The following is a 288,358-nucleotide window of genomic DNA, read 5'->3' as shown; positions in this document are numbered from 1 at the left end:
ACTTCAGAAGCCCCAAACTGACATTTCTCTAACTTGGCGTACAAATGTTGTTCCTGTAATGTCCTTAACACCTGTCTCACATGCTCTGTATGATCAAGACCTTTTTCCGAATAAATGAGGATATCATCCAAATACACTATGACGGTTTGGTCCAGATATTTACCAAGTACTTCATTTATGAAGAACTGAAACGCCGCGGGCGCGTTGCATAGACCAAACGGCATCACAGTGTATTCGAACAATCCGTACTTTGTCTTAAAAGCCGTCTTCCACTCATCCCCTGGCCGGACTCTGATAAGATGATATGCGCCCCGCAAGTCCAGTTTAGTAAATACTGTAGCCTTGCGGAGTTGGTCCAGCAACACGGAGATGAGCGGAAGAGGGTAACGATTTTTAACCGTTGCGGAATTCAAGGTGCGGTAATCCACACAGGCCCGCAAGGACCCCTCTTTCTTGGGTATAAAAAAGATGGCCGATGATACGGGCGAAGAAGAAGGGCGTATGTACCCCAACGACAACATCTCATCTATATAGGACTTCAGATGAGCCTCTTCTGGTTCCGATAATGCATAAACCCGACTACATGGCAATGGGGCACCCGGTATAAGGTCGATCTTACAATCGTATGATCTGTGGGGAGGGAGTCCTTGGGCACACTCTTTGTCAAACACCTCCTCATAGGCTGCATACTGTGGAGGGATTCTACACTTCTCGGTAGCCGCACAGGACAAAGGGTTAATCTGCTCCGCCGCCACTACATAACAGTTCTTTAAGCAGTGTACCGAATCTAGAGTGACCAATCTCTGTACCCAATCAATCCTAGGGTTGTGCGTTTGTAACCACGGAACCCCCAGAACTAGGCCAAACGAGGGGGCATCAATCAAATCGAAAACCACGGACTCCACATGCCCATTGTCACATACTAAACCCAAGGGCTCGGTCTGTCTGGTGATACACCCCGAAGTCAACTCGGTTCCATCAATGGCCCTTACTGGTTCCGGTTGTTCCTTTAGCTGACAAGGAACCTTCAATTTATCCGCCATTGATATATCCATGAAATTCCCGGTGGCCCCTGAATCAAGCAACACCGACACCGGGACACGGCTCTGCGCAGATATCAATAGCTGCGCATTGATCACAAAATGCCTAGGGGCCTGATCAATCGCCCCCACCACTTCATATTGTAAAGTCTTTTCTTTCTCCGAGATCTTATCTATTTGTATACATGCCACCTTTTTCCCAAACCCTGCTCCAGAAGGTTTCACGGGACAATCACGAGCAAAGTGCCCCCCTTGTCCGCAATACAAGCACAGATTTTTCTCTCTCCTTCTCTTCTTTTCCTCTGATGTCAATGGGCCTCGTACACCACCTATTTCCATGGGCTCGGGTGTGGTTTTGCTCTCGCCTCCCGCCTTTACCTCTGGTCTCACATAACCACCTCTTGGGTACTGAAACCTGCTACGCTCACCTCGCCTTTCTGTCACCCTATGGTTAAGTTTCACTACCAAGTCTATGAATGCCGCACAGTCTTCTGGAGGATCCACCACTTGAGACACTATGTCCTTCAATTCTTCATTTAACCCTTGATAGAAAAGGGACGTCCTCTTTTCAGTCGGCCAATGCGTCTCGGAAACCAAGCGATTGAAGTTGGCGATATATGATAACAAATCCTGCCTGCCCTGCCGCAGTTTCAACAGCTCGGCGTCGCTGGCCTGCATGAACGCATGCTTGGCAAATAGACCATGCATCAAGACTTTAAACGCCTGGTAGTTGTACAACACCCGGTCGTTATTTTCCACTAACGGGATTGCCCATTGGGCCGCGTTACCAGCCAGATATGACAATATAAAAGCGATTTTAGCAGAGTCGTCAGGAAAGGCATTAGTTCTGCACATGAAGTGCAGTTGACACTGGTTCATGAAGGTGCCAAATTTGTCACTGTCTCCTGTGAATCTCTCAGGGGGGGCCAAGGGCACTGCCACAGGAGTAGAGACTGTTACCGCTATCGGTGAACCGCCGCTAGCAGTACTGGAACCCGCTCCTCCGGTATACTGGAAGGTAGCTGGCTGGATCACTGGAGTAGTGCCCCTCTGCTGTGACTGTTCTCGGGCTCTTACGGCGACTAACTCCTGCTTCAACCCTACATTCTCCTGCTGCAACTCTTGCACCTGTGCCTGCAGGGTATGAACAGCTCCCATTATATCCTGCATCGAGGGGCCCCCCGTACCTCCCCCCAGGGGATTCCCATCCTCATCCATGCTAGTCCGGGCAGTGTTATATTAACTTGGGCTCGATATTCTGTTAGATCCCCAACCGGCCCAAACACTGCAGGGACGTAGCATGCACCAGTCCCCTTCTCCTGCCCACTGGACACCCACAGGAACCACACTGTGGGTGCACCTATGGACCAGAAAAGAGGGTGGCTGTATGAAGAAGACACCAAGTCTGCCACCCTTGACGGCACCAGGACACTGCTCCCACGTTCTTTGCGCTTCTGCACCTGCAGCACAAGTAGGAAAAAAACAACACGTTGTACATACACTGGGCACTGCTGATATCAACCCCCAATGACCATGCCTTAGTCACCAGTCCCCTCTCACCTGTGTATAGTGCAGGATTGGCTTCGCAAAGATGCTGTGTACATGAAGAAACAAACGTGATAAGAATCAGACTGCCTTTTAAAACTGTAGCAGTATCACAGTGGGAGCAGGGGGCTTGGCACTGGCGCCTAAAAGGTTAACCGGGGAAAAAGGTCAGGGAAGGCAAGCAACCTCTACCAAAAAACCCCGTGAGGGAACTACAAAAATCCAATGGGGCCGAGACAAGGGAAACCTCCATGCGCTTTCAAATCAGCGCTAGTGTTTACTCTAGACCGCCGCGGAGTGACCCGAAACGTCACTTCCGCATACAAGGAGGCGGATAGCGCTGAGGAGGGGACGCGCTACGTAGTAGCGGCGGTTCTCAGCTCTACCGCAAAACGCTGGCAGGCTCGCTAGAGTGACCGGGAGCCCCCGGTTCACTCAATCAATAATTGGAACGTAACCTAAACCCCCAAGTGAATAACAAAGATAAGAAAGGGAAAAAAGGGAGGGGTTACCAGGATACCTCTAAATACCTAACAGAAAAGAGAAAAGACAGGGAAGGGACGGGACCGAGGTAAAAAACAGGAATAACCCTTCTCACGAGCCCGTGAGAGGGTACAGCTCAGCAAACAAGGGAAAGGACCACAGAGAGGAAAAATCAGCTCTGCAGCCTCCAGCATCCAACAACCAGGAAGGGAATCCAAACACTGGCAATATCGAGCAATAAACTAAAGGTAGGACTGACTATATATCTCCCAGCCCCTGGTCACATGATAACAAGGCATGGCCATTGAAACAGGACTAGCTCGATTCCTAACACTGGCGCGCTTACGTTTTGGGTTTGGTTTGCGCTGCAGAGACGATACGTCACGGTTATGCGATGCATCATGAGGCGTCTCACGGGCTACGTGATACGTCACTTAATAAAGAATATATTTTACTGCTATAGATATTAGCTTTTAAAAAACCAATGAAATTCACAGAAAAAACCATAGGTTATAGACCATATATAGTTAGGAATTTGCATTTACAAAACCTTGAAAATTCACTGAAAAAACCATAGGTTATAGACCATATATAGTTAGGGATTAGCATTTAAAAAACCTTATTTTATTTGCACAAAACCATTGAAATTCCATATATAGTTAGTTGCACTAACTATATATCGCGAACCCGCAATCCACTGATAATGATGTCACATATTACATCATTCATGACATGGTCAGTGACATCACTGATGACATCACTGATGACATCTCAAATGACATCACTGATGACATCACTGATGACATCTCAAATGACATCACTGATGACATCACTGACATCTCATTTGACATTACTGATTACATCTTATTTTTCAGGAGAACTGAGGCACAAGAGAGCCCAAAACAAGAGTGGAAAACACAAAAAGGGGGCAGGGTAGAGACCCCCCAACCCTTCTAGCCCTTCTCAGGGGGTCCCAGAAGGACCCCAAAGGGCAAAAAAAAACCCAAAAAACAAAAAAATTGAGGTGTTCGCACCCCGTACGCGTACGGTACGCCACTTGTGACTTGTGACCAAGACATGAGTGATGTAATATGTGACATCATCAGCAGTGGATTGCGGGCGCACAAGTTATAGTCAGTACAACTAACTATAACGGAGGAATTTCAATGGTTTTGTTTGAGTGAAATGTCCAGCTAACTATAACACCACTAAAACCTATGGTTTTTTTCAGTGAATTTCTAAGGTTTTTTAAATGCTCATTCCTAACTATAACATGTCTGAAACCTATGTTGTTTTTTCAGTGAATTTCAAAGGTTTTTTAAATGTAAAATCCTAACTATAACATGTCTGAAACCTATGATTTTTTCAGTGCATTTCAAAGGTTTTGTAAATGTCAATTTTTAAATGTATTAATTGTTATTTTTATTTTTTGATACTGATTTACTAAATTTTTTAAAACTATTTTTATATATTTTATATATTTTATTTTTTAAATTACATTATAATTACATTATACATTACATTACAAAATATACTTTCTCAGAATGAATAACTTTAGTTTAAATACTTTGCAAATAGGCAATAGACTTTTAAGTACAGTAGTTACAGTTGTTGCAATCGGCAACAAAATTTCAAACACAATGCAACATTGAGCTCAATGGAAATTCCTAGTTAAATGCAATCAGTTACTTTATGGATTACTTTTCTAACCACAGGACTGGATCCTAGATTCAGTCCTGGAACATCTGATGTAAACTGTTGAGTAAAAGTGTTTTGGTTACAGTAGTGATTTTAAGGAATATTATTGTGTTTTAAAAGTTGACACTTAGAAACTTTTTCACATAGAAGCACCAATGTTATCCTATGGGTGGAAATTCACTTAGCAGGTAAGTAGTGTTATCGTTACTTTTTCTTACTCAGTGGTGGATCCTAGATCCAGCACTGGTGCATCTCCTGTAAACAGTTGAAGGAAAGCGTTTAAGTTATACAGGCGATTTCCAAGGAATATTTGTAGTTTGTGAAAATCGACACTTTGAAACTTTTCTGGTGAAAACCAGACAATGGATTCCTATGGAAAGAAATACATGTTACTGGTAAGTACGGCTAGAATTACTTTTCAGGGTCAGTGCTGGGCTAAAAGATGCAGCACTGAGTTCTCTCCTGATAACAAGTGAGTAAATCGGAATTTGTTTTTCGGATGATTTTAGGCGAATATTTTAAAGTTCCAAAACTCCACACTTGGAAGAACTTCCAAGTGAAACCAGTCATTGTTAGCCTATGGAAGGACATTCAAGTTACTGGTAAGTATGGTTAGAATGACTTTTCAGGATCAGTACTGGGCTCAAAGATGCAGCACTGAGATCTCTCCTGATAGCAGGTGAGTAAATCGGAATTCGTAGTTCGACTAATTTTAGTGGAATATTTGTAAATCGACACTTAGAAACTTTTTCAGCAAAAAGCAGGCAATGATATCCTATGGAAGGAAATTCAAGTTACTGGTAAGTAAATCGGAATTCGTAGTTCGGCTGATTTTACTTCAGTCCAGTATATATAGAGCCACTTTCATACACCATCCCCTCCCTTCACCACTGTTCAAACACGCCCTGTGGTGCATTTTAGGTTAGGGAAATAACTCCCCTTCAATCCTGAGGGTCTCTAGGGTCCAACTAGCCCACTAGGTACATCCAGTAAGCGCCACAGAGCTGCGTAGCAGAGAGATGTAAAAAGGGGCACGGCCTAGACCACCGATCTGCAACGTAGCGCAGTGGCGCTTACTGAAAGCACATGGTGGGCTAGTTGGCCCCCAGGGTCCCTCAGGATTGAAGGGGAATTTTTTCCCAACTTAAAAAGCACCACAGGGCGTGTTTGCACACGTCACCTCAGGCCCCATCCCCTCCCTTCACCTCTGTGTAAACACGCCCTGTGGCCGTTCTAAGTTGGGAGATTAAGTCCCCTTGAATAATCATGGGCAAAATTTACGAATTCGCGTTCCGCGAATTTGCAGATTTCCCCGCAAAATTGCTAAAAACATTGGCGAATTTTGCCGTGAAATCTCAGGATTTTTTTGCGATTTACCCTGGAGTACTTTCTACTGGCTAATCCAGTAAGTGCTCCCTCATTGGGTAAATGTATAGTGCTTTTACTTCACTGCAGCTGAGTAAAGGGCCAGAAGATGTGTCCCCAGTGACCATGTGTGCCTGTAAAACAGGCACACATGGTCACTGGAGACACATCTTCTGGCCCTTTACGCAGCTACAGTGTAGTAAAAGCACTATGGGTCAGATTTACAAGCCGCTTGCGCCTCTTTCACTATTGTGACGCAGCGCCAGCACAAAAGATGCACCATGGTGCTGGGTATTAACAACCTGACGCATCTGAGAGATGCGTCACGTTGTAAAGCCCTGCCCCATCAGGAGGCGTTCCGGCACAGGAACGCCTCCTAAAAGTGGCTGAGTGAAATCTACAAGATTTCACTCAGTCACTTACTTTTAGGCCAATGCTGCGTCAAAACCCTGCGCCTACTTGAAGCAGGCGCAAGGCTTGACGCAGCATTGGGGAGATAGGGCCCCCCCAGAGCATTGCTGGAGCTGCATTGCGCTTGCGACGCAGCTCCAGCAATGCGCTGCGTGACGCATCTGTGCAGTTTTTGCCACATTGTAAATGCGGCGGACCCTGGGTGGCGGAGCTGCAGCGCACAATAACTGGCGCATCCCTGGGGTTGCCCCAGTTATTGTAAATCTGCCCCTATACATTTAGCCAACAAGGGAGCACTTACTGATTAGACAGTAGAAAGTACTCCAACTGAGTAGAGGTATTGCACAAAACGGTGGCATCTTCGTGGACAAACACGCAGGGCGGGATTCATTCTGCCCCCTGTTAGACACGTTTTTTGTGCCCTTCTGCCCTCTGTTAGACTCGTTTTTCCCTTGTTTTTCTGCCCTTCTGCCCTCTGTTAGAGTCGTTTTTCCCTTGTTTTTCTGCCCTTCTGCCCCCTTTTAGACTCATTTTTTGTGCCCTTCTGCCCTCTGTTAGACTCATTTTCCCCTTGTTTTTCTGCCCTTCTGCCCTCTGTTAGACTAGTTTTTTGTGCCCTTCTGCCCTCTGTTATTCCCTGTTTTTCTGCCCTTCTGCCCTCTGTTAGACTCGTTTTTTGTGCCCTTCTGCCCTCTGTTAGACTCGTTTTTGTGCCTTTCTGCCCTCTGTTAGACTCGTTTTTTGTGCCCTTCAGCACTCTATTAGACTCGTTTTTCCCTTGTTTTTCTGCCCTTCTGCCCTTTGTTAGACTGCTTTTTGTGCCTTTCTGTCCTCTGCATCACCACATCATCACTCAGCGCTACCCCAGCATCACTCAGCACCACCACAGTATCACTCAGCACCACCACATTATTACTCAGCACCACCACAGCACCACTCAGCACCACCACAGCATCACACAGCATCACTCAGCACCAACACAGCATCACTCAGCACCACCACATTATCACTCATCACCACCACAGCACCACTCAGCACCACCACAGAATCACTCAGCACCACCACAGTACAACTCAGCACCATCACAGCATCACTCAGCACATCACAGCACCACTCAGCACCACCACAGCACCACTCAGTGCCACCACAGCATCATTCAGCGCCACCACATTATCACTCAGCAGCACCAAATCACCACTCAGCACCACCACAGCATCACTCAGCACCACCACAGCATCACTCATAACTACGACAGCACCACCACAGCACCACTCAGCGCCACCACAGCATCACTCAGCACCACCACAGCATCCCTCAGCACCACCACAAAATCACTCAGCACCACCACAGCACCACTCAGCACCACCACAGCATCACTCAGCACCACCACAGCATCACTCAGCACCACCACAGCATCACTCAGCACCACCACAGCATCACTCAGCACCATCCCAGTATCAGTCAGCACCACCACAGCACCACTCAGCATCACCACAGCACCATTCAGCACCCGCACAGCACCACTCAGCGCCACCCCTGCATCAATCTGCGCAACCATTCAACAACAACTGGTTCAAATATGGTCTCTCAATGTTTCAAGCTTTATTACAAATGTCACAAAAAGATGTTAATATTTCATTTCTGTTCTTGGATTTTCGTCACAATAAAATACACTGAACATAATCTTCGCAAAAGTTATTTACAAAAGTTTAAGCTATTGCCATTATAAATTAAAATCAGTTTTATTTAAGTATTCATTATTTAAAATAATTAAAAGCCTTTGTAATTTGTAATATCAATACATCCAAGTCATGTAAATACAAAACACTATAGGTTTCACATTTGCGAAAGTTGTAATTGGCATTGTAAATGACAAAGCTATTAATTTAGCTATTTTCAAAAACAACACATAAATAAAAAAAATTGTCATTTACAAGACCAATAGCTCAAACGTTCCTAATGCGAGACCTATTGCATTGCAAATGCTTGTTTTATATCTGTCAGTGCTTCCTGTTGAGGTTTTATTTTTCGTGACAGGCGCCTCATTGCCTACTTGTAACTATTCTCTGACCCTGCTTCAAGGGTCAGAGCAGGGTCAGACAATAGTTGCAAGTAGGCAACGAGGCACCAAGAAGCACTTACAGGCTTACAGCAGCAGGTGCCCAAGTTGAAGTTAATTTCTTTGTAACCCTTTTGTAAAAGGTTACAAAAAATTAGCTTCAACTTTTGCACCTGCTGCTGTAACCCTGTAAGTGCTTGGCCAAAAATTTGTCCCGCTGATTTGCGGATTTTACTGCAATTTCGCGAGATTCGCGTATCGCGAAATCGCTGAAAATCCGCAAATTCCGCGAGCTGAACAAATTTTCAGCCCATGCTTACCCTTGAATCCTGAGGGTTCCAGGGTCCAACTAGCCCACTAGGTACCTCCGGTAATCACCACAGTGCTGCATTGCAGAGAGGTGTAAAAAGGGGCATGGCCTCTGAACACCTCTCTGCAACGCAGCTCCCAGGCACATACTGGAGGTACCTGGTGGGCTAGTTGGTCCCCATGGACCCTCAAGATTGAAGAGGAATTAATTCCTCAACTTAAAACGCACCACAGGGCGAGTTTGCACAATGGTAAAGGAAGGGGGCGGGCCTCAGGTGACATGTCTACAAACACGCCTGGTGGGGCTTTTTAAGTTGGGCAATTAATTACTCTTCAATCCTGAGGTCCTCTGGGAGCCAACTAGGCCACCAGGTACCTCCAGTATGCGCCAGGGAGCTGCACCACGGGACACTGCAGGAGCCGGCCCTGGGGGTAGCGGTCCCCAGGGCCCTCAAGGGCTCCAGGAGGGGGGCCCCCTCCCACCTTTTTCAAAGCCCCGGTGGCGGTGGTTACGGGGGCTGGGAGGTCCATCACGGACCTCCCAATTTACATATTTAAAGCCCGGGGAGGTGGTGGTCCCCAGTGCATGTGGGGGGGCTTGAGCCCACCACCCAGGGTATTGCAAAAGAATGACGGGGGACTCACAGGGCAGGGGACTCACAGCCCCCAGGGGCTGCGGGGGCTGTGAGTCCCCCACCCTGTGAGTCCCCTGTCATTCTTTTGTAAAAGCCCCGGGGGTGTCGGTACCCAGGGCTTGGGGGGTCTGAGAGTCCCCAGCAACAAATCTAACAAAGCCCCGGGGGCTGGAGGTCGCCGGGGGGGAGGGGACCTGAGAGCCCTTCACCTAATTTCAATTAGCCCAGGGGGGTGGCGGTACCCGGGGCTGGGGGGCCTGAGAGCCCCTTGCACATAATTGTTTAAAAAAACACAGGAGGGGTGGCGCTCCCCAGGGCTGGGGGGCCCCTCTGGGCCCCCCTTTACATAACTATTGCCCCCGGGATTTGGTCTAATTAATCAATAAGGTAGAACTGAAATGTATAATTATGAAATTCTCTATCTTCTATTTATCTATTAAGCACCTTGTCAAATAATCAAATGCATGACTAAAAGATTATGGCTTATAAATGACTCGCACAAATCTTTAAATACAAAAGAAATACATATTACCTACGATTCTGCATGACTACCAGATCAAGCATGCATCAAGTACAGATATGCCCTGCATGCAGTAATTACTTGAGTAATACTCACTGTAATTTGTAATGCTCCTCTCTTCAGCACTTAAAAATGCAGTTTTAAACTTTTCTTCCCCTGTCTTCTTTGCACCATCTCGCTTGTCACAAAGTTTCCATGCACCTTATCAGCACACTAATTCTCGGATGTTCGTTAGAATTTTTAGACTATGCACTTTTTTTAAACACCCTCAATAAACGGTTTGTCACTGGCACTCACGAACGTCATACACTATGCACCTGTCGTAATTGGCCCGTTCGCATTAGCGATTAGCTGAACCTACACGTTGTCCTCCTTAACTTGGCTATATATGACAAACGCCATTTTGAATGTCACAGCGGCCATCTTAGATCATGAGCGGCCTCGCGGCCGACGTGCCCTTTAGTCCGTTGTCCGTTCCACTGACCACTCTTATCTGCCCAGCAACAGGCTATTTTTAGTACTGGTCAAGCCGCACATGCGCAGTTCCCACTGACCCGTAAACCTTCAGGAATGTGCACCAAACTGACCAGCGGAGTTGTGCCCCCTCCAATGAGCTGGCGGTATTCCAAAACATGACCATATATGTCTCGAAAATGTATCTTAACTTGTGCCGCCTATCTTTTATTGCCCCAAAACTGTATATAATATGAGGTAGCACCGATGTTCGGTGTGATACCTCTTGCATTGCCGAAGGGTGCTGTTTGAGTGTACCACCACCCCATGGGGTTTTAATAAACTTGTTCTTTGCATTTTACAGTTTCCGTGCCAACAGTTCTTGAGTGTGAGTGGGTTATCTCCGGAGCGTGTAGGCCTTGAGAACCCCTAAATACTTCAATTGGCGACCACGAAGGGACTCATCGGCGACTCGGATGCCCGAAGGAGAGGTCGTGACGAAGGCTTGGAAACCCGCCATGGGCGCGCGCTGCCACGAGTGACCCGAGTCTTGGCTGCCACGGTGTTTTTTCCTTTCCTTCCGATCTGACCTTCCAGGTGGCGCCGGTCTCCGACTGAGTCTTTGAAGTGTCTGCATCGCTGCGAAAGTGCCGTTTGGCTGATTTGGCTTACAAGACCTTGGCAGTTGGAATCTGGACGGTTGGGAATTTGGTAAGCTTTGTGTTCAGTAAGGTAGTCTTCGGACGCTTACTGAAAATTTGTGCTTTGTGATCGGTGAGGTAGTCTTCGGACGCTTGCCGAGTTCTAGGAACTTTGATTTGAGTTAGCTAACATTGTGAATTTGTGATCTTTGAACTTATATGTGTAGTGCACTTCACATAGGCAGGCATGTAGAGATGTTTCTCTAACTTTCTTTTTTTCCTTTGAGCGGCACGATCGTGTGGAGAACTGTAAGTGCCATTTTGTCCGGTGTCACGCTTTCGTGATACTTTTGAACATGCCTGTTTTCAGTACACTTCGAGGAATGTGTTGTTTAGGAGAAGGTGCCTCAATTAGGTTAGCGGAATCACAGCCGGCTCCCCCAGAGGGAACTCCAAATAGGGACATGTATGTAAAGTTCGGTCTTCCCCCTATTATGTACAGTAAATTATGGCATAAATACACTAAAGCCGATCCCGAATTGCAATGGCCCCTACACGGGTCGTACGATTTGAGTAAGATACAGTTTGTAGAACAATGTATGTTTCAACGCAGGTCTAGACAAAACATGTTTGATTGCGTGCGAATGTGGGAAAAAGCGGCGCGTGAGCGAATAAAGCGTGAGGTTGCCTTGGCGGACAAAGAGCAGCGCAAGGCTGCTCGGGATAAGGCTTTACAGCTTGAGGAAAAGGAGGCTCAGGAGAAGAAAGAGAGGGAGGAACGGGAACGAAATTTGCAAACGACTGGTCAATTTCCAATCCGCTGACCGCTTTATCCTGTCCTTAATAATGAAATTGATGATTTTTCTTTGTTAGATCGGTCACCGCCTCCGTACGTTACGCCGACGGCTCCAGTTGTGGATCCTGATGATGGTGGACAGGATAAGTCGGGCAAGAAGGGCGTATCTGCTCTCAGGTTTACTGCGGAGAGGTCCTCTCATTTACGTAGTTGGGCTCGCAAAGTGAATAAGCGTACTGTTACTCAATATCAATTGATATCAGAGAAAACAGGGTGGACGGATCTTGAATTGATGTATTTTCTGTCCTTTTGGCTGATGAGGTTGTGAGCGCATATCGTGACCTTTCGGATACGTTAGAGCCCAAAGCGTTGTCCGTATACCGTGAAAATTTGACTAAAGGTGATTTTGATCTTTCAGATGTCGATGACCTGTTTGTGCAATTGATCAAGCTGCGGGATGAGACAACTCGATTACGGGAGGAGCGGAAAAAGAAACAAAAGGAGTCTGAATTGGAGCAGGATGGGCAGGCCAGAGGGTGTTCTCTCCGTGGTTCAGATAAGAATTCTGCGTTGCATGTTATGCCTATGCGTGAAGCCGCGCCTTTGTATGTTCCACCAAAAGGGGAAGGTACGGATGATGATAAATTGTCGAAGGACGCGAAAGGGTATTTTGTGTATAATTGGGTTTACACTCCATGGAATAGAGCAGATGTCATGGCATTGAAAAATTCTTTACCTGATCTCTGGAAAAATCCAGCGGCATTTTATAAGGGGGTGGAGGGGGCTATATCGTCTTGTGTGATGACTCTTGTAGATATAGATTTGTTTTTTGGGTTGATATTACCACCTGATATGTGGCGGCAGATTCGTAAAAATAATGATGAGGCAATATTGGGAGGGACATGGAAAGAAATAAATGCTGCAGATTTAGATAGGGAACCAGCATGCAAGCCTTGTCCGTTAATCCTAGAATTACCGGCAGCTATTTTGCGTAAATTAAAAACGCTTGTTCCCGCCAAAAAGATTGATTGGACTATGTTAACGTCGTGCAAACAGAAACCCGATGAAACGGTCTCAGATTTCTTTACGCGCTTCGAGGAGGCCTTTCATGATTACAGTGGTCAATCTTTAACAGACGATACGGGTCGGCATTTGTTTGTAGATAAGTATGTAGCTAATCTCCTACCAGAGATTGCTAAGCGATTGAAGTCGAGTGAAAGTTCCTGGGCCACGGCAACCCCTGCGTCCTTGCTAACTATGGCTCAGTACTATGAGCGGCAGGAAGTGGAGGCTAGAGAAAGTGCAGAGAAAAAGACGAAGGAATTGAAAACGAAGGTGATGTTGGCGCAGGTTCGGGGAACACAGGGTAGAGGGAACGTTAGAGGTAGACGAGGTGGAGGAAATGCATCGTATGGTCGTACGGACATTGCGGAGGATCAGTGTGCTTATTGTAAGGAGTTTGGGCATTGGGCTGAAGATTGTCCGGTACTTCGTGAACAGCGTAGTCAGCGTGGTCGAGGTAGTGGAAGGTCAAGAGGAGGTTATACTGGAACGAGAGGTGGCGGAGGTGATCGTAGACAGGTTGAGGAGAGGGGCCGTGGCCAGGACGAACGAAATACGTTTGATAGACGGAATCAATATCAGATTTCGGAAGGAGAGAATGTGGAACATCAGGATTATGTGCATGCATAGGATTGCGTAGGATGGGGTAAGGAATCAGTTGAAGTGCCGGTAGATCAGCAAGGTCCATATGTAACAGCGGGTATTTTGGGTTCTACTGATCAATTTCTAGTCGACACAGGAGCTACTCGTAGCGCTTTGTCGAAAAACTTGGTTCCGAGGGCTCCCCTGTCTGGCGAAATGATTACGTGTGTTGGGTTTGATGGCACACCCTCCCCCAGCCCATTGTCCAAGCCCCTTGCACTATGCATTGACAAATATTTTAGTTTTGGCCAATTTTTGTTATCACCCCATACCCCAGACAATATCCTGGGCATTGATTTGCTTAAATATTTTCGAGCAACAATACGCTGCGCCCCAGAGGGAGTGCGGGTTATTCTGAATGACAACTACCCTGACCCTGATGATTGCCCTGACCCTGACAGATTTTATGCAATTCTAGACATCCCTGCTTTGGCCTCTTTGCCGCATACGTTGTGGGCGACCTCAGATACGGATGTGGGAGAGATGCGCATTCCACCAATACACATTACTGTAAAAGAGGGGGCCCCTCTACCACGAGTGCCACAGTATAAGATTTCGAAGGAAGGTGAAATTGCATTGACACATATTGTTCAGGATTTGATTTCTGCAGGGGTGGTGGAGGAGGTCCCTTATAATGTCTGTAACAGCCCTATTCTACCGATTCTTAAGAGAGATTCCGATGGCAAGATCTACCGATTTATTATTGATTTGCGTGAAATAAATAAAATTGTCATTCCCCAATACCCAGTGGTGTCCGATATCACGACTCTGCTTACTTTGGTTCCACCGACGGCCACCACTTTTAGTGTTATTGACTTAAAGAATGCGTTCTTTTCCATTCCTGTTCACCCGGATAGTAGATATCTGTTCGGTTTCACGCTCAATAATAAATCGTATAGATTTTGTCGTGTTCCCCAAGGATATACTGAAAGCCCTAGCATCTACAGCCAGGCTTTGAAACGTCAATTAGATTCCTTTAAATTGCAGTCTGGCGTTGCGCTCATCCAGTACGTGGATGATCTCCTGCTTGCCGCCGATTCCTATGCACAATGTGAACAGAGTACGCTTGCGTTGCTTTCCTTTTTGGCACAAAACAATCACAAGGTTTCCAAGAAAAAGCTTCAATACTGTAGACCCCAGGTGACCTACCTTGGTCATCTGTTGTCTAAGGAGGGGCGTGCATTAACATCTGATCGAATTCAAGCAATTCTAGACACACCAGTACCCCGCACGCAGAGGGATGTGCGTGCCTTCATAGGGTTGACGTCCTTTTGTAGACAATGGATCATGGGTTTTTCGCATATTATTAAACCTCTGCTAGCATTACTGTCCAAAGCTACACCGATGCCTCTTGAGTGGACAGATGAATGCCAGACAGCTTTTGAACAGTTGAGGCAGGCCCTTTGTTCCGCACCCGTGTTAGGAACACCAGACTACACAAAACTTTTCACAATGTACGTACATGAGAATGATGGGTGTGCATTGTCAGTGTTAGTGCAGTTACACGGGGATAAGCAGAGACCATGTGCATACTTCTCTGCCATTTTGGATCCTGTAGCACGAGGGTTGCCTGGGTGTTTTCGAGCAGTAGCGGCAACAGCAGTAGCCATACGACAGAGTGAGGGCATAGTGTTATCACACAAATTGTTGGTGCTAGTCCCCCATGCGGTAGATGCCCTGTTAAACCAAACAAAGACCCAATACCTCACGAGTGCACGACTTACAGGATACGAGCTGACACTCTTAGCGCCACACATAACATTGAAAAGATGCGCTACTTTGAACCCTGCTACCTTATTGCCCTATCCGGCCGAGGAGGGTCAGGAAGAAAAACATCATGATTGTGTTTTCCTGACTGAGGAACAGACAAAGGGTCGTGTCGATTTACAGGATGTGCCACTTCCAGATGTGGATGGGGAACTGTGGGTTGATGGATCGTGTTTGAGGCTGCCAGATGGTACGACTTCCGCAGCATATGCGATCACGACTCTTAAGACGGTGGTAGAAACAGCTAGAATACCACAGAAATCGGCTCAGGCAGCAGAGCTGATAGCTCTAACAAGAGCCTGCGAATTGAGTGCTGGCCTATGTGTGAACATATACACGGACAGCCGGTATGCCTTTGGAGTGGCCCATGACTTCGGGCTCCTTTGGAGGGAACGTGGGTTTCTGACATCGCACGGGGAGCACATTATGCACGGAGAGTTAGTGCGTGATCTTCTAAATGCGTTGCTTTGCCCCAAGAAAGTAGCGATAGTGAAGTGCAGTGCCCATAAGAAGATTACGGATAAAGTGGGTCAAGGAAATGCCTTTGCAGACAGCATAGCAAGGCAGACGGCTATGTCCCGAACTAGCTCCCCTATGTACGTGGTACAATCACAGGCTGAGAGATGGAGTGATGCTAGAGCAGAGATACGGGATATTCAAAAATCAGCCACAGAATCTGAACTTACGGCTTGGGCAGCAGATGGGGTACTAGATGACGAAGGATGTTGGAGAAGTAAGGACATGGAGAAGTGGAAATTGCCTGCGGCTTACTTACAGGCGATGGTCCAGATGACTCATGGACTGGCCCATGTCGGAGCTCTTGCAATCACTCGTCTTTTAACACGAGTTTGGGAACATTCCGAGATTGCGAATACGGCAAAAAGAGTAGTGCAGACCTGCCTGGTATGCTTGCAACACAATCCTGGGAAGGGGACCTATACTCCGAAAGGAGGGTTCGTTCCACCTTCTGCACCGTTTGAAGTGCTTCAAATGGATTACATCCAACTCGAGCGCTGCAATAACCTGAAGTACGTCCTAGTGGTGGTGTGTGCTTTTAGCAAATGGGTTGAGGCCTACCCCACGAAAGACAACACGGCTTTGACAACAGCTAAGGTGTTGCTTCAGGAATTCTTTCCTCGCTTTGGAGTTTGCAGATTTTTGTGGAGCGATAATGGGCCCCATTTTGTTGGAAAGATTGTGGAATACGTACTGAAGGGGTTAGGGATTCAGCAAAAGTTCCACGCTGTATTCCACCCTCAGTCAGCAGGTTTGGTCGAGCGGTACAATGCCACCTTGAAGCTTAAGCTGGCCAAAATCGTGGCGTCTACATCGTTGAAGTGGCCAGATGCATTGCCGCTAGCACTACTATCTCTCAGATCAGTACCCCACTCACGAACTGGCCTTACGCCCTATGAGGTGGTGTTTGGCCGCCCTATGAATATCTGGGGGGTGCCCAAGCCGCGATTAATACATGATGTGCCTTGTGTTATGATGAATGATTATTTGGCACGATTAACAAATGATTTGCTCTCTATTCACCAACAGGTTCGAGAAGCGCTCCCTGACAACTCTACTGGAGAGGGCCACGATCTTCGTCCTGGGGACCATGTGATGATCCGCTCGTTTGAGAGAGCAAGCAGTTTGGAACCCAGGTGGAAGGGCCCCGAGCAGGTCCTCCTGGCGACCCGCACCGCAGTACGAGTGACCAACAGGAAGCGGTGGGTGCATTCGACACATTGTCGCCGAGTCTCTCCGGATCTGGTGACTCCTGCTGTGCTGACTGATTATAAGGAGATCTTGGAGAAAGAAAAGAGCCCAGCTGTGACGTCGGCCGAAGTGGAGGGAGCCTTCCCGGACCAATCTGCTACTGGAAGAGAGCGCTACAATCTACGACCGCGATAAGAAGATTTTTTTGTTCCTTTTTAAGACTGGTTGGTTACCGCTCCAGGTTTGTGAAACGGAAACCGGGAATTCCAAGGGGGGGGGATCAGTTCTGCCAGAGTAGCGACACCCGTCTTGGCCCGGAGAAGAAAACAACGGCTACCTCGGAGTTCAGCACCGCATTTTTCTTTTTTTAGGTATACACGCACGTGTATCTGAGACAATTTGTGAAAAACATTGTGAACAATTTGTGCCACTTGAGACTTTGCACAAACTTTCTTGAACCATGGCACCAACGGCATCTCGTGATAAGAAAATATTGGGTGCCTTTCTCTTTGTTTTAACCATTGTGGTGATTGCTGTTATAGCCTGGGTAGTCGAACTTGTGGTGCCTGTACGTGAACATTTGCTGCCGACTACCCCGGCACCGTCTGAACATTTTCATTTTACATTGCCTTTCCATGAAGAGCGCCATCGCCAAACGTACTTAAATAACAGCTTCATTCAGATTCTTCACCACACGCATAATATGACCAATACCTCTAATTGCTGGGTGTTCGGAATGTTGCCTGGGCACCAGAAGAGAGGGGGCACCCCACTTATCCCACTCCCGTTTTCGCACAATGGGTCATGCAACGCCTGGTACACTCTCCTCTTTACTCTGAGATGGCCAACAAAAGGGGGGGTGCTTTTCCGTTTGAATAAAGTATGTTCCCATGACAAGGATGGGTTTCCCCGGGCTGAGGGTACACGTTTCGAGTGGGAAGAATACAGGCCTGATAATGCATCTGCCCCACGCATATATAGCAATCAGCGAAATGTGAACGTATCTAGTGCCCATGTCATAAATGTCATTGCTACAAAAGCCGATTTATGTATTAGAAACAAGGGCACGATTGCAGTGGGGAAAAGTGAATGTAACATTACTCTTACGTTTGATAGCCCGAATGGCATCTCATTTGTTGCATCTCGAAACACCTATTTTATCTGTGGAACGAAGGGGTATCATCAGCTTCCAGTGGGGTGGTTGGGCACATGCTATGTATCGTTTGTGCTGCCTCCTGTATTCATTGCCCCTCCAATGTACCACTACGATTATACCTTGTACCACGACTTTGTTTTGAACAGAGTTAAACGAACTGTTGCCCTAGAGGACATTGATCAAACGGACACTGCATTACAACAGTATGTAGATTTTAATCTGGGACTATTCTCCTTTGTGGGGGCTGCATTGAACAGCCGGAAAATTAGACGGCTGACGCGCGTTGTTGAGGCTGTTGCGAATGACACTGCTGTTGCCCTGGGGAATATTACCGAGGAACTACAGATTTCCAGAATTGTCACCCTCCAGAATAGAATGGTGTTGGACGTTGTTTTGGCTGATCGTGGGGGGGCATGCAGAATTATCGGAAGCAGCTGCTGTGTATACGTCCCGGACAATTCCCCATCTGTGTATGATGCTATTTCCAAACTGCATAAGATAGCGGCTGAGATACACCCAGACAATGGGACTTGGACACTTTCAGGATGGTTTTGGTCCATGATTGCGACGTGGGGCTGGAAACTGTTGACAATTCTCTGCATACTAGTGGGAGCAATGTTTTTTATCTGCTTGTGTATTCAATGTGGTCCTGCTTTATGTTCAATGTGTTTATCAGCTTGCTTACCATCAAGATGAGCTCTTGCCCATGACAAAATGATGGTACACAAAGAGGTGACACAAATTATGTTAATTGACATCGAGGACGAACATCCTGACTATGTTCATTATGAGGTAGATTCAGCTAAACGCTAAAAGGGTCGTCTGTCGTAATTGGCCCGTTCGCATTAGCGATTAGCTGAACCTACACGTTGTCCTCCTTAACTTGGCTATATATGACAAACGCCATTTTGAATGTCACAGCGGCCATCTTAGATCATGAGCGGCCTCGCGGCCGACGTGCCCTTTAGTCCGTTGTCCGTTCCACTGACCACTCTTATCTGCCCAGCAACAGGCTATTTTTAGTACTGGTCAAGCCGCACATGCGCAGTTCCCACTGACCCGTAAACCTTCAGGAATGTGCACCAAACTGACCAGCGGAGTTGTGCCCCCTCCAATGAGCTGGCGGTATTCCAAAACATGACCATATATGTCTCGAAAATGTATCTTAACTTGTGCCGCCTATCTTTTATTGCCCCAAAACTGTATATAATATGAGGTAGCACCGATGTTCGGTGTGATACCTCTTGCATTGCCGAAGGGTGCTGTTTGAGTGTACCACCACCCCATGGGGTTTTAATAAACTTGTTCTTTGCATTTTACAGTTTCCGTGCCAACAGTTCTTGAGTGTGAGTGGGTTATCTCCGGAGCGTGTAGGCCTTGAGAACCCCTAAATACTTCACACCCAGTGGGTTCTCACAACTAGTTCTTGGAATTCCGTTTGATTTATACTGTCACATTACATCTTTTGCAGTCTTGAGAAAGCCCTGGTCTTATTTACCACCTAGGGCGAAACGCGTGTCGGCTGTTGCACCTTTACAGTACAAAACAATATAACTCTGGAAAAACAATGATGGAACCAATAAAGAATCTTTTCAAGATAACACAAGACAATTGCCTTTTTCTAAAAAAAAAATCAGAGCCAAGAAGGGAATTACCTGAGAGATCTAAATACGCATACCAATCAATGAGGGGTATACGCTCAAAATCTCATTTTACAGTTACAGAAATGAGGCTGGAAAGGTCCAGTGTCTCGAGCCAATTTCCTCCACCTATTAAAAACAGATGTAGGCAATACCATCGTAGACCAGGAGCCCTGGACCTTTCTTGGATTCACAGACAACATGTAGGGGCTGGTATGAAAAATTTGGCCAAGGCTGCTTTTGGTCCCCAGTCTAGCCCTGTTGGAAGGGTGAACCACAAAAGTCCCTAAATCAATGTGTGCTTAACCCTCTGTTAACTTGGCACAAAGGCAGTCTGGCATTTAGAAGCAATCTGTAAAGTGTATAGTGGTATTGTGTATGTATGCAGCAGACAAACCGTAATAAAGTGGAAACACAACAAGAAGAAAATCCCAAATCAATTTAGAAAAATAGAGCAAATTCTAATAAATAATATTTTGACAGAATGACAAAAATCCTTTTGATAGAACAGGAAATGTTCAATGTTAATGTTTTTAAGTAACAATAGAGCTTTAAAGCACAACGCATCACTGATGGGCATCTGGCTGCATTACAATGGGGGAAAGTCACAGGTTGAGGTCCAACTGCAATAGAGCGCGTGTCGGATACAGTGACTAGGTAAGTCCTTCTTAAAAGTTACCTTCAAAATCCGGTGCAAAGAGGTCAGTTCGCAGAGGAGGAGGCAGCGGGGAGCAGATGGAGCATCATGGATCATCATCGTTGGCAAACATAGAGCAAGCTGTGTGTCACTGGCTGTCATTGCTGTAACTTTGCATTGGCAGTTACCATGGGCTGTTACTGTAGGCCAAAGTGCGTCTTTCATGTTGCCAGTCGTCACTGGCGATCTCACAGGAGCTTTGATTTGACGGTCATTGAGGACTACAGAGTCTTGGAATGAACATGCCATTTCACAATTGCGAGGAGCTCAAACTTCAGGAGTTTCACTCTTTCTTGAGGAGTACACTTTGATGCAAACCAAAGGTCCAGACTCTGGAGAGGCAGCTCTTGGGGATCTGGAGCTCACTCTAGCAGAGAACTGCAGGGTTCAGGCATGTCCAGTTGCAGGTCCAGTAGCAGCAGGTTAGCTGGTCAGTTGTAGGGAGGCCTCTGAAACTTGTTGTGTTCCTGTAGCTTACAATGGAGGTCAGCCAACTGATCCTAGAGTCACTCTGGATATCTTTGGATAAAGGCAAGCAGGCCCAGTCTTTCTTACTAGAAAGGAAGGCAGTCCTTTAAGCATCCGGGCAGTTCTTCTTCAAGCTGCAGGGCAGACCTTCTACGGTACCTTCCACAGGTCCAGGTGTGTTCTGGACAGTAGCTCTGGAGGTCCAATATTTAAACCTAGTGTCAGCCTTTGTATGAGGGACTCCATGTCCTACCCCCATATTTGCTTCTGGAAAGTTCTTCCCATTTCAAGGCTCCAAACTGTCTTAGGTGACAAAAGACAAGGAAGGCCTGGTATTAGATTCCTTTTCTGTGTGCAGGAGTCAAAGCCCTTTGAGTATAGTCTCTGCAAGTCATCCTGCCAAGATGGCCTATCCTGTACACACCAAAGCCCTCATTGTGATACTATCTAGAAGCAATACACAAACCCCAACAACACAGCCATTCCTAGTCACATGACCCAGGGCACTCTCAGAAGGCACAAATGGTTAGGAGAAGAAAATGCCATATTTCTAAAAGTGACATTTTCAGAATGCCTTTGCCATTGAAAAGGATTTTAAATTACAATTCATTTGAGTGTACACAGCATATCTCTATATGTTCCCAACCCAAAGTTATCCCTTACTGGATGTAATAAGGTACCAGGTGTTAGTCAATGAGAGAGTTAGGCTTACAACAGTGAAATACGACTTTTGGAGTTTTTCACTGCCAGGACATGTAAAACTTAAGTACTCATGTCCTACTCTTTAAATGTACTGCCCCCTGCCCTCTGAGCTTTTCAGGGACTATCATAGGGGTGAATTCTATGTTTTAAAAGGGAAGATTTGGGTATGGCAAAAGCTTCATAAAGCAAGGTCGAAATGGCAGTTTAAAACTGCACTACAGGTTGCTATGGCAGGCCTGAGACATGTTTTAAAAGGCTACTTTAGTGTGTGGCACAAGGAGTGCTGCAGAGCACTAGTAGCATATAATCTACAGTCCCTTGGTACATTCAGTACCATTCACTAGGGACTTGCATGGAAAATAAAGGTCCCATTCAGGTATATGCCAATTGTACCACGTTTTATGGAGAGAGAACAAGCATGTTGCCACTAGTTAACAGGGGAAAAGGGCACAGAGTCCCAATGGCAACAAAAACGGGTTCTGCAAAGGAAGGCAAAAAACTGGTGGGAGACCCTGCAATTTTTTTAAATTAAAGGTTCCATCGCAAAACATATTGAAACATACCCTCTATGTTTTTTCAAAAACAATATTTACATAACCTATATATGTTGTATCACTAACATATGTATGTGATGTAAATATTGTTTTTGTGAAATGTTTTTGGGAATTGTTTTTGAAAAACCATAGAGGGTATGTTTTAATATGTTTTTCGATTGGAACCTTAAATGTAAAACATTGAAAGAGAAATAGAAGATACCCAGAGCCCAGAGTTAATAAAAAAGGACTACTGTGGCATAAGTAAAAGTCTCATTTATTGTTTTAAAGGTATCTATTTGTTTAAACACTATTATATTGATTCCAACCTCTGAATCCCTGCACTGAATCACTCCCCTACTTGTGTAATCCAAACAAATCAAGACACTTTAATTGGTGATGCATAAATGCTAAATATTCACCCAAACCTGGTTTCCACACATCATTTGTGAGCTGTATTGCCTCGTAAAGCTGTATGTTTGTGCACATTTTTGAGAAAATGTGTTATCTTAAATGACAGTGTGATACCACATTGTTTTAGCAATATATTTGCGAGTGTGCTCCAAAATGCATCTCTGGACACATACCTCACCTTTTCCACTCTCTCTATGAATGGGCTTGGGTCATTTGTTACACTTGTTATGTGTGTGACGCATGGATTTTTCACAATTAAATGACCCTGTGATGTAACATTGATGGCAAAACACACAGTTGATGGACAGAATGTAGAACAATGTCATACATTCACCCCAGTACAAGGATCTGGGCCAAAATCCATCGTTTGCTTGCACTCCACACCACCCTGGGTTAGACACTGGCTATATGCAAATCAACTCTGACCCTGTGCCTCATGGGAACAGTCCAGTCCGAACTACCAAGCCATGTCTTTCCCAGACCGGAATCAAGCATCCAAGGACCGGTTTCTGGCTATCAGCCTTCATCAGCCTAGATAGCTTGACTCCAGTGGTGTGGAGAGCCTGGGACTCACGTCTGAGTATACCCAGCACACTCGGGGTGAAAATTGCAAAACACACAGTTGATGGACAGAATGTAGAACAATGTCATACATTCACCCCAGTACAAGGATCTGGGCCTAAATCCATCGTTTTTTTTCACTCCACACCACCCTGGATTAGACACTGGCTATATGCAAATCAACTCTGACCCTGTGCCTCATGGGAACAGTCCAGTCCGAACTACCAAGCCATGTCTTTCCCAGACCGGAATCAAGCATCCAAGGACCGGTTTCTGGCTATCAGCCTTCATCAGCCTGGATAGCTTGACTCCAGTGGTGTGGAGAGCCTGGGACTCACGTCTGACTATACCCAGCACACTCGGGTGAAAATTGCAAAACACACAGTTGATGGACAGAATGTAGAACAATGTCATACATTCACCCCAGTACAAGGATCTGGGCCTAAATCCATCGTTTTTTTTCACTCCAGACCACCCTGGGTTAGACACTGGCTATATGCAAATCAACTCTGACCCTGTGCCTCATGGGAACAGTCCAGTCCGAACTACCAAGCCATGTCTTTCTCAGACCGGAATCAAGCATCCAAGGACCGGTTTCTGGCTATCAGCCTTCATCAGCCTGGATAGCTTGACTCCAGTGGTGTGGAGAGCCTGGGACTCACGTCTGAGTATACCCAGCACACTCGGGGTGAAAATTGCAAAACACACAGTTGATGGACAGAATGTAGAACAATGTCATACATTCACCCCAGTACAAGGATCTGGGCCTAAATCCATTGTTTTTTTGCACTCCACACCACCCTGGGTTACACACTGGCTATATGCAAATCAACTCTAACCCTGTGCCTCATGGGAACAGTCCAGTCCGAACTACCAAGCCATGTCTTTCCCAGACCGGAATCAAGCATCCAAGGACCCGTTTCTGGCTATCAGCCTTCATCAGCCTGGATAGCTTGACTCCAGTGGTGTGGAGAGCCTGGGACTCACGTCTGACTATACCCAGCACACTCGGGGTGAAAATTGCAAAACACACAGTTGATGGACAGAATGTAGAACAATGTCATACATTCACCCCAGCACAAGGATCTGGGCCTAAATCCATCGTTTTTTTGCACTCCAGACCACCCTGGGTTAGACACTGGCTATATGCAAATCAACTCTGACCCTGTGCCTCAAGGGAACAGTCCAGTCCGAACTACCAAGCCATGTCTTTCCCAGACCGGAATCAAGCATCCAAGGACCGGTTTCTGGCTATCAGCCTTCATCAGCCTGGATAGATTGACTCCAGTGGTGTGGAGAGCCTGGGGCTCACGTCTGAGTATACCCAGCACACTCGGGGTGAAAATTGCAAAACACACAGTTGATGGACAGAATGTAGAACAATATCATACATTCACCCCAGTACAAGGATCTGGGCCTAAATCCATCGTTTTTTTGCACTCCACACCACCCTGGGTTAGACACTGGCTATATGCAAATCATCTCTGACCCTGTGCCTCATGGGAACAGTCCAGTCCGAACTACCAAGCCATGTCTTTCCCAGACCGGAATCAAGCATCCAAGGACCGGTTTCTGGCTATCAGCCTTCATCAGCCTGGATAGCTTGACTCCAGTGGTGTGGAGAGCCTGGGACTCACGTCTGAGTATACCCAGCACACTCGGGGTGAAAATTGCAAAACACACAGTTGATGGACAGAATGTAGAACAATGTCATACATTCACCCCAGTACAAGGATCTGGGCCTAAATCTATCGTTTTTTGCACTCCACACCACCCTGGGTTAGACACTGGCTATATGCAAATCAACTCTGATCCTGTGCCTCATGGGAACAGTTCAGTCCGAACTACCAAGCCATGTCTTTCCCAGACCGGAATCAAGCATCCAAGGACCAATTTCTGGCTATCAGCCTTCATCAGCCTGGATAGCTTGACTCTAGTGGTGTGGAGAGCCTGGGACTCACGTCTGAGTATACCCAGCACACTCGGGGTGAAAATTGCAAAACACACAGTTGATGGACAGAATGTAGAACAATGTCATACATTCACCCCAGTACAAGGATCTGGGCCTAAATCCATCGTTTTTTTGCACTCCACACCACCCTGGGTTAGACACTGGCTATATGCAAATCAACTCTGACCCTGTGCCTCATGGGAACCGTCCAGTCCGAACTACCAAGCCATGTCTTTCCCAGACCGGAATCAAGCATCCAAGGACCGGTTTCTGGCTATCAGCCTTCATCAGCCTGGATAGCTGGACTCCAGTGGTGTGGAGAGCCTGGGACTCACGTCTGAGTATACCCAGCACACTCGGGGTGAAAATTGCAAAACACACAGTTGATGGACAGAATGTAGAACAATGTCATACATTCACCCCAGTACAAGGATCTGGGCCTAAATCCATTGTTTTTTTGCACTCCACACCACCCTGGGTTACACACTGGCTATATGCAAATCAACTCTAACCCTGTGCCTCATGGGAACAGTCCAGTCCGAACTACCAAGCCATGTCTTTCCCAGACCGGAATCAAGCATCCAAGGACCGGTTTCTGGCTATCAGCCTTCATCAGCCTGGATAGCTTGACTCCAGTGGTGTGGAGAGCCTGGGACTCACGTCTGACTATACCCAGCACACTCGGGGTGAAAATTGCAAAACACACAGTTGATGGACAGAATGTAGAACAATGTCATACATTCACCCCAGCACAAGGATCTGGGCCTAAATCCATCGTTTTTTTGCACTCCAGACCACCCTGGGTTAGACACTGGCTATTTGCAAATCAACTCTGACCCTGTGCCTCAAGGGAACAGTCCAGTCCGAACTACCAAGCCATGTCTTTCCCAGACCGGAATCAAGCATCCAAGGACCGGTTTCTGGCTATCAGCCTTCATCAGCCTGGATAGATTGACTCCAGTGGTGTGGAGAGCCTGGGGCTCACGTCTGAGTATACCCAGCACACTCGGGGTGAAAATTGCAAAACACACAGTTGATGGACAGAATGTAGAACAATATCATACATTCACCCCAGTACAAGGATCTGGGCCTAAATCCATCGTTTGTTTGCACTCCACACCACCCTGGGTTAGACACTGGCTATATGCAAATCATCTCTGACCCTGTGCCTCATGGGAACAGTCCAGTCCGAACTACCAAGCCATGTCTTTCCCAGACCGGAATCAAGCATCCAAGGACCGGTTTCTGGCTATCAGCCTTCATCAGCCTGGATAGTTTGACTCCAGTGGTGTGGAGAGCCTGGGACTCACGTCTGAGTATACCCAGCACACTCGGGGTGAAAATTGCAAAACACACAGTTGATGGACAGAATGTAGAACAATGTCATACATTCACCCCAGCACAAGGATCTGGGCCTAAATCCATCGTTTTTTTGCACTCCAGACCACCCTGGGTTAGACACTGGCTATTTGCAAATCAACTCTGACCCTGTGCCTCAAGGGAACAGTCCAGTCCGAACTACCAAGCCATGTCTTTCCCAGACCGGAATCAAGCATCCAAGGACCGGTTTCTGGCTATCAGCCTTCATCAGCCTGGATAGCTTGACTCCAGTGGTGTGGAGAGCCTGGGACTCACGTCTGAGTATACCCAGCACACTCGGGGTGAAAATTGCAAAACACACAGTTGATGGACAGAATGTAGAACAATGTCATACATTCACCCCAGTACAAGGATCTGGGCCTAAATCCGTTGTTTTTTTGCACTCCACACCACCCTGGGTTACACACTGGCTATATGCAAATCAACTCTAACCCTGTGCCTCATGGGAACAGTCCAGTCCGAACTACCAAGCCATGTCTTTCCCAGACCGGAATCAAGCATCCAAGGACCCGTTTCTGGCTATCAGCCTTCATCAGCCTGGATAGCTTGACTCCAGTGGTGTGGAGAGCCTGGGACTCACGTCTGACTATACCCAGCACACTCGGGGTGAAAATTGCAAAACACACAGTTGATGGACAGAATGTAGAACAATGTCATACATTCACCCCAGCACAAGGATCTGGGCCTAAATCCATCGTTTTTTTGCACTCCAGACCACCCTGGGTTAGACACTGGCTATATGCAAATCAACTCTGACCCTGTGCCTCAAGGGAACAGTCCAGTCCGAACTACCAAGCCATGTCTTTCCCAGACCGGAATCAAGCATCCAAGGACCGGTTTCTGGCTATCAGCCTTCATCAGCCTGGATAGATTGACTCCAGTGGTGTGGAGAGCCTGGGGCTCACGTCTGAGTATACCCAGCACACTCGGGGTGAAAATTGCAAAACACACAGTTGATGGACAGAATGTAGAACAATATCATACATTCACCCCAGTACAAGGATCTGGGCCTAAATCCATCGTTTTTTTGCACTCCACACCACCCTGTGTTAGACACTGGCTATATGCAAATCATCTCTGACCCTGTGCCTCATGGGAACAGTCCAGTCCGAACTACCAAGCCATGTCTTTCCCAGACCGGAATCAAGCATCCAAGGACCGGTTTCTGGCTATCAGCCTTCATCAGCCTGGATAGCTTGACTCCAGTGGTGTGGAGAGCCTGGGACTCACGTCTGAGTATACCCAGCACACTCGGGGTGAAAATTGCAAAACACACAGTTGATGGACAGAATGTAGAACAATGTCATACATTCACCCCAGTACAAGGATCTGGGCCTAAATCTATCGTTTTTTGCACTCCACACCACCCTGGGTTAGACACTGGCTATATGCAAATCAACTCTGATCCTGTGCCTCATGGGAACAGTTCAGTCCGAACTACCAAGCCATGTCTTTCCCAGACCGGAATCAAGCATCCAAGGACCAATTTCTGGCTATCAGCCTTCATCAGCCTGGATAGCTTGACTCTAGTGGTGTGGAGAGCCTGGGACTCACGTCTGAGTATACCCAGCACACTCGGGGTGAAAATTGCAAAACACACAGTTGATGGACAGAATGTAGAACAATGTCATACATTCACCCCAGTACAAGGATCTGGGCCTAAATCCATCGTTTTTTTGCACTCCACACCACCCTGGGTTAGACACTGGCTATATGCAAATCAACTCTGACCCTGTGCCTCATGGGAACCGTCCAGTCCGAACTACCAAGCCATGTCTTTCCCAGACCGGAATCAAGCATCCAAGGACCGGTTTCTGGCTATCAGCCTTCATCAGCCTGGATAGCTGGACTCCAGTGGTGTGGAGAGCCTGGGACTCACGTCTGAGTATACCCAGCACACTCGGGGTGAAAATTGCAAAACACACAGTTGATGGACAGAATGTAGAACAATGTCATACATTCACCCCAGTACAAGGATCTGGGCCTAAATCCATTGTTTTTTTGCACTCCACACCACCCTGGGTTACACACTGGCTATATGCAAATCAACTCTAACCCTGTGCCTCATGGGAACAGTCCAGTCCGAACTACCAAGCCATGTCTTTCCCAGACCGGAATCAAGCATCCAAGGACCGGTTTCTGGCTATCAGCCTTCATCAGCCTGGATAGCTTGACTCCAGTGGTGTGGAGAGCCTGGGACTCACGTCTGACTATACCCAGCACACTCGGGGTGAAAATTGCAAAACACACAGTTGATGGACAGAATGTAGAACAATGTCATACATTCACCCCAGCACAAGGATCTGGGCCTAAATCCATCGTTTTTTTGCACTCCAGACCACCCTGGGTTAGACACTGGCTATTTGCAAATCAACTCTGACCCTGTGCCTCAAGGGAACAGTCCAGTCCGAACTACCAAGCCATGTCTTTCCCAGACCGGAATCAAGCATCCAAGGACCGGTTTCTGGCTATCAGCCTTCATCAGCCTGGATAGATTGACTCCAGTGGTGTGGAGAGCCTGGGGCTCACGTCTGAGTATACCCAGCACACTCGGGGTGAAAATTGCAAAACACACAGTTGATGGACAGAATGTAGAACAATATCATACATTCACCCCAGTACAAGGATCTGGGCCTAAATCCATCGTTTGTTTGCAATCCACACCACCCTGGGTTAGACACTGGCTATATGCAAATCATCTCTGACCCTGTGCCTCATGGGAACAGTCCAGTCCGAACTACCAAGCCATGTCTTTCCCAGACCGGAATCAAGCATCCAAGGACCGGTTTCTGGCTATCAGCCTTCATCAGCCTGGATAGTTTGACTCCAGTGGTGTGGAGAGCCTGGGACTCACGTCTGAGTATACCCAGCACACTCGGGGTGAAAATTGCAAAACACACAGTTGATGGACAGAATGTAGAACAATGTCATACATTCACCCCAGTACAAGGATCTGGGCCTAAATCTATCGTTTTTTGCACTCCACACCACCCTGGGTTAGACACTGGCTATATGCAAATCAACTCTGATCCTGTGCCTCATGGGAACAGTTCAGTCCGAACTACCAAGCCATGTCTTTCCCAGACCGGAATCAAGCATCCAAGGACCAATTTCTGGCTATCAGCCTTCATCAGCCTGGATAGCTTGACTCTAGTGGTGTGGAGAGCCTGGGACTCACGTCTGAGTATACCCAGCACACTCGGGGTGAAAATTGCAAAACACACAGTTGATGGACAGAATGTAGAACAATGTCATACATTCACCCCAGTACAAGGATCTGGGCCTAAATCCATCGTTTTTTTGCACTCCACACCACCCTGGGTTAGACACTGGCTATATGCAAATCAACTCTGACCCTGTGCCTCATGGGAACAGTCCAGTCCGAACTACCAAGCCATGTCTTTCCCAGACCGGAATCAAGCATCCAAGGACCGGTTTCTGGCTATCAGCCTTCATCAGCCTGGATAGCTTGACTCCAGTGGTGTGGAGAGCCTGGGACTCACGTCTGAGTATACCCAGCACACTCGGGGTGAAAATTGCAAAACACACAGTTGATGGACAGAATGTAGAACAATGTCATACATTCACCCCAGTACAAGGATCTGGGCCTTAATCCATTGTTTTTTTGCACTCCACACCACCCTGGGTTAGACACTGGCTATATGCAAATCAACTCTGACCCTGTGCCTCATGGGAACAGTCCAGTCCGAACTACCAAGCCATGTCTTTCCCAGACTGGAATCACGCATCCAAGGACCGGTTTCTGGCTATCAGCCTTCATCAGCCTGGATAGCTTGACTCCAGTGGTGTGGAGAGCCTGGGAGTCACGTTTGAGAATACCCAGCACACTCGGGGTGAAAATTGCAAAACACACAGTTGATGGACAGAATGTAGATCAATGTCATACATTCACCCCAGTACAAGGATCTGGGCCTATATCCATTGTTTTTTGCACTCCACACCACCCTGGGTTAGACACTGGCTATATGCAAATCAACTCTGACCCTGTGCCTCATGGGAACAGTCCAGTCCGAACTACCAAGCCATGTCTTTCCCAGACCGGAATCAAGCATCCAAGGACCGGTTTCTGGCTATCAGCCTTCTTCGGCCTGGATAGCTTGGCTCCAGTGGTGTGGAGAGCCTGGGACTCACGTCTGAGTATACCAGCACAATCGGGGTGAAAATTGCAAAACACACAGTCGATGGACAGAATGTAGAACAATGTCATACATTCACCCCAGTACAAGGATCTGGGCCTAAATCCATCGTTTTTTTACACTCCACACCACCCTGGGTTAGACACTGGCTATATGCAAATCAACTCTGACCCTGTGCCTCATGGGAACAGTCCAGTCCGAACTACCAAGCCATGTCTTTCCCAGACCGGAATCAAGCATCCAAGGACCGGTTTCTGGCTATCAGCCTTCATCAGCCTGGATAGCTTGACTCCAGTGGTGTGGAGAGCCTGGGACTCACGTCTGACTATACCCAGTACACTCGGGTGAAAATTGCAAAACACACAGTTGATGGACAGAATGTAGAACAATGTCATACATTCACCCCAGTACAAGGATCTGGGCCTAAATCCATTGTTTTTTTTCACTCCAGACCACCCTGGGTTAGACACTGGCTATATGCAAATCAACTCTGACCCTGTGCCTCATGGGAACAGTCCAGTCCGAACTACCAAGCCATGTCTTTCCCAGACCGGAATCAAGCATCCAAGGACCGGTTTCTGGCTATCAGCCTTCATCAGCCTGGATAGCTTGACTCCAGTGGTGTGGAGAGCCTGGGACTCACGTCTGAGTATACCCAGCACACTCGGGGTGAAAATTGCAAAACACACAGTTGATGGACAGAATGTAGAACAATGTCATATATTCACCCCAGTACAAGGATCTGGGACTAAATCCATTGTTTTTTTGCACTCCACACCACCCTGGGTTACACACTGGCTATATGCAAATCAACTCTAACCCTGTGCCTCATGGGAACAGTCCAGTCCGAACTACCAAGCCATGTCTTTCCCAGACCGGAATCAAGCATCCAAGGACCCGTTTCTGGCTATCAGCCTTCATCAGCCTGGATAGCTTGACTCCAGTGGTGTGGAGAGCCTGGGACTCACGTCTGACTATACCCAGCACACTCGGGGTGAAAATTGCAAAACACACAGTTGATGGACTGAATGTAGAACAATGTCATACATTCACCCCAGCACAAGGATCTGGGCCTAAATCCATCATTTTTTTGCACTCCAGACCACCCTGGGTTAGACACTGGCTATATGCAAATCAACTCTGACCCTGTGCCTCAAGGGAACAGTCCAGTCCGAACTACCAAGCCATGTCTTTCCCAGACCGGAATCAAGCATCCAAGGACCGGTTTCTGGCTATCAGCCTTCATCAGCCTGGATAGATTGACTCCAGTGGTGTGGAGAGCCTGGGGCTCACGTCTGAGTATACCCAGCACACTCGGGGTGAAAATTGCAAAACACACAGTTGATGGACAGAATGTAGAACAATATCATACATTCACCCCAGTACAAGGATCTGGGCCTAAATCCATCGTTTTTTTGCACTCCACACCACCCTGGGTTAGACACTGGCTATATGCAAATCATCTCTGACCCTGTGCCTCATGGGAACAGTCCAGTCCACACTACCAAGCCATGTCTTTCCCAGACCGGAATCAAGCATCCAAGGACCGGTTTCTGGCTATCAGCCTTCATCAGCCTGGATAGCTTGACTCCAGTGGTGTGGAGAGCCTGGGACTCACGTCTGAGTATACCCAGCACACTCGGGGTGAAAATTGCAAAACACACAGTTGATGGACAGAATGTAGAACAATGTCATACATTCACCCCAGTACAAGGATCTGGGCCTAAATCTATCGTTTTTTGCACTCCACACCACCCTGGGTTAGACACTGGCTATATGCAAATCATGTGCCTCATGGGAACAGTTCAGTCCGAACTACCAAGCCATGTCTTTCCCAGACCGGAATCAAGCATCCAAGGACCAATTTCTGGCTATCAGCCTTCATCAGCCTGGATAGCTTGACTCTAGTGGTGTGGAGAGCCTGGGACTCACGTCTGAGTATACCCAGCACACTCGGGGTGAAAATTGCAAAACACACAGTTGATGGACAGAATGTAGAACAATGTCATACATTCACCCCAGTACAAGGATCTGGGCCTAAATCCATCGTTTTTTTGCACTCCACACCACCCTGGGTTAGACACTGGCTATATGCAAATCAACTCTGACCCTGTGCCTCATGGGAACCGTCCAGTCCGAACTACCAAGCCATGTCTTTCCCAGACCGGAATCAAGCATCCAAGGATGGGTTTCTGGCTATCAGCCTTCATCAGCCTGGATAGCTGGACTCCAGTGGTGTGGAGAGCCTGGGACTCACGTCTGACTATACCCAGCACACTCGGGGTGAAAATTGCAAAACACACAGTTGATGGACAGAATGTAGAACAATGTCATACATTCACCCCAGCACAAGGATCTGGGCCTAAATCCATCGTTTTTTTGCACTCCAGACCACCCTGGGTTAGACACTGGCTATATGCAAATCAACTCTGACCCTGTGCCTCAAGGGAACAGTCCAGTCCGAACTACCAAGCCATGTCTTTCCCAGACCGGAATCAAGCATCCAAGGACCGGTTTCTGGCTATCAGCCTTCATCAGCCTGGATAGATTGACTCCAGTGGTGTGGAGAGCCTGAGGCTCACGTCTGAGTATACCCAGCACACTCGGGGTGAAAATTGCAAAACACACAGTTGATGGACAGAATGTAGAACAATATCATACATTCACCCCAGTACAAGGATCTGGGCCTAAATCCATCGTTTTTTTGCACTCCACACCACCCTGGGTTAGACATCGGCTATATGCAAATCATCTCTGACCCTGTGCCTCATGGGAACAGTCCAGTCCGAACTACCAAGCCATGTCTTTCCCAGACCGGAATCAAGCATCCAAGGACCGGTTTCTGGCTATCAGCCTTCATCAGCCTGGATAGCTTGACTCCAGTGGTGTGGAGAGCCTGGGACTCACGTCTGAGTATACCCAGCACACTCGGGGTGAAAATTGCAAAACACACAGTTGATGGACAGAATGTAGAACAATGTCATACATTCACCCCAGTACAAGGATCTGGGCCTAAATCTATCATTTTTTGCACTCCACACCACCCTGGGTTAGACACTGGCTATATGCAAATCAACTCTGATCCTGTGCCTCATGGGAACAGTTCAGTCCGAACTACCAAGCCATGTCTTTCCCAGACCGGAATCAAGCATCCAAGGACCAATTTCTGGCTATCAGCCTTCATCAGCCTGGATAGCTTGACTCTAGTGGTGTGGAGAGCCTGGGACTCACGTCTGAGTATACCCAGCACACTCGGGGTGAAAATTGCAAAACACACAGTTGATGGACAGAATGTAGAACAATGTCATACATTCACCCCAGTACAAGGATCTGGGCCTAAATCCATTGTTTTTCTGCACTCCACACCACCCTGGGTTAGACACTGGCTATATGCAAATCAACTCTGACCCTGTGCCTCATGGGAACAGTCCAGTCCGAACTACCAAGCCATGTCTTTCCCAGACTGGAATCACGCATCCAAGGACCGGTTTCTGGCTATCAGCCTTCATCAGCCTGGATAGCTTGACTCCAGTGGTGTGGAGAGCCTGGGAGTCACGTTTGAGAATACCCAGCACACTTGGGGTGAAAATTGCAAAACACACAGTTGATGGACAGAATGTAGATCAATGTCATACATTCACCCCAGTACAAGGATCTGGGCCTACATCCATTGTTTTTTGCACTCCACACCACCCTGGGTTAGACACTGGCTATATGCAAATCAACTCTGACCCTGTGCCTCATGGGAACAGTCCAGTCCGAACTACCAAGCCATGTCTTTCCCAGACCGGAATCAAGCATCCAAGGACCGGTTTCTGGCTATCAGTATTCTTCGGCCTGGATAGCTTGACTCCAATGGTGTGGAGAGCCTGGGACTCACGTCTGAGTATACCAGCACAATCGGGGTGAAAATTGCAAAACACACAGTTGATGGACAGAATGTAGAACAATGTCATACATTCACCCCAGTACAAGGATCTGGGCCTAAATCCATCGTTTTTTTACACTCCACACCACCCTGGGTTAGACACTGGCTATATGCAAATCAACTCTGACCCTGTGCCTCATGGGAACAGTCCAGTCCGAACTACCAAGCCATGTCTTTCCCAGACCGGAATCAAGCATCCAAGGACCAATTTCTGGCTATCAGCTTTCATCAGCCTGGATAGCTTGACTCCAGTGGTGTGGAGAGCCTGGGACTCACATCTGAGTATACCCAGCACACTCGGGGTGAAAATTGCAAAACACACAGTTGATGGACAGAATGTAGAACAATGTCATACATTCACCCCAGTACAAGGATCTGGGCCTAAATCCATCGTTTTTTTGCACTCCACACCACCCTGGGTTAGACACTGGCTATATGCAAATCAACTCTGACCCTGTGCCTCATGGGAACAGTCCAGTCCGAACTACCAAGCCATGTCTTTCCCAGACCGGAATCAAGCATCCAAGGACCGGTTTCTGGCTATCAGCCTTCATCAGCCTGGATAGCTTGACTCCAGTGGTGTGGAGAGCCTGGGAGTCACGTTTGAGAATACCCAGCACACTCGGGGTGAAAATTGCAAAACACACAGTTGATGGACAGAATGTAGATCAATGTCATACATTCACCCCAGTACAAGGATCTGGGCCTACATCCATTGTTTTTTGCACTCCACACCACCCTGGGTTAGACACTGGCTATATGCAAATCAACTCTGACCCTGTGCCTCATGGGAACAGTCCAGTCCGAACTACCAAGCCATGTCTTTCCCAGACCGGAATCAAGCATCCAAGGACCGGTTTCTGGCTATCAGCCTTCTTCGGCCTGGATAGCTTGACTGCAGTGGTGTGGAGAGCCTGGGACTCACGTCTGAGTATACCAGCACAATCGGGGTGAAAATTGCAAAACACACAGTTGATGGACAGAATGTAGAACAATGTCATACATTCACCCCAGTACAAGGATCTGGGCCTAAATCCATCGTTTTTTTACACTCCACACCACCCTGGGTTAGACACTGGCTATATGCAAATCAACTCTGACCCTGTGCCTCATGGGAACAGTCCAGTCCGAACTACCAAGCCATGTCTTTCCCAGACCGGAATCAAGCATCCAAGGACCAATTTCTGGCTATCAGCCTTCATCAGCCTGGATAGCTTGACTCTAGTGGTGTGGAGAGCCTGGGACTCACGTCTGAGTATACCCAGCACACTCGGGGTGAAAATTGCAAAACACACAGTTGATGGACAGAATGTAGAACAATGTCATACATTCACCCCAGTACAAGGATCTGGGCCTAAATCCATCGTTTTTTTGCACTCCACACCACCCTGGGTTAGACACTGGCTATATGCAAATCAACTCTGACCCTGTGCCTCATGGGAACCGTCCAGTCCGAACTACCAAGCCATGTCTTTCCCAGACCGGAATCAAGCATCCAAGGATGGGTTTCTGGCTATCAGCCTTCATCAGCCTGGATAGCTGGACTCCAGTGGTGTGGAGAGCCTGGGACTCACGTCTGACTATACCCAGCACACTCGGGGTGAAAATTGCAAAACACACAGTTGATGGACAGAATGTAGAACAATGTCATACATTCACCCCAGCACAAGGATCTGGGCCTAAATCCATCGTTTTTTTGCACTCCAGACCACCCTGGGTTAGACACTGGCTATATGCAAATCAACTCTGACCCTGTGCCTCAAGGGAACAGTCCAGTCCGAACTACCAAGCCATGTCTTTCCCAGACCGGAATCAAGCATCCAAGGACCGGTTTCTGGCTATCAGCCTTCATCAGCCTGGATAGATTGACTCCAGTGGTGTGGAGAGCCTGAGGCTCACGTCTGAGTATACCCAGCACACTCGGGGTGAAAATTGCAAAACACACAGTTGATGGACAGAATGTAGAACAATATCATACATTCACCCCAGTACAAGGATCTGGGCCTAAATCCATCGTTTTTTTGCACTCCACACCACCCTGGGTTAGACATCGGCTATATGCAAATCATCTCTGACCCTGTGCCTCATGGGAACAGTCCAGTCCGAACTACCAAGCCATGTCTTTCCCAGACCGGAATCAAGCATCCAAGGACCGGTTTCTGGCTATCAGCCTTCATCAGCCTGGATAGCTTGACTCCAGTGGTGTGGAGAGCCTGGGACTCACGTCTGAGTATACCCAGCACACTCGGGGTGAAAATTGCAAAACACACAGTTGATGGACAGAATGTAGAACAATGTCATACATTCACCCCAGTACAAGGATCTGGGCCTAAATCTATCATTTTTTGCACTCCACACCACCCTGGGTTAGACACTGGCTATATGCAAATCAACTCTGATCCTGTGCCTCATGGGAACAGTTCAGTCCGAACTACCAAGCCATGTCTTTCCCAGACCGGAATCAAGCATCCAAGGACCAATTTCTGGCTATCAGCCTTCATCAGCCTGGATAGCTTGACTCTAGTGGTGTGGAGAGCCTGGGACTCACGTCTGAGTATACCCAGCACACTCGGGGTGAAAATTGCAAAACACACAGTTGATGGACAGAATGTAGAACAATGTCATACATTCACCCCAGTACAAGGATCTGGGCCTAAATCCATTGTTTTTCTGCACTCCACACCACCCTGGGTTAGACACTGGCTATATGCAAATCAACTCTGACCCTGTGCCTCATGGGAACAGTCCAGTCCGAACTACCAAGCCATGTCTTTCCCAGACTGGAATCACGCATCCAAGGACCGGTTTCTGGCTATCAGCCTTCATCAGCCTGGATAGCTTGACTCCAGTGGTGTGGAGAGCCTGGGAGTCACGTTTGAGAATACCCAGCACACTTGGGGTGAAAATTGCAAAACACACAGTTGATGGACAGAATGTAGATCAATGTCATACATTCACCCCAGTACAAGGATCTGGGCCTACATCCATTGTTTTTTGCACTCCACACCACCCTGGGTTAGACACTGGCTATATGCAAATCAACTCTGACCCTGTGCCTCATGGGAACAGTCCAGTCCGAACTACCAAGCCATGTCTTTCCCAGACCGGAATCAAGCATCCAAGGACCGGTTTCTGGCTATCAGTATTCTTCGGCCTGGATAGCTTGACTCCAATGGTGTGGAGAGCCTGGGACTCACGTCTGAGTATACCAGCACAATCGGGGTGAAAATTGCAAAACACACAGTTGATGGACAGAATGTAGAACAATGTCATACATTCACCCCAGTACAAGGATCTGGGCCTAAATCCATCGTTTTTTTACACTCCACACCACCCTGGGTTAGACACTGGCTATATGCAAATCAACTCTGACCCTGTGCCTCATGGGAACAGTCCAGTCCGAACTACCAAGCCATGTCTTTCCCAGACCGGAATCAAGCATCCAAGGACCAATTTCTGGCTATCAGCTTTCATCAGCCTGGATAGCTTGACTCCAGTGGTGTGGAGAGCCTGGGACTCACATCTGAGTATACCCAGCACACTCGGGGTGAAAATTGCAAAACACACAGTTGATGGACAGAATGTAGAACAATGTCATACATTCACCCCAGTACAAGGATCTGGGCCTAAATCCATCGTTTTTTTGCACTCCACACCACCCTGGGTTAGACACTGGCTATATGCAAATCAACTCTGACCCTGTGCCTCATGGGAACAGTCCAGTCCGAACTACCAAGCCATGTCTTTCCCAGACCGGAATCAAGCATCCAAGGACCGGTTTCTGGCTATCAGCCTTCATCAGCCTGGATAGCTTGACTCCAGTGGTGTGGAGAGCCTGGGAGTCACGTTTGAGAATACCCAGCACACTCGGGGTGAAAATTGCAAAACACACAGTTGATGGACAGAATGTAGATCAATGTCATACATTCACCCCAGTACAAGGATCTGGGCCTACATCCATTGTTTTTTGCACTCCACACCACCCTGGGTTAGACACTGGCTATATGCAAATCAACTCTGACCCTGTGCCTCATGGGAACAGTCCAGTCCGAACTACCAAGCCATGTCTTTCCCAGACCGGAATCAAGCATCCAAGGACCGGTTTCTGGCTATCAGCCTTCTTCGGCCTGGATAGCTTGACTGCAGTGGTGTGGAGAGCCTGGGACTCACGTCTGAGTATACCAGCACAATCGGGGTGAAAATTGCAAAACACACAGTTGATGGACAGAATGTAGAACAATGTCATACATTCACCCCAGTACAAGGATCTGGGCCTAAATCCATCGTTTTTTTACACTCCACACCACCCTGGGTTAGACACTGGCTATATGCAAATCAACTCTGACCCTGTGCCTCATGGGAACAGTCCAGTCCGAACTACCAAGCCATGTCTTTCCCAGACCGGAATCAAGCATCCAAGGACCAATTTCTGGCTATCAGCTTTCATCAGCCTGGATAGCTTGACTCCAGTGGTGTGGAGAGCCTGGGACTCACGTCTGAGTATACCCAGCACACTCGGGGTGAAAATTGCAAAACTTACAGTTGATGGACAGAATGTAGAACAATGTCATACATTCACCCCAGTACAAGGATCTGGGCCTAAATCCATCGTTTTTTTGCACTGGTAGTTGGTAGTTCGGGCTGGACTGTTCCCATGAGGCACAGGGTCAAGGCTGATTTGCATATAGCCATTGTCTGACCTAGGGTGGTGTGGAGTGCAAAAAAACGATGGATTTAGGCCCAGATATTTGTATTGGGGTGAATGCAAGACATTGTTCTGCATTCTGTCCATCAACTGTGTTTTTTGCAATTATCACCCCGAGTGGGCTGGGTATGCTCAGACGTGAGTCCCAGGCTCTCCACATCACTGGAGTCAAGCTATCCAGGCTGAAGAAGGCTGATAGCCATAAACCGGTCCTTGGATGCTTGATTCCGGTCTAGGAAAGACATGGCTTGGTAGTTCGGGCTGGACTGTTCCCATGAGGCACAGGGTCAAGGCTGATTTGCATCTAGCCATTGTCTGACCTAGGGGGGTGTTGAGTGCAAAAAAATGATGGATTTAGGCCCAGATCTTTGTACTGGGGTGAATGCAAGACATTGTTCTGCATTCTGTCCATCAACTGTGTTTTTTGTAACTATCACACCGAGTGGGCTGGGTATGCTCAGACGTGAGTCCCAGGCTCTCCACATCACTGGAGTCAAGCTATCCAGGCTGAAGAAGGCTGATAGACAGAAACCGGTCCTTGGATGCTTGATTCCGGTCTAGGAAAGACATGGCTTGGTAGTTCGGGCTGGACTGTTCCCATGAGGCACAGGGTCAAGGCTGATTTGCATATAGCCATTGTCTGACCTAAGGTGGTGTGGAGTGCAAAAAAACGATGGATTTAGTCCCAGATATTTGTACTGGGGTGAATGCAAGACATCGTTCTGCATTCTGTCCATCAACTGTGTTTTTGTAACATTGATGGCAGCACCCCCACTCTGAAAAATGTTCCAGCATCACTGCTGATACGTCTAGTGTTTTAGTTATGTGCTGCAGTTCCGAGAATCAACACCAGAGAAGTATATGTGTTTTTATCTGCTGCTTGTACTTTGGGGTGCATGGGGGTAGGTCTGAAAAACAGCTCCCTATCTCTGCCTTTTCGTGGTTGAATTAACTATCATCATGGTTGAGTTAACTATGTACCTGTCTGCTCCTGGGATTGCGGACACGGTTGAAGATGTTACTATTAATTTCGGATTGCTATGGTTTGAAGCTGGTCTGTTTTTTCCTACCAGAAAACAGCAACACTTCTAACTGGCAAACTGCTTCCAGGCAGCCTCCGCTAAATTAAAGGTGCACTGTAGCACAGAGGGTGGGGAGCGGTGGGGAGCAAGGGGGGGGGCGGTTCTGCAGCCTATAGTATTATGAAAGTGTGCCAGAAAGCCCACTAGTGTCTGGGGTCCCAACATTTCCAACCTAGGTGTTGCCCTATCATGTGATTTTTTTTGTCACAAGAAATAAGCGGGTGTAGTCTTAATTAATATATAATGAATGCATATATTGTTTCTCGCAAACATAGCAAGCATAGGATAATTATTGGACCATGGTAATTTGATTTAAGCTAGTTTAGTAGTTTTAAGCAAACATATGTAAACTACAGTTTACCCTAGCTGGTTCTCCCATCATTTACATTGAATGGCAACGATACATAATCTCCATGGGTCTGCCCGCATTTTACTACTTCAAAAACAAGAAGCTCGATCACTTGAATGAACTTATTGCCACATCAAATAGTCAACCGATAGTGGTGATCATTATAAATCATTGTGCATCTTCGTTATTGGATGCCTGCATATAACCTCTGTCCTTGCTAATTCTGTCAGATGATGCAGGAGTGTTGACTTTACTTGCATTCCTGAAGGACATTGCCACTTCCAGTGCATGCCCGTTTACCCCTTTCTCCCTGTGTCTCCTTCATATCCGTTTTGGTTGTTACGGTTCCAATTGTCTTGGTGCATCGGCTTGGCTGGAGAATCCCTGCTGCTTTGAAAAGTACCAGTCAGCTTAGTGTTAAGTGAAACCGTATGTCTTTTTATCTCATTACTTTAAAAAAAAAATCTTTTTATTCAAAATAAAACATAAAAACATACAAACAATACATTACTATAATCTCACAATGCAAAAGGCTCAAGACACGGCGAAAATATACATTTATGCTTTGGGAAACTTTACAAAAGAGCATACATTGTTGTTCCATATTCAAAGCAATTAAATATCTTCATCGTCTATCACTAGGGAGGGAGGAAGGACAACAGGGGTGCACACCAGACCTCTACTTTCGTTCATTGGACCCATATTTTGGACCATTTTTGTGGCAAACCCCTACTTTCATAAATCACCATCTCAGTCTGCATGCACCAATCCATGTCTGACTCCCAACCTGTATAACACAGCTGAACTCAACCCCGCCATGTTCTAGCAATGTTACTCTTTGCCACCATATATCCCAGCGTAACCCACAACTTCTCAGCAGGTGACAAATCCGTGGCGTTCCAAATATTAAGGAGATACATCCGGGGGGGGGTCGTCTATTTTGGAATTACAAACGCGAGTCATACCAGCAATAACTTTTTCCCAATACTCTCGTAGGACAGGGCAGTACCACATTTGGTGCATATAAGTACTATCTTGGCAACAACCACATGGGCAAGCCGGGGAACCCAGCACACCCACCTTGACCAATACAGAGCTGGTGTAATACGTCCAAAGCAACAATTTAAGTTGAACGAGTCTGAATCGTGATCGGATCACTACCTCACAAGGGGATGCCAGCGCCTCTTTCGAATCGTCGCCATCCAGATCTCCAACATCATCGGCCCATTTATACCCTCGTTTACCCTGAGTGTCTGGACTATGATTTATGATTGTCTGGTAAGTCAAAGAGATAGCTTTCTCCAGGAGATAGTCATCCAACAACCTATCCTCCAGAAACGAGGAAACCAGTACCTCCGAGTTCTTAGGAATGGCTTTATACAATGCATTTCTGGCCTGCAATTAACAAAAAGTTTCTTGATCGTGCAATTGATAATCTATCTGTAGATCAGCAAAAGGAGTCACTCTACCTCTCACCCATAGATCCTCGACTGCAGAAAGACCTATCAAATCCCATTTATCGGTTCCTGGCTGCTGGGAAAGCATACCCTAGCTGCCAGATTCCAACAGGGGGGATAACTTGTGTTATTTTGTCTCTCCCCCCCCAAAGCCTGCGTTGCTTTATTCCATATATCCACAGTAGATGACATGGGAGTGAACCTGGGTACATAGCATGTACCCCCACAAGGTGCTCTGAGATAGGAGCCAGGTAGCATATTTTGTCGGTCCATTCTATAAGCGGGGTCCGGAATAGGTCGATGAACCCATCGATTTAAGACAACTAGTTGGGAGGCCCAGTAATAAGACCTGATGTCAGGCGGAGCGATACCACCGTCGTACCAGCTTTTTGTCAATTTAGTATGAGCGATATGGGGGGATCCTGATCCCAGAGCAAAGCCCTAACTTCGGAGTCAATTAATTGGAAATAGTGTGGAGGAACTGAGTATGGCGCGTTATGTAAAGCGTACAAAAAATGCGGAAGGGCCATCATCTTGCAAAGGGCCGCTCTACCTAACAATGTAAGTTACAGGGACAGATATCTGCTTTGAGACGAAGCAGAAGGGGCAACCAGTTGTGTTTGTAAAAGTCAGAGAAATCTGGTGTACCGTAGATTCCTAAATATTGAAAGCCATCAGTCACTATGTAGGCCTCACAACCCATCGGTAGAACCGGAGGAACTCCACTCAACACATACACCACAGACTTATCGCAGTTAATAGTATACCTGGAATATTTTTTTAAATAAAGCAAAGGTATAGAGGACAAGTCGCAGTGAGAAAAAAGTTCTGGCCAGATACAACAAAATATCGTCTGCGTAAAGGGAAATCCTAACGGACCAACCAGGCGACCAATTCAAGCCCCTAATGAGCGAGTCCCCCCTTATCCAAATCGCCTGGGGCTCCAGGGCCAGGGCAAAGACATGGGCGAAAGCGGGCAACCCTGTCTTGTACCCCTCCCCAGGACAAAGGCTGCAGAGCGGGCACCATTCACGGACACCCGTGCCAAGGGGTCAGTGCAAAGAAGAAGTACCCAAGACAGAAATCGGCTCCCGAAACCATACCGCTAGAGTGCTGCAACAACAAACAACCACTCTATTATATCAAAGGCCATTTTGGCATCAAGGGACATAATAATGGAATCTTCTTGTATAGTGTTGGCCCTACCTAACACTCCATACAACCTTCGTAGATTCAATGCTGTATTTCTGGTGGGCATAAAGCCCGATCGGTCCGGGTGTATTAGTTTAGAAAGGTATGGAGAGAGGCGTTGTGCCAAGAGCTTGACTTCCGGATCTAATAAAGAGATGGGACGGTAGAAGCTACATTCCTCCGAGGGTTTTTCCTGGATTTTCTGTATACCTGACGTCCCATTAGATTGTCTTCACACATTTGTGTACAGAATCACATTAGAGCTTGGACCTTGTGTATTACCTATCCAGTACTGTTTTTGGATTGTTATACTTTATAACTGGTGTGCTGCTATAGCACTGAATGATAGGTGATTATTATTACCCACCTCAATTGCACTCATGTTATAGACCTTGGAAGTATGTAATGCTGTGAGGGACTCCTTGGATTTGGACCTGGAGGTCAACATAGACTTCTTGCTATGTTAATAAATGTCTGTAATGTTTATTATTCTGTGATAAGCTCAATAAAAAGATTTTTTTTTAATCATAGACTTTTTGATTGAATACAGTAGTCCAATGTGCCACCAAGCCCACATCTGTGAAGGATCAAAGTGGATCTATCAATCTGTGGCTATTCCTGAATTATGAAGCAATATAGTTGCATATATATTCCAACAATTAAGTAAATTAGTAATCCTCTCCACCTTTCACGTCTGCTCCATCCTCACCATTTACAGGGTAACACAATCCCACCACATAAACAATCCATCTTTCACACCATACTTTTAAGGGTAATGAAGTCTGTTTCCAGTTTAATTTTTCTCATTTTACAATCTTGTGAAACATATGGAACAAAACCCTGAATCATCGCTCCTTTCTCCATGACTGCGTGACATGCTAAGAGACTGAATCCCAAACAATAATATTTTGAAATTCTTAGCAGTAGGCCATAGCCAAAAGTGTATTATGCACACATCCATGCAAAAAGAAGGAGCATAATGCATTTCACACCTCTTGTGGTGTACCAGAAGGTCTGACTCTATCATATCGTATCTCACTTGGGTATGAAATGTCACAGTGGAGAATTACAATAACCAGATACTTGGGCACAAACAGTCTAAAATAAAACGAGGTCTACCAGTATTATATTTGGAGCTCAAGGTAACGAATTGTGATATGTCCCCATTCAATATGTAGATTATTTATTCACATAAGTCCATTTTAAAAAACATTTTGTTAACCAGTTCTCAGGGGTCAGCAATGTTTGAGTTCTCTAGCGGCTCAGAATGACTATTTCAGCCACTCCCAATGATGAAGAGATCACCTCCTCACAACAAATGCTAGATACAGATGATCATAGTTGTCAATCAAAGATATTTAGCAACAAGGGAGATGTTGGGACTGATGTTAGCTTTCATATTAGAAAGGAACACACCAGTCAAATGTGATCAATGTCGCATCTATGCAGGCTTCAGCTCTAAAAAGCTTATTAAGAACTTCTGCAACATAACCACCAGACCAGTGCTATTGATGGAGAATTTTAAAGTACCCAAACATTAAGCAGTCCCTATGCCCTTTGCTGTGATTCTTACAAACGTCATTACGGTATTAAAATAAGAACTGGACCAAAAGTCAGTTTTCTCACCAGTATCTGAGAGCAGGTATTTTGATCGAGAGAATGAGCAATACAAATCTGATATAAACTTGAGATTGTACCCTTGCATGCAGCCCACAATTATTTTTCGATCAACTTTATTCAACTATTTTTCATGGCTTGAACAATCAGTTATTACCCTGAATACCATACATTTATAGGCAGCAGCAAAGGAGTCAAAGCAATATAATTTGCAGCATCACACAATAACGTCTCACATTACTCAATGATCTTCCAAATAATAAAATTGTGGGGCGTGTGGGTCTGGAGAAATCATACTGATTTTTCAAGTAGAGAATATATGACATTGTCTAATCCCAGAATAATAATTCATGTCTTCCTGGTCCAAGGGGTTCTTTTTTGAACCCCAGCCAGTCATCAACTCTGGGGGTTCTTAGTACTCTCGTATTTCTTTTGACACAGGTGTAAAAAGTGTTCCATATCTTATCATATGATTGTAATGTGCTCCATTGCATGGACATTGCAAGCTTTAGCCCCTCACATGCCCATTGTCGGTGAAGCCACCCCCCCCCCCCCAATCTCTGAGCAACCACCAGCCATGCTGCCAGAAGTAATTGGGTCAATAATGTATTTGTGGCCAAAGAGAGAGGGCAGTGTACCTCAATATCTATCAGACCTAGTAAGACTATCTGGGGTGTCCCTGGCATTGTAATATCAGCAAAATATTTAATAGTCCCCAATACTTGTGTAATTTAATTCTATAAAATTAATTGATCATTTTCAGTAGTTATTGTATTTGAATTTTGCGTTTTTAGTTCCGTCTCGGGTTGTGGGTTTATCGGGGAATGGGGTGGGAAGTAATTTAATTATATTACATTTATTGAATATTTTGTATTTATTATCAGATGTTATAGTGTTAAATGGGTAGAGTAATTTATTATTAATTAATTAATAATTGGTTGTTAATTGTATTAATTTATTGGTAATTAATTATGGTAATTGTGTAATACATTTTAGGTGTGTGTTGTCGTGTTTATAGGTGTAAAGGGGGGAAGGGTACAACATAATTTATTTTTAATTGATGAATTATAATTAGTTGTTATGTAATTTTAATTAATAATTCCTTATGGTAATTGTTTAATTTTAGGTCTGTGTTGTGGTGTTTAGAGGAGTAAAGGATGGTAAGGTTTTTGTTTTTAATTAGTACATAGTTAATTAATGTTAATTATTGGATTTTTTGTGTAAGTGTTACTTTTTTGTGTGTTTTTACTTTTATAGGGGTGAAGGGTGGGTATTAAATACATTTTTAATTTTTAAATATTAGTTGGTAATAGTAATAGTTTTTATTTTAAAAATAATATTTAATTGTGTTTTATTCTTTTATAGTTTAATTTAGATGTGTGTTGTTGATATTATCATGTTAAAGCTTGTGTACTCAATTAATGTTTTTTTAATAAGATTTAAAAAATTGATTTTTAATATTAAATTATAGAAATAGATGTAATAAAAAATGTTGAAGTGTTTTGTTATTGGTGTGGTGTTATAGGGTAGGAAATAAAGGCACTGAGGGGGGTTTAATTATGTTTTAATAAATTATTTTGTTTGTTAATATATACTACTTTTAAATAAATATTTCTTATAAATGTATTTATTAATTTATTCTATATATTATGTGTAGGTTTGTAAGTAATTTATATTATAATGTGTTCTTTTTACATGTTTATTATATTTAATTTAATAGTTCTAAAACATTATTTATTTTTATGATTTTTAGTTTTAAATATTTTGGGGATTTTTCAATTAAGTGTTGTTAGTAATTTATTTTTCTCGGCTATCCACCACTTTCCCTACTGTTGCACTCACAGGAGTGGGAATAGTAATTTGTACCCCTCCGCTATCCCTCATTTTCCCTACTTTTGCACTCTTTGGAGTGGGAATAGTAAATTAGGCCCCTCCGCTATCCAACACTTTCCTTACTGTTAAACTCATTGGAGTAGGAATAGTATTTTTACCCCTATGCTATCCTACATTTTTCCTACTGTTGCCCTCACAGGAGTTGGAATAGTACATTTAATTCCTCAGCTATCCAACACTTACCCTACTTTAGCACTCACTGGAGTGGGAATAGTAATTTCTACACCTCCGCTATCCAACACTTGCTCTACTGTTGCACTCTTTGGAGTGGGAATAGTATTTTTTCCCCTCTGCTATCCAACACTTTCCCTAATGTTGCTATCACTGGAGTGGGAATAGTAATTTTTACCCCGCCGCTATCCAACACTTTCCCTACTGTTGCACTGTTGTTTAATGTTTTAATTTATTGTATGATGTTTATTTTAATTTAAAATTATTGATATATATATTATTTGTATGTAATTTTAAAGTTTAAAAATTAAATTAAGAGAATAGTTAATAAAGTATTTTTAAGTAAATATATGTATATGTATGCATTTATATGTTTATATTTTTTAGTTAAGTTTATTTATTATATTTAGTTAAAATGAATATTACATTTAATACATTTTGGTAAAAATAATATTAATATTTAATATATATTATTTTAGTGTGTGTGTGTGTGTGTGTGTATATATATATATATATATATATATATATATATATATATATATACATATATATATATATATATATATTTATTTATAGCATTTGTAGAGCGCTCTGTAACCCTACGGGCATCCTGGCGCTTAAGTGCATATAGATAAGAACTCTGTGGGGGCAGGAGAGTGGACATGATGCTGAACAGAATAGGTTTATTTATTGTGGTGGATTTTTTGAGGATTTTTGGGAAAAATCCAAGTTTTCACCTTTTTTCGAAAGGTCATAAGTTCGTTAGTTTTTCTAATGTCGATAGGAAGGTTGTTCCATAAGTGGGCTGCAGCTACACTGAAAGCTCGTCCCCCACAGGTGGCTTTCTTGATCCTAGGAATGCTGATGAAGTTTAAAGATGAGGATCGAAGAGACAGGGTGGGCTTGTACCAATTGAATTTGTTCTGAAGTGGTCGGGGACCTAGCCCATGAACTGCCCTGAAGACAAAACATAGGGATTTAAAGCAGATCCTTTGATGTATGGGCAGCCAGTGTAGGTCAGCCAGGGCAAGAGTGGTAGAAGATCTTCGCTCACGAGAGAGTGCCAGTTTGGCTGCTGCCGCCTGGACACTTTGAAATCTGGAAATAAGATAGGCAGGGGATTCCAGCAAAAGGGCATTGCAGTAATCCAGGCGGCTGAGGATAGTACTCCTGACTATGTCGGCTCTAGTCTGTGGAGGCAGGAGAGGTAGCAGCCTTCGGAGCCCTCTTAATAGAGCGAAACAGCAGCTGACCTGCTTGTTGACGTTAGTCTCTAGGCTCAGTTTGTTGTTGATAGTGACTCCAAGATTTTTTACTGAATTCACTGGGGTGGGCAAGTCCCCTAACGACTGAGGCCAGAAGTCTGGTGGTAAAATTTTGGGGATTTTTCCTACTGTGCAGTGCAGTATTTCAGTTTTCTCACTGTTAAATTTTAGTGAGTTCTGGTTGAGCCAGAGTGACATTTCCAGCATACAGGTGTGGAATGTTTCCCGTGAGTTTGCTCGAGCTCCATCAAGCGAGATTATCAGCTGAGTATCATCTGCGTAGTTTGTCACGCTGATGCCATGGCTTTTGATGATCCGCATCAGGGGTTGCATATAAAGGTTAAAGAGTATGGGACTAATGGCAGACCCCTGTGGGACCCCGTGCGGGATTTTGATGAACTCTGATTGATAGGGAGGGATAGCTACTGCCTGCCACCTGTCCGTCAAGTAAGAGCGGAACCAGTCGAGCGCAACACCTCCAACTCCGATGTTCCTTAATCTTTCTATCAGGATGCCATGGTTCACCGTGTCGAACGCGGCGGACAGGTCAAGCAGAATAAAAATTGCTGATTCTCCCCTGTCCACCCTCATTCGCAGGTCATCCATGACTGTCAGCAAGGCTGACTCCGTTCCATGAACTGGTCTGAAGCCAAACTGCTCTTCTTCCAAGATGTTGTTGGTTTCTAGGAAGAGGGCTAGAGATCTGCTGACCCATCTCTCTATGATCTTTATTGGATATGGTAAAAGGGATATGGGTCGGTAGTTCTTTTGGCAGTTTGGGTCCAGATTTGGTTTTTTTAATAGCGGGGTGACAATCGCCAGTTTCCAGTCTTTGGGCACGGAGCCTGTGCAAAGAGACTGATTACATAGTTGATGCAGGGCTGGGAGAATATCATCCTCAAATTTCTTGGCTATTCTATGGGGAAGAGGGTCTAGAGGAGAGCCTGATGACGTATCGAGGGCTGTTGTTAGAAATTCCTGTTCCGAAGGAACCATAAAGTTTTCCAGAGTAGCATTTGAAAAGGGGTTTGTAACAAGTTCCCCCTTCTCGTCTTTGTTCGCTTGATTGCTGTTATCTTGCATTGAGGAGATAGAATTGCTATTCTTTCCCTCTACAATTTTGCTGATTTTTTCCTGAAAGAACACTGCTAGGCCATCGCAGAGTTCTTGTGAGGGCTTGATTTGGCTATCAGCACAAGCGGGGTGGGAAAGCTCTTTAATGGGCCTAAATGTATCCCGGGATTTATTGGAGCTTTTGAGGATTACCTCTGCAAAATAGCTTGATTTGGCTATAATTATTTCCTTCTTGTATTGTGAAATGGTGAGCCTCCATTGTACTTTCTCCTGGTCTGAGTAGTTTTTCCTCCAGAGCTTCTCCGCCTTTTTGCAGGTATTTTTTAGTTCTTTCAGTTTATCCGTGTACCAGGGTGCGGAGGGTTTTCCCCTTTTCGTGATTGTTTTCAGCGGGATGACGGCGTCAAGTTTCTTAGTTATCTCGTGGCAAAAGGAAAGATAGTTTGTAGTGACATCGTTCTCTATTCTGAACGAGGCCCCAGCCTGGCGTAGATCGAGTTTTCCCTCCTCTTTCCTCTTCATCAGGTTCTTCCAGTCACGACCTAAGAAGGTTTTGGCGTGCGACCTCGTGGATCCTGTGTGGGTCGGGATGTAGGTTTTAAACCTGAGGAGGTAGTGATCTGACCAACCTACTGGAAGGATGGTATCTAGGGTCAGTAGGTCTTCTGCCACAAATATTAAATCTAGTGTGTTTCCTAGTGTGTGTGTGGGAGTGTTTATCCACTGTTTCAGCCCTAGATTGTGGCAGGATTGAGTAATATTGTGCAAGGCTGCACGTAGTTGGTCATTGTCCCATATATTAAAATCGCCCAATATCAGCAACCTGTTGTGAGAGATTGACATATTATTTATGAGCGTGATCAATTCCTGCTGTTGTGAGGCATTGAAATGCCCCGGTGACCTGTAACATACAAGGGCCGTGAGGCAATGTTCAGAATCATGTTTTATGGAAATCCCGAGGATTTCAACACAGGAAACGGTATCAACGTCCAAGGTAGTGATGTTTAGTTTCTTCTTGAAAATGATCCCCAGGCCTCCTCCTCGACCTGAATGTCTGGGTTTATGAATGATCTTGAAACCGTCTGGACATGCTAGGCCTAGCTCTGATTCTGTTTCTTCAGCCATCCATGTCTCGGTTAGAAACAGGATGTCTAGGTTATTGGCCTCAATCAGAAGCTGTATTTCGGTAGCGTGTTTCGGAAGGGATCGGACATTTAGAAGTCCGTTGATTAGTTTTCCCTTGGTGCTGGCCTTAATTCCTGCTTGGGCTGATAGGGAATAGGCCGTGGTCTTGTCAGGGCTTGGATTAGGTGTCAGGATTGATTTGGGGGGGAGGGGATTGATGTGTGGAAGCCGTACTTGGCAGTTGGAACATACTTTATCGTCCTGGTATACTATGTAGGGGGCTAGGCGTGGGCACTTGGTTTTGTCTGCCTGTGTATTCAGTAGCATGAGTGTTTCCCTACTATATCTAAGCACATCATGGGCTGGTGTACAACGGATAGGGTGGGGTGCCCTGGGCCCGGCCTCGGCGCGGACGAGCGCAGACGAGCTTGCCTTAAGCGCGCCTTCGGTGCGCAATCATCGCGCCCGCTGCGCTCGTCCGCTGCGCTTCCGTTATGGACACATGCTTTGTAGCAGAAGAGGATGGAAACAAAAGGGGCGTGGCTACGGTAGTGGGCGTGTCTCTGGCGACCGGCCAATCCCGTCGTTGCAGCTGGGAATCCTTGCCTACGTCAGCATGCAATCTGCTGTATAGGGAAGGTGGTGCAGATACGGCGCTTTTAAAATATAGGTGTTTTCAGCAATCAGTGCAGTTTTAAAAAGAGCAATCTGTTCCCTGCTCCCGGCTGTGCCTCAAGAGCTGTAAACTATACAAACGCTGCGCTCGTGATCAGCGCGCGTTATAACCCAAAGGGGGCGTGGCTACGGTAGTGGGCGTGTCTCTGGCGACCAGCCAATCCCGTCGTTGCAGCTGGGAATCCTTGCCTACGTCAGCAAGCAATCTGCTGAATAGGGAAGGTGGTGCAGATACGGCGCTTTTAAAATAAAGGTGTTTTCAGCAATCAGTGCAGTTTTAAAAAGAGCAATCTGTTCCCTGCTCCCGGCTGTGCCTCAAGAGCTGTAAACTATACAAATGCTGCGCTCGTGATCAGCGCGCGTTATAACCCAAAGGGGGCGTGGCTACGGTAGTGGGCGTGTCTCTGGCGACCGGCCAATCCCGTCGTTGCAGCTGGGAATCCTGCCTATGTCAGCATGCAATCTGCTGAATAGGGAAGGTGGTGCAGATACCGCGCTTTTAAAATAAAGGTGTTAAATATATATATAAATCAATATGTTTTACATCTATATTTGTTACCTCAATATTTTTGATTCAATAGTTTTGTACTTACCTGTTAAGGTATTGGAGTCAATATTTCTGCAGTCAATATTTTTTGGGGGATATTTAGAGCCTTGATGTTTGCTATATCGATATTCTATCAGTGAACCGATTTCGCCGTTCCCTTCCAGATTAATATCAAATCAGCTTCTGTCCATTCAAAGTTCTCTATCCATTTATTTGTGTAAGTGAGCTGTGTTAAGAGAATGGATTTATCTAATGTCCAATAGAGCTGAGGCAGCATTTTTGTAGTGCCCACTTCTGAAAACATAATTTCCTCGTTTGTATTTTTTCTCAACCTATGTTCTCGCACTGTGAGCTGTCTAGCCCAGTGCACGAGTTTTGTCACTGGTATAAAAAAACTTTCAGTCTTAGTAAGAAATCATTGGGGTACTGATCCCTAGTTTTGAGAATACAATTTTTGTACAGTTGGCCCTGGCACAATGTGATGCCTCCAGCCCAGTATAAGTGTTTGTTATCAATTATACACATCAGAAGACTGGATTTCCAACTATTGGGGTCAGGGGAGAGGGTTAAGCCATAACTCCCCTCATCCAGGACCTCCTTATTCCAATATAGAATGGTCACTACAGTGGCCTAAATCAAGTTAACCAGAGGGTGGGGGTCCCACTCCCTATGAGGAATCCATTGCAATTGGTGGAGAGGGACCTTACTGTATTCTCATTCCAAGAGCCCCATGGTGTATCCGCATCTGGAGAATACCACGCAAAATCCAAGGATAATCTGGCCTTAGAATGTAGCGTTCAATAGCAGGAACTTTAATGCCACCTTCCTCAAGGTTCCTCATCAAAAAAGGATCTAGCCATGCATGGTAATTTATTGTTCATATAAATGCACACATTTTTAAGAGATTTCAAAACCTATGGAGGAACCTTCACTAGTAGGGATAGAAAGAGGTAGAGCAGTTGTGGCATAAAGTGCATCTTAACCAGACCTTCTAGTTTCCAGGCTCATGAAGATCTTCATGTCGTTGTTTGAGAGGATGTTAAGAGCCACACTCCTGGTGGGCTTTGCCTAGCTTCACTGTCCGAGTAAGGAGAGATTCCATCATTGATGGCATTACCTCTTGAGTGTCAAATAAAATATTTTAAACTGTAGTCAGGTAGGGAGCCAAAAGCACTGAAAAGGCCTTTGAGAATTAGTTAGGGGACTTGTCAGGACCCAGAACCCTGTTCTTGAGGAGTGTTTTAATGGTCTAAAGTAACTCTTTCACTGTTATCTTTTGTTTCAACTCCTTTCTTATATCAGAGTCCAGTTCGGGAAAGAAGATTCCCACACAATACACCTCTTGTAGTTGTGGGCTACACTACTCCTCCCATAGAGAAGCATTTAATATTCAGTAAAAATCTCTCCGATTCACTGGTTTGGTGGTAGTTAAACTTCATCCACTATCGAGTGGATGTAATTACTTATTTTATGCACATGTATCTTATAGGTGAACAGGCGGTCAGCATTCTCCCCTTTCTCATAGTAAATTTGCTCAGTTTTCGACCAATCTGTGGGCTGTGTCTTTTATCAGGGTTGCCTCCACCTCACCCCTGACTTGATTGACCCAAGGCCCTCAGCTTTTGCCAAGAGCCTTTCCTTTTAACTCTCATTTGGTGATTTCAGTCTTGAGCTCCAAGTGTCTGGCCCTGGCCATGCACAGAAAGGTAATTGTAAATTTAATTGTTTCCTATCTTACTTCCGTTTTGCCGGCATCCCACATTGTCACCCACGACATACCTTCTGTTTCATTCTCCTTCAAGTGGTTTTTAACAAATTCTTTTACATTCCCTCAAAGGGAAGGATCTCAAAACTCTATTTTGTTCATCTTTCAGGTCCTATGCAGTGGCAACTCCCGAGGGGAAACAAATATAAATATGGTCACTGGTATATGGTCTGACAAGAGCCAACCCAAGTATAGTAGGACGGGGAGACAAAATGTAATTTATTTGTTAATGTGATCTGTGAATGCTAGAGTAAAATGTATAGTCCTATCTTGCATATGTTATGCATGCCCAACATCTAGCTTCAAATCAGCAAGGCACATGACCAAGGAGAGCGTGGGGGGAGGGATTCAAAGGCGTCCAGGGTTGGTGCCATCTATCACCACAAACCCAAGGAAGGTACTGCACAGACTAATGGTGGGATGCAGCACTGATTGTGCCACCCAGCAGAATAGCCATTCAAACCTGCAAAAAGTCTGCCATTGCAGGCCTGTGGATGTGCAGTGGCGCCTATGCTCAGGTTGGCATGTCCAATTCATTACCCAACCCTGAGTAGGCCTTCCACTACCACTAGAGTATCCCCCCTAGGGTAATCTCTGAGGGGGGTAATAAGTGGAAGACACACATAGGTGCTCCCTGCGTAGGTAGTGAGGAACCTCCATGTGGGTTTTCCCTACCTAGGAGGATGGCTCTTCCCATAGGACGACACCGGGAATTTTCTGATTGGCACTTTCCCACTGTAAATGCAGAGTAAAAGTGTGCGCATCCTTCCAACACACATTAAGAATGTTTTTAAACATGCCTTAAGCCTGCTATCCTTTGCAGGCCTGTGGGTGCACACTTGCATCTATGAGGTTTTTAAGCATGTGTCAAGCCTACCATTGCAGGCCTTTGTGTGCTCAATTTCACTTATGCTTGGGTTGGCCTTTCTAAACCACTGTCCACTCTTGAGGGGACCTTTCACTACCACTAGGGCACCCCTGGGTTACATTTTAAGGGGTGAAGACAGTGGTAGGTGAAAGGCAGCATATGAACACCTGTGTTGCCTGCCCAGATAGTGAAGAATACCCATGTGTGTATTCAGTACCTCTGAGGTTTGCTATTCCCGTAGATTAATATGGGGGAATATCTGAAATTACTTCAAGCTGTAATAGTAGCTTACATTGGAACATTCTCATGATGTTTCCTATCATTAGATTGACAATGACATTCAGAAAAAACTAAATCACTGATTAAATGGGGATATCAATGGCTCATTAAGGAGAAGGGAGAAAACACAACTCAAATCGCAGCTAAATGGTCTCGTAGATTAGATCAAAATATTAATTCAGTCCACATTGGTAATGCCCTAACCCACTTAAATGATATAGTTCACTCTTCCAACTTGAAAATGCAACTATATAGGACAGTCACGGAACTATATTATACGCCACAAAGAATATCCAGCTGGGCACAAGGTAATTCTTTGACAGATAAATCCAGGTGTGCTAAATGTAACACTGCCGCGGCTGGAATTGAACATATGTTATTTTACTGCCCCGCACTTTCCTATTTTTGGAATCGTATATCATACCATCTTCAATTTAATCAAATAAGTTCAATGGATCTTACGGCACAATGGGTTTTGTTAGATATTCAAGATAGGAACTGTCCCAATAAAGATCTTTTAACGATTTTGCTAGCATGTGCTAGATTAATTATAGCCAGGGTCTGGATTTCTAAAGAACCCCCCAAGGTTGCAGATTGGCTATCATTGGTGTATGAAATTAGAACTATGGAGTTTTCTCTAGCTAAACTTAGAGGTCCTAAAGCCCTTCAGAGGAAAGAAAAGATATGGAAGAGTTTTTTTGATGGTCAAGAGCTGTGATTAGGCCTAATCTGGTTTTTCTGTCTTAGTAGTTTATTATTTTATTAGTAGAATCAATGTGAAGTTTGATTTACGGAATACTTTATATTGTTTCCATTCCTCTATTTTATTTGTTGTTTGTAGCAATGGTAATTGTATGTTAATTATGGAACTGATTTGTCATGAATATTGTCACTTCTTGCAAACAATAAAAACGTTTTAAAAAAAAAAGACAATGACAAACCCTATCAATCAATCTATCATGGGCATTTGTATAGCGCGCTACTCACCCGGAAGGGTCTCTAGGCGCTGGGGTGGAGGGGTTCGCTACTGCTCGAAGAGCCAGGTCTTGAGGAGCTTCCTGAAGGAGAGATGATCCTGGGTCAGCCGGAGGTGGATGGGGAGGGAGTTCCATGTCTTGGCTGCCAGGTAGGAGAAGGATCTTCTCCTGGCGGTGTCTTTGCGGATGCGTGGAATGGCAGCGAGGGGGAGGTTGGTCGATCGTAGCTGGCGGGTGGGTGCGTAGAAGGTCAGGCGGTTGTTGAGGTACTTGGGGCCCAGGTCGTGGAGGGCCTTGTGTGCGTGGTTGAGGAGCCTGAACGTGATCCTCTTGCTGATGGGGAGCCAGTGCAGGTCTCTCTGATGGCCGGAGATGTGGCTGTGTCGGGGGATGTCCAGGACGAGTCGTGCAGAGGCGTTCTGGATGCGCTGGAGTCTTTTCTGAAGTTTGGCTGTGGTTCCGGCATAGAGGGTGTTTCCGTAGTCCAGTCGGCTGGTGACGAGTGCCTGGGTGACCGTCTTCCTGGTTTCGGTGGGGATCCATCGGAAGATCTTACAGAGCATGCACAGGGTGTTGAAGCATGATGACGAGACGACGTTGACTTGTCTGGTCATCGATAGGGAGGAGTCCAGGATGAAGCCCAGGTTGCGAGCACGGTCCGTTGGTTTGGGGGTGGTGCCCAGGGCAGGGGGCCACCAGGAGTCGTCCCAGGTGGAGGGCGATGGTCCCAGGATGAGGACTTCCGTCTTGTCTGAGTTCAGTTTCAGGCGGCTGTTCTTCATCCATTCGGCGACGTCTTTCATCCCTTCGTGTAGGCTGGTTCTGGCGGTGGCGGGGTCGTTGGTGAGGGAGAGGATTAGCTGGGTGTTGTCGGCGTAGGAGATGATGTTGAGGTTGTGTTTGCGTGCGATGGCTGTGAGAGGGCTCATGTAGACGTTGAAAAGGGTTGGGCTAAGTGATGATCCTTGTGGTACGCCGCAGAGGATTTCAGTGGCTTCGGATCTGAACAGGGGGAGGCGGACTCTCTGGGATCTTCCGGCGAGGAACGAGATGATCCACTCCAGTGCCTTCTCTCGGATTACGATGTTGCTGAGGCACTGTACTAGGGTGCGGTGGCAGACAGTGTCGAACGAGGTCCAGGAGGATGAGGGCTGCTGTTTCCCCGTTGTCGAGCAGGGATCTGATGTCGTCCGTGGCTGCGATGAGGGCGGTCTCAGTGCTGTGGTTGGCTCAGAAACCGGACTGCGAAGGGTCGAGGGATCCGTTCGTCTCGAGGAAGGCCGCAAGCTATTTGTTGACAGTCTTCTAAATGAATTTGGCGGGAAAAGGGAGGAGCGAGATGGGGCAGTAGTTCTTGAGGTCGGTGGGGTCCGCTGTTGGTTTCTTCAGGAGGGTGCTGAGCTCGGCGTGCTTCCAGGTCTCCGGGAAGGTGGTGGTGTTGAAGGAGGTGTTGATGATGTCCCGGAGTAGGGGTGCGATGATGGAGTCGGCCTTGTTGAAGACGTGGTGGGGGCAGGGGTCGGTTGGTGATCTGGAGTGGATGGTGTTCATCGTACGGGTGGTGTCTTCGGTGCTGATCGGGGTCCAGGCGCAGAGGGTGGTGGTGGGGGGTGTTGGTTCGGTGGTTGGGTGCGTGGTTGGAGCGCGGAAGCTGTTGTGTATATCGATGATCTTGTGGTGGAAGAATGAGGCGAGTGAGTTGCAGAGGTCTTGCGAGGGAGTGATGTCGTTGTTTCCGGCGCTAGGGTTGGAGAACTCTTTGACGATGCTGAAGAGTTCCTTGCTGTTGTGGGCGTTGTTGTACATTCGTTCTTTGAATGCTATCTTCTTGGTGGTGCGGATCAGCTGGTGGTGTTTGCGGGTGGAGTGCTTGAAGGCCGTCATGTTGTCCGTGGTCTGGTCGAGGCGCCAGGCTTTCTCGAGGGTGCGGCAGTTCTTCTTGGAGGTCTTGAGTTCGTCGGTGAACCAGGGGGCTTTCTTGCTGCCGGGTCTGCTGGGAGGGTCCTTCAGTGATGCGAGGTCATCTGCGCAGTTGGTGAGCCACTGTGTGAGGTTGCTGGCTGCTTCGATGGGGTATGTTGTGCTGGCGGGAGGGTTCTGGCGGAGGGAGGTGGTGAGCTGCTCGGCGGTGATCTTGTTCCAGTTCTTGCGAGGACCCTGTTGCGGGTGGTGGTGGGTCGTGGTTTTTCTGAAGCTGAAGTGGATGCAGCTGTGGTCGGTCCAATGGAGTCCAGTAGAGTGGCTGAAGGAGATGTGTTTGCTGGAGGAGAAGACAGGGTCAAGCGTGTGGCCGGCGTAGTGAGTGGGGGTGTTCACCAGTTGCTTGAGTCCGAGATTAGCGAGGTTGTCCAGCAGGGTGGCGGTGTTGCGGTCCTTGTTGTTCTCCAGGTGGAAGTTGAGGTCCCCTAGGAGGATGTAGTCGGTGGAGGGAAGGGCTGTTGGATTCCGTCCTCTTAGCCCGCACACTGCAGGAACGTAGTATGGCCCAATCCACTAGCCCTGCCCATATGCCACTCACAAGGTTATAACTATGAGTGCGCAGATGAACCAGGAAAGAGGTGGAATAAATAGAAGGAGACACCAAGTCAACTTCCACCCTTGTTGGGACGATGAGATCACAAGCTCCCTGCTCCACGCCTCTGCACGTAAACAAACAAAAATACACTTCATGTACTTTTCCAATAGATCCAGAACCAATGACCATGTCCTGCCACAACATTTAAATTCTCTTACCAGTCAGGGATACAGGCTTTGCTTCATGGAGGCTTCGGGCAGCAGAGGATGCCAAAACCGATCCAAGATAACTCCTCTCAGAGTCGCGAACTCGCAGAATGACCCAAAACGTAATTTCCGCACACAACGATATGGAGCGGTAATGATGACGCGGAAGGAAACGAACAAAACGTTCGTTTGACAGCGCGTCTCCAGAATGCTCCAATGAACACCGAGGCAGTTACACATTAAAACGAAAGGCTTTCCAAAGGAGGAGCTGGAGCCCCAACAAACCCCCAATTGAATCAAATGACGGGAACTGGCAAAAATAGGAAGGGAGGGGAGGGAACTAACTACCTAACTAAACCAGGAAGCAAGGAATAGGGAAAAGAGGGAACAGAAAGGGCTAAATACAAAATCAGAATGGGATCCAGAATCACTCACGAGCCCGTGAGGAAATGGAATCGAAAACCAACAATCTCAGGAACTAGGAACCAGGAACCCTCACACTAGCAATATCAAGCAAGGAAAGAAAGGTAGGACTGACCTATATCCCTGTCCTGGTAGATCATGTGATAACAGACCATTTATTTATTTATTTATTCCATTTGTATAGCACATTATCACTGATTGGTCTCTAAGCGCTTGTACTTGAAAACTGATAGTTACAGAAAACAGGCAACCAAATTATATCAAACCCCACGCTTCTCGAAAGAGCACCGTTTTTAACATTCGCCTAAAAGGCAGTAGATTTGGTTCCTTCCGTAAGCCTAGTGGTAACTTATTCCAAGCTGCCGGTAGGGTAGTTGAGAAAGCACGTCCACCGAGGGTGGTCATGCGGTAGCGCGGGCTAACCAGAAGAGTGTCCTCAGACGACGGCGTGCCTGTGGACGGAGCGGGTGTTGAGCAGGATGCACTTGAGGTGTTGTTGGTGCTCGGCTTGTCGGGTGCGTTGCAGGTCCGGAGGCAGGTGAATTTGCTGGCTTGGCAGGTGAAGGGTCCATGGGTGCGTTTCGGGGTGGCTCGGTAGCAGGCGGGGTTTCGGCCGGCGTTGAGTGCTTAGAGGGTGGCGGCGTCGTAGGTCTGTCGTGTGGTCTGGCGTTGTGGGGGCCAGAGGTCCTGGCGCTGGGCGCGGTCCAGGCACGGACCGGCGTAGAGGGGCTTGCCTTTGGTGCGCCTTCGGTGCGCAATCGGCGCGCCCGCTGAGCGTGAACGCTGCGCGTACGCACGGACTCTGCCATAAATGGCAAAGTGGGATGGAGGAGCAGCTGGGAGGCGGGAGCGGGGCGGCGAATGGGAAGGGAGGCGAGGAAACAAAAAGAAAAAGGGGGCAGCTGCAGGGGAGCAGCGGTGGGGATCGGGGATCGGGGAGCGGGGGGGTGCACTGGCGGGAAAAACGGTCTCGAGGGGCGGCGAGGGAGTGGAAGGCACAATCAGGGAAACAGAGGCAATATGGCAGATACAATACAGGGCACAAAATACAGTCACAAACTGGAAATACCAATACTAAGAGCAGGAGGCACAAATACAGGAAGCAGCAGACTCGGCAGTAGCGGTGAAGCCTGGGCGCACTCACGAGGAGCCGTGCGGTGCGAGGAGCGACCGACCCTAAAACAGGGTCAAAGGTCACAGCTCGCTACCGCACGGACTCTGCACTAAATGGCCAAGTGGGAGGGAGGAGCAGCTGGGAGGTGAGAGCGGGCTGGCGAATGGGAAGGGAGGGGAGGAAACAGAAAGAAAAAAGGGGGCGGGCCGCAGGGGAGCTGCGGCGGGGATCGGGGAGCGGGGGGGTGCGCTGGCGGGAAAAAACGGTCTCGAGGGGCGGCGAGGGAGAGGAAGGCACAATCAGGGAAACAGAGGCAATATGGCAGATACAATACAGGGCATAAAATACAGTCACAAACTGGAAATACCAATACTAAGAGCAGGAGGCACAAATACAGGAAGCAGCTGACTCGGCAGTAGTGGCGAAGCCTGGGCGCACTCACGAGGAGCCGTGCGGTGTGAGGTTCTGTGACGATTTGAACCCGTGTTTTCAACATTGTCGTAAACTCATAATTTTGGTACCAGTGAACCGCAAATGATCCATTTAGTATATCCTGGTGTTTTCGCTATGCTACGAGCAAGAGCACTCCTGTTATTAACACATTTCCGATACACCGATGGCATCCATTTTAGATTATGGCATCCATCTTGTATTCTTGCCCTCACATAGTCAATGGACACGCAGTGACCTCTGATCAATTCATTTCACTTAAGGACACGTAGGCTTTAGCCGGCGATTCACCTTGCTAGTGACACGTGCACCTTAGGACAGAAACGCTGTGGCCGCATGACTCGGCAAAAGCTGCCTCCTCTGCCTGAGGCCAGTCCTGCTATACTGGTTCTCGTGTTCGTTGGCCTGATCATGATTAGGCGGCCGAAGCTGGTAGCCTTGCCCATTTACGACCCACAAACATCTCTTATCCTGTTTTTCTATCTTCTGCACCTGGCTCTGCTCCTTTCCTTCTGGGCCTTTATTAGGGGGAGGTAATGAAATTTACGATGAGGCGGTCCGGCTCTTGAATGAAAAGATGACATGGGATTATGATCGAACAGTGGGAACCTCTCATTTGTAATGTTTTGACATCAGAAATTGTTGACGATTCCTGTTTAACGCCAAATATTTATTGTTTAGGACATAAAGTTTAAGAAACGCACTAGTATGTGGAGAATGTTGCCCCCAGCTAAAAAACTTGTATTTAAGGAGAACCCAATTTAGTGCAAATCGAACAGGCTCCTAGAATCTGCAAGTGTGTAGTTTCTGTGACTTCTGTGTCCCTGCAGTAATAAACCTTTGGTCTTTGACGCCACCATCGAGAAGCCCATGTTTCTGTTTATTTGTGCACCGAGACAGGTAGAACTCAGGGGTCTTCGGGTGTTGTCCCTGACACCTCTGGACCTTAATAAAAGTCCAGAACTCCAATTGGCACCCAACGTACGGCGACGTCATTCGGTACCGGTCCAAAAGCCTGAAGAGTTCGAGAAGCTTCGTGTGAAGATTCCAGAGGGAGGCGCCCCACTTCATCGATCCCGGCATATCGCAAAAGTGGCCCGACGTTCTCTTCCACGAGGGTTCCCGTTCGGACGGCTGCAGTGGTCCGCTGCCTTGACTGTCGCCCTGCCTTGGACCCGAGGTGCAGACCTTAGTACAGCGAGACGTGACGGGTTTCTCCTTGGTGACGTCTTCAGTGCCTCAGTTAAGTATTAAGTGGTTGCTAGTTGTTTGGTTACTTCGTAAGGGTTTGCTCCTGTTTGGATAATCCTTTTAGTTCCTTGGTTTGGTTTATTTTCGTAAGATTATCACTGGTTGTTCTAGTTACGATAATCTTTTGGTTTAGTTTGGGTATCGATACATTTGTTCACTTTGGTAGGCCTAAGTTCTTAGTTCGAGTGCACACCTTTGTTTGTGTTTGTTCTGTGTTCCGGTTTATAAAATGGTATGTCGGAAAAACTGTATGTTTTCATGTTTTGGTTGCAACAGGGATTCCCGGTTGGAGGACTCCTGTCCGGTTCCTCCGATTGGAACTCCTCTTTATGATCTTTATTGCAAGCACGGTGTGGGTCCTATATCTTATAATTAGGTATGGATCCGTTACACGAAGAAAGATGGTGTCCTTAGTTGGCCACTACATGGTAGTTTTGAACCCGAAATTCTCGATAATTTAGAAATAAAGTTGTTTAAGATGAAAGCCCGGCCGGCAATGTTTGATTCTTTCCGTTGTTGGCGAAAAGAATCCAAACAGAGAGAGACTAAAAAGTTGAAGAAAAAGCAAAAAGAGCAAGAGTTGACTTTAGAACAGTCTGCCAAGCAGCTGCAACTCAATGAATCTGAGAAAGCGATAGAGGTAGCCGATAGGGAGCATAATTTAGCGATAGACAAGTGCTATCCTGCCTTGCCATCGAGTACTGCTAAGACAGTAGAGGACCCTGAAAAGGATCCCCTGTTGTCTTACTTGTTGAGTTCACCTCCACCATATGCACAGGGTGCTAAAGCTCCACCTCTGCCAAATGTTTTGTTACCGGTTGCTGGACAGCCTGGTATACCTGCTCCTGCTCCCCTGAATCAAGCTCCTGCACTTCCTGTGGTTAACAATATTCCTCCAGCACCCCCTCTTCCAGGGTTGCCAGCTCCTCTGCCTATGCCTGTACCGCTGATACCTGTTGTTTCGCAAATTACTTTGCCTGCTTCCCCTACTATTGCTGTTTCTTCTGTCCCAACTACTACTCTACTTCAAACTTCTGCAAGCTATGTGACTCCGCTTTCTGTTCGTCGGAGGATCACTGAATCTATCTCTAATATTCTATCCCCCTTTTACAAAACTCTGATTAGGAGTCCTGCCTCTGAATCTGTTCAGAGACGTAGTCAGCTTCCTAGTGTTGAAGAACGAGGAATATTAGATTCTACAGCCCTTAGGTGGATTTCGAAAGTTGGAAGGTATAATGTACGAGATGTATTAGATACATTTATGCAATGGAATGAACCGACACAGCGCTATGTGTTTGATGTCATATGTTCCCTTTTACGTGAGGAGTGGGAGGAGAACGATTCTGAACAAGTTCCGGATGAATTAATTCATGTTCAACAAAAATTTGCTGCAGGTATGATAGTCGGTCAGGAGATAAAAGAAGCAATGGAACTGATTTTAGGTTTTAGATTTGATCCTTCCCTCCGTTCACCAAGGGAATTAGAGAAACGTAGCACAAAACAAGGTCGTCAATATCCTATGAGAGAAGTTCCGCCAATATGGCGCGAAGCTATACAAGCTGATGCGGCCCATGGTATTGCAGCCGCTCCGGCCCAATTCCAGAGAGTGTGGATACACATTCCGTGGAAACGAGCTGAAGTGTTAGCAGTAAAACAGGCCTTGCCAGATCCGCGTAAAAATCCCGCTGGATATTACAAAGAGCTGGCCCAGACGGTTGAAGCTTGCGTAATGAATTTAGCGGACATTGACATGCTATTTGGCAATGTAGTACCGCAACCAATTTGGGCTAAAATTCGTAAAGAAAATCATCCAGTTGCCCTGGACAAAGAGAGGGAGTAGTATCAGTTCCAGTAGATCAGAGTGGGCCTTATGTCGCAGTAGCCACATCAGGTGTAGTCGAACCGTTTCTGTTGGATACTGGTGCAGCAAAAAGTTCTATCATACATGCGAAACTCCCTGGCGCACCTTTGTCTGGCTTAACTAATGTTTCAGTAGGTTTTTCAGGCGCCCCTGTTCACAACCCCGTTTCTGGTCCTTTGTCTATTTCTGTTGGGCCTCGTCAATTGAAAGCACCCCTGATTTTGACGACCGGTTGTAATGAAAATCTGCTTGGTTTAGACTTGTTAAAACGCCTATACGCGACTTTGTACTGTTCTCCGTCAGGAGTACAGCTTACATTGGGTAAGAGAATCATCTCCCCGATGTACTTGTCAATGGATGCGCTCCCACTGGAGCTGCGTTCTCTCCCTAATACTCTTTGGGCGACTGGTCCTAACGATGTAGGTCTTTTGGAAATTCCACCCTATGTAGTAACTTTGAAAGCAAATGTCAAATTTCCACGAATCCCACAATACAAGATCTCTAGTGAAGGTGAACGTGCGCTCTTATTGATAGTGCAAGATTTGATCCAGAAAGACTTAATAGAGGAAACTAGAGGAAATGTCTGTAACAGCCCTGTACTGCCAATTCTAAAACGCTCTGATCCTTCAAAACCTCCAGTCTATAGATTTGTAATTGACCTTAGAGAGGTTAACAAAATTGTGATTCCACAGTTTCCTGTGGTTCCGGACATTACTGCATTGTTAACGTTGATTCCTGCTACAGCCACATGGTTCTCAGTAATCGACTTGAAGAATGCTTTTTTCAGCATTCCGATAGCCGAAGAAAGCAGAGATATTTTCGGCTTCTCTCTAGGAGGCCGAAGCTTCAGGTTTAAACGTGCTCCACAAGGCTATTGTGAAAGTCCATCCATTTACAGTCAGGCATTAAAAAGTCAATTAGATTCTTTTGTACTTCCTTCTGGTTCTGCTTTGGTGCAATATGTTGATGATCTTCTAGTGGCTGCCGATGGCAAGGAAACTTGCAAAGCAGCCACAATGTCCCTATTGCATCATTTGTCTGATTTAAATCACAAGGTGTCACCTTCCAAAATGCAATATTGTTGTCAAGAAGTGACCTACTTAGGTCATCTCTTGTCAAAGGAGGGAAGAAGGTTGACCCCAGAGAGAATAAAAGCAATTACGCAGATGAATGTTCCTAGCACACAGAGAGAAGTGCGTGCGTTTTTAGGTATTACCTCATACTGCAGGCAATGGATCCCAAATTTTTCTCTTTTGGCAAAACCATTGGTGGCCTTGACTGGAAAAGGTGTTCCGAGTCCGGTGCCATGGTCTGCCAAATGTCAGCAAAGCTTTTCTGAGTTACGAAATGCACTGTGTTCAGCTCCGGTGTTGGGAACACCCGACTACAGTAAGCCATTTACACTCTATGTTCACGAGAGAGAAGGTTGCGCATTGAGTGTTCTGACGCAACGATTTGGTGATAAACAACGTCCTTGTGCGTATTTTTCATCAACATTAGACCCAGTAGCCAGAGCGTTGCCTAGTTGCTTGAGAGCTACAGCAGCAGCTGCAGCGTCCATTCGACAATCTGCTGGTTTGGTCATGAACAACATGCTAGTGGTCATGGTTCCACATGCCGTTGATACACTCATGAACCGAACAAAGACACAGCACCTCACCAGTGCCAGATTATCAGGCTATGAGCTGACACTGCTAGCAAGTCATATTCAGATTAAAAGATGCAATGTATTGAATCCAGCAACACTGTTGCCGACTAGCCCGGAGTCGAGTGATTCTGAACCACATGACTGTTGTTTTAGAACCGAGGAAGAGACAAAAGGATGGATTGATCTTAAAGACACTCCGTTATCAGACCCACATGGCACATTATACGTTGACGGGTCTTGTTTTAAATTGGAGAATGGTGATGTAACAGCTGCCTATGCAGTAACGACTTTGAGTACGATTGTGGAGACTGCAAGAGTGAGTCAGAATTCTGCCCAAGCTGCAGAATTAATTGCATTGACTAGAGCATGTGTTTTAGCTAAGGGAAAGAGAGTGAATGTGTTCACAGATAGTCAGTACGCGTTCGGCGTAGCGCATAGTTTTGGCCGATTGTGGAAGGAAAGAGGTTTTATTACGTCCCATGGGACTAAGATCCAGCATGGTCAGCTAGTCAATGACTTGTTGGAATCTCTAACCTTACCAATGGAAGTTGCGATTGTGAAGTGCAGTGCTCATCGAGCAATCACGGATGATGTTGGTCGTGGAAATGCCTTTGCTGATGAGACAGCTAAACAGACAGCTAGGAATACGATGAGTGGGATGTATGTTGCAACATCTGCAAGATGGATTGCTGAATCGGAAATGTGTGAGGACACAGTGGAAAGTGTGAAAGCGATTCAGGAAGAAGCGACTGAAGAGGAAAAACTTGCATGGAAAGAGAAAACGGGTAAATTAGACTCGAGTGGATGCTGGATTGATTTGTCGGAACAGCAGCGTTGGATGTTGCCTGATGCGTATGTGCTTGCGGTGGTAACGATGGCGCATGGAGCAGCGCACATCAGTTCTAAAGGGATTTGTAAGATGTTGGCTCCAGTCTGGAAGAATGATGGAATTAGTAAGTGTGCAGAGAGAGTGGTGAAAACTGCATGATATGCCTGATGCATAATCCTGGCAAGGGAATCCCCACACCCACTGGTCACTTCGCTCCTCCTTCTTGCCCCTTCGAAGTGATTCAGTTGGATTTCATTCACATGGATCGATGTAACAACCTTAAATATGTCCTAGTGGTAGTCTGTGCTTTTTCAAGGTGGATCGAAGCATATCCACTAAAAGATAATACTGCCTTGTCCACTGCCAAAATACTCCTAAAAGAATACTTCCCCAGGTATGGTATGCCACGGATTGTATGGTCGGACAATGGGAGTGAATTCGTAGGGAAAGTTATGCAGAGTGTGTGTGCAGGCTTGGGAATAAAACAAAAATTCCACAGTGCGACCCACCCCCAGTCAGCAGGTTTAGTTGAATAGTACAATGGCACCCTCAAGCTGAAACTGGCCAAGATACAAGCCTCCACGGGCTTGTCCTGGCCAGACGCCCTACCTTTGGCCCTGTTATCCACAAGAGCGACTGTGCATTCCCGAGTAGGGCTTAGCCCCTATGAGATTGTGTTCGGTCGCCCTGCTAATGTTTGGGGGGTACCAAGACCTAGGGAGTTTAAACAACTGGAATACCCAATGCTAATTGATTACCTTTTTGACTTGACTGCTAAATTGAGTCTCATTCACCAACAGGTTTTCGATGCATTACCAAAGCCTCCGGAAAGTCCAGGTCATCAGCTGAAACCCGGTGATTACATTGTTATCAGGAATTTTGGACGGACCAGGAACCTTCAACCCAAATTCGTCGGCCCGTTCCAAGTGCTGTTGGCAACAAGGACTGCTGTACGTGTGGCTGGAAGGAAGAATTAGGTTCACGTGACCCATACTAAGCGTGTACCCCTTCCACTCCCTTATGATAATTGGGTTAGACAAGGAATTGGTGCCTCTGACACAGAACCGGTTCTTAGATATGTTCCTTTCAGTGATGCAGAACTGATAACTGATTCTCCGAACTCTGACTCCCCTTCTGAAGCTGCTCCTTTGATCACTGACCAGAACACTGCATCAAACGAACATTTGTCCTCTGCGAACTCGAACATTGTTACTCCTGCTGCAAACAGACTGTTTCCGGATCAAACTACGCCAGGAAAACTGAGATACAACCTACGTTCTCATTCTAAGGACAAATAAAGCAGGAAACTGCCTATTTTTATATTTTGATCTGATACATTGCCTCCAGCCAGGAAGCTTGCTGAATATTTTGTATTTCTCTGTGTATTTCTGTTGTTCTAATTACCTTGCCGTCTGGGTCGCCGTAGGGTCGTGGCTTTGTGCCTAGTTGAATCTGCGGGGGCCAGACACAAGGTCGGTCTTTCTGTTAGTTCTGGGAACTCCCAGGGCTGATAGAGGCATTTTCAACTACGTACATATCATCAGTGGTCGCGAGCGGTTGTAGAAGATGGAGCTTCCTGGGCTGCACCGAGAGAATGTAATTTATGTTCGCAGAAATAGATTATACAAAATTCTTCATAACAAATGTTTTCTGATGCAATGTGCAATTACGTTTTTGATTATCTTAATAACGTTGGTGGGTGGAATTGTCTTTGGTATCCATTTAATTTTTGCACCGATAACAACTACAGTACCTCCCCTTGATCTTGTTTCTTCTACTGTTGCTTCTTTTCATTCCTTTCATCAGTTCCCCGAACATGAGCAAGCTCGACGCTCAGAATTCATAAATAACACTTTTGTACAGCTCTTGCATCAACACCAACTGGTAGTTAACACAACAGACTGCTGGGTATGTGGTTTGATACCACACACTATGGATAAAGGCATTCCCTACCTGGTCTTGCCTTTCAGCTATAATGGATCATGTTGGGCCTTCCAGACTGTATTTGTCTATGCTCTCGAGACCTATCCCCCGCGTCCTCCACGTTCCGCTAAGTATAACTCCGTTAATAAAGCCTTGATAAAGGGAATAACTGACATGATTAAAGACGTCAATAACTCCCCAATTATCCCTAGAGATGAGCTTCGAGTTTATCTGAGTTGGAATTCTACGGAGTATAGCATTAGTTTGGGTGAAAACAAGCTTAAGAGCTCCACTCCAGTCTGGGTCGTACCTCACCAAGGTCAGTTCTGCTTGCAGGGTAATGGGAGAAATCCAAGAGCTCGGCTAGGGAAGAGTGACTGTGTTGAAACTTACGTATATCCGTCAAACTCTTCCCCTGCCTTCCTAACTGCTAAGGGTACCTACTTCATCTGTCGAGATAGGGCATATACATGGTTGCCTGCTGACTTTTCAGGTTCATGCTATATTGCTCGACTGTTGCCTCCGACATACACTGCTTCCCCAGATTATCACAAGACCAGAGTAGTAAGAGGTGTTTTCAGCAAAGAAGATACCGCTGGTCAGGAAGCCGGAGACTTTTTCAAAGGTTTCCTTCCGTTCTGGGGGCCTATGGCCAATAGTAGAAATCTACGTCAGCTAACACGGGTAGTTGAATTTACTATTACAGAAACTGCTGGTGCCCTTAGTAATTTAACAGCTGAGCTCCAGGCGGATCGTCTCATGACGTTACAGAATCGTATGGTTCTTGACGTAATACTTGCAGATCGAGGTGGGGTATGCAGAATGATCCAATCGAGCTGCTGTGTTTTTATCCCCAATAATGCTCCGACCGTATACGAAGCGATCTCTAAGCTACACAAGATTTCCGACTCTATTCATGTAGACAAGGGTAATTGGTCATTAATGGAATGGCTTTGGACTCTACTACCAGCGTGGGGATGGAAGGTTCTGATGGTCGTTGGTATTATCTTAGTATTCCTATTCTCGTGCTGCCTTATTATCCAATGTGGTCCTGCTTTGTGTAGCCTCTGTGCTGCAACCTGTTTTAGAAAACCGCCTGTGTTTGGAGACAAGGTGCGAGAAAGGATGATGCTGCAACAACATATCACTGACCTAATGAACATCGAGATAGACTCTGACATAGACTGAGTAATTGCCTATGTAAGGGCAAAAGGAGGGTCTGAGGTTCCGTGACGATTTGAACCCGTGTTTTCAACATTGTCGTAAACTCATAATTTTGGTACCAGTGAACCGCAAATGATCCATTTAGTATATCCTGGTGTTTTCGCTATGCTACGAGCAAGAGCACTCCTGTTATAAACACATTTCCGATACACCGATGGCATCCATTTTAGATTATGGCATCCATCTTGTATTCTTGCCCTCACATAGTCAATGGACACGCAGTGACCTCTGATCAATTCATTTCACTTAAGGACACGTAGGCTTTAGCTGGAGATTCACCTTGCTAGTGACACGTGCACCTTAGGACAGAAACGCTGTGGCCGCATCTCTCGGCAAAAGCTGCCTCCTCTGCCTGAGGCCAGTCCTGCTATACTGGTTCTCGTGTTCGTTGGCCTGATCATGATTAGGCGGCCGAAGCTGGTAGCCTTGCCCATTTACGACCCACAAACATCTCTTATCCTGTTTTTCTATCTTCTGTGCCTGGCTCTGCTCCTTTCCTTCTGGGCCTTTATTAGGGAGAGGTAACGAAATTTATGATGAGGCGGTCCGGCTCTTGAATGAAAAGATGACATGGGATTATGATCGAACAGTGGGAACCTCTCATTCGTAATGTTTTGACATCAGAAATTGTTGACGATTCCTGTTTAACGCCAAATATTTATTGTTTAGGACATAAAGTTTAAGAAACGCACTAGTATGTGGAGAATGTTGCCCCCAGCTAAAAAACTTGTATTTAAGGAGAACCCAATTTAGTGCAAATCGAACAGGCTCCTAGAATCTGCCCGTGTGTAGTTTCTGTGACTTCTGTGTCCCTGCAGTAATAAATCTTTGGTCTTTGACGCCACCATCGAGAAGCCCGTGTTTCTGTTTATTTGTGCACCGAGACAGGTAGAACTCAGGGGTCTTCGGGTGTTGTCCCTGACACCTCTGGACCTTAATAAATGTCCAGAACTCCAGGTGCGAGGAGCGACTGACCCTACGACAGGGTCAAAGGTCATGTGGCAAAGAAGGATTTGTCATTAATAGCTTAGAAATGCCACTTCAAGAAAGTGGGCATTTCCCTGCTCTAAAACCTTTTGAGTGCCTTTTAGTTTGATTCCAGTCCACATTGGAGGCTGGGGAAGCACATCTATGCATTCCCCAAATACAGCTATAAACATTAGGCACACAACTGGAACAACATACCTCTGCAATTTGACGGCCTGGCTGGATAGACTGGAGGGAGATGCTTTAACATTTGGCCTCTGGGAAACCAGCTCATGCCACACTAAAGATTTAGGGTCTGATTATCACTTTGGCAGTACTGGGCCGGCTTTGTGCTGGCACAGACCCGTCAAATCTGTGCATGTTCTGTTGACCAGATTACGAGTTCGACTCACGTCTGGCAGGCTTTTCTTTTGCCGTTCCCACAGCGGTGCCCTGACAAGAGGCACAGCAATGGGAAAACAAAAGCAGTTTTAGCAAGGCATGGACTGTGAAGTCCATGCATGGACTGTGAAGTCCATGCCTTGCTGGAACTTGGGGTGCATGCAAACAGTGGGGCACATCTTACTAAAGCAAGCGTTCCAAATCCAGATTTTACACTACATCCACAATGGCAGTAGTGAAAAAAGGAAATAGGTTTGTCACTACCAGGACAAGCAAAACATAAAAATACATGTCCTACCTTTTCCTTACATAGCACCCTGCCCTTAGGGCTACTTAGAGCCTACCTTACTGGTGACATTTAACAAAAAGGGAGTTTAACCCCTTCCTTGCTCATGACAAGCTCAGCTCGTCATGAGGCACAGTTGAGCTGTGCTGATGACGAGCTGAGCTCGTCATGAACAATGGTAAATGTGGGAATGCAGCACAGGATAAAAATATCCCTAGCAGCCAAGGTGTTAAGGCTTGACAAGTAGGTTTAAATGCCAAGTGGAAGGGGCAGTAAACTGCACACACAAGCACTGCAGTGGCAGGCATGAAACAGGTTTGAAAGGCAACTTTTGTGGGTGGCACTTTCAGTGCTACTGCAAACTGGAAGCATTTAACTTACAGGCCCTGGGTGTGTGGTACACCACCTTACAATGGGCGTGCAAGTAAATTAAATAGGTCATTTAGGTATACACCAATTACATATATGTTTAAGGAGGAAGCACGTGTGTTTTAGGACTCATTAGCAATGGTAAAGTGTTCAGAGTCCGAAGGCCAACAAAAAGATTCAGCAAAATGTGGAGGCAAAAAGATTGGGGGAAGAACACCCTAAGACTGACAGGTTTAACAATGGCAGTCTATGACACGCTACTCTAAGACATGCTAATCGACTGTACAACTTACTGCTCCAGTCTAGGATACTTAACTCCACTATATGAAACACCATGCCACTACACCATACAACACTTTAATACACAGTACGATATGCTACTACACTCTACTCTATTCCAATCTACAATACTCCCCAAGACAACAGACTTTACAGCACTCTCCTCCACTGTACTGTACAGCACTCCACATAACAACTCTCCCCTTCCGACACTGGCCCCTATGATTTGAAACACATTTTCATTACAAATTTAAAAACACATTGAAATTAAATGAAAAAAACTTTAGTTATAGTTAGGAAAAATAATTTTCCCTATACAAACCAAGTTTAAAGTCTACAAACTTTAGAAATTCTAACGTTATAGTTTTACCTTTCATTTACAGTGCATCCACCACCTTGAAACTATTGTATGTAACAGACCACATTACACACTCTTTTCAGCTCACTAACCAGCTAACACTAACTATAACTTGCCACTCTAGTATGCACTGAGTTTTCACAAATAATGACGTTCCATTGTACAACAGACTCTCTGCCACTATATGGAACGACACTACAGTCAACAGTCCTGAACTTTACAACCCTCTACTCGACTGAACTCCACTCTACGCCATTACACTCTACAACACTCCGCTACTCTCTATGCCTCTCTACGACATTCTGTTTGGTAACACTCCACCACATTCCATTCATGACACTCCAGTCAATGACACTCCACTGTACAACACTCAGCTCTACTGTTCGACACACCACTACACTGTGCAACACCCCACTCAACTGTACGATACTCCACAATGACACACCACGTCACTCCACTGTATGACACTTTACTCCATTGTGCGCTCTGTCACTTCACTACTCTACTCTACTCTACTATACAATGGGCTACAACACTCTTCTTCACTGTACTGTATTACACTCCATTTTTTGACACTCTAATCAATGATTTTAAACACATTTTAAAAAAAACGTTAACATAGATTGAAAAAAACAAAGGTTGAGGGTAATTTATAGATAGAAATACCTTATATATTCTCTCTATACAAACCCAAATTAGAATACACAAACTTTAAAAATTGCAGAATTCTAATGAAAACTTCAATTCGGAATTTGTGCACCAACTCTAAATTACTATATGTCTCCCACCTCCAAACACAGTCTTGTCCCCTCACTCACCACACAACACTAATTATATCTCATGCCTTTTCCAAGGAATGTTTACATCCTTGCATACTATATCACTTACATCATGTGAAATCAGAGCAGTCACAACCAACACATAACTTCTCAAATGACATTATTTGTCACAGTGCATGGTAGAGTGGCGAGTTATAGTTAGTGTTATCTGGTTAGCGACCTGAAAAGAATGTGTAATGAGATTCACTTCTTCAAATGATTTTAAGGTGGTGGATAAATTGTAGATGAAAATTATAACTGCATCTTAAGAATATTATAAGTTTGTGTAGTTAAAACTTGGTTTGTATAGGGAAAATACGTTTTCCTAGCTAGAACTAAACTTTAATCTTAGGTTTTTACATTGAATATATATTCTATCCTACTCTGCCGGGCACCAGTAGATAGTCATAGTTAGGAGGTAAATTCCATAGAAAGAGTCGTTTTTGTTTGGCCACTAACTTTGGTCCATGCCAAATTTTCACAAGTAGTAGGATACTTCTGCTGCTGTTTTGAAAGTTGAGGTGATCCGTCAAGCGGGGGCTGAGAGAAAGGGGGGAGACCCAAAAATGAGTTTTCCCCTTGAAATATTCCATAGAGAATTAAGACACAGCCACAGCCTAAACTGTCGCATGGAATTACACTAAATTTGGCAGAAAGGTAGCTGTTAGTCCAGAGAAGTGCCTTTTTTGATTTGGTGTAAATCCATTCAGTAATTGAAGATATTAACTGAAATTCAAATTTTTATATATAGGGACGCGGATCCTCTGAGGATCTGACCATCCCTCTGCTCACATCTGATTGGCTGCCAACTCTTCAATTAGGAAGTGCTGGTAGCCATCTTGGGACTCTGCTTCAGCCGAGTACCAATCAAAAACAATAAAAATAAGAGAAGGTGCAGTGCAGGAATACCCTGACCCCCTAGTTGTTTTGGGGGTCCCGCAGGGCAAAGAAAGCATATTTGAAAAATATTTGGTGGGAGCTGTGCCGGGGCTGCAGCTCCTGCCTACATTTTTTTTTTAAAGAAGCGCGAGCTTCCCTGCTTCTTGATTAATTAGCCCCAGGGTAGGACAGGTCCCAGGACTATGCGGGCTAACAAAATTAAAGGAGGGGCACACAGGCCTCCGTCCTTGGGAATTTGCATGCCCCGGGGTCGACCACCTGTCCGGGGCTTATGCTGTTCAACGGGAGGTCGTATGGACCTTCAAGGGCCCAGGGTCTGCCATCTTCCCAGGGCTTCTGGTAAAAGAATGGGGGGGCTTGTGACCCTCCCGTGCCCCGGGGATCGCCATCTCTCCAGGACTATTTACTTTGCAATGGGGGGCCTTAAAGACCCCCTGGGGCTACCATCTCCCGGGGCCAAATTCTATTTAGAATATTGGAGGGGGGCTACGCTGCCCCCCTCAAGGGCCGTTCTCGGCTGAGAGTCTACCACCTCCCCGGGGCAGGCCCTACTGCCCTACTGCAACAGAGGAGGGTAGCAGCACAGCTCCCCTCCTGTAGCCATTAAAGGCCCTGGAGACTGCCACTCCCCCCCAAGGCCGGCTTCAGCTATATCCCGGGGTGCCCACCCCTGGGACATAGATGTTTGCTGTGACTTTGTGGGAGCTTTAACCGCTCCAGCCAAGTCACAGCAATCACGTCGCTGACAGCCAATGAGAGCGGAGAAAGGCTCCCACTAGTTGGAAGCGGCGCATTTGTGTGTTTCACTGCATGCATTCGAGAGCAGGGAAGCCGAAAAATTGCTTTCACAGACAGGGGCTGCATGTTTACCAGCTCTGTGTGTGTAAAAGCAATGCCCGCTCCTAGAGGAGGCAGATAACCATCAGAAACCGCAGGGCATTCAGACTCCTCCCGCAGTCCCAGTGCAGACCTGGTGCCCTAACGGCACCGAGCAAACCATGGCTGGGCCCCGGGGGTGGGATCCCTGGGGCTGAAATTGGCTGGGGGAGGGTGACTTCGTAACTCCATCCTCTATTAAAAAAAAAGTTTTGGGCCACAGGGGATGGGGTCCCCCGGGGCCGAAATCCCCCACACAGCCCCCTCCCCCCATTTGGTAATGCTGGGCACCGGGAGACGGCTCACTGAAAGGTTATCGCGAGGCTCCCGCCCCTCTTAACCACTCTACAATGTGGCATCCGGAAGTACTACTGGTTGGGGGATGAACTCCCCATGGCTTTTGAGGGTTGTTGGGGATCAAAAACCCCTGTTGTTGCAATAAGTAAGTCCCCCACAGCCAGACTGCTAAGATGTCGTTGGAGGCCACACCCTCTTTCTCATCCACTCTGCATGTGGGTTCTCCTGGCATACTACTGGTTGGGGGATGAAATCCCCTTGGCTGCTCAGGGTCGTTGGATGCCAAGAACCCCTATTGCTGCGACAAGTAAGTCCCCCACAGTGATATCATTTGAGATGTCATCGGTGATGTCAGTGCCCAGGACATGAGTGACGTAATATGAGATCATAAGCTGTGCATTACAGGGGTATAATTTATAGTTAGCTCATGCACTAGAGCTGCTGAATTTCAGTGGTTTTGTTAAAAGTGAAATGTGAGCCTAACTATAACGTCTCTGTAACTTTTGGTTTTCTCAGTGAATATAAATATTCCAACTCCAAAGCCTGTCACTCCAAAAAATCCACCAAGGACCAGCCGCAGAAACTAACTTTTCTCCGCAAACAACTACACATCTGCCATTAAGCATGTCAGTCAAACAGCTAGCCTTGTTCACATATGTGTGGAGCTATCTATGTACCATTTTTAGTGCCAAGGTGGCAATCAACAGTGAGGAAAGACTTACATGATTGGTCTTTTTTTATCTTACTGACAACATTTGTAAATGATGTGCTTCATCAATTTCATCATCAGCAATACATATAGAAAAGATTATTAATCAAAATCAAACTGAAATTGGGTGAGGCATGCATAATTCAAATTGCAGCTACAATCAGAAACACAATGAGGGCTTAAAATGTATAACTGAAAATATCCTCTTCATATTGTGACAACCTATTGTGACAAGTAGATCATACTTTAAAATCAATGTAAGCACCCATACATAACATTGTGGGTCCTATTACAATTTTAATTCAACAGAGCCTATCCTCATATGTAAATACTCATGATTAATACAATCAAGCCAAAGTGTGCAACTAATCTATATATAATGCAATGCCTTATTTGAACTCACTGAATTAATTCCTATAATGTTGATGTTCCTTATAACTGATCTGAATACTAAATGACACATAAATATCCAGTACATGCATTTGCCACCCCTTGATCAAACACAAATGTGAAACCCATATTGCTTAATTCATTCATCATCATGCCCTCAGTTTTTAAAGTACTGTGTAAAAAACGCTAAATAGGCCCTACTTTCCCCACCAATGCTTGCATCTCTTGATTGGGCACTACACCTAATCTTGAATAAGGGATTCCAGCTATATAATTTACAGAAATGTATATAGCTACCCTTCAACATTTAAGCCATTTGGTATCTAAATTGAGTATGTGCCTGCTCTCAGTAACCGCTTACGATTGCCCCCTCTGAAGTGCTTTCGGTTCACATCAATTATAAAATACTTCAAACACCTGACATCATTGTTGTGACGCTCATTCATATGTGTGAGTCCACCGTGTATGGCCAATCACTGTTTTTGATGGTCCTTAAGTGCTACAAGAGCCTCTTGTGGACCCAAAGAATCGTGCTGTGCACAATTTTAAACCCACAGTCACACAGCAATGCATACATAGCAACCTAAGTCCTACAACCGCATAAACCAGTTATCTTTTTTACTTTCACTGTGAATGATGTGGTGTATTCAACTGTGTTGACACCATGAACACATGCCTTACACTTCTGGCATTTGCAGAAACTCTTAGCTTGCTGTAACCAATTTTCTCACTTAGGGCCCGATGTAGGTCGGTCGGTAACGGCCGAAAATCGGTATTTTCGGCCGTTACCGATCGGTATACATGATTTGACATGTAGGTGCACTATTTTACCGAATCGGTAACTTTACCGATTCGGTAAAGTTACCGATTCTGTAAAATACAGAATCGGTAACTTTACCGATTCGGTAAAGTTACCGAATCGGTAAAATACCGATTCGGTAGTTTTACCGATTCGGAGCCACCCATATGTAGGTGGGACTCTTCAGAGTCCCAGGAGCCTTAACGAATCGGTATTTTACCATCAAATCCTATTTGATGGTAAAATAACGATTCCGGTGTGCATGCACATGTGTGCATGCACACCTATGCCATGTGACAGGCAGACCTGCCCTTAGGGCAGGTATGCCTGCCACATGGCACCCGTGCCTGTTTTGGGGGTGCCAGAGGGTGTCAAAGTGACACCCCCTGCACCCTTGAGAAATTCGGTATTTACCGATTCGGTAAATACCGAATCGGTAATGTCCATTCATTCCTATGGGCTTCAAAGCCCATAGGAATGAATGGGCATTACCGATTCGGTATTTACCGAATCGGTAAATACCGAATTCATCCGATTCGGTATTCCAGCACATCTGGAATACCTACATATCGGACCCATTGATTTACCGATTTTAAATTACCGAATCGGTAAAATTCGGTAATTTAAAATCGGTAAATCAATTTTACCTACATCGGGCCCTTGGTGACTTCTGGACTGCTTTTAACCAGCGCATCCCTCATAAAGTACTCTCTCCGGTATGCAATGGAGGGGAATCTGGGAATGGTAGGCCCTAGGACAGAATCCCCTCGGACTAGGTGCCAATACTTCGGCAGGGCGGTCCTTAATTGGTTCTCTTGTTTGCTGAGTACTGGAGTACTTTCTACTGTCTAATCAGTAAGTGCTCCCTCTTTGGCTAAATGTATAGGGGCAGATTTACAATAACTGGTGCATCCCGAGGGATGTGCCAGTTATTGTGCGCCGCAGCTCCGCCACCCATGGTGCGCCGCATTTACAATGTGGTGCACCATGTGGCAAAAACGGCACAGATGCGTCACGCATCTGTGCCGCAAAAGCAGCGCATTGCTGGAGCTGCGTTGCGCTTGCGACGCAGCTCCAGCAATGCTCTGGGGGGCCTTATCTCCCCAATGCTGCATCAAGCCTTGAACCTGCTTCAAGCAGGCGCAGGGTTTTGACGCAGCATTGGCCTAAAAGTGACTGACACTTTTAGGAGACGTTCCTGCCCCTGCGCTGGAACGCCTCCTGATGGCGCAGGGCTTTACAACGTGATGCATCTCTCAGAATCGCCATGTTGTTAATACCCAGCACCATGGCGCATCTTTTGTGCTGCCGCTGCGTCACAAAAGGTCTCGGTAGAGGGTGGCAGTGATGAACCAGATGGTGACAGTGATGAACCAGACGGTGGCAGGGGTGAACCAGAGGGTGACAGAGCTGAACCAGAGGGTGGCAGTGCTGAACCAGAGGGTGGCAGGGGTGAACCAGAGGGTGGCAGGGTTGAACCAGAGGGTGGCAGTGATGAACCAGATGGTGGCAGGGGTGAACCAGAGGGTGGCAGTGGTGAACCAGAGGGTGACATGGGTTAACCAGAGGGTGGCAATGGTAAACCAGAGAGTGGCAGTGGTGAACCAGAGGGTGGCAGTGCTGAACCAGAGAGTGACAGTGGTGAACCAGAGGGTGACAGTGCTGAACCAGAGGGTGGTAGGGGTGAACCAGAGGGTGCTGTGATGAACCAGAGGGTGGCAGTGGTGAACCAGAGGGTGGCAGGTGTGAACCAGAGGGTGGCAGTGGTGAACCAGAGGGTGACAGTGCTGAACCAGAGGATGACAGTGGTTAACCAGAGGGTGGCAGTGGTGAACCAGAGGTGCTGTGATGAACCAGAGGGTGGCAGTCGTGAACCAGAGGGTGGCAGTGGTGAACCAGAGGCTGACAGTGCTGAACCAGAGGGTGGCAGGGGTGAACCAGAGAGTGGCAGTGCTGAACCAGAGGGTGGCAGTGGTGAACCAGAGGGTGGCAGGGGTGAACCAGAGTGTGGCAGGGGTGAACCAGAGTGTGCTGTGCCCATATACGACCGCATGGGTAACTTCGCCATGCAAGCGGCCCGCGAACACGCAAAAAGCCCCGCAAACACGCAAAAAACCCAGCGAACACGCAAAAAAAACCCAGCAAATTCGCACGAATTCGCGGATTTTGCGGATTGGGAATTTGATTTCGCGCATATTCGCGGACGCGAATTCGCTAATTTCGCCCATACTTAGATGCCACATAATTAAATCTTCCGTTGTTGCATAGTGTCAGTGGCCCTGGGTATTGCTTGTTCAAATCGAATGTACAAAATTATTCTTCAGGTTTTTCTTTACACATTATGCGGTGTAAAATACAGAGGAATGAATGTAGAAAATGAAAACGTCTCTCTGGCTTTACCCATCCTCTGTTTGTGTGTTGGGGGATCTGTGTGTGTGTGGGGGGGATCTCTGTGTGTGTGTGTGGGGATCTGTGTGTGTGTGTTTTGGGATCTCTGTGTGTGTGTGGGGGGGGATCTCTGTGTGTGTGGGGGGATCTCTGTGTGAGGGGATCTCTGTGTGTGTGGCTCTGTCTGTGTGTGTGGCTCTGTCTGTGTGTGTGGCTCTGTCTGTGTGTGTGGCTCTGTCTGTGTGTGCGTGTGGCTCTGTGTGTGGCTCTGTGTGTGTAGCTTTTTTTCTAGGTGGCTCTATGTGTGGGAGGCTCTGTCTGATTGTATGACGTTACAACGCATACTTTTACAACGCATGCCTTTATAACAATTTTTTACAACGCGACATCCTTTACAATGCATTCCATTACAATGCATGCCATTACAACGAATCCCATTACAACACATACTACCATTACAACGCATACCTTTACAACGCATACCATTACAACACATGTTTGGTAAGTATTGGATAGTATAGGGGTAAAAATGACTTTTCTAACTCCAGGGGGTGCAACAGTTGGGTAAGTGTTGGATAGTGTAGGGGTAAAAATTACTGTTCTAACTCCAGGGGGTGCAACAGTAGGGTAAGTGTTGGATAGTGTAAGGGTACTATGCGTTGTGATGGTATGCTTTCTAATGGTATGTGTTGTAATGGTATGTGTTGTAATAGCATGCGTTGTAATGGCATGCGTTGTAATGACTGTGTTGTAATGACATGCGTTGTAATGGATCTTGCGTTGTAAAAGTTTTGTTGTAATGGTAGTCCATTGTAAAATTTGCGTTGTAAAGGCTGTTTCCCCTCTGTCTGTGTGTGGGTGGCTCTGGGTGTGTGGGTGGCTCTGTCTGTGTGTGGGTGGCTCTGTCTGTGTGTGGGAGGCTCTGTCTATGCGAAGGTGGCTCTGTGTATGTGTGGGGGGCTCTGTGTGTGTGTGGGTGGCTCTGTGTGGGTAGCTTTTTTTGTAGGTGGCTCTATGTGTGGATGGCTCTGTCTGTGTGAGGGTGGCTCTGTGTGTGTGTGTAGGTGGCTTTGTGTGGGTGTAAATGAAATAGGTCATGCATATGCGAGTGATTAAGCTATTGGCATTGTAAATGACAATGCCATTTATTAAACGATTAAGCTATTGGCAATGTAAATGACAATGCTATTTATTTATGATTTGTCATGAGCAATGCCAATAGCTCTACCTTTAATAATGCCGAGACCATTGCATTGTAAATGCTTGTTTCTGCTTTCTAGGGAAGAGTAAGGGTTCTCGGTTCGTGTGCTCCACTCTCACCCCTGTTTTGTGAAGAGATTCTCTTGTATAGCTGCGTTCCAAAAATCTGGTCACTGTCTCAACTCTACAAACCTCCCAATCTTCTCTACAACTACAATTCCTTAGCAATCTAAGCATCTTTCCATTTGGAGTACTAGATTTCATGTGACTCAGATGATAACTGCTGGCATTTAGGGGGAAATTCCCAGCAATTTTCTTCCTAAACAATCTGGTTTCCAACCTGTCATTTTGAACAAACATCTGCAAATCCAAAAGCACTACCTGTGTAGCACTAATGTGACCTGTGAAATGCAAGTTTAAATTGTTCTGCTTGATTGCCTCTATGAATACCTCAGCTGTTTGTTGCATACCCCTTCATTTGACAAATAGGTTATTGATTAAGTGCAACCAGCAAATAACATGCTCATCCCACATGGCACCATGGTCATAAAGAGCAGCTGGGGTGATGAGGTGCCCATCACTGTGCCCCGTAACTGTCAAAAGATTTCCTTGCTGAAGAGAACTTAGGGCCAGATGTAGATGAGAAAATACTGGTTGGTAACGCTATAATTCGTTACATTTCAACGTTACCAACTGGTATTTAGCCATGTGGGATGTAAATACCGATTCCTTAATACCGATTCCTTATTGGCCTTGCATTTAAGGAATCAGTAATACCGATTCCTTAAATGCAATGTAGGTAGCACTTAAAACAGTGCACCTCTACCTTAACGAATCGCTATTTACCACTAACTTCAAGTTGGTGGTAAGTAGCGATTTCCTTTCAAAAAGCACTTTTTTGCTTTTTGAAATGTGCCATGTGGCACTCATCCATGCCCTTAGGGCATGCATGTGTGCCACGTGTGCACACACGCACATTTCAGGGATGCAACAGGGTGTCCTTTGGACACCCTGGCACCCTTGAAATACCTTCCGGTATTACCGATTCGGTAATACCGAATTGGTAATACCGAATGTCTTCACATTCATTCCTATGGGCGTCCAAGCCCATAGGAATGAATGGGTAGGTATTTGTTATTACGGAATCTCAATTACCGATTCGGTAATAACTAACATTAAGAATTCAGTATTTTTTACCAAATTCTTACCTACATCTGAAATACCAATTTCTAAATACCGAATCAGTAAAATTCTGTATTTAGGAATTGGTATTTCCCTATTACCTACATCGGGCCCTTAGTTGTTTTCAAGACATCATCTAACCATGGATAACAGCATAGTTGTATGTTTCTACACCTTAATGGGTCTACCCCTCAGGAAAAACTAAACAGCCTGATTTCTATTATCATGCTTAATGCTTGAATATAGTGACGTCCCATCAAGAGTAATCCGAAAGTAATCATCTCTCCAAGGGATGTCGTAGATTCTTTTCAGAGTCACCCTGTTGTGTAGTTCCTATAAACCTGTATAGGATCTTACCAAGGAGAGAATAGTTATTGGCAACTATCGAACATGACAACTCTGTTCCATCAGGGATCGTGGAAACAGTACAGTACTTTTCGCTTAGTCGCTTGTGCTCACTTTGTCTCAGAGAGATACACAGAATAAACAGTGGGGACGTTTTCCAATTAACATTTATTAAACCAGCGTCATTCTAGTGTAAAATAGGAATGCTGAAACAACCATCAGACAGAAACATATATAAATGATTATAAGCACCAACAGAGTAAAAGGATGGTAGATTCCTACCATAGTGCTAAAACAATGAATATATGAACAATAGAGAATTTGCTGACCCCCACGTGGATACTTGTTTCAAATTTTAAGAAAACACAAACAAAGAAATTATCTTCTGCTTGTGAAGGTATTTTATTTAAACCTTTTAGAATTTTATCAAGTTTCTTTATATATTTTCATGGGTGAGAAAGATACTTATAAACCACATTTATACATATATACAACTATTATACAACAAACATATATACAAATATAGACAGTTTATGTACAATCTTCTTTTTCAAAAGCAACGATTTCACAAATAATGACTCTTTGCGAAATATTTCTCACTTATAATTACCACAAAATGAAAATAGAAGCAAAAAAGGCAACCAAATTATTATAAGAAAGGTCAATATCAACTTTGGAGAAAAAGTCAAAGTGATAAACAATAAATTCTTGTTCACTTTCTTTTAATGCCTGCCGACGCGTTTCGAATCTGGAGTAAAATTACAGATTCTCATCAGGGCTCTTTCATTGGGGGTAATCTGAATAAAGAATGCAAAAGAAGATCATTCAGTAACTAGATCTCGATAGAAACGACTTGTTATCCCCTTTTAAAGTTGGATGTCACTAAGCATGTTACCTTAAGTTGTGGGCAACGCGGTCCCGCGGGTCCAATACATGTAACGAAGCTAGTGAATTCCTGGGTCCTTTTAGTGTAACTGTGGACCTAATGTACGGAGTAAGGGATATTTTACTATTTACATCAAGGAACAACAAAGACAGCCTGTTTTACAGACAAAAAAGCAATAAGTCCATACCTATAATGTTGTGGTCAGCGTGAGGGGGTTTGTTTATTCTGTTTTCGCTCTTCGCACTCACACGGGGATTCCAAAAATACTCTGCAAGGTACAAAGAATAGTGCTCCTGAAAGCCCATTCTTTTTCATATTAATATTCTACTGGGCAAAATCCTCGAAGAAGCAGGACATACCTGTATTGTTTTCTTTAACTGCAGAGAACGTGTTTTGATCCTCTCCGATCTGGCACGCCTCTGTTATTTCAATTCGGCCGCGTGGGACAATAGTTCGGCATCCTCCGCGGTGTTGAAGACAGCGTGTCGAGTCGCGCTGTAAACCTGCATTGGAATTGTTTGGATTTAGTGGGAGCAAAACTAGGGAATCGCTAAAAATCGGTATCCTCCACCCACACTCACCTTCCTCTCACTATGGCTTCCTCTAGCAGTAAACCTTCCGCCATTACAGGGGCCATGTTTGGCTCTTCCACTATATTAAGCCGCCGCTAGGCATTATGGTACCAGTAGTTTGACAATCGTTGTTAAGATTGCAAGTGCCTTACAGCCTAGAAATCTCTGACAACGAATTCAAGCCTGTTTGTGCACTATTGAATTTTAAAATCAAGTAAGCCTCCTTTCTGAGCAACACTTGTTCTATGTTAATGCCGGTTTAGTTTGATTCATACTAAACAAGACGGTCCACTGGAATTCATTATCCGCATGATTACTCTCAATGAAGTGTTGCACCAGGGGTGCAGTCAGAACTTTATTTTTGAGACGTGATCTATGTTGTGTCATGCGTGCATTAACTTGTTGGGTCGTCTTCCCTATGTACACTTTAGGGCAATGAATTCCAGTGGACCGTCTTGTTTAGTCTGAATCAAACTAAACCCGGCATTAACATAGAACAAGTTTTACTGCTAGAGGAAGCCATAGTGAGAGGAAGGTGAGTGTGGGTGGGGGATACCGATTTTTTGCGATTCCGTAGTTTTGCTCCCACTAAATCCAAACAATTCCAATGCAGGTTTACAGCGCGACTCGACACGCTGTCTTCAACATCGCGGAGGATGCCGAACTATTGTCCCACGTGGCCGAATTGAAATAACAGAGGCGTGCCAGATCGGAGAGGATCAAAACACGTTCTCTGCAGTTAAAGAAAACAATACAGGTATGTCTTGCTTCTTCGAGGATTTTGCCCAGTAGAATATTAATATGAAAAAGAATGGGCTTTTAGGAGCACTATTCTTTGTACCTTGCAGAGTATTTTTGGAATCCCCGTGTGAGTGCGAAGAGCAAAAACAGAATAAACGAACCCCCTCACGCTGACCACACCATTATAGGTATGGACTTATCGCTTTTTTGTCTGTAAAACAGGCTGTCTTTGTTGTTCCTTGATGTAAATAGTAAAATATCCCTTACTCCGTACATTAGGTCCACAGTTACACTAAAAGGACCCAGGAATTCACTAGCTTCGTTACATGTATTGGACCCGCGGGACCGCGTTGCCCACAACTTAAGGTAACATGCTTAGTGACATCCAACTTTAAAAGGGGATAACAAGTCGTTTCTATCGAGATCTAGTTACTGAATGACCTTCTTTTGCATTCTTTATTCAGATTACCCCCAATGAAAGAGCCCTGATGAGAATCTGTAATTTTACTCCAGATTCGAAACGCGACGGCAGGCATTAAAAGAAAGTGAACAAGAATTTATTGTTTATCACTTTGACTTTTTCTCCAAAGTTGATATTGACCTTTCTTATAATAATTTGGTTGCCTTTTTTGCTTCTATTTTCATTTTGTGGTAATTATAAGTGAGAAATATTTCGCAAAGAGTCATTATTTGTGAAATCGTTGCTTTTGAAAAAGAAGATTGTACATAAACTGTCTATATTTGTATATATGTTTGTTGTATAATAGTTGTATATATGTATAAATGTGGTTTATAAGTATCTTTCTCACCCACGAAAATATATAAAGAAACTTGATAAAATTCTAAAAGGTTTAAATAAAATACCTTCACAAGCAGAAGATAATTTCTTTGTTTGTGTTTTCTTAAAATTTGAAACAAGTATCCACGTGGGGGTCAGCAAATTCTCTATTGTTCATATTTCAATTGGTCCAGCTACCCCTGCATCCCAGGACCAAACTCCTCTTCTTTACAAAAAACAATGAATATAGGCAGGTATTAAAATACAGGACAGTAAAAATGAATACTCCTATGATGTGACCCTAACTAGATGTACCTAAGTGTACCGAGCATGAATGTAGGTGTGTAGCCAAGAATCCCTCTAGGATAAAGCCAACCCCATTACCTGAAGTGAAAGAATGTGGGACCCCATCTTGGTCTCGAGATGGACACCCCGCAAGGGATGTCAGATCACTGCGAGCTAGAGTGTCTGCGTGCAGGAACCTCAGCGTCTCACGCCAGTGTGTCAGCATGGAAGTCCTTTTCTCCTCTACCTACCTCAGCAAGATATGGGGTTTAAATTCCGAAAGTGGTACCCTCAGCGGTTGTATCTTGCTGTGTCATGTTGGACTTAGGATGACGGAAGTAATGACCCTTATACATACTTATTATGCAGGAGATGGTAGGCCTGCTGAGTTTCCAATAATCGTCATGCATAATGGATGAGGCTTGTTTTCAGGTAAAACCCCACGTCATGTAAGCCATACCATAACTAGGTAAAAGGTCAGTCCCAAGTACCGTAATGTAGTGTAATGGTAAGGGAGAATATAAGTGAAAGGTTAGGTGACAACCTGAGCCTATATTCAGGTACCTCTGTGAAACATAACAACCTGTGTCTTAAATAAATGAGGGTAAATTGCGCACATACCGCTGTAAGAAGTAATCAATATATATCTCTATGTGTTTTCAAATAAACTGTCAATAGCCGAGATAATGGGCCTTCCTGGTGGTTGTGCTTGATCCTTGTGTATCTTGGGTATAAGTTATATGATCTGTGTCTTTGACAAATCATTCCTCAAAATCTGCATTTGTCTTGATTCAACAAGTCTACATTTCTCCACTCAATTAAATCAGAGTGCTATTGTGACTTGACTTTTGGCATGCTCTCCTAATTACTCCTGGCATAGCATTGCTCATCCTCCAATTGCTTATATGCCTTAATTGTATACATTCCAAGGGACCATAGCACAATATTGACTCCTATGTCTGAGTTGCTGATCACTACTTGCTTTTCGGGCTGGAGTTTTCTTAATCAAATTATAATATGACCTTTGCTGGTGATCACATTTTTTTGCACTCTATGTTTGTTGTTCTGTACAACTTTCTGACCTCCTCAACGCTACACTCATTGAATACATTAATGGAATATTTTTATGCTATTAGTACAAATGTCAAAGCCGGTTTGAATGAGGTCCCTGAGTCCCCATAGTCATCCAAATTCATGGTATCAATGATTTGTTATTCTGTGGAAAAGCAATGGAGCGGTGCACTACCTGGGTATAGTGGTATTTAATAATGAAGCAAAATCAGTTCCTTCATGGGGATCATCTTCATTTAAATATATCCAAATGCAAAGAAAAAAAGCCATCAGAAAACGCGTTAAGTTCTGGGAATGAAGTTCGTCAGGGCCTTGATTATATGGCGAAATGCATCACTAAATGTAAAATGAGGTCCAATTGCCTGTCAAGTCGTAGAGATCATAGAAGTGCGGCGTGGGCCTCCTTGATAAGGGCCAACAGTGAGAAACCTATATCGGTGGTCTGAGCGTGTCGGCACTTCTTGGAGTGCACCACTATACCCTGGTAGTGCACCGCTCCATTGCTTTTCCAGTTTTGTTTCCCGAGCTGGCGGATTGCATCCCTCAACGGCGGATGCAGGAGCAGTCTGTGCACACCACTCATTCAATTGATATTTCAACTACACTTTGGGTTACTACACTGAGGCTTGTGTGGCACTTGGAGTCCGCCATTGGATTTCTTTTATTCTGGGGTTTGTTCTGAAATGCCCAAAGTTTCCTTCTCCAAATTCCAGGACCGACTGCATTAATTGCATATCGGACACTTGTAAACAAGCCTGATCTGTTTTTCCCCTCACTCCTCATGGAGTTTCTTGCCTGACTTTCTGAAGATGGTACTTGGCCAGTTTTCATTTTTGAATACATTTATAGATAACTTGTGTCTGAGAGTAAATCATTTGAACTTTTTGGACAAATTGACAGTCCAAACGATAAAATCTATTACTCTGCTTTAGTGAGAGCGATGCTTGAAAGATTGATCACAGTTTGGGTCATATCACCATTTTTTTCTCTTCCATCATTGTTGCTTTGGTTTTGAGTTTCTGTTGTGCTTTTTACGCTCACTCCTTCTTTTGTTCCTCCTTTTTCAGGTTTGAATTGTTGGTGCCTCGTTCTGAGCATTAGACCCCGATCTAGTCTTTAAAAAATAAAGATCATATGTGAGATGGTTTGTTAGGCCGACTGAAACCACTCGCTGCTGCTCTTCCATCTTCCAAATCAGTCTCTTTTTCTGACCTGAGATCTAAGCCAGCTTCACTCACTTTGTTGTCCTGCAGTATCATGTTCTCCTAGGTTATCCTCCCCCTCTTCAAGTTGTTGAAGTGCCTGGCAAATGTGAATATCTGCCCTTGGTTATATTCAATTGTGTCATGATGGAACTGGTGAGCTTTTCTTGCTCTTATCATGTCTTCGTGCTTTTTTAAGCATATTACTATTTCCACGCAGAACTTTTGCACTGTTTCTTGTTGCGTGTGCACACTAATTTCTTCATTAAGCTGATCAATTTGAATCTGCAGCGCATTTCGATCAATTTCAGCATATTTAACAATAATTCACATAAGGCAGGTCGAGGCCTCAATGTCACTTTCATTCCAATCCTTCATCATTTGTAAAATGTAGGTTTTCACAACTGGGGGCTAATAGAATCCTCAATCCTTGGGCAACGTGGCCAACTGCAAGCAGGGCCGGACTGTCAAGAGCGGGCACTGGGTGTTTCCCCAGTAAGCCGCTAGGGTGGGGGCCAGTTTTGGGCCTCTGGGGTGCCGTTTTTGTTACTGGGGGTCGGCAATATCGCCCCCCTGTAACAAAATCGGCCTAAACCAGCCCTCACAAACTGCTTGGGTGCCCTCCCCCTCAACGCAGGGGGTGGGGGACGGCTGAGCAGTTTGCCAGGGTCGGTTTCTGTTCCCAGTCCGGCCCTGACTGCAAGGTACTACGATATGGACCTCATCTCCCACCACTTGGCTTGCTCACTTTTCATTAGCTTCTCCTAATGTCTTAATTTAATCCTGACACCATCGCTATATACAGCTGTATATATATTTCACTGAAAAAAAACTAAAGGTTAAAGGTTGATAAAGTTCTGTGAAAATGTCAGTTCAAACATGTTTTAAAGGGACAAAACCTTTGAAATTCACCAGTTATACTTATCGCTAGTAACTATACCTTGTGCCCTGAAGTACCTATAACTTGTGCCCCCGCCATGCAGTGTGGGCATCAATGATGTCACTTCAGATGTTGCAGTGATTTTATCAGTGATGTCACATAACCTATCATAGGTGAAGCAATATGTGAGGTAATAAGCAGTGCACAGCGAGCAGGCATGTTAGTTATTATAGGGCATGAGTTATAGTTATTTGAGATTACTTTAACTGGTGAATTTCAGTAGTTTTGTTCTATTAAAAATGTATGTTCTAACTGACATTTTCATCTAACTAAAACAATCCTTTAATTTTTTGTGTGAATTTTTTTTTGTTCTATGTAAAGTAAGACATATTCACCATACCTAACCGGTCTAATTCATGTTCATTAGGCAGGCCACTATAATTCCTAATTTTGTGAAGCAACCTTTTAGGATATAGGTTGTTTCACACAAAAAAGTTGCTGGTCGCGAAAGGTCAGTGCTCAATTTTCAACCTGTTTTTGTGATCAGGTATTTTTAGTACATCTGGCCTCTAGGAAATTTCATTTGCCATGCCTTCTTGTATAGTTCTAAGCCGATATTTTGGCCCTTTGAACTAATCCGGTCTTTTACCAAATCGTGGTTACTTCCAGTAATAACAATGAGAATATGTTTTTTCCCTGTATTTTTCTGCCCCTTTTTTCCTCAAAGGAAAAAGCTTTATGAGCTGGAATGAACTTGTTCAGACAGAACTAACGTTTTCACATTTCACATCAATTGTTTGTGACCTTTCGAGCTGCAGGTCAAAAAAAGAGCTTCTTCTGGTTTGTGGATGCATCAAATCATCTACTGTAGCTGTATCCTATTCCTTGGCTTAGGTTCCACTTATGGAAGGAATTCAGAAATGTTCATCAAGGAGACCTGTAGTTACGTGGGTAGAAGTTTGTGGAGACCCTCTTGCTGAAATCAATAGAACAGCTACTTGGACTTCTGTTAGTTCTTCTCTGAACATTACGACTGAAAGGCTTGAATATTGACAGAAAGAACTTTGGTGCAGAGCTTCTCTGTTCAATTCGGTCATTTTTTTAGATTTCTCCAATAAAACCACTGAGGTGCTTCAAAGTAAGTGATTTTGGTTTTCTTTTCTGTTTGAGTAATGAAGGCCATAATTGTGCTAATATTATGTATGACTGTAGTAGAGAGCCACTACCATGAATAACTGGATTCAAATCCAGTAACTAACTGCAATACAAAGCAACTGCTGTTTACAAAAGAGGCTACCCACTATTTAAATAAAATGAAATTAATGAAATGAAAAAAGAGCTTTTATAAAGCGCATGGCTACCAAAGGCCTCCCAGCGCTACAAGACACACCTAAACCAGAAATAGTAACATGATCCAGCAAACAGAAAAGTTTTAAGGAGTTTACGGAAGCGAAGATGGTTGGCCTCTAGACGGATAAAATCTGGTAGTTGATTCCACCTTTGAGCAGAGATGACCGAAAAAAGACAGCCCCCGTCCGTGCTCGATTAAATCTTGGGACAATAGCAAGATGTTTCACGTCGGAGCGGAGGGATCTTCTGGGGACATATAGAGAGACAATGGATTGGAGAATCAGTGGCAGGTTAGACGCTAGTGATTTGTGGACAATGCATAAAGCTTTGAACTGAACTCTTTTGTCCACGGACAGCCAATGCAGTGCTCTAATGTGTGGCTTAGCAGATTTTCTATTATGAGCATGCATCAGAAGTCGTGCCGCACAGTTTTGGACCGTTTGGAGTTTTTTTATAGTTCATGAGGAGCCAAGGTACAGCACATTAGCATAGTGAAGCCTCGATAAAATCAAGGCTTGAACTAGGAGTTTCCTGGCATTAAAAGGCAGGAGGGGGAGGATCCTCCTGATCCTCTTGAGCATGCCGTAGCACGAGCCAGCAACCCTGGATGCCTGAGTCTTAAAGCTCAAATTATGATCAAGCCAAACTCCCAAACTTTTGACTTGGTCTTTGGGGGCAGGCATGTCACCCATACATTTCGGCCACAGGGAGTCATTCCCCAAACCAGAAGTCTTTCCCAAAAACATCAACTCAGTTCTGGACGAATTCAGTTGTAAGGAAAGAAGATCCCATCCAAGCCGAAACTTTCTCAAGACAGTTCGCCAGGATGGACTTATTGTTAATCATCAAGTTAAGAGACACAATAGGCGAGTGTCGTCAGGGTATGTGACAATCTTAACCTCAAACGGCTAAACAATCTCAGTCAAGGGATGCATATAAACATTAAAAAGCGAGGGGCTCAGTGAAGAGCCCTGAGGAACCCCGCACTGTAATGGCATCCAGTCGGAAGTGGCGTTGTTCTCAAACACAAGAAAATAACGCTCAGCAAGAAAAGACTCTAGCCATTTAAGTAAGAGGCCCGTCACTCCAATCTCTCTAAGTCTAACAAGTAAAAGCTGTTGATTAACCGTGCCGAAGGCTGCGCTAAGATCAAGCAGAATGATTTCAGCGGAGTCTACGAAGTCAAGAATTTGTTTTGCCTCCTCGACGGCTGCTAACACGGGGGTTTCAGTACCCTGTTGGGGCCTAAAGCCCGTTTGAGATGAGTGAAGGCAATAATTTTTCTCTAGAAAATCCGAAAGCACGGAATTGACGTGCTTTTCGCAAATTTTGGCGATCCGGGGAAGAGGCGATATTGGTTGATAGTTAGAAAATACTCTGGGATCCAGAGAACGCTTCTTCAATAGGGCTTTAACCCTGGCCTGTTTCCACTGGGAGGGGACTTTCCCAGAGGAAAAATAGCTGTGAACAAGATCTAAAAAGACAGGAGCAACTGAGTCAAACACCTGGGAAAGCATGCGGGAGGGCTGCATCACTGGGAGACCCAGATTTTAAACTCTCCAGTAGTGATTTTAGAGTGTCCAAATCCATGCATGGGATAGAGTCAATGATCGGGTGTGGGGGGGGGGGGAATCTCTAATCAAAGGTTAATCAAGTCTCCTGGGACAAGGAGGACAGGAAAGGCTAGGTAGATATCCTGAATTTTCTTATGGAAAAATATCGCCAGATCTTTACAATGAGCAGCTGCATCTTCTGGGGTACGGAAGGCTCAGGAGAACAAGTGAGGGATTTAGTGATTTTGAAGATTTCACGGGAGGAGTTCGCTGCTAACAGTATTTTGTTAGTGAAGAAATCGGATTGGGCGGATCTAATCATGGCTTTGTAGCCCTTAACAACTTCTCTATATTTGATTTTCTTCTGAGTTGAGAACTCCTTTCTCCAGGATCTTTCATGGCGCTTGCAGAGCTGTTTCATCTCCCTGAGTTTCGGGGAGTACCAAGCAGCACCATGATCTAATTTTCTGCTAAAAGACCACTTTTTAGGAATATGGCTATTGAGCGTTGTCTCTAGCCATTGATTAATTTTAATGTTATCAGACTCAGGATCATTGCTGAGCACAGGCCTCACACAGTCGAGCGAGAGCACCCAAGCGTCAGTGGAAAGTTTGGCCCAGTTCCGGTTCCAGGTTTTTTTCCGTTCCCTTAACTGTCATATATCATAAATGAATTCCAGTTTGTTCTGAAGGGCTTCTCTGAGAACTTGTCATCGCATAGCAGGAGACCAGGAAACACAGCTTCTGGAGTGCTGAGAAGGGAAGGCACTGCTAGCGGCAGGAGGCCAGATATTTTTTTTCACATGGGGGATGGGGGGGGTAGAGGACAGGCCATGTTATGTATGGCTCACCCCTTACTCCTATGGCCCTAAGTAGCAGTTTAAGCCAAGAACAGATAGTTAGGGGGTGAGGAGGCATACATATCTAAATAACAGATAGGTAGAAAGTGAATTATGGGGATGTTTTTCATAAAACTGGTCGTAGGGTAAATATTAAATAAACACTCTTCGTCGCCTTACCTCCTTCTGCACCACTACCCCACTGGTGTGTAACCAAATTATTAAGGGCCATGTGTATCATGCCCAAAAGCGTTCGCAATCGCCGAAATTCGCTGAATTTCGGCGTTTGCGTACGCATTTTCGCAAAATGGTATGTATCACAGAAATCTGCATGCAAAATAAGGAATCGCAAAATTTGCGATTCCTTATTTTGCAATGTAAGAAGCAAAAAAATTTGCAAAATGTCCTTAAGGAAATGCAAATTACCACCAGCTTCTAGTTGGTGGTAAGTTGCGAATTCCTTGAAAAAGGCACATTTTTGCAGTTTTCAAAGTGCCATGTGAGGCACATACATGCCCTTAGGGCATGTATGTGCGCCACATGTGCACCCATGCATATTTCAGGGGTGCAACAAGGTGTCCTTTGGACACCCCTGCACCCTTGAAATTATTATCAATTTGCGATTAGCAAATTGCAAATCGCAAATTGAGAATAACTTCCCATTCATTCCTATGGGCCTCCTGGCTCCATAGAAATGAATAGGAAAGTATTCCTTAGTTGTGATTATCAATTGGCGAATCGCAAATAAGGAATTGTAGGAAAAATTACTATTTGAGAATCGCAAAAATAGATGATGATACATATGGTCCTAAGTCCTCCAGGAAGGAATTATAGAAAACAGAAAGTCCCATTCACATGTACACTCCAATTGCTATAGCAATTGAATTTAGTCTGAACAATGGGATACAAGAATTGATAGAGCTAAAATTCACATTTTTTTATTGCTTTAGCTGGTTGATAAAGGGATCTCTGCCAATCATTGTATACAATGAATTTGTTGACCACTGTTTATATTAGGAGTTTGTTTTGTTATATGGCTTGCATTTAGCTTCCATTTTAGTATCGTATTCACTTAGCCTCATTTTTAGGTCTCGCCTGAGCCAGCACATGCGCTGCTCTGGCGAGACATTTAGTAACGGGGTTTTCCAAGTGCTACCCAAAGGCTTTTGCCGGCCTCCAGCATGTGGTGACGCGTGTGTGGATGTGCACAGGCCATCTGGCTTTCTGTAATGGCTCATTAAGCCTTACAGCATGTGATTCCCCTCCCCTGCTCCCTCCCTTCTCTAACTCCCTCCTCACCAGCTTCACTAATTACAAGCTTCCTGCATCGTGCAGCCAATGCTTGTTGGATCCGTTTCACAGGGAAGCAACTAAATGAAAGAAGGAAAGAGAGGTGGCTGCTTGTGCGTACCACTCGTTCCTTCTGTCCCTCTGCCTTTTTTTTCTAATCCCCTACTTCCCTTTGTGTCACCTTCTTCCACTCCTATTTCCAGATATTGATTTATTTAGGGCAGTATTTGGGTTGAACTATTACAATCGTTTAGCGTGCACCCCCATTACATAAAGCAACGCTTCCCTTTTACCCGGGTCCCATATTGTATCCACCCTTTATGTTCTTCCCTTCCCTCTCTTGTCTCCACCTTTCCTCTGCCGTTCTCCGCTCAGCACTTTGAAGCACCTTTGCGCACCACAGACGTTCTAGAAGCATCGTCCATGATAAGACATAACAACCCACTTCACCCCTCGGCCCTTCATTCTTAGAACCAATCACCACGCTGCATGGTCACGCTCCATCGAAAGAAGACAATTAAAAAAGCCCATTACTGTATAAAACGGGACATGTGTTTTGACATCTCCGTGGCTGTTTTAAGTAGCTTGTTGCTTCATAAAACAATAATTGGCTTAGCCAATAGGTCTCGTCTTGGCCATGCAACACTTGATGTTGTTGCGCCAAGTATATTGTGCTGGATAACTAAACACTTATAAGGTCCCAAAGGTGAGACCTATTGGCTATGCCAATGCTTGTTTAATGGTGCTTTGTGCATGTTTTTCTATTGCAAGATTGGCCCTTGCACTCATTTCCTGATAGGCATTGTCGCCCAGTAGTCTGTACTGTTAGTTCCAGCGGCACATAAAATCAGAACATGATCAGAACATGTTTTGTTTTCTGTGCTTGCAAAAAGATGACTCTTCTGCTTCATTGTAATTAACACGCTGGTTTACACCTTTGACACAGCTTGATTAGCCCACTGTTTGATTATAAACATGTTGTCCGCGCTGAAGCCGGTGAGAGGTTCCCTTTCACAGAAGTCATCACAGAACGCAGCTGAGATGTAGACCTGTGGTCTCTGACCTTCATCCTGAGGCTGTACCCACAGAGGTGCATCTGTGAATTAACTGATCCTGGCTTCCTCAGGTACCGAACCATGGTATGGGGTCAGGTCATTCCAACACACCGTGCAGATGGGTACTCTCGATATGCTCTCATTAGCATAGAGGATAACAATATATAGGAGTAACATTAGTAACGTAATGAACAATTACCATCACTGTATTTTTGTATTTTACCCTCATCCTAATAATACTCAATAAATGTTTGAAAGTGCAATATGGTATATTTTCTTTGAGACACTTTAGGCATGCTTGAGTGACAAATGAAAGTGTTAGTTCTGTTTCCATGATTTCCTTGGGAATCTGAGAGTCATGTTCTAGGTTAGACAACATCTATAACTCTGGGTGTTTAGGAGTTTGGATGCAGTACTGTGAGATAGCTAAATACACCAACATTTACTGATTATATAGGAAAACTCAGCTCTATATTATGACTTTTTGTTGTTTTAATACACTCCTACTAGGAACTGCATAACAGTATCTATTAGCACAATTTATAGTTCTATTATTATTGCAAACATCATGGAGATAACGGCTTTAGAAAAGAATCAATAGAAAGGCAGCAAATATGGTATGATTTCATGTCTTTCATTTTTTAATAAGTGGGGTGAGTTGTAATAAGGTATGATGGTGTCATGTGATTAAGAGATTTCTTAATTTAATTTTCATTCATGATAAATATGAAACAAGAAATATGAACAGTAGGGGGTCTACTATGATGCTGTCTGGAAAGACTCCAAGTGGAATTCGGTGAATCTGATACGGAACCTACGTTTCCGACCGATTCGGTCACCTTTCCGGACAACCGATTACGATGCACGGAAACCGTTCGGGCTATCCGAATTGGTTCCAAATGGCATTTGGACAGACCGAGTCTTTTGGACCCGATTCGTACAGCTCTATGGACACGGTTTCCGAAGGAACGAATACGATAACCGATTCGGACACAAGTTCCGATTCGGTTTGCCCGAGACGAAGTGGCTATCGGAATCGAAATTTGGGGGCCTGTAGCAGGCCTGAGGTCTCTGGTTGGGGCCTGTGAGGGCAACCATAGGACCCCTCTGTTAAGCCATGCACAGTGTGGCAGGTATACATACAAATTTGAAACAGCAGGCCAAACAGGCACACCACTGTGTGATTGCGACACATGTCCCCACAAACCTATCTCCCAAGAGTCCACAATTGTGAGTTTTATAGATCAAATGGTGTGCTTCTCCACTGTTCCTGTCGTTTCCAAAGAGCAGTCTCCAAGACCAATGTCAAACTTAACATAAATGTGGAGTGCACTACCCGTATCAAAGGATAATTACATCCATCCACTGTAGATTTTGCATAAGTTGTTTCTTTATTCTTTTTGTTCAATAAAACAACAGCCAAACAGCTGATGCATTTGGTCCAACTGGTGTGGACTTCATCAGAGCTTAAAATATGAATAAAGACCTCTAGACTAATAGGTCTTTCTACAGAAGTTGAAGAAGGTTTGTAAACTGTGTCAGTACTGGAATGAAAATGTGCCCTCCTGAATCCAGGACAGTTTAAAAAAAAAAAGCAGCTCCTGTGCCTTATCTCCGTCCTCTTGTTCAGCGCCGGCTGTTTGGCCATTGTTTTATTGAACAAAAAGTACAAGAAGAATAAAGAAATAACTTTTGCAAAGCCTACAGTGGATGGACTTAATTATCCTTTGATACTAGTGGTGCACTCCACATTTTTGTTAAGTTTGAGAGTGCGGCTGGTACCATGGGGTGCCCTCACAGGGTGCATGATTTTCCCCAGCAACCCCTTTTTTCAATGGGAGCCTGTAGTCTCATTTGGAACACAGGCTCCCATTGAAGTCAATAGGAATCTGACCGAACGTTGTTGGGAAGCATCGTAATCGGTCAGTCGGACTCGCAGAACCTGATTCTTCCGGAAACGATTACAAAACCGATTTGGTCGGAAGAGTTTACACACAAGATCGTAATCGACCCCTAAATGTGAAGTCCCTGCAATAATGGATTATGACAGAGATGAAATAAAATAAGAGAATCATATAAACTAAGAAATATAGTGATTTTTTGCATTTTTTCTGTATGTTTCATTTTTTAGTTTGTGTGTGAGTTGAATATCTGTAATGTAATCAACTTTCAGGCTCATTGTAAGATTTAGATTTGCTTAATTTTCAACCTTCAGTATGGGGTGTGTCTCTTACCCATCCATAATTCTATATTGGATATTCCTTGTTGGTAATGAGTAGGGCAAGAACAGAGATGTGTCCATAATGTCCTAACTACTTACAGGTAATGTAGGCCTAGTTGTCCTCATCATAGACAATACAAACCACCCACCCCTTTCCTTGACTACAATGGCCTTCGGTGTGATGGTAATTAAGGAGAAAGTTGGATGCCAGCACCTTTCATTGCACCTAGTTATGGGTGAGGGAAGTTAGCATATTTGTTCTTCCTTAAGTTTTTTCCCTGCCTCATGGAGGTTGAATACACCTCTTTAGTAATATCTGTGACAGGGAAAAGGCCTAGGAGCAATGGAAGATCACGGTAAGTAATCAGGACCTTAGTTCAGATAAACAGTCCGATTGTTTCCATACTGGATGATTTGAGGATTAATTGGATTGTTGTGGTTTGAGTGCCTCGGCACAACTATGTGCCAAGAGCATTACACATCAAAATCTCCCAACAAGGGGAAGTATTAGGATCAAAATGCAAATGTGCACAACTCGGCTTGTGCGCCTCTGTTTGCAAAGGTGCAGTTGCATTACTAGAATTATGCATCTAACTAGCACACCATTGTGATTAGAGTACAGCAGATTACATTTTTCATCAACCACTACACATTTTACAACGTTGTCCATATCCGAAAATGTAGTAAAAACAAAAAAGACAAACCATTTATCACAGTTACAAACATGAATCCAGACGCACCTGCAGGCATCTCGAGAAGAACTGGAGGAACATTAAAATGTCTGAAAACCGCACCACCTACAAGGCAGCCATGACAGAATACAACCAACGCATCAGATCCACCAAAAAGACCTTCATCCAGAACAAGATCCTCGCCATCTCAAGCAACTCCAAGGAACTCTTCAGCTTCATCCAGGAATTCACCAAGCTCCACAGCAAAACCATGGACATCACCCCCTCCCAGTACCTCTGCAACAAGTTTGGACCCTAACTCCATCTGAAAATCAAGGGCCTCTACGTCCATTTCAATGGCACACACCTGACTCCGAAACAACTTCTCTCACCAGCAACGTCAGCCAGCCCACCATCTCCTCCTGGACCCCAGTAACCACTGAAGACACTACCTCAACCATGAAAGGCATTCGCTCAGGAGCCCCCACGGACCCCTGCCCACCACACATCTTCCACTGAGTCACCACCGCCATCACGCCAGAACTACGACACACCATCAACGCCACGTTCAAGACCGCCATTTTTCCAGACGACTATAAATGCGCAGAAGTCAGACCCCTGCTCAAGAAGCCCACAGAAGATACCATGGACCTCAAGAGCTACCGACCCATCTACCGTCTCCCTTTCATGGCCAAAGTCACAGGAAAGACCGACAATACCCAGCTAACAAAATTCATTGATGAAAACTCCATCCAGGACCCTTCCGAATCCCGATTCCACAGAAACCAATGCACCAATACCGCCCTACTCGCTGCCGCAGACGACATTCGTACCTTCCTCGACCAAGGACACACCACAGCCCTGATCCTATTCAACTTCTTTGCAGCATTTGACACCGTCTCCCACATCACACTCACCACCAGACTCCATGACACCAGCATACAGGGAACTGCCCTCGACTGGATCTGCTCTTCCTCACCGGCAGAACCCAATGAGTCAGACTGCCATCCTTCCTCCTTGAGCCCTCGGAAATGAACTGCGGTGTACTCCAATGATCGTCGCTCAGCCCCACGCTCTTCAACATCTACATGGCCCACTCCTCGCCATTGTCAGACAGCACAGACTAAACATCCTATCCTACCCCGACGACACCCAGCCCATCCTCTCCCTCACCAAGGACCCCATTACCACCAGACTCAGCTTCCAGTAACGTATGAATGACATCGCATCCTCGATGAGCAGCTGCTGCCTGAAACAACTTGGAGAAGACCGAGGTCCTCTGACCGTCCCCTCTGCATGGGATAACACCTGGTGGCCCAAAATGAGACACTCTGCCAAGCTGCCACGCTGACATGTGCACTATTGAACCATTCGTACCACATTCACGGGGAGGTCACATTATTTACCATGCGGAGTTTAATAACTGGGCACATCCTGACGACGTTCAGCATGCCTGGCACCACCTAAACAACGCAAGTTGGTACCCACGAAAAACTAGTTTGCCTGCCGCCATCCTCCTGGCCACAAAAGGTTTTTAAATAACGCTAGCTGCTATAGACACTACACCAGTCTGCCTGCCCATCTATTGTTAGACACTGATCCTACAAAGACATCACTCCCTGAAGAAGTGCATGACCATCATTATTGTTTAACTGATTAGCTCCCCTCTAAAACATTACCTTTTTTACTCCTTCCCCCTGCATCAACCACAGACAGCATGTCACTCTAGGCGCTAAGAAAACCAAAAGAGACATCAAAGTGATGAGGGTGCCGCACAACACTACCAAAACCCTGTTATTGAGGGTTCAGAAAGATACCACCACCCGGTATGTTTGCATTAGGTTATTCGTATTGTCCTACACTTATACATCCCGCCCTGATGAAGACCTTCAATCAAATTAGCTGTGGGTCCCTTTATGAAGGTTGTAACGTGTTGGCATTATATTAATATATTGACTGAGTCTGATTAATTTGGCGCAGCCTGAGAGTTTTACATCTATACTCTGACCTCTCTAGGACCTTAGAGATACACAGTACCGAGGTCTTGAAGGCATAGGTCCCGACAACTGCAAAAGCACAGTAAGACAGACAAGCGTTGTTGATTTGCTTTTGTATTAATTGTAGTAGTTTCAATACTGTATTAATTGTCTAGTGAACTGTTGATTTGTTTTTTGTTCCAACTTTCTTTGAACACTGTATCATCCGTTTGTGTATTATGTACGTGTTTTAATGTTTGTTTACACTGTTTTTTGTGAATATCACAAAAGAAATTGAGGTGTATGTTTTAATCTTTAAAAAAAATGGGTTAAACTCCCAAAATAAGAGAAAGAAAAAGAATTGATTAATCTCGGAGTTAATGAAAGTTACTTCTGAGTGCAAATGAATCTCGTTTGATCTTTGGTTGGAAAGGTACCTTTTGTATTGCCAGCGCCCTCTGCAGCCCTCCCACCCTCACGTGCCACACCAGAAACCTCTGAAGTGTTCTCGACTCCTCCCTCTCTATTACCCAAAAGTTTGACGTAGTCACTTCTAGCTGTTTCAACACCTTCCGCATCCTCTGGAAGACCTTCAAATGGATCCCCCAGGAATCAAGAAAGACTGTCACCCATGCACTCATAACCAGCAGGCTGGACTATAAAAATGCCCTCTACGCCAGGATCAACAAGTTCCTGCTCCGCAAACTCCAGACCATAAAGAACACCGCAGCCAGACTGTTCCTCGGAATCCCTCAACACAAACACATCACCCCACACTTGCGGAACCTCCACTTAGCGTGCCCAACCGTCCGTAAATTTCACGGACAGTCCGTAATTTCGGCCGTCTGTCCGTTGTCCCTGAAGGATTCTTTAACGGACGCTATTTGTCCGTGATTTTAACCGGGAACCGATCGCCCATCCCTAAAGCTGGCACACCTTCCACCCACCTCCCTTCTTGACTCTGATGCTGTTGAGGTCGGGTGTAACAGACTCTGATGCAGGACCAAAGCTCAGATACCCAGCAGCATTGGAGAGGCACAGCGGGATGGCTACCCTCACACCTTCAGCCCTTGATGAGCTGTTAAGAGGTGCTTGAAGGTGAATGAGAGGGGGGGCTGCAGATTCAGGAGCAGGTTATGGTGAAATTGTGTCTCCACCCAATCGCGCACTTTTCACTTGGCGCCGTGGCGCTTTCTATAATCTTATAACTTTAATCTTATTTAAACCACACTTTTGTTACATTACATTGGTTTATTTTCCTGTTTCATGCTTATATTTTTTTTCATATAGGCTATGATTTCATTATTCTGCATCCGCATTATTTCATGACAAAAAACATATTTTCACAATGTTGCTTAACATCTTGTGTATCAACATTTACTTGGCACTTCTGTTATTTATACATTTAATCAACTTTTCTTGAGTGAGCCCAATGCATTTCGGCACTCATGTGTGCCTTCATCAGGGGCAGAATCTACAAAATAAAAATCAGAAAGCATAGTGTAAGTGTCTTGTGTTGGTGGGGGGTTGTCTAGATGTGTATATTTGATCTGTGCCTACCTGGTTAATGGTGTTGTTTATTGTGAGATGCTGTCCTTCACTATGGCCACTCCACTCCTGTTCAAAATACAAATATAAGCCCATTTGTAGCTAATCCGTATATGCCAGTAAAAGTAATTGAACCATGCCACTGAGTATCCTACATACCTTCAATTATGATATCGCCAGTTTCTGAAAAAATAATAAGCAACAAAAATGTCTCAACACCTTTAACTCATCCGCTAAATTGATCAATATGCAACACGTTGTGGCAACATACCTTGTTCTAGTGTGCCTTGAGGTTCTGAAATAAACAAATCAAACCGATTCCTTAGTCACAACTTGAAAGCAAGTAAAAAAACGGAAGACGGGTCGCAGTAGCTTGCCGTGTTTACCTTGTCTTGCTCCCGGCGCTCTAAAAAAAAAAAAACGAAATACAACAACATCAGTTTGTCTCTCCACCTCTCACTAATGATACCAGCCGGCTCTAAAGAGTAGGCTGTCAACATACCTGTGATAATTCCGTCTGCCGCTGTAAAAGGTTACCGCTAACAGCTCGGTCAAGTCTCTCCGCTGGTTTGCAGACTTATAAGTATCTCCGCTACTCTACGGGACAACTCCGCGGAGTTAGAAACAAACGACGGACTGATCCATGCGTCCTAATCCTGCTCAGTGTTTGTCGGCGCCATCTTCAAAAGTGCTCAATATTGTTAGTATAGTGTAAAGGACCCCGTTCTGGCCTTGTTCTGATATTGCGTATACGTTTATGAAACTATTTCCTGTCAACATTTCAGTCCCTCACCTCGGAAAATAGGTGTTGTGAATTGTCACACCCATGGCATACTGATGTTATGTTCCTCTGGATAAGTTACACGGAGCTAACTCTTAAGGATGTTGAAATATAAAACGGGACATTTTGTTGATATGGATGCCAACGTACTACATGAAACAATAAAACTTGGCGTGTTTCAATACTTTGACTGTTGTTGGGTCTCGTAGTGTACAAAGTGTTGTGTTAGAGAAGAGCCATATTAGAGTTAAGGCTGGTCAATCACGTGTTCTGAGAATGTATAATATGTGGACTCATGATTCACAACACATTCATAGGGCACAAATAAAATACAAAGTTGTATATTACATATTACACATCAGTTAAAAAGCATCAACTTCTTATGGAGTACTTGCTATTAATTACTGTTTTAACGTTGCATGAGTTCATGGTTATGGTCTACCTATCCCTATTTGTTTTGAAATTGTTCATGGCTGTCCCTAAAGAAAACATGCTAAGTCGTACTTGTCATTCAGCCCTGTTGGTGTCATGGTATTCAGGTATTTGATCCAAAACAGTTCCCGTTGTAGTAGCTTCTGGTGATTGTTTATGCCTTGTTTCAATGGTACTTGTTCCAAAATTTGAAATCTTAATTGAGAAATGCTGTGTTTCTCTTGCATCCAGTGTAGTACCAGTGGTGAGGTCAAGGAGTTATTGCGAATTCGGCTCTTGTGTTCTGATATTCGCACTTTTATTTTACGCTCAGTCTTGCCAATATACATCCTCCCACATGGACACTTAATTCCATACACCACGTTTTGCGTGTTGCAGTCACTTGTGTGTCTTAAGTGAATCTGTTTGCCTGTTGTTGGATGAGTACATATGTTCCCTGTTATTGCATTATTACAATTAATGCAGTTATGGCACTTGATCGTTCCTTTGTTATTGAGGATTGTTACAGGTTGACGTTTGAGTTTCAGTTTCTCTTTTAGATTCAATCCTCTGGTATATGCATGTAATGGCAACTCTTTGAATAAACCATTGAAATCAGGTTCCATAGATAGTAACTCCCATCTTTTGTTAATGATATTTCTGATTTTGTATGATTGAGTGGTATATTTTGTCACAAATACCATTCTGTCTTGTTCTGTTTTGGGACGTGATTGTAATAATTTCGTTCTGTCCATAGTGGATACCTTTGCCATTTGTTCTTGTAATATGTTATTAGGATATCCTCTGTCCTGATACTTCTGTATTTGTTTTTCCAAAGTTTTTTCACATGTTTGCATGTTCGAACATATGCGTTTTATTCTGATGAATTGTGATAACGGTAAGTTTTTAATCAAACTACTTGGATGGAAACTGCTGTAACTGAGGGCGCTATTTCGATCGGTGGGCTTTGTGTATAATTCCGTCTCAAATCCTTCTAATGTTTTAGTGATTCTGACATCAAGAAAATCAATTGTTTTATTGCTTATCTTGTGTGTGAATTGTATTCTTGATTCCACCTGATTGAGAGTTCTTATTAGATGTTCTAATCTTTCCTGTGTGTCGTCCCAGATCAAAAAAATGTCATCTATGAAACGACAGTAGAACTTTACATGTGACCATTCATGCCAGCTCATCAAGTTTTGTGACTCAAATTGAGCCATGAAGGTGTTGGCGTATGCTGGGGCCCCAGCAAAACCCATGGAAGTTCCAGTTAGTTGGGCGAAAAAAGTGTCTTTCCATATAAAGTAACTGTTGTGTAGACAAAATTTTAGTAGTTGCAACAGAAAGATCTTTTTGTCAGTGGGTATATCATTCAGTCTGAGTAATGCCCACTCTGCAGCTTCAAGACCTGCTACGTGTGGTATAGATGTATAGAGTGCCACCACAATAAGAACTATACACAAAGCCTCAGTTACAGCAGTTTCCATCCAAGAAGTTTGATTAAAAACTTACCGTTATCACAATTCATCAGAATAAAACGCATATGTTCGAACATGCAAACATGTGAAAAAACTTTGGAAAAACAAATACAGAAGTATCAGGACAGAGGATATCCTAATAACATATTACAAGAACAAATGGCAACGGTATCCACTATGGACAGAACGAAATTATTACAATCACGTCCCAAAACAGAACAAGACAGAATGGTATTTGTGACAAAATATACCACTCAATCATACAAAATCAGAAATATCATTAACAAAAGATGGGAGTTACTATCTATGGAACCTGATTTCAATGGTTTATTCAAAGAGTTGCCATTACATGCATATACCAGAGGATTGAATCTAAAAGAGAAACTGAAACTCAAACGTCAACCTGTAACAATCCTCAATAACAAAGGAACGATCAAGTGCCATAACTGCATTAATTGTAATAATGCAATAACAGGGAACATATGAACTCATCCAACAACAGGCAAACAGATTCACTTAAGACACACAAGTGACTGCAACACGCAAAACGTGGTGTATGGAATTAAGTGTCCATGTGGGAGGATGTATATTGGCAAGACTGAGCGTAAAATAAAAGTGCGAATATCAGAACACAAGCGCCGAATTCGCAATAACTCCTTGACCTCACCACTGGTACTACACTGGATGCAAGAGAAACACAGCATTTCTCAATTAAGATTTCAAATTTTGGAACAAGTACCATTGAAACAAGGCATAAACAATCACCAGAAGCTACTACAACGGGAACTGTTTTGGATCAAATACCTGAATACCATGACACCAACAGGGCTTAATGACAAGTACGACTTAGCATGTTTTCTTTAGGGACAGCCATGAACAATTTCAAAACAAATAGGGATAGGTAGACCATAACCATGAACTCATGCAACGTTAAAACAGTAATTAATAGCAAGTACTCCATAAGAAGTTGATGCTTTTTAACTGATGTGTAATATGTAATATACAACTTTGCATTTTATTTGTGCCCTATGAATGTGTTGTGAATCATGAGTCCACATATTATACATTCTCAGAACACGTGATTGACCAGCCTTAACTCTAATATGGCTCTTCTCTAACACAACACTTTGTACACTACGAGACCCAACAACAGTCAAAGTATTGAAACACGCCAAGTTTTATTGTTTCATGTAGTACGTTGGCATCCATATCAACAAAATGTCCCGTTTTATATTTCAACATCCTTAAGAGTTAGCTCCGTGTAACTTATCCAGAGGAACATAACATCAGTATGCCATGGGTGTGACAATTCACAACACCTATTTTCTGAGGTGAGGGACTGAAATGTTGACAGGAAATAGTTTCATAAACTTATACGCAATATCAGAACAAGGTCAGAACGGGTTCCTTTACACTATACTAACAATATTGAGCACTTTTGAAGATGGCGCCGACAAACACTGAGCAGGATTAGGACGCATGGATCAGTCCGTCGTTTGTTTCTAACTCCGCGGAGTTGTCCCGTAGAGTAGCGGAGATACTTATAAGTCTGCAAACCAGCGGAGAGACTTGACCGAGCTGTTAGCGGTAACCTTTTACAGCGGCAGACGGAATTATCACAGGTATGTCAACAGCGTACTCTTTAGAGCCGGCTGGTATCATTAGTGAGAGGTGGAGAGACAAACTGATGTTGTTGTATTTCGTTTTTTTTTTTTAGAGCGCCGGGAGCAAGACAAGGTAAACACGGCAAGCTACTGCGACCCGTCTTCCGTTTTTTTACTTGCTTTCAAGTTGTGACTAAGGAATCGGTTTGATTTGTTTATTTCAGAACCTCAAGGCACACTAGAACAAGGTATGTTGCCACAACGTGTTGCATTTTGATCAATTTAGCGGATGAGTTAAAGGTGTTGAGACATTTTTGTTGCTTATTATTTTTTCAGAAACTGGCGATATCATAATTGAAGGTCTGTAGGATACTCAGTGGCATGGTTCAATTACTTTTACTGGCATATACGGATTAGCTACAAATGGGCTTATATTTGTATTTTGAACAGGAGTGGAGTGGCCATAGTGAAGGACAGCATCTCACAATACACAACACCATTAACCAGGTAGGCACAGATCAAATATACACATCTAGACAACCCCCCACCAACACAAGACACTTACACTATGCTTTCTGATTTTTCTTTTGTAGATTCTGCCCCTGATGAAGGCACACATGAGTGCCGAAATGCATTGGGCTCACTCAAGAAAAGTTGATTAAATGTATAAATAACAGAAGTGCCAAGTAAATGTTGATACACAAGATGTTAAGCAACATTGTGAAAATATGTTTATTGTCATGAAATAATGCGGATGCAGAATAATGAAATCATAGCCTATATGAAAAAAATATAAGCATGAAACAGGAAAATAAACCAATGTAATGTAACAAAAGTGTGGTTTAAATAAGATTAAAGTTATAAGATTATAGAAAGCGCCAGGGTGCCAAGTGAACAGTGCGCGATTGGGTGGAGACACAATTTCACCATAACCGATTTTAGAACCAGGTCTGACAAACCTCAACAATTGCAGCACCAGTGTACCAAATTGATTAATTCAGGAATAACGGAGTGCTCCCACCAACCCCTCAAAATCTTGATTCAGGAGCAGGGGCATCTATTCAGATGCAAACAGCCCTGAATGCATCATGTCTCTGCAATTCAGAGGGGCCTCACACATTCCCCTTCTGCCCACGGCCCCAAACATCCTAGAACCGGCCCTGATTACACCGAGGCAGCACAAGGTTATCTTCACAAAGCTTAATTACTGTCACTAAATTGTAAGCAAACCTCGGTTCTTCAACCATGCAGTCAATAATGTAATAAAATTAAGAAATGGCACAATAGCACCCACACCGATTAACAAAGTATGGAGGACAATCAGTTAAATCAGTTCTCTTGGAGTATCTCCTTTAAGTACTGTACATCACAGTGGGGGATGGCAAAACTAACATTTTGGAAAGAAAGCCTGTCTTCTCGTTGTCTTGTCCAGGAGGGGGAGATCAAGATGACACTAGAATACTGCACACCCACCCCTGTGCCAACCCTGGTGGATCCTGTTCCCTCTCCTGTGATGGCTCCTGCCCCCCGACCCCCAGTGATGGCTCCTGCAACCCCATGTGGTGGCTCCTGTCCCCCCGTTCGGTGGATCATGTCTCCGCCCTGGGTGACTTCTGTCCCAGTCCTGGAATGGCTCCTGCAGCAAGGGTGAAGTTCTTGATGGGCCTCTTCTCAAAATTAATATGAAAAGGTGGGCGAGTGAGAAAGTGAAGGGGTGGGTGGAAGGCTGGATGAATTAGTGAAAGGGTGAATGGATAAATGAAAGATTGAATAGATGGATAATGAGAGAGGATGGATGGATTGATGAGTGAGTGGAAGGATGGATGAGAGAAAAGGTAAATAGATGGATGTATGGGTGGAAGGGTAGCTGGATGGGTAAATGGGTGGATGGATGAGTTAAAGGATGGATGGGTGAAAGGATAGATGAGTGAAAAGGTGGATGATGAGTGAGTGAGTGGGTGGATGGATGAGTGAAATATGGATGGATTGATGAATTTGATAAGTGCAAGGGTGAATGAATGGACATATGAGTGAAAGGGTGGATGTAAGGATGGATGAGTAAGTGAAAGGGAGGGTGGTGGACAAAAGGATGAATATATTAGTGAAGGAGTGAAAGGATAGATGAATGAGAGAAAGGATGGATAAGTGATATGGTCAATGGATGGATTAATGAGTGGATGAGTAGATGGATGGGTGGGTGGATGGATAGAAGGAATGATGGCAGTGAAAGAGTCAATGGAGAGAGAAAGGGAGGATGGATGGATGACTGAAAGGGTGGATGGGTGGAAGGATGAGTGACTGGGTGGATGGATGAGTAAGTGAAAGGATGGCCTGATGGGTGAAAGGGTAAATGGCTGGATTGATGAGTGAATGGATGGATGGGAAGAAGAGTGGATGGATAAGTGTACAGATGGATAGGTTGAAAGGGTGGATGGATGAATAATGGATGGATGAGTGAAAGGATGGATGAAGGGATGGATTAGTAAAATGATAGATGGAAGGATACATGATGGATAGGTTTGCGAATGGTTGAATTTGTTTGGATATGGCTAGGCTTACTTATATACTATTGCGCGACCTCCTCTGATGTGTCTGTAAAACTTCCCTATTGTCCTGAATTTGTGTCCTGAATTTTGACCCTTTGTCCTGAATGTTTACACTAACCGTCCTGATTTTGCACCAATGCCAGTTGGTCACCCTACCTCCACTGGCTCCCCGTCTAGAAGAGAGTCACTTTCAAGATACTCACCCACGCCTACAAATGCCTCCACAACACACAACCCCAATACCTCAATGAGAGAATATCCTTCCACGTACCCAACAGAAACCTCCGATCCGCCGACCTTGCTGAAACCCCGCGCATCCACAGAGCCAAAACAGGCGGAAGAACCTTTTCATCCATCACAACCAAGACGTGGAAGGAGCTCTCTATCAACATCAGACGCCCTCTCACTGAACATCTTCGGAAGGCACCCAAGACCTGGCTCTTCAACTGAGCGGAGCTGCCCCCCCCCCCCCCCCCCCCCCAGCACCTTGAGACCCTCACGGTTGAGTAGCGCGCTTACAATTCCCCAGATTGATTGTGTGATTGATGGGTTTTTTAAAGGTGCACTGTTTTTAAGGCCCTTGATTTAAAAAGGTGCTAACTTTGTGCTCAGGTGATAAATTTTCTAGTAGATCAAATACTTTCTAGAGCAAAGAACTCTGATGGATTTAGTCCTGCTTATCACTCTACACTGTGAACCTGTAATGTTGAGTACCACAAGGGGTCGGTACCCTTTGTTGTTTATCACCTGTACTTCTCTCCACATAAAATTGCTAACATGTTATGAATTTGTACATTTAGTCGAACATAATTTACATTCATCCAAGCCCAACCCACTGTTTAAGTTTACGAAATGATTAGAAGCTGTTGAAGGACAAGAGTCCATGATTCGTTACGTTTTGAAAGCATTTTTTAAAACCATGCTTTTCGAGGTATTTTGAGAAAAGGATGCAAGAACTAGTGAGCTTCTGACTGTATGTAATGTGACACATTTGTCAGCGCTACGTAGCAAAAGCGAGTGTTAGCTGTAATTTTTATACAAGTAGGTAATATTTGTGCTATATATAAGCCACGTAACATTTACCTCCTTAATGCACGTTGTATTTGGATACACTTGAGGCTTAGTCAGGAGAAAGAAAACCGCTCTCAACCACATTTGGGACAGTAGTCACTAATGATGGCAGACTGTCAGAGCACGAGGCCTTTGCAGCAAACTGAAGTAACAGTATACACTCTCTACCACTGATCATACCGGGTATTGCTTAGGAGCAGGCCAACAAATGAGGTCAAGAGATGTGAGAATAGATGCTCTGGGTACAAAGCAGACATACTCCCCTGCTTTGCCTGCCAGAAAGTAAGTCCATTTATACCTCATATCAATTGGTTCTGTGCATTGTACCCAAAAGAAGTTTATTAACATGTGCAATAAGCTGCATTGGAAACATGATTTCGGGGGTATTTTATAAAAAAAATATTAGCTACTGTACTGCTCTCTTAAATAACCACATAAAATCTAGATTTCTAAAATAGGTTGCCTACTGTGGCTATACACACAATGCCATAGTAAAGGTGTCGTGGGCCATAATGCAAGCAATTAAATTAGGCCCCAATCTCCTGGTTATGGAATTTAAGAATAATAATAATAATTACTTACATGAACTGGGCCCCTCCGACCCTTGGCCCCACTACCACTGCACTATTGATAGGTAAGCCCTTGTATACGTATTTTCTAAATTCTGTTTTTATAAGTGTGTATGTTTATAGTGTCCCACAGTACAGTCAAGGAGTTGAAAGTGGGTCAGGGCTATTGGCTTTGCCAATGGTTGTTAGTTGTGTAAGATAAATATGGCTTCATTGTATGGAATTCTGAAAATGGAGAGCCCGATAGAGACCCGCCTAGGCACCTGCTTTATAGAACTGCCGGTGCAGTGCACCGGCAGCACCCTGCCCACTTAAAGCCCTGATAATGGCCAATCAAGAACCTTAAGTAAATCCTTCCATTTCTAAAACTGCTGTCGTTCATCAGCGTGATAGTAAAATGGTGTTTCAAGACAACGTAACTACACAAGTTTAAATTGCGTACCAAGTTTGTCTTTCATCGAAGTGAGTGGTTAAGTTCCCAAACCACGGTCGGATAAAAGACGTCTGGCTCTGCGGCTGGCTTCAGGCGGTGCTGCTTCCATTTTCGCCGAGTGGCCGGAGGAAAGTGCGCCACACGCAGGTTGAGGTTCGAGCGAGACCTGAAGAGAGGCGAGGCGTGGCACGCGCTTGTTAAGGGTCGCGTGCGCCCTTCGTTTGAATTTACGGCTGTGCGCTCTCGCGCTATTACCGCACTTTCAACAGCCCAAAGCGTCTCTGATGTTTTTTCCTGGATGCCTGAAAAGCGCTGGCAATCGCGCGCTGTTTTAGGAATACCTGCCTTTACCCCACTGCATCATATGTCATGTGACATCGAGACTGGACACTGCAGCAAGTTGAGGACCACTCGGTGTTGAGTAGATTGATGCTGCTTAAATATCTGCTTAAAATGATACAGGAACCGTGATGCCACTTCTCAAGCAATTAAAGGAAAGTAATCGACGCATCTCGTGGCTGTATTACTGTACTAACGTAATAATTTAAGACAGCGCTACAGAAAATAGAAATTTCTTAAAAGGTAGTGTAGGAAGGTGGATATCTAACTATGGTTACCCCCAAACTTTTTGCCTGTTAGGTTGGTTTTTTACTTAGTTGGCCTGCGATCCTGCTATTCAGGGCCCCAGGCTAATTGCTCTCTCCTTAAAATGGACTCCATGTACCTTAGGTACATACACAATTGGAACTGGTTCACCTTATAGGCCCCTGTAACAGTGTACCCCAGGTACCCAGGGCATAGGTGTATCCAAGGCCTACCAGGGGCTGCAGCATGTATTGTGCCACCCCTGGCCTGGCCTCCATATTTGACACAACTGGCTGATCAATCAGCTGGGGTAAGTTGTTGTAATCACCTCTTACTTAGATATAGTATATCTGTATCTAATCTATCTGGACACATGTTAACCTATGAGCCACTCCTATGGAAGGCCTCAGCAATCCTGGAGTGCTTGGTTTCATGTGAGATGGTGCTCTGGCACGAGCTGAGCCCGTCTGCAGCTGTCGGGAACAACTCCCTTAGCTGTTCCGGGATATTGCCATACCATATACTCTTAAGTGCATTATAATCCTCGCGTTTTTTTGCTAACTTTGGTTGGGCTTTATCAAAACATGTCGAGTAAGGTGTCATACGAATTGGGATACTACCCCCTCACCAGTTCTGGCGACGGGGGTAGCATTCCACCCTTCTAGAGGGACACAACATGTACATAACCTGAACCCCCGTTAAAGTTAAACTCGAGCCTCAGCATCACAAAATGGATGCTGCCACCACAGACACAAGTCTGACCTCCTGCTGCTGGGAGTCCTTCCAGCGAGGGAGGCTTGGACAAAGGGTTTCCTGCCTTGGGAGGTGCGAGCACCACCCCAGACAGGATTTTGTGTATTGGGTAGGACAGGGCTGAATAGAATGAGACATGCCTGGGGCACACAAGGTGTCCCCGTGCATAAGCCAGTCCGAACATGTGCTGGAGCTTTCCAGCCCCAGTCCTGGCACGGAGCTGGACAAATGAATGGGGATGTAACCGCCCCCCTTCCTGGTCCCACTCAGAGAAGGGACCTAGCAGATGATCCGGCCCTCAGATTTGGAATAAGAGTAGGAGCTGTGTCCCAAGACTTCAGATCATCCTGAACTTGACTTGAAACTAAGAAGAAAACTGTACTTCGACATTCTGCTGCACAGAAGACTGAAGAGCATCTCCCTTGTGGCCACGGAGTGACCACCCTGTGAATACAGGCAACATCCAGCAACTCGACGTCTGCTTTGCCGCCGCCTCCTGCCGGAGCCCGAGCCCAGAGCCCAACGAGACCAAGACTCCCAGACATCTCAAAGCCCGATCCACAGTCCCTGAAAAGAAGAGACCCGTGGATGCACCGAGAGAAGTGGGACCGGACATCTCAAAAGACCCCCAAGAAGCTGACTGCGCAGCACCCGAGGCACCCTCAATGCTGTGCTTTGTGGTTTGAGAAGCCCCACAACCGAGCAGCATTTGCACCGAAGATCAGCCCCCCAGCATCTCCGCAATCTGCGTGGGGCCATTTTGCACTTTTCCACTCGACGCGCCATCCCGGTCACTTGCCACGTGGCTAGCGCCCATCTTGGTGATGAAACCTACATACAACACTGCTGGTCTGGTTGCTGCAGACTGGCCCTTGCTCCCCTGAAAAGGAGCACCTGCTCTGACCTTGCTGGTCCGAGTGAGAAGCTTGGATCGATTCCTGCGTGGCTTGCATTAGCCAAGGCCTGTTTGCTCCAATCAAGAAGCCGACACTGCCATCAGCTAGAGTCTTTGTGGCACAGCTCGTGACCAATGCCTGGACGTCCTCGACCTCTTCGTGTCCACGTGGCTGCAGAGACAATCTTCACCTCTTCGCCTGATTGCACCCGCCATCGCCTGGTTCCATCCTGGTTCCACGGTAGTCACTGGCTAGTGACTTTGAACATTGTCCCCTCTCATTTCAGGTCTTCACCTCTTCAGATCCACCCTTGGATCCATCGGAACTCTCCTTGATGACCCGCCTGCAGCATTTTCATCTTCAGGCACCATCGACCTGCGTGACGAAACCCGACACTATTTTGCACCTGTGTACCCGCTTCCTGTGGGTGAGGTAACTCAGCAACGCCAGTGTTCCTACACTGGTACACACCTCTAGTGTCTAGGTCTAAAGTTTTGTACCTCTAGGTCAGTCGGAAGGTTCCTTAAACAATAACTTTGTAACTTTTACGCACCATTGAGATTGCATTGGTGCATGCTTGTGCTTTAAGCGCTGCACCCGAGTCCCGCGGGCCTTTCCCGACTTCTTCACTGTTAGTCCCGAACAGCTCCAGCGATTCCCCAGGCCCTAGGTCTACTTCCTTTCAGCTAGGTGGTTCTTATACCACTATTTTAGTATATGGTTTAGGTGGCCCCTAGGGCTCATCCATATTGTGCAACTTTTGTATATTTAAACTGTTTTGTTTTAACGCATTTGCTTCTGTGCTCATAAAGAGTATAGGGGATATTTGTAGTAAATAAATATATATATATTTTCAATATATATCTGTGTGGTGTCCTTTCATTTGGTATTCAAGGGGATTGTGTATGGTAAAACCGCTTGCTTCACATACCTTTACAGAGTTTAGCCTAAGACTGCTTTGTCCACTCTACTAGGATAGCTGGTCTATAAGATTGACTTACAACGAGTCATCATAAGGGTTGCTTGGCATGGTACAAGGTGATCACTAGAACTAGTGAGCATCATATACCAGGCCAACTTCTTACAGGTAGCACAACACTCCTTTATCAAATACTATTGAAAATGTTCTTTGGTTATTAAATTCTAGAGTCTATTATACTAAAGAGTTTGCATTAAATGGAAGCAATGGAACAACTATTTATTAGCATGCCCCTGAGGGTGCTTTTGAGAATTTAACCTAAAATATGCGTAAATATCATTTGCGTCACACTTTGATTCCCATGTGTATATTGATGACATGAAGCTAATGCAATTGGAACAAAATCATTACTATGTGTTAAAGATTGAGTACTCGCAAACATTTTCCTAGGGGCCACAAAGTTTGGTCTGGGATGTGACCGAACTTTAAAACTTTAAAAGATAAAATTATTTTTATGTACACCGTGTCTTTTGTATATCTTTCCCTGTTGTGATTGGGTCACGGGTTCCTATTTTATGTAAGGAACTGAGAATTTTAGAATTAAGCTTTACAAAAGGTTTTGAAAAGAAATTCATTGGCAAGTTTATGAATAACTCTTGCACTTGAGTATACACTAAAGCAATATAATCTAATATTTTGAGTAGAGTAAACAGCAGCCCAATGCTGCTGTTAACCGGGGGGGTGGGGGGGGGGTGCTTGTACTGCATGTGGCCTCCCGCCTGTACGTTGAGTATCACTGGGTTAAACATGTTTTACTGGCTTTGGCTAACTAGTCCTTATTTAGGCCTCAACACCATCTTGTTCAAAATGGATGCAGTATCATGATATTTATTCTGTGTTTATATTTCTCAGCTGATACTGTGCAGCAAGATGTGGAATATTTATTTCTGTATGTCGCTGATCTCAAAGAGCATGCTAGTGGAAAACCTTTTGCCAGACTATCCAAAGTCTTTCCAGTTTGAACACTGTATATCATTCATTCACAATGGTTTTCTGTTTTTGTAACTAATTTGTTCTAATACCTCTGGACGATATTAGGTCAGAAGGGGCGAGTCAATATTCATGTAGTGTATTATTGCTAAGTTGATAGGGTTATGTGACGTTCTAAAATGTAGTGGCTTTCTTGAGTCTTTCCTTTGCAGAAAGGCACAAAGCAGGGCTGCCCCCTCCCCCCATGAGATTTGCCCTAGCCCTTGAACCACTTGCCCTCTGAATCTAGCAGGACCTGTTACTGCAGGGTGTGAGGTGCGAGGGAGACTTGGAGAAGCGTATATCATTATTTTGCAGATGACATTCAACTGTATCTGTCCAACCCAATCCTCTCCATAGATTGTGTGTTACATATCTTTGACCTTTTTGGCAGCTAATCGGGATATTGAATCAACTGGTCAAAATCGCTGGTCTTTCCGCTGATGGGGGCTAGCATGGGGATCCCTGATCCTGTATAGTACCTCTTGGGATGGGGAGTTTTCAATACCTGGGGGTTCATGTAACTAGAGGCCCCACTGAATTTTTGAGTGAAAACCTCCTCCCACTGTTGGAGTGACTAACAGGATATGTCAAACACAGGAACACACTTCTGCTCTCCCTTATGGGTAGAGGGCCATTATACATAAATAATGACGCTCTCATGGTTGATCTGTGTGCTCCAAAATACGCCCTATAGAGTCCAATAGGAGGTTTTCCAGACAATGGAATATGAAGTCCGTACATTGTTGTGGTAAGGAGGGATACTGCCAGGAGCACTCTCTAAGCTTCAAAAGGGGTATATGGGGGTGGCCTGGCAATTCCAGATATCACTAATAAGTACTGGGCAGCCCAGCAGCTTGTGATAAATGACTGGGTCTCTCCGGACCACAGAGAACTGGCGTATATAGTAGATAGACAAGATATGGGACACAGAAATCATGAAGGGCCCCTCTATGGAAAGATAAAAGAGAGAGGGCTACTGCACCATACTCAGATGGTAGTATGGGTATGGAGAGAGGCCACAAGATTCCTGGGCTGGAACAGAAGACTCAAAAATATGACACCATTATGGAACAGTGTTTTGCTCCTAGAAGTGGGTGGACTGAGGGGCTTCTCAAATTGGGAGCTGAGAGGAATAGACTATATTAGGGATGTCTGGCGAGATCAGACCTTCATAACATTTGAAATCCTAAGCCAAGAATTTGAGTTGAAGGAAACAGAAAGGGACAGATATCCACAATTGGAGCATGGCATGAAAAGACACATATGAGAGGGGAACAGTTACCGTAGGCTTCTTCTATGGAGGACTGTCTCCTTGCAGAACATATCACAGATAAGGCAATTATCCATCATATATCAGAAACTAGTGAGCAACTGCCCTGATCCTCTAGTGACACTGTGGGAGGACTGGGTAGGGGATCTTGGCAACTGGCAGGAGGCTATCCAAAGCTCATGCAAAATTTAAATATGAGATAGATTTGGCACGGTCCAGCATCGCATTCTGGATCGATCCTATTATTCACGGACCAGGCTAGCTAAAAGTGGGAGGTCACCATCATCAGAGTGTCTCTGGCGATGTGGCAGAGAGGGTACGTGTTTTCACATTCTCTGGGAATGCCCGTCGATACAGGAGTACTGGAGAGTGTCTCATGTGATCTCACTTGAGGTCCCCATGGACACAAAATGGCTTCTGCTAACAATATCGGGGGAAGCGGGCCCAAATATAGAGGATGTGGCTGCTGCTGTAGCCCAGCAAAACATATCGAGAGCTATTGACAATGTGGATCTACCCAGATTAACAAACTGGAAAACTGATCTAGGTTGGTGCCAAAGGGCAGAAAAGGTGGTCTATCAAAGCCAGGGGTGTGTCAGGAAGTTGGAAAAGGTGTGGGAGCTTGGCAAGCCTACAAGGGGGTATTGGCAGGGAAGGTTTAAGATCTACATGGACCGTGACTGAATGGGGGAGGGTGGGCGGGCAACTGCTTTGATATAAGTGTTAGGTCGTAAGACTTTAAAACCTGTTGTTCCCCTTTTGTTAAACAATACCAGGGAAGATCCAACCTGGGTGAGTTTAAAATAAAAAAAAACCAAGGGGTGGGACACAGTAGTAAAGAATGACTTTAAAATCCTTCTTTCCACCTTTTTTGTGAACTTTTCGAAAAAGCCCAATTGTGTCTAGCAAATAGAACCAAGACACCGTATATCAGTGATGAACTAAGGCTGTTACAACCTCACCATCAATATCTTCAAGATGTGAGAATGTAGTAATATACTACAAGGTAGAAACAGATCAGGGATTGTAAAGTGTTCGGGGTTACCAAATATTAGGACAGAATCTAAAATGTTATAGCAATCTAAGTGCAAGTGTTGTAAAAAAAGCATTGGCCTAATGATATGTACTATGATATGTTTTTGTAGATAAAATAAAGCTGTGAACGAGTCCTTGAAGAAGGTGCAAGATAATAAAGAGGCACCGAAACGCCGCGTCGACAATTCGGTTCCTATAGAAATCCTTTGACTAGTAAACTTGTTGTTGTAATATCTGTATGAAACATTGCTAGAATAGCAATTTTTAAAGAATATTGTATGTTTTTTTAAATGTCTGAACCACACGAAAAATGTTTGTGTATATGATTTTAAATGCATTAATATGTTATGATCCATTTTTTTTTTCTTCAAATAAATGAATGAATTTTTTTTAATAAAAATTGTTTCATGTTTTTTATGGTACCTTTGGGCCCTACTAGCACGAAGTTGTAAATTTGGTAACCGGTGTAACATCTTACTCCCTTCCAGTGATGTACACGTCCCCTTGTGGGATTCTAACACCACCTATGATTCATTGAACTCAGGAGAAGGAACTCTGTTTTTTTAATGCCGTAAGAGCACCCTTTCAGTTCAGATGAATGTTCTGCTTTGAGATATTGGTAGAGAAATAAATTATCCAGGCAATACCAATGTAATGGCTGGCAAAAATAATTAGACAGATCTAAATATAAACACAGGAAGAAGAAAAATCTTCTAAAACAGGAAATGTAGTCATACATAAAATTTAATCACATTAATAAATATTGATGAGCACGTTCAATCAGATACAGAATTATAACAAAATATAAAAAGAGAGTACAATATTCAGTTTTGGTAGTCTCTAACATTAAAAGGAAAAGTTAAGAACTTATGATGATTCCCATAGTTGATTTAAAATAGATGTTTTTCTGCCAACGCGTTTCGACGCAGACAAAGCGTCTTCATCAGGGCAACAGCGTTTATCTATAATTTAAAAGATTATATTATTTAGAGATCTTTTGCCTGTGTTCAAACGGATAAGTCTTTCATTTAACTATAATAGTTACAATAAAACAAGAGGGACAGACATTTCTTACAAAAGAGACATAATATACCGCAAGATAAGGACACATAAAACAACTCATGAACATGTACATATACAATTTACCCCTATAGTTTTTATATATAGACACTCCTCCATATATTCTACAGTGAGGTATAGACATTTTCTCTTATATCTTTTTTCTCCCTTTCCTCCTAGTCGTGTAACAAACCACAAAAATTGTTACAACTTAAAATAGACAGTTAATGACAAATCATTTATAAACAAATTCTTGCAAATTTGAAACAAATAAAATGCACAAGATAGGGACAGAATAGAAAAAACCAAGAAGTTATTTTTATTTTAATTCAAGGTTTACGAGCTCTAGTTAGAAATAACCGTTCTTTTTTTATTCTCTACAAGTGGGGTTTTCAAAGTGCGATTACACATCCGTGATAGGGGTGGCCTAGTGATCCTATAAATACTCTTATCCTGAATATTCATTCATTAGTTTAGGTCTCCTACCCGCCTCGCTATTTAATCCATTAAAATTTATATGAAAATGATTACAACGTCAACACATACCAATAGTAGCTTTTCATTCGTTTTTTTCAACAAACGTGATGGTTTCAAAAGTGTAAAATGTAGAATGCTGTATTCTTGTCACGTTTTAATCTATAAAGACAAATATGTTGCAATCGATGTTAACATGGATCCTATGTGCATTAATAATTGCACTTTACTAACAGTGCATGGTTCACTATTCTTTTTAAAAGGAAAATCTTTTTACCTGACAGAATCTGGGCCAGAGGATTAGTACATCTGAAAGGATAGCTCGTTCAAAATCTTCCTCGTATTAAATGCGTTCCCCCTGTTTTAATTCTGCTGAAAACAGAAAAAGGACGATACGGAAATGTAACCAATGTACTCAAATGTATCCAAATGATGGCTGCGTCATGTTATGAACCCACCTTAGATACTACAAGGGTTGGAAAGTAATTGTAGTGTTCAACATCAAAGGTGAATGATCCCGATGTATGTACGATCGGTGCAGCATATGACACGCCGTATGCAAGTGCCGGATATTTATCTATATAAACAGTTTAGAAAAATAGAGAGGAATTATAAAACGGCAGGAGTAAGCAGCGGGAGTATGCGGATAACGTAAAAAGGTCTGCACCTAAGCGTACTTGTAGCTGACTTCTTTAGTCCTTCATGTGAACACGATCACTTTCAGATGCAAGACGCGTATGGGTTTGATCAGGGAAAGAGGAGGGAGCCGAACAGCAGCACCAAACTTCCGATATATATTTAGGACCTGCAGATATAATATGGTATAGTGAGACGCATAAATCCAGCGTTTCAATAATGACAATTCCTACGCTTACTTAGAGCCGGCAACTAGTCAGAATTAATGTCCAAACAGACTTCGTTGACTAATCTAAGCTTAATCTCCGGCTAGTAAGCAGAATTTCAGTGGGTATCTAAGTGCGTATCTAAAAGAATATCCGGCACATGTCATTCTCTCGTTATTACATTACGGCGCATACCTGTTTTCTTAGTCAAGACGAACGTGGTCATCGAGAGGCCAGTACCAGAGTCATTAATATCCCCAGGAACCCCACCAGTATTTAGAGACCCGAAACAAACAATATTGGAGACAGGGGATGTGATACCGATCTTCAATCTATCCCTACACAACCTAACAGCCAATGACAAATCTCTCCTCTCCAAGGGCCTCTCTTTCGTCCAACACTTTAATGTGAATCTATTTGAAATCTATCAAGACATCCATTCATTCTTCCGCAAGATCAGACTAAAGTAATTCTTTTTAGAAAGTGAACATCTACATACAGATAATAGAATTTCCAATATAGTGGCCCTCCCATCCAACTTTACTCCCACCCTAGACCAAATAGGTCCTGAAACTGCTATTTTTGAAAAAGTAGTAATTAACCGGCTGGAGAATGCTTTTAGATTTATTCCAAAACCAAAATATAATATAACAAAAGAAGAACATACATCTATGAATGAGCTAAAACACAATAAATTTATCACTATCAAAAGTAGTGATAAAGGAGGGGGTATCGTTTTATTGGATACCACTCAATATGAAACGAGAATGATAAACATGCTCAATGATACCTCTTTCTATAAAAGAATTAGCCTTAACCCAACTGAAAGAATTGTGAAAACAATAAATAGAATAACTCTGAGAGCTAAAGAAAAGGGCATTATCACAGAAAAAGAATTTCAATTCCTTAATACATCAGAAAAGAAGTTGTCTTGCATCTACGGTCTACCAAAGATCCATAAGAATGAGTTAGATCCCCCCTATAGGCCCATTGTATCGACTTTAGGGACTCCCCTGGAGGCTGTCTCCAAGTACCTTGATAAAATGTTACGCCCCACATCTCTTTAACACCATCCTACATCAAAGATACTGGAGATATTATTTTAAAAGTAGAAAACCTTCCCTTCAACAAACACAGAGATATTCTAGTTACTCTAGATATCGAATCTCTGTATAGTAATATTCAGCAGACTGAAGCCATCACCGCAATAATGTGGTTCATTGATGAACACAACATCCCCTGTTCAAAGTCTTTTATTGAGGAATGTCTGTCTTTGACATTGAAAGAAAATGTATTTGAATTTGGAGACAAGTTATACTTGCAAACAAAGTGTGTAAGTATGGAGGCTTCTATGGCCCCCTCTATTGCTAACATCTATATGTCACTCTTTGAATCCAGATTCATTTACAATGAAGTTGCCCCCTTCTACGAGTCTGTTTCCCATTCTGACTAGTTGCCGGCTCCAAGTAAGCGTAGGAATTGTCATTATTGAAACGCTGGATTTATGCGTCTCACTATACCATATTATATCTGCAGGTCCTAAATATATATCGGAAGTTTGGTGCTGCTGTTCGGCTCCCTCCTCTTTCCCTGATCAAACCCTTACGCGTCTTGCATCTGAAAGTGATCGTGTTCACATGAAACACTAAAGAAGTCAGCTTCAAGTACGCTTAGGTGCAGACCTTTTTACGTTATCCGCATACTCCCGCTGCTTACTCCTGCAGTTTTATAATTCCTCTCTATTTTTCAAAACTGTTTATATAGATAAATATCCGGCACTTGCATACGGCGTGTCATATGCTGCACCGATCGTACATACATCGGGATCATTCACCTTTGATGTTGAACACTACAATTACTTTCCAACCCTTGTAGTATCTAAGGTGGGTTCATAACATGACGCAGCCATCATTTAGATACATTTGAGTACATTGGTTACATTTCCGTATCGTCCTTTTTCTGTTTTCAGCAGAATTAAAACAGGGGGAACGCTTTTAAGACGAGGAAGATTTTGAACGAGCTATCCTTTCAGATGTACTAATCCTCTGGCCCAGATTCTGTCAGGTAAAAAGATTTTACTTTTAAAAAGAATAGTGAACCATGCACTGTTAGTAAAGTGCAATTATTAATGCACATAGGATCCATGTTAACATCGATTGCAACATATTTGTCTTTATAGATTAAAACGTGACAAGAATAAAGCATTCTACATTTTACACTTTTGAAACCATCCCGTTTGTTGAAAAAAACGAGTGAAAAGCTACTATTGGTATGTGTTGACGTTGTAATCATTTTCACATAAATTTTAATGGATTAAATAGTGAGGTGGGTAGGAGACCTAAACTTATGAATGAATATTCAGGATAAGAGTATTTATAGGATCACTAGGCCACCCCTATCACGGATGTGTAATCGCACTTTGAAAACCCCACTTGTAGAGAATAAAAAAAGAACGGTTATTTCTAACTAGAGCTCGTAAACCTTGAATTAAAATAAAAATAACTTCTTGGTTTTTTCTATTCTGTCCCTATCTTGTGCATTTTATTTGTTTCAAATTTGCAAAAATTTGTTTATAAATGATTTGTCATAAACTGTCTATTTTAAGTTGTAACAATTTTTGTGGTTTGTTACACGACTAGGAGGAAAGGGAGAAAAAAGATATAAGAGAAAATGTCTATACCTCACTGTAGAATATATGGAGGAGTGTCTATATATAAAAACTATAGGGGTAAATTGTATATGTACATGTTCATGAGTTGTTTTATGTGTCCTTATCTTGCGGTATATTATGTCTCTTTTGTAAGAAACGTCTGTCTCTCTTGTTTTATTGTAACTATTATAGTTAAATGAAAGACTTATCCGTTTGAACACAGGCAAAAGATCTCTAAATAATATAATCTTTTAAATTATAGATAAACGCTGTTGCCCTGATGAAGACGCTTTGTCTGCGTCAAAACGCGTTGGCAGAAAAACATCTATTTTAAATCAACTATTGGAATCATCATAAGTTCTTAACTTTTCCTTTTAATGTTAGAGACTACCAAAACTGAATATTGTACTCTCTTTTTATATTTTGTTATAATTCTGTATCTGATTGAACGTGCTCATCAATTTTTATTAATGTGATTAAATTTTATGTATGACTACATTTCCTGTTTTAGAAGATTTTTCTTCTTCCTGTGTTTATATTTAGATCTGTCTAATTATTTTTGCCAGCCACTTACATTGGTATTGCCTGGATAATGTATTTCTCTACCAATTGTTGAGCCCTGATCCAGGAATCTGATCGTACTCAGGGGGTCCCTGTTTATTACCAGTACTGCTTTGAGATATTGCCATTTTCCACATTACATGTATGTGCTGAGATATTCGTCATGTCCTTGTGTAAACTTTTATGTGATGAGCAGGCTAGCTAAAGCAACATTTCATTCATATTGGACTTGCAGGTATATTATTACTGAAATGTATTATTTTTATTGTGTTTTCTATTACAATACTCCCTTCCACGTCACTAGCAATCATCCCAAAGCACTAAACAGTGGTGGGGAAGACGGGTACATTAGTGTGTTGATCAGCATTTCAGTACATGTTTCATTCAAACGAAACATAATCATTTTATGAAGTGCAGTACAATCGATGTACAAGGTTTAGAGTATGTGGGTTATCTCAGCAGCAGGTTGAAGGAGCAAGGTTTTATACTTAAAGAAACTTGCTCAGATTCAATCCTCTCGAAATAATATGTAACCTATTAATCAACATGTTTTGTCTTACTAATAATTGCACCACACAACATTTGTAGTATCTAGGGGAAGCTTTCCTATGTGCTTTTACTAACAGTAACTCAAGTGTCTAAAAATGCCCGCAGAAAATGCGGGAACTCTTCTGCGCATGCGTCTGCCACATCTACGTGGTGAGATGTCTTTCTGCTTTTGGTGGGAAATCTTTGCAGCTGCGCATTAGTATTAAAGATGGCCGCTTCATGTCTTATACATTTACGCACCTGCTACTGCTTGAAATAAACTTTGTTCATTCTGCTTAACTATTAATGCTATAGTTAAAATAAAGTAATGGGAATAAAGTAGAAATAAGTGGTATATAGTGCATTTATTTATTCTTGCATTCTATTGTGTCTTTCTTAGACTTTATCATTAGCTCGTATTTGGGCATGAAGAGTAACTTGTAACGCCATTTTGAAAACTGCACTGCGCATGAGTCAAAGAACCGAGAGCAGTGGCAGTGAACTAATGCCAATGACAGTCTTGCCTGAGATGCGCCTGGGAACTTGACCCTGTGAACTTCCAAGAGGAAGAGACTATATTATTTGTTATACTTTGTATATCATTTTGCTACTATAATGCTGGGTGGAATAAAATTCATGGGAAGTAAATTATGGGCGGTAACATTGATCCACATTATTGAATGGAAATGATCTCCTACTGGTAGGGTGTGATGACCTCTCCTTGCCTTTCTGACCAATCAAATCAAGGAAATACACATATTCGCAACACTGGGGGGTGGTATATTGCCCTGGAAAATAATATAACTAAGGGAGGCTTAGTCAGTTAGATTGTCTGACCTATCACAGACCTGTCACTGACCCAACGTACGCTGAAGGAGATCGAGAGCAGAGGTGTTAGTCGAGCACTCCGTCAGAAGAATCTGGAATTGCTGAGGGAGAAGATTTGATGACCCAATCAGGGTCCGAGTGTTAGCCACAGAGAGAGAGAATGGGGTGTGACGCTGGTGTTACACTTAGCTGAGGTCCTGTCCTGATCTGCACCTGTCCTGTCCTGATCTGCATCGGTCCTGTCCTGATTCGGTATCTGTCCTGTTCCGTTTGCACCGGATTATTCGGGAGCCTTGTCTCTGCCCCAGCCCGTGGCCAGGATTGGTCTTCGCACCCTTCTAGGTAAATATAATCTGTGTGGTATGTCATTGTACTATTTCCCTTTCTCACCCTTCCCAGGTATAAATGTCTAAAATAAATCTCGTAATATTTCTACAAATTATTGCTTTAATTACTATTTTCCTACCTGAAAAGGCTTTAACTGCACTTGCACTAATAAGACTTTGCATAGATAAAGTGTTTAAAACTTTCCCGAGTCTGTGGTTATTTTACAAAGGTAAATGTTATATTCTACCTATTATTCTAACTCCCTAGACCCTTTAGGACTTTAAGTACAGGTGACAAGGATTGATAAGTCAATGTGTACAGGTAAAAGCCCTAACGTAAATAAAATCCTGATAGGCAGAAGGAAAAAGCAGGATTACCGGTTCAAGGTGTGAATGTTATGGGCCCAGGTGAGTATGGTAAACTGAGCTGGTAATCCCGCACGCCATAAGTATTGCTTTGGTAGCAGAGCTATGGTTAGGATTTAGTTAAGATAGGTAGTTGGTTGTGTATTGATTATATTGATGTTGTATAGATTTTTATGTATTAACCAAAACCTGTTTGTATTGTTTTATATTGTCTGGAAGCCCTGGGGATATTGAATAGCGGGTGGTAAATGGAAGCCACACTGCAGTGAGGTTACTTGTCTGATGAAGTGAGTTTGTAAAGTTAGGTAGAACTTGAAGCACTAGTTAGGGATTTCTTGTGTAAAAGTGAGAATAAATGACAGCAAAAGAGTTCACTGGTGAAACTTTGGTCTTATATCACCTAGAAAGGGTAAGTCTGAAGGAGTAACAGGTTATTTGATGCTTGCGTGAAGAGTAAGCGGAAGAAGTTTTACTCATAGTATATGAAGGGTAAACGGAAGGTATTTACTCGCAATGAAAGAAATTGTCTTTTCTTTGCATTTAGTCAATCAGGCACAGTAGCGAATGTTTCTATGTTGTTAATAAAAAAAGACATCTGAAATTGAAAAAGAAATAACTTAACCTTGCAATGGAGGGAGTCAGTCACAGGTGATGCACTGATGTCACCGAGAGCTGCGCTGGGATTGGTTGAGGCAGCGGGTGTGTAGTTGAGGTAATATTATAAAGGAGGGGTGAGTGCAGAGCGTGAGAACGCATCTCACTGGAAAAGCAGCACAACAATTGGTTGAATTGATTTGAAAATTAAAAGTTGATTGGTCATTAAAAATAAGAGACGCTCTGGTATTGGAAAAGCCTTTTAAGTAAACATGAGTATAACTGCAAGTTTAAATTATTGGCACAAATTATATGTGGCCTTTAGATCCAGCAGTTATAGGAAATCAACCTGATAGGAGGTACTTAGGGTTTGCACAAGAACAGTACATAAGAGGAAACCCTTATATCATGTACGGAGAAAAGAGAACATTTTTGTTTTTTCTGAAAATTAATTATTTCAAAAAAAATAAATCATTAAGACAAGAGAAGGGATTATTATTCCACCACCAAATACGCTCGCATCATACATGATGATAGAAAGGGGCTATCATACCTGTGTATGGTTAGAAAATTAGATAGAGTACACCAAGGAAGACGGTATACTAGCATTTCCAGAAAATAGTACCTTTAAACATAGAATTTTATACAATCTAAGAACTCGCATGAATGAGTTAGATCCCACACCTAGATTAACGCAGTATGAAGCATTAGAAGAATGAGAAACTGAGGCTTTTGAGTGAGATAGACCCTAAAATTGGAGTAAATTCTATCCCAGATTACCACGAGAGACAAGAGATAAGCAAATGCAGCAGTGGAGACAGTCTATATTAGTGGAAGGATTATATCCTGCATTGACCACAGAAGAACCCTAAGGAAGTAAAAATACAGAGAAAATGAAAAATGTAATGACTAGTGGTGATTCAGAAGATGATTTCCTTGAGGATTTGTTAATGAAAAATCCACCACCTTATGATGAAGAAACAAATAGAATTAACCCTAGTGCCCCGTTCTTGAAACCACCTTTGATTCTGCAGATTGTACATGAAACCGCATTAGAAAAAGAATGACAGGAAAAGGATAGAGAAGCAATAAGTCAGCAGAGAAGTGAGTTAATTCAGAAAATCACCCAACTGAATGTGAGTCCTGAAGCCCTAACGATACCATTAACTATAGCCCCTGTTGTTCCATTGTATGGAGATAAACAACCCTGATTTACCTATAAGAGAACCTGTGGGTGGTTCGATCAGGAAAAGCACTGCTGGGGGCTCTAGAGAAGTACAGATGGAAATGTCCACAGGAACGAGAAGCGCCACTGTTGTGACTCCAGAAGAAATAGAAAGGTGGTCCCGAGAAGCAGAAAAGCCAAAATCACAGCCAAAAGAATTGGACATTTTTAAATTAAGAGTCGAACTAGAAGAAATGATTGCTGGAAATGTGGGATTTTTTTTTCTTTTTTTTTTAGTGTATCTTATTTAGCGCACGGCTACCCCAACGGGGTGTCCCGGCGCTTGCATTGGGAACCCGTCCTGACTTTTCCCTGTGAGATAACCCGTACTGGGCATCCCCAAGGTGAAAGCCAGGCATCCCGCCGCAGGGGGCCGTAGTGGAGATTAAGCAAGCTATTGCCCAGAGTTGCAGAGTGTGAACCTGTGATTCAAGTAAGCACCAAAGTGAGAATTATCAAGTCTGTGGACACTTGGGCTCAGACCCTGCCGCGTCAGGAATTGAACCCTGGTCCCGGGTCTGACCTCAGCTTCCGGGTATGCCTCCTCTAACCATTGAGCCACACTTCTCCTGGGATTGGAAAGGGTAAATACATTCAGTGAAGAAGAGCTGTTATTTATATGCAGAAGTATCACTCAAAATACAAAAATATTTCATGAGAAATTAATTAATTTGGCTTATGACATGGGAATTGAGATAGGTAAATCTAAAGTATTGCAGAAACCTTACCAAGCTGAATTTTCTGACAATGATTTAGAAAATATGAACGTGTCAGGATGAAAATTGCAAATAAAAGAATTCTTGTCATTGTTGCAAAAATGGGGAGACTTAGATAGATGGAAAGCTAGATGGACAAAGAAAAAGGAGGAAGCTCAGGCAAATCGAACTGCATCAGAGTATTTAATGAAAGAACCAGAGAAGGTAGAAAGGTTGTGCCCAATGAGAGAATTGCCAGGAGGAGGGTATGTATATGACCCATGCACCCCACAGGATATTTTGTCATTCACAAATGACTTCCCAAAACTTAGGGAGTCATTAGGTTAGCAGGCAGATCGCCACCGCCCGTATGGCGGTGGCGATCCGCCCGCTAAAAACCACTGCCCGCTCTGCATTTACCCCCTGCCACATTACCATAGCGGGGGGAACCCCGGCGGATGGAAAGACCGTCCGACGGTTTTCTGCCTGGTTGCAGAGTCGACTGGGCGGAAAAGCAGTTTACATGGTGGCGATGTCTGGGAGACACCACCATCCATATTAGCATGAATGCAGGTTTAAAGGCATGCAGTGTTTGCCATTGGGGGGCCGTAACGGGCCCCCAGGGATTCTGGGGGGTGGAGGGTGCACATGGGGGATACCTATGGTACCCCCTGCAGTTCCATGCACAACATGGCAGACCCCCTTAGAGAGAAACCCGTAGAATGTACAGGCAAGTCGAAAGGTTTGTAAAAGTCTCAAAGGTATTGTTAAAAGATTTAGATGGGGGTGTGGTCTGACCTGCGATGTGGTGAGACGTGATCTGGAGGAGCTCCCGGTGCCCGCCACCTACATAGGCTATTACAGCGGAGCAGAGGGGGCCTTACCTGCCATCCAGGGGGTGTCTGTCCAGTGCTGGCACCTGGGCTGCAAGCGGTGAAGTGGACTGGTCCTCCAGGGCGGTGCAGTAGACGGAAGATCGGGACAAAGCAGAGACTCCGAGATCAAAGCCGCCATCTTGAGTCTTTTGCGCCGGGGCTCACCCCAATGTACAGCATCTGGTGAGCGGAGCCAGGGGGATCTTGTCTGCCATCCGTGAGGTGACTCCTCGTTGCAGACATCTGGGTTGCTGGTGGCGAGGGGATTTGGCCATCTACGGCGGTGCAGCGGCCGGCCGGCAGGGGCTGACTCAAGGCCTCGGACTGGTGCCGCCATTTTCTCCCGCCCGTGCTGAGGCTCGCCCTGACATCCCCGGTAGCTTGTCTCCTTTCTGGTGAAGAATTGGCTTGGTAGTTTAGTCTGCCCTGTTCCCATGATGCACTGGGCCAGGGACAGACTGATTTGCATATAGCCAGGTTCTGAGCTGGGATGGGGCAGTGAGATAAATAACGGTGATGGATCAAGCCCTGATCTTTGGACTGGGTAAGAGTGGTCTGCTCAATTCAGACACTCTGTTCATCACCACCCCCTTTTCTGAATCGTTTTTGGCCACTATAGGTGTGGCAGGGTATACTCAGACATGAGTCCCTATCTCACTGCTCCATCAGGATTCAAGCAAGCCGGGCCGAAGACGGCTGAAATGCCAGAAACCGGTCCCCGGTAGCTTGTCTCCTTTCTGGTGAAGAATTGGCTTGGTAGTTTAGTCTGCCCTGTTCCCATGATGCACTGGGCCAGGGACAGACTGATTTGCATATAGCCAGGTTCTGAGCTGGGATGGGGCAGTGAGATAAATAATGGTGATGGATCAAACCCTGATCTTTGGACTGGGTAAGAGTGGTCTGCTCAATTCAGACACTCTGTTCATCACCACCCCCTTTTCTGAATCGTTTTTGGCCACTATAGGTGTGGCAGGGTATACTCAGACATGAGTCCCTTTCTCACTGCTCCATCAGGATTCAAGCAAGCCGGGCCGAAGACGGCTGAAATGCCAGAAACCGGTCCACGGTAGCTTGTCTCCTTTCTGGTGAAGAATTGGCTTGGTAGTTTAGTCTGCCCTGTTCCCATGATGCACTGGGCCAGGGACAGACTGATTTGCATATAGCCAGGTTCTGAGCTGGGATGGGGCAGTGAGATAAATAACGGTGATGGATCAAGCCCTGATCTTTGGACTGGGTAAGAGTGGTCTGCTCAATTCAGACACTCTGTTCATCACCACCGCCTTTTCTGAATCGTTTTTGGCCACTATAGGTGTGGCAGGGTATACTCAGACAAGAGTCCCTTTCTCACTGCTCCATCAGGATTCAAGCAAGCCGGGCCGAAGACGGCTGAAATGCCAGAAACCGGTCCCCGGTAGCTTGTCTCCTTTCTGGTGAAGAATTGGCTTGGTAGTTTAGTCTGCCCTGTTCCCATGATGCACTGGGCCAGGGACAGACTGATTTGCATATAGCCAGGTTCTGAGCTGGGATGGGGCAGTGAGATAAATAACGGTGATGGATCAAGCCCTGATCTTTGGACTGGGTAAGAGTGGTCTGCTCAATTCAGACACTCTGTTCATCACCACCCCCTTTTCTGAATCGCCCTGACATCCAGCGGCCGGCCGGGCCCGGGGAGACTGCGGCCCTCCAGATGCGGCGTGACTGGGGCCACCTGAGGCGGTGGAGTTTTCGGTGTTGCGGGGGGTTCTTGCTGGGGCAGACAGGCGGGTCTGTTGGCGCTGCCCCCCGGTGACAGCGAAACACAAGCTCTGGGGCCTACAGCAGAGGGGACTCAGCCTGTGCCACGGAGGCCTCGAGTGGTGTGGTTGCCCTGTTGTCCCCCCCTCACAAGCAGTAGCTGCGGCTGAGCGGTGGTGAGGGGACCCATCCCGGGGCCATCCCCTGCAATTGAGGACTGACGCACTACAGGCTGTGTGATTCTCGTGTCTGGACCCACAGAGAAGACGGAGGGATGGCGCGGTGGACCTGACGACAAGCAGCTGCCAGAGGGTAAGTGGAGCCACTACTGTGGGGCGGACCTGGCTTGGAGAGGCATCGGGGACTGGAGGTGTCTACGGCGGCTCCCAGGGGTAGGCGCTGGTCCTGAACGTACGCTCCCCCCGCCATTTTGACATCCAGCATTGGGAGCACGGGCAAGGCGTGCCCCTGGAGCTTCTTGCCTCCCTGCGGACTGTGATCAAACTAGGGGCCCCCTCCCCCCAGTGTACTGTGACCTGGGGGTTTGGAGAGGGCCCCCGTTGTGGGGTGCCCAGACTGAATACTCTGCGCCGGTGGAGCGCAATCTGCACATTAGAGCTGCCATTTTACGCTGTCTGGGGGTGCTCAGCGGACTCGACGCAACTGCCGGCAGCATACTAATTTGAAGCCCCGTCCTGGGACATTGCCTACTTTGCCTCTCGCCTCCCCCCCCTCCCTGCTCGGGGGCTGGAGTCCTGCTGGGTCTTACCCGGGTGGAGGACTGGGAGTTCTCGCCCCCCCCTTGGTACCAGGTACCGACCTTGGAAGGTGGGAAGGCTTGGTTTGGGGGCCCTGCCTATGGTGGGAGATGCTGCTGCTGACAGGGAGTGTGGTAAGGCGAGGATTTCCACCCCTGCATTAGAACGAGCTCCCCTAAAGTGACCCCTGAGCTTCAACATACTGTCTGTACCTTACTTGAGTGCCTAGTGTCCCTGAACACAGCTGGGGTGGCCCCACTGCACTGAGTGGGTTCGTGATTGGAGGCGCTGCGGTGGGGATTGAGTGGAGAAGTCGTGGATCTGCGGCTTGTTGTGTGGCCTGGTCTGTTTATGGTCGTTGGGCCTCCTGAACCCCAAGCCCACTTGCAATGAGCACTGGTCCTGGATGTGCGCTCCCCCCGCCATTTTGTCTCTCTGAGCCGGGCGACATAGGCCCTTGGTGATTGCTGCCTTCCTGCGGACCGTGCCTGGCCTGGGACAGCCTGCCCTTCAGTATATTGCGGGCTGGGGAATTGGAGGGGGCCCTCAACGGAGGGTGCCCGGCCTCACTGCTCTGGGGCAGTGAGGAGATACATATTTTTGGGAGCCGCCATTTTGTGTGTTGCTAAGGGCGATCAGTGGTGAAAGCATCGGAAGAGCCCTACTTTGGGGCAGGGGAACATGGGCCTTGACTCCTGCTACACGGGATGTGTTGCCACTGCTGGGGGAGTGTGTGGCTGGGCGGTCACATCCCCCCTCCCCCCATGGAGCTCGCTTTCCCCATAGCGGCACTTTGGCTCTGAGGTCTAGAGCTTACCGTGCCTTCCACACCCAGTGCGACCCCCCACCTGGAGTGCTGACCTCCTTGGACTACGGGGCCCTGTGGATGCAAGAGATGCCTGGGGGGACTGCAGGAGGCTTCCGCTGCTCGCTGGAGCAGGGGGACTCTGAGCGGCGGCGACATTGCCTGCATTGCCTGCGCCCACCGTGACTACTCGGGGGGTTGGAGCGGCCTAGATCCTGGGAGGGGTGCCGGAGAGTGACTGCTACTCGGGACGCATGCGAGGGTAGAGTGGAGGGGTGAGTGAGTATGACATCTTAGCTCAGTGAAGGTGTGGGCCCCTGTGCTTCGGCGATTGCTTGTTTAGTGCCCGGTGCCTGACTCTGCAGGTCGGAGACCTACAGTTTGCCCTAGAATTGCTGTGTGTGGTCCCGCAGGGCTGCCTTTGGTAGGGGGCGAGTGGGTGCACTGGGCCTTCCCTTGTGGAACATTTGTGGTAGACATCCCTGGGGGGTAGATTAACCTCCGTTGGAGGCTGTGTAACACCTGCTACAGTCTCCCTCTTACTCGTGGGAGGGGAGGGGGTCCCTACATACTGTTCTGCGACTGCGACTTTGGCGCTTACCTGACAACCTACGTCTCGGAGCGGAGCCCCTCTGGTCGTGGGGTGCTGAGCAGGTTGTGTTGGCATACCACCGGGCCGCCCCAAGACTGGCGATGACGCGCTCCAAGGGGGGTAAGGTGGAGCCCGCTGCAGCCCCCAAGGACAACTCGGTCGTGGCAATGTGGGATAAGGCAGGGGCGTCACAGACCTGGGGGACCGAGTGGATGGCGTGGAAAAAACGATTGGCGCCCGTACGATGGACCAGGAGCAGCTGTGGCAGTGCCTGGCGGTTCTGGAGGAGCAGAACATAGAGCTGCAAGTCAAACAGGAGGAGCTAGAGAACAGAAGCCGCCGGAACAATCTTAGCATCCGGGGCATTCCCATTGGATAGGCGGGGATGGACATTCTCATGTACGTAGCGAGGCGACGAGAATGCATCCCCTCCGACTCTGGACAGAGCGCATCAGGTCTCTGGACCCGCAGGACGACCGGACCTTCTCCCAGACATCCTGACGCGGGTACATTTCTTTACGGAGAAGGAAGCCATCTGGAAAGCGGCCCGTGACAAGACAGAGCTCCGATACCAGGGGCACAAGATACAGATCTTTCAGGACCTGGCACCCAATACTCTGAAGCGGCGGCGGGCTTTTCGACCAGTGACAGAGAAACTCTGCTCCCTGGGCATTCCATACCAATGGGGGCACCCTTTTGCCCTCATCTTTTAGTGGGAGGGCAAGCGAAGAGTGATCAGGACTTTCACGGAGGCGGCGCAGCTCCTTCAGGTGCCAGCATCTCCACCGGCGAGCCCGTCACGCCCTCGACGACAGGAAAGGGTGCCCGCCAGACCAACTTGGACCACTGTCCAGCGGCATCACCGCATGTCTCCGCGGGATGAGCAGTCGCCTTCTCAGGCCAAACAGGACATCATAGCCCACATTAAATCCTTGGAAGGTGATCGGGAGGAATCCGCCTCGCGCCCCTCGACGCCATGATTTGAGTTCTGAACCCCAGTTGAATAGCAGGCCGTCAAACTCCCCAGTGTATTCCGCTCGCCCCCTGCAGGGGGTGTTCTTTGACACGTGTTACTGTGTGCCCCTGGCTCCTGTGTGGGAGGGTGGGGGTGGCGGGAGTTCCCTGATGATGGGATTGTAGGACCACTGCGGACCCACCCCAGACTGTCCCTAGGGGAGTGACATCGCTGAGAGTATCCAAACCCTTGGGTGTAGGATGCCCTGTACGTGGGCCAGAGAAGTTAGGCCCTGTTGACCGATATGGTTCTACTATGTCCTTTGGCTGGTTTGGCCGCTTTTTGTACTTTTGCTCTTTTCCTTCTACTCTTGTCTCGAACTGGTCTTTCTTCCCTTTTCATTTCTCTCTCTTTTCTCCTCCTTCTGCTCCCGCATTCCTTGCTTTCCGTCACCTCTGCTCTTTTGCTCTCTTTCTTCTTTCGTGTGCGTTGGGTTGAGGGCGATGCGTTGTCAACACTTAGAGTGGAGTGGGTAGGGGGACACACTCCTCGAGGCCACGCTGCGCAGGGACGGGGGGAGGAAGCGAGGATAGGTACTGACTGGGTCACAGCATGACAGCTAACGTACCCAAGCCCTTCAGGGTGCTGACGCTAAACGTCAAGGGCTTAAATTCCCCCAATAAACGGCATCAGATATGGCGATATCTCCTGCAGCAGAATCCCAACATCATATTTTTACAGGAAACCCATCTCTTGCAGGCTGATAATGGTCGCATGGCTCATGCCAGACATCTCCTCCAATTTTGGGCGGCGGCGGACACTAAGACAGCAGGTGTAGCCATACTCTGCAGGGCTGGCATCAGGAGGGGAGGGGCTGGGCCCTTCAGGAGTGGTGATGGGCGCTTTCTTAGGGTCAGTGTGGCGATTGGACGGCGTACCTTTACTCTGTGCAATGTGTATGCGCCCAATCAGATGCAGGATCGATATCTCCTGTCATACCTGCGGGACCATGTTCCGCGGGGGGACCCCTTTTTGATCTTAGTGGGGATTTTAACCTCGTCTGGGACCCGACAGTGAACCGCAGTAACGCCATGTTTAGTGGTGCTGGGGCCATGTCTTCCGCATTGCGTACTCAAATAACGGAGCTGGGACTGTTTGATGCATGGCGTTCTCACTCCCCAGGCTTGCGAGACTACTCATTTTACTCCCACGCACATCGCTCGTACTCCCAGATCGACTTCCTCTTTGTCTCCCAAGCCCTGTTGCACAACATGTTGGGAGCCTCCATGTCCGATATTTCGCTCTCGGATCATGCGCATGTCGAATTGCTCCTTCAGGACCCGGACGCTCCCACTGCCCGCAAGTCGACGTGGCGCTTGCCACAGAGTATTCTCCGCGACCAAGATGCTGTAGACAGCATTAGAGCAGCCATTGATTCTTACTTCATCACCAATGACCTCCCGGAGACACCCTTCCCTGTGGTGTGGGATGCCTTTAAGCAACCATGAGAGGCCATATACCCATCCTATCCATTGCCAGGGCGCCTGAGGCTCGGGCCTTGGAGGATAGACTGGCAAAGGATATAAAACTTGAGGAGCTAAGAGATCAGGGCGGCCCCTCGTTAACATCTAGGAGGCATCTTGCCATTCTCAGAGGGCTGCTGCGGCTGTTACGCACCAACAAAGCGGAGACATCGCTCTTGGCCCTTAAGCAGAAGTACTATGAGAGGAGAGATAAGGTGGGGAGGTTACTCGCAGGACGATTGCGGGCGCATGCGGCCAAAGCTCATATAACGTCGGTCCAGCTCCCTGATGGGGCAATGGTCAACCTGGAGAGGGATAAGCGCGAGGCGTTCCAGTCCTACTACTCAGCGCTTTACCAGAGGGAGCCTCTGACTCCGGAGGTGGTGGCGGAAGTTCTAAATAATTACACGGGGCGACCCTTTATCCGTATTATGCCGAGACCCTGGAAAGACTCATCACTCAAGAAGAAATACTAGCAGCCCTGAGGGATCTTCCCCTTGGAAAGACCCCAGTACCTGACGGTCTACTGTGGCATCCTGACCAATGGTGTCTTACATAACCATGGGTCTGGATTCCACATACTTCACATTCTATCTGTGGTCAGTTGGCCCAGGCTCTGTTAAGAAATAGTTTATTGTATTTTTGCTATAATAGCTGAATATTATGCCAAATTTATTCCATTATTTTCTGATAAGACCAATCACATAAGAATTTTATGAAAAAGAATCAAAAATGTATTTGGTGCGAGAATTGTGCTGCAGAATTTTCAAATCTCAAAAAAGAACTATCCTCAACTTCTGCTTTAGCAACTTTTGACACGCGTTGTAATTCTGTCATCATTACTGACGCTAGTAATATTGGTATTGGTGCAGTCTCGATGCAAAATCAGAATGGTAGATTGGTTACGATTGCTTTTGCATCTAGACCTTTACAAGATGCTTAGGTTAAATATTCAACACTTGAAAAACAAACACTGGCATGTTGGTGGGGTATAGAATATTTTAGGAAATATGTATATGGTACTTTATTTAAAGTTAGAACAGGACATAGTCCATTGGTGGAATTATTTACTACTAAAGGTTGTGGAAAAGCCACACCAAGGATTGCCAGATGGCAGTACAAACTGCAGGATTTTCATTTTAATGTAGAGTACATCCCAGGTGTCAAAAACATCTTAGCAGACTGTCTATCTCGTTAGCCCATCAAGGAAGATTGTGACTCATGTATTCCTGATGAAAATACCGAAAAAGTTACATCAGTTTGTGTGGTATAGAATGGTTGTATTAAACAAGATGAGTGCAAAAATGCTTGTGCTTTTGATGAGGAAATTCAAGACGTTATCAAATTTTGTAGCACGCAATGGCCATTTAAGAAAGATTTAGATAAGGAATTGTTACCTATTTGTATGTGGCCAATGAATTGTCAGTTATTGATGACATGTTATTTCGTGGTGTACAATTAGTGGTACCCAAGGATTTGCGTGAACAGGTACTATGCTTGGCCAACGTAGGACATCCCGGCATGTCTAGTATGAAAAACAGATTACGATCTGAATTTTGGTGGCCAGCTATTGCCAAATCCATTGAGTTGAAAGTAAGAACTTGTATGGAATGTGCAATAAGTGATAAGTCACAAAAAAATGTAAAGTATGAAGAAGCACCTGTGTCAAGACCAGAAAGTGTGTGGGAAAGAGTTTCTCTTGACATTGCTGGTCCAATTTGTTTATCCAAAAGTCAGATGTATATAATTGCTCTTATTGATCAATTTTCTCAGTGGCCAGAAATTAAGTTTGTTCGTCAAGTCGATTCTCATACAATCATTCAATTTTTGAATGAAGTCTTTGATAAAGAAGGATTTCCTAAAAGCTTAGTAACAGACAACGGTACTCAGTTAATTTCTATTCAAATGGAAGAGTATTTGCGTAAACATGGCAATTCTCATATAAGAACATTGGTATATTATCCACAAAGCAATGGAATTGTGGAAAGGTGGATAAGAGGGTTGAAAGAGGGTGTACAATTAGCATTAGCTAATGGGAAGGATTGTGGAAAAGCTCTCAAAGATTATGGGGCTCATTAGGATGGCGGACGGAAGTGCCACCACAGTCCTGGAGTAGGCAGAAAATGCCGTTTCCGTGTCCGCCTGCTGCGGTCACTTCGTCCGCCATATCAGGATAGTAAAGAGTGTCAAAAGTCTGTGCGCGACGGAAGAGCACGCACCGCCGCCTAACTACACCCGACCCCGCGGCGGACGTAACCAATCCAGAGACACCGCCGTACGGACTGACGTCAACGACCGTCTCCCAAATCAAGATGGCGGAAAACACACATAAAACCGCAGCGGAAAAACAACCGGCCTGAACATGGCGGATTCCCCACAGCGAAGAAACCACACATAGCAGAGATACCCACCACAAGCTGCTCGCCGTCATGGACCCAGCGCTACACGCATTTCCGATACTCTTCGCGATCCACCACCTGCAAGTCATGGACCACTATCAACGACGACACAGGTACGCAACACACCATGTGCTGTCTGAAGGGGAGTACCTGCCAGGGTTGTGACGTTGGGAGGGGGAGTGTCATGTTTGAGAAACCACATCACATCGCAAATAGAAATCCACAACTGGAGTACACAAGCAGGAATGACAACAACAAACCACGACACATGATTGACTTGCTTTATTATACATAATAGGGGTATAATCACTGAGTATGCAAGAGCATGGGCATTGTGGCCAACAGAGCGGTACATCAGAGGCAGCACATGAGAGGGCAGACTGCTGTATCAGAACACCAACAGGGCATTGTGGCCAACAGAGCAGGTACATCAGAGGCAGCACATGAGAGGAGCTAAGTGCATCAACAGTCCATGGCATCGAACAGGTACATCAGAGGCAGAACATGAGAGGCAGACTGCAGTATTAGAACACCAACAGGGCATTGTGGCCAACAAAGCAGGTACATCAGAGGCAGCACATGAGAGGGCAGACTGCAGTATCAGAACACCAACTGGGCATTGTGGCTAACAGAGCAAGTACATCAAAGGCAGCACATGAGAGGGGCTAAGTGCATCAACAGTCCATTGCATCTAACAGATACATCAGAGGCAGCACATGAGAGGGGCTAAGTGCATCAACAGTCCATGGCATTGAACATGTACATCAGAGGCAGCACATGAGAGGGGCTACGTGCATCAACAGTCCATTGCATCGAACAGGTACATCAGAGGCAGCACATGACAGGGGCTAAGTGCATCAACAGTCCATGGCATTGAACAGGTACATCAAAGGCAGCACATGAGAGGGCAGACTGCAGTATCAGAACACCAACAGGGCATTGTGGCCAACAGAGCAGGTACATCAGAGGCAGCACATGAGAGGACAGACTGCAGTATCAGAACACCAACAGGGCATTGTGGCCAACAGAGCAGGTACATCAGAGGCAGCACATGAGAGGGGCTAAGTGCATCAACAGTCCATTGCATCGAACAGGTACATTAGAGGCAGCACATGAGAGGGGCTAAGTGCATCAACAGTCTATGGCATCGAACAGGTTCATCAGAGGCAGCACATGAGAGGGCACACTGCAGTATCAGAACACCAGCAGGGCATTGTGGCCAACAGAGCAGGTACATCAGAGGCAGCACAAGAGAGGACAGACTGCAGTATCAGAACACCAACAGGGCATTGTGGCCAACAGAGCAGGTACATAAGAGGCAGCACATGAGAGGGGCTAAGTGCATCAACAGTCCATTGCATCGAACAGGTACATCAGAGGCAGCACATGAGAGGGGCTAAGTGCATCAACAGTCCATTGCATCGAACAGGTACATCAGAGGCAGCACATGAGAGGGGCTAAGTGCATCAACAGTCCATGGCATCGAACAGGTACATCAGAGGCAGCACATGAGAGGGGCTAAGTGCATCAGCAGTCCATGGCATCAAACAGGTACATCAGAGGCAGCACATGAGAGGGCAGACTGCAGTACCAGAACACCAACAGGGCATTGTGGCCAACAGAGCAGGTACATCAGTGCCAGCACATGAGAGGGCAGACTGCAGTTTCAGAACACCAACACGGCATTGTGGCCAACAGAGCAGGTACATCAGAGGCAGCACATGAGAGGGGCTAAGTGCATCAACAGTCCATTGCATCTAACAGATACATCAGAGGCAGCACATGAGAGGGGCTAAGTACATCAACAGTCCATGGCATTGAACAGGTACATCAGAGGCAGCACATGAGAGGGGCTACGTGCATCAACAGTCCATTGCATCGAACAGGTACATCAGAGGCAGCACATGAGAGGGGCTAAGTGCATCAACAGTCCATGGCATTGAACAGGTGCATCAGAGGCAGCACATGAGAGGGCAGACTGCAGTATCAGAACACCAACAGGGCATTGTGGCCAACAGAGCAGGTACATCAGAGGCAGCACATGAGAGAGGCTAAGTGCATCAACAGTCCATTGCATCGAAAAGGTACATCAGAGGCAGCACATGAGAGGGGCTAAGTGCATCAACAGTCCATTGCATCGAACAGGTACATTAGAGGCAGCACATGAGAGGGGCTAAGTGCATCAACAGTCTATGGCATCAAACAGGTATATCAGAGGCAGCACATGAGAGGGCAGACTGCAGTATCAGAACACCAGCAGGGCATTGTGGCCAACAGAGCAGGTACATCAGAGGCAGCACATGAGAGGACAGACTGCAGTATCAGAACACCAACAGGGCATTGTGGCCAACAGAGCGGGTACATCAGAGGCAGCACATGAGAGGGGCTAAGTGCATCAACAGTCCATTGCATCGAACAGGTACATCAGAGGCAGCACATGAGAGGGGCTAAGTGCATCAACAGTCCATTGCATCGAACAGGTACATCAGAGGCAGCACATGAGAGGGGCTAAGTTCATCAGCAGTCCATGGCATCGAACAGGTACATCAGAGGCTGCACATGAGAGGGCAGACTGCAGTATCAGAACACCAACAGGGCATTGTGGCCAACAGAGCAGGTACATCAGAGGCAGCACATGAGAGGGCAGACTTCAGTATCAGAACACCAACTGGGCATTGTGGCCAACAGAGCAAGTACATCAGAGGCAGCACATGAGAGGGCTAAGTGCATCAACAGTCCATAGCATCGAACAGGTACATCAGAGGCAGAACATGAGAGGGCAGACTGCAGTAGCAGAACACCAACAAGGCATTGTGGCCAACAGAGCAGGTACATCAGAGGCAGCACATGAGAGGGCAGACTGCAGTATCAGAACACCAACAGGGCATTGTGGCCAACGGAGCAGGTACATCAGAGGCCGCACATGAGAGGGCAGACTGCAGTATCAGAACACCAACAGGGCATTGTAGCCAACAGAGCAGGTACATCAGAGGCAGCACATGAGAGGGCAGACTGCAGTATCAGAACACCAGCAGGGCATTGTGGCCAACAGAGCAGGTACATCAGAGGCAGCACATGAGAGGACAGACTGCAGTATCAGAACACCAACAGGGCATTGTGGCCAACAGAGCAGGTACATCAGAGGCAGCACATGAGAGGGGCTAAGTGCATCAACAGTCCATTGCATCGAACAGGTACATCAGAGGCAGCACATGAGAGGGGGGAAGTGCATCAACAGTCCATTGCATCGAACAGGTACATCAGAGGCAGCACATGAGAGGGGCTAAGTGCATCAACAGTCCATGGCATCGAACAGGTACATCAGAGGCAGCACATGAGAGGGGCTAAGTGCATCAACAGTCCATGGCATCGAACAGGTACATCAGAGGCAGCACATGAGAGGGCAGATTGCAGTACCAGAACACCAACAGGGCATTGTGGCCAACAGAGCAGGTACATCAGTGCCAGCACATGAGAGGGCAGACTGCAGTTTCAGAACACCAACACGGCATTGTGGCCAACAGAGAAGGTACATCAGAGGCAGCACGTGAGAGGGGCTAAGTGCATCAACAGTCCATTGCATCTAACAGATACATCAGAGGCAGCACATGAGAGGGGCTAAGTGCATCAACAGTCCATGGCATTGAACAGGTACATCAGAGGCAGCACATGAGAGGGGCTACGTGCATCAACAGTCCATTGCATCGAACAGGTACATCAGAGGCAGCACATGAGAGGGGCTAAGTGCATCAACAGTCCATGGCATTGAACAGGTACATCAGAGGCAGCACATGAGAGGGCAGACTGCAGTATCAGAACACCAACAGGGCATTGTGGCCAACAGAGCAGGTACATCAGAGGCAGCACATGAGAGGACAGACTGCAGTATCAGAACACCAACAGGGCATTGTGGCCAACAGAGCAGGTACATCAGAGGCAGCACATGAGAGGGGCGAAGTGCATCAACAGTCCATTGCATCGAAAAGGTACATCAGAGGCAGCACATGAGAGGGGCTAAGTGCATCAACAGTCCATTGCATCGAACAGGTACATCAGAGGCAGCACATGAGAGGGGCTAAGTGCATCAACAGTCCATGGCATCGAACAGGTACATCAGAGGCAGCACATGAGAGGGCAGACTGCAGTATCAGAACACCAACAGGGCATTGTGGCCAACAGAGCAGGTACATCAGAGGCAGCACATGAGAGGGCAGACTGCAGTATCAGAACACCAACTGGGCATTGTGGCCAACAGAGCAAGTGCATCAGAGGCAGCACATGAGAGGGGCTAAGTGCATCAACAGTCCATGGCATCGAACAGGTACATCAGAGGCAGAACATGAGAGCGCAGACTGCAGTATCAGAACACCAACAAGGCATTGCGGCCAACAGAGCAGGTACATCAGAGGCAGCACACGAGAGGGCAGACTGCAGTATCAGAACACCAACAGGGCATTGTGGCCAACGGAGCAGGTACATCAGAGGCCGCACATGAGAGGGCAGACTGCAGTATCAGAACACCAACAGGGCATTGTAGCCAACAGAGCAGGTACATCAGAGGCAGCACATGAGAGGGCAGACTGCAGTATCAGAACACCAACAGGGCATTGTGGCCAACAGAGCAGGTACATCAGAGGCAGCACAAGTACGTGGTGCTAGGTACCCGACCCAAGGAAAAGAACAATGCAAATCTGGTTACAATGGACAATCTACACACCAAGTCAAATTGCATGTGAGTGAAGGTAAACACACCTCACATCACGGAGCAGGTGGACTGCCTGAAGTACTTGCCTCTGACACACTGGTAGCACCAGAAACTGGAGTGTGAGACACAGCCACAGCTCTAGTGACTGACACATGAACCATAGACCCAGACACACTGCCAGCACAGACATAGGAGTGTGAGACACAGCCACAGCCTTAGTGACTGACACATGGGCCATAGACCCAGACACACTGCCAGCACCAGAACCAGGAGTGTGACACACAGCCACAGATGTAGTGACTGACACATGAGCCATAGACCCAGACACACTGCCAGCACCAGACATAGGAGTGTGAGACACAAGCACAGCTCTAATGAGTGACACATGAGCCATCGACCCAGACACACTGCCAGCACCAGACATAGGAATGTGATACACAGCCACAGCTCTAGTGATTGACACATGAGCCATCGACCCAGACACACTGCCAGCACCAGACATAGGAGTGTGAGACACAGCCACAGCTCTAGTGACTGACACATGAGCCATCGACCCAGAAACACTACCAACACCAGAAACAGGAGAGGGCACAACTGAGACAGTGCCACTACATGATGCATGACAGTAAACAACAGACAGAGTGCCACTATCTGAGAACTGAGAGTGAACCTCTGATGTGCCACTGGGAACATCGAAATGATGAGCCACAGGGCTGTATGGGCCAGGAGGCAGGGTGGCTCTGGGAGCTGGGGATAGCTGTACTGGAGCGACATCGGGGTGGTCAGGTGTCAATGGTTTGTGTCTAACTTTCTTAGGGATATGTGAGGGCACCCTGGACATGACAGGACTGGCAAGTGTTGCGGACTCTAATGAAATATCACCCACCAAAGGTGGAGCATCTGCTGCTGGGGGTCTGCTCTCTGGGGACGTGCTGGACCCTGCTTGTTGTTTGCTGTGTGCCTGCCTTCTGGCCTCTGCATCATGTGTAATGGGGAATGCAACAACAGGGTACTCCTTCCTCTGCTTCTGACGGGCCTGGATGGGAGTGGAGGTATGGGGGTACTCTGCCGCGGAGACATCTGTTTTCCGTTCCTTCAACAACATCAGCCTCAGTGCAGCCAGGGGTGATGTATGCCTGTCCTTGATGGAGCTAGTGTCTATGGGAGAAGCCTTGTCCCTTGGATGTGCCTTGGCCGTAGGAGGAGTCTTGTCTCTGGACTTTCCCTATTCCCTGGACAGTGCCCTGTCCCTGGCAGCAGACTTGTCCTTTGTAGTGTACCTGTCTCTAGAAGACACCTTGTCCCTGGGTGTGTCCCTGCCCTTGGGAGATGGCCCTTCCTCTGTAGTGTGCCTGTCCCTGGGAGTGTCCCTGCTCTTGGGAGTGGCCCCTTCCTTAGTAGTGTCCCTGTCCTTGGGAGTGTCCCTGCTCTTTTGAGGTGCCTTTGCCTTTGTAGTGTCCTTGTCCCTGCTCTTGGGAGTCGCCCCTTCCTTAGTAGTGTCCCTGTCCATGGGAGTGTCCCTGCTCTTTTGAGGTGCCTTTGCCTTTGTACTGTCCTTGTCCCTGCTCTTGAGAGTCGCCCCTTCCTTAGTAGTGTCCTTGTCCTTGGCAGTGTCCCTGCTCTTTTGAGGTGCCTTAGCCTTAGTAGTGTCCTTGTGCAAGGGAGTGTCCCTGGACTTGGGAGTATCCCTTGCCTTGGGAGTACCTTTTGTGAGGGATGCCTGTGTAGCATGTGAAGGCATTTCCCCCAACACCACTTGGGGATCCTGTGTGTGAACTCCAGTGTATCTCACGTCGTCTTTGGTAACAGATTTTCCTGTCCTAGGGGATGGTGTCTGTGCCCTCCGTGCCCTGCCGTGCTGCTTGTGGCTGCTAATAGTGCAATAACCTGTAAAAGAGTCCTGGTCAGAATATTCACTCCCCCCTGAGACATCAAGTGGTGTAGATGGGGGAACAGAAGTAGCACCCTGTCCATGCGACTGTACAATGGCAGAAGACACAGTGTTTGCCAATGACTGAACTGTCCTGTGTAGACCAGCAACATCGACATGCATCCCTTCCATGAATGCCTCCACCTGCCCAACTTCCTATCGTGGTCTTGGAATGCATTGATCATGTTGGTCTGCCCCACACACAGCTGTCGTAGCAGATCAACAGCCTCATCACAAAGAGCACTTTGGGTCACCGGGGCAGGGGCAGCGGTGCCTGCACCGAACGCCTCTCTGCTCCCCCTACTTCTGCATGCACGAACAGTACATGGTGCAGTTGGCGGTAGTGTGGGCCCTGTGTGCTGTGTCCCGACGGAAGGTGTTGATTGCCCACTCCCTGTCTGTGACAACAGTGCTGACTCACCAACAATGTCGGAAGATGAGGACGATGGTGTCTCAACATGCGAGTCCTCAGGGACGGTCCTGTCCCCTTCTACGGGGCTGCCCTCTTCTGTGTCAGTCTGCGTGTGTGTGATGTCTGATCCGGATGCATTTCCACCACTCTTCTCCGTCGTCTGTGGCTCAGTGCCCTCTGCCAAAGCTGAAATAGAGAGAAAAGAGGTGCAAGTAATTGCCACACTCACGTACAGAAGGACAACAAATTTCTAATTCCATTTCAGACAAAGAACATGTAGCCCCCATCCTGCACACGTCCCACCCCTACCAGTCATCCTCACATGAAATAACCGGTGGTGGCCGTGAAAGATGTACATCATACGAACAGGGCAAGTGCATGACGATCTGCACACATGTCTTGCCATGGGACCACAGACCTCTACGGCATGTCCTTGAACCCTCAACTACTAAGCAAGTGGCGTGTCAACATGGCGGACATGGATGTCAAATTAGACTCCGCCAATGGCACCAACATGGTATTCCTGCAAAGCATACGCACCACGGAAGTCACAACTGTGTCTGAGCACCAATACATGCATTGCACTCCCAAGTAACATACATATACAGTCTGCTTACCGCTAGTTTGCTGTTGATCCACACTCAGCCGGGCGGACAGGTCAGGATGCGTCACAGCAATGATACGGTGCATAAGAGGGGTCATGGTGGGTCGGGCCAGACGTGTCGTTCTTGGAATCATCCCCAGTGTCATCTCCGCTACATTCTTGCTCAGCCTGGATATGTCGTCCCAGCGCTTGTGGCAGTGTGTGTGTCGTCTATTGCACACCCCCACTGCCCGTACATTACGTGCTATGGTTCTCCACACGGCCTTGCGAAGGTGCAGCTTTACCTACCATGATGGGAGACAAGAGGGTAACGTAAGTGGACAGTATGAAATGCACAAACTACGTAGAAACACGTATCTACATGCAGCCATGCTGTGCACAACACATTTGAATGTCCCACAGCACACCGGCAGGCTTACAGAAGACAGGAGCCACTGACCACCTCAGGACCAACAACATGTACACCACTGCACTTACCACCTGTCCGGGTCCACCATAGAGCTGTTCGTAGTGGCTGAGCACACCGCCCACAAGAACATCTAGTTCCGCTGCGGTAAAGGGACGAGACCGGATCTCTCGCACTCTCTGCATGGCAAGGTCCTGGACTGTGGCACTACATCAGCAGTCGTTGGTCAGCTCAGCAGCAGCAGGTCGAGGTGATGGTCACAGGCAGCAGTCGTTGGTCGGCTGAGCAGCAGCAGGTCGAGGTGATGGTCACAGGCAGCAGTCGTTGGTCAGCTGAGCAGCAGTAGGTCGAGGTGATGGTCACAGGCAGCAGTCGTTGGTCAGCTCAGCAGCAGCAGGTCGAGGTGATGGTCACAGGCAGCAGTCGTTGGTCAGCTGAGCAGCAGCAGGTCGAGGTGATGGTCACAGGCAGCAGTCGTTGGTCAGCTCAGCAGCAGCAGGTCGAGGTGATGGTCACAGGCAGCAGTCGTTGGTCAGCTGAGCAGCAGTAGGTCGAGGTGATGGTCACAGGCAGCAGTCGTTGATCAGCTCAGCAGCAGCAGGTCGAGGTGATGGTCACAGGCAGCACTGGATCACAGCAATGAGTGTGTTATTTTGGAAATCACACATATATAGGGCCCTGAGACCATGTGAGTGGCATACGTCAGCAATTGGTTCCCCCTGGATGCCTCTTTCAAAAAGGGCTAATGACTGGCCCTGGTGTGGCGGTGCACTGCTTCCGCTATTTTCGATTGGGCATACGCAGCCCGCGTAACCTCTTCCCATTGGCTGCATGTGCACGGACCGTCACGGTCACACATCGGCAACCGCATGTGCAAGCTTCCGGGACTTATGCTTCTTTTGTAGCAATGTTCAATCAGTGGCGCCACCAAAGCGGTGCATGCATTCTGCGGGGGAGGTGCAGGCCAACACATCCATGTGATGATGAAATTCGAAATGGCAGTTCATGACCCCCCTTACAGTCACATTGCATCATCCACCATACACCGGCCAGCCCAGCCCGGTCCACAACCGCCGTGCCAGGCCAGTCACCCACCGCCGGCCCAGCCCTGTCCACAACCGCCGTGCCAGGCCAGTCACCGTACACCGGCCGGCCCAGCCTTGTCCACAACTGCCGTGCCAGGCCAGTCACCCACCGCCGGCCCAGCCCGGTCCACACCGCCCACATGGCTGCACATTGTTTACACGCCACTCCGTATTGTAGGTAATTTCAGAGATGTCGCACATATGACAATTGTCGACAACATTTATCATTTTGCTAGTGTTGGCTTACATGTGATGGAGTTGCACAGCTATGCGTTGTTGGTAAATTGACTTCTACTACATCAACTCCCACACAGAAGGGCTCCAAATGTGCATCGCCCATACACTGTGCTGGAGAATATGGTTGACGAGGAGGTGATCAGGAAATTCCGGCTAGATCGACGTAGATTGCTGGAGCTTGTAGACCAATTGTCTCCTCATCTGCAGCCACGAAGAACATATCGGGTTCCATTACACCCACAGCAAAGGTGATGGCGGCACTAAACTTTTTTGCAACTGGCACCTTTCAGTACACAGTTGGACATGCCGGGGGGATATCACAATCCATGTTCAGCATGGTACTGCGGGATGTTCTAAAAGCCATGATGCTGTACAAGGATGAATACATCCATTTTCCACGGCCGGCAGAGTTGGCAGCAGTCAAAGCAGACTTCTATGCACTGGGCCAGATACCACATGTAGTGGGTTCCATTGATGGCACCCATATCGGTCTCATTCCACCACGGGCACGTGAGCCGGTATATAGAAATCGGAAGCACTTTCATTCGCTCAACGTGCAGGTGGTGTGCCTGGCCGACAACATCATATCCCGTGTGTGTGCAAGATTTCCAGGCTCCGCACATGACTCCCACATCATGCGGAGCAGCATTGTCCCCCAACTGATGGCAAATCTGCGTCTACAACATGCGTGGCTTGTTGGTGAGTATGCTGTGGGGACAGTTGTGTTTTCTGTGTGGCATGGGGTACCCACTAATTCTGGTTGTGATATTTGTGTCTGTCATCCCCCTACATAGGCGACTCTGCGTACCCAAACCGGCCTTGGCTGCTGAGTCCCATACGTAATCCAACAACAGTGGGTGAAATGCGATACAATGATGCCCATGGAAGGACACGTAGAGTGGTGCAACGTACTTTTGGACTGCTAAAGTCTAGGTTTCGGTGCTTGGATAAGACCGGAGGGGCCCTGCCTTACTCACCAGGCAAACTATGCAGGATCGTGATTGCCTGCTGCATGCTCCACAACCTGGCCTTGCGCAATAACATTGAACTGATCTTGGACCCTGAAGACCAACAAGTTCCTCGGCCTCCCATCCCACCCATGTCGACTGATGAGGATAGTGGTGAGGAGGAAGGTGTGGACCAGAGGCGTCAACTCATTGATCGCTATTTCCCTTGAATGTGAGTAACTACCTCTTGTGCTGGTTGACAATGCGTCATGTATGTTTGCTGGTAGTGTGTGGATGTGGTTTTCATCAGCTGGCTGTTCTGGTATGTCATGTTTGCATGTGTGTGTGGTAATTTTTGTGTACATGCAAATCTCCATGATGTGTGTCCTCTCATCCACTGATTTGGTGATGAGTGTGGTTTGTGGGATGTTGCACTGCAGTGTGTTGTGATGGGTGTGATTCAGTTTCCTGACGTGTGTTTGTTGTCTCTCAAGGTCACTCCCACAGAGGCATGATTCTCACCGACATAGATCCCTGCACCTGGTAACGTCTGTTTCAGAGACAATCATGTGATTAAAACATGGAGGCAACACATCATTGAGTGTTTAAGTGAAATTTATTTACAGTTGTGAATTGATGCTGGTGGATATTTACAAGTAAGTGTTGGGTGGGGGAATGTGAGTTGAAGGTCATGGTAGATGAAAAGACCGTGGTGACACCACATTGGGTGATGTCCAGCTAGTCCAGCAGACCTGTGCCAATACTTGGCGTAGTGGGACAGGATAGTTTGCGGGTGGATGGCAGCCTCAGGCAGTGTTAGAGTCATTGGTGGCCCCTCTTTGAGCGGGTAGATGGAGCATACCCACTGCTCTCACCTACTTCAAGCCTCGGACAGGCCCTCCGTCTTGGAGCTGGAACGGAGTAAGCTGAGGGGCAGGTTGGTCAGGAGCCACATCCGTGTCCATGGGCACAGGTGGCGGTGGTGTTGGTGACCGTGGCGGCTGGGCACTTGGTTGAGGGGGGGTGGTGTGGTGCGGGATAACCATTCCCTCCTCAGTGATGTTTTCCGGCCCATGAGGTCCACTACTTGGCCTATGCGGCTGTCAATGGACCGCAACAGATTAATGTTCTCAACCGAGTCCTGGTGGGCACGATCAGCCTGTTCCTGCCCACGCTCATAGGAGGCCTGGACTCTGGCTAGGGCTTCCAGTGAATCAGCGCCAGGATGCGGTGGGTGTCCTTCCCCAGTTCGCCGGTGAGAAGCACTCCTGCTTGGGTGATGTGGCCTCAGCTCTCTCCTTTCCCGTCCACTCTCCCTGCTTGGCTGGGATGTAGATCGCCCTGCGTTGTGTGGTGGGTCAGGCAGGGTGGTACAGGCAGGAGTGGTGGTACTGGTGGTGGTGGAGGTGGTGGTAGTGGCTGTACAGCTCCGTGTGGCAGGTGTTGCTGGAGTGACACAGGCCAAGGTTGTTCAGGCAGGGATTTCCAGTGAGCCAGATGACCCTGGGAGTGTGCTTGGGCCCACTCCGTCCTCCGCACTGGAGCTGGCTGTGGGATCGTCCCCAGAGAGTCCTGGATGTGAGTGAGGCGAGTGTTGCGGGCGGTTGCTGGTTTCACCAGTCAAATTACGATCACATGAGGGACAAGATTTTCATGATCAATACACACCCCACCCACCACCACCTTCCCTGTGGACATGGGGGCCTGTTGGGAATTGTAGTAGTGACCTCTCACACACCCCACCCACCACCACCCTCCCTGTGGACATGGGGACCTGTTGGGAATTGTAGTAGTGACCTCTCGCACACACCACCCACCTCTCAACACACACCACCACCACCCTCCCTGTGGACATGGGGGCCTGTTGGGAATTGTAGTAGTGACCTCTCGCACACACCACCCACCTCTCGACACACACCACCACCACCCTCCCTGTGGACATGGGGGCCTGTTGGGAGTTGTAGTAGTGACCTCTCACCCACCCCACCCACCACCACCCTCCCTGTGGACATGGTGACCTGTTGGGAATTGTAGTAGTGACCTCTCGCACACCCCACCCACCACCACCCTCCCTGTGGACATGGGGGCCTGTTGGGAGTTGTAGTAGTGACCTCTCACACAACCCATCCTGATTCCCTCCTATTCCATTCACCCCAACTGTCTGGATTAGACAGACTCACCTGCCCGGGCCACAGAATACAGAAAAATAAGACTAGCCAGGGGCTAGAAATATTTAAATTATGGCCGTCGGTCGCCGTTGTATGGTGCAGGGCCTCTCAATCATCTCTGGCCTCTGGGATGACTCCTCGCCTCACCAGCCATGCATAGTTTTAACTGCGCGAGCCCCGATGCGCATGACAATTGTTGGTCACCTCACTAGCCCCCCCCACCCTAAGGGTGAAGAGACTGCGCAGATGCAGCGGCAGAGTCATCTGCACACTGCGCAGTGTGCTCCATTACCATTTTTTAGTTTTATCATTTAATTTATGAAGAAAAGTCTCTAGAGCGAGCATAAGAGTTTGTTACATAACCTGCTACCAGTATTAAAAAAGGTTACGGCTGTGTAGTGCTTGCTGGCTCCGTTGAGGGGGCCCCTAGGACAGCAGGGGCTGCGGGGCCTGTGTTATGCCCCTGTTCATAGGTCCCATAAAACATCTCCTCAACCCATTTTCCTGCAGTGTAAATTGGACAAAAAATTAAATCAATGAGCATAACAACGATAAAAGTAGAAAATAACTGAATGGTGCAAAACCTAATAATCTGAATTATATGAACAAACCTAAGATTAAACTCATATTAAAAAAAGGCATTGAGGCATAATACAACATGTGCTGTTCTAGCAATGATCACTGTGCGTTGAAAAATGTAAGGAAAATGTAATATATGGCCGACTTTTGTCAGTAATGGCGTACTTCTTGTACAATTTTCACACAGATGACTGCTCAAGCGAAATACACTTGCTTTTCATGAAAATGACTGGTATTACATGTTAAAAAAATTCTCTCCCCATGCTACTATATCAGACCTAGAGATGATTCAGATTATATATCATAAAGTATATAATAAAATATGTGACTTTTTTAATTATATAGATACCAGAAATGCTTTCTAAAGTATAACTTGTCTCAATGAGATCCATGTCAGGGTTATAGCATTTCATTACCCATGTTAAACATTTACTTTATGACAGCAGATAAAAGCTAGTCTCCAGAGACTGTTTATATATATTATATCTGGAGCATGCTCACCTACTTGCAACTGCTTCCTGCAGCACACGCATACACAAGCTGCACACACCTCCGCACCTAGAGTAGTGGTGGTGGTGTGGTGCGTGTGCGACCGGGTCACTGAGGTCAGAGGGGAAAGACTCCAAGGAGCTCTCTCAGCTCAGGTTTCCTCCAGCCGATGAGCACTCTCCTTCGTAGGCGTACATGTGTGAAGCAGTGCAAGTCGAACGGAGACACGCAAGGGTCTGTATTTGTGGCACGTACAGCCTATAGGCTTTGAGTTTTATTTCTGTGATATTTGCCGCTGCCAATCGCCACGTACCGCATTTGTGGTTGCTTGTGGGTCCATGGGAGTGTGGAAAACTGGCCAGGAAAAAATACACAGCTAATATCAGGAAAATAAATGTGGGGGTGGTCGAGGCCGTCGAGGGTGGATTTTTGTAGGGGGGGGGCCCCTGGTCAAAAAGGAAGATCATCCTGGAGTAATTCTGAAGCCATCCGATAGCTTCAGCAGAGCTATTCCTGTAATTATCTGGGGACGTCATCCCAAACCATCCTAAAGTATGCCTATAGGGCAGAATATTTAAATGGAATAACTCTTACTGTAATCACAAAAACTACTCTACGATGGTGTTCTGATGACTTCCACTGGCAGGGAGCGATGACCTCTTACAACTCCACAAATACGAATTGACAACTTTGGGATGAGTGTGAATTACTCCAGGATGGGCTCCAGACAATTTAAGGATGACGGTCGAATATTCCTGGATGATCCTATTACCGCTTTAGGATGGCTGTTGATTATTCTGGAATGATCCCATGACAATTTCAGGATGAGTGTGGATTACTCTAGGATGATTTAATGACAACAGAAATAGAAGCATGGATTACTCAGGATTATTTTAGGACAACTACAGAATGAGTGTGGATTACTAAACAAGGACTAAATAAGGACTTTCAGATGATTGTGAAATACTCTTGGATGAGTTTATGCCAACTGCAGGCCTAGTGTAGATAACTCCCCAGATGATTTAATGAATAAATTAGAATGGCTGTGGATCACTAATAAATCATTACGGGTTAGATTACATCTTGACAAACCCATGTTACAAGCACATTAGCCGACTGCCAGTATTTTCTTAGAGGTTCCTACTATTAGCTTAGGTATATTAGAAATACGGATTTGTAGTAGGAAAATATATAGAGGACCACCTCTTCAATGTACCTTCTGTCCAAAAGAGGCCACTTGGATGTGATGTCTCTTCTGTACACAATACCATGAATTATTTGCAATGCCATTAGTTGTAAAGTAAGGACCAAATTTAAGAAACGGTCACTAAATGTTTTGCAGGACCCAAATTTGCTGTGTGGCGTAACAGGAAGAGAGCAAGAAAGTGCCATTTCTACCACTCTCCCTTTCACCACTAGGCAGCAAAGCACCAGGAACACACATTTGCACTATAGTGGAAAGGTGTCTGCAAAAGTTTAGCTTAGGTTTTGTACTGGAAGGGTCCCCTACCAGTACAAAAAAAGACTATGCCTAGGCAAACTTAAAAACTTTTCCCATTTCAGATACGTGTTGTACCAAATACCAATTTGCTTTGGTTTGCAAATCCTAAAAAGGATTTTGCTTCAAGTCTGCATTCTAAAACTTAAACAAACCAAACACAAAACTTCCATAAATCTGGTTCTAATAATCATATCAACATTTTCCTGTTTTTGGAAAGATTGCTTTTTAAACTCTAACATGAGAGGCAGGCACCTGCATAAAATGATTCTGAGAAGCATTATTTTTGGCTAGGTTTGAGCTGTAGAAACCCATAAATACAAAACTAGTGGTATGAAACAATAGCATACTCTGCATTCAGATAAGCTTAGTAACTTGTGTTGCTGATCTCATACTCTGAAAACACTGGGACTTGCCTTACTTTGAGGTACAGAGCATTATCTGAAGCTGTTTTACACGATGACCAGTGGCAAAAGACGGAATAAAAGTGGTTAAAGGAAAAAGCACCAACAGGGATGTGTCAACATGTAATTTTATTGTGATCTAAAGCACACATTTGGCCCATAGGGGCCAAGATACCGAACAAGAGAAGAAAAATAAAGTCCAGAACACTGTACAAGAGGAGGAAAAAAGTCCAGAATACTCCAAAAAGGCTTAACATAAAACAGTATCTTTGTTGTTTGTTACTAGATTCAGAGTTATCTTTAATCCTCTTCTACCATTTCAACTATTTATAGCCAGCTTTCTTCTCATTGTTCTGTTGTCTAGTGATGGCCTGCCATTGGCCCTACACACAGACTTCATAAACTCTGGGGGAAGAAAAAAGCAAGCATCAGTATCATGTTACCGCCACAATATTAGGTTTTTAATAGGGTTGGGTTGCTTTTAAAATGTTCCAATCCCACTATATTATAGTGTGCCCAATAAGATACGGTTACAAGTGTTCATAAGTATAACATTAAGTGCACTTGGTCAAAGAGGCACAGGTGAGAGCAAGGCATTAATGATGGGGGGGCAGGAGGTGAAGAAAGAAAATGTTCCTTTATGAATTTATCAGTGAAGCAGCAAGTTGTGGATTCAGGAAATATGTTGATGTTTCAGGAAGAGGACAGAAAAGGTCCATTTACAAAAAAAAGTCTCAACTTTTGTGCAGTGAGCCCCCCCCCAATGTAAAGGTTTTGAAGTTGGGCTCCCTCCAAAACTTCGTACCAGACTTGGAGCAGCAGGAGTGGGTAGGACAAGAGTAGGCGTACCTTTCTATAGTACAAAAACTGAAATAAATGTGAAAATGATAAAAGAGCAAACACGACCAACTGACAACAGTTTTTGAACACTAAACACATCCACCTAACCGGGGTGTTTAGCCCCTCATGCTCCTAGTCCCTAAGGCAACTAAACCTGCTGCACTAATGATAGTTCCAGCCACAAGTAGCAGGTTGTCTTCTCTGCATCTTTCACCCTTTTGAAAAGCTGGAGTACTTGAAAGAAAGATTGATTCAAGTACTGATGACAGGGTGGCGAAACAAACATGTGTGCCTTTGACATGTTCTCCAGACACTGTCACGATTCCTCTGCAAACAGAAAGTAATCAATACCAGATTTAATTTACAAAACCATTTTGGAGCCTGAACTCTACTTGCAATATTCATATTTGGAAAACAGTCTAAGAAACTACCATACTGACCAGAAATCCAAATAGGAGCTTACAACCAAGTGCTAGAAATAAGGCAACTGCTCTATTAATTGGGAGAGTTTATCAAGTCTAATAAAAGCTGTGAACACATTGTTTTATAAGTGCAGTTTGCTATCACCCTCACCTGGACCTACAGATTCAGAAATTTATCCCAACTCAAGGCATTGGGTCAGATTTTCATACCATTTATAGAGCAAACTCAGCACAAACATAATAAATCAAAACCTCAGTTCTTCTTTTGTTAGTTAAGCATGATGGAGTCCTTCTTCAATAATATGATACAGGACCACATATGAAAACATATTATAATACTGTAAGTATATTAATATATTTTCATAATCCTAGATTGACCGAACGTTATTGTGAACATTTGTAATATCTTACCAAATAATGCATCAACCTACTCTTCGTCAAGGACAGCTGTTCCAGCACGAACCTTCATTATACCTTTTGCAGATGCAAGTTCTTTCTGTGGAAAAAAAGTATTTCAATGACGCAATTCAGAAGAAAACCTATACTGGCCAAGCTGCCTTGGCTTCCTTCAGGAGTTTGTGCAGTTCTCTCTTTGGCACAAGAAGATTTCTGACCTGTGAACAATCATTTGAATCCTTCATCAACTGCTGCATATCAATCTGGAAAATAACACAACTATTACCTATTTGGCATCACGTTAGGTTACATACCAAAAATACATTTAAGTCATGGTTTTTGGATATTGCTTTGGCTTCTGTACATGGCTAACAATCTAAGATTTGCTGGGTTAGCTCCCTAAATATAAAGCAGCCATATTTAAAACACATTGCATGCAGAAAGATCAAAACATTTCCTCATGCAGAACATCTACAAGGTTTGTCCTATATAAAAATTTAATTGTGCTGAAAGATTTATAAATTACAACACAAATAGTATGCCAAAAGAGTGGAACAGAAAACAAATACCTTTTGTACCGCTGAAGTCCGAGAATGAAGTTCTGACCACTTATTACGGTGATCGCTACACTTGATGCTGGAAATATACTCCCAAATTACAGATTTGGCTCCAAACATGGATTAACTATAGTTACATCTGGGTTTACACTATTGAAGGTATTGATATTGCCGTAAACCTGGGTCAATCTAGATTATGAAAGATTGCTATGACCAATTACTTGTTTCTACGAAATTGGTTAACAATAGGATTTAATAGGCCTGTTATCAAACTTTGTCTGGAGACGATCGCTGTATTTTAGGGAGCATCGAGTGCTATTACCATAGCGAGAGATATATATGTTTATATACTCTTTCATTAACTGATAAGCCCTGATAAAGTTCCAAAAACTGTTTTCGTGTTGAATAACGAAACGCGTTGGCTGTCTCTGTGCACCCTTATGTCAATTTTGAAATTAAAGACTAAAAGAAAGAAAAACAAATTGGACTTTTTTGTATTATGTTCAGTGCACCTCCATTTGTTTAAAACATGTTGTACCATGAATGATCAACTGCTTGTTTTTAAGACTCCTGTATGTGTTGAGTTCCTTGAACTTGTCAAAACAGACAGCACAGCTTGCAAATGCTGGATAGCCAACTCACTGGTGCAAGTACCTTGCAACTGTGCTATAATTAAAGAGTGGTTAACACAGCAGATCATAAATACAATATACACATAACACAAGCATGTTTTCAGCGGAAAAAAGTATTGTTAATGGAACTTTGTTGCAGTTTCCATGGTTAAGGAGAATATCAATCACATACCTTTTAAGTGTTCATTTCCGCTTGTAAAGCAGTAATTTCTGCTTGTAACTGTACACATGCCTCATTCAGTCAGGAACCAAGGCCAACAGAATAGCTTTAATTATGGTTAATAATGAGCAATGAGTTATATACTATTACCTTAGAGAGAAAATCATAATTAGGCCATACAAGTGGAAATGCAATTTCTTATGTACTTTAAAAAATAATAAAACATTCCCCCAGTGTGAAATGATGGACTTTCATAGTTATCAAATGAAAGTATTCTTCATAGTCCTGAGGGGAACAAAAAAAGTAAATAAAAAAACACAACCATTAGGCCATTATTTATAATGTACAGTTCAAACAGCTTTCGATTTGTTTACTCAAATTTTAAAAGGTAGGTATATGTGCCTTATTGCTGAATACATTTATGCACCATATTAATTCTATGTTTTAATAAGGATAAAGGCTGTTTGCAGTGATAACCAGCAGAATTGAAGTAGTTACTAAAACAGGTTTTGGCAGCAAAAGGCACATTAAAGTCACCAAGAAAACATGGATGGCATGAATCATAAGGCATTGATTCTTCACTAAAAAAAATATATATATATATATATAACTTCAAACAGAAAAGAATACAGTGAGCATTTGAAATATCTTTACTTGACTGACAGAAATATGTAAATAAACAGCTATTGATATTGAACCCTTCACTGCTATCCCGCCCCGTGCTAAGCATTTTTTGGGCTATTTGGGATAGTTTGCGCTTAGGTCCCTGTAAGTTTTTGTCCACATAAGGTATCCACACCAAATGTGCGTCCTCTTCTTTCAACATCTTGAGTTTTCTAAAGGTATGCAGGGTTTGTGGATTCCCTTGGAGGGGACCCAGAAATTAGCCAAAACACAGCTAAATTTAGTTTTTGTTCTTTTTAAAAATGGAGGTAAAAGTGCTGCCTTCAAATATACCCAACGCGCCCACAGGGGGAGGGCAGAAACTGGCCACAAGTATAATTATACATTAGGGGGCGATCCTTGCCTAAGGGGTCGCCTGATGCACTATAAAAACAAATCCCTGGCTCCAGTGGGGTTTTCTGACACTCCCCATGCCTCCCCCAGGGACAAAGACAAAAACGGACTGATCTGAGGGGGAGGAGGGTGCGCAAAAAGAAAACAACACATACATTATGCCCCTAGGAAGTGACCCTTGTCCAAGGGTTCAATTGACAATAATTTACAGGATCGCCACCATGCCCAATAAAAACATCCCTTGCCCTAGTGGGTTTTCAGCCCTGCCTCCCCCCACCCTGGGACAGAATAGCCAAAAAAACAGGCTGATCTGATCCCAGAGGAAGGGAAGAGGGGGGGGGTGTCAGAAAAGACATACAAATAAAATTACATTGGAAGCGACCCTTGCCCAAGGGGTCACTTCCATTTCAATAAAAAAAAGAATCCCTGGAACCTAGTGGGGGCATTCCTGCTGCACAATTGTGATGCCGTGTGCGTTCGTGCAGCAGGAATGCTCTCTCCCTCGATGCACAGGGAAACCCCCTGGGATCAGGAAACACTTACCTGCTCTCTCTGATGCCTTTAAGCAAATGGCTTCCAGTGCGTCCCGGGCTTCCTGCTGCTGTGTGTTCTGACATCATGGGATTGCCGGGGGAGGGGGGCACCCCTACCCCCTACAATCCATCCCAGTTTGTTAGGGGTAAATGGTCTGCTCATGGGGGGAGCGCCAGCGCTTCCCCGAGGGGTGGGTGCCATGATGAAAGGGTTCAGTCATAAGCACACGCCCACCATGGCTCATGACAGAACCATTCCCTCAAGAGCACAGAAGAGGTTAAATCTTTTTTTATTGAATCTGGTTACACTGATTTTCCAATAAGAATATTTTGGGGAAATACTAACATACATGATGCTGCAAAGACATGGTACCTAAAATTTACAGCAGTTTAGCTAAATGTTTTTTTTTCCTCTTTCCATTTTTATGTGAACATTTGTTTTTAAGGCAAAGAATCCTCTATTTTTGCTTTCAAACTTCTGCAAATATTTGCATCTATTAAGACAACATTATAGGAGCATTATACGTAGCCTCACATTGCTAAACTTTAAAAACGTGTGCACGCAATTTTACACTGGAACCACTGTCAGTAGTGCTGCCCGAGCTTACAACATTTACTTAGAGTGCTCGCCCTAATATTAAAGACTTTGCATCAATGAGCCATAAATACAAGTCTGAACAGCATTAACACATGGGCACAAATATTACCTTAACTGCAAGCAGTACCCTTCCTGCATTCATAACATGGTACTGTAAATGGGAAGCCAAAGGGTTTGTGCTGTAGGGATTTGGGTCTACTTGTCCCAAGGACAAAATACTCCTGAAAACATGTTGCCCTTGACCCCAAGCAATGTGTTCTGGGCATCTGGCTCTAGGAATTCCACATCCCTGCATACATCTGCACCGCATGCAAACAACATGCAGCTTAAGGCAACAGGAGAAAAGACAGATTCTGAGACTGTAGAAAGTGTGGCGGCAAATGTCACAGTAAAGCCTGGATAACCTTGGCCTAAACAAAGCACTATATGTCGACCATATGTAACTTCAACATAACACAACATAATGTGTATTTGGGAGGCGCACGTTCAACCAATGCTATCTTGGTGCTGAATAACAGATGTTTATTGTTATCCAACTAAATAGTACTCATTTTATCAACCGCAGTAGGGCGAATGGTTGAGTGGGCCCGCTGCTCTTATGTATTGCCTTAGCTACACAACAGCCTCCTCTTTGCTCAGTAGCAGCTGACGATTATGCAAATCACTGGAGTTTAAACACCTGCTGGGAAGCTGGTCATATGAAGTGACTATACCTTTCAATTGAAATAAAACCACTACAAACCAACGTTCATGCAGCAGCACTGACTCGCTGTCTCCTCTAGCCACCTCCCACATATGACTTCTCTATGCTCTTGCAGTTACTTTTCTCTCTTACAATAAATACCTTCTAGTCCCCTCACAGTTCCTTGCCCCATGTTTGTTAGCCCCTCTTCGTGTTATGTACTTCCCTGTTGCTAGCCGGTCGGCTCTGTCGCTTGCTTTGCCCAAGTCCTCCGGTGTCTCCTGTTCTCCATTACTATCTCTGCGTCTACTCCTATCTCCATCTGCCTCTCCTTGGGGGGGCTCACCTTCCTTCGTGTCCTCTTCCCACTATCAGCATTCGCCCGGCCCTTCTCGTGCTTTTGTAGGTGGCTGGCCATTTATTTCCTCCATCACTAGCCTCTCCTTTCATCCTGAGGTATGACGTGCAGAGGTCTGTGTTACCTAGTTTCATCAATCGCCTTTTTAAAAAATTTAAGAACCAGAGCAGCAAACGTCTCCGAAACGCCATTAAGGCAGCTACAGAACTCATTACACTGTAAGTGGATCTCCAAAAAGCCTGTAGTGCTGAAGCAGAGGAACCCACATGTCAGGCCTGTCTTGCTAAAAAGACCACTATAGAGTTTACACTCCAGTGTGGATGCTCACTTCAACACTGCCGTTTGTGGAAAAACTAGGACATGAAAACAAAGCCTGGTTCCATGCCCCCTTTTAAAACCCAGCCCACTTAAAGCGCGGAACATCATGTTTTCTGGGGTCGGCAGTTACTGCGAAGGCCCTCTCCAAATCAGTACGTCAAGGGAAAATACATGTTTCCATTAAGATAAAAGGTATGAAGTACAGCCAACTCTGTCTCTGGGTAAGAAAGCGGCAATTTCAGGCTGGGGCTTGGACAATCCTTTCATGCGGCATTAATGAGGGGCACATCAGCACTTTCTTGGCTGTGTGTGGTGAGCATTTTCCATTATGCCGCTGCCGCCTGTGCCCCTCACAACGAACGTGCAATGAGAAACGGGCTTACAGCAACAAATGCTGGGGCCTCACAGCATCAGAAACTCATTTCCTGGCTGACATACTCATTTAAATAGAAACAAGAGAAAGATGCAGAGGGAGAGAGCACGTGAGTGTGTATCATGTCTGTGCCCAAGTGTGTGTTTTGTACGTACAGCTCAGTGTCTCAGGAAAGGTCCGAAGGGATGGATGAGTTTCATTCTAAAGCTGCTCGACATTGAAGTGACTCTGCCTCAAGCCTACCAGCCTCTCTGAAGTGCTTACCTGTCGGGAAATCTGCCAGTTTTTCCTTATTCTCGCTCCATTTGTGGCCCTTTGCCAGTGCCCTGGCACCAGCAGTGGAATCCTAGGCACCCGGAATGGGGCATCTGTCCCTGCTCTAGGTAGAGGTGGTTTTCCAGGAACCATGGGCGTAGGAAGTGTGGTGGACGAGGGGGATATATCCCCCCCAGATTTTAAAGTGGGGGGGAAACGGGGGACAAGGGTGGGGGGCACGATGGGACAAAATAATTTCCCCTCTCCCTTCTGTTATTCACAGGGCCATTAGCACACGAAAGCGCTGCCTAATGGCCCTGCACTTCACCTGCCTGGAGTCAAAGAGGCCACCGCCCTCTGACCTTTGTGCTCAACATCCTGCGAAGGGCAGAGAAGGAAAAAACTCTGTCTCTTTTCTTTCATACTCAGAGAAGGCAAGCACAGTGTCAACTTCTCCTGAGTCCTGATCTGCCTCTGGCAGCGGCCCTCCTCCCCCTCTCTCTTTCTTTTTCCTCTATCTCTTTCTGTCTCTGTCTTCCTCCTCGTTAAGTTCTGATTTCGAGACAGCTCTTATGTTCTCTCTCTTGCCTCTCTTTGTCTTTATTTGTTTCCCTGTGAAATGGATCCAAAATAGGAAGAACACTTTGGCTGGAAATGTCCCCATTTGCCTATCGTTTTATAATTCCAAAGAAAAACCCCAGGACGGAGAGAAAAAATTATTAAATACCTAAATAAAGGGATACAGAGTGGTCAGTAGACAGGCCAGATTGTTATTTACACCCACACACATTAGCACCACTTTACATAGTTTGCCAGTGAAAGCGCTACTTTCTTTTTTTTCTTCTTTCTTTGAAGAACATTGTTTTCCCAGGGTGGGGAAGTGCACCATCTCTAAAGGGACTGCAATACCTGGTTGATGAGTGGATTAGAAACGTTTAATATGATCATTTTCAACTGTTTTAATCATTTTAGCTATAAAATGTGTACTGCGGCTCTGTGTTCGGGGATGTGGTCTTTTTTTAAACCAAACTTCTTACATTTTGTAAGGATATAAGTAATGGACATTGAAACGGGTCCCTTCCTGACTGGTCCTGTAGCCATGTCCTGAAATTTACAGGCAAAATCACTTTCTGATTTCTGAATAATGAGGTTAAAACTGTTAAGGTAACTATGTTGTTCCTGAATACATTTCACATGTTTTTCTTATTCTTGCAATCCGTATGAGTGTTTGCTTTTTCCAGGGTGTTCTTCGCTTTTTTCAGGCAGCATTTTACTGTTGTCTAGTGCATAATTTAAATTTAGTTGCAGCACAATTGAGTTGTAGCTTAAGGCAGTGCAAGTTTCTCTCAGTGGGGCAATATGTTGTTCAATGTGGGAGAGGATGTGGCACTCTGGCCAGAGCTGCTGAATTTGGAACTTGAGCACCATTTTCAGCCTTCGTGACCAGTCCACCAGACCACACTCCTGACAGAGCTCATTCTGATGCTACACCTTAGAAGGCCCGATAGACCTTAGAAGCCCTGGTGTCTTAGCACCTGTAGGTGGACCCTAATGGCGGCAAGTGTGAGTTAACCTTGAAGGCCTGTCCACCACAATCCATACTACAGTTTACCTCCAGTCTTGCGAGCAGGCATACAAAGAAGCACACCTTAGACACACCATCGACAGTGACTGTCACTGAGGTCACAAGATCCTTGAGGTCAGTCCACCGCACCCATTGGTACCTCCATTGGCCTTTTTTAGCAGTAGTGGTGCAACTCACTAGGGATCAGTAACGAAGGATTTCCATGCACACCAAACTTAGGGGGTGATTATAATGGAGGTGGGACTGGCCCGTCACCTTGTCAGTGGCGGTTCCACCGCCATCGTTGACTGCATTACCGCCAGCAATATTACAATGATGGGTGGTTCCCTGGCAGTCGGAAAGACCACAGCTACACACCCAACTGGCGCCTTGAGCCTGCCAGTGCGGCAGAGGGGCTCGTGGTTCCTACAATGCTGGTGGGGCCTACCTGGCACCACAGTAGGGACTACGATACCCTTTACCCGCCAGCCTATCCATGGCGGTTCACCCCCCCATGAAAAAGTTGGTGGAAAGGGATATTGGGGGCCCGGAGCAGGCCCCTGTCCCCTCAGCCCCCAGACATGGGACCCAGGGGATATCTAATATGCCCCCCTACATATCACTGCACCATGTGGCAGGCACCTGATTGTGCCTGCCACGTAGTGTAGTGATATATGTAACATGTCCTTTTTTACATTGCGGCGGATGATGCAGCCATCAGCACCTGCTGCAATGTAAAAGATAGGCCCTGCGAATGCCATAGTGGCGGTCACATTGTAATGCCTATCGTGGGGCCGCCACCTTGAAGGCCAGCGGTCCCATTCCCCGATTCGATGGCGGACGGACTGAAGTCCTCCTGCCATCGTAATCAGCGTCTAAGTTTGCAAACTTCATGGTCTCTGCTTCATGCACATGAGGAAATAGAAATTTTACATGGCCAATGTGTCCCCTGCTTGTACCCCACGTTTAGTGTATGTGCATGTCTCCCATGCATTTTCCCTCTCGAGCCTGCAATAATAATGCCTCTGCATTTCCGTCCCACATTCGAATGTCAGTTACCAAGTCTTTCATGAAAGAAATGTTAATTCTACATTGAGGCCTATGTTGCCAATGTATTTGCATTGTGCACGTTTAACATCGAGATGAACCCGTTTTGTGGCTCAGCCTGAGCCAGGACCCGAATTGTATTTTTTGGTCTCCAGACACTCTGAAAGCTGCAGCTCAGCTACGTATCCCTGACCTCTCGCATACTTTCTGCTCAGCTGAGAGGGGCCCAGCCCGGCCTGCCAAGACAGTATTTTGCGCACAGTTATCTGCTTGCTCTACAGAAACACATTCCTGCCTAGTGAAGAAGGTAAACAGAACCCGTCTGCAGAGATAGGGCCTAGCTTCTCTGTCTCCGTTTAAGTGATTTACAGAGCTCGCATCCATAGAAGGCCCATGGCCCCCACGCAATGCACGAAGAAATATATGCCCACACTGGCTCTTGGTGATGAGCAACCTTTGCTTGAGCGACCTTTACTTCAGACAATACATCCTCCAAACTTAAGATATCAGATACTACCAGACATGCAGGTCGTCCTAACACTGAAGGTTTCTCCACTAGACCGAAAGTCAGCTCCCCCCAGCTTCCCCAGTTACACGTCAATTGCACGTCATGACCTAGTTGCGCACACATGTAGGGCAAAGGTTCCAGCTGACCATGCAGACCCCCTCCATGTATCCACCCACCTATGACTATTACCTATGACTCCTCAAGTGTACGCCCTCATGCACGCCCACATGCTCTTATCTCTCTCTTTCTCTTGCTCTGCCTGGAGCGCTCCTCCTTCTCTATGTACGAGATTCAATGTATAAATATTGTATTCTGTGAATAAAGTTTAGAAGACCCTTCCTGAACCTTAGTGGTGATGGAACCCGATTCTCCCTTAACTCGAGTTACTGAAATAATGCCCTTTTGAATCAGACACCACGGACTCTGCCTCTCATTATATGCATGACCCTTTGTTTAAGCATAGAAATTCTGACAGGGTAATATTTAATTTACCACATAATTCTGGCGCCCGAATAGGTACAAATCCCCTTCCCCACGCGCCGGTGATGTAGGTCCAGCGCTTGCCCCCTTCTACAGCCGTGACGGACTTCAAAGTGTACACGCCAGCGGGACTTCCTGCTTATTCCCTCAGGCCCACGGAGGAGACGGACTGCGACCAGGCATCCACACGAGGCGGTGAGGATCGCGGATCATCCCAACCAGAGCCCAAGCCATGAAAGAGCAAGGTCCGAGGTTTCCAGAGGCCCACCTGTTCCGAGGCGCATGCGCAGTACCAAGTTCTCGCAGTACCAAGTTTCCGAGGCCTTCAAGTTCTGCTTCCCGGTGAGTACCGCTATTGGGAACGCATAAAGTTTCAAGACGGGTTCATTTATTTGAACTCGGTAAAGACGTGTCTGTTCACACAGGCACGGTAAAGACGGGTCTATTTCGGTGGGCACGGTAAAGACGTGTCTCTTTATGAGACCGGTATGGTTGTACTGTATTCCACTGCATAAAGTTAACTGTTTTTAAGTTCATGTTTTCTAGTTCATGTTTTCTCCATGTATCAGTTAAGATGTATCTGTTTTAGTGTTTTAGTATTGTAGTGTGAATGATTGTTGCATTCAGACTATTTTTGTGTGTATTGTGTTTTTGTTAAATTAGTTTCAACATGCCACTGTTTTCGAAATTACGTCAGATAGGGACCAGGAAAGGAATACTCGAAGAGTCACCCCCCCATGAAAAAGTTGGTGGAAAGGGATATTGGGGGCCCGGAGCAGGCCCCTGTCCCCTCAGCCCCCAGACATGGGACCCAGGGGATATCTAATATGCCCCCCTACATATCACTGCACCATGTGGCAGGCACCTGATTGTGCCTGCCACGTAGTGTAGTGATATATGTAACATGTCCTTTTTTACATTGCGGCGGATGATGCAGCCATCAGCACCTGCTGCAATGTAAAAGATAGGCCCTGCGAATGCCATAGTGGCGGTCACATTGTAATGCCTATCGTGGGGCCGCCACCTTGAAGGCCAGCGGTCCCATTCCCCGATTCGATGGCGGACGGACTGAAGTCCTCCTGCCATCGTAATCAGCGTCTAAGTTTGCAAACTTCATGGTCTCTGCTTCATGCACATGAGGAAATAGAAATTTTACATGGCCAATGTGTCCCCTGCTTGTACCCCACGTTTAGTGTATGTGCATGTCTCCCATGCATTTTCCCTCTCGAGCCTGCAATAATAATGCCTCTGCATTTCCGTCCCACATTCGAATGTCAGTTACCAAGTCTTTCATGAAAGAAATGTTAATTCTACATTGAGGCCTATGTTGCCAATGTATTTGCATTGTGCACGTTTAACATCGAGATGAACCCGTTTTGTGGCTCAGCCTGAGCCAGGACCCGAATTGTATTTTTTGGTCTCCAGACACTCTGAAAGCTGCAGCTCAGCTACGTATCCCTGACCTCTCGCATACTTTCTGCTCAGCTGAGAGGGGCCCAGCCCGGCCTGCCAAGACAGTATTTTGCGCACAGTTATCTGCTTGCTCTACAGAAACACATTCCTGCCTAGTGAAGAAGGTAAACAGAACCCGTCTGCAGAGATAGGGCCTAGCTTCTCTGTCTCCGTTTAAGTGATTTACAGAGCTCGCATCCATAGAAGGCCCATGGCCCCCACGCAATGCACGAAGAAATATATGCCCACACTGGCTCTTGGTGATGAGCAACCTTTGCTTGAGCGACCTTTACTTCAGACAATACATCCTCCAAACTTAAGATATCAGATACTACCAGACAGGCAGGTCGTCCTAACACTGAAGGTTTCTCCACTAGACCGAAAGTCAGCTCCCCCCAGCTTCCCCAGTTACACGTCAATTGCACGTCATGACCTAGTTGCGCACACATGTAGGGCAAAGGTTCCAGCTGACCATGCAGACCCCCTCCATGTATCCACCCACCTATGACTATTACCTATGACTCCTCAAGTGTACGCCCTCATGCACGCCCACATGCTCTTATCTCTCTCTTTCTCTTGCTCTGCCTGGAGCGCTCCTCCTTCTCTATGTACGAGATTCAATGTATAAATATTGTATTCTGTGAATAAAGTTTAGAAGACCCTTCCTGAACCTTAGTGGTGATGGAACCCGATTCTCCCTTAACTCGAGTTACTGAAATAATGCCCTTTTGAATCAGACACCACGGACTCTGCCTCTCATTATATGCATGACCCTTTGTTTAAGCATAGAAATTCTGACAGGGTAATATTTAATTTACCACATAATTCTGGCGCCCGAATAGGTACAAATCCCCTTCCCCACGCGCCGGTGATGTAGGTCCAGCGCTTGCCCCCTTCTACAGCCGTGACGGACTTCAAAGTGTACACGCCAGCGGGACTTCCTGCTTATTCCCTCAGGCCCACGGAGGAGACGGACTGCGACCAGGCATCCACACGAGGCGGTGAGGATCGCGGATCATCCCAACCAGAGCCCAAGCCGTGAAAGAGCAAGGTCCGAGGTTTCCAGAGGCCCACCTGTTCCGAGGCGCATGCGCAGTACCAAGTTCTCGCAGTACCAAGTTTCCGAGGCCTTCAAGTTCTGCTTCCCGGTGAGTACCGCTATTGGGAACGCATAAAGTTTCAAGACGGGTTCATTTATTTGAACTCGGTAAAGACGTGTCTGTTCACACAGGCACGGTAAAGACGGGTCTATTTCGGTGGGCACGGTAAAGACGTGTCTCTTTATGAGACCGGTATGGTTGTACTGTATTCCACTGCATAAAGTTAACTGTTTTTAAGTTCATGTTTTCTAGTTCATGTTTTCTCCATGTATCAGTTAAGATGTATCTGTTTTAGTGTTTTAGTATTGTAGTGTGAATGATTGTTGCATTCAGACTATTTTTGTGTGTATTGTGTTTTTGTTAAATTAGTTTCAACATGCCACTGTTTTCGAAATTACGTCAGATAGGGACCAGGAAAGGAATACTCGAAGAGTCAGTTCCCGTCCCGCCTAGAGACACACCTGGTCATTTCATGTATAATAAGCACGGGCTAGATGCCATATTGTTTTTAGACTTATGGGTAGATTACACGAAGGATTTAGAGGAGAAGTACAGATGGCCTGCCTCAGGAACATGGGATTCTGAATGCATTATGAGAGTAGAGGAAGCGCTATGGAAAGGAAAGTAAGACCCTCACAGAAAGATGCCATTGAGTTATGGCGTAAAGAGTCACATAGGAGAGCAGAGAAAGAATTCCACCAAGCAGAGAGAAGTAAGCAAGCAGCGGAAAAAGCCAAAGAAAAAGAACTGCGGGAGGAGGGGGAACGGGTCAAGGCAGAACAGGCTGATAGAGAAAGAAATGCCGTTGTTGCTGGTATTTATCCCGTCCTCTCAGAAGAACTAGCTAGAATGACCCCCTCAAAAACACCCCGTAGGTCGCGAACGCCACCACCTGTACCCTTTAGAGTACGTAGAACAAAGCCAACAGCATCAGAGGCTTTTATTTCCTCCTATCTAGAAGAGCCCGCACCGGACTACGTAAACGCAGATTTCCCTCCGCCCCCATCAGCGGATCAGCTCCTACAGTTTCAGCTTCCGCAGGTCGTGAAAGACGACGTAGGGCCCGGGGCAGTGGGAGGGGGGCCAACGCCACGAACGCCACAACAGACATCAACACCATTTAAGCTTTCTGTAGATGTAGCAATTCCACGTTGTATATACAATCCAGTACCAGGAAAGGGTTTAATGCTTGTGATTTCACTAAGATTAAGAAAAGCCGTCGACTATTTGGTCACATTACCAGACATGAAGGAACACCTAGATAACATACACCATTTCATTAGGACGGGGAGGGACCCGAGAGTATAGAAAAGGCCATGGAACATAGAAAGGTGGAGGTTAAGAACTATATCCTACGTTTTATGATTAACTGCGTGATCAGGGAACAAGACAAAGGAGAAGGGGATGTAGAGCATGGTTTGATAGAATGGAGTGATCATATAGATGCCGGTCGGCATGATAAACAGAAACAGACAGACAGTATGTACAAGAAAATACGAAAAGAAATAATAGAAATGCACAGAGAAGAGTCTGACGAGGAGAGTGAGTCATCAACGGAAGAGTTTCAACAGGAAAACGAGGCAAAGGACAAAATGAATTATGTAGGCAAAGCACGATAGTTTGACAGGCCCAAGTGCTTCGACTATCACAAACAGGGACAGGCTATAAAAGAAAGAAATTCCCTTGAAAATCCATTCCAAGCTACTGAAAAAGCACTGAAACGACGGGTAGAGAACGAGCGATCCCACACCCCACACGAAAAGGAGTTGGCCCGGTCAGCCGTCCAGTGGGTGTCCAATTCTAAGATATATAGCAATGATATAGTGGCCCAGACTTTCTTGAGCCTTCCGCCGAACGAACAGCGTCTGGCTGGTATTTACATGGTTCAATATTTAATAACGTTGTATGAGAGTCAATATTCCGATCCCATTGTATAAATTACTGGACGACATACTCCTAGAAAGATGGACAGGCCTGGGTACTGATTTGATTAATGTCATCCTGGATCAACGACATAAGTACTTGACTTCTCTGACCACATGCATGCTTCCCGCCCCACACCACGACAGAAAGAACCTATACATAGACAGACAGAACCCCCTACGAGAGGTACATCCCGTCAAAAATGCAGCAGTTGAGCTTCAGCGAGTGTATGTTTACACACCCTTAATGAAACTAGAAATACTGGAAATGAAAAAGATGTTGCAACCAAAAGTATTGTACAGAGTTCCCCAATGGGAGCTAAAAAATTAGCTCAGCCTATCTTCTCTCTCACTCAGTAAAAAAGTGGGGGTTAAGTGCATGGTGTAGACCCTTTTCAGAATGTAAGGATACCTCACACAGGCTAACGGCAGGACCACTGCTGTTGTCCCAGCCGATGACCGTCCAGCGTCATCATCGGTATCCTGCTCCTACGACAGGCTGGCGGTGCAATGCCCGTCGGGCAGCAAGGGAAGCTGCACTTTGGCGGAGATCTTCTATTCCGAGCCAATGGGTGTGTGGGTGTGAGGGGCCTATGGAAGGTACAATAGTGAGCGTGGTGGTGTGTCTTAAAAAAAGTCAGTAGACTGGCCGGCTGTCCAGTTATCTGAGTTCCAGTGGGACGGGTAGGTGCAGAGATGACCGCCACCAGCGACCTCTGAGGAATTCCTCACTCGCTGCTGGCCCCACCTGGACAGCTCGTGAGGCTTTAAAGAGGAATCCCAACGGGAGGTCCCTCGCAAAGAACCATTTCCGAATGACACTACACAGGTCGTATACCAGTGTCCTCTTAATCCGGAGGATACTAGCAATTATATGAGCACAAAGGTCCTGATGAATCGCCCTTAGGGCGAGAAACATGTTGACCGTTTTCACAACAAGGGTTGAATAAAGGTTTGGTCTCATTGTTCACCACTCCTTAATACCCCTTCATCTTTTTTAATAAAGCAGTGAGCCTGAGCAATAAAATCTTCTCTATTAGGACTCTACTGACTTTTTTTAAGACACACCACCACGCTCACTATTGCACCTTCCATAGGCCCCTCACACCCACACACCCGTTGGCTCGGAATAGAAGATCTCCGCCAAAGTGCAGCTTCCCTTGCTGCCCGACGGGCATTGCACCGCCAGCCTGTCGTAGGAGCAGGATACCGATGATGACGCTGGACGGTCATCGGCTGGGACAACAGCAGTGGTCCTGCCGTTAGCCTGTGTGAGGTATCCTTACATTCTGAAAAGGGTCTACACCATGCACTTAACCCCCACTTTTTTACTGAGTGAGAGAGAAGATAGGCTGAGCTAATTTTTTAGCTCCCATTGGGGAACTCTGTACAATACTTTTGGTTGCATCTTCCTAGGACGAGTACATTGGACCCCACTCAAAAATCGTCCCCCCCTATTCCCCTTGTTTGATACCAATGAAAAAGATGTTGCCCTGCCATGATAAAGACCCGGGGGGGTTTCACCGAGAATTAAAAGACATTCTCCGCATTGGAGATTATTTGTACGCTGATATTCTGAAACTATTGAAAGTACTGTTGCCTGCAGGTATTTATGAAAAGCTTAAGGAAAAAGACTGGGAGGTGGGAGAGAAAAAGTTAAGTTGGGCAGAATTGGAAACAGAGGATAAAGGCAGGCACCCTGGTGTTGGTCTTGGGGACAAAGCTAAAGAACTACCTGAACTTCTAATACAGGTTTTGCCGAGATTATTGATTACAAAAAAGGAAGATTGGGATGCTATTTCGGCCTGTAAACAGAAACAAGACGAGGACACAAGTGATTTTTATTCCAGATTCGAGAAATGCTTTTCTATTAATAGTGGCCTTAAGCCCAGTAGTGAGTCATATCCACATCTTTTCGTGAGCAAATTAGTAGAGAATTCCTTACCCCAGATGAAGAATAGAGTACTGAAGGTTGAGAGTACTTGGCAAGCAAACAGTCCTTCCCAAATGTTGCAAATGCTACAATATCACCAGAACAGGATTAGGGAAGAGCAGGATCAGGAAAAGAGACGCATGAAAGAGACAAAAATGAAGGTGCTGGTTGCCCAAACGGTACCGGCAAACACGAACAGAAATGGCACGATACCTGTCAAGGGGAACTGTAATTATTGCAAACAACCTGGTCACTTTGTAAAGGATTGTGCTGTCCTGAAACACAATATAGCTACAGGCAGAACTAAAGAACGACCACACCCTCCTAGGCAAAATAGCACCCCACAGAACACACAACAGACAGTAGCGAATTTTCCACCCCCACCACCACCTGTTCATGACACACAACAAATGTTACAGTACACGCAGTCAGACTATCCAGAATACCAACAGTTCTAATGAAACAGCCTTGAGAGGGAAGTTGGCTTGCCCCTTATTGAGGTTCCTGTAGATCAAGAGGGTCCCTATGTACATAGCCGTGTATTGGGAAAAGACAGAAAATTTCTGATTGACACAGGGGCGAGCAGAACTACCATCAGTCATGACGAGGTTCCAGGGGCACCCCTCTCGGGCTCACAGAATGTTTCCCTGGGATTTTCAGGAAAGCCTATTGTTAATGAAGTATCGAAACCAGTTTCCCTAGGGGTTGGTCCATTGTCACGCACCACAGACCTGCTACTTACTAAATCATGTCCAGAAAAGTTACTTGGTATAAAGACATTAAAAGAACTAGGAGCAGTTATTTGTTGTTCTGCGGAAGGAGTGCGACTGTTCTTACGTGATTTTAAGGGACATTATGTGTTGAAGGATTTTGACCACAGACTCCAGAATGTACCACAGCACCTATGGGCACAAGGTCCGACTGACGTAGGTTACATGCACATTACACCACACCGTGTCACTCTCAAAGCAGGAGTAGTACTACCACGTATACGACAATACAAGTTACCACCCGATGCCGTAGTAGCCTTATTGAAAATTGTTGACACACTCATTGCACATGGGGTGGTAGTGGAGACTGACGCGAATGTATGTAATTCACCTGTCATCCCTATTCTTAAACGAACAGACCCTAATGCACCACCAGTTTACAGACTAGTTGTTGACCTTCGAGAATTGAACAAATGTATAGTCCCTCAATACCCAGTGGTCCCAGACATTTCTTCATTACTGACTGCTATTGATTCTGAGGCAACGTTCTTTACAGTCATTGACTTGAAGAATGCCTTTTTCAGTGTTCCAATTCATCCAGATAGTCAGTACCTTTTCGGATTCAGTTTAAATGGACGCAGTTTTAAATTCACGAGAGCTCCCCAAGGTTTTACAGAGAGTCCTAGCATTTACAGCCAAGCATTAAAAAGACAGCTGGACAGTATTCATATGCCTACCAACACTGCACTGCTCCAGTACGTAGACGACATCCTAATTACTGCACGATCAGAACCAGACTGCGAAATTGCATCACTGACAGTTTTACACTTTCTGGCAGACAAGGGGCACAAAGTGTCCCCTTCGAAGTTGCAATTCTGTGCACAGCAAGTGGTGTACCTTGGACACTTGCTGTCCAAGAGGGGTAGACAGCTGACAAAAGAACGCATTCAGTTAATTGCTAACCTTTCACAGCCCAAGACACAAAAGGAAGTACGGGCCTTCATTGGCCTCACTTCATACTGCAGACAGTGGATTCCCCAGTATGCCTATCTAGCCAAACCACTCATACAGTTGACAACACAGGAGGCAGCGTCTTCGACTGTCCTCCCTTGGACACAAGAACACACCATGGCATTTGAAGAATTAAAAAGAGCCTTATGTCAAGCGCCAGTTTTAGCGACTCCAAGTTACAGCAAACCCTTTATGCTTTTCGTAACTGAACGAGATGGAACAGCATTATCTGTCCTCACACAAGATCAAGCAGGAAAACACAAGACTTGCGCTTATTTTTCGAGTACACTGGATCCGGTTGCACAGGCTCTGCCTGCGTGCCTGAAATCAGTTGCAGCAACAGCCCTTGCTATAAGACAAAGTGGCTCCATAGTGCTGGGACACCCCCTGACAGTACAGGTTCCACACGCAGTGGAAGTTCTCTTGAACAGGACACAGACACAACACTTGACTGTAGCAAGACTGACAGGATATGAACTGACGTTATTCCAGCCACACATAGAGATCAGACGATGTAACATTCTGAACCCTGCTACACTTTTGCCCTCAAGTACAGTAAACATCGCACCACATGACTGTGTAGAAATAATGAATACCTTAACGAAACCAAGACAAGACCTAACAGATGTTGCACTGCCAGACCCTGACCTGACACTTTATGTAGATGGATCATGCATGAGAACAAGCACAGGAGAGTTAGTGGCAGCATATGCTGTGACCACTGATACAGAGGTCATAGAGACACAAAGAATAGACACACTGTCAGCACAAGCAGCAGAGCTCATCGCTCTGACACAAGCCTGCATAAGAGCTAAGAACTTGAAAGTGAACATTTATACAGATTCACAGTATGCATTCGGCGTTGTTCATGATTTCGGAGTGTTATGGAGGGAGAGAGGTTTCTTGACCTCTCATGGGGCTAAAATTCAGCACGGTCCACTTATTCAGGCTCTGTTAGAAGCAATACATTTACCTACAGCCATAGCTATCCTGAAATGCAAAGCACACACCAAAGTTACAGACACCATTTCCCAGGGTAATGACCTGGCAGACCGAACTGCTAAACTTACAGCTCAGACACCAACAGACACGACAAAGACAGAGGTACCATTACTGACAAAAAGTATGACAGTCAGGGATCCCTCACAAGATATACTCGACATACAGACACATGCCACTCCAGATGAAATAAAGAAATGGACTGAACAAGGAGGGGTCCAGACTGACCAAGGTTGGATGACTAAAGGCAAAGCTACATGGTTTCTTCCAGACTCTATGGTACAAGTGATCATAAACACAGCACATAGTCCAGCACACTTGGGAGAAAAGGCAATGCTAGACAGCTTACAGAATATCTGGTTTAACAAGCACCTGCGTGCAGCAGCGAAACAGAAAGTACGTACCTGTATGATCTGTTGCCAGTTCAATCCAGGTAAAGGCATTCCGGTGGAACAAGGCGGATTTCATCCTCCTGACCATCCTTTTGAAGTCCTCCAGATGGATTATATCCAAATGGACAGATGTAGAGGTTACAAGTATGTCCTGGTAGTTGTATGTGCACTATCTAGATGGACAGAGGCGTACCCAGTCCCAGATTATACTGCTGTGACCACCGCCAGGCAATTGGTGCGTGAATTCTTCCCCAGATATGGATTGCCCCGTGTCGTGTACTCAGATAATGGTCAGCCGTTTTCGTCTGAGTTAATGAAACAAGTGTCCCTTCTGTTAGGATATCAGTGGAAGTTTCATTGTGTACGACACCCTGATGCAGCAGGACTCGTAGAGCGCCATAATCAGACACTTAAGACGAGATTAGCGAAGATCTGTGCAGATAAAGGCGTGGATTGGATGGTAGCCTTGTCGATTGCCCTCTTTTACATGCGTATGGTAGCTCATTCCAGAACAGGCCTATCTCCTTATGAAGTGGTTTTCGGTAGACCCACGAATATGTGGGGTACGCCTATGCCTAAGAAAATAACTGATGTTGACAGTAACATGCTGACAGATTACCTGGCTTCCTTGATGTCTGCACTACTCTCTTGTCGTTCACAGGTTGCCGCCACCTTCCCTGACAACACCCAGGTCAAGGAGCATGCCATAGTCCCTGGAGATTTCGTTTTTGTGCGGAACTTTGATCGATCAAGCCCCCTTGAGCCGCGTTGGAAGACACCGAAATTAGTATTGCTCACCACGAGGACAGCCGTCAAGGTCGAAGGAAGAAAAGGATGGCTTCATGCCCAACATTGTAAAAAATACTTTGGAGATTCCGGAACTCTGATAAAGACAAAAGACAGTACAGAGAGTACAGACTTTAAGCCCCCTTTGCTAGAAAAGACTCCGCAACAAGAGTATAGGTCCAAGTTACGATCTAGTAAGTCAGACAGCGTTTAATTGTTTAAGTCCACTAGGTGGTGAATCGGTTAGACAGGTTCCTGACATGTATAAGATCGTAGACCAGAATAGTAAGAAGAGAGAAATGAAAGAAAAATACTGTAAGATATTACGCAGTAGATGTATAGTAACTCTGATTTTTATGTCTCTTCTGTGCATCACTATAATATGTATCAGCTTGACACTACATGTTTTCTTTCCTCCTATTTCTTCACGTATACATTTTTCATTTAATGACACTGTAGAGCACACATTCAGTGATCTGCCACCCCATGAATTGTCATATCGACTAGCCCTGCGCAACAATACTTTTATTCGAATGTTGCACCATTCTCATCAGACCAGCAATGTAACAGATTGCTGGGTATGTGGCCGACTCCCACCTTATCAGAAAACGAAGGGAGTTCTGCCCCTTTTCCCTTTTCCGTTCTCGCACAATGGTTCGTGCGGAGCATGGTTTGCTTTAATGTCATCACTAGACAGAAAGTCCGCAGTTTCCCAGGATGTCTGGATATGGGGAAACTTGAATAAAGTAATGCATGAGGCATGTTTTCCAGACAAAGACGGTCTTCCCCAAAGGAAGGGGACCGATCTAGAAAATTAAGTGTACGAGCAAGGAAATGCTTCCCTTAGCTTTATGATTCTGAATGTTCAGCCCGAGCAAAGTAAAGGTCCACCGTTTATATCAGTCCTACCAGTAAAAGGTGAATTGTGCGTTAGAAAGAAAGGATTTGTACATCTGGGACACAGTGAATGTAATACTGCAGTTGAGTTTAATGATAAAGGAAAGTCTTCTTTCAAAGCATCCCGCCATTCCTATTTCATTTGCGGTCAGACAGCCTATGTACATCTGCCCTTGGACTGGGGTGGGACATGTTATATAGCGTTCCTGTTGCAACCTGTCTTTCTAGCCCCATCCCATTATCATCGAGATTCACGATTAGAGCATGTCAGACACAGGAGGGAGACCGATTCCCCAGTGGTTGATCAGACTGACACAGCTTGGGAGCAATATACAGATTTCATTAGAGGATACTTCTGGTTCATAGGTCCCATCCAAAACAGTAGACTCATAGGCAGGTTAACAAGATCTCTGGAAGCAGTAGTGAATGAGACTACATCTGCCCTGGCTAACATGACCCAGGAGCAGTCTGCCATGCGACTTGTTGTTCTTCAGAATCGTCTTGTTCTTGACGTCATCCTGGCAGATAGGGGCGGGGCTTGTAGAGTGATTGGCTCCAGTTGTTGCGTTTTCATTCCTAATAATGCGCCATCTGTGTACGCAGCAATAACAAGGCTCCACAAGATAGCTCACGAGATACATCAAGACCCATGGACTTGGTCCAGTTGGCTCTGGGGTGTAATATCGACATGGGGATGGACAATGTTGTCGTTCCTAGGAATGATACTGCTTATGATATTCGGCTGCTGTCTCTGTCTGCAGTGTGGCCCGGCGATTTGCGGCCTGTGTGCCACTGCCTGTATTCCCCATCCACGTATACAAAAGAAAAAAGACGAACAAATGATGCTGTATGATCAGATATACGGTCTCATGAATATAGATGTGTCCTGAAGGCTAAAGTAGGGGACAAGGAGGGAATGAGGAAATAGAAATTTTACATGGCCAATGTGTCCCCTGCTTGTACCCCACGTTTAGTGTATGTGCATGTCTCCCATGCATTTTCCCTCTCGAGCCTGCAATAATAATGCCGCTGCATTTCCGTCCCACATTCGAATGTCAGTTACCAAGTCTTTCATGAAAGAAATGTTAATTCTACATTGAGGCCTATGTTGCCAATGTATTTGCATTGTGCACGTTTAACATCGAGATGAACCCGTTTTGTGGCTCAGCCTGAGCCAGGACCCGAATTGTATTTTTTGGTCTCCAGACACTCTGAAAGCTGCAGCTCAGCTACGTATCCCTGACCTCTTGCATACTTTCTGCTCAGCTGAGAGGGGCCCAGCCCGGCCTGCCAAGACAGTATTTTGCGCACAGTTATCTGCTTGCTCTACAGAAACACATTCCTGCCTAGTGAAGAAGGTAAACAGAACCCGTCTGCAGAGATAGGGCCTAGCTTCTCTGTCTCCGTTTAAGTGATTTACAGAGCTCGCATCCATAGAAGGCCCATGGCCCCCACGCAATGCACGAAGAAATATATGCCCACACTGGCTCTTGGTGATGAGCAACCTTTGCTTGAGCGACCTTTACTTCAGACAATGCATCCTCCAAACTTAAGATATCAGATACTACCAGACGTGCAGGTCGTCCTAACACTGAAGGTTTCTCCACTAGACCGAAAGTCAGCTCCCCCCAGCTTTCCCAGTTACACGTCAATTGCACGTCATAACCTAGTTGCGCACACATGTAGGGCAAAGGTTCCAGCTGACCATGCAGACCCCCTCCATGTATCCACCCACCTATGACTATTACCTATGACTCCTCAAGTGTACGCCCTCATGCACGCCCACATGCTCTTATCTCTATCTTTCTCTTGCTCTGCCTGGAGCGCTCCTCCTTCTCTATGTACGAGATTCAATGTATAAATATTGTATTCTGTGAATAAAGTTTAGAAGACCCTTCCTGAACCTTAGTGGTGATGGAACCCGATTCTCCCTTAACTCGAGTTACTGAAATAAAGCCCTTTTGAATCAGACACCACAGACTCTGCCTCTCATTATATGCATGACCCTTTGTTTAAGCATAGAAATTCTGACAGGGTAATATTTAATTTACCACACACAAACACTGTTAACATGTGCAGCCTGCTTTCGGGCCACTGGAGTTATGCAGCAATGGAGGCCAAAAAGATGTTGACTAAATTATGCAACAATAAAAAGGCTGCAGCGTAATGCAGTGCATTTTATGATACTTTATTATTTTGACATATTTATACATACTAACAGCCTCTGCAAAGCTTTTGCCTCAATAGTACCTGTGTAACATACAAATGCAGCAGTGGGAAAGGTGACCAGTCAACCTTTGCAAAGGGCCCTACACTTCACAGCAACATAAGTCACATTTCTCTTAGTAATTTTTGATCCGTTTGAGCAACAAAATTGTTTTGGGTCAAATCGTTAGATTATGCAGCAGATGATGTATTATGTGGCAAATATGACACAGCCATAGTTAAGTTGAAAAAAAATTCCACTTAACTTAAGTTTGCCCCAGCATTGTAGTTGATCAATTTGCAAGTTCCCCAAACCCAAAAGTCGAGTTTGGGCACAATTTGCATTTTAAAAGCAGTCCTACAACGCAGGGCTACTTGTAAACTGACCTCAGGCTTCAGCAGTGCACACATGCAAATGCAGAAAGGGCTGCTGGCCTCAAAACTGCCATGCCCTATTATATTCTAGGGACTTAAAGGTAGTTCTAATCCCCCTGCCCTATTATGTACTAGGGCCTTATAGGAGAGGCCATGCCAATCATAAGGGTACCCTAACCAATAGTGCACCCTAGTGTATGTAGGTATTTTCACAGTATCTTTAGGTTTCTCTTTCAGAATAGCACTGGCCCTGTGCCTATTGAGGCAGAGGCCAGGGTCAATTAGGTACCACCAGTACCAGTAAGCAAGACGTTGGGGAGTGCCCAGGGCAGAGGATGGCTTTGCAACACTAAAGAAGCACAACCCTGAATTTAAAACATAACACCATGGTTGTGGGGTTCTCTTTAATAATCAGAATTGATTTCTATCCTAATGAACCCATTTTCTAACATTAGGATAAGGAAAGACTGGGAAAAAATCATAACGTTCTAATCTATACCTTGAAGTTTTCATGCAGTTCTTTGATGATGGTTATAGCTCACTGTTCTATGTTAGGATTTTAACTTATAAACTGCAAATACCAAAAGAATCTCTCAGACAAAAGCAGTAACTCACTGACCTATTTACATGATATGCATTTTGTGATCTGCGTGGTACATGTTCTTTGCAGCAGGCGATTACCCCACTGTGGCTACCTTACCAAGAGTCAAAACTTTCACTAGAAAAACCTCCGATCTCTCTCAATAAAGGACATTAATCACCAAAGTTATCCTCACATTTTTATTGTTGCCTGACAATTGCTGGAGACCAGGAATGCTGCAGCAGGTATTTTTCAAACCATAATGCACTTGCAAACACGACGCCCCCACCCTAAGTCTGTGACCTTTGTTTGCTTGGTGCATGAAGATGCAAGATTCATATACATGTTTTTTTTAAACATTTGGTCTGATTACTATATGAAATAACAAACAAGCATACATGCAAGCTGTGACAACATGCCTGCTTTTCTCAATATTTCACTTCGAAAGTATGCGATTGTATTTGTTTAACGGGCGGTGATTTGTATAGCGTCACTGGGAAGTCCACAAGGTTGTCCCTGTCCCCCCCCGAATTTTAGTGTCTCCTACGCCCTTGGCAGGAACCCAGGCCTTCGATGCGCTTAATGCTACGGCTGTTTGCACATAAACATTATTAATTGAGAGCAGCTTCAAGGACTACTTGTGTCGCGATTTAGGGCTGGAAATGCAATATTTTCACATCTTTGGAAAAATATTGTGGCAGCTGACCCCAGCGAGGTTTTTCCTTGATCAACACCGGTAGGACATTCTCCAGATTATGTAGAACCGGACTGTCTGGAGTTTGCGTCCTATTTCCCACGCAAAGAGCAGCATGCTACCCGAGCTCAGACCAGGGCGGCCATAGCAGCCACTGAACCAGGGATGCGAGCAGCTCGCTTATGTCCTCTAAGAGCCATCTCCTCAGGTCATCATGAGGATTCTGTTCCCTCTCTTATTTCTCAAGTTTATACATTTATTGAAGTTCAGGGGTTGTATGCAGTCTATATAAAAACACAAACGAATCGGGAGAGTAAAAGTACACAAGAACCTGAACCAGTTTTCCCAAACCAGTCCTGCATGCCCAAGTTTACCTGAGATGCCAGATTCAATGCAGTTATCCTGATTGCATGTGCGCCAAAATCTGGTAAATAATCAAAATTGAGCTAGGCCGCGCCATTTCATTCTCCATTGCTGCTGCAGTGCAATTACGTCACTTCCGGCGCTACCGGATGTGCGTAGGACTTTTGGGAGTCAACCTTTGATTTATTCAGGTACCTGAATAAAGGTGAGTGGAAATATGGAAAATAAAGCACTCCAATACTAATTGTGTATGTGACGGATGCAGTATGTGAAAACTACAAGATTGGCAAAAAACAAAGGCAGCATATAGGAGGCTAATTAGCCGAACTGCAAGGGCACTGTTCTTTCAATTACAAAGACCCGGGTTTGAGTCCCAGCACCACACCAATGCCTGCATTGTTATCTTCCTAAAAATCAGATCAGAATGTTCAATGCATGTGTCTGCACTTATGTTCTCGTCATCCATAACTCCCAATGAAAGCTAGAGGCTCGTGATCAGCACTAACAATGAGCCTCAAAATAATTTTGTCCGGTTGCAGTGCATTTCATTCAATACTTTCAGTTTACCCCTCTTCCACAAAATGTTTGTGATTGCGGGGGGCATGGCCAAGATGGCGGCGGAGTAGGACGTGTTTATAGTACCCTCCGGCCCCAGGCCCTACGAAGCATTGTTTAGCATGGCCCTAGGAGTCCTTTTTGGCAACTGGCCGCTCAGTCGATCCAGCGGAGCGGTGGCTTGCAGTGGTGTGCGCCCCGGAGACACGGGAGCCCGTCTTCGCGGCACCCGTATCAGAGGAGGTTCCTGAGCCCGGAGCGGTGCGGAGAGAGGTAGCGCACGGAGGCGGCCCAGGAACTCCTGGGCGGAGAGCAGAGGCCGGCGAGTCCACCCGGGCACTATGGCGAGGTGCCGCAGGGGCCGAACAGCAGTGAGGGGGTGCCGTACCGGCGCTGTGTCCCCGGCTTCCCCGGCGGGGGCGGAGTCTCACATCCGCGAGCGCCCGGAGCCGTGGCGCGGCTCGCTTTCTACTCGAGGCCGTGGTCTGAGGCCTAGCTGGGGGAGCGCCCAGCGCTGCTCCCCGGACTTGCGCACCGGGACAGAGCTCTGGGCCGGGCATTGGAACTGAGCAGAGCAGGAGGGAACGTGCCCCGGCCCCCACAGGATTGAAGGTGCCTGGACTGCTGCGGTGAGTGCGGCGGCCGTAGGCTGGGCCCAGAACACGTGGCTGACTGGGACATCGGCTCGGTCCTGCAGCTGGGGCTCGAGACGGCATGAAGATCTAGACCCTCAGAGGGGTATAACGCTGCGGGGGAGTGCCGGAGCGGGCAGTAAGTAAGCACGGCCACAGACACGGCTAATTGGGGGGCCGAAGGGTAGTGCTGAGGGAAAATTGCTGTGAAGGGACTATACCGACACCATTCAGGAGGCCTTCCATCATAGATGGGTTCCCCTCCCCCACCTTCAATCGGAGCGGGAATTGAGGCGCTGGTACACCGAGGGAGCGAGCAAGGTCGGACTGCAAACGGGAACCTCGTGGTCCCCGAGATATGCGATCTGGCACACAGGAGCCCCTGCCAGCATAGTGGGCCGCAAGGGTTGAACGGTCCCCTAACCTCTTGTCTTCCTGTTGCATTGTGCCTGAGCTGCTGCGCCACCCCTGGCTGTTAGTGCTAGACAGGAGCAACAGAGGCAGCCTCTACTAGACTTGGCTGCCTCGGCCAGTGTAACAAACTGAGGCTGTAACTGGTGACCTGGGCCAAAGGTGAGGGTGCTCGGCCGGGCCCTTGTGAGGATTTTCTCTGGTGGCGGAGGGGCACCGTTCGTGGTGCCTCCCAAGAAGTTAAGAGGGGCTGCAATGTCTACCGTTTTGCGCAAGGGGAAGAACGGGAAGGATGGCCAATCGAAAAACGCCCAGCAGCCAGCGTCCCCTGGCCCAAGCTCTTCTCCTAAGCGCTCCGATGACGAGGCTCCGGTCACCAAAGCATTCATGACTGACCTCTTCAAGTCCATCAAAGAAGACATCTCGGACCTCCAAGCGCAAATGACGTCTGATCTTCGGGAGGTGCAGAGGGACTTAGACGCTGTGGGAGAGAGAGTAGCCACGTTAGAGGATCACGATCTCAGCATGGCGAACGACGTCCACCAGCTGCAACAGGATGTGCTGAGACTCACTGAACAGAACCAGGACCTGCAATCCCATGCGGAAGACTTAGAGAACCGCTCTAGGAGGAATAAAATTCGCATACGAGCGGTGCCGTGGGATGGCGAAGCGGGTGATCTACGTGGCTACGTGCAGGACCTCTTCCTTCAGATTCTGGGCGACGAGGATGTGCGTGAGATTCGGATGGATCGGGTCCACAGAGTAGGTCTGCCGAGGAGGGGAGGTGGACCGCCCCCGGACATCCTAGTGTGTGTCCATGATTTTCAACTCAAGGAGAGAATCCTTAGGAAGGCACGAGACGCTCCTGCTTTGCAGTTCCGTGAACACCGTCCACAGCTCTATCAAGACTTGGTGGCAACGACTCTTCAGAAGCGGCGGGAGTTCAGGCCAGTGACGGCGTTTCTGCGAAACCACAACATCCCTTACTCATGGGGCCATCCATTCCGCATAGTTTTTCGTTGGCAGAATAAACTAGCGCAGATACGTTCGCTGCAGGTGGCAAAGGAACTCCTGGGCATCGAGGATGAATCTCCAGCTTCAAGGGCAGGCAGCCCTTCCCCAAGACGGCGACATCGATCCTCCTCTTGGCACAGAGTGGGGTCGGCTTCGGATCGGGGGTGGCCCGATCGAGCAACCAGCTTACAGGAGAGGGGAGATGCGGTTGCCTCAGTTTTCACGGCAACGCTGACGTCTTCACAGCATAGCTCCGGGGCGGCCTGACTTGAAGGTTGCGGGCCTGAGGGCACCGGAGGGGCCCGCGTTCTCTGGTTCCGTGGGTATGCAGGTACTTTGTGAGAAGACACCCCGGACCGAGGCCCTGGGAGACCCACCTGAGGTCTTCCACCCCCCTCCCAGTGACTTCACGGTGCGCTGCACTGTTCTGGGACTCTTCGTTGAGACTGTTAAGTATCTCTGTTTGTTTTTGGACTGGGGTTTGGTTTCGGGGGTGGGTCACAGGGACTGTTGGGGGGGGCCTTGTTGGGAGGGGGTCGGGTGGAGTGGGGGGTGGTGGCGCCTGGTGTGACTGTATGATGTGCCTTTTTTCTCTGTGGCTAGATTTCCAGGGTTCTTGAATGGTGAATATGGCTGGGTGTTTATCGACTGGACGGATGTTGTTTCTGCTTTTTGAGATGCTGGCCTCTGACAGGATTTCAAGGTTCTGTGGGGACACAGTGGTGGGGGGACTGATGGACCAAGCCACAGGGTTTCTTGGGGGGTGGAGGGGCAAGGAGGTATTGGCAGTGATTAGATGGGGGTGGGTGTTGGAATCCCATTATGCCGCTTAGTATTGGGACGTGGAATGTCAAAGGTCTTAACTCCCCACAGAAACGCCAAAAGATTTGGAAATATATTATTGATCATCACCTGGATATTGTGGGGCTCCAGGAGACCCACCTAGCGCGTAAGGATGAGCTCCGGCTGCGCCATAGGCACTTCCCGCTAATCTATAGGGCCTCTGCCTCCACCAAACATAGAGGGGTAGCGCTTCTTTTCCGAGCATCTCTACACTTTCAGCCTTTGGGGATTAGCTGTGACAAGGAAGGGAGGTGGCTTATGGTTAAGGGGGTGCTTGGCGGAGTGTCTTGTACATTTGTGGTGGTGTATGTTCCCAACTCGGGGCAGAATGCCTTTCTCCGGGACCTGTTGGACAAGGCAGTGGACTTTGCTGAGGGCCTTGTGGTGCTGATGGGTGATTTTAATATGGTTTGGGATGGGGACATAGACAGCTCGCGGGCACAGAGGGCGGGAGCAGGAGTGTTTTCCACGGAGACTCAGGGACTGATTGGTGACCTTGGGTTGGTTGATTGCTGGAGATTCCTGCATCCAAAATCACGCGACTACACGTTCTTCTCCCATGTCCATCACTCCTACTCTAGGCTTGACCATATTTTTGCGAGCCAGGCACTTCGAGGGGATATCGGAACTTCTAGTGTTTTTCCCCTATCTGTCTCGGACCACAGCTTGCTAGTACTGGCGCTGCACTGGTCGTCCGGGGGGGATGGCGTGAAGACTTGGTACTTTCCGCCGGCGCTCGTCAGGGATGATACTTCCTGTAAGGAACTGCGCAAGGCTATAGGGGAGTTTCGAACTCTCAATCCGGCCTCAATACCTCCCTCTTTAACACCTGGGACGCGTGTGAGGCCTCCATAAGGGGCACATGCCTTGATCTTAACGCCAACCTTAACCGGTTGCGGTGGAAGGAATGGGAGGAACTGGAAATGGAGCTGGCCACATTGGAGCAGACCCACAAAGCCAATCCATCTAGGCTCACTCTGAGACCATTGACCGCGGTGAGGGGTAAGTTGAAGGCGCACTACGCTAACCGTGCGGAGCTTACTCTGCTCCTGCTTCGACGCACTTCCTACTCTCAGGGAAATAAGATAGGTAGACATCTGGCGCACCAATTGCGTGATAAGCGGGAAAGGGAATATGTGGGTGGCATCTTGGACCCCTCCGGAACGCTTCACCACAGTGATGCTGACAAGGCACGCCTTTTTGGCCGGTTCTATGAGGCACTGTACAGGGGTGACTCCCTTGACCAAGCGGCCCAGGATCGCTTTTTGGCAGAACTCCCCATCCCAAGGGTGTCGAAAGAGTGGAACGAGCTCCTAGCGGCCCCTATCTCTAGAGAGGAGGTGCTGGTGGCCATCAGGGATCTTAAGCTTCACAAAGCTCCTGGGCGCTATTCTACAAGTCTTTTGCTACGGAGCTCTGCGAGTTTTTGGTGCCCCTCTTTAACGAAATGGCGTCCACGGGATGTACCTCGAGCTCCATGGCCGAGGCCAGGATCTCGGTGATCCCTAAGCCAGGGAAGGACCCGTCCCGCTGCTCGTCCTACCGCCCGATAGCGCTCCTCAACATAGATGCCAAGTTGTATTCCGCAATCCTTGCTCGTAGACTTCGGGATCTGATGCCGGCCATCATCCACCCGGATCAATCAGGGTTTATCAAGGGGCGTCAAACACACGATAATCTGAGGAGGGTGATTCACCTCATTGAGAAAGCTACAAGGTTTCACCTCCCGGCGGTGTTGGTGGGGTTGGATGCAGAGAAGGCCTTCGATCGGGTGGACTGGACCTTTATATTTCGCACCTTGGAGGCCTTTGGTTTCTCGCGCCAATTCATTACCATGATCCGCGCGAATTATAGCAACCCTTGCTCCAGGGTGATGGTAAATGGACATCGCTCCGCTAGTTTCGCTCACACCAGGGGTACGAGACAGGGTTGCCCTCTCTCGCCGCTGCTCTTTGCCTTAAGCATTGAGCCTCTAGCCATCGCGCTGCGAGAACAGGAGCAGATAAAGGGTCTCCCCTTTTTGGGGGAACAACATAAGATCTCCCTTTTTGCAGACGACGTACTCCTCTCAGTTGGGGACCCGGCACACGCTGGCGTTTCCGGAACAATATCACTATTAAAACAGAGATATTGGTGGCCTCGCATGAGAATACAAACTAAAAAGTATGTATTGGAGTGCAAAATATGCCAAAGGATAAAAGTATCAACAGTAAAACGACCCGCACAGACTCCCCTTCTCATCTCGGATAAACCATTTGTATGTATTTACCTGGACCACTGTGGTCCCCTACAAAGAGACGGCAACTATAAATATATCATGGTCGCAGGGGATTCCTGTACGAGGTTCATATGGATGTGGCCTCCAGCGCTCGGCTGACGCCAGAACGGTTATAAAAGATCTGCAAGTCTTTATCGGCACATACGCAATTGCCATGTTCCATTCTGACCAGGGTCCTGCTTTCAGCTCTCGAGCTTATAAGGAGGCCATGTCCAGCATGGGAGTTGGGTTGCGGTATTCTTGTCCGTCACACCCCGAAGGGAATAGTGTGGTAGAAAGAAAAAACCGGGACATAAAGCGATCTATAACAGCGAAGGTATTAGGTTCGGGTGCTGGGTGGGTCAAACATTTAATAAGTGCCCAAATCAGTCTTAATAATTTGCCAAGAAATTCTCTAAAAGGTTTCAGCCCATACGAACTATTGTTCGGAACTAGAATGAGAGTTCAGGACCTAGATAGTCAAGTATCAGTGGTACAAGATAAGAAAACAGACTTTGACATCAAAGGTCGTTTGGCTGTTTTACAGGACTTGAAGGAAACAAGAAAATCCATAATCAACATAAAGTTAAAACAACAGCCAGATACCACTGACGAGGCACCACAAGCAACAGCCCCAGCAAGGCCTGTCTGGATTCCAAAGATTGGGGATCTAGTCAGAGAAAAAATAGCGGTGAAGAAGGAATTTGGGCCTTCCTACAGAAAAGCAGTACCTGTCTTGGCAGTCACCGGAACAAGATCAGTAGTACTACCGCCCCTTGCTGGTAAAAAGGAGAACAGAGTTGTATCAATCGACCTGGTAAAACCACAAGCATGTGGCCTATAATCAACAGTAGGCCCAGTGGACTCCCAAGAAACAACAGAATACCCAAACTTGCAACAATCCAAGAGGTTCAAACTGAAAGACTAATCACATTCGATCAGCCTGCAGTGCATAGAGAGGGACTATGCAATAAAGCCATGGAACTCGTGCCTCTTGAAACACAGATTGAAACAGTTCGTCAAGAAACACCAGTCTACAATGATGTGGCATCTGAAAGTGTTACTGAAAGACAAATTGAAAGAACAATTCCAACAATTGACAGAACTGCCGCTGGTTATTTCATCGACTTCGACAACTTTTCCGAGGATCAAAGCAACCCCGAAGTGGTGCCAGAAACAAAAAACACTTTTAAAGAAAAAGCAACGGAACTCTTTCATCAACTGAAGGAAATTTACCTTATTTCCCCATGGTTAGAGTTTTGGTTCGGTCTAGGTGTATTTTTCCTCCTGCTTTGGCTCATCGTGGTACTTTGTTTGGGAAAATTCATTGAGGGAAAATATAGTACAATGGACACAGCAAGTCAGAACATCAACTTAGTCCTCAAACCACACAGATCATCCCACGTGAAGAAAAGAGAACTGTCAACAGTAAATGTCACAGCCATTCCAATACCCGGTGGGGTAGTATGGGAGAAAACTGACTATGAGATCTATGGTCCGGTCGAGATCATGAAGTATCCTCATCAACTAAAGGTTTCCTTAAGTGACTTTGTAAAACCTAGTACATTCTCTGATGATTGGGACTTTGACAGTATTAATAACATGATGTCTGATTTAGTAATGTGAATCTAGCTGACAATTTAGTAATGTCAGCTAGATTCACAGATCATGATTTTTTACAAGGTTCGTCTAGTTATGAACAGATGTTCTGTTTACACATTATGGCGATCATTATTTGCATAAATCTGCACAGCCTCGAAATGTTTTTAAGTATAATCAATGGGAACATTGTGCTACACCACCTAAAAGCTGTTCTAAAACATTCTTTGAGAAATTAAAGTACTTCTCGGGGTTTAACACTAGTGATGCAGAAACGTTTTATTACAAACTGTTAGATAAAACAGGATTGAAAACAATGCTGACAAACACTAAATTGATATATTCAGAAGCATTTTATGAAAACATGATGACATTTGGTTTTGATTATTGGAAAAATAACATTGAAACAAAAACCATCTGGGGTACGAAAGAGTGGCAGGTACAAGGCCTAGAAGCACTATTCAGAACCTGCATGATACCAGAACAAATGATGTTTTTAAATGACACAATTCATCAAACATCCTGTCTTGGCCTAGCTAAGATCAAAGACCTAAACAAACCGTCTATTCCAAAGCCAATACCTGAAAATTCAACAACAGATATTGAGATAGACGTATCCAAAATTTTACATTTTAACAGAACACATCCTGATTGGAAAAAGTGGTTAATCTGGCCTACTGACACAAACAACTGTCAAGATAGATTCCTGAACAAAACACAGGGGTTAAAAATGTCCAGACAAGACCCTAGATACTCCCAGGGATAGTAACAACATACAGTGTAGGGAAACTCTGCCTTGAATGGCTTGGATCATCCACACTGGCTGAAATTAAGCAACACTTGTCTTTACTTAAAGATGGTGCTGATTTGCGCGATTTTATTATGGGACCACGCAAACAGCGTCAAAAGCATTTCATAGCGACCAGTATCTATGCTGCATACAACGAGGCTTGGAAAGTCACACAAATTGAAACAGCAGAAAAAAAAACAGAAATTGATCGTATCAATTTGGAAAAATCACTTTCTGTAGTGGACAATGGGTTAATGACTCTGTCCTCCAGAATATATTCGTTGGACAATATTGTATCCTCTGCCTTTGATATATTAGACAGAGACTTGCTAATGTTACAGCATGGCCAGTCACAATTACGTTCTATTGTACAATTTGGCTAGACGCTGCAAAATCTTCGTTCAGGCTATGTGCCTTGGCGTTTAATCAACACAACGTCATTGTTTTCCATTTTTAACCTTACTGATAAACAAATCAGCTTGGCACAGAAAGGAGCAGACTAAACAATCCTGAGCATCGAAAAACTTGAGAGATTACCTTTGACAATGTCAGAAAGTCCTGTCATTGAATGGATAATGCACGGGATTATCACAATTCCGATAACAACTTTCCGATTTAAAAAGTGCCTTGAATACATACCTACTGGCCAGTATGAACAATTAGGTAAAGGTTATGTTAAGTCAGCATGGAAATTACCATACACACATTCATGCTATAGTGACAGCGACAAAAATGTATTTCTTAGTGGTGAAAACTGTAAACGTTCACTAAGCGGTATACTTTTGTGCCAGGGTATTAATTTACATGGAGCCTGTGAAGGTAATTCTAACAACCTTTCATGCCACCAGCTTGTCACACCTGCAACGCAGATAGAGCCTTTCTTTATGCAACTCGCGAATGGGAGTTACATTCTAAGAACGGATCACAGATGTTTTGGCCTTTTGCCAGGAAAAGCGTATCTCGTAAGCGTAACTTCCATGGTCAAATGCTGTATGCAAGCATTGTTTCCGAGCAGCTCTGGAGACATAGAGACTCCCATCTGGCCTCGTCTGCATTTCTCTTCTATACGAATTGATACTTTAAGCAAAATGAAGTCTGTGCTTTTGCAGACAACAGTGCCCATCACGTCATCAAAAGAGACGTATGATCTCCTAGTTGCAAGGACAGCTACGGAGGTTCATGACCGTTTATCAACAAATTGCCCCGTGCATTTCGTAGAAATGTTGAGCCAACTCCTTAACATGTCTAGTGCCACAGGCATCCCAGGCATATTTAAGAAGATTTTTACGGGACTGCTAACACCATTTCAAGCAGTTCTGGGAATCGTTCCCAATTTTGTCCATTCAGTCTTTAGCGGCATACCCCTATTTTTGGGACTTGTAGCAGGGATTTTATTTTTGACTCTCCTGCTCCGATATGGCAAGCCACAGCTCAGACATGACTCCTATGGGAATGGAAGAAACAATCCTAGCAGTGCGCTACCGGGACAGAATAACTAGAGTCCTTGGATTGGCCAGGCTGAGAGATCTAAACATGACCTGGTTCCTTTCATTCAGACCTATATGGCAAAACTGCATCTAACCTGTACTACGATGTATGCTCTGCGGAGATGAGTTTGTGTTGGACACCTGTCTTGCACTTCCATCAGCAGTACCAATGGATATCGATACTTTGCTCAGTCCGGTAACGGCTCACGCATTGTGTTGTCCCCAGCGGCTACCAATCCTGATGACGGCATTCGTTGAGACTCCTGTACTACGACTAGGTGGTAACAGTGGAGCGAGTGACAAAAGCAACATCACCCAGGTACGACCTTCTGTGAACATTGCTGATCCAGCCTTTGATGACAGCAATCATTCTCACACCTGCCAAGTTACAGCACTATCGAATTTGGTCGAACTGTCACCTGATTTTGTAGACCAATTCTTTCAGAGCCTGTCTGATATGATGTTCTCACCCGAACAGAAACAATAACTTTAGAGAAGCATTCCGACACACAGCGTTCCCATGAACTTTGAATTCGGCCTTCAGTTTTGAATAACAAAAACTGCTAAAAGCATTGGAACTCTATTTTCCCGGTTCAAGCAAAATTCTTTTGAATTGAACACTTTTTAATATTCACCTTTTTTTGCACGAGAAATTCTTTGCTTAAAGTAGAACTATTCATAGAGAACAGAAGCTCCGACTTCTATTTTTAGATAAATCTAGAGACATGATAACTTTGCACCAGCCTCTAGCACATTTTACTGCAATGCATTTGTATGTGATGAAATTATCTCCCCTTTTTTCTGTATTCAGAGATATTTCATGTGTAATTCTTTTTGCAAAATTGTTCATTGATTGCATATGCTATAATTTGAATGATTTCTATGCTTCAAAAACGTACAGTACCAGTATTTTCACGTATTACAAATACGCCTATTTCAAATGCATATATGTATTTTGGGGTGGGCAATGTTACACATGCATCTTATTGCTCTAGTTTTAGTAATTTGATGGACATAAATTCGTGGAGTGGGTGTCACGTTCTAATCTAGGACCCTGATCGATACTGTGACCTTATGCCCCTAAACGGCTATAAATCCATTTATTCCCTATATTGGCATAACCGATCAAATGCAATATTCAGAAACTCGTCTCTGGCCTCACAAGAACAGAGCCACATTTCAGAATCGCTTCCTCTGCAACTTCCTTTGCAGCTAATTAGTGCAATGACATAGCAGAAGTTACTATCACGATTCCTAGATTAACACTCCGAGTTCTTCAACAAGATAAAAACTCAGCAACCTGGGAAAGCCCCGCTTGCTATGTTTTGATTAGTAATAGAACTCTAATGAGCACTGATAGATGATCACTTCCTAGTGACATCTTTATTGACATCTTATGTCCAAAAACTTACGTCAAACAAGGCACCTTTCAGGTATAAATATTACCAACGTTGCCTTAAGCAAACGCTGAAGCTGTCTTGCTGAAGTAGCTGCTGTTATGCTGATGATACCATAGCTGCTATCGCTACTGCTATCGCTGCTAACGAGCGAACGATGGTGTGGTGAACTTAGGAGCTGAACAGCCGTCCCCCTGCAAGAGCCCAGCAGATGCAAGCAGCCCGGGGACGCTGCCCCTCCTCCTCTTCCTCGACGCGCTGAGAAAGACGCTGTCTTTTCTCTTGAAGAGAAATCCAGCTCCGGCGTTTCCAGCCCACTCTTGCGAGTGACTGGGATATCGAGTTCCCTGAAGGAGATACCAGACCTCCATCATTCTATGCCAGAGGTATGGTGTTGACTAACCCCTTAGAGAGAATTCTTGAAGCAAACCTTGGCAAAACCAACTAAACTAAAGCTACTTACTTACTCCCCTTCCAAGTATTAGGCTTAGGTCAGGTACACTGGGGAAGGCGTAGTTAGAAGCACCAGTTGAGTATTTTAGCCTAATGTAAATATGAATGTATATATGTTTTATTCATTTTAAACCATTGTATGGCTAAGAAAACATATCAATGCTTTTACAGTATTATTTCGCAATACTCATCTTACTGTACGTACTTTTTATAATAACAAGTCTTGCAATTGTGGCAATTCATTTCTCTTGTACGAGAAGAAAGACTGTTCAATAAATGTTACCTTTTATTGAAAACGCCCGTCTCTCTATTCTCTACATATTGTGAAAGTAATCTGCACAACAACTGACTGAGTAAAATAACTGTCTATTGTTCACACAACTCTAGAGATTGACTCTTATCTGAGGAGCAAAGTTGTCATGTTGCACGGTTGTTGGAAAACTGAATCCCTTCTTGGCTGTGCCAGGGAAGCTGATCACTTCCTATTCAGTCAAGAAAGTTTCCAGTGACCTCTGAGCTAGTTGGTAACAAACCCAATTAAGTTTAGCATAGTCAGTGGAGGCCTGGAAGATCCGCACTTCTACGTCGATACTACTGTTTATGTTATTCCAATGCGCAGGGCCTATTGGGAAAATAGGAACTACACTACACTAGGACCACACCCAATGCCTTAGTGTGTCTCCATCTTGACCCCCCTCATTTATTTTTTTTAAGCAATTTTAGCAACTGTTTGCAGTAGTCAGAAAATATTCCAGATTCTGCTCAAGGGCATGATGGGCATTGGATGTTTAACACCACTCAGAAGCTGCTCTCTGCAAGGCATGACTCCACCACTGAAACAACCTACCCGAGACTGTGAATGTTTGGCATGAGCAATCAGTTATCTTGTTCTGCACAAAGTCCTGTCCTTTGCGAGTGGGAATTTCTGAAACAGCAAATCATCACCAGATGAGGGCTGTGTGGGTGATTCTTCACCTCAGCCAAAATAGGGGAAAACTTCAGAAACCTCACAAAGTGTAAAATGTATTGATTTATGTTTAAAAGGTTGTTTATAGACAGAGGCATGTCCCACAATAATTACAAGAATGGTGTACTGAAGAGTGGCTGGAATGTGGATACTAGATCAAGCTCCAATTATGGCACAGAAATGGACCAGGTAGGGGCCCTGCTCCAAGGCTCTGCTGGGGAGTAGTGCTCTGATGAACTGCGTACAGAACCCTTCTCTCAGTTGACCATTGGTGACTGTTGTCTTTAATTGGAAAATAGTCTAGCTTCTAGATAAATAGACACACTCATTTTATTCATCTGGCTACTTGCCTACAACTCATCGGGTGGCACCCATTAGGCATCTAACTTTGCTTGGACTGGCACATAGAGTTCTACATAATAAATGTAGGAAGCATGAGAGCCTGTCACCTGTTCTCTAACTGTACACAACGGACTTACATGATAATTAAAAGGGTTTTATATGCAGTGCTTAGTTTGTAAAAAAATAAAAGTGCCAGGGCCGTTCTCTGGAATCTGTTTCAGCTGGCCTCTGACAGCACTGCCAAAGTCAGCACCAACACAACTCCTAACCATCAGACTTGTACAAGAGTGACAATTGAGACAGTGATTATGCTCAGCCCTATATTAGACAAACAGTGCCACCATGTGGCAGACTTTCATAAGTGCTGGTGTTGACTGAAACCACCTGCTCAAATTAGACACTGCTACAGTGGGGTCCTCCACCGCCAGGCTCTTACCTGTGACCACTTTCAAGTGCTCGACGTCCTTTTTCCCCAGCACCCCTCTCCCCTTACACCCCGGCGGCAATCTGAGGGATATCCCCAGGCCCCACAAGCTCCAGCTACACCTCTGGGGAACAGTCAGGAACGTTTTTACTCTAGATCTAAGTATTTGTAAAGGACAGTAGTACTGCAGTTTTTCTTTAAGATATGTGGGAGTTCCTCCCATGAGAGCCTTGTGAGTGAGACAACAGATCCTAATCGGTAGCCAAAGTAAAGCTGACAGTGTGGGCGCCGATGGGTAGCCTACTAGGAGATTACTAATAAGGTATGCAGCTGTGTTTTGCACCACCTGGAGTTTGGCCAATAGAGAGTCATTTGCAGCCATGAGCAGGGCATTGACATACGCCAAGTGGCTTATGGCTATGGCCAGGACCAGTGTCAGCCTTGTAGAGGATGGTAGCCAAGGGAAGACTTTCCTCAGAAGCTGCATGATTACAAAGCATGCTCCGCAAGTGGCGGTAATTTGATCCTTAATGGATAGAGCCTAATCAAGCTTAATGCTCAGATTCTTCACCATGAGCCTAGTGGCGGGAGCCACTCCCTGTTCCGAGGTATGCCTGTCAGTGGACGAGAGGTCCTGGGCTTTACCAAACAGCACCACCTCTGTAATACTACTATTATGTTGAAGGCAGTTTGACAACATTCCTCTTTCCTTCTCTAAACTCACCAGTTCATCTTGAATTATCCATATTAAAAAGGCCAGAGTGGATAACCATATACCTTCTATTCTGGGTTTAAGAAGAATGTCTCGGTGGCATGGTACCTGATTCTGCACAAAATATTGGGAATATCATGAAGAAGATGGTTTACTTTTTAATGGTATGCAGACAGAATATTGAGTTGGAAATGTCAATTTACACAAATATCGAGATGGAAATATAGTGACACAGAAATATTGACAGCAAGAATATCGTGATCAAGAATATCGACCTTAGGGTAAGAAATAAAATTCTTAAAAATGTTGAAGTCGTTAATATTGTTTGGAGCGGGTGGTGAGGTTTATAGGGGAATAGAGTGGGAAGTAATTTATTTTTAATAACTTAATAATTCTTTGTTAATAAATGGTAATTAATTAATTAAAATTTACATATGGCAATTGTGTAATTAATTTTAGTTTTGAGTTGAGTTTATAGTGGTAAAGGGTGGTAAGTATTTTTTTTAAATTAGTTTATACTTGTTAATTAATATTAATTCATTAATTTAAAATTAATTACGGAAATTGTGCAATGATATTTAGGTGTGGGCTGTGGGGTTTTTTGGGGTAGAGGGTGGAAACTAATATATGTTTAACTAATTAATAATTAGTTGGATCATTATTATAAATTCATCAATTGATAATTAGTTAGGGTAATTGTTTATTTTACTTTTTTGTGTGGGTATTGGTTTTATAGGGGTTACGTTTGGGTAGTAAATACATTTTTATCTTTTTTGTTTGTATTTAAATTAATAATATTTCTTTAATTGATAATTACTTATGTTAATTATGGAGGTCATTTCTTTTAATTTAGATGTGTATTGTGAATTGTGTGGTGCTATAGGATAGGAAATAAATAAGATTACATTTATGTAATAATGTTTTTGGTTATAAATAATTTCTAAATAAAAATTGTTCTTTGTAAATTATTTTTACATTTATTTAAAATAATATTTCAAGGTACTTGTTATATCTAATTAACATAATATATGTTTCTATCTTTTTTAATTTTTAATTGTTTTATATATGTGTTTTTTTATTTTTTACATATTTTGTGTTATTGTTGATATTTTGTTTGTTTTTAATTTTGAACTGACTCCAGAGGGAATATTAATTTTTAACCCTCAGCTATCCAACACTTTCCCTATTTTTGCACTAATTGGAGTGAGAATAGATTTTTTTACCTCTCTGCTATCTAACACTTTCCCTACTGTTGCACTAACTGGAGTGGGAATAGTATTTCTCACCCGTCTGCTATCCAACACTTTCCCTATTGTTACGCTAACTGGAGTGGGAATAGTATTTTTTACCTTTCCGCTATCCAATACTTTCTGTATTGTTGCACTAACTGTAGTGGGAATAGTATTTTATACCCCTCCGCTATCCAACTCTTTCCCTACTGTTGCCCTTACTGCAGTGGAAATAGTATTTTTTTACCCCTCTGCTATCCAACACTTTCCATACTGTTGTACTCACTGGAGTGGGAATAGTTATTTTTATTCCTCCAACACTTTCCCAACTGTTATGTTATGTTATGTTACTGGGTTCTTATAAAGCGCACGGCTACTCCCTGTGACAGAGCAGAGCAGGCAGCCCCTAGGCTGCTGACCTATTGTGCAAAAAGCCAAGTTTTTAGTCTGCGCCTAAAGCTGAGGAGGCCCTGCGCCTGACGCAAGTCTGGAGACAGGTTATTCCTGGTTATGCCACCTGGAAAGAACGCCCACCCAGACGAGAGAGGGAGAACCTTGGGATCTGCAAGAGTAGCTGATTTGAAGACCTCAGACTTCTAGATGGCACCTCATTCTCAAATAAGAAGCCCCAATATTGTTGAAGGCCTTATTAGCCAGCACTAAGGTCTTGACATTTCTCCTCTTTCGAGAGCCACTGCAAGGACCTCAGGTGGGGAGTTATGTATGTTCTGAGGTTCACCATAAGTATGGCTCTAGCAGCGGCGTTTTGTACCACCTGTAGGCGGCCGAAAAGATAGTCAGGAAGGCCGACATAAAGAACGTTTACATAATCAAGGCGGAACAAGATCAGTGCTTGTACTACTGTTTTCCTATGAGAAACTGGGAGTAGTGGGAGGAAGTTTCTCAGCATTTTCAGTAGGCCAAAACATGTACCAGACACAGTCTGAACCTGGGATTTCATGGACATATCCACATCCAATGTTACCGCAAGATTCTTAACAGTAGTGGCTGAGTTAGCAGGAGGGGACATGTTCCATGGCCACCATTCACACCACTCTTCCCCCGGATTGTGACCAAAGAAGATAATTTCTGATTTCTCAGTTACACAATATTTGATTCTGTTTAAACCACTCAAATACTGCTGACAGGCAGGTGTTTATCTCGTTCCCATTCAGGGACTCGTCCTTACCGCACGTGAACAATAGTTGTGTATCATCGGCGTATGACATTATTTTGGCACCGTATTGTTCTGCCAACAGCCCCAAGGGGGCCATGAACACATTAAACAGAGTGGGGCTCAAAGTAGATCCCTGTGGGACACCTACATTGAGTGGCAGAATAGGGGCCGAAAGGGGGGAGACAAAACTGTATGGCTCTAGCAGCGGCGTTTTGTACCACCTGTAGGCGGCCGAAAAGATAGTCAGGAAGGCCGACATAAAGAACGTTTACATAATCAAGGCGGAACAAGATCAGTGCTTGTACTACTGTTTTCCTATGAGAAACTGGGAGTAGTGGGAGGAAGTTTCTCAGCATTTTCAGTAGGCCAAAACATGTACCAGCCACAGTCTGAACCTGGGATTACATGGACATATCCACATCCAATGTTACCGCAAGATTCTTAACAGTAGTGGCTGAGGTAGCAGGAGGGGACATGTTCCATGGCCACCATTCACACCACTCTTCCCCCGGATTGTGACCAAAGAAGATAATTTCTGATTTCTCAGTTACACAATATTTGATTCTGTTTAAACCACTCAAATACTGCTGACAGGCAGGTGTTTATCTCGTTCCCAATCAGGGACTCGTCCTTACCACACGTGAACAATAGTTGTGTATCATCGGCGTATGATATTATTTTGGCACCGTATTGTTCTGCCAACGGCCCCAAGGGGGCCATGAACACATTAAACAGAGTGGGGCTCAAAGTAGATCCCTGTGGGACACCTACATTGAGTAGCAGAATAGGGTCCGAAAGGGGGGAGACCAAACTGTTTGCTGATGATTTACCAGATAAGAGATGTAAACCACTGGAGGACCGTGCCCCCTATACCACATCCCTGGAGTCTACCCAAAAGGAGGTCATGGGGCATGGTAGCGAAAGCTGCAGATAGGTCCAGCAGTATCAGAACTGCCTTCCCTCCTTTATCCAAAGCGGTTTTAATGGATTCAGAAATGTCCAGAAGGGCGGTTTCAGTACTAAAATTAGCACGGAACCCTGATTGGCTCGGGTATAATAACTAGTTGGTCTCCACAAAGTCCACGACAACCTTATTTACGTATTTCTCCAAGACCTTGGAGAAAAAAGGCAGCAACGAAATAGGCCTGTAGTTGCTGGCTACAGAAGGGTCGGCGGAAGATTTTTTAAAAAGGGGGATCATTTTCCCGTGCTTCCAACTGTCCGGAATCACTCCTTCGGCCAGAAAGAGGTTCAGAACCTTGTTGACGGCCGGATTAATAACCTCCGCAACAGATGCCAATATTTTCGCAGGGCAGGGGTCTGAGGGTGAGCCTGATTTCAGTGATTTCATTATTTTCAATTAATCATCCAGTGTGATTGGAGGAAAGTGCAGTAGGAAACCACCCGCATTGGGTAAAGCATGAGGGGTCTTATCAACAAGGGCTGCTGTGGCTGTGGGTGCTTCCCCAAGCGTAGCTTGGATGGTAGTAATTTTGTATAAAAATAATGTGCAATGGGGGTCGTCCATTTATTTGTGGGAATAAAAGGACTGTTTGTCACGCACGGGGAAGAGAAGTCTTTGACAATTTTAAACAATTCCTTACTTTTGTTGCCTGCTGTCTCTATTTTTAAGGACTGGAAGTTATTTTTTTTCAAGCGGACTTTAGCATAGTGGGCTTTTAATGCCACTTTATACGCTAACTTATCCTCGGAACAGAAAGTCTTCCTCCAGGCTCTCTCCAGACGTTTGCAAAAGCTTATACTTTTTCTTAAAGCCTCCGTGAACCATGGAGTGAGGCTCTGCCACCAATAGCTGCACAGGACTTAGGGGGGCAAGCTCATTAGCACGAGATTCCAGCCAATTTTCTAGTGAACATACATCGTTCATTAAGTTCTCACTATAGCAGACAGGATGAGTTTTAAGTGCACTAACTAAAGCTGCTGCAGTCATCTGATTAAAAGGTCTGAAACTTCTGGTGCTTTACATACATTATATTTGAGACTGAGGCAATTTTTTGCTTATTCTAAATGTAAGTAGGCAATGGTCTGACCAGACAATAGGGCAGTGCGGGTCCATCTCAATCTTGTCCGTTGAAAAAACCTGATCAAGGATGTGGCCCCTCTCGTGTGTAGGGCAGAGGACATACGGAGCAAGGTTCAACATGCTGAGCAATTCATACAATTTCAGAGGCTCAGGGTCGGTGCATTGATCCATATGGATGTTAAAATCTCCAAGTACCAAACATTGTCTATATTCTGCAGCAATAGGTGCAATAGTGTTGCCTAATGACTCCAGGAAGCGTGACGCCTGTCCTGGTGGCCGATAGATTACAGTGCCTGCAATTGACTGGTGTGCTGATACCAGTAGCAGGAAGCCGAGACTCTCAGCGCCTTCCAGCTCTGTGGTAGGTAGAGCTGAGCAAGAGAACACATTTTTGTAAATGACGGCTACTCCCCCACCCCGACCATCCAGCCTGTCCTTTCTTAGTAACAGATAGCCTGTGGGAATGGTGTTCGAAATAGTAGGATTGGAGTCTTCATGTAGTCATGTCTCCGTCAGAAACATGTGAGTAAAAACAGTTCCCAACAGGTATTATGCGGAGACAATTTTGAAAACGTATGCAATATGCATTACAAAGAAAGGAAACCAAGGAGTCAAGAAATTGTCAGAGAAAGTAGTCTTATTTGCATAAATGGTAAGAAACTTTCAAAGGTCAATACAGTTAAAGCAGCACTGTACAGAGTGGATCTTGTGACAACCCGGTGACACTTGGTGGAGGTGCTATATACAATCAGTGACATGTGAGTGTGCAAGTGTTTAAAAACAACAGCAATGGCGACGCATTGAACAAAATTTCAAACATCCGATAATGGCCCCAACAGAGACAAGTAACCATTACTTGAAACAAAATAATTAGATTGGGAGCACAAGACATGAGATTCAAGCTGTCTAGTCGACGGCGTTTCGATCCCAGTTGTTCGGGATCCTCATCAGGACGGGGTTGTCGATGAGAACAGTGCTGTGGGTATAAAGGGCAGTTTCAGCGCGTGGTCAGGGGAAGGAGAATGCGCAGGGGAAAGGGAGTGCACGAGTGCTCAGTCCGAACTAATTTGCGAACTAAGAAGTGTCATGAAGTGGGGGGTGAGGGCCGGAACGGGACAAGGGTTAGTGATACAGGGGGTGTCTAGGGTCTTGCAGATTACGGGGTAAAAACCGTTATTGATTGCTCAGGTTGGGTCGCCGCATATGGAAGGTGGAAAACTCACACTAAGACTTTGACAGGATGACGTGGTAGAAATCCTGGTTGTGGACTCGATCGTCCAAGGTTACTGGGGGATAAATGATAAACAGAGTTTTAGAGGTAGACTACAAATAATAGTCAAGACTCGAGACCCTGGTATCAGAAATTACCTGAATGGTTCTTCCGTCTGGGCAGCGAGCGGTACTGGCAAGTCCTGCAGGAGGCCGGGAGGGGAGGGGAGAGAAAGGACAAGTACTTAGCGTGAGCCCAAAATGGCATCAAAAGGTCAGCTACAATTCTAGAATTACGAGGGCGCTCAAGGCGCGCTCCAGAATGTCCATTACCTGACTGAATCAGGAAGGTTGGCCGTAACCGGGGGTCTGCTGTCACAACGGGATGCAGGCAATGAATGCGCTAGCTGTCCGCGGTTGTGTTCTGCCTAGATAAGAGTCAGGAAGTGAGCGGCCTGGGGATGGAGTCGTGTGGTTCTGGGGGGCGGGGAGGGGGGAGTATACCGGTAAGACTTTGGCTGTACCGGGGCAGGGAGGCAGTTCCTGGCAACAGTGAGGGAGGACTATGGAATGTTTACAAGGTTGCCTGGGTGACACTCGAGAGGGATGAGTCGGCAATGATTTAGAACGAGCATGCATGTTGCGGAGGGTGGGCGGGGGTTAAGCCACGTTCAGGTAATAAATGAACGTGAGGCTGGATTTAGCAGTGGTCAATGGAGTAGTCCCTTGTTATACACTTGAAAGATATTTCAAATTATAAATGTACATATTTACAAGAGGCATTTAAGGATAAATGTATCTCATCAAAGATGTCAAGGCATTTTTCAGGTCATATCGACATCACATTTGTTTACATCACTAAGGAGACACTTAGAGGAGAGGTAGAGATATACAGTTAGAGATAGTGGTTAGAGGAATTAGATGGAGATGGTATTTGTCCACTCATCAAGGGTATTTAACCCTTGGTTTACCGAGTCCACTCGTGCAATCCATTTGCATTCTGCTCTGTTAAGAAGAGCAGACATGTTACCGCCCCTGATGGGCAGTGAAGGTTTTTCGATGACTAACCATTTTAGGTCGGTATCCGTATGTGACTTTTCCAAGAAGTGTGCGACCAGTGGGGCTGTAAGGACTTTACAGTTAATTCTGCTTTTGTGCTGTATTATCCGTTGTTTGACCATTTGGGTGGTTTGGCCAATATAGATTAGTTCACATGGACAACGGATAGCATAGATGACGTTTTGAGTCTTACAGTTTGAATGGTGAGTAAGTTGGTGAGTCTGTCCATTATAAACAAATTCTTTGGTGTTATAAGTTAGTTCACAAACGCTGCATGATTGGCATTTGAAGTGTCCAATTACCGGTGGCATTCCCCAGGCTGCAGTGATGCTATGTTTGTCCGTGTTGGTAGTGGGCCATGTAATGGCGCGAACAAGATGATTCGCGATGTTACTGCCTCTCTGGTATGAGAACAGCGGTGGTTCATGGAATTGTTCATCAAACCTCAGTACTGCCCAGTTTTTCTTGATTATTTTTGCAACTCTGTTGCTGTCTGGGCTGAAGACAGAGACAAACGGGATTCTGTTCATGGGTTTTTGGTTTTGGTTTTGGTTTGGAACTAGTAGATTTTCGCGATGGTTATACCATGCGCGTTTCTTGGCTTGGTTGATCAGGCGTCGTGGATATCCCCTGTTGATGAGTTTTGTGGCCAGGACGTCTGCCTCCCTGAAATAGTCCTTGCGCCATTTACAATTGCGCCGGATTCGGAGGAATTGGCCAAATGGAAGACCATCTCGTAAGCCTCTAGGGTGGTTGCTCGAGTAATGTAGTAGGGTACTGCGTTCAGTTGGTTTGCGGAAGAGCGATGTTCCCAGTTTTCCTTCTTCCACATGTATAATGACATCCAAGAATGGTAGATCATTCGGTTTGGTCTCACTTGTGAATTTGAGATGTTCTTGTGATGAATTTAGCCAGAGCATGAAAGGTTGTAAAGAGTCGGCAGTTCCATTCCAAATCAATAAAATGTCATCTATGTATCGACACCACAGATGGATTTGGGGTCGATACGGGTTGATGGGGTTCAGAATCAATGTTTTTTCTAGGTTGTGGACATACAGGATGGCAAAGTTTGGGGCAAAACAGGCGCCCATAGATACTCCCTTGATTTGAAGGTAGTATGTGTTCTTATACATGAAGTAGTTGTTTTGTAGTGCCACTCTCAGGAGGTCCATGATGAAGTCAGTAGGGATTTTGGCAGGTTGGGGTCTAGAGCTTAGTAGATTTTTGATTACCTCCAGACCTTCGTCATGGGGAATGCTGGTATAAAGGGACTCGATGTCCAGGCTGGCCATGGTTTGGGCGTCTAGTTCAAAGGGTTGGTCCTCTATGGTGTTGATTAGGTCCATTGTGTCTCGTATGTAGGTGTCGGTGATGGGTACAAATTCCTTAATCACTGCATCCAGATATTTGCCCAGAGGTTCCAAGATTGAACCACAACCTGATACGATGGGGCGTCCAGGTGGGTTGTTGGCGTCTTTGTGGATCTTAGGGAGGACATACAGGACCGGGGTCCGAGGGTGAGGGTTGTTCAAGAATTCAAATTCCTTCTTGGTGATGATACTCATGTCCCTGGCTGTAGTAGTGATACAGAGGATCTTTTGTCTGATATCGGCCAAAGGGTCTTTGGAGAGAACCCGATAGTGTTCACGGTTGGTGAGTTGTCGCTCCACTTCTTTATCGTATTGTGTATTATTTAGAACCACAATTCCACCGCCCTTGTCTGCGGGCTTGATGACAATTTCTGAATTGTTTTGCAGGGTAGTCAAGGCTTCTTTTTCTGCCAAGGGTAGGTTGTATGGGATGAAACGCGGGGAAGTTTTAAGGTCCATTACTTCTTTTAGGACGAGCCGCTCAAATGTCAAAATTTCAGGTGTCATCTGGCTGGATGGCGGATTGAAAGTAGATGGAAGTCTGAATGGGGAGACTTGATTCTGGCCGGTGTTAGGTTTGTCAGAAAAGAAGTATTTCAATCGTATTCTTCTGAAAAATTTGAGAAGGTTCGATTGGAGTTCCAGGAAGTTGGTTCTAACTGTTGGCACAAATGAAAGACCACGCGAGAGGAGTCCAGTTTCTTCCGGGGTCAGAGTGTGGTCTGATAAATTGAAGATGGGGATGGACATGGCAGTTGTGGTTGCTTCCTGAGTGTCGGTTATTGCTGTTGTCCCCATTGGTAATACCGGTTGCGGGTTTGGCGAAAACCTGGAACTGGGGGTTGATATGGTTTGTTTCTGGTGTGGCCCTCACTGATGCCAAAAGCCTGTTGGATAAAATCAAGGTGGAAAATACGTATCCCTACCTGAACGAGGAGTTTTATAATACCCAACAAAATCGTCCAAGAACACAGAACTGGGGACGATACAGGAACAACCAACGAGTCACCTTCTCTGTCTCCTCCAATAGCTCTGCAGAGGACGCAGTTGCAACAACTTCTGGACCACAGCCACTATTACCCCCCGGTTTTTTAGGACGAAGCCGCGGACGCGGACAACACCCACCACCACCACAAAACCGCAATAACCGACACTCAGGAAGCAACCACAACTGCCATGTCCATCCCCATCTTCAATTTATCAGACCACACTCTGACCCCGGAAGAAACTGGACTCCTCTCGCGTGGTCTTTCATTTGTGCCAACAGTTAGAACCAACTTCCTGGAACTCCAATCGAACCTTCTCAAATTTTTCAGAAGAATACGATTGAAATACTTCTTTTCTGACAAACCTAGCACCGGCCAGAATCAAGTCTCCCCATTCAGACTTCCATCTACTTTCAATCCGCCATCCAGCCAGATGACACCTGAAATTTTGACATTTGAGCGGCTCGTCCTAAAAGAAGTAATGGACCTTAAAACTTCCCCGCATTTCATCCCGTACAACCTACCCTTGGCAGAAAAAGAAGCCTTGACTACCCTGCAAAACAATTCAGAAATTGTCATCAAGCCCGCAGACAAGGGCGGTGGAATTGTGGTTCTAAATAATACACAATACGATAAAGAAGTGGAGCGACAACTCACCAACCGTGAACACTATCGGGTTCTCTCCAAAGACCCTTTGGCCGATATCAGACAAAAGATCCTCTGTATCACTACTACAGCCAGGGACATGAGTATCATCACCAAGAAGGAATTTGAATTCTTGAACAACCCTCACCCTCGGACCCCGGTCCTGTATGTCCTCCCTAAGATCCACAAAGAAGCCAACAACCCACCTGGACGCCCCATCGTATCAGGTTGTGGTTCAATCTTGGAACCTCTGGGCAAATATCTGGATGCAGTGATTAAGGAATTTGTACCCATCACCGACACCTACATACGAGACACAATGGACCTAATCAACACCATAGAGGACCAACCCTTTGAACTAGACGCCCAAACCATGGCCAGCCTGGACATCGAGTCCCTTTATACCAACATTCCCCATGACGAAGGTCTGGAGGTAATCAAAAATCTACTAAGCTCTAGACCCCAACCTGCCAAAATCCCTACTGACTTCATCATGGACCTCCTGAGAGTGGCACTACAAAACAACTACTTCATGTATAAGAACACATACTACCTTCAAATCAAGGGAGTATCTATGGGCGCCTGTTTTGCCCCAAACTTTGCCATCCTGTATGTCCACAACCTAGAAAAAACATTGATTCTGAACCCCATCAACCCGTATCGACCCCAAATCCATCTGTGGCGTCGATACATAGATGACATTTTATTGATTTGGAATGGAACTGCCGACTCTTTACAACCTTTCATGCTCTGGCTAAATTCATCACAAGAACATCTCAAATTCACAAGTGAGACCAAACCGAATGATCTACCATTCTTGGATGTCATTATACACGCGGAAGAAGGAAAACTGGGAACATCGCTCTTCCGCAAACCAACTGAACGCAATACCCTACTATATTACTCGAGCAACCACCCTAGAGGCTTAAGAGATGGTCTTCCATTTGGCCAATTCCTCCGAATCCGGCGCAATTGTAAATGGCGCAAGGACTATTTCAGGGAGGCAGACGTCCTGGCCACAAAACTCATCAACAGGGGATATCCACGACGCCTGATCAACCAAGCCAAGAAACGCGCATGGTATAACCATCGCGAAAATCTACTAGTTCCAAACCAAAACCAAAAACCCATGAACAGAATCCCGTTTGTCTCTGTCTTCAGCCCAGACAGCAACAGAGTTGCAAAAATAATCAAGAAAAACTGGGCAGTACTGAGGTTTGATGAACAATTCCATGAACCACCGCTGTTCTCATACCAGAGAGGCAGTAACATCGCGAATCATCTTGTTCGCGCCATTACATGGCCCACTACCAACACGGACAAACATAGCATCACTGCAGCCTGGGGAATGCCACCGGTAATTGGACACTTCAAATGCCAATCATGCAGCGTTTGTGAACTAACTTATAACACCAAAGAATTTGTTTATAATGGACAGACTCACCAACTTACTCACCATTCAAACTGTAAGACTCAAAACGTCATCTATGCTATCCGTTGTCCATGTGAACTAATCTATATTGGCCAAACCACCCAAATGGTCAAACAACGGATAATACAGCACAAAAGCAGAATTAACTGTAAAGTCCTTACAGCCCCACTGGTCGCACACTTCTTGGAAAAGTCACATACGGATACCGACCTAAAATGGTTAGTCATCGAAAAACCTTCACTGCCCATCAGGGGCGGTAACATGTCTGCTCTTCTTAACAGAGCAGAATGCAAATGGATTGCACGAGTGGACTCGGTAAACCAAGGGTTAAATACCCTTGAAGAGTGGACAAATACCATCTCCATCTAATTCCTCTAACCACTATCTCTAACTGTATATCTCTACCTCTCCTCTAAGTGTCTCCTTAGTGATGTAAACAAATGTGATGTCGATATGACCTGAAAAATGCCTTGACATCTTTGATGAGATACATTTATCCTTAAATGCCTCTTGTAAATATGTACATTTATAATTTGAAATATCTTTCAAGTGTATAACAAGGGACTACTCCATTGACCACTGCTAAATCCAGCCTCACGTTCATTTATTACCTGAACGTGGCTTAACCCCCGCCCACCCTCCGCAACATGCATGCTCGTTCTAAATCATTGCCGACTCATCCCTCTCGAGTGTCACCCAGGCAACCTTGTAAACATTCCATAGTCCTCCCTCACTGTTGCCAGGAACTGCCTCCCTGCCCCGGTACAGCCAAAGTCTTACCGGTATACTCCCCCCTCCCCGCCCCCCAGAACCACACGACTCCACCCCCAGGCCGCTCACTTCCTGACTCTTATCTAGGCAGAACACAACCGCGGACAGCTAGCGCATTCATTGCCTGCATCCCGTTGTGACAGCAGACCCCCGGTTACGGCCAACCTTCCTGATTCAGTCAGGTAATGGACATTCTGGAGCGCGCCTTGAGCGCCCTCGTAATTCTAGAATTGTAGCTGACCTTTTGATGCCATTTTGGGCTCACGCTAAGTACTTGTCCTTTCTCTCCCCTCCCCTCCCGGCCTCCTGCAGGACTTGCCAGTACCGCTCGCTGCCCAGACGGAAGAACCATTCAGGTAATTTCTGATACCAGGGTCTCGAGTCTTGACTATTGTTTGTAGTCTACCTCTAAAACTCTGTTTATCATTTATCCCCCAGTAACCTTGGACGATCGAGTCCACAACCAGGATTTCTACCACGTCATCCTGTCAAAGTCTTAGTGTGAGTTTGCCACCTTCCATATGCGGCGACCCAACCTGAGCAATCAATAACGGTTTTTACCCCGTAATCTGCAAGACCCTAGACACCCCCTATATCACTAACCCTTGTCCCGTTCCGGCCCTCACCCCCCACTTCATGACACTTCTTAGTTCGCAAATTAGTTCGGACTGAGCACTCGTGCACTCCCTTTCCCCTGCGCATTCTCCTTCCCCTGACCACGCGCTGAAACTGCCCTTTATACCCACAGCACTGTTCTCATCGACAACCCCGTCCTGATGAGGATCCCGAACAACTGGGATCGAAACGCCGTCGACTAGACAGCTTGAATCTCACGACGCATTTCACGTCTTGTGCTCCCAATCTAATTATTTTGTTTCAAGTAATGGTTACTTGTCTCTGTTGGGGCCATTATCGGATGTTTGAAATTTTGTTCAATGCGTCGCCATTGCTGTTGTTTTTAAACACTTGCACACTCACATGTCACTGATTGTATATAGCACCTGCACCAAGTTTCACCGGGTTGTCACAAGATCCACTCTGTACAGTGCTGCTTTAACTGTATTGACCTTTGAAAGTTTCTTACCATTTATGCAAATAAGACTACTTTCTCTGACAATTTCTTGACTCCTTGGTTTCCTTTCTTTGTAATGCATATTGCATACGTTTTCAAAATTGTCTCCGCATAATACCTGTTGGGAACTGTTTTTACTCACATGATACACCCATCCCAACGTGGTATATGGGTTTTCTCCTGTTGTTTTCATACATCCGTCAGAAACATAACATCAGGTTTAGACTCAGTGAGCACATCAAAGATTTGAAATTCGTGCTGTTTCATAGAACATGTGTTCAAAAGCATCATTTTTAAATCATTATTGACCATAGAGATCTGCAGCTCAGGGGGCCATATGCCCAGCTTTCCAGGGCTCGCTGAACTTCCCACGTCAGAAGGGGAAAGAGCTACCCACTTACAAACACTACAGTTAAGTTCCTTCATGTTGGCAACACAAAATGAATAAGGGCGGCAGCTCACACACCTACCAACTTCCAGTAGACCTTTCCTGCTGTAGCAAATGCGACTGTCCCTTAAATACAGATTACTTGGTGAGAAAGGACCAGCATTTCCGATGCTGGATGACTCCGGGAAGCTTCCGGGCGCAGACGGGCTTGCCTTAGGCGTGCCAGCGGCTCGCCTGCTGCGCGCTCGCGCGCGCGTCTACATTTATGGCCCCCGGGTACATGAACAACTAGACCGCGCCTTAGCTAAAATGGAGGGTTGTTCCGTTTTCCCCCGATTGCTTCTACTCAGGGTTCGATTCCCACCGCCCACCACACAACAAAATTCCCAATAAAGATCGAGTGCAACAACAATATTAAAAAAGATTTCTGAAGGCCCAGAAATATTCAAACATGACAGCTTCACCAGAATTAAAAAAAAGTGCAAGGAGCAAATATTTCAGCAGCAGCGAGGCGGTGCAGCTGTCTGTCTGCCTACCAGGGGTTTCACTCATTGGAGAAGAACATTTAAGTTTAAAGGCTTTTAAATAGTTTAATATTTTAATTAATATAATATAATGTTTTTTTTAATTAGATTTTATGATCTTGGTGTATGTATAATATATATATATATATATATATATATATATATATATATATATATATATATATATATATATATATATATATATATATATTATATATGTATTTGTACATTTTTATATATTTATAAAATACATTAAAATGTATAGTTTATAATTGTTTTAAAGTAAATATATTACCTACTGGCGGTCGCCAGTAGGTATATATAGTTAGGATTTTTTTCCTATGGGATTTCTGAAAATTCTATGTCGAATAACTTTGGCGTTTGTGGACGGAATTTGCTGAAATTTTCAGGAAAATGGCACATTTTGTTCCTGAGCAGCCCCTGAAAATTTGGGGGGGTTTCGTCAACAGGGGGTTGAGAAAAAAGGGGGTCCCAAAACGCATTTTTCCCCATTCATTTTTCCATAGGGCGGTTGGAATCACTTTTAGCTCGAACGGCTGAATGGACTTAGACAAAACTTGGCAAAATTGTAGATATGGTTTGCCCGACGTGCCTTTGCTATTTCTCAATATATGTGCTCCAGTGGATTTTGAGAAATTAACGTTTTAAAAAACAGATATATCTGTAACAGCGCTCCGGTTAGCGCCCCGGTTCGCGTACCTGACGCGTAACGCAACTTTGCGAAGTGAAGCTGATTGGCTCACCGGTGTCTGTCAACATTCTAAACAGTCCGGAATGGCCTCCATCTTGTGTCTCGGTAGGATCGAGACACAAGAGGTGGCAAAAACAAAGGGGGAAATGAGCATAAGGGGGCAGAGTACATCCTCCCTAACCCCCTAGATTTGATGAGGGGGCTTTAAAAGGGCCCCGCGGGACAAAAAAATTATAATTTTATTATCGTTTTTTTGCGGGGGGAGCGCCCGGTATGCGCACCCACCGGGAAGCGGTCCGGGGAGCGTAATATATGGAAAAAAGAATGAAAGAATGTTCAAATATTGTATGTTTATTGATTGTTCTTTTTGTTGTATTTTTTTTTATGTAAGTACCAACATGTAGGTACCAAGGCAGAGTCTAAAAATAAATATACACCGTTTCCTTTGTAGATATCTTGCATGTTGTTTCAGAAGTTATTGTGGTATATGGAATTCATAGCATAGTCTGTGAGGAAAGCAGAAAGAACATGGAGGCAGGAGATGATAAAGAGATGTTAAATACACATTGGAGATAATATAGTGGGAGAAAGGAAGTAACTATAAGCAAACTTACTATGTAACACAAAAAAGTTGCACAGTATATTTTAAGTCTCAGTTTATATTTTATCTTTTTGGGTACTATTTCATAATTTTCATATTAAAAAGAACAATGTCTCAAACAATTTTAACTTTTAAAATTTAAATTTATTGTTCTGATTTTACAAAATCTAAGAGAATTTGTAACATTAAATCATCAGGAATGTCCTCCTTTTCATTCCAAGAATCACATTCACATTCTTCAGCATATTTTAATAATTCTTGGTCTTCTGATGCATCCATAAAGTCTAGTTCTTCTTTTTCTTGGTTTGGGTTGCTTTCAATCTTAATTTCAAATGAAATTGTATTTTCTTTTTGCTGTGCTTCCATTTTCTTGCTGTAAATTGCATAACAAAATATATATCAGTGGAGATAGGGCACTGTTGGGTTTAAGTTCAGACAGGTGCTTGTGAGTTTTTAACAGTGAAGTAATCTTTGGGCAGTGCATGGTTTCAGGCAGGAAGTAGAACTATTAAAAAGTGCCTGTGATGAAGCCTAAGTAAATTCATAATTATACCACAGAAGCCTAACTCAAACAATAATTTAAATAATTAAGTCTTTCCCAATGACTAACTCTTATAGAGGGACAGTATGTAACTATCTGAAAACGTTTTCCTTATTTAATTTAAAGTTCATAACATAGTTGTCCTTTCACATTTTTTAAATTATATCTTACCTTTGAAAAAGAAGTTAAAGTTGACAGTGAAAATGCTCTTGAAATGTACTTCAGGAAGTAGTAGTCAAAATGGCTATGTTTCTCTCTCTTTCTTTATATATATTCAGGTACATAACCAATCAAATGTCTTGAATGAAAGTAACATTTTAATTGGTTGTCAATGCTAACACTTCATATGTGTTTCTGTCATGTAATTTACCTCAGGATATTTAGTCAATCAATCAATCAATCAATCAATGACATTTATAGAGCGCGCTACATACCCCTAGGGTCTCAAGGCGCTGGGGCTGGGGGGGTGCCGCTACTGCTCGAACAGCCAGGTCTTCAGCTTCTTCCTGAAGGAGAGGTGGTCTTGGGTCAGGCGCAGGTCGGTCGGGAGGGAGTTCCAGGTCTTGGAGGCCAGGTAGGAGAAGGACCTTCCTCCTGTAGTCGCTCTTCGGATGCGGGGGACGGCGGCGAGGGCGTGGTTGGCTGATCGGAGGTGGCGTTTGGGAGCGTAGAAGTTGACTCGGCTGTTGAGGTAGCTCGGGCCTTGGTCGTGTAGGGCTTTGTGTGCGTGGGTGAGGAGGCGGAAGGTGATTCTTTTGTTGACGGGGAGCCAGTGAAGGTCTCTCAGATGTCCGGAGATGTGGCTGGTTCGTGGGATGTCGAGGATGAGTCTGGCTGAGGCGTTCTGGATCCGCTGGAGTCTCTTCTGGAGCTTGGCGGTGGTACCGGCGTAGAGGGCGTTGCCGTAGTCCAGTCGGCTGGTGACGAGGGCCTGGGTGACGGTCTTCCTGGTCTCGGTGGGGATCCACCAGAAGTTCTTCCGTAGCATGCGTAGGATGTTGAAGCACGCCGAGGAGACGTTGTTGACTTGCCTGGTCATGGAGAGGGAGGAGTCCAGGATGAAGCCCAGGCTGCGTGCATGGTCTGTCGGTTTGGGTGCGGTGCCCAGGGCGGGGGGCCACCAGGAGTCGTCCCAGGCGGAGGGTGAGGAGCCCAGGATGAGGACCTCCGTCTTGTCCGAGTTCAGTTTCAGGCGGCTGGTCGTCATCCACTCGGCTACCTCTTTCATCCCTTCGTGCAGGTTGGCTCTGGCGGCGGCGGGGTCGTTGGTCAGGGAGAGGATCAGCTGGGTGTCGTCGGCGTAGGAGATTATGTTGAGGTTGTGCTGGTGTGCGATGGCCGCGAGGGGGCTCATGTAGTCAGGCCTACAGCATAATTTTCTCAATGGAATTCCATCAAATTTGGGTAAATGGTTGGGACAGCTATGTAGTAGGGCCTATTCTATATTTGATGAAAGTGTCTCCAGTGGTTTTTCTGTAAATTACTTTCCCACATTTTTTTAGCGAGCGCTCACCGGTGCGCGCCCCGGTACGCGTACCGGCAGCGTTACGGGAGTCCTCCATTTTGTGTGTCGGTAGAATTGAGACACAAGATGGAGGGGAAACAATGTTGACCATGTCATGAATGATGTAATATGTGACATCATCAGCAGTGGATTGCGGGTGCGCGATATATAGTTAGTGCAACTAACTATATATGCGAATTTCAATGGTTTTGTGTGAGTAAAATAAGGTTTTGTAAATGCTAATCCCTAACTATATATGGTCTATAACCTATGGTTTTTCAGTGAATTTTCAAGGTTTTGTAAATGCTAATTCCTAACTAGATAAGGTCTATAACCTATGGTTTTTTCAGTGAATATATATATATAGATATATACATATATTAAATTGTATATATATATATATATGTTTACATTTTTTCAATTAAATGTATTTGTTATATTTGTTAAAATGTATATTACATCTAATTTATTGTTTAAAGGTAATCGTTATATTTAATATATTTAATATTATTTTTCATATATATAAAAATCAATATTTTGTGCAACTATATTTTTTACATCAATATTTTTTTCTTGATTTTTTTTGTACTAAACATTATAAATATAGGATGTTGATATTTTTGACATCGATATTTATAACTCGAGATTTTTGTATGGGGATAATTTGGGGGTCGATATTATATCAGTGAACCCATTTAAATTTGTTTTGCCCTTCAAAAGTTATACTCACTATCCACTCTTTGAGTTGATGGTTTGAAAGGACTAAGGGCCCGATTCTGATGCAGTTAGGCAATGTTCCCGATCAAATCGTTTTGGAAATGGTTTCCGCCCAACTTGGATCGGGAGAGTCTGATCGACTGAGTATGATGCATCTGGATGCTTTCAGATACGATTTGATTGGGCTCCCGTTGACTACTAAGGGAGCCTATGTTCCTATCCGCATCGTAATCTGGACCTCCATCGGGAAGACACGTTCCCAGTCCGAATTGGCAGGAGCTAATGACGTTAGGAGGCCTTACTAACCGCATCATAATGGGGGCCTAGGTGGGAATGCTTTCCTAACGGCATCGGAATTGGGTCCTAAGTTGTAAGTGAAATACCATTGTGTCAAATTTCCTCAAGCAACTGTCAAAGTTGCATGCAGGCAGAATCCAAGTGCAATTTTTGAGCACTCAGTTCAATCATACTTTCTTTGTGTTTGTCTTTCATTTGTAGCCGATATTCTGATGTTAGGGCCGTGATAGTCAGTCTTGAAGGTTCCAGACCCTGACAGTCAATGTTTTCGATGGGATTTAGTTGGTCAGCCACAGTTATGTCAGCCCTCTTTGTAAGCGCCAGCAGAGAGGTCTGGACCGAATGGGACATCCACAGCCGTGGAAATGTTCAGCCTTGCCTGAACCGAGGTAACCCACCTTCAAGAACAACTCATCCTACAGTAGCTCGTCAAAGTAGCATTTGATGTTTTTTTTTTCCCTGCCTTGCTGGGATTTTCAGTCTTTGAAGGTAGATGTCTGCATTGAGACCTTAGTAGTTAGTTGTCTCAGTTGGCCTCATTTGAAAGAACAGGGAAAAATTATTGGTTAACACACAATCATAGAAACTAATGCAGAAACATCTGGGGAGAAAAAGCACCTCACACAACTCACAGTAAAAAAAAAGAGGTCGCTCTGAAGTTTATTCAGGTCTACCCTCAGCTGTCAAAGTCTTTGAGATGAAGAGCAAATGGTGGATTTTCACAACAGAAAGCTAGGCATGAAGAAGCAATTTGCCCAACTTTGCAATCTTTGATTTGGGCAATAGCAGAATAAGCGGATCTGTTCACATGTTGCTGACAGAGGAGTAGCAGGTTCTCATGGCAGGCTTAAATAAGCTCGGCCTCTCAGATCTTGATGATCATTTTAGGATGGTTCTCTACATACTACATTCCCTATTTCCACATTTATTGAATATTGGGGACTATCACCTGCTCTTAAAGACAGCAGGAACCAGATATCCAGTTTCTGATCTGACCTTCCTTTGCCCAGGTGCACAGAACTTACAAGACATCAAAGGTGAGCTGATGTACTGGTATTCGAAAGTATAGTCTGCTGATGAAAATGTGTGATACCAGAATATCATTGTCAGAATATTATCTGACAGAAAGATTGTGTTCTAAGCACTGGCCACAAAAATAGTGCCCAATTTGAATTAATAATTGAAAATGAACACACAATGGGACCTTATTTCTGTAAATTATATTTAATTTACTGTGGGGCTAATTCATAAAGGTGTGTAAGAGTATGCAACAGTACATTAGCAGCACCCTTTTACACACATGCCATGTGAAACTTCTCCAAATTATGTAAAATGGGAGTATATTAGGAATATGTATGTCATATTCTTGAACAGTTAGTATAGCTATATAAAACGGTGCCCTCTTTCCATTTTTCCTAATAGGCAAATTGGCATTTTAGGGCCACTCCTGTAGTACTACTGCCCAAATACATGCAAGCTTTTGGGAATTGACCCCTATGTGCAAGTCAGATTATATCTGAATATAGTATTCCAGCATGTAACACGCGAAAAACAACCAATCTTACAGGTACAGAGCTGCATTAAGAAACTTTAGAAGAAACCATTCACATTCAATATGAGTTCATCTTTCTTTGAGTGTTGCCCAGTTGCATGGTGATGAGATCGCCTTTAAAACGTCCAATGTCCCAGAACCTATGATGAAGGAGGACAAAAGATGGGTTCTTTGTTATGACTGTGGGTGACAGCAGATACTCTCCAGATGAGCTTCAGAAAATCAGAATCAGTTCTTGTATCTTAGCAAAATCACATTTCTTTGTTTCTTATGTGATAAAGTAATGTCCTTGTCCTCTCTTTCCAAAGTATCATCTTCTTGCTGTTCACTGTCTGTCCGAGTAGAGCTTGCTGTAGTGATTGTGGTGAAACATATGGATTCCTTCATGGCTCTGCATATCGACATGAGGAGTCACCCTCTAGATTCCACAAGGTATTGGATGTTGTTGTGACAGGAATGTGTCCTGTATGGTATAAGGGTTTGTAATACTGCCCGAGTGATTCAACTGCATGTGAAGCTGGTTTACTGATTTTTACCAGCCCGGTATAACGCTCGTCTTGGTAACCCCAAGGTCCAGGAATGGTTCACCAAGGCTCAACTAGTGTGCCGTTTTTAATGTCATGGGACTAATCTATGTCCGGTATTTTTTACATGAAGTGGCTGTGGCAGCATACCAATTTTTGTGAAATTAATAGTTCATACCAGCCCTTTTCCTGTGTCAGAAAGGAGGGTTGCTTCTGCCATTGTCCATGTCCCTGATTGCTGCTTCCAGATGGTTGATGGCAGCCTGGTACAGAGTCTTTACACTTCACTGTGACCATGTGTGGATACTACTGCTTGGAGCCCTCATCATAACTTCATGCTGTGAGAGTCATCTCTTTGTACAATGGCTATGCTTACACTGCAGCCAGAACATGAAAAATTATTCGGTGTGCAAAACTGGAGACAATAGGTGTTGAGAAGGGGCTTCTGGGTTTCTTGAGAGCTCTACCTGTCTACCTCTCTGCCTCTTTACGGTATTGGGAAAAAGGGAAGTGCACTGACTGGTTCGGCACAAGTATGTTAGTATGCCACGAGTGTGTACTCGCCCACAGTCCTCTTTCTGGTATATGTTAACGGGTTAGAGGAGGCACTGATGTCCAAGGTCATAGATGTCCTAGTGTTAAAAGTAAGCCAATGCCAGAATTAACTTATGCAGATGATGCGGTTGTATTCTCTAGACCGCGGAGGGGGGTTACAATTTTAATGGAGAGTTATATTGATTTCAGTGCATCTTTGAACTTGGCAGTTAACGCCATCAAAACTTACACAATGGCCTGTAGTCTACGAAACAGTAAAATGCAGCCTCTATCCATAGGTGACAAACCCATATTAAGAACATGTAAGCTTTAGTATCTGGAGATCACTTTTGATTCACATGGCACCTGGTCCTCATTTATAGCCAAGGCTAGAACATGTTTTACACATACTGTTGGGTTAATGACCCATTTAGCCTCTGCTATTGGTAAGAAGCCTATTATCCCCTTTTTAGAAATTAATAGAAGGAAGTGTTTTCCAGTTTGAACCTATGGTTCCAGCCTATCTGGATTTAGAAATGTCAATAGTCTTCACGCCTAGGAAAATAGAGTCTGCAGTAAACTCCCAGGTCTACCATCTAGTTGTCCCTCATTTATTTTGCATGGCGAACTAGGCTTGACTATGTGGAGGATCATATAAACCAGGCCCCTTTGTTATTGTGGTTCTTACTTTGGAGTAATCCCCAAGCCTTGTTCAATAGAGAAGCTATTAAGGACTTTTTCTCCTGTGATGGGGGCTTAACATTTCCTGGTTATTGTATATTAGGAAGCTGTGCACCTCCCTGGGCAGACCATGTATCTTTTCCAAGTATGCAGGCCTGCCAAAAGGGGAAAGATCTTGGATTACAAAATATTTTATGGACCATTGACAGTGGCATCGGGAGGTGGCTGAGATAGTCAAAACACAGATTAAGGAATACTCTTCAATATAAACTACATCAGATGTACATCCGTATCTGGATTTTGTATTCCATTCTTGGGATAGGATCCTTCCAAACAGATTTAGAATGGGGATTATTAGATGGCAGTTATGCTTTCCTCTTGGAAAGTATGATCTATTCTTCTCCGCCCATGTGATGAAAGCTCACCATAGTTTGCCCAATTGTTTGTATTTTTCTGCAGATTTTATTCATGTTTTACTAAACATGTTTTATCCCAGTACTGAGAGGGTTGGGTCTGATCAAATGCAGATCGGCTATGATGTATTTTCAGAGGTTGAGCACACCAGTGATCTGTTGTAGTGTCAGTTCTTTTCTTAAAAATGCTCTTCGTGTAAGAAATGGAATTGTTTTCTAATTAGGTGAGAAGATTGATTCATAGGTTTTATTGTCATATATTGGTATTTATTCTCTTACGTTTAATTTTGACTATTTATTATTCTGTGATTATTGTATTGCTTTTATGGTAGCTTCACAATGTTTGAATAAAGTTTATCGTATTGACATTTTAAGGGAATAACCTAAAACCAGTTGCACAACCTTACTCAGTAGATCCACATCCCCACTCCATAAAATGAGCATGAAAGTGGGACCCAACTCGCTCCAATATGTTCTAATTCCAAAATCTTATTGAACACGGAAGGGAGTGATCCATGGAGTACAAAAAAAGCATCTATGAGACCAGGGTGTTGGTGTCCTACATGACGGACAGTCTTCCAGAGGTGAGGGGACATCACTTAAAGTCTGCAACTTGCTATAGGAGCTGTAGTTCTCTCTACTACTAAGAAGCCTGCCTGCTCACTCAGACAGCCCTGCAAGGAAAGAGACTGTTCAGGAGGATAAGTCCAGCTGTGTCCGTGTTATGTGGGAAACACAGGAAAAGCTGACTATTCAGTAGGAGCATTGTCATGATCGACATGTCCGGTAAGAGTTCATCAGCTATCTCGAGCACCGTTCTAGGGGTGAACTGTGTGAAGAAGCGTAACCGTGTAGCCCGATGCAAATCAGCACTTCTGCCATCAAAGGACTGATGCTACAGTTCATTGCAACCAACTGGGAACTGTTATTTCCAAAGTGGAAAGCTTTCACCTGCCCTGAGGCCTCATCTGCAATGGATGTCTGGCCCAGAGGCCGCATCTCCGAAATACCATCCTTCAACAGCCCTGTTTGCCTTTCCTCCACCTGAAGGGATAGACAAGGGAGAGAGAAGCTGGATCAATGCTGAAGATGATGAGATGCCACCAAGGATGCCATCCTCTGTAAACTGATACATGAACTAGCCAGCACTCACCAAACTGGGTCATTAAACGAGCAGGTAACAGAGACTGTAAATTTAAGTGCAGCCAAACCACTATAAGGATTTTTCCTTAACAGTAGGACTCTTTTGAGGTATTAAACTATATGAACTGATATGTCAGTTGCCTGGGCACCCACTGAGTGAAACTTGCACCGTGTGCCTAATTTTGTCTAAACTAGACTTACTGGGGGGGGACCACCTTGAACACAAGGGTACAGGGGAGACACCATACAACTGGTAGGAGTGCACGAGGGTGGTGCAGTATCTCAGTATAAACCATGGGGTTAAGATTGTTTAATCATAAATCTAAACATGAAAATGTGGCTGGTCAACGCACTGTTAACACAGACTTAGCTGCGCACAACTAAAATAAAATTTATCGATCAAACTTTTTATGCTTTCTATACATGAACTGTTTATTCATTCTCATATTAGCAATCAGTCATTTTCTTCAAGAACCATTGTCTATTGATTTACATAAACATGATTACATCCATAATCAAAACAACTTTGAACAATTTATACAAAAAGAAAAACATTAGATTCTCTTGTGTATGTTGTAATTCGCCCAATGCATTTCGGGACTAAAGTAGGGTCCCTTCGTCAGGGGCCACACTGTAAAATAAAATATAATATACAGGCGCATACGTTGAATTGTATTCATTGGTAACATATACTCTTATGCAACTAACCTCCACCAGCAAATACCACCCAAAAAGTGTATGATGGTGACGAAACACAAAGAAAAAATGAGCTCACTCACACTAAAACACGTGAATCCTTGCCTTTAGCTCTCATGAGCTTCTCAAAGTCCAACCAACTCCTGCAGAGACAAGCAGTGAAAGTAATGATAACTAACGCAATTCATAACCTACCAGTGTACTCATTAAATATGAAGCCTGGTATGCATACCTGCTACTACTCCGACAGTTTGTGCAACGCGTAGATGACTTGCTCGATTCTAAGACTCTTTGTTATCAAACTCCTGTTCACAAAAACGAACAGTCTAATCATTACAGAGCAACTTCCGTAGTCAACTGAAAGCTAAAGAATTAAACATCCTGCGCTAATTCTTACCGATTCTTCACGGGCGCCGCTCGTAGCAAAAACCACACGGTGTTCTCTTTCCGTCCGAAGTCACTCGTGTTTGTAAAACCTACACCATATCCTGGCATATCAAGTCACACCGCTCTAGCTATTGGTCAATGACGTGATGTTGCTACCAATCAGCAACGCTTTAACTAATACCGTCCATTCCGTGAAAACAAGCAAATGCGGAAGAGAACCTCTTCCGCATACCCTACTGTGATTAAACAAACCGCTGTTTCTATTGGGCAATGACGCGGTGTTTCTAGCAATCCGTATCGGTTTTACTTGCATGGTTAACTACGTCAGAATCAAAAATGCGGAAGAAACCACTACACTCATTTTGCCTTGTGAGCTAACTTAATACCAATAAAGTACCACAAGTTTCAATAGAAATAAACTCTACAACGCTGAAAGACAAATAACCCTGTACTACCCGGCCATGAAGCAATAAACGGGAAACAATAATCAAGTGGCACCCAAATATCTGTGTGATCACATTTACACAAAAATTCAGACAAACGTGAAAACAAAATAAGATAGTGTTGAAAATAAAAAGGAAGAGAAAAACAACTCCTGAATATTAATTATAAAATTCTGTGATAAAGCCATTTTCAGCACTAAAGTGTTCATCAAAAACAAATACAAACATAGTACAATATGTTACCTATGTAAACCAAGAAACTGAATTGACATCATTTACCATTTCTAATGACATTTACAAATAACTGCTCAATTCAATACGATCATTCAAACCCCCAGGAACCAGAGTACTAAGCATTTTGATCCAATAAGATTCTCTCTGCAACAATTTTTTATTTTTGTTAGTACCCTCTGATATTGTGAAGTGTAGTGAAGTAGTGTGGCTCACTGGTTAGAGGCGGCAGACCCGAGAGCAGAGGACGGCCCGGGACCAGGGTTCGATTAACGACATATGAAAGTCCACATGGACATTTGATCATGTATATTACTTGGTTATTATTGCAATCACCTTCAAACTTCAATTTGATAGTTCTTCCAGTGTGTGGATGAGTGATTTCATTACCAACAATTACATTATTACAGTGCACACAGTTTGCACATCTCATCATTCCTTTGTAGTCTTTCTTTTTTGAGATCACTGGTTGTTTCAACAATTCTTTCAAATTCTTAGAGCGGGTGTAAGCAAAAAGGAGTTTATCCTTAAAGCTATTCTGGAAGTCTTTTTCCTGCTGAAGAAGTTCCCATCTCTGGTGGATGATGTTTTTTATCTTTTGTGAATTGGTTGAAAATTTAGAAACAAACACATTGCATCTCTGTACATCTTTTTGTGATTTTAAGAATAAATCTGTGCGATTTTTCGCCAGTGCTTTGGTTTGTGCTGTCTCTAGTACTTCAATGGGATAGCCTCTCTTTTTATAATCTTCCTTATATTCATTGATGTAGTTGATACATTCATCTTGCTTTGTCACTATTCTCCCTATCCTCAGAAATTGGGAATATGGAAGGTTCTTCAACAGATTCTGAGGGTGAAAACTTTGAAAATGTAACATACTATTTTTATCAGTTGGTTTCCGATAAAGTGAAGTGTTAATTCTTTCTCCCTCTAGCTCAACGTTCACATCCAGGTATGCAATCATAGATCTACTTATAGTGTGAGTGACTTGAATGCGAGGATTCCTTGAATTTAATGTTAATATGTTCTGATTTAGTTGTGCTTCTGTGCCAGACCATATTAAAAAGATATCGTCAATAAAACGGCAAAAAAATTCAAGATTGTCCGTCCATTCTGTATGTGCAAATACATGCTCATGCTCGAATTTCGCCATGTAGGTGTTAGCATATACTGGAGCCCCAGTAAAACCCATCGATGTTCCGTTTAATTGCATGTAAAATCTGTCTGCCCACTTGAAATAACTGTTTTGTAAACAGAACTGGGTAAGCTCAAGTAGAAATACTGGATTCATTTCCATTTCTGGGTGTTGTAACAGCATCCATTCTTCGGCTTCAAGTCCATCTGTATGTCCGATCGAGGTGTATAACGACACCACATCAATAGTACACAAAATATATTCTTTCCCAGCTTTAAGTTGTATTGATGCCAGCTTCAATAAAAAGTCTGTAGTATCTTGTATGTATGTGTGCCATTTTTGAATGAACGGTTGTAAAAAGTAATCAATTATTTTTCCTGCTGGTTCAAAAATCGAATTACAACCCGACACTATAGGTCGAAAAGGTGGATCTTCCAAAGATTTGTGCACTTTAGGCAACATGTAAATTTTTGGCCTACTTGGATTTTCAACCATTAGAAATTCTGCCGTGTTAGGTGTGATCCAATCTTCATCAGTGGCTTTGTCTATCAAAGATTTCAGTATTTTTTGTATTTCAGTTGTCGGGTCTTGCTGTAAGAGTAAATAAATGTTGGTATCATTCACATGTGCTTCCACTTTCTTTTGGTAGAATTCAGTGTCCATTAACACCAATGCTCCCCCTTTATCAGCTTTCTGAAATGTTAGCTCAGTTTTTCCCGCTAGTTGTGTCAATATGCTTTTCTCCAGTCTGTTCAGGTTGTTAGGTGTTTTCTTGTTGTGTCTATGGTTCAATTTTTTTATATCCTTTGTTACCAAACTCTCAAATAGATCTAATGTTTTGTGTGAAGTTGGTGCTTGAAATGTACTTTTTGGTCGGAAGATTTCTATATTTTTTGATGCTTGGTTGTCATCTGTTGGTACAACATTATCAAAGAAATTCCTGAGTCTCAAGTTTCTCATAAATTTGTAGAAAGATATTTCATCTTCAAATTTAGAGCCTGTATTCGTTGGAACAAATGTTATGCCTTTGTTAAGGATCCTCTCTTCATGGATGGTCAAAGAATGCTGGGAGATATTTATTACGAGGGTTTCCCCTGGCTTCGTAATCCTTTTTTCAATTTCTCTTTCTCTTTTTCTTTTTCCTCTCCTTGTTTTTTTGCAGTATCTTGCTCCAGTGGGCGATCTATTTCCACAACCTCGGTTAAAAAAGACACCTGTGGTCCTGAGGTGCTTGCTTTTTCTGTCTGTGTTGCACCTGTTGGATGAGTTGTTTTCAAGGGTGCTCGAGATGAATCAATATCCTTATCTGTGGCTAAGCTTTCCTCAGAGGAAGTTGTTGTTGGCCGACGGGTGAAGCGTCTCTGGGCATACACCTCTGCCCAGGTGTATGCCTCATTCAACTTATAATCTATTGTGTCTCGTTTGAATTTTCTTAATTTGGTCTCTTGTAATTCTTTGCCATACTCATCCAATTTAATGTTAAGATCACTCAAAAATCTGCCCAGTTCATCTTCAGGCATTCTTTCAGCAAGATCCGATCGAATAGTAGAAATTTCTGTTTTGAGTTCATCAATTGTTTTTGCTAGTTCCTCGATGATTAAAAGGATTAAATCTAGCGAACACTTGTTTAATATCTGGTACCATTTTTCCATAAATTGCGGATTGTTTTTTAATCTGTAGAGCATAGGTTTAATTGATAGTCTAAGTCCTCTGGGAATTCGTTTAACCTTATGGTATTGAACCAACATGGATGCATGTAGTGTCTGGTTCAATTCACGTTTTGATGCAAATTCCAATTGTTTCAATTGATGTCCTATAGATCCTCCATGCGCCTGTAGATTAGTTACTTCACTAATAAATCCATATACCTCAGCCGCTTGTTCCGATGTGTAACCTCTTGTTATCGCTCTGTTCTCTGTTAGTGATGCTATTGATTCAAAGGACATGTTGAATTTTTTCACTTGGGTGCTCTAGAGCGAAAGTGGGTAACGTTGAAAATCTGAATTGTTGTGTTCTGAGCACTCCTTATTTCTTCCAAACTCTAGTCAGGTTAAGCCTACTTTATTGATCCGTGTGCTGCAACTAATAGAGTATACCCAAATACCCTCAAAAGTAAACATGAAAATGTGGCTGGTCAACGCACTGTTAACACAGACTTAGCTGCGCACAACTAAAATAAAATTTATCGATCAAACTTTTTATGCTTTCTATACATGAACTGTTTATTCATTCTCATATTAGCAATCAGTCATTTTCTTCAAGAACCATTGTCTATTGATTTACATAAACATGATTACATCCATAATCAAAACAACTTTGAACAATTTATACAAAAAGAAAAACATTAGATTCTCTTGTGTATGTTGTAATTCGCCCAATGCATTTCGGGACTAAAGTAGGGTCCCTTCGTCAGGGGCAACACTGTAAAATAAAATATAATATACAGGCGCATAAGTTGAATTGTATTCATTGGTAACATATACTCTTATGCAACTAACCTCCACCAGCAAATACCACCCAAAAAGTGTATGATGGTGACGAAACACAAAGAAAAAATGAGCTCACTCACACTAAAACACGTGAATCCTTGCCTTTAGCTCTCATGAGCTTCTCAAAGTCCAACCAACTCCTGCAGAGACAAGCAGTGAAAGTAATGATAACTAACGCAATTCATAACCTACCAGTGTACTCATTAAATATGAAGCCTGGTATGCATACCTGCTACTACTCCGACAGTTTGTGCAACGCGTAGATGACTTGCTCAATTCTAAGACTCTTTGTTATCAAACTCCTGTTCACAAAAACGAACAGTCTAATCATTACAGAGCAACTTCCATAGTCAACTGAAAGCTAAAGAATTAAACATCCTGCGCTAATTCTTACCGATTCTTCACGGGCGCCGCTCGTAGCAAAAACCACACGGTGTTCTCTTTCCGTCCCAAGTCACTCGTGTTTGTAAAACCTACACCATATCCTGGCATATCAAATCACACCGCTCTAGCTATTGGTCAATGACGTGATGTTGCTACCAATCAGCAACGCTTTAACTAATACCGTCCATTCCGTGAAAACAAGCAAATGCGGAAGAGAACCTCTTCCGCATACCCTACTGTGATTAAACAAACCGCTGTTTCTATTGGGCAATGACGCGGTGTTTCTAGCAAACCGTATCGGTTTTAATTGCATGGTTAACTACGTCACAATCAAAAATGCGGAAGAAACCACTACACTCATTTTGCCTTGCGAGCTAACTTAATACCAATAAAGTACCACAAGTTTCAATAGAAATAAACTCTACAACGCTGAAAGACAAATAACCCTGTACTACCCGGCCATGAAGAAATAAACGGGAAACAATAATCAAGTGGCACCCAAATATCTGTGTGATCACATTTACACAAAAATTCAGACAAACGTGAAAACAAAATAAGATAGTGTTGAAAATAAAAAGGAAGAGAAAAACAACTCCTGAATATTAATTATAAAATTCTGTGATAAAGCCATTTTCAGCACTAAAGTGTTCATCAAAAACAAATACAAACATAGTACACTATGTTACCTATGTAAACCAAGAAACTGAATTGACATCATTTACCATTTCTAATGACATTTACAAATAACTGCTCAATTCAATACAATCATTCAAACCCCCAGGAACCAGAGTACTAAGCATTTTGATCCAATAAGATTCTCTCTGCAACAATTTTTTATTTTTGTTAGTACCCTCTGATATTGTCACTACTTCTAGGATAGTGAATCTCAGTTGTGCTATTGAATGCTTTTTTTCTAACCAATGTGTTGCAAGAGGTGATGTCATCGATTTATTTCTTATTTTGCTCTTATGCTCTGAAATCCGAGTTTTGAGTTTACGTTCAGTCTTTCCTACATATGAAAGTCCACATGGACATTTGATCATGTATATTACTTGGTTATTATTGCAATCACCTTCAAACTTCAATTTGATAGTTCTTCCAGTGTGTGGATGAGTGATTTCATTACCAACAATTACATTATTACAGTGCACACAGTTTGCACATCTCATCATTCCTTTGTAGTCTTTCTTTTTTGAGATCACTGGTTGTTTCAACAATTCTTTCAAATTCTTAGAGCGGGTGTAAGCAAAAAGGGGTTTATCCTTAAAGCTATTCTGGAAGTCGTTCTCCTGCTGAAGAAGTTCCCATCTCTGGTGGATGATGTTTTTTATCTTTTGTGAATTGGTTGAAAATTTAGAAACAAACACATTGCGTCTCTGTACATCTTTTTGTGATTTTAAGAATAAATCTGTGCGATTTTTCGCCAGTGCTTTGGTTTGTGCTGTCTCTAGTACTTCAATGGGATAGCCTCTCTTTTTATAATCTTCCTTATATTCATTGATGTAGTTGATACATTCATCTTGCTTTGTCACTATTCTCCTTATCCTCAGAAATTGGGAATATGGAAGGTTCTTCAACAGATTCTGAGGGTGAAAACTTTGAAAATGTAACATACTATTTTTATCAGTTGGTTTCCGATAAAGTGAGGTGTTAATTCTTTCTCCCTCTAGCTCAACGTTCACATCCAGGTATGCAATCATTGATCTACTTATAGTGTGAGTGACTTGAATGCGAGGATTCCTTGAATTTAATGTTAATATGTTCTGATTTAGTTGTGCTTCTGTGCCAGACCATATTAAAAAGATATCGTCAATAAAACGGCAAAAAAATTCAAGATTGTCCGTCCATTCTGTATGTGCAAATACATGCTCATGCTCGAATTTCGCCATTTAGGTGTTGGCATATACTGGAGCCCCAGTAAAACCCATCGATGTTCCGTTTAATTGCATGTAAAATCTGTCTGCCCACTTGAAATAACTGTTTTGTAAACAGAACTGGGTAAGCTCAAGTAGAAATACTGGATTCATTTCCATTTCTGGGTGTTGTAACAGCATCCATTCTTCGGCTTCAAGTCCATCTGTATGTCCGATCGAGGTGTATAACGACACTACATCAATAGTACACAAAATATATTCTTTCCCAGCTTTAAGTTGTATTGATGCCAGCTTCAATAAAAAGTCTGTAGTATCTTGTATGTATGTGTGCCATTTTTGAATGAACGGTTGTAAAAAGTAATCAATTATTTTTCCTGCTGGTTCAAAAATCGAATTACAACCCGACACTATAGGTCGAAAAGGTGGATCTTCCAAAGATTTGTGCACTTTAGGCAACATGTAAATTTTTGGCCTACTTGGATTTTCAACCATTAGAAATTCTGCTGTGTTAGGTGTGATCCAATCTTCATCAGTGGCTTTGTCTATCAAAGATTTCAGTATTTTTTGTATTTCAGTTGTCGGGTCTTGCTGTAAGAGTAAATAAATGTTGGTATCATTCACATGTGCTTCCACTTTCTTTTGGTAGAATTCAGTGTCCATTAACACCAATGCTCCCCCTTTATCAGCTTTCTGAAATGTTAGCTCAGTTTTTCCCGCTAGTTGTGTCAATATGCTTTTCTCCAGTCTGTTTAAGTTGTTAGGTGTTTTCTTGTTGTGTCTATGGTTCAATTTTTTTATATCCTTTGTTACCAAACTCTCAAATAGATCTAATGTTTTGTGTGAAGTTGGTGCTTCAAATGTACTTTTTGGTCGGAAGATTTCTATCTTTTTTGATGCTTGGTTGTCATCTGTTGGTACAACATTATCAAAGAAATTCCTGAGTCTCAAGTTTCTCATAAATTTATAGAAAGATATTTCATCTTCAAATTTAGAGCCTGTATTTGTTGGAACAAATGTTATGCCTTTGTTAAGGATCCTCTCTGCATGGATGGTCAAAGAATGCTTGGAGATATTTATTACGAGGGTTTCCCCTGGCTTCGTAATCCTTTTTTCAATTTCTCTTTCTCTTATTCTTTTTCCTCTCCTTGTTTTTTTGCAGTATCTTGCTCCGGTGGGCGATCTATTTCCACAACCTTGGTTAAAAAAGACACCTGTGGTCCTGAGGTGCTTGCTTTTTCTGTCTGTGTTGCACCTGTTGGATGAGTTGTTTTCAAGGGTGCTCGAGATGAATCAATATCCTTATCTGTGGCTAAGCTTTCCTCAGAGGAAGTTGTTGTTGGCCGACGGGTGAAGCGTCTCTGGGCATACACCTCTGCCCAGGTGTATGCCTCATTCAACTTATAATCTATTGTGTCTCGTTTGAATTTTCTTAATTTGGTCTCTTGTAATTCTTTGCCATACTCATCCAATTTAATGTTAAGATCACTCAAAAATCTGCCCAGTTCATCTTCAGGCATTCTTTCAGCAAGATCCGATCGAATAGTAGAAATTTCTGTTTTGAGTTCATCAATGGTTTTTGCTAGTTCCTCGATGATTAAAAGGATTAAATCTAGCGAACACTTGTTTAATATCTGGTACCATTTTTCCATAAATTGCGGATTGTTTTTTAATCTGTAGCGCATAGGTTTAATTGATAGTCTAAGTCCTCTGGGAATTCGTTTAACCTTATGGTATTGAACCAACGTGGATGCATGTAGTCTCTAGTTCCATTCACGTTTTGATGCAAATTCCAATTGTTTCAATTGATGTCCTATAGATCCTTCATGCGCCTGTAGATTAGTTACTCCACTAATTAATCCATATACCTCAGCCGCTTGTTCCGATGTGTAACCTCTTGTTATCGCTCTGTTCTCTGTTAGTGATGCTATTGATTCAAAGGACATGTTGAATTTTTTCACTTGGGTGCTCTAGAGCGAAAGTGGGTAATGTTGAAAATCTGAATTGTTGTGTTCTGAGCACTCCTTATTTCTTCCAAACTCTAGTCAGGTTAAGCCTACTTTATTGATCCGTGTGCTGCAACTAATAGAGTATACCCAAATACCCTCAAAACTAAACATGAAAATGTGGCTGGTCAACGCACTGTTAACACAGACTTAGCTGCGCACAACTAAAATAAAATTTATCGATCAAACTTTTTATGCTTTCTATACATGAACTGTTTATTCATTCTCATATTAGCAATCAGTCATTTTCTTCAAGAACCATTGTCTATTGATTTACATAAACATGATTACATCCATAATCAAAACAACTTTGAACAATTTATAAAAAAAGAAAAACATTAGATTCTCTTGTGTATGTTGTAATTCGCCCAATGCATTTCGGGACTAAAGTAGGGTCCCTTCGTCAGGGGAAACACTGTAAAATAAAATATAATATACAGGCGCATAAGTTGAATTGTATTCATTGGTAACATATACTCTTATGCAACTAACCTCCACCAGCAAATACCACCCAAAAAGTGTATGATGGTGACAAAACACAAAGAAAAAATGAGCTCACTCACACTAAAACACGTGAATCCTTGCCTTTAGCTCTCATGAGCTTCTCAAAGTCCAACCAACTCCTGCAGAGACAAGCAGTGAAAGTAATGATAACTAACGCAATTCATAACCTACCAGTGTACTCATTAAATATGAAGCCTGGTATGCATACCTGCTACTACTCCGACAGTTTGTGCAACGCGTAGATGACTTGCTCGATTCTAAGACTCATCGTTATCAAACTCCTGTTCACAAAAACGAACAGTCTAATCATTACAGAGCAACTTCCGTAGTCAACTGAAAGCTAAAGAATTAAACATCCTGCGCTAATTCTTACCGATTCTTCACGGGCGCCGCTCGTAGCAAAAACCACACGGTGTTCTCTTTCCGTCCGAAGTCACTCGTGTTTGTAAAACCTACACCATATCCTGGCATATCAAGTCACACCGCTCTAGCTATTGGTCAATGACGTGATGTTGCTACCAATCAGCAACGCTTTAACTAATACCGTCCATTCCGTGAAAACAAGCAAATGCGGAAGAGAACCTCTTCCGCATACCCTACTGTGATTAAACAAACCGCTGTTTCTATTGGGCAATGACGCGGTGTTTCTAGCAAACCGTATCGGTTTTACTTGCATGGTTAACTACGTCAGAATCAAAAATGCGGAAGAAACCACTACACTCATTTTGCCTTGCGAGCTAACTTAATACCAATAAAGTACCACAAGTTTCAATAGAAATAAACTCTACAACGCTGAAAGACAAATAACCCTGTACTACCCGGCCATGAAGCAATAAACGGGAAACAATAATCAAGTGGCACCCAAATATCTGTGTGATCACATTTACACAAAAATTCAGACAAACGTGAAAACAAAATAAGATAGTGTTGAAAATAAAAAGGAAGAGAAAAACAACTCCTGAATATTAATTATAAAATTCTGTGATAAAGCCATTTTCAGCACTAAAGTGTTCATCAAAAACAAATACAAACATAGTACAATATGTTACCTATGTAAACCAAGAAACTGAATTGACATCATTTACCATTTCTAATGACATTTACAAACAACTGCTCAATTCAATACGATCATTCAAACCCCCAGGAACCAGAGTACTAAGCATTTTGATCCAATAAGATTTTCTCTGCAACAATTTTTTATTTTTGTTAGTACCCTCTGATATTGTCACGACTTCTAGGATAGTGAATCTCAGTTGTGCTATTGAATGCTTTTTTTCTAACCAATGTGTTGCAAGAGGTGATGTCATCGATTTATTTCTTATTTTGCTCTTATGCTCTGAAATCCGAGTTTTGAGTTTACGTTCAGTCTTTCCTACATATGAAAGTCCACATGGACATTTGATCATGTATATTACTTGGTTATTATTGCAATCACCTTCAAACTTCAATTTGATAGTTCTTCCAGTGTGTGGATGAGTGATTTCATTACCAACAATTACATTATTACAGTGCACACAGTTTGCACATCTCATCATTCCTTTGTAGTCTTTCTTTTTTGAGATCACTGGTTGTTTCAACAATTCTTTCAAATTCTTAGAGCGGGTGTAAGCAAAAAGGGGTTTATCCTTAAAGCTATTCTGGAAGTCTTTCTCCTGCTGAAGAAGTTCCCATCTCTGGTGGATGATGTTTTTTATCTTTTGTGAATTGGTTGAAAATTTAGAAACAAACACATTGCGTCTCTGTACATCTTTTTGTGATTTTAAGAATAAATCTGTGCGATTTTGTCGCCAGTGCTTTGGTTTGTGCTGTCTCTAGTACTTCAATGGGATAGCCTCTCTTTTTATAATCTTCCTTATATTCATTGATGTCGTTGATACATTCATCTTGCTTTGTCACTATTCTCCTTATCCTCAGAAATTGGGAATATGGAAGGTTCTTCAACAGATTCTGAGGGTGAAAACTTTGAAAATGTAACATACTATTTTTATCAGTTGGTTTCCGATAAAGTGAGGTGTTAATTCTTTCTCCCTCTAGCTCAACGTTCACATCCAGGTATGCAATCATAGATCTACTTATAGTGTGAGTGACTTGAATGCGAGGATTCCTTGAATTTAATGTTAATATGTTCTGATTTAGTTGTGCTTCTGTGCCAGACCATATTAAAAAGATATCGTCAATAAAACGGCAAAAAAATTCAAGATTGTCCATCCATTCTGTATGTGCAAATACATGCTCATGCTCGAATTTCGCCATGTAGGTGTTGGCATATACTGGAGCCCCAGTAAAACCCATCGATGTTCCGTTTAATTGCATGTAAAATCTGTCTGCCCACTTGAAATAACTGTTTTGTAAACAGAACTGGGTAAGCTCAAGTAGAAATACTGGATTCATTTCCATTTCTGGGTGTTGTAACAGCATCCATTCTTCGGCTTCAAGTCCATCTGTATGTCCGATCGAGGTGTATAACGACACTACATCAATAGTACACAAAATATATTCTTTCCCAGCTTTAAGTTGTATTGATGCCAGCTTCAATAAAAAGTCTGTAGTATCTTGTATGTATGTGTGCCATTTTTGAATGAACGGTTGTAAAAAGTAATCAATTATTTTTCCTGCTGGTTCAAAAATCGAATTACAACCCGACACTATAGGTCGAAAAGGTGGATCTTCCAAAGATTTGTGCACTTTAGGCAACATGTAAATTTTTGGCCTACTTGGATTTTCAACCATTAGAAATTCTGCCGTGTTAGGTGTGATCCAATCTTCATCAGTGGCTTTGTCTATCAAAGATTTCAGTATTTTTTGTATTTCAGTTGTCGGGTCTTGCTGTAAGAGTAAATAAATGTTGGTATCATTCACATGTGCTTCCACTTTCTTTTGGTAGAATTCAGTGTCCATTAACACCAATGCTCCCCCTTTATCAGCTTTCTGAAATGTTAGCTCAGTTTTTCCCGCTAGTTGTGTCAATATGCTTTTCTCCAGTCTGTTTAGGTTGTTAGGTGTTTTCTTGTTGTGTCTATAGTTCAATTTTTTTATATCCTTTGTTACCAAACTCTCAAGTAGATCTAATGTTTTGTGTGAAGTTGGTGCTTCAAATGTACTTTTTGGTCGGAAGATTTCTATCTTTTTTGATGCTTGGTTGTCATCTGTTGGTACAACATTATCAAAGAAATTCCTGAGTCTCAAGTTTCTCATAAATTTGTAGAAATATATTTCATCTTCAAATTTAGAGCCTGTATTCGTTGGAACAAATGTTATGCCTTTGTTAAGGATCCTCTCTTCATGGATGGTCAAAGAATGCTTGGACATATGTGGAGAAGTGTGGCTCAGGGGTTAGAGGCGGCAGACCCGGAAGCTGAGATCGGTCCTGGGCCAGGGTTCAATTCCCCGCCTCGGCGGGTCTTGGGCTCAAAAATTCCACGGACTCGATAATTCTCGTTCCGGTGCCTACTCGACTCACGGGTTCACACTCTGCGACTCTGGGCAATAGCTTGCTTAATCTCCACTACGGCCCCTCGCGGCGGGATGCCTGGCTTTCACCTTGTGGATACCCTGCTGGGGTTATCTCACAGGGGAATACCAGGACGGGTTCGCAAGGCAAGCGCCTTGATGCCTTCGGGTGATACGTGCGCTATATAAATCACAATACATTTACGAGGGTTTCCCCTGGCTTCGTAATCTTTTTTTCAATTTCTCTTTCTCTTTTTCTTTTTCCTCTCCTTGTTTTTTTGCAGTATCTTGCTCCGGTGGGCGATCTATTTCCACAACCTCGGTTAAAAAAGACACCTGTGGTCCTAAGGTGCTTGCTTTTTCTGTCTGTGTTGCACCTGTTGGATGAGTTGTTTTCAAGGGTGCTCGAGATGAATCAATATCCTTATCTGTGGCTAAGCTTTCCTCAGAGGAAGTTGTTGTTGGCCGACGGGTGAAGCGTCTCTGGGCATACACCTCTGCCCAGGTGTATGCCTCATTCAACTTATAATCTATTGTGTCTCGTTTGAATTTTCTTAATTTGGTCTCTTGTAATTCTTTGCCATACTCATCCAATTTAATGTTATGATCACTCAAAAATCTGCCCAGTTCATCTTCAGGCATTCTTTCAGCAAGATCCGATCGAATAGTAGAAATTTCTGTTTTGAGTTCATCAATGGTTTTTGCTAGTTCCTCGATGTAGTGGTTTCTTGTTTTTCTCTTCCTTTTTATTTTCAACACTATCTTATTTTGTTTTCACGTTTGTCTGAATTTTTGTGTGAATGTGATCACACAGATATTTGGGTGCCACTTGATTATTGTTTCCCGTTTATTGCTTCATGGCCGGGTAGTACAGGGTTATTTGTCTTTCAGCGTTGTAGAGTTTATTTCTATTGAAACTTGTGGTACTTTATTGGTATTAAGTTAGCTCGCAAGGCAAAATGTGTGTAGTGGTTTCTTCCGCATTTTTGATTCTGACGTAGTTAACCATGCAAGTAAAACCGATACGGTTTGCTAGAAACACCGCGTCATTGCCCAATAGAAACAGCGGTTTGTTTAATCACAGTAGGGTATGCGGAAGAGGTTCTCTTCCGCATTTACTTGTTTTCACGGAATGGACGGTATTAGTTAAAGCGTTGCTGATTGGTAGCAACATCACATCATTGACCAATAGCTAGAGCGGTGTGACTTGATATGCCAGGATATGGTGTAGGTTTTACAAACACGAGTGACTTCGGACGGAAAGAGAACACCGTGTGGTTTTTGCTACTAGCGGCGCCCGTGAAGAATCGGTAAGAATTAGCGCAGGATGTTTAATTCTTTAGCTTTCAGTTGACTACGGAAGTTGCTCTGTAATGATTAGACTGTTCGTTTTTGTGAACAGGAGTTTGATAACGAAGAGTCTCAGAATCGAGCAAGTCATCTACGCGTTGCACAAACTGTCGGAGTAGTAGCAGGTATGCATACCAGGCTTCATATTTAATGAGTACACTGGTAGGTTATGAATTGCGTTAGTTATCATTACTTTCACTGCTTGTCTCTGCAGGAGTTGGTTGGACTTTGAGAAGCTCATGAGAGCTAAAGGCAAGGATTCACGTGTTTTAGTGTGAGTGAGCTCATTTTTTCTTTGTGTTTCGTCACCATCATACACTTTTTGGGTGGTATTTGCTGGTGGTGGTTAGTTGCATAAGAGTATATGTTACCAATGAATACAATTCAACTTATGCGCCTGTATATTATATTTTATTTTACAGTGTTGCCCCTGACGAAGGGACCCTACTTTAGTCCCGAAATGCATTGGGCGAATTACAACATACACAAGAGAATCTAATGTTTTTCTTTTTGTATAAATTGTTCAAAGTTGTTTTGATTATGGATGTAATCATGTTTATGTAAATCAATAGACAATGGTTCTTGAAGAAAATGACTGATTGCTAATATGAGAATGAATAAACAGTTCATGTATAGAAAGCATAAAAAGTTTGATCGATACATTTTATTTTAGTTGTGCGCAGCTAAGTCTGTGTTAACAGTACGTTGACCAGCCACATTTTCATGTTTACTTTTGAGGGTATTTGGGTATACTCTATTAGTTGCAGCACACGGATCAATAAAGTAGGCTTAACCTGACTAGAGTTTGGAAGAAATAAGGAGTGCTCAGAACACAACAATTCAGATAATCATAAATCTAATACTTATTTAATTGTGTAGTATTTCCTACCACCGTTACCTTACTGTCTTTTCTGCAAAGACAAGCACTGAGTTGGACAGTGATTGTTAGATCTCTTTATTGATTGTTGATTTCTGAAACGTAGCCCCCCACCACACACTGCTAGTGTAGACATTATGTACTTAACCTATTTTGCAGAGCCATGGTAGGACAGACCTCATGACACCTGTGGAAAATGACTTCAACTTCCACGGTTGGGACCTAGAAGCAGCTGATCCCCCGTCACTCCTAGTTCTTACAGGGGTTTGTGCCAAAAAGGACAGCTCTCATAGAAAAGAGCAACCTACCTTCCTCCAGTTCTAAGAATGTCCATTGTGACCCACATCAATTGATCTGCCATGTTGAATATATATACAGTCAAGAGTGGGTAGAGGGGGTTAACACATACCCTTGCCTGACATTTGGGGCCAACACACACTATTCGGTGATCCTTACTATTATATATGTTTCTTTTAGACCTTCACTGTACCCATAACAGATATTTGTTGTGGAACTTGCATTTCTCAGCCAAGCTTCTTAACAACTAGACTAATCAAAAAGTAAATGTAAATGTAAATGTAAATGTACAGGAATTTACATAGCGCAAATCACCAAGAGGTTTCTAAGCGCTTGCTTAGGGAACCCGTCCTGGTGTTCCCCTGTGAGATAACCCCGGCAGGGTATCCGCAAGGTGAAAGCCAGGCATCTCGCCACGAGAGGCCGTTGTGGAGATTAAGCAAGCTATTGCCCAGAGTCGCAGAGTGTGAACCTGTGAATCGAGTAGGCACCGGAGCGAGAATTGTCCATGGACATTTTTGGACTGAAGACCCCGCCAAGCCTGGAATTGAACCCTGGTCCCGGGCTGACCTCTGCTTCCAGGTCTGCCTCCTCTAACCAGTGAGGCCCCTACTCCCTTGATTGTATAAGCTTTCTTCACAGGTGTATATCAGTGATGACCTGCAAGAAATATTCATAGTTAATGCAGTGTAACCTCTCAATACGGGCCAATGCTTCTGTGCATTTTTCGCAGTTGATCACACTGATTATTAATTCATAAACAGCCTGGCTGTTCGTTTACATTTATTATTTATTGGCTACACTACACCAGTCCTTCACTCAAAGTAGTTTACCCTTACACGTCTCTTTATCTTTCACACATGCTGTTGTCATTTTTGTAGTCATACCCTCATCCAAATACCAGTGATTATGTCACCTATAACAATTTAGTATTCCTCATTACTGGTTCAATTCAATGTAGCTCTTACAAATGTACTGTAGAGACTACTCTCAATGGTGTCTTTGCGCTGGAAGAGCATAAAGAAAAGAGTTGGTAGAATGTTTCCTATAGACAGATATGGTAATCATGTAGTTCATCAACAGATTTTTTGAATCAACATATTCTACATTTTTAATGCGAATGGTTAATGTTAATTTCAATCCCCATACACTGTTGTTTCACAGGCCAATATATTTCAAAGCCCTGTCTTCAATTGGCCTCCTTAAAATGAGTAAACCATCAGTGCGTCAGATCCTGATCTGTAATTTGCTCATGCATTGCTCTGGATCTGGACCTGATGCAAATTAGTTTTCAAAGTTGTGGTACCTGAATTCTGACTTCAAAATATCGGTTGACCATGATATTGTGGTCAAAATATTGTCAGTGCAAAAATGCCCAGGGCAGATGGTCAAGGACAAGTATGTTGTTTTTTTATGTTTGCCAATAATATAGATGTGTAAAATATAGTATACAAAAAAATTGTGGTTTTTAATATTGTTTTTATGAATTCTGTTGCTTGGTTTAAAAAAATGCATGAATAAAGGTATGTTAAATTATTGTTGATTATATATATATATTTTTAAATATATTTTTCATTCTTTCAGGTTGTTTGGTTTATTGGGAGAATGGGTGGCTAGTGTTTAATTGAAAATTATATATTATTGTATTTCTAATTTGTGTTTGTTTATAATATCTTTTATAAGAATCATTAATTTTTATGTTAAATTATTATTTTGTTATATGTTTTTATTCTTTGGGATATTTGGTTCATTGTGGGATTCGGTGGGTAGTGTTCTGTTCTAAAATATATTAATGTGAAATTACAAGTCATAAAATAGTGTAATTAGTTAAAATACTTATTATCTTATTTAGTGATTAATACTGTAAAATTAATGAAAAATTTCAAGTTCAGTTATTTGTAAATCAAACATTTTTTTAAGTAGGAAAAGGGTTTCCTCATATTTGGTGGGTAGAGTGGGTAATTTAATATTTAAGAAAGAATCATTGTCATACATATTGGGGTATTTTATTGATAATGTATTTTTAATTAATATTGTTTTTTTTATTTAAGTTAATAAAGGTACTATTTATAACACATTTTTGCATAAATGTAAAATGTCTTTTTTTATATATAAATTATTTTGTACATCAGACGTACTAATCTTTTAAAAACTCTAAATTATTTAAAAGATTTATATTTTATTATTAAATAAACACTATTAGAAAATGTACAATATTGAATTAAATGTATTTAACATATGCTCAATTATTCAAATATTTTCTTAGGTGGCATTACAGAGGTGAATAAAGACTCCTCCACACTTAGGGGTCCATTAGGACAGAGGTCGGAAAACCATTCCAACCACAGTGGTAGCGGAAATTAACTGTCCGCATGTACCAGGGGAAAGCTGGCGGTCAGATTACGATGAACCGCCAGAAAAATCTGACCACGGCAGTCCGATTCCATGAATCTCCGCCGGGACCGTCCAGAGCAGGTGAAAATCCGTCTGTGGTGGTCATATTTGCTTACGGAAAGACCCATAACCGCCGTTCGACCAGCGGATTGACTGCACCTGAAATTAGGATACAATTGCGGTGACAGCGGAACTATCAGATGTTTCTGACCACCGTGAATCGCAACAATTGATGAATGGGAGAGCCGGCAGAAGGTCTGTTGTAATCCGACCGCCGCAGTGGCTTCGGAAGAGTAATGATGGTCGAAAGCAACCACACAACAAGGCTACCAAGTGTGGCCATACATTTGGCTCAGCCTTAAAAAACACCTAACACACCCCAATGACACATTCCCATGGCAACTAAAAAATACAAATCCCAGGTCAACCCACACAATACACCTGACATAAATACTCCATTTTAACCCACCCACATAGCTTAGTATAAAACCAGCCCCTTCCCTGCCTAGAATCCTTAGCATAACTCCACAACTGAAGGGCCCAACCCCATGTCACAAAGGAGAGGCAAATAAGCACACTTCCCATAATCACAACCACACAAACACCACACACATCACCACCACCACCTTCACACCTACACATTTGCACATCACACACCATGTCACAGAAGATGCCCACATTCACTGACAATGAGTTGTCAGTGATGGTAGATGAAGTAATCAGAGTAGAACCACATTTGTTTGGAAGCATGGTCCAGCAGACACCAGTAGCCACAAAAAATCAAAAGTGGGCAAGGATAGTCAACAAAGTCAATGCAGTAGGGACCACCCACGCAGCCTGAATGACATCAGGAGGAGGTGGCATGACCTCAAGACCAGGGTGAAAGAGTGGAGGCTGTTAAGCACCAACAAATGTCTACCATTACACTGCTATGTACTGTCTTGCACAACTCCAAAGGTATACTTCCTAGACCCAAATGCACTTATGTACAATACACTCTTCCCAACACATGCCTCACAGATTTAACATTTCCTTCCTCTGCATAACCCAAAGGTAGCTAGCAATATTTCTATGGGGACATGTGGACAGGCAGCCAGCACTCCAATGCCCACCAGGCCCCCTTGTCCCACAGCTGAGCAGGATGAAACACTCCCCACACCCAGAATAATGTGGGATGTATTGCATTGCTCTCTTCAAACTTACAGGTAGGTAGCGATCTCAACAGGGTGGGGTGTTTGTGGGTGGGAAGCCAGCACTCCAATTCCTACCAGGCCCCCTTGTCCCACAGCTGAGCATGATGGTACACTCCTCCCACTCATAACCAGGTGATGCCATCACAGCTAGAACACACTCCTAGTTATCAACGTATACAAACCAGCACACATAACAATGAGCAATTACTTCAACATAGACATGAGGTACCTGGACAAATATACCCTGTGCCACACACATCAGCCATTTGCACATATCCAACAACAGGCAGCAGTCAAAAAATTCATCTATGCCTTGCCACTACCATCAAAGACAACAGAAAATGTCACTTTTGTACAATGTCACTTACACTGAAGGGAAGTATGTTCCGAAGCCGACCAGCCCGACACCGCAGGAGTGAAGAATGTCCCAATCCTCTACCCTCGCCGTGACCCCCAACACCCGCAATCAAAACGGATGATGGAGAACACGACACCGGGAGAAGGTGGGTAACAAAACAAGGGAACCCAAGGTCTTGGGGAACACAGCTCTTCTCCTCTGGCTTCTTGGCAGCTGACAGCTTGACACAGACGAGACCGCTAAAATGAAAAAAGGGGACAAGATTAAACACACCCCTACTAATATTACCAGTGCCAAGTACACACACGAACTACCGACCTCCCTGCTTACCCCAGTTAACAAACGGGAGTGGCTTTATACGAAACAGGAATTCTTCCACTGCAATCGTATTGGTTGTTTCTTGCGTAACCCCAGACCAACCACGCCCCCTCTGGAAACACCAAGAATGTCAAAGGGGGTGGAATTCACAATCATAAGACAAAAAGGGACAGGGGAAGAAAGGCATCAAGGGAATACGAAAAGACACCCAAAAAACCCCTGGAATCTAAAAAAGAACACAAAGGTACCACAAAAAACGGCCGTTATTCAGTTCCTTCGTGAAACCTCCCAAACACAACGTACAACAAGATGGTTTGGATACAAAAAAGGGGTAATAACGGGACGCCAGAACTCATAGGAAACGCAGCCGCGAATCCCAGAACGTCACCGAAGATCAAAAACAGGTCCCCAAAAAGGGTTCAGTAATGCCCAAAGGAATAGGAAACAGGGTAACAGGGCAAAAAAGGGGATCAAAACCCAGCACTGGAAAAGACCGCTGGAACAGAGCTCGAAGGAATTCAAAACAGTTTTAACCTCATACTTCTCGTTATCATAAATCAAAACAGGAGGAGGAGGTGGCAACTCTTGAGAAGTGGTGACATATGGCTTCAACAAAGAGGTATGAAATACAGGATGAATACCATACTCAGCCGGTAAAGTCAACCTGATCGCAACTGGATTCACCACCTTTTGAACAGGAAAGGGACCTACAAAACGAGGCTGTAATTTTCTTGGTCCTGGCAACTTCAGATTCTTTGTTGCTAGCCAAACCCTATCCCCAACTACATACAGAGGAGCTGGCTATCTATGCCTGTCTGCCTGTACCTTCATGGCTTTCTTGGACTCAAATAAATGCTGTTGAGCTTTCTTCCAGATTTCAACCAAACCCCTAGTCAGGGAATCCACTGCTGGCACCCTCTCAGATGGCTGAATAGGAATTGTCTTGGGATGGAACCCCATCGAACAATAAAACGGTGACATGCCTAGAGCTGAGTGCATGCTGTTTTTATATGCGAACTCAGCCACAGGAAGGGCTTGTACCCAACTGCCGGTCAGTGACTTAAGCAAACAGCGCAAATACTGCTCCATGGTTTGATTGGTGCGTTCTGTTTGCCCGTCGCTTTGTGGATGGTAAGCTGTTGACAAACGTACTTCCATCTTTAATGACCGACATAGGGCAGTCCAAAAATGTGAAACAAACTGTGCCCCTCTATCTGAAATGATGGCAGTAGGCACCCCATGCAATGGAATCACTTGGGCCATAAACACATCAGCCAATTCTCTAGACGTGGGTAACCCTGGCAAGGGAACGAAGTGTGCCATTTTAGTGAATAAATCCACTACAACTAAAATGGCCGTAAACCCTAAATCAAGCGGCAAATCGGTCACAAGGTCCATACTGACCGTATGCCAGGGGGAGGGAGACACTGGCAAAGGGTGCAACAACCCAGATGGAGACATGTGCGAGGACTTACTAAAAGCACACACCGAGCATGAGGCCACAAATACCTGTACATCATGGGCCAGAGACTTCCACCAAAACCAACGCATACACAGCTCTTTGGTCTTATTGACCCCTGGATGCCCAACCAAGGACGATGAATGACAATATGTAAGAACCAGTGCACGCAACTCAGGGGGCACAATTAACTTCTTTGCCTGATACAATAACCCATCCTTTAACGTGATCCCAGGTTCCGACAGCCACGGAGCCAGATCTAACTGTTTCATTTCATCCTGCACTTTTACCATGAAATCGTCTATGGAAGCACAACCAACGATCTTATCACTGGGAATCATAAAACAGGACTCCTCCATCTTGCTTCCCTGTGACGGATCCGCATAAATCCAAGATAATGCATCAGATTTCCCCTGTTGAGCGGCTGGCCTATACAAGATGGTAAAATCGTATTCATTAAAGAATAGCACCCATCTCATCTGTCTGGGAGTCAAAGCCCTGACGGACCGGAAAAACTCCAAGTTCTTATGATCCGTATAGATAGTAATGGGGTGACGAGCACCCCAAAGGTAATGGCGCCATTCCTCAAAAGACAGCTTTATTCCCAATAGTTCCCTCTCGGCTACCGTATAATTCTGCTCAGCAGGTAGTAGTTTCTTTGAAAAAAACGCAATTGGATGCATCAACCCAGATACACTGTCACTCTGAGACAACTTGCCCCCCACGGCTAGCTGGGACGCATCCGCCTCTACATAAACCGGAAGAGCAGGATCAGGATGCATCAACACAGGAGCAGATGTAAAAAGCCTGATCAATCTTTCCAAAGCCAGCTGTGCTGCAGGCGTCCAATCAAACACCACTCCCTTCTTCAACAATGAAGTCATAGGCGAAACAATATCAGAGAAATGACGGATAAAACGCCTGTAGAAGTTCGCGAAACCAAGTAGCACCTGTATATCCTTAACACATGTGGGTATGGGCCAGTTAACAATAGCTTCGATCTTCCGGGGATCCATCTTAATACCATCCGCAGAAATCAAGAATTCCAAAAACTCAACATGTGTCGCACAAAATGTGCATTTATCCAGCTTGACAAATAAACGGTGTTCCAACAACTTAGACAAAACCTGCAAAACATGAGCATCATGTTCCTCAAAGGACGGGAAAAAAACAAATTGTCATCAATGTAAACAATCACACTGACATCCAAAAACTCACGCAAAAACTCATTTATAAAAAACTGAAAAGCGGCAGGGGCATTACACAAACCAAAAGGCATAACACAATATTCAAACAAACCAAACTTGGTACGGAACGCCGTTTTCCATTCGTCGCCCTCTCGGACGCGAACAAGATGGTAAGCACCTCTTAAATCAAGCTTTGTGAACACCTTGGCATGTCGCAGCTGATCTAACAACACTGGTATGAGAGGTAATGGGTACTTGTTCTTTATTGTGACTTTATTCAACGCTCTGTAGTCCACGCAAGCATGAAGATCACCCTCCTTCTTCGGTATAAAAAATATGGAGGATGATACAGGCTAAGAAGAAGGTCGAATAAACCCATTTTTTAACATCTCATCCAAATACTGCCGTAGATGTTTCTCCTCCGGCTCCGACAATGCATAAACCCTACTACAGGGCAAAATGGCCCCCGGAACCAAATCAATATGGCAATCAAAAGCCCTGTGTGGTGGCAATACACACGCCTGATCCTTATCAAACACCTCCTCATATGCCACAAATGAAGGAGGCACACTGTTCTGAACGCAACCACTCGCTGCACAAGACAACGGAGACACCCAATCAGTCGCCTCACAATAACAGTGAAGAAGACAATACTCCGAATCAAGCGTGACCAACCTCCGCGCCCAATCGATTCTGGGATTATGGGCCTGTAACCAGGGCACCCCGAGTACCACCCCAAATTCTGGTGCGACAATCAGATCAAAACAGACCGTCTCAGAATGCCCATTATCGAATGTCATCAACAGAGGTTCGGTTTGTCGAACAATCGACCCAGAGGTTAGCTCAGTGCGCCAATTAGCCCTCCTGGGTTCAGGTTGTTTCTTCATCACACAGGCAACCATCAACTTCTCGGCCAACCCGATGTCCATAAAGTTCCCTGTGGCCCCACAATCCAATAACACCGACAAGGAAGCTCTAACACTAGATGAATAAGCGAAGCAAGCCGATACCGTGAAATGATGCGGGACTCTTTGAACCGCCCCTTGTACGTCATATGGATTACAAAAATCACTTTCAAGGACAGAAGGACTCTTACAATCCCTTCCCATGAAAGCCACAGCCTTATTCACCGGTATCCGGGACGGTTTCACTGGACACTCTCGAGCAAAGTGTCCACCCCTCCAACAATACAAACACAACTGCAACAAACGCCTCCGCTCCTTTTCCTCCTTGGATAAGGGACCCCGCACCCCACCCAAGGGCATAGGTTCGGGATCTGTTTTTACGCCCCCGTTCTCAGATGTTTCTCTCTTGGTTACAGTTGTCTTTGGGGGTTGAAACCTGATCTTTTCCCCTTTTCTTTCACTCATTCGATGATTGAGTTTTACAACCAAATCAATTAACTCAACACAATCTTCGGGGGGTCTACAATCTGTAAGACTAAAAAGAAGGACAGGGAAAAAGTCTTAGTTGGGGTCGACTGGAGGGGGTATCCGGAGCTCCCAAACTAACGACACCCAGCTGGTCTTTTTCCTGGAAGGACACAATGCGGTCCCGCTGGAGACATTTCATCGCTGTATGGCAGCCACAGTGGACTGGCTACGGGCTAATTCTCTACAATTTAACAGCACAAAGACGGAGGTGCTCTTTTGCTCCATAGACCGGATTCCGCGGGTACTTCCAGAGAACTTTTGGCCTACCACTTTTCCTGAGCCAGTGTCGGCTGCCGAATCAGCTCGTAATTTGGGGGTGCTCTTCGGCCCAAACCTACAGCTTGACATGCACGTTAACATAACCATCTCTACGTGCATGATGCTGCTACGCATGTTGCGTAAAGTTCTGCCCCTTCTCCCCACCCAGGCCAGGCCGGAAGTAGTTCGCGGGACCATACTAAGTCGTTTAGACTATTGTAATGCGCTACTCCTGGAGGCCCCAAAAAATCTGCTGGGGAAGTTACAAAGGGTGCAGAATATGGCCGCCAAGCTGGCTCTTTCCCGCCCTAATTCTAGCTCTTCTACTCTAGCTCTAAGAGATCTACATTGGCTACCAGTACACCTGCGTGTACTGTATAAAGCGGCGTGCCTGGTGTTTAAGGCAGTACATCAACAGGGCCCAGTGCCCTTGCAGAATATGTTTGCCTGGTACTCTGCTTCGCGGCCCCTCCATCCCTCTTCGGCACATCTGCTTGTGGTCCAGAGGTTTCAGAGAGTCAGGATGGGTGGCCGCTCATTTAGTGTTGCAGCGGCCAAACTCTGGAACTCCCTGCCACTCTCCTTGAGAAGCCACAGGGACTGCTTTCCGTTCAGGAAAGCGTTAAAAACGTATCTCTTCCCTAGAAATTTTTGAGCAGTGAAGTGTGACCGCCCGAAGTTCAAGCGCCAGGATGCCCTTTGGGTGACAGGACCGCGCTCTATAAGTACACCTACATACATACAATAACGGGACGCCAGAACTCATAGGAAAAGCAGCCGCGAATTCCAGAACGTCACCGAAGATCAAAAACAGGTCCTCAAAAAGGGTTCAGTAATGCCCAAAGGAATAGGAAACAGGGTAACAGGACAAAAAAGGGATCAAAACCCAGCACTGGAAAAGACCGCTGGAACAGAGCTCGAAGGAAGGGGAACAAGGTAGAACCACAGGAACAGGAATCACACGGCAAGGGACCAATAAAGAAACCAAGCACCTGTTTCTTGTTGGCAGCCCCCTTTTAAAGTGAGCCCTAGGGAGCGTCCATAAATTCGCATATGCACTTGGCACTTTAAGAAAAAACCGCTGAACGGGGAACTAGACAGAAGGCACCAGGCCCACTTGAACCCCAACAAAGTAGTTGTCAGAGAGCTGTTGACGCAGGGCAACACCTTCCTCTCCTCCACTTTCCTCGTCACTGGGCATGTGTGGGTTCGCAGGGGGCATCTGCTGCTCATCATCGTCCAGGAGGAAGGGTATCTCTTTGCGCAAGGCCAGGTTGTGGAGCATGAAGCATGCAACTATGATCTGACATACCTTTTGGGGAGAGTAGAGTCGTGCATCTGGGCTCTTGCCCAGACAACGGAATCTTGACTTCAGAAGCCCAAAAGTATGCTCCACCACACAAAGTGTCCTCCCATGAAAATCATTGTAGCGAAATTCCCCCGGGGTCCTTGGAATCCACAGTGGGCTCAGCAACCAAGGCCGGATGGGATACATAGAATCGCCTAGGTGTGACATACAGGGAGCAATTTAATTACATAAACAGAAGCTGAGAACAGCATGTCACACATACAGCACACTACTTGACTCTGCATACTCACCAACAAACCATGCACATTGCAGATGCAGATTTGTCATCAGTTGTGGTATGATGCTGTTACACAGTATGTAGGAGTCATGAGCTGATCCGGGAAATCTGGCTCAGACATGTGTGCGTTAATGGCGCCCACAACATTAGGAATGTGGCGAAGGACATAAAAATCACCCTTCACAGCTGCCAATTCATGTCTCCTAGGAAAATGGATGTAGTGGTCCGTGTATGTCATCATTGTGGACAGGACATCACGTAGCACCATGCTGAACATCGGTTGAGACATCCCACTGGTGATGGCCACTGTGTACTGGAACAAACCAGTTGCAAAGTAATGCAGGGCTGCCATCACCTTAACTGTTGGTATCAAAGCAGTCGGATAGGTGCTGTGAGGCCTTAGATGGGGCTCAAACTGAGTACATAGGTCTTGAAGGGTAAGGCAATCAAGATGGAATTATCTTATGATGTCCACATCCTCCCTGATTGTGAACAGATGATGCACATTTGGTCGTCTCCTACATTAAATGAAATGGGACACATGTCAATTTCATCGCCCTATGAGATGTGTCAAACATCTTACATCTTGACAGACACAGTGAGAAAACAATGACTGGACTGAAACAACAGCTTAATGCACAAGTCACATGCAGAGACACCTTGATCTCATGTAGTTGTACATGTGATCAGTATGCACATACTGACTACCTCCAAAACAGAATCTGATTATGTGAATGGAAAATGATACAATCCTACATCTTGTGTCACCAGCCCTGGGAGTAGTTGACACAGCACATGTTTGAAACAGCAACACTGCTGGCTTCTGCGTAGCTTCTGTACCTCCCACACCCTTTTGCTTAAGTTACATAGAGCACAACTTTTCTACACCATGAGCACAGTGTGTGTAAGCTGATCAACTATCAAAATGAATTCAGCAATCTACACAGTGAAATAGGCACATTATGTAGTCAGTCCATCATTACTATGGGTCGATTAGTCATCTCACACATTGACATGTTCACAAATATGAGAGTCCATTACACACCAAATCTGTGTACATGCATACAAATATCATATGTGACATGCGAGGAAGTAGATGCCAATGCATGTAATCATCTGCACTCACATGACATATGTAGTCATCAGTGAGAGCAACGTCACACTAGCATTGAATTTAGCTATCAGGTGGCCTAATACATTGTAAGTGTATAGTGTTCCATGATGAGATTTGGCAATTGCCATTGCCGAGGCATAATGTGTCCGTAGGCGCGGTATGCATGCCCCGCTACTGCAATCACCATCATTGGTCACAATTGAAAAATGCCAAATCGCGGTAGCAACCACCTGGCCACCGCCAATGCCCATGTAATTGCCGCCAATGGGAACAGCAATCGCGGTAGTGCCATATAATTTTGAAACCCATGGTAAACGTGCTCCTCTACCACATGTCTGGTCATTGGTTACAATTGAAAGATGCAATCGTGGTAGCGACCGCCTGGTCCCCGCGGTGTGCCACTGCCAATGCCCATGCAATTGCAGCCACTAGGAAACGCCATCGTGGTAGTGAATTACACATTTGAAACCCACAATAGGCATGCTCCGCTTCAAAGGGCCTGGTCATTGAATACAATTGAAAGATGTACAATTGCGGTAGCGACCATCTGGCCCCCGCAGTGTGACACCGCCAATGCCCATGTCATTGCAGCCAATAGGAACCACAATCGCGCTAGTGAAATAGACATTTGAAACACGCAGTAGGCATGTTCTCTTACTGTGGGCCCAGTCATTGGGTACAATTGAAAGATGCACGATTGCGGGAGCAACCACCTGGCATCTGTGGTGTGACACTGCCATTGCCCATGCCATTGCAGCCAATGGGAACCGCAATTGCGGTAGTGCCATACAATTTTGAAACCCGCGGTAGGCGTGCTCTCCTACCGCGGGCCCGGTCATTGGTTACAATTGAAAGATGCCAAATCGAGGTAGCGACTAGCGACCGACTGGACCCTGCGGTGTGCCAATGCAGTGATCCTGAAAGCGAAAAGCTACCCCTTTACATGCCAAGCTTACTTGGAAGCAGCCACTCCGGAGGTTTCGTGAAACTAATTTCCCTCAAGGTATTATACTCTATTATTTCGCCCATTTCTTTAAATCTTGGGGCACTTTTATTATCTCAGGTACACTCCTTGATAGTATGTCTACAGCCCGTAACTGACCCAGTAAATTGTTAAGTTGAGTGCAACGGCAGAAACTCTCCTTATTGCGGCATGTCCGGAACGTGATTCTTCCTGTATCGCTATCGCGTCTTGCTAGCTAGGGTGTGTAAGCGATAGAATCTTTTCCCCTGCTAATAATTTGTTAACCGGTCTTTGGGTAGCTTTGCGTATACTTCATTTAGAACTAGTAAACGTGAGCATGAAAGGCAACGTTTCTCCTCCTCCTTATAGGTTCAGCCTATTGAATCCATCACAAAAGACTATTTTAGGAGAAAAATGAATTTTGGAGCGTGCCCTTTCTCTCCCTGATTGAAGTCGATAATTAATTTTGCTTTGGGTGAGTGACACAGGAATTTATTATCTGCATGATTTGTGAGTTTAACCTCACCCATTCATCTCTAACATTGAACTAGTAAAATGAAAAACGCATTTCCTTTTCCCTCCTTCGCTAGGGTAATTTTACCCGTTTATCCATTTTCCTATGGCGCCAATTTGATTTTCTCCAAAGGCCTCTCCTTATACTAAATTCTGGACCGCTAAAAAAAGTGAATGAATGGGTGAATGATTTAACTTAGAGTATGATGGTGTGGATGAATGTGTGGGTTTCCCTCTTCCCATCCGTCGTCTATAATGAATGACGAATTTATAATAAAAATTGTTTCTTAGAGTGACTTGGGTAATCAGAGCCTAAATACATGTTGACTGATGACATTATACTTAATGAAAAAGCCTAAATATTATTGCTATTTTATACACATATGTGTATATTTTTGTATTTTCAGTTTGTTGTTGTTCCCCCCCTCACCCCTCCCCCGTGGTACCTCTTCGCCCTGACAAAGGTGCGGCCCGAGTTTGGCCTTACACCGAAACGCGCGTCGGCGTGATTCCTGATGGCGATAGGACTTCCTCTATGTTGGATGACATTTTCTACTCTGGTCCCTCCCCACCTTTCTCACTTGTGTTAATGCAATATTGTTCATCTTGACTGCATTGACAGGCATTGAAGTACCATTGTGACTGCGAAGTATGAATGTGAGATAGAATGTGTTGGAGGAAAGAGAGCAGATGTGAAAGAATGAAACTGAGCTTTGGTGTGTACGGTGTGTGTGGGACTTTTTAACAATTGTAATGTTATTTATTCTAAATGATGGATTTGAAGCCTTGAGAAATTTTTGATAAAATGCTTAATAAATAAAAAGACGAATACAAATAAAAAAAACAAAGAAAGGTATAATGTGTTTTTGGCTCTGAAACCAGTTTTGTCACCATCCCTTGAATTTTAGGATCCGCTAATCGGACCTTTCTATATAAAATTGGCAGGGTTCTGTTGCTGTTTCTTTTCTGCTAATGCCAATGCCCATGCCATTGCAGCCAATAGGAAACCCCATCGCGGTAGTGAATTACACAGTTGAAACCCGCGGTAGGCATGCTCCACTACAGCGGGCCCGGTGATTGGATACAATTGAAAGATGCACAATTGCGGTAGCGACCACCAGGCCCCCGTGGTGTGACACCGCCAATGCCCATGCCATTGCAGACAGTGGGAACCAAGATCGCTGTAGTGAAATACACATTTGAAAATCACGGTAGGCATGCTATGCTACTGCAGGCCCGGTCAATTGGTTTCTGTCCTGGCACTCTGCATGTGTATGAGATGGCCAGGTACTGTGTCCATCATCATGCATGTATATATTTCTCTGAGATCCATACTACTATTATAAAGAGAGAGCTGAAACCTTTGAAGCCGGAAGCTCAAGAAGTACAGCACCAATCACAACACCCAATACAGCATTGTAAAGGACAAGTGCAGCAGATGGACATAGGCTATACAGCTGCCCACCATATTCATTAAAAAGGTAAAAGAACCTTAGAGGGAAAGTAGTCCCTTGTGGGCGTCGGCGTTGTGCTGTCAGCAATGGGCGCGACAAACAACACTTCTTGGCGTTGTCAAAGGGGCCTGGCCAAAAACAAAAAAAGAAATGGGCGCAGCTTTCACGGGGCGCATGGGCGCGGCTTTCACGGGGCACGGAAATCACAGGAAGCGCCATTCACGTGCAATTACTGTTATATGGTGCACCGAAAAAGAAAGGTTTAGAAGACTCCCTTGTGGGCGTGTGCTCACGCCTTAACATATTGCTCCACGGCTCCGGCGGAGGCTAAAGCGAGGCAGCGTAGCAGCCGAAATCACACAGTTAACAATTGCAATTTACTCCGGGGCTCAGGCGGGGCCTCAAGCCAGTCAGCCTGCCAGCGTGAATCACACATGCGCAGCCCTCACAAGCACGCTGTGACGCAGGGTACTGTCAGCGAACAAGGATTGCAGCCGAAATCACACAGTTAACGATTGAAATTTACTCCGGGGCTCAGGCGGGCCTCAAGCCAGTCAGCCTACCAGCGTGAATCACACATGTGCAGCCCTCGCAAGCATGCTGTCATGCAGGGCACTGTCAGCTTACAAGGATTAACGTCGGACACAACGCTCTTGGGGATTACATAACCAACCCACTTCACACCACCCACAAGCTGCAAAGTTTACCGCTGACGACGCACAGATCACAAAGACTCTTCAAATACATTACAGCTAAGGAGGCACATATCACCAACGCTCTTCCTAACAGTGCATGCACAAGCGGACAAACAAATTGCACACAAATTAACAACTGACGTTAGCCTTGATCAACAACTTCTCAAGACAAATAAAAGATGACATGCAAGATCTATGTTAAAGAATCCATAAGTCCAGATTCAAATGACACTAAAAATGTTGTATACCGTGAAATCTTACAATAAATACACATTTCCTATTACAAACATTGCACACATCATATTTCATCCCCGGACAACGTCAGGACGGGCTGCTAGATATTAAATAAAAGTGTACTACGTGTCATACTGTATGGCCTCTGCACAACATTTATGTATTGGTGTGCTATGTTTTTATCATGCTCCTTTACTGACACACAGTAGTAAATAAGACAGTGTCACTGAAACTTCATCTTCTTGTCTCCCATGCCTGACACTTAAGGTCCATCAGCGTAAGGCCATATGGAGGGCCATAGCACACAAGGTGTGGGCTCTGGGAGTCTCCAACTGAAGGCACACACACTGTCACAAGAGGTGGAATGACATCTGCTGACTGAGCAAAAACATGGCATAGATGATGCTGGGGGTTGTCATATAGCTACTTCTTTTCTATATACTGTGTTAAGTTAGCATGAGCTTATTACAATGTTTAAACGCCATTTTACCTTTCTGCCTCTTTTTGCCCACGACATATAATTGCTGATTTAGCTTTCAACCCAGAAGAACTTCGTGATTTACTTGAGAAATAATGTGTTATTGCTCTGATATCTGTTTTGCTCGGTACACTGTATGCACAGTGAGTGCAGAAGGCTGAAAGGATAACTAAACACGATGTTGTTGTGAGAAATGATCTTAGCACGTCCATAGACATAACACACATGCTGCTGCCAAAATCTGGCTCTAGGCGGGTTTTATATTGTTGTGCTGCACACACACCAAACACACTTGATGGTGCTTCGCATGCAGAGAGCTGGTGGAAGATGATGTGATCCTCTCCCACTGAGATTTTGAGGTCTGGGCCCGCCCTGCTAAAACCCAAATGAGACCTTCATAGATATTAAATACTATGCTAAATAGGGAGGGTGATAATTAGGTGTTGTTAATTCCTATTCACTACAGCATCTTAGTATGCAGTCACCATTCGCCTTTTATGGACTAATAACTATGCTAATAACTTTGTTGCTTATAATATGTTTGCTAGTATTGTACAAGATACTGCGTTTGAGAACCTTGCATTAGTAAATAAATATTTCAAAGATGCACGTGTCCTCTTTTAGTCCACGTTCTGGTTTGTAATGATTATATAACGAAAGAGTGTTCATGTGTACCACAATACCTGAGGTAATCTAAGTTCATGTTCTCAAAAAACAAGTTTTGCAGAGTTCCCTGAGCACAAAAATATATGAGTATATCTGTTTGATTTACAGATGATATCAATTCAAACAATAAAAGTCCATATCCACGTATCCAAATTTGAAAAAAGTCCTTATTTTATTTCTCTTCCAGATGATCACGAAGAATTGTAGATACAGCAGTACAGTCCTGATATAATTTTACAACAGCCAAACGCCAACACGTGTTTCGTCAAGGGGCATCACCCAATGACTTCCTCAGGGCAAAAAATTGATATAACTTGCAGATGTAAGCGCAGCTGAATATCAAGAGTTTCTATAAACCAATTCACCTTTGAGTGGTATTGTATTTAATTCCTCACTAGTGTCTTCGACAGTATATCAATCTCATTATCATCACGACAGGCAAAATAAGCCTGTGTATCAAGAGAACATCGAGTATATCTCAGGCTCCCGTATACAGTCTATCTCGTTTGGACGGCTAATTAGGTGTTGTTAATTCCTATTCACTACAGCATCTTAGTATGCTGTCACCATTCGCCTTTTATGGACTAATAACTATGCTAATAACTTTGTTGCTTATAATATGTTTGCTAGTATTGTACAAGATACTGCATTTGAGAACCTTGCATTAGTAAATAAATATTTCAAACATGCACGTGTCCTCTTTTAGTCCACGTTCTGGTTTGTAATGATTATATAACGAAAGAGTGTTCATGTGTACCACAATATCTGAGGTAATCTAAGTTCATGTTCTGGTCTGTCTAAGCATTGGGAGTTTGTTATGACCAATGAGACACTGTAGCTAGCTCAGTAAGGGGATTTTGGGTACTGAGGTGAGTTTTAGGCCATCCTAATTCACTGAGGTTCCAGGTCTCTATGTACAGTTCTGTAGGAGAACGGAGTTCCCGCTACATGGCGCTCATACGTTGTTGGCCTTATATCATGACACTCGAGTAGTATATCATTCAAACCTTAAACCCTTCACTGTCGATACCGGAAAACAGTGGTGTCGGAAAAAACCTACCTATTTTTGTAATTGGTCTTTTCAAGCTTGATTCTTTCTAAAACGGTTTCCTTGAATTACTACCCAGTTGTGCTACAAAGTTTGCTTTGTTTTTCAAATTTCTTGTGCTGTCATGGCCCAAGCCGTGGACATTCTGCAGCATAGTCGCATTGCGGTGCGTGATCATTTGCGGGCTTATAATGTTCCTTTGGAAGGTTTGGCAGTGATAATGGTGGTGAGTGCGGAACATGCTTATCCATACGAACTGTTTTATTCGTGGGTGACATTTCCAGCAGTGGACGCTAATTTTGGTGTTTTCCATTCGTACACTCCCACGGCTGTACCTAATGAGTATACTCCGTACAGGGCACAGGAAGTTCCTATTGATGTTTGGCAGCATGGAGTTTGGTTTGGTGGCGCCCTCCCACATACATTATCAGCTTCGAGGTTAGGTCCTTTGTACATTCCAGGCGCTAGTTGGCCTGTTTTGGCTGGATTTACTCCTCATCCTCTACACAGCAATTGTAACGTGGCTGAACTCAGACGACTACATGTAGTCGCGATTGCCGTGATTAGAGCATTAGTGCATTACATGGGCCGTAATCCTCCGGGTGGAGCCCCGGGGGGTGCGGGGCTTCCAGCCGGACATGGCGGTTTAGAAATCAGTCCTGTCATGGTGAATGCGGTCATGGGCAAGAAGCCTCAAGATAAGGATGATTTTCCTTTCTGGCTTTCAGAGAAGTTTGACCAGCTGGAAGCTGTTTTTCCTAATACGACTCTGGGTGAAAAACACCGGATTCTTATGCTAAGTTTACCGAAAGATTTGGCCCCTGAGCTTGTTGACTGTGAGTCCTGGGGAAAGACTTTTGGAGCGGTCTATGCACGGTGCTATGGCACCCCGTCTATGTCCGTGCTGTCTTCGGTCCTTAAACGTGTTCAAGATGATCATGGACCGGAGTCTGCGGTTGAATTGGGTATGCGCCTGTGTGGCACATTTGATGTAGTTTGCGATCTGATCCTTGCGAATGTCAAGGGAGATGCAGCGAACTTTCAGGTGGCTAACACGTTAGCGGTGCTTCCCGATGCCGAGAAACCCCGAAAGTTAGCGAAAATCATTGTGGCGGCTTATAAAACCGTGGGTCGCAATGCCAAGGGACTTAAGCCTTTTTCTGTTAAGGAGAAAATGCAGCCCCAGGGACCAGTTTCGGAAACTGACGTTCAGCCCAAGTCCCAAAAACAAAATTGGCCTAAAAAACAAAAACAGGGTAAGCAACAACAACAGACTCAGAGTTCTCGTCCTGCGTCTCCGTTACCTATGCAGTCGGAACGTGTTTTTGACTTGTGCGACGATTAAAACACCTGATCGTTTTCAGGCTTCTGACCAACACTCTCCTCGTTCCTTTCAGGACTCATCGGCCCTGACGACCGGTGGTGGAGGGGGCGGCAGGGGTCGGGGTGGCCAGCAAGGATGTGACCAGCCCCGACCGAGGAACGGTGCAGAAAAGCAGGAGGGCTCAACGCCTAAGAGACCGCAGTTTACCCAGAAGAAAGTTGCAGCCTTAACAGCGCATCGATATGCCCCAGATAGTGAGAACACGGCTTCGGAATCTGACATGGGCTCTGACCTTGCTGGACAGCGCAGCGGAGATTACCATAGTGAGAGAGGCCCTCCGTCCACTACTGAAGGTGAAAGCGACTGATACTTATGTTGTCATTGAAACAGCTGATACCAGAGTTGCTCCCCCTGATAGACTTTTTGAAATTGTCCTGTTAATCGAGGGTGACATACAGCGAACCATTAAAGGGGTATTTTGGGAAAATCTTTCGTCTACTTATAACATTTTGCTTTCGGAGGCTGACTGGCCCCCACCTTTTGTGCTCGCAGCTCCGCGAGGGGAGAAGGTGATCCTCCCCAGTTTCGCGAACACAGTCTCGAAAGAGGATGCGCTGCACTTTGCAGAAGAGTGGGCTCTGGCTTTAGCACCGGCTGTGTACCGCAATCAATGTGGTTGAAATAAATTGTTCCCATGCCATGAGATTCCTTTACGGTCTCAGCCGCAGCCTCAACCTCAATATCCCATACAGCAAGAAGCAAAGGCTTCCGTCGCGGCTATCCTTGAACAATTGGAATATCAAGGTGTGAAAAAAACCTGTGTGTCACTAATGAATAACCCTCTATTTACTGTGAACAAGCCAGACAGTTCATATCGTTTGGTATTGGATTACCGGCATTAAAACTCTCATTGCCGTAACTGTGCAGTACAGAATACCCACGGCTCTGCTCTTGTGAATAGTCTTGTGCGTAAGCGGTTTAAAACCATGCTTGACATTTTCAATGGTTTTTATGCCTATGGATTGGATGCTCTAAGTTCCCAATGGACGTCTACTTGCGGCGGTGTGCAAAAACAATATCGGCGTTTGCCTATGGGCTATAGGAATAGTCCTGGGGTTTTCACTGCCCGCATAGTCTCCCTCTTAGAGGGAATCGACCCAGATGCTTGTTCGTATGTGGATGACATATAGCTCACAGACGACGAGCTTTGGGAGCATCTGTGTCGATTCAACGGGATAATTTGTGCCTTTGCCGCCTTAGGTTACAAATTCAACTTTGCAAAATCGCACATTGCAGAGTACACAGTGTTGTTTCTGGACTACGAGCTCAACAATGAGGAAAAGGGATTGGCTCCTCACTTCCTGGAGAAATGCGCACAATTGCGCGCTCCAACAACACTGAAAAAATTACAATCACTACTGGGCTTTTTGAATTTCGGGAGGACATAGATTCCGGATTATGCCCAGCGTATCAAGCCGTTGTATGCTTTGATACAACCATCTTTTTCCAAATCATGCTGACTGCCTGAGCATTCAGCTATCCTGCAGTCTTTGCAAGCTGATCTGCTCGCTTCTAAATTCTTACTGACTCGTGATAACCAGACTAACCTGGTGATAAGAATTATCCCTGGGACGGTGGGTTTCACGTACCTGACTTTTAATGAAGGAGACAAAGTACCTATTGCTTACAAGTCACACTTGTACACTTCGGCTGAATTGCGCTTTTCAACTGTGGAGAAAGTTTTGACGGCTGTGCAGATGGCTATTCTTAAGGAATGTGCCCTGTCACAGGGAAAACGCATGTTAGTTCTTACCCCGTGTCAAGCCTTGGAGGCAGTCACAAAAGCCAGTGTACCAAATTCTAAGGCTTTGCACCCTCGGTGGATTCAATGGGCTGCTTCCTTGACATCCCAGGATGTCATGTTTATTTTTGATGCCTCATTACGGTCGCAAGAGTACTTGCAGTATGAATTCGTTCATCCGGCTCCGTTAGCAATACGGCCCCTGGAGGATTTCCATTGCATCATTTACACTGATGGTTAGGCGCAGGTTGCGCATGGCTCTAAACATGCCTACGTTTCCGCATGCGCCATTGTGGTCGGTGCCATGGTGAACGACGAGTTCAAGTCCAGTGTCGTGCACACGCAGACACTAGGGGACTGCACTGCACAATTAGCAGAGCTTCGTGCTCTGATGCTTGCATTGGAGTACGCGGATCCTTGTGTGACAACTTTAATTGTGAGTGATTCTTACTACTGTGTCCAGTCTTACAATGAGAACTTGATCTACTGGATTCAGAATGATTTTCGTGATTCAAAGGGTAGCACAATAAAACATAAAATGATCTGGGTCCGAGTGGCTGAGCTTAAAGAGCGGTTGCCACTTGTGTTTGTGATTCATACTCTCGGCCATCAGCGCGTAGGGGTCCACGCTGTCGGTAACTCGCTTGCTGATGAAGCGGCAAAATCAGCAGTATTGAAATACTTAGTTGCAGCAGTTACACGGTCCAAAAGTAAAATAGATGATGACATCTTGGTGGCGGTTGCTGCCACTGAGAAGGGAGGTAAATATCCTGCGGGGTTCCCTTCGAAGTACACATACCACTTAAGTCCCGATAAGGTTCCTTATGTGAAAATTCCTGATGTTGGCGAACGTTTGATTCCCAACTCGGATCGCAGGGCTACTTTGATTACAGCGGCTCATAAATGTGTGGCGTCTGCGCATGCGGGCGTCTCAGCCACTGTAACTCAGCTACAACAGAGGTTCTGGTGGCGGGGACTGTTCAAACAGACGTGTGATTATGTCCTTCAATGTGACATTTGCCAGCAGATCAAGCCTTCGACTGCTGCGCGTCCGCCTTAGACACAGTTGTACATATCTAATAAACCACTCGGATGCGTTTATTTAGATCACTGCAGTCCTTTTTCTTCTGATACTGCGTATAAATACATCTTAGTAGCAGTTGATTCATGCACAAGCTTTGTGTGGGTATGGCCACATCGCAGCGCTGATTCACGGACTGTCATAAGAGATTTGCGTGTCTTTGTAGAGATTTTTGCTTGTGGTACCTTCCATTCGGATCAGGGTCCGGCTTTCGCCTCTAAGGCGTATAAGGATGCTATGATTTCATTGGGGGTCCAAGTCAAGTTTTCGTCTCCCTACAGACCTGAGGGTAATAGTGTGGTGGAGCGGATGAACCGTGACTTAAAGCAATCTTTGACAGCTTGAGTTATAGGCACTGGAAGAAACTGGTTAGACCACCTTAATGGCGTGCAGCGTTCTCTAAACAATCTCCCTAGAAGGTCTCTGGGTGGGCGGACCCCGTACGAAATGCTCTTTGGTATCAAGATGTATGTCCCTGACCTCGATGGTCTAGACTGCGTGGCTCAAACCACGGCCTTTGAAGTGGATGAACATTGCAATGTTTTACAGGATCTAGAAAAGACCAGAGACAGTCTTGCAAAGGAACATTTGCCCTCCACATCGGATGATGCGTTGCAGATCCCGGTAGTTGGCTGGCTACCCAAAGTTGGAGAACTGGTTCGAGAGAAGATCGATAACAAGAAAGAATTTGGTCCTTCCTATCGAGCACCGGTTCCCGTTCTTGGAGTGAAGGGCACAAGAACAGTCATTTTACCACCACTTCCAGGTCATAAGGAAAGCAGGTTTATCTCAATTGACAATGTCAAATTACACAGGGTGGCCGATTCTTCATAGTATGACACCGGCTGTCTCCTGTCCTTCAGTGGTGAGAAAATTTTGGGTTGCCCACTATTTCAAATTCTGAGCCGGAAGTGGCCCTCGAGATGCCTACCATTTCCAATCCTTTATTAAATACTTTTCACGTTAATAACATTGATGACATAGACTGTGCCCATCCTGCTGATTTGTCGATGCCTGACATACAGACCAGTTTGACCACAGAATCCCGATTCTCATTTTACTCTGTTTCAGTGAATTCGAAGAAGCCCTCACGTCTAGCAACATATGCCACGTTCTTTAAAAAACATTTTTTGGTCCCTCCTTGGACATATATTTGGCTGGTGCGTTTTTCTGTTTATCTGTTTATGTCAATTCAATTTGTGTTTTATTTTTTCCGTCGGGTCGATGGACACTATGTCGAGGAGAGAACATGCATTCAGCATCTTAAAGGAACTTTGGCCCCCCTTTCCTCGTCCCATTCTGCACACAGGCCAAAGAGAGACTTGAATTTTGTAAACATCACTGCTTGGCTGGTTCTTGATGGGATTGTGTGGGATGCAGTTAAATTTCAAATCCATGGCCCCACTGAAGTGGTTAATGTCCCTAATGTACTCAGAGTAAACATGGGGGATGTGGTGAAACAAAACATACGTTCTGATGATTGAGTCATTATTTTCTGATTTGAAATATTATGCTGCCTTTGATGCTGAAGATTTGTATTTAGAATCTGCTAATTATGGTGATTTTTTTTGTTTTCAACATTTTGGCAATCATTTCTTACATAAAACGAGTTCCAGAAGGGGTACTGTAAATTGCACACAGAAGGAACATTGCCCGGCACTGTTACAAGGCAGCTCCAGTACATTTTTGAAAAAGTACAGTTATTTTACCGACTTTAATCAATCAAGTACTGAGTCGTTTTACTTTAAGATGACACAGAAGCCCAAATCCAAAGTTAGACTTACTGATACTAAATTGTTGTATTCGAAGTCCTTTCTAGCAGATTAGCTGCAGATGGCTATGAGCTATGGAAGGAAACCATAGACCTTAAATCGGTTTGGGGTTCTAAAAATTGGCAGGTACAAGGCACTGAGGCTTTGCACCGTGCATGTCTCATCCCAAATCATATGTTGTTTTTAAATTCTACCATTTTCCAGACAACATGCTTTGGATTGGCTACTTCAAAAAAATTAAATACCCCTTCCTTTCCTGATTTAGAAGAGTATTCGGGTTGGAATAATTTTACAAAGTCTTCCATTCGAGACTTGTAAATGTTAATGCAAAATGCATCCTTCTTTATATCCAGTTTGGATCCTAAGGGTTGGATTATGTGGCACAGAAGCTCTGATTCTTGCCAACGTCGCTTTTTTGGTTTAGCGGAAGGTTTTACACAAGCCAGGCCTGATCCACGTTTTGATGCTGACTATACAGTCACCACTTACTCGGTTGGCAAACTATTTAAGAATTGGTTACAACATTCTACATTAGCTGCTGTTAAATTACATCTTTCCAAGCTGACTGATGAAGTGGATTTAAACAACTTCATTAAGGGCCCGGCTAATGGTAGATCTAAAAGGTGGATTTAGGCAATTTACAATGAAATATGGAACACTTCACAAGTTGAGGCTGCTAAGCACCTAAGAGCAATAGATCAAGCTAATTTAGAAAAAGTGCTTGCAGTTGTAGATAACAGTATTAACATGCTTTCTTCCCGCATTGATACATTGAATAATATTGTATCATCTGTTGTTGACATCGAACATGATGAAGTGCCTGTTTTGTACCATGGTCAGAATCAATTGCGTTCTATTATGCAGTTTGCTTGGACCCTGCAGACGCTTAAGGCTGGTCATGTGCCTTGGAGTTACATGAACATTTCCTCACTTCTTGCACCTTTTAATTTAACTGACAAACAACGCATGCTTTCAATGCGTGATGCTTCATTTTCCATGTTACACATTAAGAGGTTGGAGTCATTACCGTTTTCAGTTGCTGAAGCTACTGCTGCAACGTGGCTTATCCACGGATTAATCACATTGCCATTTGCCTTGTACAAGTTTACTAATTGTATGTGTTACATAGCTATAGGGAGATATGAACCATTTGGGAACTCATTCCTCCACGAGACGTGGTCCCTTCCATTCACCTATAGATGCCTGAAAGACGGGAAAGAGGTATACCTTAATGGGGAAGAATGCACAGAGTCCCCTGACCATTTATTGATATGCAGACACATCCAGTTTTATGGTTCTTGTAATCAGGACCGGCCTAATTTAGCCTGTTATTTAAAAGGGACCCCAGTTCCTGCAATAGTTCCCACATTCACTTTACTGGCGAATGGTAGTTATTTGCTGTTGAACAACGAAGAGTGTTGTGGTCTAATTAAAGGGGTCGCTTATGTGGTAACTGTATCAGAGCGTGTAGTCTGTTGCAAGAACGTTCTGTATCCCCCTAAACATGGGAGTTCAGCTGTTTCCAGCTGGCTGCGCATCCCAACCTTGAAAGCAGAGTTCAATGGTGTGACTAGAATAAGAGCCCTTTTGTCTCAAAAAGAAGTGGCCCTGAGTTCGGCCCAAAAAACATTCGTCCTTCACATAGCTAATACGCGCACAGACGTGCAGCCCATTTTGAACACTGATTTACCGTTACATTTCAGTGAGCTGGTTCACCAAATCTTTAATGCCTCCTCCACATCTGGTCTGGCTCATTTTTTTAAATTGGTTAGCAGTGGTCTCTTGACTTCATTCGAGAAGATATTTGGAATCATCCCTAGCTTTTTCCATTCTATATTTTCGAGTCTGTTTGGCGGTTTCCTGGTTTTGCTGGCATTAGCTGCAGGCGTTTTGATTATATTTATTTTTATTAAACATGGATGCCCGTCCTGCGCTGGAAGCCGCAGATCCCCCCCTACTGCTGTTTCTCAACCGGATGCTTGATTACTATGGTACCCTGCCGCTTGCGACTTTAAGTACGGCTTTTGGATTATCGTTTCGATTTTCCTACTTCACGTGTGTCCAGCCTGTCTTTCATTGCCTGAGCTGCGATTTCGAATGGGCCCTTGATTTGTGTCTCTGCTTGACGGTGTCTCCTGACATCGATTTTAATCATCTGATGAGCCCCGTAGTTGCTCACGAGTTGGTTTGTTCTGACGAAAGGATTATGGCCTTGGCAGCGATGCATGGACTAATGGGTCATTGGAACAGAATCACAGCGGCGCATGAGTTCTTGGCATGTAGCGTTCTGGAAAACCCACCGAGTTGTCCTCTGATTCTGCTAGAGGATCCAATGCTGGAGGAACACGTATGTTCTTTTCCACTGCTTAATTGGATGGCTGAACTGTTTTTGGATGATGACAGTGATTTCATTTTAGAAACTGTTGCTGCATATTTTGCATTTACAGTCCTACCATGAGATGCCTCGGAAACTTTTGTTAATAAGGCACGTACCTGTTTGTATTTTTGATGGTGCCTTTAGCTTTCACTGAGTTCTTTTTATACGCCCCAGGCCTAGTGACTTTATACGCCCCAGGCAATTATATTTGGGGTTTTAAAAAAAATGTTTGGCCACTATAGGCCATCATTTATGACTTTTAAGATTAGCTTTGCTCATTATTATTGAACTTTGCTTTCATGTTATGCCCCTATTCTGGTGTTACATTTCCTTGATTTTGTCCGTGCTCGGATCATTGGGGGGTGTCATATAGCTACTTCTTTTCTATATACTGTGTTAAGATAGCATGAGCAGCATCTTAGCATGCTGTCACCATTCGCCTTTTATGGACTAATAACTATGCTAATAACTTTGTTGCTTATAAAATGTTTGCTAGTATTGTACAAGATACTGCGTTTGAGAACCTTGCATTAGTAAATAAATATTTCAAACATGCACGTGTCCTCTTTTACTCCACGTTCTGGTTTGTAATGATTATATAACAAAAGAGTGTTCATGTGTTCCACGATACCTGAGGTAATTAAGTTCATGTTCTGGTCTGTCTAAGCATTGGGAGTTTGTTATGACCAATGAGACACTGTAGCTAGCTCGGTAAGGGGATTTTGGGTACTGAGGTGAGTTTTGGGCCATCCTAATTCACCGAGGTTCCAGGTCTCTATGCACAGTTCTGTAGGAGAACGGAATTCCCGCTACATGGTACTTCTTCGGAGTGGCAGGTTGGCGCGCAGGAGCATGACACCACTAATGGCCCGCATCTTGGCAGTGACATAGCTCGAGCTGGATGAACGCTTGTGGGCCCACCAGCAGCAAGTTGGGGGTGAGTATTCTGCGAAGTGTGACTTGGGTGTGAGTGACTGCATGAAACCCAGCCCTGAGCCAATGCGGTGCTCTTTGATGCATCTAGTGTGATGCAATGGATTCTTAGTGGCCTCAGTGTTGAGTGAAGCTGTTATTCATTTTTACAACATGTGGTTTCTCATGTGTTTAATACAATGACCCTTGACATTGACAGATGAGATTTGGCCTTGTGACATATGCTGCAGTATGAGTGTCATAAACATCACCTGGCAGTGAATAGCAGTGAGCATCATGTTAGTCTGCATTTATAGAGGTGTGCTGTGCACAACTTAAACTGTGTGACTACACAGCTGACACCAATTTGCAACTGTAGTTGTGCTTCAAATCACAACTTGGTGGATAGCAGGAGCTTGTGGCCATTGCAAATGGACATTTGGGAGCCTGTATCTGTGGTGTTCCCTTAAAGTGAGTCCATATGTGACAGAGACAACATGTTTAGATGTATATCTATCTCACCTACAGGCACATAGGAATGCTTACAGAGAATAGTATGTTAGTTTACAAGGAGGCACGGGTCAGCTTTTTGGCTGTCTCAACGTCACATGGTGCATTGATATCAACTATGCATGTTTCCATCTATCTTCTGATGATTGCATAAGGGATGCACATGCTGACTGCACATGGAGGAGGGCAAGATGGGAGTATCATTTTCAAGTTTTGTGATTTGCTTGCATATGATGTTTGTGAATATGGTTCTATACTGAAACTATGTCTCTGTCTCTTGCAGCATCTACCGAGGTCACAGAATGATATGGGACCGACACCAGTGGGGAAGCTTCTGGCATGACTGCTACGCATGAGCTCACTGACACTGATGTGACCAGCGCCTCGGAGGGGGACAGGAGTTTCCTGGATGAATCACGCCCGAAAACACCAACCTCCACATCAGACTTTCCGGGTAACTCCTCGATGTTGGCGGGCTCAAGAAGGTTGAAATCTGCCTCTTTTTCCACCACACATCATCCAGTGCCCACCCTCCCAGTTGCAACCTTCAGTGCTGTCCGTGCCCACAGCCCTGGGACGGGTAGAGTCTCCTTCCCTCCAGGCACCCCTGCCCCTGCCCCTGTCTCCCCTGCTGGCCTCAGTGTGGAGGTAGTGGACCTTTTCCACCAGCTGTGTGTGGGCGAGACTGCTCTCCTGAATGCTTTCCAATATAATGACAAGACTTTGGCACAGATAGTTGCCTTCATGGAAGGAATTCATTCTGACGTGGGTGGCCTACACCGAACTGTCCAGTCTTTGTCCTCCACAGTAACGGCAGCCATTCAACAGTCACAGGCTCCCAGTCCAGCTCTGAGTCCTGTCCCTTCGGCAACCACCTTGCAAGTGGTACCACCTGACAAGAGTGTCCACATGCCACAGCCTTCAGGCACCAAGTCCTCCACATGCAGCACACAACAGCAGCACTCCAAGTGGGCCAGACTACAGACACCCTCCCCACAACACAAAATAGGCACATAGGAGTGCAAAAGCCAATCACGTGATACTCATGGGCATCAGGCCAAGAAACAGGCATCAACATCACATCCATCAAAATCATCCCCATCAAAGGGCACTCCCATCCCCACACCTGCTCCCAAAGACAAACAAACAGTTGCCCTGTCTGCTGTGATCCTGGTGCCTGCACTGACTAAGCACAAACACTTCTCTAAGGCAGATTCACCCACAACGTTAACTCCCACATACACCCCTGTGAAGCTGGGACAGGAGAGCAAAGTGGGAGGTTTACCTGGACAACATGGGATGCAGGGGAAAAGGCAAGGCTACCCCAGGTGTACCACCAGATCCAGCAAAACCCCACAGGAAGAGCCACCTGCACCTGATACACCTTTGGTGAAGAGTGAGGCTGTTGTGCCCACCACACTTCCCACTCTGGCCAAGACATTTGTGGGCTACCGAATCCCCAAGAAGTTGAGACCCAGCCGTCAACATTCACCCTCACACACTGTGTCTCGTGGCAGTATTTCTCCACCTCCCCGTGCCACCACACCACCCGGTCCAAGCAGCCCTCAGGCTCCCACCGCCACTGATGCCTCTCCTCAGCTGGTCCTCGCTCTCTCAGGTCCAGTCCTCCAACGGGCCCGACAATCAGCCACCTCCCAGTTCAACTGAACGCCAAAGTTGAGGCAAAGTCCCCCTCCCAGACCATTTTTGCCACAGCTGTGCCTGGACCGCCCATTTGTATACCTTGAGCTGGGGTGATTCCCTTGGCTAAGGATGGTGTTACCCTTTCCCTGTACAGTTTCTCATGCACACATGTGCATACTTTGAATTTATACTGGCCAATGGCCTTGCCGTTTGTTACTTTTGATGCCCATTCCCTCTGCAGTGTCTCATGGACACATGTGCGGACCGGAAGTACGGACTGGCCAATGGCCTTGCTGTTTGTCACCTTAGTGTGCTATTATCTGTGTGCTGTGATGATTTGTGTTGCAGGAGTTCATGGTGGGGCACTCAGATATGTGTGCTACTGGTTTGGTTGATGTGCACACACTGCTTGGTGTACATGCAGTGCTGTCAGTGTATGTTGCCTTGTACTTGCCTGGTGTGCCTCTCCCTGATGTCCAGCTGAGTTTGCTATGTAATGGATTGGTATGAATGAAATGAAATTTGATTTGTAGATATGTGCATCCGTTGTGTTTTTGTTGTGGATGGATGCAGTGTTTGGCGTGGGTTGGCTCTTTCTACTGAGAGGTGCAATGTGTGTGACGTTCTATTTGCATAACATTTTGTGTGAATAGTTTGTGCATTGTGATACATTCAGATGTAAGTTGTATGTGTAGTGCGCATTTCTTGTGAGTATGTCACATGCATTTTTAACCTGTCACTTGTCAGGATTGTGCATGCGCATGCTTGTGGTCACATGCAGCAAGGTGGATTCTTGTTCATGAGCTTGTTTTGAGTGCACAATAGTGGTTTGTCCTCCTATTTCTGACCTGTCACTTGATTCTGCATGTGCATGCTCGTGGTACACTGTGACACCATGTTCACTTGATGACTGGTGTGGTGTCTATGTCAATGTTAGCTGATTTGTCCCCTTGATCACAGTTAATGCCCATGATTGGCTTTTGATGATGCAATTCTTGTTCATGTTGGGGTATGGTGTCTGTGCATTGGTCCAGAGTGAAAATGTTGTGTATTCCTGTTCTGTCTAGGGTCATATTGCCTTTCCACTGTTTGGCAGCACATGGTTGGGCGTGTTGGTCTTTTGTTGTGTGTGAGATTTGGTTTGGCTATTGTGTTTGGGTCAGCATTGCGTCAGACGTCCCTGAGTGTGAGTCTTACGTTTGTAGACGTGCCCCAGGGTGTGTGATTGGTTGTCAGTAAACTCACAGGACCTTCTTTGCACCTTTATGTGTGTTTCTCACAGGTGTTGAATGTTGCAGCTGGAGGGGGAGGGGGGTGGAATACCACCGGCATGCTGGCACGGCTCGGTTGAATTGCTACTGGTTTCACTCATGGCGCTACAGAGGGGGTCGTAGTGCTGGCTGAGACTGTAGCCAATATAGCAAGGCCCCCAGGCCAACTTTAGTGTCACTGTTGGAAGATGGGAATTAACGGAATAGCAGCACTGCAGTGCAGGCGGGCATTGCCCGGTGAAGAGTGATGGGAAGAAGTTGCTTTTTCTGGGTAATGGTGCCAGCCTGGCAGCTCCATTGGCATTCTATTAAAGAATGCAATTACTGAATATGAGGCATTGCTTAAAGCTCCTGTGTTGTTTTTGGCCAAGCTGAGCTGGGCAGTAAGCGTTTTATTTAGGTGATTTATGTAGCACCTAGTTCCTGCTTCAAGTGCTGTCTGAACACTTTGTGCCACTGTAAAATATAATCAAACTGAAATGGATATCGAAATATAATTAAAGCACCTGTTTGATGTTTGTTTTGAAATTATATCCCACCCTGCCATCAGTATTTATCAACCTGGGATTTAAATAGCGTGGTCAAGAAAATGTATAGCCTCTCAGCGCTTCAATAACCGGTGTGTTCCTGTTATTTAAGCCAATCGTGCACCTTTTGGGGTACGCTAATAGGAGAAGTGATGGACTGTCCTGTCCAAATTTTAATTTGTGATCTACATATGACACAAGACTGACTCCACGTTCTTATTCTGTCCCTGGCCCGTTTGAGCTGCCTGATTCATCCACAATGGGTATCTGCCTGTCTGTCTTCTAATCCACTGCTCTCTTCCCCAATCTCGGGGGGTTTATGACAAAATATAATTCTTCACGATTTGTCCCTGACGCGGGCGTTGTTTTGTGTAAACTGCTGGAGCCGGCGCGTCACTTGGGGCTTTGAGGGGGTGGGCGTTGTCATGAAGCCCTTCTTTTGTATTTCCTCAGTGCAGGTGCTGCAGACAAAATGAAACCAAGACACGGATCTCGTGGGACTCCCTGGGACATCTGAACAGAGCAAAAGCTTCTTAAATTAACAAACTAGTGACGCAGGTTCTCAGCGACAAGATACGAGCCCTGGCGGAAAGCTGGAGCTTATACAGATAAAGTCAAGTGGCCAAAGTAACAACTAGGGTGACCAACTGTCATGGGTGCAAATTCAGGATGGTGAGTGTAAAAATTCAGGACAAAAATTCAGGACAGGGGGTCAAAATTCAGGACAAATCTTTGAGACAAAAGGTAAGTTTTACAGACACATCAAAGGAGGTCGCGCAATGGTATATAAGTAATCCCTTTTATATCCAAACATATTCATTCATTTGCAAACCTATCCATTGTGTATCCTTCCAGCCATCATTTCACTTATCCATCCCTCATCCACATTTTCACTCATCCATCCATCCACCTTTTCACCCTATCCATCCATCCACTCTTCCATCCATTTACTCTTTCATCCATCCAGCTATCTTTCACTTACTCATCCATCCAGTCACTCATCCTTTCACCCATTCACCTTTTCAGTCATCCACCCATCCTCCCTTTCTCTCTCCATTGACCCTTTAACTTAGCCATCCTTCCTTCCATTCATCCATCCACCCATCCTTCTACTCATCCAGTCATGAATCCATCCATTGACCCTATCACTCATCCATCGTTTCACTCATCCATCAACCCATTCACTCACCGATCATCCACCCTTTCACTCATTCATCCATCCTTTTGCCCATTATCCATCTGTCCACCTTTTCAATCATCCATTCACCAATCCATCCATCCAGTCATCCATCCATCCCTTCACTTACTCACTTGCCAACCTTTTCATATTAATTATGAGCTGAGCCTTCGTCTGCAGTGTTCCAGACAGAAGAGACAAAATGTCACCCTTGCTGTAGATCCTAAAGCAATGGGTGGGGTGAGGAGGGTTCACTATGGCTTTGCACATAGGCAATCTGAAAAAGTGGAAGTCATGCATGATGCACAGTGCCAGGATGTGAGGTGACTGTGACATGGTGTTGTTTTCAGGACTTTAAGCAGGATGAAAAAGGGGGGGGACATCTCTCAAAAGGGGGTGTTCGATGTAATTAAGGGCGGGGCTTAAAACACCTAAGCTAAAAATCTGTTTTTAGCATAGTTTTCCACCGGACTGGTATTTTGCCTCTTCTGTCATTGTATCCAGATAAATAACAAGTACCGTTACACCTACAACAAGCCAGACGTATTGGTTTTGTCAGTGGTCGTTAGATGCATAAAATAAAAATGCAGCAACCATGGCTACCTTGAATATAATATTGAAACTGCACGTTTCTAAAATGATGAGTCTGAAAGAACTCTAGCCCAGGCCCCTTCTTTTCAACTTGTTTCACCAGCTTCTTTGAATGAACTGGATTCTGTAGCAGCATTTGCGTGTTTGCAAATTTCTTCCAAAATGTGCTGCCCTAGACCGATGCAGGATGAGGCCCACCCCATGCAGTAACACTCCAGACGGCCCATTGTCATTCTGTATGTGGCAATCATCAGCCCCATACAGAATGACAATGGGCGAGGTGGGTCTGCTCTTGTGCTCGAGTATGAGTGCAAAGCGGCCCCATCAGAGGGCAGAGGCTTCTCACAGGGGAGCAGTGTTGCTCCCTGTGATGGCCAAAATTACGGACAAAAGGCGTCCGTAAAAAGGATCCTCATGGACAACGGACGTGAGGTCCAATTTACGGACTGTCCGTGAAATTTACAGACGGTTGGTCACCCTAGTAACAACTGATGCAGTGTGACCACTACTCCCTGGGGCTTGAGACTTCAGAGGCCTGAAAACGGGGAGTAATCTGTCTCATCAGAGCTCCCAGCTCTTGTACACTGTAGTCACACTGTTTGGCCGGCGAGTGGGTGGAATATAATTGTGGCAAAATCCAAAGGTTAAGAACTAACTCCAAATCGATCAAGCAAGCACTTGCAAAGCCATTAGGTCTTACCTTTGGGACCTGTTGGCTTTGGCAATGGTTCTAGGTATGCTACTTGGCAGCCATGCTGTGCAGCATCCTCTTTTTCTTTTCATTGCTTGCAGATCTGTGTTGGATTGGTAAAAAAAGTAGTGCTAGTGAAGGGAAGAAACACAACGGCGTGAGAAGTGATGCAGAGAAAGCAACACGGAGCAGTAAAGAAATAAGAGGGGTGTGTGAAGAGGGAGAGAGAAGCGATGTATTGTTAGAGAGAACAAGAGAGATAGGGGTGAAACAGAGAGAGATGGAGCTAAGCAGAGCCAGAATGAGAGAGTGTGGCAGAAAGAGAGAGGGGTATAATGAGTATGTTAGGCTAGAGAGAGAAAAAGAGGGACATAGGAAGTAAGACAGATATATAGGTGTGAGCATATGTACACAGTTATCTCTACTATAATCAGACACTGGAACAGACCGTTGAATGTTGGAATGTAAAATCTTGTCCCGCTTTGGGGTAACTTAAAATGTTGTCTCCTACAGGAATTTTTAAATATAAGAGAATGTTAATTTGCTTTGGCAAGTCATGCATTGTAGGCTGCACTTAGCCCACAAGAATTGACACCTGGGAGGCCTGCTTTGGCAGTGAATTGGATCTGGAATTTTTGAGTTTAAGGTTTCATGGTCAATATTTATGTGCCACTTTCATAGTTATTTAGACTGTGCTTCTGTTTTATACTATTATGCCAATATGTAACTGTCCGGATCCTATGCTTTCTGCCCGTTATGCATAGACAACCTGCACGACAAGGCAAGAGACTGCATTTCCCAAGACACCACACGAGTCACGTATTATGTGATACTTACATCGCATCATGGAAGTATAACAACGGCCGCTGCCTTAGAACACTGCTGATTATTCTTCTGGGTGTTTTGCTATCTGACTCCTCGATTTGGACTTCTTTTGCTTCTGGGACAGTGAGCGTGCCTGCACTTCCCTGTTGACCACTCGCGTTTTGACCTTCTTAACGGTGCCGGGTGCACCGTTGTTGTACCGACTCCCCTGTTGGATGGGACGCACAGAACTCGCGGTCTCGTGCAGGGGAGCTTACGGGAGCACCTACATCTCCTTCCATGGCTCCCAGTTACCGCTATTTCACCGGGTGGTGAGTACTTTGTGGATTCATTGAACTCCCCTGTTGGTTGAGACGTGCGCGATTGCAGTCTCTTGTTTGGGAGTATAGGTGCCTAGAAGGGCACTTGGGCTGCGTTACTTTCCTGTTGGAGAAACCTTACGCTTCCTAGGTTTCATGCAGGGAAAGTTATGCGCCCGAGATGGTTTCAGTTATGAAGGAATAACTGGGAAAGTAGTGACATATTGTATTTTGCATTGTGGTTACTCTTTCAGAACCAGTGAAGGACTATACAAGTGATTTACCTTCTTCTTGAACAAATTGTTATTTAACAGCTATCATAGTTAGGATTCAAAAGAAACTCTTTGCCTCTTTCATTTGTTTTGGTGTCTTTTCTTCAAGTGTTGTCTGAAGTGAGCTTGTGCGAAGAGGGTAGATCCAGGCAATAGGGGTTATAGAGCATTTGCCCTGGTAGGTGTTTGATCTGATATCTAAAACAGGATGTGCGTTATAGGCTTGAGGTGATGTAGGGCAGAGGATATATATATCATCCATAACATTCCCTGTCCTGTTGTTTTCACTTTTGCCTAGACAGTGTTCTGACTCAGCCATCACCCTCTGCTCTCTTCTGATGTTACAACTCTTTATCTCTTTATTTCAGGTAGGGGTTGTGGTATAGAAGAACAGTCTGTTATGTAAAAATTGGTTGACAAACAGTACTTTTGGAGGTCTTACGTTGTTTTTATAGTTTCCATCACAGATCTCCGTCCCTGCTGTCCCTACCCTTTCCTTCCCCCGCTCAATTACCTCAATAGTCTGTGTACCTTTTTACGATTCAGCACGATCCCGATGAATTGGACAGAGGAACGTGACAGAATAATCGGCCCTAGAATTGGCTTCCTCCTGGTCGTGCTGAGTTCATAGATGGCTACCTTAGAGGATGTCATAGCCGCTTTGGCACTTGTTCAAGCAGAACTAGTTGCCTCACGTCAAGAGACAGCAGGCCTGCAGGCTAGAATGGACAGGCTTCAGCATAATCCATTCAATGTAGGGGAAACCCACCACCCAACGTCAGTAGTAGTGGAGATGCCTGCTCAAATACCATTGGCCCCACCAGAGAGAATTTATGGGGACATTAAGAAGGTGCAGGTATTCATTACGCAAGTATTGATCCATTTCCCTTGCAAACCACAGATGTTTGCCACCAATCAAGCCCAAGTGGCTTTTTTGATTTCGTATCTAGGTGGGGAAGCCACACAGTGGGCGGTGCCTATTGTGAGGAGTGATGACCCTCTACGTTACGACTGGGACGAATTTAGAAGAACTTTCGAGAAAACATTTGATCAGCAAGCCGAGACCTTCTCGGCTGAAAAAAACTTTCTGGAGTTACGCCAGGGAACTTCTGGTCTGGTTAGCTATCTGAACAACTTTCGGAGACTGGTGGCAGAAACCGACTGGCTGGAAGCCAATCAGTCAGCTATATTTTATCAAGGACTCACGGACTAACTGAAAGTCGTTCTGGATCAGATTGATCCTCAACCCCGTACCTGTGCAGCTCTCATAGAAGTAACCCTTCCACTAGACCATAGGATGCGTGAACGCAAAGGAGATCACAAAAGGAAAGGCAGAACCCCTACTTACAGCAAATGTTCTTCTGGCTCTGAGAAAACAAAAGTGGAACCAATGGAGATAGGGACGGTGAGAGCATCCCTGAGACTCAGCGAAAGGGACCATCGCCTACAAACAAGGTCTATGCCTATACTGTGGGAAGAAAGGCCATTTTCTTCGGGAGTGTCGGGTAAAGGCAAAACTTGGACGTCCTCAATTAGGGTCAGCTGCCACCTCAACACCTGAAAAAAAGGAGGAAAACTATCAAGCTTGAGAACCCAGGAAGGGAAGTTTTCAAGGGGTTGGGTAATCCCTTCGGTAAACACATTTGTCTGTGTCGAGACGGATCATTTCTTTTTACCGCTGGTCATATTCATCAACTAGACACCTAAACACATACAAGCCATGGTTGAATCAGGAGCCCCTGGCTGTTTTATGAATCAAGAAGAGGCAATACGTCAAGGAGCACAGCTAATCCAGAAGCCTAATCCGGAACCAGTGTACACAGTCTACGGCACAACTCTTGAGTCAGGACTCTTTAATGTAAACATCATGGAGGGAATGGATGGCATTGGATTGTGGTGATTTTTGTGTCTTTTTCGATTTATTGGTTGTTGTTGGGGCCTTTTGCCCAGGGGTACTCAGTGGTGCATGGACTGAGTCTTTCTGTGGGGTCTCTTCAATGTAAACATCATGGAGGGCATGGATGGCATTGGATTGTGGTGATTTTTGTGTGTTTTTCGATTTTTTGGCTGTTGTTGGGGCCTTTGGCCCAGGGGTACTCAGTGGTGCATGGACTGAGTCTTTCTGTGGGGTCTCTTTAATGTAAATATCATGGAGGGCATGGATGGCATTGGATTGTGGTGATTTTTGTGTGTTTTTCGATTTTTTGGCTGTTGTTGGGGCCTTTTGCCCAGGGGTACTCAGTGGTGCATGGACTGAGTCTTTCTGTGGGGTCTCTTCAATGTAAACATCATGGAGGGCATGGATGGCATTGGATTGTGGTGATTTTTGTGTGTTTTTCGATTTTTTGGCTGTTGTTGGGGCCTTTTGCCCAGGGGTACTCAGTGGTGCATGGACTGAGTCTTTCTGTGGGGTCTCTTTAATGTAAACATCATGGAGGGCATGGATGGCATTGGATTGTGGTGATTTTTGTGTGTTTTTCATTTTTGGGCTGTTGTTGGGGCCTGTCCATGTGGGTGGGGGCCATTTTGAGGCCTGTTCCAGGCAGGGCCTGGCCATGTGGGTGGGGGTCTAGGGGCCATTTTGAAGCCAGGAAGTGTGCTTTGTTGTGCCATAGGCCTGCACCCAGTCTGCCATGCTTTCATCCATTATGCCCAGGGGTACTTAGTGTTGCATGGACCGAGTCTTTCTGTGGGGTGTCTTGAATTTCAACATGATTGAGGGCATGGATGGCATTAGATTGTGGTGATATTTGTGTGTTTTTCGATTTTTGGGCTGTTGTTGGGGCCTTTTGCCCGGGGGTACTCAGTGGTGCATGGACTGAGTCTTTCTGTGGGGTCTCTTCAATGTAAACATCATGGAGGGCATGAATGGCATTGGATTGTGGTGATTTTTGTGTGTTTTTCGATTTTTTGGCTGTTGTTGGGGCCTTTTGCCCAGGGGTACTCACTGGTGCATGGACTGAGTCTTTCTGTGGGGTCTCTTTAATGTAAACATCATGGAGGGCATGGATGGCATTGGAATGTGGTGATTTTTGTGTGTTTTTCGTTTTTTGGGCTGTTGTTGGGGCCTGTCCATGTGGGTGGGGGCCATTTTGAGGCCTGGTCCAGGCAGGGCCTGGCCATGTGGGTGAGGGTCTAGGGGTCATTTTGAAGCCAGGCAGTGTGCTTTGTTGTGCCTTAGGCCTGCACCCAGTGTGCCATGCTTTCATCCATTATGCCCAGGGGTACTCAGTGGTGCATGGACCGAGTCTTTCTTTGGGGTGTCTTGAATTTCAACATGATTGAGGGCATGGATGGCATAGGATTGTGGTGATTTTTGTGTGTTTTTCGATTTATTGGCTGTTGTTGGGGCCTTTTGCCCAGGGGTACTCAGAGTTGCATGGACTGAGTCTTTCTGTGGGGTCTCTTCAATGTAAACATCATGGAGGGCATGGATGGCATTGGATTGTGGTGATTTTTGTGTGTTTTTCGATTTTTTGGCTGTTGTTGGGGCCTTTTGCCCAGGGGTACTCAGTGGTGCATGGGCCTAGTCTTTCTATGGGGTGTCTTGAATGTAAACATCATTGAGGGCATGGATGGCATTGGATTGTGGTGATTTTCATGTGTTTTTCAATTTTTTGGGGTGGTGTTGGGGCCTTTCCATGTGGGTGGGGGCCATTTTGAGGCCTGGTCCAGGCAGGGCCTGACCATGTGGGTGGGGGTCTAGGGGCCATTTTGAAGCCAGGCAGTGTGCTTTGTTGTGCCTTAGGCCTGCACCCAGTCTGCCATGCTTTCATCCATTATGCCCAGGGGTACTCTGTCAGTGGTGCATTTTATTGGTCTTTCCATTTTGGGGGGTGGGTATAATAAAAATGCTTACTTGCAAACTATTAATTGAAGCGCTACATATGCAACATTTATTTAACTGATGTTCCTCTGGCTTATTTTGCTTTTAGGTGCAGAAAGACGAATCATTAGCCTCATCGTTCCTCATCAGTGCCATGGACAAGTCCTGCTGGCCACAGACAACTCTGCAACTTGTGCAACTGCGGCCTGCTGTTCTGACATCTGAAGAAGATGGCCCCAAAAAAAGTTGCCCTTAGCTCCTCTAGCAAGAATGTTGCCAGTAAGGAGCAGAAGAAGCAAGTGGCGCCACTTACCAAGGAGACTGGTGTGCCGACCGCCGCATTTTTTGGGAAAAAAAAGTACGCCTGCAGCAGCAGCGGGGTTTGCTGGGGACCAAGCTGGGAGCAGCACCTCCGCTCCATTGGGCTCAGTGCCACCATCCCCACGCCAACTTAGATCCAGGCCCTTGAGTGCTGTAGAGGCAGCCAGTATAGTTGTTCAATCTCCATCGACCAGTAATGTTGGCTCATCGTAAGAAAGTAGCAGCATCCCTTAACCAACACAGGTTGTTGTAACTCATCTGACGAGTGTTCAACAACCACAGCCGCAACAACTACCACAAGTGCTGCAAGTACAAGCCCAAGTATATGTGGAAGGAGAGGCGGCGCAAGGAGAGGCGCAAGCAGAGCTGCATGGAGCGGCACAAGTGCCCACAATAGTTGTTCCTCCCGAAGTAGGGGCACATCAGGAAATTGAAATTTAAGCCGAGGTATCATCTGAGGGAGCCACTCCTCCTCATGATTCATTGTCTTCAAGATCAAGGATGGTGTCTACATCTTCTTCAAGCCCCCTTCCTTCTGATGATATGGATCAAAATTGGGAACCACCATTGCTGTCTGAGAGTGAGGCACACCATGATCTGACAAAGGTAGCTAAGCGTAAAAGGAATGTCCCCGAAAGTCTCATAGTTATGGAGTGTGATGATGACGCTGAACAAGAAGTGGCGTATACTCCTGCAGATGAAGACTCTCACGACGACGACGCAGTGATCATAAACGTCACTCTAGGCTCAGCGGGCTGCAGCAAACAGACATTTTTACCCTATCCCGAAATGCTGCTGAGCGTGATGTTGGCGACGTGGCAATGGGACCACCACCAATGCAGTTAACTAGTATACCACCACCTACCGCTTCCATATTTTCTCTCCAGAAGGGACCTCCATCCACCTCGACCTCCATTTCCTCAATTAGTGGTGCTGTAAGTGCACAACATAGTAAATTTCGGCAACACACATCCTCCACTTCATCTGGCATTAGCATTCCCAGTATCGCCTCCTCTGCCCCCCCACAGACATTTGAAGTCCGCAGTTTGGGACTTCTTTAGTGTTAGCCCAACAAGGGAAAACATAGCCATTTGTACCATTTGTAAGGTTCTAGTTAGTCGTGGTAAGCTTGGTACCAACTATGGTACCCGAGGACAGAGAGGTCATCTTGAGAGACAGCACACTGTCAAATGGCATGTGCACCTAAAGGAGATCAAGGCAGCCCGAATTGCAAGTCAACAAATTGTATCCGTTGATGTTTCATCTGATGATGACGAGGAGGAAGAAGCGTCAAACATTTCTTCACTTACACCCAGTACCCTTGTCAGCAGCACACCCCCTGCAAGATATATGAGCAACACTAAGAGTGTGGGAGAGAGTGAGACACCAATGCGAAAAAGTTCATAATCACTGAGCGTAACTGGGTCGAAGAAGTCATCATCATCCCGTAAAATGGTCCAGCCCACCATTAGAAGCATGTTGTTTTCAGATGCGCCATTTGAACGCAACCACCCAACGGCGCGTCTGTATAACACTAAGCTGGCTAAAATGCTAGCGCTGGACCTTCTCCCTTTTTCTTTTGTGGAAGGGGTGGGTTTTCTTGAATTAGTGGCAACGCTCTGCCCTAAATGGAAGGTTCCTAGCCGGTTCTATTTTGCCAGAGTTGCGGTTCCAGCACTACATCAAGATGTGCTGGAAATGATTGGGGCAGCTTTGCAGAAGAGTGCTGTTCACACTATACATCTGACAACAGACATGTGGACCAGTTGCCAAGCCGTTGCTTACATGTGCATCACTGCACACTGGGTCTCTTTTTCAGGTGTTAAGCAGAGGTAAACGCAGGTGTTGACACAGACAAAGTTTATAAAGCTGCTCGGAAGCATGCAACACTAGCCATGTTTGCCATGGAGAAAAATCATACAGGAGAAAACATTTTGCATGAGTTTAACACAAAGGTCTATCAATGGCTATCCCCAAGAAAACGCATGATTGGTTATGTTTCCACGGATAATGGCGCCAATGTAGTTAAGGCCATGGATAAGGGTAACTATTTCAGAGTGCCGTGTTTGGCGCACTGTATAAACCTGGTTGTTAAAAAATTCTTGAGTGAAGAAAGTCCAGTGTGCGAGTTACTGACCACCTGCCGAAGAATGTGCACACATTTCAAGCATTCTTTTAAGGCCCGGAAGCAGCTGAGGTGCCTGCAATATGAATGTAAAGTGCCACTGAAAGCACTCATCCAGGAGGTGGTAACACGTCGGAACTCAACCTTCTAGATGCTTGAGCGTCTGTATGAGCAGTATGCGGTAGTCGATCAGTATTTCTTTTAGACATGGGCGAATTTTGCGAATTTGCGAACTCGCAATCCGCAAAATCCGCAAATTCTCGCGAATTTGCGGAATTTTTTTGTGTGTTCGCAAGGGTTTCTGCCAGTTCGCGAGGGTTTGGTACCAGTTCGCAATCGCGAACTTACTTGTCGGCTCGCAACGGTCGCGACTATGTTGTTTCTACGTCTGGTACATCATCACAGGTTCCCAGCACCCTCTGTTTCACCACTGCCACCCTCTGTTTCACCCATGCCACCCTCTGTTACATCAATGCCACCCTCTGGTTCATCATCACTTTAGATTATGGGGGGGAAAAGCAAGCACACCTGCCCTGCTTCAACTGACATGAATTAATTTGGGGTTAGTTTATTATTATGTCACTGTTTTTAAATTCCAGGTCTGGCACCTGCTTCCTTATCAGTAATTTGCTTTCTGTTGCAGTGCAATTTTTTTTTCAGGACCTTTGTGGCCTACTTGTAGCTATTCTATGAGCCTGCTGTGAGGGTCAGAGCAGGGTCATACAATTGTTGCAACTAGCAACTGAACTCTGGAGGGGCCAAGTCAGGAAGCACTACAGGGTATGGTTACTAATGATGAGTTTGAACTCTTGCACCTGCCGAGTGCTTTCAGTTTTGCAAAACTCGTTTTTCTGCAATTTCGCGGGATTCGCGGGGCGCGTACACGCGCGAGATCGGATTCGGAAGCCGCGAATTTGTGCGAATATGCGATTTGTTTTTTTGCGGCGTGTTAGTTCGCAAGGTTTTGTGCGTTTTTGCGAGCCGCTTGTAGCGCAAGGCGCAAAGTTACCCTCGCGGTCGTTCAAGGGCGCGGCCATCTTGTTTGCATGACGTATTTCCGTTTCCGGGCGCGAAGTGTAATCTCGCGAAGTCTGCGGCTCGCCAGTACAATTGCGCGAGTGTTCGAGAGGAAAATCTCGAGCGAACTTAACCGCGCGGTCGTGAACGGGCGCGGCCATCTTGTTTCTCATTCATTGCTATGGTTCTGGGCATGCTTCTTGTATCCTCTCTAAATCTCTGCCATTGTTTGCTTGTTTGAAGTTTTTTTTAAATCTATTTTACTTATTATCTATCCCTCTATTTTTCTAGCCCTATATTTTTGTGTTTACTGCTACTTTTGGTTAATTTTAAACTACTTTTTTAAACTCTTTTCTTTTCTTCTCTTCCCTATTCTATTTTCTTTATTCCTTTCCGCCCAGACCATGGTGAAGGGAGCCGGGAAGCATCCCGAGAAGGGGAAGGGTCCTGCACCCCGTGCCCGGCTCCCGTGCGGGCGTTTGAGGGGGGAGCAGGTCGTATCCAGGGAGATCTTTAGCCCGGAGGACGTGGCCGCACTAATTTTTTATCTTCAGCGCCGCCTCCCCAGGACCATCATGGCAGGCGGCAGGATCGGTGTCGGGTACGGGATCCGGGAGCGCCGGAAGCGGTGGGATAAGGTGTGCCGGGCCATGTACCACCACTCTCGGGTCCGGCGCACCTACAACCAGGCCACCCATCGCTGGACGGATGTCATGACCCGTGAACGAGATCTGCTCGACCTGCTTGGCCTTGAGATCCCCGGGCTTGGTGAGTAGTAGTAGCTATTTCTTTACTACTCTGTTTTCTCCTGCTGTGTTATTATATTGCACATTTTTGTTTTTTACCAAGAGCAATAATGCTGCTCATTACATTGTAGGTAAATTATATTTCAAAATCTTCTGTGCATTTCAGGTGCACTGCTCTCCTTCTCAGTAGTGTTGCTACTATGCTTATTTGTTTTCGATTTTGTGTTCATTTCATTGGCCTGTGAAATTATGTATGAGTGTAGTTTAAAGAACTGTGTAATGCTACACACTAAGGTTCAGATTTTTAATTACCTGCGCATCCCTGCAAAGTAGCAGGGATGCGCCAGTAATTGTGCGCCATGCCACCATCACACATGGTGCACCGTATTTACAATGCGGCGCACCATGGGCCCAAAACGTCACCAAAGAGTTACGCATCTGTGCCGTAAAGGCAGCGCATTGCTGGAGTTGCGTCGCAACGATGGCGCAGCTCCGTCAATGCTCTGGGGTGCCCTATCTCCCCAATGCTGCGTCAAGCCGTACGTCTGCTTCAAGCAGGCGCAGGGTTTGAGTCACGCATCATTGTCGTTAAAGTGAGTGATTGAAATCTTGTAGATTTCCCTCAGCCACTTTTAGGATGCGTTCCTTGCGCCGGAACGCCCCCTGATGGCGCAGGGCTTTATAACGTGATGCATCTCCCATATGCGTCACGTTCTTAATATACGCCGCACCATTGCGCCTCTTTTGTGCTGCCGCTGCGTCACAAAAGTCACGCAACAATGGAGCAAAAAAGCCGCAAGGGGCTTCTAAATCAGCCCCTACAGACTCAAGTCCAGTCCTTCCTTTGTACACATGGCGATAAGAAGAAATAGTGGTGGTGTATTGATAGTTTGAGTATTTTAATGACTGGTTAATGTAGTAGGAAACTTTAGTGTTGTCGCTGATCTGCAATCACGATGGACTTTGGCTGTCACTTCGCGTGCTGCGGACTGCTGCCTGCCAATCCTAGGGAAACCTTTTTAGTACTTTGTTTAGTGAGTTACATAAGAAGTTTCCAATTCGACAGTCCGCAAATCAAGCAATACTAATAACGTAGTAGACCACATGAGATTGGTCAATAATATATCCCGTGGAATAGTTGTCTATTTGCTATTTCGCCAAAATATTTTGTTAGTTCTTTTGAAATGTTTCATTTGGTTGACAAATATCATCCATGTTTTCTGTTTTTCTTTCTTTCATGTTGTACATCAGCTTCCCCCAGGGGCAAGAGGAGGACACAGGAGGAGGAGGAGGAGGAGGGTGCTGTTCAGGATGCAGGCCAGGATCGGGCAGGCGAGGGCTCCTTTGCTGGCCCCAGTAAGTTTTAATTTTAATATAGAGTACTTATTTTTTCCTAGCGTTCCTCATTCGATTTTTTCTAAATCGTCTTTGATCTTCTTGTAGACTGGATCTAAATTCTTATCCTGCCTCGACTATGACTCCATGTGGTATTACAAGATTATTCTTATTAGTCTGTCTGTGTAGCTAACTAAGATTGCACATTTGGCAATACCATTGGACTCCCATTCTAGTCAGCAATAGCTCTATGCACTGAGTGCAGTCCTCTGGGATTGTCCATAATGTCTTTTCAAGTCTTCTAAATGTTTATGCTTTGATAATTACCAACAATAAAAAGGTGAATGACCACCAAGAAAGAATAAGATACTACTTTACTTTTGGTTTGGATAGGAGGACAATCCATTCTACTACTGTTGCAGGGACAAATCTGCACAAACAGAACTATGGACACTAAATAATGCATTGCTTAGCTTATCAATTATAATAGGTGCTGTTAGACTTTCCACATACCTCAGTGATAACAGACTTTGTAGTTGAACCCCCAATCTCCTTACTGACTAGATAGTGTGGCAGAGTCATTTAGCTCCCAAAGTCACCGATGATTGATCCCCAATGATGTCAGAGGCACGGACTCATGCTTGCAAAAATTGCAAAACCTTTAGCTCATCCACTCTAGTCTGGAGGACCAAAAACCACAGAGTCTATTTAAGTTTAAAAGCTTTATTAAAAGTAAACACATTTATTAAAATCAAGTTTGTCATAAAAGTAAACGTTTAAATGAAAATGGAAAAGTGCTTAGTGCTGACGATTAATTGGACACATTTCTTGTGGTCGAGCCGAGCTCTCACCTGGTTTGAACTTGATCCTGCTCGTGTTCTTAGAAGTCAAGCTTCTGTCTGTTAGGAGAAAAAGTGGTGCGTGTTAAAAATAAAAAGCAAGCATTCATCAGTTGTGCCAAAAAGTGCAGCAAGACAACAGCCTTCCCTGGAAAAAGGAAATTTTTTACTTTGGAGTAGACAGTCACAAATTAATAAATTGTATACTGTTTTTTTCACATTTTTTTCTTCCTCCTAGACCAAATATTATATAGTAGTGAGTGGTGTATTCTAACATTATTAAATGTACTTTGTAGGTGGAACATCTGGAGGCGGGGCCAGCGCGGAGGTGGTGGTGGCATTGGACGAGGACAACTCTGGGGAGGAGGCGGAGGAAGTGCTGGACAATTCTGTGAGGGATAACACGGTGGTGGCGGGCAGAGGTAAGCTATATATTCCTTACTTATTGAGATTGAAGACTGCAGAATGTGCTTTCTGCACGGGTGTATTATAAATAAACCAGGTAGTAGCCTCCTCTAAATGTACTTCGACTTAGCTGTGAAGTTTTTGGCGAGAAGAATCCCAATCAGATCTGAGATGAACTTGATGGATGGGATGAACGAAAAGCGAAAGAAGGGTGAAAGTAAGTGTGGAAGGACGAGAAATGTAATGATGACTGGCAAAGAAGAATGATATGTGTTTGCTTGGTCCCCGAGGTGGCTGGGATGGAAAGAATATGGTATGGTGCATGGCTGGGTGAATGATAAAGCAAGGATGGGTGGAAGGAGAACAGCCTGGGTGGGTGAAACAGAAACTGCATGTGTGCATATACTTTGAATGGATGGATGCCTGGATCATTCATGGTACTATCTGACTCTTAGATAGCATATGTGTATCTAGAGAGAGTAGACGGTCACTGGATGAACTAAGTGTTACTTTGAAGAGCATGTAACACCGCACCCGCACGTCCGTTCCAGTGTAGGAAAGGCAAGGAAAAGAAATTGTAATTTTGTCCAAATACTACCATGAATAGTAGCAGTAGTTTGTATTGCAACTGCAAGCATAGCATATATCCGGTTATTACGGTGGACACTCCCTACCTCTCTTAATAACTTTAGTTTAGTAGTAGTACGTCATTCATGTGTGGGTGTATCACTGTTCACGGAATAATAAGCAAAGCACCTAAAGTCATCCCATATGTCATCAAATACATCCCATGTGAAGTAATAGATAATCAGATTATTTAGCTTCTTCATTTTCCTTTTCTAATACTCATTTGCACTATAGGGTGAAAGCTAAATTAATTAAGCAGTAGCCCTTTTAACAGAGTATTCTCAGTGCCACCCGTAATAGAAAAGTAAGAGCTTCACCACCTGCATGTACTGGACTGGTACAGTAACGCAAGTCTGTCTCACTCACCATGGTGTGCGTCTGTTTTTCTCGGGTGCAAGTTCACTGCGCTGGCATTATGCCGGCTTGCATAAGATATCGTACCAATTTTCCTAAACAAGAGAGAAGAAGAAGAATAAGACTGGTGTACTGTCATAGTCGACTGTAATGGAAGTCCATAGTGCTCGTAGGATTTGTTCCTTAAACTCCCACTAATGTTAGAGCAAGGATGGAGAAGTCGGAGGTTACATGGATACTGTCCTCAATAGTTATGTACTGTGCTTTCAATTTGCTACTTGTACTGTGACACAACTTTCTGCTCAATCATTTTGTGTTAATCTTAAGGAGCATTGGTTACAGACTATGTCTTTCTTTCTTCATATAGTTGCTCCTTCCAAATCAAAGAGACCATCAAGGAGGAGGGAGCTGGCTCGAATGGCCCGGCAACGGAGGCTGGATGCCACTGTCGCTGAATATCGGCGGCTGGTGGCCCTGGAGGAGGAGCAGACGCAGTCTGGTACTACAACAACATCCACTGGGACAGCTGCATCCTCCTCCGTGCGAGTTGCCAGCCAGCGCAGTGCTCCAGCGGTACGGAGCCGGGCTACCAAAGCCAAACGCCACCACCGAGCAGCAAAGACAGCAGCTGCCCCCCACAGGATTTGCAAGGCACGCCGGCGCCGCTTATGCCTCAGACTGTCCTACCTGGAGCAGGAGGTCCTAAGCTATAAGAACTTGGTGGAGGGCCTCCGCTTCGAACATGCCACCCTCCGCAAGGAGCATGATGCCCTGGCTGCTAAAGTCAACAGCACCCTGCCGTAGTGACCCTTGCCCCTTTTTTAGAGACTTTTGGGGGTGGGAATTGGGAGTTGGGTTTTTTGGGGACTTTTGAAGGACAATCGTTGGGGTTAGGGAGGGTCTTGCGGGAGATTATTTTGTTAGGGCTATAAAAATATATATGTTTTTTACTGCTTTTGAGTCTGGTGGGTGGGGGTTTAACAGTAAGTTTGTTTTCCTGAATAGTCCTAGGACTTTAGTAGTACTACCATCAATCTCTCGTCTCTCCTAATACTCCATTATACTACCTCCAACCAAACGCTTATCTTACCTGTAATTTGTGTTTGAAAGTAGGGCTAGGCCCAGGGCTGGCTCCACGGGAAATGGCGATTAAGGTTGGCAATCCAGGGCGGATGAAATTTCCTCCTCATTGCGGTGGTACTAGTGGTGTGACACAGTGGCAGTTGCATGGCTATGGAAAAAAAGAAAATGAAACCTGGTTTGTCCTTACTGTAGCATTACAACGGTACGATAGAGAATTTAGCAGGTGACAGTACACTAGACTAGAACAGTGCCACAATGTAGCCTATCAAATGGTAATGTATTGATAGTATAACTTGTACTTGTGTAGGATTTCTTTGACATTGGCTACTACTACAAGAAATAGTACTGAAGCTGAGTAAGTCTAGAATATATCCTCGGATTCCTTCACCAGCCTGTTGCTATGACCTTATCCTCCCCAGCAAGTGTGTGGAATTATTGATGTAATTTAGTCACACATCAAGCAAAACCACACAGCCCGGGGAAAGAGGGTTAGGGTTTGTAAAATGGATGGGAATGGGGGTTTCTTTTTGGGTAGGTTTTGTTGAGAGAAAAAAAAGCACAGCATGGACAAACAATAATTGAACATAAAGAAATTTTTGGGTACAAAGCTAACCATAAATCTTTTACGTGACATAAAGGAAGTGCATACACTACTGAATGCATTGTTACTGAAAAGTAAGTAGTACTTTCGACAACCGTGAATGACAGAATGCGACAGTAACGGGCTACATTAAATTAGGTTTAAAAAATAGCCAAAGTAAAACCTATGGAATGGCTGTAAGGATCAATTTAGAAGCAGAGAGAGATCCAAGAAATGCAGTCACACTCATAGAAGAAAAGAATGGATACTGTATCTGTCTGTATGTTGTTGTAGTTGTCCTCCTGTTGAATTTGGTATGTAAGTTGCATGCAGCAAACAATTCCTCTTATTAGCGGCACTCCTCCATTCCAGCTGACGCTTCGTCCATCAATGTTGGTGACCAGAAGACACCCTGTCCACTGCCTGCCTGGCGGATGCTGAATTGCAGCTCGCTAATGTGAAGCCTGACTCCATCCTTTTTTCCCCATTGCACAGACTGAAACCCGGCCCGTAATTATTGAACGAAAAACAGCACTGATAAATAAATATAAGGTATGTACGCTGTGTAGTTCAAAAAGTCACACTTTGATTTTCCTAATAGACAGTACAACATTTTTGAAAGTGCGTACTCTGTCTGAGTCACCTTTTGAAGGATAAATAAGTATGGGCAAATTAATTTAGCGGATCTTTCCCCTCAAGCTAGGTGTACTGTAAACTGTGTTTTAGAACAAAATTAGACCTTCCCAGCAGTGCTCCCACCCAGACCCTACTAAAGCCAGTCGCAAAAATATAGTAGACCCCCAATCAGATCTCAAAAAACGAGGCCTAGCAGAAAACTGGTGACAAAACGTACTTCGAAAGTAAAAGTAGGCCCATATACCCCCTTACCCACCGTGGATTGTATTCAAACCACTTGCAAGCAAGCAAAAGTATCCATAGCCAGCATCACTCCAAGACTCGGAAACCCCCCCACCCAAACACATGCAATAGAAATACTGCTAACCCTAACGAGCCCTAAGTTAAGAATAGTGGCAGAGGCTTTCTTTAACTATGCCAAATCCCCCCTTTCCCACCATGGATTTTCTTCAAATGACTTGCAACCAAAATTACACATTCTCACGAGTGCTCTAAAACCCCAGAACTCAGTTGCAAAAATATAGAACACCCCGAAACACATGCAATCCTGCTGCTAGGGCTAACCCTAACGAACCCTAAGTTACAAAAAGTGCCAAAAGGCTTTTCCTTATGGATTTTGTCCCAACCACTTCTATCCGGTATTAGACCTTCCCAGGAATGCCCCAAGACCCGCCAACCCACCGCCAAAAAGCACAACACCCCCAAACGGCCCAAAAGGAAATTCTCATACTTGCAATATTTCTCGGCCTTCGGTCCAAACGCGCTGTGCAGCTAGGCCATAACTCCCGTTTTCCAGCACGGATTTCCTGAAAAGCAAATGCAATCAAGATTAGAGTGTCCCAGCAGTGCTCCCAGACCCCAAAACTCACCAACAAACACCCGGAACCCCCCCCCCCAAAGAGCACCTCAAAGGCAAGCAAGTCAGCAAAAACACACAAAAATTTCCACCTCTGATTTGGTCCAAACAACTTTTATCCGGTATTAGAGCTTCCCAGCAATGACCCCAGAGCCGTCAACCCAGGAGAAACGAGTAGAAGAGCCCCAAATAGCCAAAAAGCAAAAGTACAAAAATGGGGACTTAGTCATTTTTTTGCCAATTTCCCAAATCACTCCGCGCGCGCTCTGCAGCTAGGCCCTAACTCCCCTCTGCCACCATGGATTTGTTTCAAACCTCTTGCAAACTAAAGTATCGATAGCCAGCAGTGCTCCCAGACCCCGAAACCCACCCATAAACACCAGGAAGCCCCCCAAACAGGCCCCCGAAAACGCTACATTGAGCAAAATGTCATAAATAGCAACAAAAAAAATCAGCGTGGATTTTGTCCCAACCACTTCTATCCGGTATTAGACCTTCCAGGAATGCCCCAAGACCCGCCAACCCACCCGCCAAAAAGCACAACACCCCCAAACGGCCCAAAAGGAAAATCTCATACTTGCAATATTTTTAGGCCTTCGGTCCAAATGCGCTGTGCAGCAAGGCCATAACTCCCGTTTTCCAGCACGGATTTCCTGAAAAGCAAATGCAATCAAGATTAGAGTGTCCCAGCAGTCCTCCCAGACCCCAAAACTCACCCACAAACACCGGAACCCCCCCAAAGAGCACCTCAAAGGCAAGCAAGTCAGCAAAAACACACAAAAATTTTCGCCTCCGATTTGGTCCAAACCACTTTTATCCGGTATTAGAGCTTCCCAGCAATGGCCCCAGAGCCGTCAACCCAGGAGAAAATGAGTAGAAGAACCCCAAACAGCCAAAAAGCAAAAGTACAAAAATGGGGACTTAGTCATTTTTTTGCCAATTTCCCAAATTACTCCGCGCGCGCTCTGCAGCTAAGACCTAACTCCCCTCTGCCACCATGGATTTGCTTCAAACCTCTTGCAAACTAAAGTATCCATAGCCAGCAGTGCTCCCAGACCCCGAAACCCACCCACAAACACCAGGAAGCCCCCCAAACAGGCCCCCGAAAATGCTACAATAAGCAAAATATCAGAAATAGCACACAAAAAATCAGTGTGGATTTTGTCCCAACCACTTCTATCCGGCATTAGACCTTCCCAGGAATGCCCCAAGACCCACCAACCCACCCGCCAAAAAGCACAACACCCCCAAATAGCCCAAAAGGAAAATCTCATACTTACAATATTTCTCGGCCTTCGATCCAAACGCGCTGTGCAGCTAGGCCATAACTCCCGTTTTCCAGCACGGATTTCCTGAAAAGCAAATGCAATCAAGATTAGAGTGTCCCAGCAGTGCTCCCAGACCCCAAAACTCACCCACAAACACCCGGAACCCCCCCACAGAGCACCTCAAAGGCAAGCAAGTCAGCAAAAACACAAAAAAATGTCCACCTCCGATTTGGTCCAAACCACTTTTATCCGGTATTGGAGCTTCCCAGCAATGGCCCCAGAGCCGTCAACTCACCCGCAAAGAAGTAGAACACCTCCACAAGTGCTGAGTCTTTCTTCATTGGGCGTAATCCAGCCCTCTGCTTTGTTGGAAATAGGAGTCTGGAGGAGGAGGATAGAGGAGCATGTTCTTCTGAACTTGTGAACCTGAGGAATGCAGACTGCGGCACCTTAAAATCAATAAGCAAACAAGTGAGCACAGTTCTGCTGATGGGCTTGTTTTTGTGATTAGGTGATTAAAGTTTGAATTATATTAACTGTGCACAACAAAGAAAGACAGACACACAGGAATAAAAGTGAATAAGGACGAAAAAGAAAGTTATTGATTCATTGTCTCATTTTCAGGGCTTGGTGTCAGGGTCCAGGAATAAGAATAAGACTTCGTCATCATACTCTGCGAATTCAGGCAGGGTGAGCTCAGTGTCACCTGACAGAGAAGAAATTCCCTCATCTACGTTGCTGTCCACCTCGTCTTCATCGGCGTGCTTTCTCATACTCTGTAATCTGGTGGTATGAGGTGCTGATTTATCTTGATCATTGTTAACCTCTCCACATTTTTTGGCGAGTGGCGGCTCCGTTTGGGAGTTACAATGCCACCAGCAGCACTGAAAACACATTCAGAAGACACGCTTGCGAGTCGGCAAGACAAGTAGTTTAAAGCCAGGTTGGAGAGCTGTGGCCACAATTCTTTTTCCCATGCCAATACGCCAATGGTTCAGCATTAACATAGACCTCTGTTGAGTCATTCAGATAGTCCTGCACCATCGACTCAAGGTCCTCTAAGGTTCCTCCACTTTGCTTAGCTTTTTCTGTGACCTTTTGAGAACCAAACCCAAGCCGATTTAGCCAATCCTCTTCAGCATCCAATGTTACTGTTGTGTCTGGTGCAGATGATCCGGTTGCCGGTGTCTTTAACGGCTGAGAGGTCACTTGTGCCACAGCCACAGGTGCAGAAGTGGATTGTTTTGACTGGGGATGGCCTGCTGATGCTGATGCTGATGTACTGCCTTTTCCATCAATTTTCTGCCATTCTCTTTCAAACCTCTTGGCTGACGAGGCTAGCCAACGTTTGTACTTTGTATCATCTTCATCAGCAAAAGGAAAGAATGCTCGGCCTGCCAGCGCCTTTTTGTAGCGTGGATCCAGAATAGTAGCACAAATGTAATGCTGGTGTGAGTGGATCATTTTAAGACGTTCATCACCTTGTAGGCGCTCTAATAATTTCTCCGCCAAAACAAAAGGGTCTTTGTTTTTTTCATCTTTTTGAAACACAGAAGACACCTCCTTCAGTTTGTGCTCCAGCATGTACAACAATGGGATAGCTTTTCCCAAATTACAGTCCTCCTTGCTGACTGCACGCGTGAAGACCTCAAAAGGACGAAGCATGCGTGTCAGGCTTTTAACTATGTCCCATTGCGCCGCACCCATCCTCAGGTCCTTCTGAGCTGTACCCTGTTTTAAGAAATAGTGATCGAGTACCATATACTGCTCATACAGACGCTCAAGCATGTAGAAGGTTGAGTTCCAACGTGTTGCCACCTCCTGGATGAGTGCTTTCACTGGCATTCAACGTTCATGTAAAAGGCTCCTCAGATACTTCCGGGCCTTAAAAGAATGGCTGAAATGGTTGCACATTTTTCGGCAGGTGTCCACTACCTCGTACGCTGGACTGTCTTTCTCACTCAAGAATTTTTTGACAACCAGGTTTATACAGTGCGCCAAACACGGCACTCTGAAATACTGACCCAGCTCCATGGCCTTAACTACATTGGCGCCATTATCCGTAGAAACATTACCAATCTGGCGTTTTTTGGGGGACAGCCAGTCAAGGACCGTTGTGTTAAACTCATCCAAAATGTTTTGTGCTGTGTGACGTTTCTCCAAACCAAACATGGCTAGTGTTGCATGTTTCCGAGCAGCTTTAAAAACTTGGTCCGGGTCAACACCTGCGTTTAGCTTTGCTTTAATCCCTGAAAAAGAGACCCAGTGTGCAGTGATGCACATGTAATCAGCGCCTGCGCCACTGGTCCACATGTCTGTTGTCAGATGTATAGTGTGAACAGCACTCTTCTGCAAAGCTTCCCCAATCACCTCCAGCACATCTTCATGTAGTGCTGGAACCGCAACTCTGGCAAAATAGAACCGGCTAGGAACCTTCCATTTAGGGCAAAGCGCTCCAACTAATTCTAGAAAACCAACACCTTCTACAAAAGAAAAAGGGAGAAGGTCCAGAGCTAGCATTTTAGCCAGCTTAGTGTTATACAGACGCGTCAGTGGGTGGTTGCGTTCATATTGCGCTTCTGTAAACAGCATCTTTTTAATGTTGCCCTGGACCAAGCATTTACGGGTTGATGATGATATATAGTTTTTGGGCACTATAGGTGTGGCAGGGTATACTCAGACATGAGTCCCTTTCTCACTGCACCATCAGGATTCAAGCAAGCCAGGCCGAAGACGGCTGAAATGCCAGAAACCGGTCCCCGGTAGCTTGTCTCCTTTCTGGTGAAGAATTGGCTTGGTAGTTTAGTCTGCCCTGTTCCCATGATGCACTGGGCCAGGGACAGACTGATTTGCATATAGCCAGGTTCTGAGCTGGGATGGTGCAGTGAGATAAATAACGGTGATGGATCAAGCCCTGATCTTTGGACTGGGTAAGAGTGGTCTGCTTAATTCAGACACTCTGTTCATCACCACCCCCCTTTTCTGAATCGTTAACTACATTGGCGCCATTATCCGTGGCAACATAACCAATCTGGCGTTTTTTTGGGGACAGCCAGTCAAGGACCTTTGTGTTAAATTCATCCAAAATGTTTTGTGCTGTGTGACGTTTCTCCAAACCAAACATGGCTAGTGTTGCATGTTTCCGAGCAGCTTTAAAAACGTGGTCCGGGTCAACACCTGCGTTTAGCTTTGCTTTAACCCCTGAAAAAGAGACCCAGTGTGCAGTGATGCACATGTAATCAGCGCCTGCGCCACTGGTCCACATGTCTGTTGTCAGATGTATAGTGTGAACAGCACTCTTCTGCAAAGCTGCCCCAATCACCTCCAGCACATCTTCATGTAGTGCTGGAACCGCAACTCTGGAAAATAGAACCGGCTAGGAACCTTCCATTTAGGGCAGAGCGCTGCCACTAATTCTAGAAAACCAACCCCTTCTACAAAAGAAAAAGGGAGAAGGTCCAGAGCTAGCATTTTAGCCCGCTTAGTGTTATACAGATGCGTCAGTGGGTGGTTGCGTTCATATTGCGCTTCTGTAAACAGCATCTTTTTAATGTTGCCCTGGACCAAGCATTTACGGGATGATGATGATGATGATATCTTCGACCCAGTTACGCTCGCTGATGAACTTTTTCGCATTGGTGTCTCACTCTCTCCCACACTCTTAGTGTGGCTCACATGGAGTGTGCTGCTGACAGGGGTACTGGGTGTAAGTGAAGTGTTTGACACGTCTTCTTCCTCCTCGTCATCATCAGATGAAACAGCATTACGTGAAATTCGGGCTTCCTTGATCGCCTGTAGGTGCGCAAACCATTTGACAGCGTGCTTTCTTTCAAGATGACCTCTCTGGCCTACGGTACCATAGTTGGAACCAAACTTACCACGACTAACTACCAACTTACAAATGCTACAAATGGCAAAGTTTTCCTTTTTTGGGCAAACACTAAAGAAGTCCCAAACTGCGGACTTGAAATGTCTTTGGGGGCCGGAGGAGGCGGCGATACTGGTGGTGGTGGTCCTGCTGCTAATGCCAGATGAAGTGGAGGATGTGGATTGCCGAACTTCAGTACGTTTTGCACTTTCACCACCACTAATTGAGGTCGAGGTGGATGGAGGTCCCTTCTGGCGACTAAGAAATATGGAAGCGGTAGGTGTTGGTGTACTAGTTAACTCCAATGATTGTGGTGTTTCTTCCATTGCCTCCTCGTCGACAACATCATCACGCTCAGTAGCTTCTCGGGCTAGGGTCAAAATGTCTTTTTGCTGGGGGAGGAGCCAAGCTTGACTACGAGATGGTCGCACGTTAGCTCGGCTCCGCCGTCCTGCCTGCTTACTTTCTAATATCCTGTCTCTCATCCTGCCCAAGACGGACAACAACTTACCTGCATAGCTTTGCAGTCACTTACCGTCCATCCTGGTGGGTCCGGTGCTCGGTGGATCCACAGCGGCGCCCTCCCGGAAAGTACGGCCTCCCGGGATTGAGACCGGGGCCTCGCCTTCAGCTAGTTGCCGGCGAGACGGTGTCGGCGGCGGCCTCGGGTGGAGGTCTGGGGCCGGCCGGAAGATGCCGATGTGTGGAGAGCTCTGAAGGCAAATGACCGTGCCTGGGTCACCCGTCCGGTGCTCCAGAGGTGGTGTGCAGCAAGTTGTGGGTTGGGGACGCCGTGTTTGGTGGCTCCCCCCTCTGTTGCCGTCCGACTGCACCGGGCTCCTTCACTTGGTGGCAAAGAGGGCTTCTGACGGAGCGGTGTCGCCGGCGGGTCCCCCTCTTCTGTGGTCACCATTTTAGTGCTGTGGGTGTCGTTTTTGCGCTTGATGGGGGGTCCCGCCGGGGCTCTGCTGTTGAACTCGCCCCTGGAGACGATTCCGGAGAGACGGCGTAGTCGTCGCAAGATGGCGGCTGCCGCCATGTCCTGTGCAGGATCCCGGGCTGACGATCTCTTGCCTTTGTGCTCCGCTTGGGCCTGTGCTGGTGAGCTCGAGCCCACGATTGGCGATGTTCTGCAGGCTCTGGAGACCTGGCGGTTGACCATGGTCCGGGACTCCTGTGTGCAGGGGGAAGTAATGGCCGCCATTGCTCCCGGGTCAGCTTTTGAAGATGCGGATGGGTCCGGTGAGGTCGTTGATTGTTCCCTGCCTTCTGGTTGGGGCAGCGATGACCCGAGACATGAGCGAGTGGAACCGCTGGGATTCATTGACACCGGTATGCACGGCTGCTGTGAACAGTTTTGCATTGCCCTCGGAGGAGGGGGTTCTATTGGCTGCTTCCATTGATAGTCCAGCAACTCTTCCAAGGCACTTTTTCATCACCATGTCCTATGCCCACTGGATCTACGCACATTGCGACGTTGGCTAAGAAAGGACTGGGATGAACCCGATCCTTACTTCGCTGGACTACTAATCGGTGAATGGAGTTATTGACTGCCTTATACTGTGATACTGTGTTGATTCATTCATTTTAACGTATTACTGAACATTTTTCAGTTTCGTTTTGGGCCACACTTATGGCGTGTGTGGGCGGGGGGCGGGGGCCGTACCACTTGTTAATGGTTCCTCTCCCCAGGCTTTTCTTTTTTCTCTTTTCTCTTTCCATTTCTCTATATTCTCTACTTCTATATTTCGGGTTCATAATTAGGGCGACAGGCACGCTGCTGGGGGGGGTAGGCCGTAGCCTTCTGCAGGGGTGCAGGGTGGTACAGGTGGAGTGGGGTCTATCAGGTTGTTCTTTGTTTCTATAGCTCTTTTGTGTCCTTTTCTTGGGCCTCCGCAACTGTGCGTTACCCCGCGGGGTGAGTTACTGTGGGGGGAGGAATAGGTATTTTATGTAATATGGTACCCATGCCAATGTTTCTCCTGAATTAATCGATCTGCCCCCAAGCACGTTCGCCATTTGTATTATTGCTCGACAATACCTCTGTGGGGCGGGTAAAGTGACGCGGAGTCTCCCTACATCTTTTTCTTTTTAGTATTTTTGTTTTCTTATTTCTTGGGTTGGGATGTATAGTGATTGCAACTGCTCTGTTTCTCTGATGGTTTTTATAGTTATTGCGGAATCGCTGCTCAGTCTGTCTCTGGGTACATGTGGTCGGGCGGGGATACTACCATTGAGGATCAATAAGCGAACCTACGTTTTGCATGCTATGGACCTTTCTGATTATCGCTTTTTGGCTGTACTGTACTGTAATAGTTGAATTTTTCCCCGCCACGTACACCAGGTTGCTACCTATACAACTGATCCTTTATTCTTTAATATATAAAATTAACCTCCTTTAATCCTATGTCGAGTGGTTCTAGTTGGTTAACAACAATGACTTACAGCGTCAGGTAATATCGTCTAACCACTCTGTGCCTTTAATTGTTGATGATGCCTTCCAGTTTTGTACCGTGGCCGGCCCCTGGGTTGTAGGGCCGTATTTGTACGCATCCATTTCTTCAAATAAAGGTTTTCAAAAATGTAAAAAAAAAATGTCTTTTTGCTGCATGCCCACTGGGGCTGCAGTGACCTTTATGATGACTGCGTCGTCGTCGTGAGAGTCTTCATCAGCAGGAGTATCCGCCACTTCTTGTTGAGCCTCATCACACTCCATAACTATGAGTCTTTCTACGACCTTCCTTTTACGCTTAAGTACCTTTGTCAGATCATGGTGTGCCTCACTCTCAGACGGCCGTGGTGGTTCCCAATTTTCATCCAGTTCATCAGAAGGAGGTGGGCTTGAAGAAGATGTAGACACCCCCCTTGATCTTTTCCTTGCTAGGGATGTGGAAGACAATGAATGATCATCTGGAGGAGTGGCTTCCTCAAATGATACCTCGGCTTGATTGTCGATTTCCTGATGTGCCCCTACTTCAGGAGGAACAACTATTGTGGGCACTTGTGACCCTCCATGCACCTCTGCTTGCGCATCTCCTTGCGCTGCCTCTCCCTCCACATGTACTTGGGCTTGTACTTGCACATGTGGTTGTTGTTGCGGCTGTGGTTGTTCAACACTTGTCAGATGAGTTACAACAATCTGTGTTGATTCAGGGACATTGCTGCTACTTTCTTGCGATGAGCCAACATCACTGGGTGATGGTGATTGAAGAAGTACACTGACTGCCTCTGCAGCACTCAAGGGCTTGGACTTAAGTTGGCGTGGTGGTGGTGGTGGAGGCACTGAGCCCAATGGAGCGGGGGTGCTGCTCCCAGCTTGGTCCCCAGCAGATCCCGCTGCTGCTGCAGGAGTACCTTTTTTTTTACTCCCAAAAAACGCGGCCGCCAGCACACCAGCCTCCTAGGTAACTTGCTTCTTCTGCTCCTTACTGGCAACTT

This window comes from Lissotriton vulgaris, chromosome 11 (genome assembly GCF_964263255.1).
Source record: "Lissotriton vulgaris chromosome 11, aLisVul1.2, whole genome shotgun sequence".
NCBI classification, from domain to species: Eukaryota; Metazoa; Chordata; class Amphibia; order Caudata; family Salamandridae; genus Lissotriton; species Lissotriton vulgaris.
This window is presented reverse-complemented; position numbering follows the sequence as displayed.